This window comes from Ahaetulla prasina, chromosome 17, assembly GCF_028640845.1.
Source record: "Ahaetulla prasina isolate Xishuangbanna chromosome 17, ASM2864084v1, whole genome shotgun sequence".
Taxonomy (NCBI): Eukaryota; Metazoa; Chordata; class Lepidosauria; order Squamata; family Colubridae; genus Ahaetulla; species Ahaetulla prasina.
In genome coordinates, this window is record NC_080555.1 from 1,131,387 (window position 1) to 1,406,526 (window position 275,140).

General features: G+C 48.3%; 16 protein-coding genes across 38 annotated transcripts in view; 7 read left to right on the forward strand and 9 right to left on the reverse strand.

Annotated features, from left to right (window-relative positions):
- LOC131186780 (methanethiol oxidase-like) overlaps positions 1–2,768 on the reverse strand; it is a 10,299-nt gene extending 7,531 nt beyond the window's left edge. The window contains exons 1-2 of the mRNA XM_058160703.1: positions 2,719–2,768; positions 183–278 (exon numbers count right to left, since the gene is read on the reverse strand). Coding sequence (XP_058016686.1) covers positions 183–278; positions 2,719–2,734 — 112 coding nt within the window. The 5' untranslated portion in view covers positions 2,735–2,768. The remainder of the gene's footprint in view (positions 1–182; positions 279–2,718) is intronic.
- Positions 2,769–6,427: 3,659 nt separating this feature from the next.
- LOC131186633 (methanethiol oxidase-like) lies at positions 6,428–20,382 on the reverse strand. Its single transcript, XM_058160420.1, has 12 exons — positions 20,270–20,382; positions 15,380–15,433; positions 15,061–15,173; positions 13,151–13,336; positions 12,813–12,933; positions 11,557–11,739; positions 10,521–10,699; positions 9,588–9,666; positions 8,988–9,109; positions 8,795–8,887; positions 8,330–8,448; positions 6,428–7,962 (listed from the first exon to the last, which is right to left on the reverse strand). Exons 1-12 carry the CDS (start codon positions 20,271–20,273, stop codon positions 7,800–7,802), a joined length of 1,416 nt encoding a protein of 471 aa, XP_058016403.1. The 5' UTR covers positions 20,274–20,382; the 3' UTR covers positions 6,428–7,799.
- Positions 20,383–22,888: 2,506 nt separating this feature from the next.
- POGZ (pogo transposable element derived with ZNF domain) lies at positions 22,889–42,341 on the forward strand. Of its 8 annotated transcripts, none has more exons than XM_058160351.1 (20): positions 22,890–23,776; positions 28,522–28,590; positions 29,188–29,311; positions 30,253–30,405; positions 31,351–31,526; positions 32,365–32,473; positions 32,787–32,966; positions 33,143–33,337; positions 33,566–33,675; positions 34,440–34,774; positions 35,347–35,501; positions 35,780–35,880; positions 36,123–36,269; positions 36,358–36,519; positions 36,928–37,100; positions 37,915–38,055; positions 38,620–38,679; positions 38,900–39,012; positions 39,172–39,196; positions 39,285–42,341. In XM_058160351.1, exons 2-20 carry the CDS (start codon positions 28,576–28,578, stop codon positions 40,897–40,899), a joined length of 4,089 nt encoding a protein of 1,362 aa, XP_058016334.1. In that variant the 5' UTR covers positions 22,890–23,776; positions 28,522–28,575; the 3' UTR covers positions 40,900–42,341. The 8 variants fall into 8 exon arrangements, with proteins under 8 accessions (XP_058016338.1, XP_058016334.1, XP_058016335.1 ...); XM_058160354.1 differs by having other exon boundaries at positions 22,891–23,776; positions 36,385–36,519; XM_058160355.1 differs by lacking the exon at positions 30,253–30,405 and having other exon boundaries at positions 22,889–23,776.
- Positions 42,342–43,318: 977 nt separating this feature from the next.
- Positions 43,319–46,365, reverse strand: PSMB4 (proteasome 20S subunit beta 4). Its single transcript, XM_058160214.1, has 7 exons — positions 46,187–46,365; positions 45,320–45,526; positions 44,585–44,731; positions 44,242–44,323; positions 43,843–43,959; positions 43,635–43,723; positions 43,319–43,452 (listed from the first exon to the last, which is right to left on the reverse strand). The coding sequence occupies exons 1-7, from the start codon at positions 46,315–46,317 to the stop codon at positions 43,440–43,442; spliced, it is 786 nt and encodes a 261-aa protein (XP_058016197.1). The 5' UTR covers positions 46,318–46,365; the 3' UTR covers positions 43,319–43,439.
- Positions 46,366–50,732: 4,367 nt separating this feature from the next.
- LOC131186568 (cingulin-like) lies at positions 50,733–80,319 on the forward strand. Of its 4 annotated transcripts, none has more exons than XM_058160284.1 (21): positions 50,733–50,818; positions 61,836–63,103; positions 63,443–63,543; positions 64,405–64,474; positions 65,270–65,356; positions 65,812–65,930; positions 66,348–66,489; positions 66,578–66,790; positions 67,486–67,634; positions 67,903–68,044; positions 68,670–68,882; positions 68,998–69,204; positions 69,456–69,713; positions 69,961–70,131; positions 70,476–70,637; positions 71,142–71,231; positions 72,312–72,395; positions 75,081–75,199; positions 76,133–76,241; positions 76,761–76,924; positions 77,637–80,319. In XM_058160284.1, the coding sequence occupies exons 2-21, from the start codon at positions 61,865–61,867 to the stop codon at positions 77,776–77,778; spliced, it is 3,981 nt and encodes a 1,326-aa protein (XP_058016267.1). In that variant the 5' UTR covers positions 50,733–50,818; positions 61,836–61,864; the 3' UTR covers positions 77,779–80,319. The 4 variants fall into 4 exon arrangements, with proteins under 4 accessions (XP_058016267.1, XP_058016266.1, XP_058016268.1 ...); XM_058160283.1 differs by lacking the exon at positions 50,733–50,818 and adding an exon at positions 51,157–51,476; XM_058160285.1 differs by lacking the exon at positions 50,733–50,818 and adding an exon at positions 59,799–59,925.
- A 5,034-nt stretch (positions 80,320–85,353) lies between these two features.
- Positions 85,354–111,353, forward strand: TUFT1 (tuftelin 1). 2 transcript variants are annotated; one of them, XM_058160373.1, is made up of 12 exons: positions 85,354–85,582; positions 101,734–101,808; positions 102,448–102,552; positions 104,017–104,100; positions 105,630–105,701; positions 106,295–106,411; positions 106,543–106,671; positions 107,578–107,672; positions 107,817–107,922; positions 108,027–108,110; positions 109,460–109,560; positions 110,551–111,353. In XM_058160373.1, the coding sequence occupies exons 1-12, from the start codon at positions 85,373–85,375 to the stop codon at positions 110,612–110,614; spliced, it is 1,242 nt and encodes a 413-aa protein (XP_058016356.1). In that variant the 5' UTR covers positions 85,354–85,372; the 3' UTR covers positions 110,615–111,353. The 2 variants fall into 2 exon arrangements, with proteins under 2 accessions (XP_058016356.1, XP_058016357.1); XM_058160374.1 differs by lacking the exon at positions 85,354–85,582 and adding an exon at positions 91,467–91,583.
- Positions 111,354–112,614: 1,261 nt separating this feature from the next.
- SNX27 (sorting nexin 27) lies at positions 112,615–127,035 on the forward strand. Of its 5 annotated transcripts, none has more exons than XM_058160645.1 (13): positions 112,615–112,999; positions 118,892–119,123; positions 119,925–120,117; positions 120,732–120,796; positions 120,950–121,054; positions 121,681–121,759; positions 122,164–122,327; positions 122,848–122,937; positions 124,061–124,210; positions 124,925–125,053; positions 125,180–125,245; positions 125,452–125,514; positions 126,095–126,718. In XM_058160645.1, exons 1-13 carry the CDS (start codon positions 112,656–112,658, stop codon positions 126,152–126,154), a joined length of 1,740 nt encoding a protein of 579 aa, XP_058016628.1. In that variant the 5' UTR covers positions 112,615–112,655; the 3' UTR covers positions 126,155–126,718. The 5 variants fall into 5 exon arrangements, with proteins under 5 accessions (XP_058016628.1, XP_058016631.1, XP_058016627.1 ...); XM_058160648.1 differs by lacking the exons at positions 120,732–120,796; positions 126,095–126,718 and adding exons at positions 120,251–120,315; positions 126,768–127,035 and having other exon boundaries at positions 112,616–112,999; XM_058160644.1 differs by lacking the exon at positions 120,732–120,796 and adding an exon at positions 120,251–120,315 and having other exon boundaries at positions 112,616–112,999; positions 126,095–126,717.
- A 2,311-nt stretch (positions 127,036–129,346) lies between these two features.
- LOC131186754 (neuronal acetylcholine receptor subunit alpha-7-like) lies at positions 129,347–142,319 on the forward strand. 2 transcript variants are annotated; one of them, XM_058160658.1, is made up of 10 exons: positions 129,347–132,351; positions 134,418–134,557; positions 135,258–135,302; positions 135,416–135,525; positions 136,452–136,531; positions 136,920–137,087; positions 137,738–137,932; positions 139,046–139,132; positions 139,752–139,861; positions 140,628–142,319. In XM_058160658.1, the coding sequence occupies exons 2-10, from the start codon at positions 134,462–134,464 to the stop codon at positions 141,150–141,152; spliced, it is 1,416 nt and encodes a 471-aa protein (XP_058016641.1). In that variant the 5' UTR covers positions 129,347–132,351; positions 134,418–134,461; the 3' UTR covers positions 141,153–142,319. The 2 variants fall into 2 exon arrangements, with proteins under 2 accessions (XP_058016641.1, XP_058016642.1); XM_058160659.1 differs by lacking the exon at positions 129,347–132,351 and having other exon boundaries at positions 134,218–134,557; positions 140,628–142,318.
- Positions 142,320–144,137: 1,818 nt separating this feature from the next.
- CELF3 (CUGBP Elav-like family member 3) lies at positions 144,138–175,813 on the reverse strand. Its single transcript, XM_058160684.1, has 13 exons — positions 175,669–175,813; positions 168,556–168,638; positions 158,443–158,491; positions 157,945–158,073; positions 157,548–157,627; positions 156,636–156,784; positions 154,847–154,986; positions 154,065–154,214; positions 153,084–153,149; positions 152,881–152,976; positions 152,145–152,288; positions 151,169–151,311; positions 144,138–145,504 (listed from the first exon to the last, which is right to left on the reverse strand). Exons 1-12 carry the CDS (start codon positions 175,811–175,813, stop codon positions 151,184–151,186), a joined length of 1,359 nt encoding a protein of 452 aa, XP_058016667.1. The 3' UTR covers positions 144,138–145,504; positions 151,169–151,183.
- A 6,434-nt stretch (positions 175,814–182,247) lies between these two features.
- RIIAD1 (regulatory subunit of type II PKA R-subunit domain containing 1) lies at positions 182,248–187,490 on the forward strand. The gene is made up of 4 exons (XM_058160683.1): positions 182,248–182,420; positions 183,929–184,005; positions 185,604–185,650; positions 187,334–187,490. Exons 1-4 carry the CDS (start codon positions 182,337–182,339, stop codon positions 187,405–187,407), a joined length of 282 nt encoding a protein of 93 aa, XP_058016666.1. The 5' UTR covers positions 182,248–182,336; the 3' UTR covers positions 187,408–187,490.
- A 2,063-nt stretch (positions 187,491–189,553) lies between these two features.
- MRPL9 (mitochondrial ribosomal protein L9) lies at positions 189,554–195,351 on the reverse strand. The gene is made up of 7 exons (XM_058160827.1): positions 195,230–195,351; positions 193,498–193,657; positions 192,816–192,940; positions 192,655–192,705; positions 191,591–191,692; positions 190,832–190,915; positions 189,554–190,119 (listed from the first exon to the last, which is right to left on the reverse strand). The coding sequence occupies exons 1-7, from the start codon at positions 195,332–195,334 to the stop codon at positions 189,988–189,990; spliced, it is 759 nt and encodes a 252-aa protein (XP_058016810.1). The 5' UTR covers positions 195,335–195,351; the 3' UTR covers positions 189,554–189,987.
- Positions 195,352–195,444: 93 nt separating this feature from the next.
- Positions 195,445–199,762, forward strand: OAZ3 (ornithine decarboxylase antizyme 3). The gene is given in 7 exon segments (XM_058160716.1): positions 195,445–195,519; positions 196,451–196,503; positions 196,975–197,035; positions 197,037–197,114; positions 198,110–198,285; positions 198,823–198,908; positions 199,083–199,762. Coding segments are annotated over 7 exon segments (651 nt in total). The 3' UTR covers positions 199,205–199,762.
- A 61-nt stretch (positions 199,763–199,823) lies between these two features.
- On the reverse strand, positions 199,824–208,566 carry TDRKH (tudor and KH domain containing). The gene is made up of 14 exons (XM_058160788.1): positions 208,423–208,566; positions 207,461–207,645; positions 206,335–206,441; positions 206,013–206,202; positions 205,536–205,675; positions 204,293–204,593; positions 203,536–203,705; positions 203,244–203,410; positions 202,394–202,461; positions 202,069–202,220; positions 201,871–201,969; positions 201,074–201,110; positions 200,661–200,727; positions 199,824–200,255 (listed from the first exon to the last, which is right to left on the reverse strand). The coding sequence occupies exons 2-13, from the start codon at positions 207,585–207,587 to the stop codon at positions 200,681–200,683; spliced, it is 1,605 nt and encodes a 534-aa protein (XP_058016771.1). The 5' UTR covers positions 207,588–207,645; positions 208,423–208,566; the 3' UTR covers positions 199,824–200,255; positions 200,661–200,680.
- Positions 208,567–213,329: 4,763 nt separating this feature from the next.
- LOC131186890 (semaphorin-7A-like) lies at positions 213,330–228,920 on the reverse strand. The gene is made up of 14 exons (XM_058160861.1): positions 228,833–228,920; positions 222,889–223,028; positions 222,522–222,575; positions 221,800–221,895; positions 221,570–221,675; positions 221,100–221,198; positions 220,884–221,023; positions 219,451–219,626; positions 218,513–218,621; positions 216,477–216,678; positions 215,604–215,719; positions 214,983–215,152; positions 214,095–214,150; positions 213,330–213,661 (listed from the first exon to the last, which is right to left on the reverse strand). Exons 1-14 carry the CDS (start codon positions 228,918–228,920, stop codon positions 213,330–213,332), a joined length of 1,884 nt encoding a protein of 627 aa, XP_058016844.1.
- Positions 228,921–231,647: 2,727 nt separating this feature from the next.
- LINGO4 (leucine rich repeat and Ig domain containing 4) lies at positions 231,648–240,861 on the reverse strand. Of its 3 annotated transcripts, XM_058159785.1 has the most exons (3): positions 237,297–240,861; positions 236,587–236,652; positions 231,648–233,851 (listed from the first exon to the last, which is right to left on the reverse strand). In XM_058159785.1, the coding sequence occupies exon 3, from the start codon at positions 233,825–233,827 to the stop codon at positions 232,007–232,009; it is 1,821 nt and encodes a 606-aa protein (XP_058015768.1). In that variant the 5' UTR covers positions 233,828–233,851; positions 236,587–236,652; positions 237,297–240,861; the 3' UTR covers positions 231,648–232,006. The 3 variants fall into 3 exon arrangements, with proteins under 3 accessions (XP_058015768.1, XP_058015765.1, XP_058015767.1); XM_058159782.1 differs by having other exon boundaries at positions 231,648–237,493; positions 238,393–240,861; XM_058159784.1 differs by lacking the exon at positions 236,587–236,652.
- A 130-nt stretch (positions 240,862–240,991) lies between these two features.
- The window catches only part of RORC (RAR related orphan receptor C), a 43,181-nt gene continuing 9,032 nt past the window's right edge, over positions 240,992–275,140 (reverse strand). For 2 of the 5 annotated variants that reach the window (XM_058159788.1, XM_058159786.1), the window contains exons 2-11: positions 270,025–270,054; positions 251,983–252,068; positions 251,560–251,701; positions 249,776–250,273; positions 249,280–249,401; positions 247,241–247,373; positions 246,701–246,808; positions 245,655–245,765; positions 243,942–244,051; positions 240,992–243,354 (exon numbers count right to left, since the gene is read on the reverse strand). In XM_058159788.1, the coding sequence (XP_058015771.1) occupies positions 243,187–243,354; positions 243,942–244,051; positions 245,655–245,765; positions 246,701–246,808; positions 247,241–247,373; positions 249,280–249,401; positions 249,776–250,273; positions 251,560–251,701; positions 251,983–252,068; positions 270,025–270,043 (1,497 nt within the window). In that variant the 5' untranslated portion in view covers positions 270,044–270,054 and the 3' untranslated portion in view covers positions 240,992–243,186. Of the gene's footprint in view, positions 243,355–243,941; positions 244,052–245,654; positions 245,766–246,700; positions 246,809–247,240; positions 247,374–249,279; positions 249,402–249,775; positions 250,274–251,559; positions 251,702–251,982; positions 252,069–270,024; positions 270,055–273,682; positions 273,786–275,140 lie in introns of those variants that run through there. The other 3 variants (XM_058159790.1, XM_058159789.1, XM_058159787.1) reach the window with 3 other exon arrangements.

Genomic DNA, 275,140 nt, shown 5'->3' on the forward strand with positions numbered 1-275,140 from the left:
GGATCCCAATACCAGGTCGGTCGTCCCTCACATCCATGTTGAACTTGTTCCACACACCATGGTTCACATGAGTGGCTTAATATGAAGGGTGAACCCATCCTTCCTTTCTGTGGGTCTGTCTAGTCCCAACATCTACTGCCCTGCCCTGCCATCCAGAAGGAGTGGGGATTCGTCGAACTTACCATTCATGGCATCTAAGGGTGTTGGATATCCGGGGCCATGACAGCCACATTCTCTTCCTTCTCCTTCTCCTCCTCCTCCTCCACCACCACCTTCTTCTTTAGAAACAAAGAAAGAATAGTTTAGCAACTTGGCATCAGGAGAGAGAAGAACCATCCATGCTGGGACCTACCCAAAGAAACCATTTTGGACCCAGTTCTTGATCTAAAGGATCCTCCTATTGCCCTTCGGCAGGGCTCATTTTCCCTGCAGCTGGTATGCGGCAAAGACCTTGAGTGGGGAAGAGATATTGCCTGTGGAACAGTCCCATAAGAGACAGCATAGCCTCCAGCTGCATCATGGATGGAGTAAGAGTCTCAAAAGGGACCATCCCTAAATTCTCAAACTGTGAAGAAGACGGAGGGAGATCAGTGCTTTCAGACCTGCAAGATTCTGTCAATGGAGCTTCACAATGAGGTGGGGTCAGCTGATCTGTTGGTATTTCCTACCTGATAAGGCTGAGCCTTAGAGCCAAGGGAGGAATCCCTGTGAGTCGAGCAACTCAAGGAGGGCGAAGGTCCTCAAAACAGTAAATTGAAGGCTCGGTCAGAAACAAACTGGCAGCTCATTATCTGTTCTGATTTGCCTGTTTCATTCCCCCCATTTATTTCAAAGTTGTGATGAGTCTGTGATCTAATTCATTGCTCATCCTTGCCTGTGAATTAATTGTTCTGCTGTGGCAACTCATATCTCTGATTGCTGCCCGATACTCCTTCTCGTCTGATGATGATGCTGTGGAAACACACACTCACACACACACACACACACACACACACACACACACACACACACACTGCCTGGATGCTAAAAGGAAGACACCAGATGGCCTTGGCATCCAGTCTTATATAAGGTGACTAACTTTTGATAGGGCTGGCAATTCCATTAATCAACTCCTCTGATGCAAGGAAGTGACCATCTCTTCCTTCATTCCACACCCCTTCCTTTCGGTCCCTAATTAATTAATAGCAGGAAAATATCCCGCCAATCTTCATATTAGTCTTCATTAGATACGTTTCTAGGACAGGATATAAGACACACCAATCAGGAAGCTGTCAAATAATTTGCCTCATGATTATCAACAAAAATAAATTCCAGAAATGGTGGACACCAATCCCCATTGGACCCACGTCACGCTCCCCATGGAAGTCACAAACCAATTTGGCCCTCCTCATTAGCTTGAAACAAATTCATCGTTGGGAATTTGCTTCCCTCCTTACTGATGTGAAAGAACATTTTAAACAGATCTGTAACTCAGAAATAGCAAAGGCTGTGTTTTTCCTTCTCCGTCACAGTCAGTTTTCCTTGTGTGCCATGCTAGGCTTAAGCTTTGTTTGGTAGATTGTAAGCCTTTTGCTTGTGCAAATGTTGATTTCTGGAAGCTTCTTTGGCTGAGGAGTGTGATGAAAACATGTGAAATAGGAAAATAGAAGCTTGGTTTCATTGCAAATTAAGACAGGAAGCGGAGGGTGGTAAGAATGGAAATTTGGAGGAGGCAGAACAGGGACCCCTTTTTTCCAAGCATTCTCCCCCAAAGTCAAAGTGATCGAGTATTGGCAATAATTGGAGATTGAAGAATTGGAGCTTCATCCCTATTGAAAAGGTTGCTGCCCTGAGTTTATGCAGAATACATATACAGAAGTTGTGGGTGGTCCAACATCAGAGGTTTTTAAGAAGAGATTGGACAACCATTTGTCTGAAATAATACGGTCTCCTGCTTGAGCAGGGGGCTGGACTAGAAGACCTCCAAGGTCCCTTCCAAACCGAGGGTGAAATGCTCTCGGTTTGGACCAGATCGCCTGATTCGGTAGTGATGGTGGCGGGTGGTTCGGAGAACCGGTAGCAAAAATCCCTGCCCCTCCACCATGCCCAGCTGAGCCGCGCGATCATCAGAGGTGTTTTTTTTAAAAACTTGTAAAAGCATTTTTTCTTTGGCTGAAAAAAATGCTTTTAAAAGTAAAAAAAAAACCCTCTGATGATCTCATGGCTCAGCTGGGATCGTCAGAGGCTTTTAAAAGCATTTTTTTACAACCTCTTCGGCCGAAGAGGTAGAAAAAATGCTTTTACAAAGTAAAAAAAAAAAGTTGGCCACGCCCACCCAATCACATTATCACCACCCCCAAGCCATGGCCACAGAACCGGTAGTAACAAATTTAACATTTCATCCTGGCTTCTGACTCTGGTATTCTGTTATTTTTTAATCTCAGATCCAGTAATTAATGGAATGGCTGGCCTCCAGATGTTTTGCAGGCTCCATCACTGGAAGTTTTTAAGAAGAGATTGGACAACCATCTGTCTGGAATAGTATTAGGTCTCCTGCCAGAGCAGGGGGCTGACCTAAAAGACCTCCAAGGCCCCTTCCAACTCTGCTATTCTGAACATCTGTGGGGTGTAACCCCACCTTTGCAAGGGTGATGTGGGTCTTTTCAGAAAGGCTGCGGACAGGTGGAATTGGGGCAGGAGTCAGATGTCCGAGAGACAAGAGCAGGGATGACTTCCTACCTTTGGTTGGCATCATTGGAAGGTCCTCCTTAGCATCCTTTGTTTGGTGTTTGAACATTTCCCGTCTCTCTCTCTCTCTCTCCTGCTCCGCCTGGACTCGTACACCTGACATTCTCCAGGTTGCTTGCGGGCGGTTTATATAACCCGGGAGAGCCGCGGTGAGTCTTGCCCCAGAAGGCGTGGTCTCCGGAGGGAACTCGGCGAAAGAAAGAGCTGATTCCTGAAACCCCAGAGGGCCAAACAACCCTCCCTCCCTCCCTCCTTCCCTCCATCTCCCACCAGAGAAGCTCTGCCAGCAGATTCTACCCCCTGTGGGGCTTTTCGGAGACACGAGGCCCCACGACATCTGCTTTGACTTCTCCTCCCAGCCTTTTAATTACTCCTGATCTTATCTGGTTTTTATCTGAAGCCCCATCAGCTTTCTGGCTTCCCCAACTTCATTGTGAAAATCCAGATTCAAAGGGTGAATGCAATTCGGGGCGCATTGAGAATGGCAACACATTACACCAGTGCAAAAGATATCCCTGCTGAAACATGCTGGGTTCTGCATGCGAGTTCTGAGACCCCCATCGTGTCCTTAAATCCAGATGTTCACAAACGTATTAAATCTGCAGGTGGATTTGGTCTGTGTGGTCCACCCTCAGTTCGAGACAGAAAATTGATTTGGGGCTTTAATTTCTCCACTCCATCTTCCCTTTTACCCAGCAACCCAACAGCAGAAACCACAACTCCAGTGAAACATCTGTCCAGGCAGATGTGAATGTGTGTTTAATATTTTTCATAAGAGGTTCGGGTGACGCGCACTGAAATTTGAAAGGTTCGATTGAATGGAGAGATTCGGAGAGTTTCCCAAAAGGAATGGAGGCCTTGCCTGCACGTTATCTGCCCCTCAGAGTAAAGCAAAGGTTTCTGAGTTGCTTTGCGGTTTCGAGAACCTAGAATTGGAGTCGTCAGCAACTTTCTTCTCCAAGCCCCAGGAAAGCTCAGAATTTGGTTCCAGCCTCCCCCCAGATATTGACTCACCTCCCATCTTATCACTGCATTTTGAAATAATACCACTTCACTTCTTGCATGGATGAGGAGAGGGGAAAGGAAACCCAACCGAGAAACTTGCTGTTCTAGAAAGTCAAGTCAGAAAAGCACCATGAGGGCATGAAACTGAGAAAATTGGAGGTCTGCCTCGTGGCTCGGCTTCTTTTCAGGAGCTCAGCGTTTTCATTCGGCATCTTTGTTCCCCACAATCGTGGGTTATTAGCTCCATTCTGGCTAGGATCACCGCTGCCTCCAGTCTGTGCTGCTTAGGATTACAGCGATTGATGTTACCCGATTGAGCATCTCTGCGCCCACTAAAACGAAAAGAATATCCTGCAACGTCGAAATCTAAACAAGAGAGTGGATGCAACCATTTGCTTGTTAGCCAGTCTTCTGTTTGTATTGGGATGATATTTTATTCAGTTCATAGGTTAACAAAGGAACCCACCACCATTAGATTTAGGCTTCAGAGTGTAACCCAGTTCCTTAACTATGGTACAAAATTTATCTCCTCAGCTTTCTTTGGGAGCTCTTCCACCCCCAGATGTCAACCTTCAGCTGGTGAAGAGATGACCCTCTCTAACCTAAAAATACACTTCGATGGGAAGGAAAGTTTGTCGAAACGAGCCCTGTCTGGTTTTGATGGCTGGTCACTTGGATTAGAACAGGGGTGAAATCCAGCAGGTTCTGACAGGTTCTAGAGAACCGGTAGCGGAAATTTTTAGCAGTTTGGAGAACTGGCAAATACCACCTCTGGCTGGCCCCGGAGTAGGGTGGGAATGGAGATTTTGCAATATCCTTCCCCTGCCACGCCCACCAAGCCACACCCATAGAACTGGTGGTAAAAAAATTTGGATGCCGCCACTGGAACAATCACAGTTAATTGGAGCCCAGCAGGCAAAAGCAGACCGACGTCTCGGCGCGATTCCGGTGAATTGAAATGTAGGCTCTTTTATCTGTGAGAATTCCTCTCTGGCTTGAAGCACTAACCTTGTGCTTTGGACCCCAGACCCAGTTTCAAACTGCGTATGGTAAGCAGATGCTGCCCTCCCCCCCCAGAGAACAAAAGAGGTGGACATCTTGTGCAGAGAGATTGGTAAAATAGGTCCGAGAGAGAAGAGAGAATGATAAAACTAAATTTAGACTATCACATCCAGTTCTGGTCACCACAATGTAAAAAAAAAGATGTTGAGACTCTGGAAAGAGTGCAGAGAAGAGCAACAAAAATGATTAGGGGGCTGGAGGCTAAAACATACAGAGAACGATTACAGGAATTGTGTCTGTCTAATATGAAAAGGATATAGGGACGTGGTGGCTAAGACGCTGAGCTTGTCGATCAAAAGGTCGGCAGTTCAGCAGTTCAAATCCCTAGTGCCGCGTAACGGGGTGAGCTCCTGTTACTTGTCCCAGCTTCTGCCAACCTAGCAGTTCGAAAGCAGGTAAAAAATGCAAGTAGAAAAATAGGGACCACCTTTGGTGTGAAGGTAACAGTGTTCCATGTGCCTTTGGCATTTAGTCATGCTGGCCATATGGCTATGGAGACGTCTTCGGACAGCACTGGCTCTTTGGCTTTGAAAGGGAGATGAGCACCATTGTTCCCTAGAGTCGGGAACAATTAGCCCATAAGTGCGAGGGGAATCTTTACCTTTACCTTAATATGAAAAGGACTAGGGGAGACCTGATAGAAGTGGTCCAATATTTGAGGGGCTCCTACAAAATGAGGAGGTCAAACTATTTTCCAAAGCACCAAAAGTCAAGACGAGAAACAATGGATGGAAACTAACCAAGGAGAGAAGCAACCTAGAACTAAGGAGAAATTTCTTGAAGTGAGAACAATTAAATCAGTGGAATGGCTTGTCTCCAGAAGTTGTGGGTGCTCCATCACTGGAGGCTTTCAGGAAGAGATTGGACCATCGTTTATCTGAAATGGTCTAGGCCCTAGGGTCTCCTGCTCAAGAGGGGGTTGGACTAGAAGACCTCCAAAGTCCCTTCCAATTCTATTACTATTCTATCCAAAATTTATCTTGCTAGTTCAGACCCTTGCCGCCTAACCTTTACAGCCTGAGATAGGCAATTGATCCTCCAGCCTGCATCTCGTTTGTTGATTCATCTGATCCTTCTGAAAAGCCCAACTCCTCTGGAGTCATGTCAATCACACATAAATTACGCCTGCTAAGCTCTTCCTGATGCTGAGTGCCAGTCAACTGGTGTCCTTTGATGACTCCGCTTTTGGAATTTCAGAAACGATTAACTGGGTCTTACCTCCCTCCCATCTTCCCTCTTTCAATCTCTTTCGTTCAGCTCTCCCTTCTTAGCCAGAAGTTTCACAACTTTTAAAACTTTCTTGCCTCCTCCTGCTCTCCGTAAGATTTTACCCATCTGCCCTCTCTTACATTTTTTAGGGATTTGATAGAAAGTGGACCTGTAGCCATACACATTCATGAGACCTTCAGGTAAGCATCGTCCCGAATGCGGGAGAAAGGCATCTGATCTCTCTGCATTCCCGCACGGACAAGGGGGGGTTAGTCTAGGTGATCTCCAAAGCCCTTTCTTCAACCTTCATGTTCTACGGACTTGGGCCGTTTGAAGTTTGATTCAGGTTCCGTGGAGGAAACCCAGTCAGACGACGGTTATCGGGTGTGATACTTTTTAACACAAAAGGCAGTCTCGCACAATCAGGAGTTCCAACCATTTATCAAATAAAGGCTTGTTAAGCTACTGAAGGTGGAACCAAACTATGAAGGGTTCGGAGGGCAATTACTGCTTCTTTGGCTGTGTGTTTTCTTCTCCGTAGATTAAAGGGCTAGATATTTCAGAGCTGAAAACGAAAGTGTGAACACCGCCGGGAGCCCTGGAGCTCTGGGCTACAGACATTCAGGTTTCAGCCTCACACATTTTATGAGAAACGCTCCTTTGCCACCTGCCCTTAATGTTATGACTGAAGGAGCAGCCACTGAGGGCTCATGATGGTGGCGGGTGGATCTTAGTGGTTAGCCCACAGTCAGATTGGAGAGAAGAAATCTGCGTAGGCGAGAAACCCTTTGGTCTTGAAATATTATTTATTTTTTTTAAAAGAACAGCGAGTAGCAAAGGTAAAGAAATGTATTCGTCTATTTCTGAAGCATCGTGCTAGAGGTAACGCTAAGACGTTCCAAGAATGGCTCTGTTGCTCATTAAATCACACACAACTCTGTATTCCACGATTTCTGAATCAAAAGATTTTTGACATTTGCCAAAAAAACCCCCACAGGATGAGTTTGTATTTCTCCAAATACAGCTAATGCTCGACTTACAGCCATTTGCTTAATGATCGTTCAAAGTTACAACAGCGCTGAAAAGAGACTTATGACAGATCCTCACACTTACGACCGTTGTAGCCCCACGGTCACGTGATCAAAATTTGGGCACTGGGCAACCAGCATGAAATTATGACAGTCGCAGCCTCCTGGGTCATGTGATCAGTATTTGTGCCAGCTTCCAACAAGCAGAGTCAATGGAGGAAGTCAGACTCGTGTCATGATTGACTGAATAACTGCAGTGATTTTATTTAGCCACCATGACAAAAAAAAGGTGCGACTCACTTCACAAGTGCCTTGCTTAGCAATGAAAATTCTGGTCCCCCATCGTGGTCGTAAGTTGAGGACTACTTGCACACAAGCAATCAAATCATTTGCTTTGTTCATCCCACAGCATCTTGAGGGATGCCTCAGCTACAGGAGTCTCAAGATAGAAAAATGTGGGTTTTCTGCTCCCATGCCTTCCCTGAGAAAATTGTGGGGACAATTATTGCCTAAAATATTTCCTTCTGGGTAAAAATGTGCAATTCCCTGGTTGGGAACATGGAGATGCTTAAAATCTTGTATCAAAAGTCCTGGGGTTCAGGCCTGGTGACAGCAAAGCGGATGAAGTGGGTGTGAGCGGCCTCTTGTGGCAGAACAAGGAATATCCCATCCAGAGGGAACCGCACACACAAGCAGACGAGGAAGAAGTAGCATTTCAAGGAAAAAACTTTTGCTAGCATGACAGACAGTTTGAAGCCGGGGAGATAGTTAGATCCAGATATCAGAGGTGGTGTCGCCGCCCGGATAGCGGATCTCGTGGGCCAGCGCTGGCCCATTTGGCTCTTTCCCGAAATCCACTAAGAACTTTTTGTTCACTTCCAAGCCTCCTTTCTTGCTGTCCACATCGATTTGCAACATGACAGAGCCTTCCCTGGGGAGGGGAAAAAAAGAAGATAAAATAGAATTTTACCATGCTGTTTCTGAGGACAACTACAGTTACGAAACTCGAAGATGGACGGATTCTCCCTACTCCGGAAGTCGACGCTACAGGCACACCAACGTAACTCCCTAGGCTAGGCTGAAAGAAGAAATGCCTTTTAATTTATTTAAAGTGTTGTTTTAAATTCCACGCAAACGGCGAATTGAGGCCTAACAATTCTAGCAACCAATGAAAACTGCACCACGCAACTTCCAGATTTATTTCTGCTTGCGGATCTTCCGAGGAACTTGTCTCAAGACCCAGCTTTGTTTCTACTTTTAATGAACAAAGGAAAAAAGCGAAGGAAAAGCCGTCTTACTTGACCATGTCTGGGTAGAACTGCTTATCCCATCCGCTGTAGAGAGAGGTGCTGACATACAGCCGTTTTCCGTCCAGGCTCAACTGGATCATCTGGGGGGCACCTTGAACTCTCTTGCCCTGTGAAGGACGAGAAAACGGGCGTGACCTAACTTGGGAGACAAGAAGCAGAGGCAGAACTCCCCGTGCTGGCCTTGGGGATTCTGGGAGCTGAAGTCCACAAGCCTTAAAGTTGCCAAGTTTGGACACCCCTGGACTAGAAGACCTTCGAGGTCCCTTCCCAACCCGGTTATTCTGTGTTCTATGAAGATGGTTTGGCCGTGAAATTTCCTACAGAGCTTAACGTCCCTTGCACCATTGTGAAAATGAAATGGAGGGTGATAGAAAGGTCCTCTGGAAGGCAATTAAAACAGTGACCTAACAAAGAAAAAAAAAGTAACAATAATCCAGGGTGGGGAGGACCCACCTTGATGACGAATGGATCCGGCTGGCAGTCCAGTTCTGGGTCATCGATCACTTTGACAGGACCCCCTTTGACAATGCTGCCTCCCAGAAACACCTGTATGGGCAGAGACATGGCTGGGTGAGGATGTTCCACATCACCTGCAGAGTCAGCAACTCCCGGCAGCCATGCACCCCTCCCCTGCCCCGGGGTCTACCTGTCCCACCAACTTGGGCTTCCGACGGTTGTAAATGTCGTATTGACGGATATCTCCGTGAAGCCAGTTGCTGAAGTAGAGAAAGCGGTCATCCAGGGAGATCAGGATATCGGTGATCAGGCCTACAGGAGAGCTTCATGTTAACAGGAAGGCAGCAAGTTCCAGGAGGAACCAGTGTCGTCTCCAAATTCCCAGCTGGGCCAGGAGCAGATTTGCAAATATCTGACAGAAATATGGACTCGTTGCGTAAAGACCACCTAGTTGGTTGCGTAAAGTTGAAAGTCACGGCTGAGACGTTTACGGCCTTTACGCAACGAGTCCATATTTCTTCTGTAGCCACCACTACAAAATCCGTTTTCTTGTAAACGAATATGGAACCTTGCTAAGGTCATGGCTTCCCCTGAATCCTCTAATCAATGATCAAAGGAGTAAATTAAAGAACGGGAACCTCTCCTGGCTTGGAGATGAGATGCTGGAAGTTTCTATCTAGCTAGAGTTTAAATTTAGCTCCAAAGCAAGACTTCTAAAGTTGTTATTGGTGGAGGAACACAACTCGGATCAATTACGAAAACTTATCAATATAAAGCTCATTGGACTAGCCTGGCATTTCCGGGAGAAGCCATCCTTCGACCTTCTTGTTGGGAATTTGAATCACCTTCTCTGCTACCCAGGTTCCTTCCTGAAGGAGGGGAAAAAAACAGCCAGAAGGGGAGGAGTTACCCTTGGTGTAGCCGAACCCGCAGAGGCACCTCTGCCTTCAGGTCTGGTTAGTTGGCAGTTCTGTTTTAGACCATGCCTAGGAACCACTTGCAAAGGGGCAGGTTAGAGATAATTATTTACTCATTATATTTATTAATTACTGCTCTTGCAACTCCGGGCACTGCATGCCAGAGCAAAAACTAAGCGGAGAGGCATATTTATCTGATTTCTTTTACATGATTTGTCAGTCGATGTTTGGTGACGCAAGGAAAGGACTGGGAGGGGTGAATTTGTGGCCGGGTGGCACGCCTTGGTAATCTGTCACTCAGGAACTCCTATTGGCGATACGATGGAATTTGAGTGGCCCAGTTGTGGCACCAACTTGACCTTGGCTGACCTCAGGGAAGTCATACCTGTTGAGTGCTTGGATGAGGTACCATCCCAAAATCCTAAGGCTAGAGGCCAAAATGGAGAATTAAAAAAAAAAAAAGTCCCAGAAAAAGGCATATGCTGCTAAGAAGCTCCTTGGACGTCTTTGGAAGTCACGTTTGCCTCGAAGGAAGATGTTAGTTAGCTAGGAAGCATTTTGAGGTCGCCTTTCTGCATTCCGAAGTACAAAGAAAAACCCTCCAAAAATACAAAAAATGGGGGGGGGAAATGCGCCTGGACTGTTTAACAGCCAGTAGTTCCCAGGACCCTAAAAATTCCAGAGGGCCTACCACACCTTCGAAGGTTCTGGGATGTTGGCTGTGTCAGCTACGGGCTTTTCCCAGAGATGGCTCTTCACTCTAATTTGCCGTAATTATTCCTTTTTGTTTGTTTGTTTTTGTTTACCGGGGTCTTGTAGAAACGGTGGACGGCACTGCTGAGAGCGCAGCCGATGTACCCCTCGGCCGCATCCGGGTCGTGGAGGAATCGGATCTCCAGCGGAATGGAGTTCTTGCCCACATCGATTGTCTGGATAAATTCATGGGTGGTCCAGTCCCAGATGTTGATGTTTCCACCATAGCAGCCTACAGGAACCCACAGTGGAAGTGGGTGTGAGAGAAGCAAAGAAGATTATTTCGAGAAAGGAGGGAGAATGGGGTTTGGTTAGTAGTATGTTTTCTTTGCGGGGTCCTTGGTGCTCTCTGAGCTTGGCTGTTTTCCTGCAGACGGTTCATGACCCAGCTAGGAAACATAATCGGAGCTAGAAGAAGCGTTTGTAGCAAACCCTACTAACCCAGATGATGTTACCTAGTTGGGTCGTGAAATGTCTGCAAGAAAACAACCAAGCTCAGAGAGCACCAAGGAGCCTTCGTTTCAATCCAGAGCTACGAATATTCTCCTTTATTGGTAAGTTTTCTTTCTCCACTCATTCCTAGTAGATAATATGTGTTTGAGCCAGATTCAGAAACTGGCCTGTGTAATTCCACAACCATGTGCGTGCACATACAGAGAATTTCCTCTAGATCTCATACAAATGTGAATTGGACCTCACCACTAAAGAGCTAATGACTTAATCCAACTTGTTGAGAAATTGGCCTCCTCCCTTCAGTAGCTCCTTGGCTGCCGTGTGACCCATCTTTGCCTACAAGGCCCCATCAAGGCTCCTCCTCTAAGTATCTCCTCAGTGGTCGGAAGAGATGCTGCCTTGACTCTCATTGGCCCTCAGACTTAAATTCCTGCCTAGCTTTGCCTCTTTCTTCTCCAGTCCTTTAATTCTGGACCTCAGCTCCGTCTTCTGGACCATGGAAGATGCTTACAACCAGGTTCTCCTTGACCCAATAGCTTGGTTGGCTTCAGATCTGAGGATACCCTGGTGCCTGTGGAACTACTGGAAGAGTTCCTGCCTCTTGGAAGCAATGACATCAAGGACCTGTTCTCTCACCCTTCTCCAAATCTGCTGGGTTAAACCCATTGGCAAAGCACTTGGGCGCTCCCCACTCGGTGCTCATCAAGACGTTGTGCCTAGGCTGGTACCAGAAATCGTAGCCAAACGGTGGGACTTTGGAGCCTTTTTCCCAGTTGCCCTTCACCTCAAAGGTCTCTCCGTCCAGCAGTACAAAACCCCCTGCAAGGGAAGACGAAATGCTATTTATTTGTTACATTTGCTTGCTGCCCATCTCACCACAAGGTGACTTTCTATTAACATATTGATATTAGCACTCAAGCCGGGGTGAAATGCACTTACCTTCGCTACTGGTTCGGAAATGTGAGCGCACGCGCCTCTTCTGTGCATGCGCAGAGGGTCAAAAACGGGATATAATGATGTCCCGGCAGGTGGGCGGAGCCTCCTGCTACCGGCCCTACCGGTTCGTGTGAGCCGGATAGATCTGACCAGATTTCACCACTGCATTCAAGATTGCATTAAATGAACAGAAATTCTTTCTGCGTTCTCGGAACAGCGGGCGAACGGACGTTACAGTTCCTCCAAGGGCCATTCAGAGGTTGCAGAGAGATTGCAAAAAAGCTGAGACAAAATATCTCCATCTGATTTCTCTCACTCAAGTATTCTCAGGTAGGGAGGCTGCTCCCTGAGTTCAGACCGTCGCTTCTAATGGGATCATCTGTCTCTGCTGCAGAGAATTCAGCTTTATCCTTTGTCTGGCTAAAAACACCTCCTGCAAAAACTTTCTCAGGCTGGGTGGCTTTAGGCCAGCCCCTCCTCTCTCTCTGCCCTACCCACCTCACAGGGTTGTTGTTGTGAGGAAAATAGGAAGGCAAAGGAAGAGAAGAGGAATAAAACAAGAATGGAATGGAATGGAATAAATAGAATAAGAATAAAACAAGAATAGAACAGACCAGAAAGGGTGTAAACCAGGAAGTAATGACATCTGGATGGGTGGGCGGAGCTTTGCTCCGCCATTATTACTAGATCACTGAACTACTGGCCACAATCGCTACCGGATCACACGATCTGGTCTGATCCGGGAGCACTTCACCCCTGGTGTAGGGTCTCCTGTTTGGGCAGGGGCTTCGACTGGATGACCTACAGTGTCCCTTTCAACTCTGTTAATCCAGAATACTTTATTATCCAAGTGTGATTGGACACACAAAGAGTATTACATATGTTAGCCACCTTGGGTTATTTATGAAAATTATAAAGGCAGAATTAAAAAAAAAAGAAACATTAAAAAGACATACCTTTTCCATTGCCGGAAGGGTCAGCCATGGTGCTAATCATGATTTCGCCATTCCCCAGGCAATGTGTGGTGTGAGGATTTGCCAAGTTGCACTTCCAATAGACATCAATGGGCTCGACAACCTGCAATGCAAGATTATGCCGAGGAGGTGAGGGTGGGCAGATGGACCACGGAGAGTTACGCCCAGCCCCCTCACCATCCAAGCTTTGCACAGTGTGAGAAACGGGACGTGTCAGTCCTGAGGGCGAAAGAAGCTTGCGAAGGGAAGAAACGGAAGATGGTTCTGTGAAGCCCCCCTTTGGAGGGGCCCCCTCAGCACCAGCCAGGCCTGGCATGTACCTTGTGGATCCTAGGGGCCCTCAGGTTGGTGCCGGTGTCGATCACGTAAATCCGGGACGAGATCAGGCTGGGAAGTATGAGACGGTTGCGCTTCTTGGTGGTGTCCCCGAAGCAGCTGCTACAGGCGTTCCAGCCGGAATGGTGCAGCTCATCGTTGACGTTGGGCATTGGCAGGCGGTGGATGACCTGTGGGGTGGCAGAGCCCACTTGGGACCTTTGGACAGGGCCTCAAAGAGCTTGGGTCCCTTCCCCTGCACTCTTTCTAGAGTCTTTTTTAATATTTCGGCGACCAAAACTGGATGCAGAATTCCAAGTGTGGTCTCACGTAGCCCAAAGAGAGTTCAGTTCTAAAGTCGACTTCTGTTATTTCTCGTCTTAACTTAATGTCTTGCAATGCTCTGCCTCTTTATTCTTCTCTCCCCAGCCCCTAGATTATTTTAAGCAACCCCTTGGGTCTCCAACCTTGGCAACTTTTTAAGACTTGTGGACTTGAAGTGCTGGCTGAAGAATTCTGGGAGTTGAAGCAGGGGTGAAATCGACTTACCTTCTCTACCGGTTTGGAAGTGCACATGCCCCGTGCGCATAGGCTGACCCTCTGTGCATGCGCAAACCCTTCTGCACGTGCGCAGAGGGTAAAAAACAGGTTTTTAACCAGGAAGTAACAATGACCGGGAGGGTGGGCGGAGCCTCGAGCTGTCATTGCTACCAGTGCGCCGAACCAGGAGCATTTCACCCTTGAATTGAAGTCCGTAAGTCTTAAAGTTGCCAAGATTGGAGACCCCAGCTTTACACTGAGAAACAAGACTTGAAGTGAATCAGCTCTCTCTCTCTCACACACACAGAGGCAAACAAGCAATTTAAGCACGTGATTTGCTGGAAGGACATGTCGCTGGGCAGTGGAGGGTGGGTGGGGATGGGTGTCTTGTGGACATTTTTCTTTTGCAACCCTGCATTATTCAGGTCCCAAATCATGCAGGAACACACACACACACACACACACCGCTGCTTTCCGATTTCTAAATTGTTTGAAAAGGGGTTGTTGGTCTTTTGGGCCATTATTATTAGCCAACGTTTTTCGGAATGCAGAACTTCGGGTTATCTCCCCCCCACATAAAGATAAAAGTGATGATTATGAAATGGGTTTGCACGGTGTGTCAATGAAGAACGCAGGATGTCAGATATCATTGAAATAACCACGAAAAGTGTCATCTGCAAGAAAAATCCGTAGTTTTAAGATTTGAGCAGCTGCCCGAGTTTGACAACTGCTGGGCCAGTTGTCCTGCATAAATCCCGAGGGGCTGCTACCCCCAGATTGATCCAAGAAAGAAGGAAGAAAGCAATTGGCATTTGATCCGAAAGAAAACGCTCTCCAATTGGAATTTGAGGCAGCAAAGAAAGGCAACTGCAGGGTTCAGATTTCCCGACAGACTGCAGGGAAGAGAACCATTTACTCTCAGCTTCTGAAGGAACCACAAAGTATCTGGGGATACTTCGCTATATTGGGCAGCAATTTCTTCCTGATAATGTGGAGTTAAATCTTGAGAATCCTGGGGGTTTTCCCCCCCTAAGGCGTAATGGAAAGAGAGTCATCTAAAAGCCCAGGTGCGCTCAGATTCCTTCTAAGATTTAAAATATTTTTTCCTAAAAGACGAGGGAAAAGCAGCATTCGAAGCAAGGAGAAAACCAGGAGCTTATCTCTGTGAATCAGAAAGTCCACCGTTAAGCTTTTAAAAATGAGGCATCCTACCTGTGCCGTCTAGAGATATCAAGTCATCCCAAAGTACCTTCCCTATCTCGGGAATCACTTTGCTCAAAGCTGTCCCGTTTGCCATTATTAGGATATTGAGCTGCTGTTAAGATAAACCGGCTTTGAATTTAAGATTTGAGCCCAGATACCGAATTAAACCTACTTGGCAGTAAGTATGGGATTTGGGGTCCACATCCACAGTGGCCAAATAATCCGGTTTTTTTGTTCCCGTGTTTCGGTAGATGCAAGGCAGATAGACGATCTCTTCCCGTGGCCCTTTTGGAAGAAAGGTGGATCAGTTACAGAAAGAAGAGTTACACATAACATATAAATGATCACTAAATGGATGATTGTAAGTCAAGAATTCCCTGTAATCGGGCCAGGTTCTGTGCAAGGCAAATATTGATACACAATGATTATCCAAGGGTGGTTGCATTGTAGGACACACACACACACACACACATACACAGGTGTCCCCTCACCTTTCATTGCATCCAGTGGGGTTTTGTATCCCGGCCCACACTCTCCGCATTTTGCTGCAATTCAAAATGGACAAGAAGAAAGTTAAAACCACACAAGAGTGCAGGGATGGAACCAGATCAGCTCAGGATAGGCTTTTGAAATTCTGTGTCACTTTGATTGTGTCTTTTCCTGATAAATTTCTCGGTAGCTTCAGATCAGGGAATTCTAGGGCTGAATTCAGCTTCCTGCGAGTCTTTTAAGACTTCAAGTTGCTAGTGCTCATGACTTCAGGGATATCTTTTCCCTGCTGAGACATCAGAGGTGTGGTGAGTATTAAAACGGGGGTGAAATCCAGCAGGTTCTGGAGAACCGGTAGTGGAAATTTTGAGCAGTTTGGAGAACGGGCAAATACCACCTCTGGCTGGCCCCAGAGTGGGGTGGGAATGGAGATTTTGCAATATCCTTCCCCTGTTATGCCCACCAAGCCACACCATGCCCACCAAGCCAAGCCCACAGAACTGGTAGTAAAAAAAAATTGGATTTCACCACTGTAAAAATTAAAGTTATTTAAGTAAAATAAATTGGGTAGCATGGCCTGATTTTATAGCTGGTCCTAGCTTTCATTGCTTTGATGCAGAATGAACTTTGTCTTCTTCAGGTCTTCCTGACTCAGTTTGACTTTTTCTGCAAGGAAGGTGGTTGAAATAATTCATTAGGAATCAAGTTAGAAATTAGCATCGTTGTTTTCCCTGGAGAAGCCCCAGTGGCCCTGATAAACTCAAGCACCCCAGCAATTGGTAGGTTAAAATGCAATTATTTAAGTGTTATTCTGATTTCCTGCCCTACCCCAATGAAACAGTTACTTTTATTGACCTGTTCACTTAGTGCAAGGATTCAGACCAATGTATAAGCCATTTTGAGATATGCAATGACCAGAGCTTTCTTGTGGCAGTGTAAGTGTGAATTGTGTTTGACTGTAGGTGTGATTTGGCTGATGTTGCAACTGCACTTCATTCCGGCAGTCATGGTAGGTATCCTGAAGTCAATCCTCCCAGTGAAGCCTCCAGGTTCATGAACAGTCTATCAGTCCTTGCGAAGCAAGAGAACCCTTTGGGCTCCTCACCAGCATTGGCTCCTATGCAGGGGTGAAATCTACTTACCTTCCTTACCAGTTCGCAAGTGCATACACGCATCACTTACACACACAGACCTGCTCATGAGCAGAAGGTAAAAAACACATTACTTCCTGGTTAAAACCTGGAAGTAATGACACCCGGGTGGGTGGGTGGAGCTTTGCTCCGCCATCGCTACTGGATCGCCAAACCATTGCCCATGATCACTACCGGATCACGCGATTCAGTCCGAACTGGGAGCATTTCAGCCCTGCTGCTATGACTTTGGGGCAACCAGTGTGGGAAAGAGGTAGCCCTTTTCAGGACAGCTCTTCCATGTGGATGGAGAAATGTGGGTCAGCTTGGCTCAGGATTTGCAGCTGTGCGCCCTGTCCCGTATTTAACGCTGGTTGTGCCTTGAGGGAGGAGCAATTCCACTGGGACCTTCTGAATTTGGCTTCCTCAAAGAAAGATTCTGGCTCTTGGCTTAGTCAAGAATTTTGCAGCAGATGCTTCCAGTCTTCGGAGGGAAGCTGTGCAGGGCTGAACACTCCCTTGTCATAAATTTTATTTCCGAGCATGAACATTTCATAAGCCTGCTTGGGCAACTGCCCAGTTGCTGCTGCTGTCACGCAAGTGGTGGGACTGGCCCAAAGACCATTTGGTGGGTAATTGCAAAACAATTGCAGAGGTCCATTCCTCACGTGATGCTTTCTGGGTGTTTGGGATTTAACTCTCTAAATTCCCTACAAGCCTCTACTCACAAGGACCCTGGGAAGCTGGTCACTTTATGACCTAATGGAGAAGCTGCTTGATGTCCCAGTCTTGAGGCTGGACATTTAGTCCCAGATTTTACCACACCTATTTTACCTCACTGGTTTATTTATATTGCATTGTCTGCTTTATCTCTGCACACCTGGAGATCAGGGTGGGCCCCCACCTCTTGCAAAACCCAGTATGCAGCCTTCAAGTAACTGTTGGGTCTTTAACACACTTTTTTTTTTGTTGATTCTGTTGCAACAGAGCAATACAGCCATGATTTGCCATATTGGCCTGTTTGAATTAATAGGTAACATATTAAACCACAGACAAAGAAAAAAAATATGAACATCAAATGGCTTTATGGTACTTGAGGATGGATTGCGACCGCCACAAATGGAGATATCCTTATAACAACTTCATCAGTTGAGTTACAGTTCATTGTGCTAAGGTTGCCTGTATTTTATTGGGCTTTGGCTTAGCATCTGCAAACCAGTCAATTAAGGTTCGTTGCACAAGCTATGAATTACACAAGCCATCGTTTAATGCATTGTATAAACCCAGCCACCATACTTTTAAAGTAGCCAGAAGACAGTTAGCTGCAGACATTGCATTCTGTGTCTCTATTTCTGTAATTTAATCTAGCACTGCGAGTGAATTATGGTTTTTAAATTGGATGGACTTCCTAATCGAAGCTTATGCAAGATAAGTAGATGTTGCTGATCAATTTCTCTGAAAACCGAGTTAGAGCAGGTCTCCCGAGTCTATCCTGCAGTGACAGCAGTCCTAATAATTGGCTTATTTGACTTGATTGAGTGGATCCCAGAGTTTGGAAAATGCCATCTTAAAACCTTCAGCTATGACTCTGTCTAGGAGAGTCAAGCAAATTTATGTGTGGGTTTGGCTGTAGAGAATTGAGTTTGTTGGGTGGGTTGGATGGAAGCTGAAAGGATCAAAGGAACTGTCACTTTCTGATATATGATTATATATCCATTATGTAGTTTGTTAATCTACTGACTGCCATACCTCTTTACACTACTTATATCTTGGTCAAATGGATTCCAGTCCATAAATTGAACTACTGTAGTTCATCTTATGGGTGGGTGGCTTTGTTGCAATGGCAACAAATTTGTTTTAATTTTTTAGAAACCGAATTTCTACCCATCTTGAGCAACACCAGCAGTACAGGGTAATTTTTTCCTCCCTGTTTAAATTCATTAACAAAGCTTTCTTGCTGCATAAGGCACGTCAAGGTTAGCTCAGTTATCAGGTTTTATTTATTCAGCTTATACACCCACTTCCTACTAAGCAAGTTCTCAAGCCAGCTGACAAAATTAAAGGAAAACTCAGGTTCAGAAAATTAGAAGCATGAATGAAAACCAACACAACAGGTCGATGTTCAGTAAGACCCTGTGTTAGTTTGAGCCAGATGGATTAAGGGGTTTAAAGGACCAGGCTGGAAACCAGGAGACTGTGAGTTCTAGTCTTTACTCAGGCAAGAAATCAGCTGGGTGATTTTGGGCCGGTTGCTCCCTCATCACCTTAGGAAGAAGAAAATGGCAAAGCACTTTGGAAAACATTTCCAAGAGGACTACAGGAACATGTCCAGGTGGTTGCCAGATGTTAAAACTGACTTGAAGGCGCACATTTAATTTGAATGGTTCGGCAACATCTGGAAGGACAGGTTTGAATTACACCACCAGGGATGGTTTTCAATTCTTTGACCATTCCCTTTTTTCCTCTTGATGGTGACCCAGGGATCTAAAATCACCTAGTTAATTGAAAGGTTGAGTAGAGATGGCACAGCGGTCGCTCCCTCCTTCTATAGATGGGTACTTTAAACAAGTCCTTTTTTTCACCTTTATACTCTCTATGACTTTCCGCTTGAATGCTCATTTCTCTTTACTAAAGGCTTATATAAACAGCATAATCTTATATTGATTCAAAAGCCGATCTCACTGGGTGTTTCCATGTAAGACCTTTTATGGCAGTTTCCTTTGCTTATTCACATTTTTGGTGGCGTGCTGGGACTGGGAAGAGCACCCAACTTCTGAAAGTGGCTTCCTGCTTTTTCCTTCTTCTAGAAGCATTTCCTAATACAAAAAGCAATCTCTCTTAAGAGAGAAAGACAGAATTGCATACAATAATAATATTCAGAGCTGTTCTTTAGACCAGCGTCTCCCATTCCCATAACCTGCTTTGACCCCAGCTAAGAGAGTTAAAATGCAAAGTGTTTGGAGAGACATTGTATATATTTTCCTGCTAATGACAGGGTTCTTCTGCCACTGCTTAGCCATTGCCGAAGGAGCTGTCCTGGGGATTTTTGGGGCAAGGGTACAATGCTGGTTGGGAGATTCTAGAGGACACAAGACATCAGAAGTAAAGGAATTAAATTTCAAAATTAAAAAAAAAAGGCATGCCAAAATGCAGATAAACCTGTTTCAAATGTAATCAGAACTGTAAATGCTAAGCCAAAGTTCTTGCCAAAGAGAATAGGGGTTTCCTTCCAAGCATAAATGCAGAGGATCAAACAGTGCAAAAACATAGTATAAAAGCCGAGGTATATTTTTTTTCTGTGTTGCAAAGAGTAGAATCCTAAGTATACATCTTTGGAAGTAAACACGTGTGAGTTATTGGTCTCCTATTGCAATAAGAATGGATTCTCTTAGACATTCGGGATTTTTAGAGACTTTGCCTAGACCAAAACCATCTTAAGAAAGAATTGCTGCTAAAAGAGAACTTCTGAAATCTCACTGGCACTTTGCATCTCAAAAGCTAAACTCCCTGAGGGTTGGGGTACACCTTTTAAAGTACACCTGTATTAAAGTTGATACGTGACCTCCTGTCAGGCTATTTGCATTAAAAAAAAAATTGCATTGCTGGCTTTCCCCAACTTGCATAAGTGTTACAATAATGATCATCATCTGTTCCTGAGCTTCTACATTGGGAAAGCCTGAACTACGCAGGAAACCCAGGACAAATCGTGGCTGTTTCTGCAGCTGAGTAAGAGAATGTGGCCTCTGTCTTGGCTTGGCTTACCCATTGTGGTGGACTTGGATTATTCCTGCTCTCTTCCCTCCAAAGAATTCTGACCAACGCAGAGGATCCTACAGACCAGAGGCAGGACTTTTTCCGGAGGCACATATATCTCTGTATTTCAGTGGGTGGAGAAGAGGCGTGTTGGGGGAGGACTATTGCAAACTGCTGAGCAATTCCAGACGGGGAGGGCTGTATTTTCAGTACGAAAATCCAATGGTTTCCTTTGATTCTGTAAGCTGTCTCTTTTTTCTGTCTTGAAGGATCTGGTTCTTTGTCCTGTCAATAGTTGATTGCCTCATCTTTTAGCTTCTCAGACAGAAAATCCTTTTTGGGCTGGAGGTGCAAAGAAAAGAAAACTCTTAGCTGGAGGTGGTGTTTCAAAGAGTATATCAGCGCCCAGCACAGGCTCCACACAAGCCTGAAACTGGCAGGCAGCAGAGATCTGGCAGCTCATTTGCTTTCCTGTCAAGCAACTGCCGGTGGACTTTGGAGATGGTTTTTGTCCCTCTTTAGTTGAAAGTACCCTTAGGAATGCCTTTCTTCCCTTGCTTATTGTTAATTAAATCCCAAATAAGCAAATGTTTAATAAGATGAGTAATTGCTCAGTTTTGTTTAGTTCCGAGTGAATTCTTTTTGTTTGATTTCTAAAAACTTGAACAGACCAAGTACTTTTCATGATGAATGTTGATGTTACAGATTACATTTTTAATGCCATTAGCAGATTTTAGCATCTTTTTGAATTTTTAAGATGTTCCTTTTTTCTGCTCAAATAATGACAGATAGTTTAACTGAAGCAAACCCGTTTCACACCATTATATGAAGATTATTAAATCTGTGTAATTTTAATTGCATATGCTAACAACCCCCAAAGTACCGTATATTATACTGATTCTCCTCCAGTTAACAGGATTATTTTTTTTTGCATTTTTATCCCGCCCCTCTCCGAAGACTCAGGCCAGCTTACACTATGTTTACACTATATTTGTGAACCCTTCTGTGCTAATCGGTACAAACCAACAAAAAATTGTTAAAATCAATCTGGGTTGGCAACCCTGTCACTAGGAAAATTTTCTTAATGGTTCCTCGCTTTTTGATTTAGGAAAACCTCAAAGGGTATGTTGGAGGCCATATAGTGCCAAAAATGCACAGCTACGCATTGCTTATAATGACTCTTTAGAATGTATTTACTATATTTTTTTGTGAGTAGATGGCAAATGGTTAACTCCTATTTGTTGGTGGATGGATAGTTAGCTCTTCATTTCTCCAGTTCATGATAACTTAACTGAAATAATAAAACACACTTTGCTGTATGTTAAGTTTCAATAATAGGCAGATTTTGAAGAAAGAAAATATTAGTCATATGATTCTGTATGAGATAAATGCTCATTAGCAGGGTATTTTTCACAGTTTATGGAATCCCACTATATTTAATTTGAATATGTTACTCTGGTTAGTAGTTAAAATACTTTAAAAGAAAATTGATCTAAATGTTTGAGAGAGGGCGGTTGCATACTGACATCCATTAAAATTGAAATTTGTTTCACTTTGCATGGTCCTGACTCTCTATTCCTTTCTTAGAGTCTGATGATCACAGACTAAAATGTGATAGAACTTTGAAGCTAAATTTTAAACAGTCTAAAGTAAACACATTTACTTTAACAATACAATATGTAATTTTTTAGTACAAATTATTTTTTCCTAAAGCCATTTGCAATATTGTGTCCTTTTCATAAGGAGTTACAGGCAGTTTCTGAGTTTAAGAATTTTGTTTCTAACTCTATTTTTAACTGTAATTTATATTTAAATTGGAACTTTTACTAATGAACGGGCTTTAGTGTATTACTAAAAATGTGGATAGCATTCTCCTTCCAGCCGATGAACTGTTGAAAGCAGGCAGTATATCAAAAACCTGCAGCTTCAATGATTCATAAAAACATTGTGGGGCTTCAGTGGTTCAACTCGAGGGATAATGCTATTTGCCATTTTTAGTAATAGGCAGCCCATTTGTAAGTGTGGCTTGTCTGCAAATACACATAGGGTACACCAATAAACTTATTGCTGTCTCTCAGTCACCAATGATTTTCAAAGCTTTGGTCCATTCGTTATTGAGATGCTCCATAGTCCTACATTCATATGGTTACGCTACGTAAGTATAGCATCTGTGCAAAAGCGTGGGCCTTTTTCTTCTGGCTGTCTGCCATTTGGGATGCTTTCCTCTTTGAAATTGTTTATCTTGTAACTGAGGAACAAAACCAAGGATTTTTGCTTTCCAGGTCCTTGGCAGCTTCTTTGGAATTGAGTTTTAATTGGCATTTTTTCACAATGGTATTTTTTTTTAGCTGCTGTGATATCTGGCTACATTGTAATTGTAGATCATCTCGTCGACACTGAGCGAATGTGAAGGCAAGATAGACCGTCATTGCATGCTCAAATTATCTTATGGGAGGTCAGTCGGTAGTGAGATGGGCAGCATATAAATTGAATACATAAAATAAATAGAAGAGGAAAAAAGAGGCAAAATCTCAGTGTAACACATAGGAGTCGCACGTTTAATAAGAGTATGACATAATCAGGTACACATCTTTCATCACAAGATTAAGACACATTGGACCGTCCCAAAAGTGCTTTTTTCAAGAGTCAACTGGACTTTCTGGTTTTTCTTTGAAGGTGTTTCGCTTCTCATCCAAGAAGCTTCTTCACATTGGACAGCTTCTGCTTTGCACCTGTCAGGGTTGCCTTTGGCGTGACTCTCCATTGTCTACCCGGGGAGAGCGGAACCCCGTGGTCAGAATTTCCCCATTTTTTCTGCAGGAAAAAAAATGACATTGATGAAGCGCTGGGCCTGCAGCCTGATGCTTCCTGGGGATGTCTTCCACTTTGTCGCCTTCTGCTGAGGAGAGTTTACCTCAGGAAACCCCTCAAAAGACGAGGAGAAACGATGGAGAATAGATGATGAAGAGGAAGGAAAAAGGAGATGATGGAGAAAGAAAAGATGAAGAAGAGGAGGAAAAAAGAAAAGATGGAGGAGGAGAGGAGGAAACAGAAAAGATGATGGAAGAAGGGAAGGAGAAGGAGGCAACCTTTTCCCTCCAAATTCTCCTCAGAATTGTCAGCCTCACACAAACTTCAACTAGGCAGCCTCGCTCGGGGCGAGCCCCTCCGCCGGTGACGTCACGCGCAACGGCCAATCCGCGCTCCTCTCGGCGGGGCGAAGGAAATGACGACGGCGCCGTATCCCTCCGCCGGCCAGGACCCCTTTTTTGTGTATGTGTGTGTGTGTGTTGTCGCTGCTTCTGTGTACCAACCCGCAACCCTTTAAAAAAAAAAAAAAAGAGCCGTGTGGGAGGGGGCGGGGAGGCTCATGCGAGCCGCGCCGCCGCCGTCGCCCTTCTCCCAGAAGCCGGCGGGGGGCGCGGGTCCCTTTAAGAGTGGGGACGAGCCCTGCCTCGGAGCCCAGCGAGGGAGGCGAGGCCGCCCCCGGCGGCCGCCGCCGTCGTTCTGGGGAAGGTGAGTCGACGGCATCCCGTTGCGTGTGGCGGCGGGACTGGCGGGCGGGTGGGGGAATGAGGAGGTGGGGAAGAGCCTGCGCGCGGTCGGCGGGGGCAGCGCGTGCGCGGGGCCCTTTAAGGGGGGGAAACCGTTGGAAACCGGTTCGAACTGCTCCCGCAGTGGGGGGGGGCTCCTCTCGCGGTTTTTTCCCCTCCTCCCGTCTCCATGAGGGCGGGAGAGGGGCGAAGCGGCGGGCTGAGGGAACAGCGCGCGCGAGAGCGAGGGGGAGCGCGCGCGGTACACAAAAGCGAGCGCGAGACGGTTTCCCTCAGCCGGGGAAGGAGGGAAGCAAGTGGCTCAGGGAGGACGGCGATTGGCTGTCGGTGGAGAAAAGAGGCGTGCCCTTCTCTCCCCGACACTTTCGTAGGTAGCCCTCCGCTAGGCGGCGGCCTCTCCCGCTTGGTTGGGAGGCGAGCGCGGAGCGATACTGTATACCGGAATTTTTTTTTCTCCTCTCTCTCTCTCTCGCCGTGAGGGGCGGGGCGAGCGGGGCGCGAGGTGGAGAAAAAAAAAAAAGGGAGCGAAGCGTCGGATCCCTCCGCCAGCCGCTTCCTCCCCTCCCCCTTTTTCTCTGGGCCCTGGGGGGGCGTTGTGGAGGGGGGGGAAAAGACGCCTGGTTCCCCCCCCCGCCCAAACGTGTGGAAATAATAAGACGTGGGCGGGTGGCGTCTCTTACAACGCCTCCCCCCCCAGCAACATTGTCCTCACTTCTGGGCAGGCGGCCATGTTGGCTGGAAGGGATTACTTTCTCTCCCCCCCCCTTTTGGGGAGACCCTGTGCTGATTCATAACCCTCGTGGCTGGGGGGAGGGGCTGTTTTGGGGTGGGGTGTGTGTGTGTGGGGGGGTCAATTGGTTGCTGGCTTCCCATTCTTTAGACAAAAACTAGGAGGGGCGGGGGGGGTGTCCCTCTGGTGGGGCCCACAACATTGCCTCCCTCACAGGACAGCCACTTACACACACACACACACACACCTCTTTTTTGCAATGGCCTTGTGGTGCCCTTTGGGCACCTCGGACTACAGCTCCCATCGCCCCGGCATGCCTCATCTGTACGGCACAGCGGCGCCACCCTCGCACGGTGCTCCAGACACCTGTTGCACTGCGCCCCCACCTTCCTCCCTCTAGTTTGGCCGCCTCCAAGGGATTCATCGGGCAGAGGTGCCCCTTGGCTGCTCTCGGGCCTCATTTCAGGTTCTCCCCATCCTTTGCCCTTGCTCCTGAATAGATGCGGCCATGCTCTGCCCAAGTCCCATCATCCCCATCCCAGAACACTGGAGGTGGTGGCACTAGGCAGAAGTGAGAGATGGCACCGTGGAGTTGCCATCTTTGTGGCATATCTGCGCTTTGAACACGGGAAGTGCCGCCGGGATTCGCTTGGCCGCTCTCTACAGAACAGATCCGTGTTATAAACTCCTTTTGTCCTTTTCCCAAGTCTAGGAAGCTCCATCTGGGAAAAATTCCCACATGTCATTACAATTGGCAACCAGGCTGCTGAATTTTTACATTATTCTGTGGCGCTTGAAGTTCTTGTTGAACAAGCCAAAGTTGTCCTGATGTGCAACAGTTGACCGCAGGGTGGTCTCACACACCTCAGATGGGATGCGAAACCACATCATGGGGATGGGGTAGCTCACCCTTAACAAATCTTTTCACATTTATTCTGGTTACCTTGGTATAAACGTGTGTAATTCTGGCCTGCTGTAAAGTGAGAAACACACTAGTGCACAGAGATTCTTTTTCCTCAGATTTTAATGGATTAAAAACATATACAAGAGCTGTACATATGTAGAACATGTTCTAAATAGCCTCACTTTCTTCCTCTAAAATGTTTATCCTTCCTGTACGATTCTATTCCTGCCTTTTCTGGGAGGCTTAACTAGATTGGATTGGATTGGAACAGAATAGTTGTGTTGCTTTTTCGGTTCTGAATCTGACCAACTTGTCAAACTAGGGCTGGATTTTTTTATCATATAACCTGTTGTGTTTCCTCTTTAGTTTATCCTGGATAACTCCTAAACTGCCTATTGTGAAGTACTGTTCACTAATAATTTCCTGTGTCGTGGTTCATGTGCTTGGCTTTTCTGATGCGTGATGTTTTCTACCTGGGTCGCTTAATAGCATCTTAGACCCAGATCAATCAGACTTTGAAATACTGTTTCAGAAAACGGTTTGTGTTTTCTCCTATAGTTCTGCATTTTTGTTCTGTTGAGTATTTTTTTTAAAGTAGCATAGCTTTAGAATGGCACCAGGCTCAGAACTTAGCCAACTTATCCTGAATCTACTGGGAATTTGCAGTAAATAACCATGCACAACAGTGTGATACTGTATTATTTTGTTTACATAGCTTAGCCACTTATCAATTTGTAGTTAGTATTTTTAGGTGTGTGTGTGTGTGTTTGCAACTGTTTCTTATGTAACAGTTTCTTCTACCCTCACTTCACAAGGCTTCTGACAGGTGTTATGAGACCTTACCTTCAAGCTCCATCTAAAAAACTTTATATACGTCCCTGCGTCACATATGAAGGCAGAGCAATCTCTAATTCACAAAATGCGTTTTCTGTTAATGTTAACATTTGTCACAGCTTTTTTGTCTAGTTGTTACAGTAAGGTTGCCTTCTGTAATTTACATTGTATCTGATGAGTAATCAGTTATACAACGAGGTCGCTACATTTTAAGGCATCATCCACAGATTTCCTATTTTATCTTGTGTTATGAAAAGATGAACTGGTCTAATTTTTGTGTTTCTCTATTTTGTGAGGAAAGGGAGAAACAGAAAATTTGACCAGCTGTATGTTGCGATTGAAGTTTTACCAGATTTTATAATGGATTCCTGGCCACTGTTTGTCGGTTGGCCTGCAAAATCAAATATTTTTATTTCCGAGTTGCTTTACAAACAAATAATCAAAAGCAGTTGCTTCTGTGGCCAAGGTTGGGTTAAGCTCTTTGCAGTTTTGATTTAGGGTTGAATACTTCAATGGCTGTCTGTCTTTGGAACAAAAATTGACATCTTGTTCCTAAACAGATTGACTGGCTCATGATCTGAGCTTCATTTTTTTGCCTAAATATCTGTGGTTAAGATGTGTATCTTTACCAACCCCATTTGACTGCTTAAGTCAAGTGGATTTTAAGTGCATTCTTTTCAAGAGCTGACATCATAGAAACGTCAATTCCCCACTTGTTTACAGTGCAATTATTATACAAAGTCCTTGTATAAAAGAAATCAGGGTAGCTATAATGGGCTTTAAAATTAAGGAAAGAAAAGAAATAGAGACAAAAATATGTAATGTGTTTCTGAGCAAGAAGACAAGATTTTTGCTCCTTGTAATCCTAGAAGTACAATACAAAAGCACAAGTAAACAAGGAAATAATATGTTGATTTCAGTTACAATTTTGATCCTGTAATTGCAAGTTTAAACAGACAAACATTTGAACATGGATGGAGGAAGAAAACTGTTTTCCAGATAAACTTTATTCTAGCTAAATCACAAATGTCAACGTTAATCTGCAACTTGAGCAAAGACTAGCACGACCTTCTTGGCATTAAACAGGCATCGGCTCTCCTATTTTGCTGATGGATTTGAACAAATCCTGAGTGATTGTTGTGATCTGTTGGTCTTTTGGCTGCATTTTTTAAATCCAGAGTGATTTTTCTGCCTGATGGTTAGGAGAAAGGGGGACATGGAGGCATAGGAGTCTTTTTCTGTGGAAGTGCAGAATATTCCAGGTTCCTTTCTGGGCATCTTGGAGAAAAAAGAAGAGAGACAGCAATATTTTTGGAGCAAAATGGTGCAAGTCCAGTGCTGGGTATAATCTGTTGTGTTTAGCCAAGAATGGTGTTACTTTCTGGAGCAATCCCTGGTGGTAAATTTTAAAGTTACTGAAAGGTTCCCAGAGACGTTTCATTGCAATGAAAGCCAAGGCAGGTCTACAGTATGAAAAGCACAGCATAGAAGGAGAAAGTCAGGGGGAGTCAAAGATCCAGGCAGTGGGTCTTCAGCATTCATGATTCTCCCGCAGTAGCTGCTTTGGGAAGTTGGTTTGCTTGGCCTGGCAAAATGCTATTTACTTGCCTGTCTGGGTTCACTTGTTGCCTGCATCTGTTGAGGTAGGACTTCTGTACACAGCTGTTGCTTCTGAAGAGATGAAAATGTATATTATTGGATTTAACCTGTGCGGAGTGAACTTTGGAAAAGCACCTTGTATTCCAAAGGTCCTTTTTTTGCTAACCATTTCTTAAAATCTCCACTCCTCTCTCCTTCCCACTTACCGAGGCTCTTCTCTTTTCTTTAGCATGAAGTAGCCATAGATTGTATATTGGATGCCTGCAAAACCTTGTTTCCATTTCATATTTTGGAGTATGCTGGCTTTTCATGACAACAAACCCAGGAGGATCTTCCCTGAGCAAGGAGGAAACAGTTCTGGTTTTGCTGTATAAAGCAAAGGGCCTTTGCATTCGGTGAATTAATTAAACAGAAATCTGTTTTAATAGGACTACCATCCAACATGTTTTGTTTTCTTTATGTGTTTTAAAAAAATGGCCTCATATATTTAGTGCATTCTCTCTGCCTGCTTTTGTGTGTGTGTGAGAGAGAGAGCATCTGTCATCAGTGTAGCAGAAAAGTAAATGTTAGCATATTTATCACAAGGATGAAATCATTTTATTGAGCAGAATAGTTTTGACGTCCTCCTAAATATCCACAGTGGGAGTTTTGGAAAGAAAGAACGGGATGGAATTTTAGAAAGATTCTGAGTTGAATGAACCGGTTACAGGTTTGTGTTTCTATATTGTGGATAGCAATAGTATACCATCTATTCATACATACTTTAAAACTTGCAGGTGGCTGCCGTCTTACTAAAATGGCAAAAAGTTCATTTTTTAAAAAAAATAGAAACTGGTTCCTTCTAACAGCTTTCACAAAGGTGTAATTTATTTGTCATGATGGATAAATGGATCACAGCTAATTGCACAGTAAAGCTTTTTAGTTTTTATTTCTAAAGATTTCATCAAGATTGAAGGCAACATGGAAAATTTTGCAAGGCTACATTTCCTTTTTTAATTCTGTTTTAAGATGAGCAGGAAAGATATTTTCAGTGTGGGTTTTTCAACATTAGGTCCAAGTGAGAGCCCTTTTTACTTTTTCAAACAAACGAGAACCAAAACTAGAAACTTACAGTAGATGCAACATAGTTGGTTTAGCAGCTTTTTGGAGGGAGAGGCAGAAACCAGAAAAGTATAGATCAGAACTGCTGCCCAAGTTGTGCTGCCCCCCCCCCCAAATTAGATAGACGTCCCCCTCCCTCGGCTGAATTCCCTCTCCTCCCTTGTCCCGAAGATGACCTCCTCTTTCTTCTCCCACCCCACCAAAGATGGCTGACACGGACCTGTTTATGGAATGCGAAGAGGAGGAACTTGAACCCTGGCAGAAGATCAGCGATGTGATTGAGGACTCTGTGGTGGAAGATTACAACTCGGTGGACAAAACGGCTACAGGTGATTGTCCTCTTCCGCAGCCCCATCTTTGCGCTATGCTAATGAACTTGCATTTCTGCAGACGATCATAGTGGCCGCTTCTAGTCCCTAATGTGCAAGAGATGATTTGCTATGTGGTTTTTTATTTATTTTTACTGTTTTTTGGCTGCACCTTGGCATTTTCAGAGGGCACAGACAGAGCCCCCAAAGAGATAGGAAGCAGACCTGTTAAAGGTGCCAGAGTCTGTTCCTAGTTCACCTTTGATGGGGCCACAGACTCCCCTTCCTTTCTCGAACTCGGCCTTCCTCCCTCTCCCTTTCCTTTATCCTGATGGGTTGCACTGCGTCTGCCTGGGGTCCCCAGCAGCACCCACATTAGGGGAGTCCCAGCTCATGGAGGGATGGTCTTTTCCGCTTTAAATCACCCCGTAGTCTTCGGTCACCTGCGGGGGGAAAAAATTAAAACAATCTCTACATAATTTCTTCCGCCGGCTATTAATATCCTCGTGGGTGTAACAGATTGACATATTTAATAATTCGTCTTCCTCTTCTTGGCGGGCTGTTTGCATTTGCTCCTTCCCTGCCTTCTGGCAGATACCAAGAAGAGCCTTGGCTCCCGTTTAATGCAGAAGAGTTCTTTCTGGAACAGGATTGCCAAAATCTGGGTAACCAGGAAAACCAGCAGAGAGCCAGCTTGTTCTCTGATCTGTTGGCCATATTCAAGTTAGTAGCCATCCCAGGTTTCAGTCCAGGGCCTGCTTGACCAGCTGGGCCTAAAGCCTATGGCAGAATAAAGGGAACCTTGCAAAGTAAGTCAATGAAAGTTGCTGGTTCGTAATACACGTCATTGGGGAGCTCCAAAAAACGTCCCCCCCCCATTTTACACCTGGCAGTTTTCCAGGGGGGACGGCGAAAACCTGGTGGTGCTTGCAGATAACCATTCTGAGTTTCCTCCCCGACAGTTTCAGTCAGCGTGCAGCCAGTGGCCGCCCCTGTGCCGACCGTTGCCCACCCGTCCATCGGCAGCGGCCTCCCCACCACGCCCGTTAGCAGCGGCACCTCCAACAATGACAGCACGAAGAAGACGTTGGTGACTCTCTTTGCAAACAATAGCAGTAAGGATCCTGAAGGGTCTCGGGGGTATCCAGGGGAGCTGAGAGCGTTTCTCCCCCCTCCCCCCCATTTTGTCAGGTCTCTGGCATCCCCATTGGTGGGACGAAAGCAAGGTCCCCATCCTTAGAAGTGCCCCAACAATTTAATGGGGGGAAAGGTTGGGAAAATCCACGTACTTTCACCTCTTTTTCCTGCTCTGTCTGTGCCCTGTCACTAACCTGGGATGGGCCCCAGCCCAGAGGATTGTGGTGCAGTTCCTTAAGCTGGGCTTTCCTGACATAGCATGTTTGAATCCTTCGCCCGTGTGACCTGCAGGTTTTCAAATCCAGGCGGTCCATGACTTACGATCACAATTGAGGCCAAAATTTCCATTGTTAAGTGAGGCATTTGTTAAGTGAATTCTGCCCCATTTCTTGCCTCAGTTGTTAAGTGAATCACTGCGGTTGATAAGTTAGTCACCTGATTGTTAAGTGAATCTGGCTTCCCATTGACTTTGCTTGTCAGAAGGTCGCGAAAGGGGGTCACGTGACCCTGGGGCACTGCAACGGTCACAAAATGAACCAGCTGCCGAGCATCTGAATTTTGATCTCGTGACCATGTGGATGCTGCAGTGGTCATAAGTCTGAAAAAATGGTCCTAACTCCTTTTCAGTGCCATTGTAACTCTGGATGGCCGCTAAATGAACTGTGTTGTAAGTTGAGGACTGCCTGTATTAAAATCAACTCCACAGCATGCCCCCTCCTCTTATAAACGAAGTAAGCAGTCTTAACACACACCCTGTGTCGCTTTCTCTGTGTGTGAGAAGAACACTGCTCCCCTTCTAGAGGGGCCCGAACTTCTCAAAGCCCCCCACCAGCGTGGCAGAATTAGAAAACCCCTTAGCTGTAGGAGGGCAGCCTTATCATTGGCCCCCTGCGAGTAACAACCCTCTCCTCCTCTTTTCCCAGCCGGCACGCCTCTGGTTCAGCAAGCGGGCCAGCCCCTGATCCTCACTCAGAACCCCACCTCTGGGCTAAGCACGGTGGTGACTCAGCCCGTCCTCCGGCCTGTGCAGGTCATGCAGAATGCAAACCACGTGACCAATTCTCCAGTGACCAGCCAGCCCATCTTCATCACGACTCAGGTGAGGGGCCTCCAGTCCATGGTGCCCTTTGTAGTCCGCCGCTTTTTCAACTGTGTCAACTGGGTGGACTTTAACTCCCAGAATTCCCCAGCCAGCATGTCGTTCATTTAAAAGGCTCAGAGAACAGGCCGAGGGTGACTTATGGCCAGCTAACATTGCACAGGCTATCCATCGATTGGGGTGGGGGTGGGGGACATGGTTTCCCAGCAGTTGCCCAGCCATCTGAATGCCTCTCAAGACCAGGGGTGCTGGGAGTAAACCGATTCTGCCTTCGGGGCACCTTTCTACAGGTAACACCTGGATGCCTGTTGCAGTTTTTGTAACTATTATCTATTCAACATAGTCCTTTGAATAGAATAACAGAGTTTCCTGTTTCCTGCAGCAAAAGCTTCAGTCATTGGTAAACTTTGACTGATAAACAGCTATGAATGTCTATTTTTTTTAAAGAAACCTGAAAACCCAGCCTGATACTTTTTATTTATATTTAACTTTCAAAAAGGTACAAGGTAGCCATTTCTGTCCTGTTATGACCCGGAGACAGTACACAATTAGTAGGATGGTTTTTCGGGAGTTCAATTAGGCAGAACGGTCTAAAGTACACAGCCTGGGCAGTTTTCACCCTCTGTCCGTATCATTCAGGCGTGTCTTTGTGGCCAGAAGGTGGGCTACAGTTAAAGGATGCAATGAGCCTTAGAAATCTGATCCTCTTTTAGAAATGGGATCGCCTTTTGGCACTGAATGGCTGCCTCTGGCGAGATCAGAGCACACCAGCCAGCCAGGCCTTACTCTCGCCTGGGCTTGAGCTCCTAAAGCGGCTTCTTTTCCTTGTCCGAGAAAGGGTTTTCCCGTGCGGAACGTCCGGCCTGTGCAAAACACGATGAACCAGGTTGGGATTGTCCTGAATGTGCAGCAGGGCCAGACCGTACGGCCGATTACACTTGTCCCAGGTAAGCCAGGGAAGGAAAGCTGGCCAGAATTGGGGGGAGGTGAGCCAGGTAGGGCGGGGTGATGAGCAGAGCCCCGCAAAAAACGATTCCCTTTCGGGCACAAAGTCTAGGGAGGGAGGGAGTGGCCATGCAAATGACCCACTCACTTTGGGTAGTGAGATAGGCAGCCTATAAATTAAAAAAAATAAATAAGAGTAGCCTGCCCTCAGTTCCAGCTTTGCCGGGTTTAAAACACAATCCTCTGCCTTTTGCAAGTTCTCCAGAATTTCGGCAACCGCCCAGGTCTTTTCTCCCCTCTCTTCGCTTCCTTCAGCCCCAGGCACGCAGTTTGTGAAGCCCGCTGTCGGCGTCCCTCAGGTTTTCTCTCAAATGGCCCAGGTGAGACCTGCTCCAACCATGCCGGTCCGACCGGCCTCCAACACGTTCACAACGGTCATTCCGGCCACCCTGACCATCCGGAACACGGTCCCACAGTCCCAAGCACAACCGCAAAGTAAGTTCTCCTTCAGTATCTCCTCCTCCTCCTCCTCCACCACCCCGTCCCTCGCCTGGGAAAGTTGATTGTGCAGTAGCCAGCCCACCCATAATCCACTTCCGTCCTTTGACTCCTGCCTCCCTCTTCCGCTTCCGAACGGAAACGATCCGCTTCTCTCCTCCTTTTCCCTTCAGTGAGCATTGCGAGTTTTGTCGCGGTGAAGAAACCCGGCATGGCGGGCGAGAACAGCAACGAGGTGGCCAAGTTGGTGAATACCCTGCACACCGTCCCTTCGCTTGCTCAGAGCTCGGGCCCCCTGGTGGTGCCCAACAACAGCCAGGCCCATGGTTCCCAGAGGACGGGCATCTCCGAGTCCCCCTCCCAGAAAGGTGCGTCTCTTAACTTCCTAAGGCATTAAGGAACTGGGGGAGGATCCCTGGGATGCTATTCATTAGGAAAGGGGTGTGCCACCCACCCCTTCCTTCCTCCTCCCCAGGGGAAAGAAATCGCAGCGAAGAAGAAGAAATAACCTTGTTTTTTGAGCCTGGAAGAGTTTCTGCCTTCCAGCTGTCTCTCTTTTTCCCTCCCCTGATTCCCTTTTCTGTTGCCGTCAACAGTCAGCTCCTCGCCGATCCCCGCCTTCGACCTGCAAGACAGCGGGCGGAAGTCCTGTCCTCGCTGCAATGCCCAGTTCAGAGTCACTGAAGCTTTAAGAGGCCATATGTGTGTAAGTCATCGCTCCTGGCCCAGGAGGTTGGCCGTGAGACGGTAGCCGAGGGGGAGAACCACCCATATAGTTGTGTGCGCTCCAAGCTTACAATTTCTGGAGTACAACCATCCAGAAAGGCATCTGAAACGCAACTTTGGGGTGGAGGGAGGCAGACGGAGAGAAATCTCACTAGATCACAGCGGATTCATGGATTTTGCTCGCCCCAGTGCTGGAAAAAGAGAGTCACCCAGTTCACGGCTAAGCGAAACGCTGTGATGCTGACCCTGCCTATATCTGAAATCGGGTGGGCAGCCGTGGCCCCTTTACGACCCGTGGACTCCAACTCCCAAAATTCCTGGACTGGCCATGTTGGCTCAGGAATTCTGGCAGTTGGAGTCCACGGGTCACAAAGGGGCCGTGGTTGTCCAACCCTGTCTTAGCTGCTCATAGCAAGGGAAGGCCCGTTCTTTCATCCGGTCTCTTTGACCCTGTGCCGTGGGGGACAGGCACAGTAATATTTCTCAGAAGGTGGTTTGCAAGCAAAGTGCAGAAACTAAATACCTGTTGAACTTGGAGATTTTTATCCCTGCACAATACCCGTTCACACTGTGGCCTGTAGCTCCGGCAATTCAGGATGGAGCCAGGCTGCCATGGGGTGGGGAGCCGAAGTCCAGACCCAGAGAAAAGAGGGGAAGCCCTCATTCGGACGACCTGCCTTTCCAGAGTGGCTAGAGCATATACAAGAATTCTTACCGTCGTCGTCGTCTTTTTCTTCCCCGCAGTACTGCTGCCCTGAAATGGTGGAATTCCTGAAGAAAGGGAAACCCCTGGAGTCTGAACCAAATATCCAAGCCCCCAAGCCCCCTTCCCCAGATAAAACGGCCGCCGTGACTTCGCCCCCCTCCTCCACCCCCATCCCCGCCCTCTCACCGCCAGCCAAGCTCTCCGAGCCCAGCGACGGCACCAGCGAGGGGGTGCAGAGCAAGCTGATCATGTTGGTTGACGACTTCTACTACGGCAGGGACGGAGGCAAAGTGAGCCAGCTGCTTAACTTCCCCAAAGTGCCAACCTCCTTCCGATGCCCGCATTGTACAAAGAGGCTCAAGAATAACATACGGTAAGAATAATAGGGGTCCCGGGTGAGGGGGGGGGGAACGAGAGAAAACGGCCCCCTCTCTTGACCTTTTGAGAAGCACCATCTCCCCTGGAATTAAGATTGACTCTAAATTTTTAAAAGCTGGGGAAGTTATTCAGATCAGGGGTGCTCTACGTTATGGGTTAGTGAAAAGAAACCGTTCCAGTTTCCCACTTAAGATATTTTTAATATTTAACGTTTTCAATGTTTTAATTCTTTGTCTTTTGCTTTCATGACCTAAGCTGCCCAGGGAGAGGGGCAGCGTATAAATTTAATGAAATAAATGAAAACTAAAAAAGCCACTTCTGCATATACACCCAGATGAATGTTCACAGGGTTTCAACCATTAACAGAGGATCCTAATTTAGCTCTATAAAAACGTGCAAATCCAGTATTGCCTAGCTTTTCCTTGGGGCGGGGGAGGTGCTTCCAAGGACCAAACAAAGGCACCTGTGTTTTGGGGGAGCTCTTGAAACCCCACCTTGCTGTCGCATCCAGAGGCTGCCCCTCACCCATCGCCAGCCAGACAAGCCCAACCATCTCCTTGCCTGCAGGTTCATGAACCACATGAAGCACCACGTCGAACTGGACCAGCAGAACGGAGAGGTGGACGTCCACACCATCTGTCAGCACTGCTACCGACAGTTCACCACCCCCTTCCAGCTGCAGTGTCACTTGGAGAACGTCCACAGCCCGTACGAGTCCACCAGTAAGTTGGCACCCCCAAAAGGGGCCTTCGCCAGAGGGAAGGAAGCAGGGGGTCCCCTTTTAAAGAGAAGAAAAGAGATTGGGCCTCTTGAAGCTTTTCCTGTAGGATCCCAAAGGGGGCTGCCTTGCACTTTGCGGGAGGCAGAGAGAAAAGCGAAGCGGCAGAGGTTCAGATGCCAGGCTCCACTGAGGCAGGTTTCACGCCCCGGAGAGCCTCGCCAGCCTCGATTGGGCCGTGTCTGAACGGAGGCGGTTTTGACCCGCTCCCTCTTGTTGCAGCCAAGTGCAAGATCTGCGAATGGGCTTTTGAGAGCGAGCCCATGTTCCTGCAGCACATGAAGGACACCCACAAGCCCGGGGAGATGCCCTACGTCTGCCAGGTACTGCCAGTGCTTCTGGGAAAGAGGGGGGGGAGAGGGCAGTAGGCGGAGCTTTGGCACTTCTGCTGATTCTGGAGAAATCTTCACCAGAACAAAACTGAAGGGAAAACCACGTTCAAAACCCTCCTTGCCTGACCGGCCTTAGAAAGAGAGGTGGCTCCCCTCTGGGAAATGCACCTTCTGACCCCTTTTAACAAGATGCACCTTCTGACCCCTTTTAACCCCCCCCCCACCCGCCCCAGGTCTGCCAGTACCGTTCGTCGCTCTACTCGGAAGTGGACACCCATTTCCGGATGGTGCACGAGGACACGCGTCACCTCCTCTGCCCGTACTGCCTCAAGGTCTTCAAAAACGGCACGGCGTTCCAGCAGCATTTCATGAGGCACCAGGTGAGCCCCCCACCCCCTCCTCCTCCACCGCCAGGACCACCTTTCTTGGGTGGGGGGGACGAGGAGGGCCCATCCTTCAAAAAATCAGCGCTGCGTCTCCCCTCCTCCCTCGCAGAAGAAGAGCGTCTACCATTGCAACAAATGCCGCCTGCAGTTCCTCTTTGCCAAGGACAAGATCGAACATAAGCTGCAGCACCACAAAACCTTCCGTAAACCCAAGCAGCTGGAAGGGCTGAAGCCGGGCACCAAGGTACAGAGCAGCCCGGGGTGGGGGCGGGGATTCTTTCCCCCCCCCTCCTGCATCCAGGGTGGGGCAAACAGGAGGCTGCCCTCGCTCCCATTTCCCTACCTGCCTTTCCTCTCTTGCTGGGAGCAAGACCAGAGTTCTGATCTGAGGCAAATGTGGGCGCCATTTTTAGTCCTGAGTGAAGGCAAACATTCATGTCCTGGGATAACATTGCAGGATCCAATCTGGGTCGCTCACTGGGGGATGGGGGGATGGGGAGGGGGGGAACAGGGCTTTAGCCTTCCAAATATTTGGATTCCTGCTGAAGCTCATCCTCGGGGAACCCCTCTCCCTCCCTCCCTCCCTCCCTCCCTCCCTCTCTCCCCCCCCCCAGCATGTGATTTATTCTTCCTGTCTCCCTTTGGCCCACAGGTGACCATCAGGGCCTCCCGAGGTCAGCCGCGGACGTTGCCCCTCTGCGCAAACGACATGCCCCCGGGCCTCCTCCAGGACGCGGCCTTGCTCTCGGCGTCTCCGGATCCCCAGCCGAACTTCTCGTACCCGCCCTTCCAAAGGAGCATCCAGAAGAAGGCTGTCCGGAAAATGTCAGAGCTTCTTCCCACGTTTCAAACTCACCTTAAGAGAGTTGCTGGCCACTGGTTGCTCCTCCCTCTGGGCTGATGGGGAAGCTTCCCCAGGGCAGGGGGGGCGGGGGGGGGCGTGAAGTCTCAGCAAGAGAATGGGGGCAGGTTCAGCACGGGCCGTCCTCGACTTATAACACTTCATTTAGGGACCGTTCCAAGTTACAACAGAGCTGGAAAAAGGGACTTTTTCACACCTGTGACGATTGCAGCATGACCCTGGTCAAGTGATGTATGTTTGGATGCTTGACAACCGACTCGTGACCGTTGTAGCGTCCTGGGGTCACACAATCCCCTTTTGTGACCTTGCCAGATTTGCTTAACAACCATCTCACTAACTTAACAACTGCAGTGCTTCGCTTAATGAATGTGACAAGAAAAGTCGTAAAATGGGGCAAAACTCACTTGACCAGCGTCTCGCTTAGCAACATAAATTTTGGGCTCAATTGTGGTCGTAAGTCGAGGAGGACTACTTGTGCCCGCCCTGCACCTTTGGGTGGAGCTGAGAGGAAGCTCCCTGAATACCGGCTGCCATGCTGTTCCCTTGTTGGAGGTCCTCCGTGTCTCTCGGGCGGGTTTTCAGTTGAATGTTTTGGCCTGGAAACACACGGAAGATCTTCCCTCTCTGCGTCGGATAATATTTCATGCCCCACTTGACTGTTGTTTTGTTGGGGCACGCGCACACACACCACAAACACACACACACACACACACACACACACACACACACACACACAGAGAGATTCTAATTCGGCTCTCCCTCCCTCCCTCTCGGCAGGAGCGTCCTCGGCCGGCAGACCTGCCTAGAATGCAGCTTCGAAATCCCGGACTTCCCCAACCATTTCCCCACCTACGTCCACTGTTCACTGTGCCGTTACAGCACCTGCTGCTCCCGTGCGTACGCCAACCACATGATCAAGTGAGTGCCCCCGGGCCCCGTCTCGTCATTTGGAAGGGAGCTGAAGGAGCTCGGGTGACAGCTGGGTGGGGGAGATGCTTCGCACCTGGAGCTGGTCCAGGGGTCCCTGAGCCACAGGTTGTGGACCACTACTGGGCTGCAGCCTGTTCAAAACCAGGGCAAGCGTGTGTGCGCGTGAAGCTCCATTCGCGTGAGGGGAGGGTGCATGCGCCCATCCCTCGCACAAATGCAGGGGTGTGCGCATGTGTGCACCTGCCACCCCGTGCCAGGTCGGGCTGCCGAGCCAGAGAGGTTGGGGGCCTCTCTCCTGGCCTATCAAATTCCATTTTTTTCCTGCCCCACTTAGTATCCCAAAGAGTTACTAAGAGCAGAAGGAAAAAGGCTCTTGGGAGCCCCATTGATGTGGCTTCTTTGCCCTTTGTGGCATGAAGCTTTTCTTGCCGTAAGGGGAGAATTGAAAGGGGGGGGGGAGGCGGTGTTTCTCTTGATGTAACTTGGTGGTTGAAGCGTTGTGGTTGTGTTAACGACTGCTGCGTGCCTCTCTTTCCTTGCTCCGTCTCCCAGCAACCACGTTCCTCGCAAAAGTCCGAAATACTTGGCTTTGTTCAAAAACTACACTGCTTGGTAAGGCTCCGTCCCTCCAACTGTGGACCCCCTCCATCCTTTTGCTAGCCAGGTCTTCTCCCCTGGATCCCGTAGGCCCAGGGAGGGGCAGCGCGAGGGTCCCAACTGCCTTCTCCAGGGTGGCAACCCGGTCCTGGTGTTCGGGGGGGGGGGGAAGGTGAGGAATTCTAGGCCGCAAATCTGCCGCCAGCCCCAAGCGTCTTTTGGGTTCTCTTGCCAGTGGGGTTCGGTTGGCTTGCTCTGCTTGCCTCTTTGCCACGTCGGAGGGGGACGCCATGGCCAAGCACCTGGTCTTCAACCCGTCCCACGAATTCAGCAACGTCATTCTAAGAGGTAGGAAAGGGCAGTTGGGCTGGAGGAAAGAACTTTGGCTCAGCCCTAAAGTTTTTTGCGGGGAGGGAGGTTTTGTTGACCCCCCCCCCCGCCTGTTTATATATGAGGGCGAATGTGATTCTTGTCGTAAGCTGAACTCCTCCTTTCTGCTTCCCGCAGGTCCCGCTTGGAGTTCCCATACAAGGTAAACCGTTGTGCCTTTTCTATTCGGGTAGGTTTTGTCTTCCCCTTCCTCTGGGCGATGCCTCACCTTCTCCCTCTCTTTCCTTCAGGCCTGCCCAGCCGCTCGAAGGAGGCATGAAGCCCTCCGTCTCCACCGCCTCGCCCAGCAAAGCTGCCACTGTGAACACACCGCCTCCTCTGGCCGAGGAGGAGGAGGAGGAGAAGGCCCAGGAAGCGCCACCGGTGGTGCCTGAGCCGACGCCCGAGGCCAGCTGCTCTCCTGCTGCGGTCCAGGAGAACGAGGGCTCCACCGCCTTGAACGTTGACAGCCGCGAAGGGGAACCTGAGCCCAAGGAGGTTCCTGAGCCCGTCAGCAGGAAGGAGCAGCTCTCCGTGAAGAAGCTGCGAGTCGTCCTCTTTGCCTTGTGCTGCAATACTGAGCAGGCGGCGGAACACTTTAAGAACCCGCCCCGGCGGATCCGTCGCTGGCTGAGGCGCTTCCAGGCTTTCCAGGAGGAGAACGTGGCTTCTCTGTCAGAGGGCAAGTACCTGAGCTTGGAAGCGGAGGAGAAGCTGGCCGAATGGGTCCTCACGCAGCGCGAGCAGCAGCTGCCAGTCAACGAGGAGACCCTCTTCCAGAAGGCCACCAAGATCGGCCGGTCTCTGGAGGGGGGCTTCAAGATCTCCTACGAGTGGGCCGTCCGGTTCATGCTGCGGCACCACCTCAGCACGCACAGCCGCCGGGCGGTGGCTCACCCGCTCCCCAAGGATGTGGCGGAGAACGCCGGCTGCTTCATCGAGTTCGTGCAGGGCCAGATCCACACCCAGGACCTGCCCCTCTCCATGATTGCGGCCATCGACGAGATCTCCTTCTTCCTGGACGCGGAGGTCCTCTGCAGCGATGACCGGAAGGAGAACGCCTTGCAGACGGTGGGCACCGGGGAGCCCTGGTGTGACGTGGTCTTGGCCATCTTGGCCGACGGGAGCATCCTGCCCACCGTGGTCTTCTACCGAGGCCGCCTGGAGCAGCCCGCCAACGTGCCCGAGACGATCCTGCTAGAGGCGAAGGAGAACGGCTACAGCGACGACGAGATCGTGGACATCTGGTCGTCCAAAGTCTGGCAGAAACACATCGAGCACCAAAACAGCAAAAGCATGGTGGTCCTGGACTGCCATCGGACTCACCTTTCTGAAAAGGTCCTCTCCATGCTGAGCTCGTCCAGCACCTTGCCGGCGGTGGTGCCGTCCGGCTGCAGCTCCAAAATCCAACCCTTGGACGTTTGCATCAAAAGAACGGTGAAAAACTTTGTGCACAAAAAGTGGAAAGAGCAGGCCAAGGAGATGGCGGACTCCTCCTGCGACTCGGACATCCTCCTGCAGCTCGTCCTGTGTTGGCTGGCCGAGGCCCTGGAGGTCATCAGCGACTGCCCCGAACTGGTGCAGCAGTCGTTCCTGGTGGCCAGCGTCCTGCCCGGCCCGGACGGCACGGCCAACACGCCCACCCGCAACGCGGACATGCAGGAGGAGCTGATCGCTTCGCTGGAGGAGCAGCTGAAACTCCACAACGAACTGCAGGACGAGGAGGGTGACCTGAACAACGAGGGGGGGAATCCGTCGGAGGAATCCGCTAACCCCGAGATCCTGCACCAGCTCTTTGAGGGGGAGAGCGAGACCGAATCCTTCTACGGCTTCGAGGACGCAGATCTGGAGCTGATGGAAGTGTGAACGCCGAAGGAGAGGGGTGGCGCGGAGGGAGGGAATGAGATGAATTCCTTCTCTTTCTTTAAAAATGCATTGTTGGAAGAGACCATTTTTCCCTACTTCCCTGTGGATTTGTGGCTACAGGAGACACGTAGGCGAAACACACACAAACTTAATGATAGCCATGTATGCTGTTCGAATTCTTCAAAAAGAAAAAAAACACCACCACGTGTTTGCCCCCCTCCCCTTCAAATCACTGTTGTGGCATTTCCTGAAGATATATATCGTGGGTGGATTTCTTACGATTTGGTTTTCGTTTTGCATTTCCTTTACCTCACTGTATTATAGTTTCTGGGTTTTTATTTTGTTGAGTTTTTTTTTATACTGTGCAAAACAAGTTTTTCAAGATATCACATTATCAATGTGACTTTTTTTTTTTTTTTGGAAGGCAAGGAAAAGAGATACGTAGCCGATGGAAGATTTCTCAATCTCGCTTTTTCTGTTGGCCGTAGCTGCCTATTTTATTTTTTTCCCTATAATACTTGGACCCGGAAACGTAGAATTTCTGGGGTAATAAATTTTTTTTAAGCTACGAAGAATCTACTTTGAACCTTCGAAAAACGTTCTAGAGCTGCCCACAAAAATAATTGGAAGATTGCTTTATGGAAAGGAGACGAGAACAGCAATTAAATGCAGGCATTATTGTTTAGGAAGAGGCAAAACCTCCCTTCATGTTTTTGTACGAAACTTGGACGTTAAAGGTAAAGCAAAAATTCACTTGTAGGAGAGAGAAAAAAAACACCCACCCAGTTTTCATAGCAATCGATGCAAAACCTTTTCAAAGTTCCCGGCGGTGAAACGTTTATCTGAGTTGCTGCCAAGTGAGCGCAGGGGTGGGGGGACAGTTCATACCCCACTGCGACCCCCTTTCTCTGGCGGCCGATTGCAAACAGATTCTCTTGAACCCCAACATCGCCTTCTAAAAACTCTGCAAGCTACTGACGCCTTTCGCCGAGACACTACGTCCCCTGACCCAAGTGCTGCAACTGAAACCCCAACTCTGACATGCACAAAAACAAGGGAAATTTCCTGTTCTATTTTACACTGCCAGCATTAAAAAAAACAAAAAACCAGAGACATTTAAAAAAGAGAGATGTTTTTTCTACTGTTTGCATGTTTGAGAGTTTTTTAAATTGTAACGTATTATGATCTAAATGACGAAGAAAACATTTTGACACATAGAAAAAACAACCCGCCACCCCGCCGTCTCTACCTGTACATCTTTTCTGTTTTTCCTTTGAGGTTGGGTGGGGTGGAATTAAAACCTCCCCTCGTCTTTTCCCTTCCCTTCCCCAACTCCCCGAGGCCAAACTCAAGGGAAGCAGGAAATAGGGTGGTTTGACCTGTAAATGGTTCATCTTTAAAATGTACATATGTGGAACATTTAATAAAACCAGGGAAATGGATTTATAAACACGTGTTTTCATTCCAGATGAAATCTTACGTTTAGCAGCCAGAGAGGGGGAAAAAAAACTGGATTTGAAATGCAGCTGGGGTTACAAATTGGACTTAGTTTGGTTTTGAGAATTCATCCTGGTTTCATTTATTGAAAGAAAGTTGGCTTAAGACCAACGATCTGTCTCTAAAATGCCTGTGGGCTCTCAAGACCCTCGTGTCCACCTCTCAAAGTCCCACAAGGTAATGCTAGTTTCTTGTTGCCTCTCATGGTTGTTAACTGAGTTTAGCTCCTTCTGCGATTGTGAATTCATCCATCTGCAGGTACAGGAGACGTATTTCTTAAGGGCGCCTCAAGCAGCAGATAAACCAGGAGCTGCAACTCCCCTCCTGCTCTGGAGCTGTGAAACCCAGGCAGACGTTAAGCAGGAAAGCACCTGCTGGATAAGTACTCTGGCTATTATAACCCCCCTCCTCTTCGGATGAGACTCCCCATTCTGTAAGATTTGAAAATACTGCCCTCTAGTGGTTCAGCAGGGTCACTGGATAGACTTCCAAGTTGTCGCCTTCCCCTGGTGGCTTAGCATGGTCACTGCAGCTCCTATAGATTGTGCTAGCTAGTGTGGCAGGAGTGGGCATGTCTGAATAGCCCCCAGACCCTTCCATGCAGAAGCAGAGATCTCAAGCGACCTACACTAGAATCCACAGTGTACCTGGTGTTGCTGGGTAGAAAATCTTTCTACAGAGAACGCCTCCAAAAAGTAGAAAATCCCTTTTTTTCCCTCCCATGTTCTGGCCGGACCAACCAAAATTGTTTTAGCCTCTAGGCTGGTTTGGAACTCAAGCTGTGCTGGCGGGGGATTATGGGAGTGGAAGCCCAGCTGTTTCGGAAGGTTGAAGGATGATAAGATTATACCAATGAGGAACCCCTAAAAATCTTGGGGGGGGGGAACCCCTCTTGAAACTGAAAATTTCTGACACAGAAGAGTTATTGTACACAGTCAAACATCTTTATTAAAGAGTAGCTCCCCCAGGAGCCTCAAACAGTATAACAAAGGATTTGGGGTTCTGTCATCCAACAAATAGAAAAACTCCGTTTGTTTTCTGTTTCATTCGAAACCACTGCAAGGAGAAGGAAGGGGAAAAAAAGCCCAGCCAAATTAACAGGCAAACTTTGAATCAGTCTTGAAAATAAATCGTTCCTAAAATCCAGGTTAGGGAGGAAGGGAAAGTGACCACCGCGAGAGTTGTGAGAACGAGACCAGGAAGGCCTCTGGACGGCCAAGACCTTCCGGACACCTTACCTGACGAGGTGAGCGATCTCCCAGTTGGTCTCCAGGGACAGGGGGCCTTCCAGCTCCACGCCTTTCTCAGTGACGGTGGTGATCTCGTACTGAGGAGGGAGGACAGGAGGTTAGGGTCCTCTTTGAGATGTCCACTTCAAAGGTAGACCCCAGCATGCCAGCTGGGCTGGGAAGGGGACGGGGGGACATCCATAGGCCCCTCTCTTACCCGGTTGAACGAGCGGGCGTCCCGATAGTAGAGGATCTTCATACACCGTTCAATGAGCGCTCTGGCCGCCTGCTGGGAGAGGTTGGGGCTCTTCTCCAGTGCCTCCCTCATTAATGGCTGCGACAGGGCGAAAGAAACAGAGGGTGTTCAATTGCACAGCCTAAAATTGGGCCCCCCCATGACTCGAACCCATCTCTGGCTTGCTGAATAAGCCACAACTCGGTACGCAAATGCTTGAAAAACGAAGGCGGCGGAAATCGGCAAGATGGGGAACTGATCCCAAGATAAGCCATGATGGCTTAGCACGAACCAGGGAGCCCAATTCGTAACCCAGGATCCCAACCTCACTGGATCCCCCCCCCAAAAAAATATATGCCAGTGCATTTAATTTCTACCCACCTGTGCCACGTAAGACCCGTATCCGGTCGCCAACGAAGAAGCTTCGTACGCCACTCCCAGCATGTCAACGTAGCCTAAGAAGCTGAGAGGGGAAGAGATTGAGGGGGGCTGCAGCGGCCGAATCCCCTCCGCCATCAACCTCCCCCGTCGTTGAATTGCAGGCAGTTTGTTTATGAGTTAAATTTATATGTTGCTCATCTCACTACCAGGCGACAGTTGGCGAACGCGACACAAAGAAAAGGACACAATTTTTTGCTACTAGTAGTAGTCCTCAATTTATGACCACAACAGGGGTGGGGGGGATCATCCTCAAGCTTTTCCCTCCCCCAGTTCCCGGCCTTACCCTTCCCCCTGGGAATAGCCGCCGATGACCACTGTGTTCCAGAGGGGATTCATCTTGGACCGGTGGTTGTACATGACCCGGGTCAGCCAGGAGTGGATGGCCTTCGGGCTGTAACTGTGCCCGTCGCCCAGAAGGTCCTCATCAATCCTACGAGACAACAGAGGCCCAGCTGAGATGCTGCTCTCTTAAAGCCATCAATTAACACATACACACACATGCCCTTCTCACCATCCAGGCTCCCTTGCGAAGGGCCGAGGGGTTCGAGCATCATCCAAGGAGGAGGAAACCCCATGGAAAGGATCAATGGGTCTCCCAACTTTTCAGCCTCAAGGCTATCAAGCCAGCTTACAGGCCCAAATGTTTATTTATTTTTAATAAAATGCATTTTTAATGCATTGTGACGTTGATTTTGGGGTCCCACCTGGAAGTTCTCCAGATGTTTAAACCTTCACGCTGGTTTAAATCGGGAAGGCTCATCAAGGCCCCCGTACAGCAAATCAAAGCTGGTTTGGGTTGCTTTTTTTCGGTCGGGGTCTCCAAAGTTGGCCACTTTTAAGACTTGTGGGTCTCAACTCCCAGAATTCTGGGAGCTGAAGTCCACAAGTCTTAAAGAGGCCAAAGTTGGGAGACCCTACTTTAGTTCCTCCTCCTCTCATTGTTTCCAAGTCCAATTCAGGGGGTGAAAGAGCCGGCCGGGACCCCCAAACACCCGCTGTGGGTCACCTGGCCACTTACACCATCTGCTCCAGGACTTGCTTCAGGTACTGGAAGTCAGCATAGTCCCCCGAGGCACCCAGGACGGTGCTGTCGTTGACCTTCATGATCCTGGAGAGGTTGCGGAATCGGGCCAGCGAGCCGTAGGAGCCCAGCGTGTCGGCGGCGATCATCACCCCTCCCTCGAACTTCAGGCCCAGGACGGAGGTGCCCGTCACCATGGGGCTCCTGGATGGAGAGAGAATGGGAAGAGGGGTAGAGAGGTAAGTAGTTGGGTAGGTGGATGGATGGGTAGGGAGAGAGAGAGAGAGAGAGAGAGAGGTAGATGATAGGTAGAAAGAAGGATAGAGATAAAGTTAGGAAGGAAGGAACGGGAGTGTTGCCAATCCCTACAAGGGGCTCTGGATGACCCTTCCCTGCATGCCGGGAGGATCCTGCCCACCCAATTGGTGATCCAAAATATGCGGGATCTCCCCCCTCCAATCTCTCAACTCCCCCCCCCCAAACCATCCAGTCCCATTCATGGGGCTGCACCTTTGCAATAATGCCTACGGTCGAGCTTCCCTAGCTAGGGGCAGTCTACCTTTAGGACTCAGGCCCTAGGATGTGTATATATATGTGTGGGCTCTTTAATTAAAAGATGGGGGGGGCAGTTACAGCTGCAACAAGGGAAAGTCCTCCTTCCACCCCCCCACCCCCCACCCCAAAACCTGAGCCACCCGATGAGTGTTGGACTACAACTCCCATCCCATCTATGGAGAAAACTCTAATCCAGCACAGAGGCAGACCCTGATTTGCACCCCTTCGGCCCCCTCCTCCCATCATGACGTCACACACCCGTGGGGAGGGGCTTCCCCCCTGCTCCCCCCCCGCCCCAGCCAGCCTTACAGAGTCCTCTTGGAGGCCTCGCTCTGGGCCCGGGAGTCCTGGGTCGGGCTGCCCAGTGGGAAGAGCCTCCCCGGGGCGGGACCCCCGGCCCAGAGCAGCGAAGGCAGCGGCAGCATCGCGGGCGCCTCCATCTTTCCTTTCCCCGAACGGCCGCAGCTTAGTCACGGAGCAGGAAGAGGGGGCGCTACGGAGCATGCGCAGCAGCAAACGAAGCGGCGCGGGACGCCTCCCAATTGTCCGCGGCGGCGCTCCGTAGGCCGGGAAATGAAGCTCCGCCGGTGCTGCCATGTTGGGTGTGGCGGATACGAGACGCATTTTACTTGGGTGGGTGAGGGATTTTCCGGTGGGGGGGGAGAAGGAGGGCAGAAACGGGGAAGCTCAGTCATCTCCCGAGAATTCCCGTTATGAATTCTTTTCCGGGGGAGGGGGGTCGGGAAGGAGGAAGTTATTCGGGAAGAGGGCGCCATTTTGAGCGTGGCGCCGCTGACGCTGGAAGGAGTACTTCCGGGTCAGGGCGCGCGCGCGGGGGGGGGAGAGAGAGAACTTCACGCAGGGAGCGAGCTGCCCATTTCCAGGAAGGCTTTTCTGGTTTTTTGCAAATTGATTTGTTGCAAAATCTCCGCGCCCGAGAATGAAGTGTGTGCAACAATGACGTCTGCCGGTGCATCCTTTGCATGTGCATGCAGTGGCGTTGCAAGTGAGCAACAGCAACAAGGGGGGGGGCGCCCCCCCCCACATTGGCTTTATGCGCTGCAAACCCGCGTGGGAATAGCACAGCAATGAAGTCCGTCTCTCTTATCTGCTTGGGGGAGACAGAGCGGCTGGGAAAGGCCAGATTTCAGGCCAGCCCCGGCCTGGGATTGATACATTTATCATTGCATTTATTTTGCAAAGATACAAAAACTCCCTTTGGGGCTTCAGATGCAAGGACCTTGTGAAATGAGGCTCTCCTGCCAAAGGGGAATATACTGCTAACAGAGTCGGAAGGGACCTTGGAGGTCATCCAGTCCAACCCCACCCCCCTCCGCCCAAGCAGGAGACCCTGACAGAACGACAGAATCACAGAGTCGAAGGGACTTTGGGGGTCATCGAATCCAACCCACTCACCCACCCCCCTGTCCAAGCAGGAGACCCTGACAGAATCACAGAGTCGGAAGGGACATTAGAGGTCATCTAGTCCAACCCACCCTCCACCCAAGCAGGAAACCCTGACAGAACGACAGAATCACAGAGTCGAAGGGATCTTGGGGGTCATCGAGTCCAAGCCCCTGCTCAAGCAGGAGACCCTACACCATTTCCGACAAATGTCAGTCCAGTCTCTTCTTGAAAGCCTCCAGGGATGAGGCTCCCACAACTTCCGAAGGCAACTTCTGTCCTATTGAATATAGAATAATAAGAGTTGGAAGGGACCTTGGAGGTCATCTAGTCCAACCCCCTGGAGCCCAAGCCAGAGACCCTACACCAGGGATGTCCAAACTTGGCCCTTTGAAGAGTGGTGGACTTCAACTCCCAGAATTCCCCAGCCAGCAACTTGCTCATATTTATAGCTCATGCTGGCTGGGGAATTCTGGGAGTTGAAGTCCACCACTCTTCAAGGGGCCAAGTTTGGACACCCCTGCCCTACACCATTTCCGACAAATGGCAGTCCAGTCTCTTCTTGAAAGCTTCCAGTTGAAAGCTTGAAAGGCAACTTCTGTTCCATGGGCTGATGGTTCTCACTGTCAGAAAATTCCTCCTTATTTCTAGGTTGAATCTCTCCTTGATCAGTTTCCATCCACTTATTCCTTGGCAGGAACGTTGAGCTGCTGATGTGGTTCCGCTCGTGTGGGAGAGGGAGAGAGGAATACAATAATGACATAGTTTTAAAACCTATTTGGGTCATTGGCAACATTTGTGGACGGCTGTTTGGTGGGACCTAACCCTCTTGGAATGCTGCAGACTTAACATTTTTATCAACTGGAAATGGAATATAGTGAATGACGCAAGAGTTGTGGCTTTCTCCATCTTTTCAAGATCACGAGAAGTGTGAGAATAAGCAACATCCAACCATTGGCGAATAAGCCCCAGATTGTGTGGGCAGAGGGAGATGGGACTTTTACTGACCCGCTCAGTCATTTTTTTCTTGTTTTTCTGCATGCTTTGCCTGGGAAGGAGAAAACCCTTTGCAACATTGCCAACTTCATTCCAGCTGCTTCCACTTCAGAGCAGCAGCCGGAAACCAAACTATGACCTTGGCTTGCTTGTTGCTTGTTCGCATTCCTGCTCCCTCTCCAGGCTGCTGAGCTCCTTCATCTTTCATTGAAAAAGCAGCCCTTCGGCCCTCCAAGTGGACTTTGCGCATGTTTTCTGCTGCTTTTCACCAGCAGAAAAGAAAGTGACAGCTTGCTGATCTGATTCAACCTAACAAGCTCCAGATCGCCCAGCAAAGAACATAATTGGGGTGACCTGTGTGGGAGAGTGACGTGCCACCCTGAATCCCTTGGGGGGGAAGAGAAGGGGAAGAAGGGGAGCAGGGTTTTATTCGGGCTGCTCTCGAACGGCTGTTCCGAGATGCTGTTCCACCTGAGAAGACATTGCTGGGTGCCCAATGCAGCCGTTCCTAAGAGTTGCTTTGACCTTTGAAAGCTCTGTGCACATATACAGATTCTAAGCATCTCTATAAACCAACATTCTTATTTAAACCATCTTAAACTCTATTCAGAATTCAGTCTCATGACAAAAATCTGTATATAGAAGTTAAATAAGATAAGAGATACCGATGTAGGAACAGCTGTTGTGAGTAATGTACTTTTGATGCGCTTGTCTTTGTGTGTTTTGTATATTTTTTTTGTATTGTGTATTCGGAAATTCAATATTTTTTTTAAAAAAACAGTTCTGTGTACAAAGTGAGGTAAAAAAAAGGGTTAGAGACAGCTATGTTCAATGACGAACTAGATCACATTTTGCAAACGCGCAGTAAATGAACACCTTTGCAACACGCAGAAAGCATGCCTTTGGAAAAATGCAGTAAAATATTTGCAAGAAGATTGCAACAAAAACCCTGTGCGTGAAACTTAAGTCAAGATGACCCCCCCCCACCCGCCTTGATTTGTAATCGGGACGTACTGAGCCAGCTATGGGGGAGAGCTAACCTTCTCCAATTGCTTTCTGTCCTCTGCAAAATTTGAAGACTTCAATGCCAGCCTTTGTCCTGGGTGGATAAGTGATCCGGAAAGAAACTGGCGTTTCCTCTTAGACCTGGCATTGTTCTGCAAAGCTGCTGAAGTTACTCACAATGGATTCAGGATCTACTTGTATGTTGCCTTTGTTTCACTTCACTTACCAAAACAAACAAAAGCTTTCTCCAACCCTGAAGGAATCCAATTGGACGAGCCTCCACATCCATCGATCATATAGCATCAAGTCACTGTCAGCATTGACTAGACAGATAGACAGACAAAAAGATATCATTAAGGGTCCTCCACTCATGTTTTTCTCTTACTCGATTTGAAAAAAAAATGTAGAAAAAACATAAATCTCCCACCAAAAACAGTGGGAGAAACCATCTTTAAGAGGGACATATGACAAAGCCAAACCCATTTATTTATTTATTTATTTATTTATTTATTTATTTATTTATTTATATTAAATTTATACGTCACTGGGCAGGAGCAGGGCAACAGATGTTTTAATTTCTTCTCTTTGGCAAAGAGAGGTGCTTAGGGTGAGAAGTGGGCTCTCCTTAAGGGATGCAATTCTTATCAGAACTGGAAGCAAGTCCAGTTGTAGTCCAGTGGTGCCCACTTACTGGGAGCACTGGGCAGCGGCAGAAACTCCAGACAAGACAGGGAAATGGGCGGAAACGGAAAATTTGAAATGTTGCCCACGTTTTCTTACCGGGAAGGGAAAATGGGTGGGGTCGGTTTTGCCTCCAGCTGGGGAATTCTGGGAGTTAAAGTCTACCACCTTAGAGAGATGCCAAGGTGAAGAAACATGCTCTAGGCTGTGGACAGCGCTGTGGGTGGACTGCGCATCAGTTGGGTACCGTGGACCATGCTGGACTGTGGAAGATGAGCACCATAGACCACGATGGACCATGCACCAGTTGGGCACCATGGACCATGATGGACTATGCAAGATGAGCACCATGGACCATGATGGACCATGGACCAGATGGGCGCCAGAGTTGCTGTGCATCATACTGTTGGCAGCTCCCATCTCTGTAGAGGAGTCCCAACTTCAGACAGTACAGCTGGGGAGAATGGGACTTGGGATCCCACACAGGATGGCAGCGGAGCCTGATCCTCCTGGAGGGGTGTGTGTGTGTTTGGGGGTGTTTCTCCACTTTCAATCCCTGCGATGAAGGGGCTGCTTTCCTGCAGCATCTTCTGGGCCCCGTTGCTAGGGAGGCGGCGGCGGCGGCGGCCTCCGCTCCCGGTTGCTAGGGCTCCCGGCCCCGCCCGTCCGGAAGGCAAGGCTGCGGGGCGTGGCGGAGCGGGAGAGGGGCGTGGCTCGGCGCCGCGGGCTGCGCCAATGGGGAGAGGCGGGGGCGTGGCCGAGGCGCGGGCTCAGGTAACAGGTTGCGCCCGGCCGGGGCGGCGGCCAGAAGCGGAGCCGAGCCAGAGGCGGCGGGTGGGCGAGGAAGCCGGGCGGGTAAGAGGAGGCGGTGGGTGTCTGGGTGGGTTTCCCTTCCCCTTCTCCTCCTCCTTCCCCCAGGCTTTGCTGCCTTCTTGAGCTCCCCCGCCGTCCCGGATAGCGACGGGCGCCCCTTTGCTCCTCTGAGTGTCCTACGGGGGGGCAGGTGAGAGTCCCTCCCTCCCTTTTGCCCCCCCGGGCATCCTCTCTGCAGCGTTTCCTCTTTGCATGCCCCTCCTCCCAGGACTACACTGCCCATTGCCCCGGCTGGCACCTTCAGGGGCTGCTTCCAGCTCAGCCCCGTCCTCTCCCGCTGAGCCGGACTGCAGCTCCCATGGTCCGCAGCCAGGCAGAGAAGCCCCCCCCTCCCTCCATCCCTCCCTCCATCCGCGGACCTCCGAGGAGGGGAGACCCACGCCCTTTCCTTCCTCCCCTCCATCCCCTCGGGCTAGGCTCGCTTGGCCTGAGCGGCCGCCCCCTCCTCTCCCTTCCAGCCGCCGCGCCCCCTCCCCTCTCGCGGGCGCCACGTTGCCTTTGCGAAGGACCTGGAGGCGGAGGAGCCGCCGCCGAACCTCGAGGGAACCCCCTGTGCCCGCTTTGCCCAGCTGGCATGCTGGCCTCTCCGCCCCGCTTCCCTCGCCTGGAGTCTGCAAACGGGGCAAAGAAGCAAGCTTTGGTGGGTGAGGGGTCCGAGCCAGGCAGCCCCAGGGAGGGGCCCGGAAAGGCAGGTGGGGACTTTCGGATCGGTGACCTGCCCTTTTGTCCCCTCTGGCCAGGAAACGGCCCCACCTTTGCTCAGGGGAGGGAACGCATCTGAACTGAGGGGGATGGGCTTTGGAGTAGTACTCGGGAGGGAGGGAGGAAGATTGTAGGGGGAAGGAAGGAGAAAGGCGGAAAGAAGGGAATGAAAGGAGGAAGGAAGAAGTAATAGAAAAAGAAGGGAAGGAGGATGGAAAGAGAAAAAAGAAGGAAAGAAGGGAGCGAGGAGGAAGAGAAAAAGAAGGGAAGGAGGATGGAAAGAGAAAAAAGGAAGGGAAGGGAAGGGAAGGAAGGAAGGATCCATAGCCTTAGCAGGGTCTTAAAACTTTCCCTCAACCCTTGCAGAATAGCTTAGATTACAACAACACCCACCATCCCCAGCCAGCCGCCTTCTGAAGTGCCCGAAGTCTGCAGGGACAGCTCTTTCTCTCTCTCTCTCTCTCTCTCTTTCTTAAGCCCACCCTTCTGTACCCCAACACACCCAGAGGGGCCTAAATCCTTTAATCCCCAGCGGATGCTCTGCTGTTTATAACCCGATTGTCAGAATCTGCAGCCTTTTAAATACCTTTCTGGGCTTCCCTTCCCCCCCACTTTGAACCTTTCTGGTTTCCTTTTACACCTACAAGGTCAGTCTGGATTGAAACTGGAGTAAAGGGGAAAAAACCGGCCAGGCCCAAGAGCAATTTCCCTCTGCTTTTGTGTCTGTGTGTTTGTGGTCTCCCGCTGTGATGGAGGGCTTAATTGACCCTCCTTGCAAACAGACCTGATAGTTGTCAAATCCTGTTTGCAGACAGGAGAGACACACAAGAACTTAATCATTTCCTGAAGTGGCTGATTAAAAAAAAATTGGCTTGCCAAAGGTCGGCCGACCACCAAAATCCAGGCAGGGTGACTGATACAGAAAGCCGTAATTCCGTTGTTAAGCAAGGCAGTTGTTGCGCGAGTCTGCCTCAGTTTTACAACCTTGGACTTATTGGAAATTCCGGGACACTGCAACTGTGAGAAATGCATGCTGGTTGCTTAAACACCCGAATCGCAGTTGCCTAACCTGATGGCCGCAAGTGTGAGGAGTGGGCCATAAGTTTCTTTTTTCAGCACTGCTGTAACATTGAACAGTCACTGACCGAATGGGCGTAAGAGCAGTACTGCCTGTATTGATTTTGCTCTGCCCGGGAGGGTGGGGGGATTTGGGGGGAGGGAGAGTGGACTCCCCAGGGCCCAGCTTTTGAATCAGATGCTTAATTTCCCCCTGGAAATGAAACATTTCATCTGCTCGCTCTCGCTCTCCCAATCCTGCATTTCTGGGCCACTGGCCTTATGGACAGGGAACTGATCTGCGCGCTCTGCGTTTGCTCAGGAGTCCTCTTGTTTGCTTTGCCTCTGCTGCGGCCATAAGCGAAGCCTTGGACTTCCCACGGCCTCCTTAGAAAGTGTCACCTGCACAACCTGCTCTACCTGGGTTCGTTCGGCGCAGGAGCCCTGTCGCCTGCACCAGCGACCTCCTGCCGACACCCTTGGCAAGACCGGTTGTTGGAAGGATGAATAATGGCCCCGTGAGGGCTGTGGCCACCCGGCTGGTCCTGCCAGTTAAGGGCAGGGATGCTGCGGTTCCTTCTGGGTGACACCTGCGTCAAGGTGATGGCGTTGAAAGTTCTTATTTCCGCCTTCCGCTTAAACAAGCCGGCTTCCTTTCTCTTAATGTCGGTTTATCCCTGAACCAAGCTCTCCAAAAGACTTGTCAGAGTTTTAAAACTTTTTTACATCTCTGCTTCAGGAAAAGGGACGAGCAGCTGCAGCTCTCTCTAGGTGAATTTTCTTCACCTAGAGAGGATTGTTATTATTTTCCTCCTTCGGATAATCCAAAAACGATTTGCTATCCCCTTGCTTCGGCCCCCTTGAAGTCGGTGCCGCTCTCTGCCTGGTGTTAATTAGGTTTCTCTCTCCCACCCACCCCACCCCTCCCAGACCCCCAATTTATCTAGGTGGGATTTCTAGAGATTAAATCTAGACGGGGAATGCGATTTTTTCCAGAGGTTGAGTGACCTCTGATCCCAAACCAGCAAAGGGGAGGGGAGGTGGGTGAGAGACGCCAGAACTGGAATGTGAGATAACCTGGAAAAGACGCAGCCTTCCCACGCTTTTCTGCAAGCATTTGGGCTGGTGTGTGTGTGTGTGCACACGCCACATTCCTGGTGCTTTGGGCTATGGGTCCGGAGAGGTCATCTAGTTCAAGCCTAATTCTGGGTTAAAGTAAATGCATTGTTTATTGTTTTATTGATTATTGCTTTGTTAAAGCGTTTTAAAAACAGACTGCCCTTATTCTTAGCGAGTGGAAATATATATCTGGGAGAATTCCCACTGAATCAAGCCAGGACAGGATTAGAGCAGGGGGTTTGATCATGGTACCTGTTGTTATAAAAGTAAACCAAAAAAAAAAATCTGTTTTGCTAGGATAATTGTGGCGAGATATGAACCAACATTCCTCCTAAACCAACTGTGTCTGCCTGCATGGCTCTCTTGTGAATATAGACTGTTTCTATTGATTCTTTCCCCCCCTTTCCTTATCCCCCTCTGGACCTGTTTGGCTGGTTTTTCTTTCTTTCTTCCTTCTAAGAAAGTTTTCGAGTTTCTGTTGGAAAACAACCTGTCCACCAACCCAGGCGCTGAAAAGTCCCTTTTGCCAGCTTTTGATTCCTGGTTTTCACGTTGGAACAGCGTGTGACCGCAATAAAGCACTGAAAAATGTTTTAATTAGAGTACGGTTAGTTCGTGTTGCTGTGGCCTCACAATAACCCCACGTACACACAAGGGAAACGTTGAAGAAAACAACAGCAGGTTTCCCCCCCCCCCCCCCCCGTAGAACGACGGGGAAGGTGGATTTTTGGGGAAGGAAACAGCAGGAAAACACCAATAATAGTTGAAGCAAACTCTTCAGACTTCAAAATCTTCCAGATAATCTTGATATTTTTTGGGAGGGCCCGGCAGGTTCTTAAGAAAAACCTGTCTCCAGATGTCCCAGTGTGTTGTGAAACACCGAAGCGAAGTTCCTAACAACTTTGTTGATTAAGCCAAAGGGACTGGATTACAGCCTACTTACCACCCAAGCCCTGTTATCCAACAGATTCTCAACCAATTTCTTTATTTTGGATCCCAGAAGCACTTCTGGGATATTTTGGGGGGCGAAATAGAAATTCGAATGCTTACAGGCCTGAGAGTTGAGCCCTCTTCTCCAAGGCAGGGCCTGCCTGGGGAAAGTTTTTAGAATTATTTCATGTATTTCAGGGCGCTGCGAGGCCTCTTCCGCCTGGCTCTTTCTGGAGCAGTTTCAGTGTTTGCATTCCAGGAGCTGATGATTAACAAGAGCTCGGTTCGCCTTGCCTGGGGAACAGCAAAGTGGAAATGGTTTGGTGATTCAGACCTTGCACCCAACCGGGTTTAGCGGGAGTCCAGGTTGGAAAATGTTGCACACACGAATGTGCTCCCCAGCTGTGACTCAACGGGTGGACCTGGGGAAAAACTGCGCTGTACGATGTTTTTTGGATCTGGGTTGCACTGAAGCGGGGATTGCTTTCAGACATATCTTGCTAAACATCAAGGGAGCTTGTTTTGTTGTGAATCCAGCTCTTTAGCCATTTTTGCAGGCCGCCGTTCAGTGTTTGTGCGTGAATCCATCCAGCATGAAACTCGGTTGCAATAATTCCCGGTTTAGCGTTGCTAACTCTGCATCCTATACTTTGGATAAGATTGCTTAATGCGGATTGGGCATCTGGGTTAGTGGATAGTTTCGGAGAGAAACCTAAATTGTGGGTAGAAGGTAGTGTGCAGCCAGCCAGCCACACCCTTTTCTTGCAACTCCCAATACATTTTCCACTTCTTTCCTTCCCAAATCTGGAGACTTGGCTATCTTTTTGTGTTATTCCAGCCTTGTTGACTACCTAGCTGCTCATCTCCTCTGGCAATCCATCTTTGATAACCCAGGCCACACCTTGATGCTCTTATAGCCCTGTTGGTTTTGTTTTCGAAATGAAGTTTCTAGTTCTCATGGAAATGCTCCAAGTCCTGATTCTAACCACCAGGAATTTGGCTTTCTTGGTGCACCGAGTCAGGGAGAGTCACAGGTGTCCCTGGCACTTGGCGGTGCTAGATTTCTCTGGCAAGGAATGCCAATTCCGGGGGCCGTCACGGCTGTTTACTCGGCCTTGCACAAGAGAGGAAAGGTCGTCCCGCCTTGCCAGTTCCGTTCTGCCTGCTGCACCGGCTGGGTTGGTGAGCTCAGGTGCGGTGTCAGTTTCAAGTTTCTCCAGGATGACAGAGTCACTCGGCTGGGGCCCTTCCGGCACGGTGGCCGCCATTTCAGACCTTTGCAATGACGCCAGCCTGCAGGAGGGTCTCCCACGGTACCCTGTTGTGGGAAGAATTCTTTTTTTTTTTTTTTTTGAGGGGCTGCAGACTCAGAAAAACCAATTTTGAACACAGGTTTTGCTGCAGAACTGGGAGCAAGGCTTGCCAGGTTTCGGCCTGCTATCTTCAAGCAGCAATTTTGCCAAACCTCTGAAAAAAGGCTGAGGGGCCTGCAAGTGCGTCTCTCTCACACACACACACACATACACGCACACAGAATATGTACTCAGCAGCAGACCAGCTCACGTATTTCAGGAATTGGAGACTTGTGAGCCAAAGGAAGCATTATGCGCGATCTAATCATGATTAGCTTCTGGCGCTCTTTGCCACAAGCCCCCTTAGGCAGTTTTTGTGGAGTGAATTAATATAGGATTTATTTATTTTAAATTTTTAGGTTGTTAACCTTAATTAGAGGAATAGAACCTGCAGGTGCAACAGCAGTGTATCTCATGCCAGAAGGTGATTTCCTTTCCTAGATTCTTGCTAACCAATGTCCACTTGTGGGGTTCCCCAAAAGCTTTATTCTGGCTATTATATACTGGTGTTTTATTTTGAACTCTGCATAACTGAAATACATATTAAGGCTGGGGACTGGAAAGGTTCCAGGGAGAGTGTGAGAAAGGAAGGCCCACCCAGGTAGGGGCCCATAAGTAGGACCCCAAATTCCTGCCTGAAAAGATTGAAATGTCCTGTTGTGGCAATTTGTTTCTCTTTGCACGAGTGGATTGTTAGTGTAGAAGAATATAATAACAGGCTGTGGCTTATGGATTTGGGGACACTTGGGACTTGTTCCCTGGAGAGGATTGGTTTCCTAGGTTTTTATGCTCCCAAGACTTCAGAGGCAACTTTTGACCTTTTGTCTGATATGCACAGGCATTTTACAGCACTTTCCACAACACAACAAATTCTTTGCCACTTTTGTGATTTAGGGACTCTGCCCCATGAGGGCAGAGTCAGAGGCAGGCTAAGCCAAATGAATCCTGGTTTTAATGCTAGCCAAGTTTCTAAACCACAAAGGGGGAAACTTGCATTGGACTTCACCAAATGCAATGTGTATTATAGCTACAAACCAGAATGGGCCTCCCTACAGCCAGCAAACCCTACACTTATATAACTAATATAACCTATGAGCTCAGGTCACATGTATTTAACATTCCCCCCAATATGAATGCTTTTCCCTTCTGTTCAGGATAGAGGGCCAAGCAGAGATCACTGGCTTAAGGCTGACTGACAGCTGTTTTTCTAAAATGACTCTTACTGGTCCTGCTTTCCTGGTGGCCTTCTTTCCACCTAAGGTATATAGTGACTTCAGCCTCCTTTCCACCTCCTGAGGTATATAGTGACTTCAGCTTTTTACCTCAGGAGCCACATCTGCTCTTCCTAAGCTTTGACCTTCTGGGATCCAAGTGACTTCAGCCTCAGGGGTCTCTTCCTTCTGTATTGTCCAGGGTCTTCTCTCCTGGTGGTCTCCTTTCTACGTTTCAGCTCTTCTCTCAGGCTGCTTCTCCTTCCAGCCTTCAGCTTCTCCTTTGCTGAGGTAGCTTCAGCTCTTGAGCCTTCCTCCTCCTTCTAGACTATCCAGGCTCTTCACCTCAGGGGGTCAGCAGTGACTTCAGCTCTTCTTCCCTCCAGCTCTTCTTCTGGGCAATCTGACCCTTTGCCTCAGCAGCGCCCCCTTTTATACCCCTTTCCCCCTCAGCTGATTGGTGGCCCAACTCCAGCTTCTCATTGGCTCTTAGCTGGGCCCTTCCATTGGTCCCCGAGCCCACTCAAAAGTGTCCAATGTTCAGACGATTTGAGGAGGCCGCCTCTTCCTAATTGGCTGGAAATGGCGGGCTTTCGAACCCCAGAGGGGATATATAAGGGTGGAGCATGAAGGCCTCTCCTAGGACTAGGCCCACTGGCCTTCTGTGCCTGATTGGCCTTGGAGTCCAACCTTAAAACTGTTCCCCCCCCTCAGTCCTGACAGAAATAATAGCAATTATAATAATAATAATAGTTCTTCCTAGCTTCTTGGAAAGAACTCTTACAAAGATAGACCACAGATTTTTTTTAAAAAAACAACAATGTGGTATCTGTGATTCTACATTGGTGTGGCTAATAACAATGATAGTTTATATTATTATAAACTATTATAATTGATAAGCTCAGTCTTGACAGAAATAATAGCAATTATAATAATAATAGTTCTTCCTAGCTTCTTGGAAAAAACTCTTTACAACGATCGACCACAGATTTATTTTTTTTAAAAAAGTGGCAGCCGTAATTCTACGTTGTTTGTGTGTCTAATAATAATTTATATTATTATAAATTACTATAATTGATAAGCTGCCCAATTCCTACCCACTCTGGATGGTGATATAACATTGCTGTGTATATCAAGATGGATAAAAGCCAAACAGAAACGCCCCCCCATGTTGCGCTCCTCTCCTTCCCAGGGAGCTCAATCGGGCCAGCCGGGGACGATGGGGTTGGTGGTGGCCAGCTGGGCACGGGGCCCAGTCTGCATTGGAGTCTTTTCTCTCCCTTATCTGGCTTTTCCAGCTGTCCTGATGGGAGGAAAGAAAGGCAGATCGTCCTCCCTTCAGCCAGGAAAAAAATGGCCTCTGCCCCCCCCCCACTTATTCCACCCTCCCCCCCCCCCCCCGGGAAATTGGACACTGACCAGCCACGTCCTGAGCCAAGAATGTTGGGAAAGCAAAGGGGAACGCCGAGTTCGAGTCCAGCTCTCTTCACGCTTTGCTTTCAGAGGAGCGTTTCCACATGGCCATCATTGCAAGATCCGGGTTGCCCAGCCCTCTGCGATGGCCATAGGAGGGGTAGACTGCTCTTCCCCATGGAGGCTCCATGCAGCTCTCGAAGCCTGGTAGCGACTGATGGCAACCGATCCTTTTTCAGTGCTCCGGGTTCGGCCATCGGGCGGCCTTCTTCCTCCGGACGGAAGGAAGGGCAGGCCGTTTTTCCCACCTGGCTGCCAGCGATGTCTTTTCCCAGCCTGCCTCTCTCGCTAACCTGCTCCTCCTCTCGGGCTGTTGGGCTGTGATGCTCTCCGTCCCTTGGGTGATGGGAGTTGTAGTCCGACCAAGCTGGAAAGCAGTGGTTGAAAAAAAGATCTTGGAACAGCCTCATTGACTCTCAGTTTTTCAGTTCCTTCCTTCCTCCCTCTCCCTTTCTTTTTCTCTCTTTTCCCTTGCCTCCTTCCCTCCCTTCTCATTCATATCTTCCTTCCTTCCTTCCTCCCTCCTTCCCTCCCTTCTTTGCTCCCTCTCCTTCCTTCCTTCCTTCTTGTCTCCCTTCTTCCTCCCTTCCTCCTCCTTTCTTTGCTCTCTTTCCTTCCTTCCTTCCTTCCTTCTTGTCTCCCTTCCTCCTCCCTTCCTCCTCCTTTCTTTGCTCTCTTTCCTTCCTTCCTTCCTTTCTTCCTTCCTTCCTTCCTTCCTCCTCCCTTCTTTGCTCCCTTTTCTTCCTTCCATCCTCATGTCCCTCCCTCCCTCCCTCCTTTCACTATTCTCTGATCCAGAAAAAAAAAAAAGACACCCACAAATTTGAAGCATCTCTTCATCTTTTTCTATCTTTTGCTCCTTCTGTCCTTCTCCCCTCCTTTCTCTCTGAAATCTTTCCTCGTCTCCCGGCTCTGCTGAAGGGCTGCAGTTTCCCACCCATCCCCAACCTCCAGAGATGCTCTGCGATACCCTCCCCCCTTCTCTGGCTCCAGCTGACCCGCTGCCCATGGGCTGGGGGTGGGGGTTGCATCTCTGCCTCCCCCTCCCCTCCCCCCAACCTCCATCCTTGCTCTCACCTCTTGTTTCCTCCAGGAGCGGAAGCTTCTGTGTTTCGTTGGGGGGTGGGAGGCTGTGGTCAGGCGTCCGGTCTGCAAAGGGGAGAGAGACTGGAGAGGGGAAGGCGGAAGGGGCAGGCAGAAGCCAATCCAGCCGAGCGAGCGCAAGGGCAGCCCGGCCACCTTGATGGTGGGTTGCATCATATTGCAAAAAAAAAAAAAAAAATCAGAGCTGAGACCCAGAGTTTTTTTTGTGGGGGGGTGGCGGGGAGAGCTGGCCCTGAAAACTTCTAACCCCCCAGTGCTGAGCCTGCTGACGTCCCTCTTTTGACGAAGGCTCCCTCCCCCCATCCCTCCCTCCCCGAATCACAACTCTTTCCTGGATGTTTTTCTATGCTGCACCAGCCGCAGTGAGTACGGAGCCTTGGATCGCGAGAGATGCCGGGGTGTGTGCTTTGGTGAATGTTTGTGTTTGTGTGTGTGTGTGAATGGATCAAAGTGGGTTTCCAGCATGATGTTCTTGGAGAAGCCCAGGGGCTCTGTGGCTGTGGGGGGGGGCTCAGTTTGACAGTTGAAACAGCATTACAGAATCTTTCTTCTCTCTCTCTCTCTCTTTCTCCTGTCTCTCTTTCTCCTTCTCTCTTTCTCTCTTTTTCCTCTCTTTCCATTCTCTCTCTCTCCTCTCTCTCTCTCTTTCCTTCTCTCTCTCTTTTGCCTTCTTTCTCTTTCTCCTTTTCTCTCCTTTTCTCCTCTCTCTCCTTCTTTCTCTCTTTCTCCTTCTCTCTCTCTCTCTCTTTCTCTCTCACTCCGGATTGCGAGATGCTGTAATGCCTTCTGCAGGCTTGTGCAGTCCTGTTATCCTCAGCTTTCCTTCCTTTTCCTCCTCCTGCTGTGCACGTTGAGGTCCCCAGCCCCTTCCCCACCCTCCCCTTCAGCGCCACTGTTATGATGATGACGGCTCTGCTGAATTATGCTGAACGAGACCAGCCCTGCGCCAGTTAAAATGTGGGGCGCTTGGTGGGACATGCAGCGAGCCGAAACGTCCCGTAAAACTGGCAGAGGGGGACGTCAATATAATTAACAGCAATAATGCGAGAAAAATAAGCCAGAAGAGCGCTGCTCTCGCTGCCAGGGGTTGAGAGCTAAGTTTTCCCACTAGATGGGGTCTTGGATCTCTCTTGGCTGAAAAGAAAATTGGCAGCCCCTCCAGAACACCCCCAGTGAGCAAAGAGATTCACTCCTCACGCCTCCTTGCACGCCAGGTGTGTGTGGATTCCAAAAAGCCGCCTTGCAGCTTTTTCGCTTGTGGAAAGCTGAACCTGAGTGAAATAGTTGTTGCCTCTCCTTTTGTGGGTTATTTCGGTTCCTATTTCTAATGTTTGTGTGTAGGTGTACGAGGAAGGCCTTGGGAGACGCAGCCCAAAAAGAGACGACTGAGCCCACAACAACACAACGGGCAGAGAAAGACACTTAAAAGGGACCCTCCCTAGTTTCTCAGAATGTAGAGGAGACGGTGGGAGATTTGTACTTTCAAACCTGCAGGATTCTGATAAGTGGAGCTTTATAATAAAGTAGAATTAGCTTATTTGGTCATAAGCAGTGGTGGGATTCAGCCGGTTCGCACCTATTCGGCAGAACCGGTTGTTAACTTTCTAAGCAGTTCAGAGAACCGTTTGTTGGAAGAAATCTTATTTTGTTTTTTTTTCCACTTTCCAGGGCTAATCCTGTAAGGAAGGCAGGAAGGAAACATTCTGGTGGTGTTTCTAGCCTAATCTTTTATTGCCTTGTTTACAGAAACTGCCTCTTGGTTAACCCTTGTTACATTGTAACAGCTAAGGCGAAGCGCCCATCGGCATGAGTGACGTTGAGTTGGTCACACCCACACGGTCACATGACGCCTACCCAGCTGGACATTAGGGCAGAGAACCGGTTGTTAAATTATTTGAATCTCACCACTGGTCATACGTCAGTGAAAACTCAACCATCCAGGCCAAAATTATCTTTAAAAAGTTTCAAATTATGACAACTGGACCAAAGGACCGAAACAAAGCAGCTTCATTTTTTCTGTCTTCTTCACCTCCCTCCCCCACCCCATTTCAGGATCCTTCAAGACCCCAGACTCGTAGAGAATGGACCATTCTGTGAATGGCACCCTAGCCGAGAAGCACAGCCCCATAGATTACGGAGTCCAGATCCGGTTCATCGATGACCTGAAGGAGCCCAGGAAATCCCAGAAAGTCCGCACCAAGGCAGCCAAGCCGGGTTCCTATGGCGTCGCGGTGCGAGTACAGGGTATCGACGGTCAACCTTTCGTGGTCCTGAACAGCGGCGAAAAAGGAGGCGATTCCTTCGGGGTACAAATCAAAGGAGGAAACAAATATGAAAGGCCGGCTCAGAACCAGACTTTTGAGGAGGCTTTTCCAGGCTCTTCCAGGGCAGGGTCTTCATCCAAGGACATTTCGGGGTCCATCAGCTCCGACTCGGATGTTCCCGAAAATCCTTACGGGGTGAAACCTTCTCGATACGGGTCTCAGTACAGCACCTCGGATGAGGAACCGGGTCTCCAACGTGTGCCCCAAGCGGATAGCTTGGATGGGATTCGCGTGTCTCGTAGCAACCATGCCTCTGCTCCCCATAGCGGCTATCGGACCCTGCCCCACAAAAAATCCATGGGGCAGCAGCACCTGCGGCGCACTCAGTCTCACAGTTCTTTGCTTGATCCTGAGCCGAACGATCCTCAAGAGACGAGCCACTCTCGAACTCATAACTCAGGCTATAGTTCCCAGACCTCCCCTTCAGGCATCCCAGAAAGGGGTTCCAGTGCGCGTAATCCCTCTCCTCACAGGCTCCCCAACCTTAGGGAACCCACAACCACCAACTTCTCTGGTTTGCGACCTGTCCCCAAGTCCGTGTCCTCGGACACGGGCTTGCCTGAGCCGACCCAACCGATCCGGACCAACAACGGCGACATCGACACAAAGCCTCTGTCCTCCGTGGACTCCTTGATCCACAAATTTGATGGAAAGGCTCCCCCGAGGGGCCGAACTTCCCGCAGGACCCGGGTCTCCCCCGAGAGCCATCAGCGCTCGCGGAGCCTCGACGGAAAGGGTGCTTACCGCGATACAGCTGACGACCGAGAACGAGAGATCGACGGGCATCATCGTCCAGGACATTTCAAAGAGGTAGCACAATCCTCGGCGACTAAGCCGCTCGTTTCAGCCAACGCCCCGGGCAGCCAGGGAGCCTCCGGTCAAGCGATGAAGGAGAAGGAAGTGGACAAGTCTAAGATGATCCAGGATTGGGTCAACAAGAGTCTGGAGGAACCTGGGACGGAAAAACAGACGAGAAAAATCCAGTCTGATTTGCAGGTAATTTTCTGGAGATCTTTGCTAGACTCTCAATTTTTCTATCAGTCCTGGGTCTGGTGGGAAAACCACAATCCTTTTGATGATGGGACTTGTAGTCCAGTAGTATCTTTGTCATCCTTTCTCTCTGGGAAGGGAATTCTGGCTGGACGCCGGTAAGGTTGCCACAGGAGGAAGGTCTTTCTTCTTAGCACATACGTTGGTCTCTAAAACGGACCAAGGTCAGGTTACTCTAACCAGAGACCCTTAAGTGGACTCTGTCTGGTCATGGACGGTCCCTTCTGCAGCCGTCAGCCTGCCCAGGCCCCCTTTGATTCACCAAAGTTGGGTTTATTCTTCCAGCTGAAGTCCACCCCAGACCTTCTGAGGGATCAGCAGGAAGTGGGCCAGCCGGGAAGCAGCAAATACACCAAGGAGCTCATCTACAGCATCCTGAAGGACAGGTAAACCCTGAAAGCCAGCTTAACCCTGGTTGAGTTCAACCCCGGCATCTCCCTGAATATTTCTGGGCAGCCCCATGGAAATGCCTCACCCTTTTCTTTTTTTCTTTTTCTTTTTTTTTACATTTATACCCCGCCGTTCTCCGAAGACTCAGGGCGGCTTACAGTGTATAAGGCAATAGTCTCATTCTATTTGTATATTTTTACAAAGTCAACTTATTGCCCCCCCAACAATCTGGGTCCTCATTTTACCTACCTTATAAAGGATGGAAGGCTGAGTCAACCTTGGGCCGGGCTTGAACCTGCAGTAATTGCAGGCTTTGTGTTCTTAATAACAGGCCTTACCAGCCTGAGCTATTCCGGCTTCCCAATTCCTGTCTGAATCCCTAAACTCTCCCTATGCCAGGACTTAACCAGGTTGGATCCTGGTTAACTTTTCCAAGGTCAGCCACTTTCTGGCTTTGAATAGGTTTTCACATTTTCCTTTTCTTCTTGGGCCACGGTGCTCTTCAAAGTTTTGAGAAATTTGAAATTGCCCTGTGGGAATTCCACCAAGGTCATCCCCCCTGCCTCAGTTTCCCACAGCAGGCAGCTGAAAAGTTTCCGGGAAGTCCATAGACAGCTGGCCTATAGGCCTTCCCTCATTTTGGGTACAGCCCCCGGTATTTGGGTAGACTCCCTAAAGCTGGAGGCTCTGTTGTCTCAGCGCTCTCTCCTGCTTGGTAAGATTCAATGGGACATCACTGGCAGTTCCTTAACCGGGGTTACCAGCTTGTTAGGAGATCATGATCTTAGATCGTTTATTCAGGATAAGGTTGCTACAAACCCTCCTTCGTTTTTGTCGGCTTCTCTGTCATTTTTCAGGAGCAACGAAAGTGATGCCATGGCAAAGCGCAAAACCAACCTGATCTTCGAGAAAATCCAGGCGTTTGCGGTAAGTTTGCCCCAAAAATACACCTAATGTAAAACTCAACAGTTGTCCCCAGTGGGGGAGGGGGGAGGCGTACCCCTTTTGAAAGAAGCTTCTGCCTCTTTCGGAAGCCATTGTTGTGGCCTGCCAGCGGGGCTGGTAGTAGATTCGGGCAGTGAGGAGGTTGGGGAGGAACATGGGCCAGTCTGGGGAAGGCTCTGAGGAGGGCTCTGCGTCCGAGGCAGAGAGGGGGCCAGGGCCGCATGCCAGTTATCAGCTGCCTTCGGAGTCAGACATCAGTGAGGCAGACGAACAGCTGGAGCCTGTTCCCAGTGTGCGCATGTGGAGAGTTGCCAGACGAAGGGAACAGCTAAAGAACAAGGGTCGACTCGGGAGTAAGGCCACAGCTGGACGATGAATGGCCCCTCCCAGAGGGAATAAAAGAGGAGTGAAAGGGGAGGGGTGTTTGCAGGAGACAATTAGTTCGCTTAATTGGTTCGTGACTCTCCGATATCGGCCTGGCATCTCTCCAAGCCGGATAAGGTCTGTGACTGTAAATTCACCTTTGAAAGACTTCGCTGGATGTGAATGAGAGGATTTCACAGTAACTTAATAAAAAAGGGATTTTTGTCGGGGTAAGGAGTCCGCTTGGTGGTTTGGGAACGCCTAGGTCAAGAGCAACCATGAGGTCTAGCTGCTTGACGTGAAGGTTCTCTTAAGAAAACGGCCACGCCTAAGAAATGGGAGCTTGCCCCCTTTTTAAACCTGGAAGAAAATTCAACTTAAAGCATTTTTATTTTCTCCTGGCTGGGGAGGAAGGCTGTTCCTTCATCGGAGCTGAGAGGGTCCGGTGCGGAGACGACCAAACCGAAGCCCAGTGTGGAAGAACCGGACAGCCAGACCAAGGTAGACGAAATAATCTATATTTCTTGCTTCTGGCTATATATATATATGTGCCTGTGCGTGCTTGGCTGCAGTTAATTCCCTCGGGGGTGGGGGGTGGGGAAGACTTTTGGACTCCGACTCCCATCTTCCCCAGCCACCGGCTGGGGAGCAAAGCCTTCCTGCAAAATGGGAAAACGGGCACCCCAAACCATGGCAGAATTAAGCCCGGACATCTCCTTTGTTGGTTCATTCCAGCAAAATTTATTTCTCTGCATCCCGCAGCTTGCAAAAAACACCAGCAGTAACTCACCATAACAGGAATTTAATTTAATAACGGTTTAAATAATAAACACACCTCGACGTGTTCCTTTAAACAAGTAAATAAAACCGTCTCACTAAACGGATTGAAATAAATAAATGTGGCTGAAATGAATGGATTAAAAAAGAAAGGGTGAATAAATTGGGGTTCCACGCAGGCGGCCCAGGGAGTCCCTCGCCACCTTCAAATCCGGCTGCGGGAACTGGAGGAAGAATGCCAGCGACTCCGGGAAGCTTTTGAGAAGAAGAGCCAGGAGCTCCAGAGCACGGGGAAAGAGTGAGTAGGGGGTCTTCGTGGGTGTGTGTGGGTGGGGGGCATCCGATGCAGACCTCCATCCTCTTTCTAGGCTTCCCCCCCCGGGCTGGGCCGTATTTAGGATAGTTGTGGTGTCCCAGGGTCATGTGATCTCCAGTTGCGACCTTCCCAGCCGGCTTCCAACGAGCAAAATCGAGTTTTGTTTAACCGCAATTCACATAACAACTGCCGTAGTTCACTTAACGTCCGTGGCAAAAAAAAAAAAAAGCTACTAAATTGGGCCCAACTTAAGAACCACCGTGCTTAGCAGCGGAAGTTGTGTTCGTAAATCAAGGACCATCTTAAATCGGACTTGGGGTCGTTGCGCGAGAGCTGATGTGTGTCTGGAGTTGTGTGTTTCTTTTGATCAGTGCTAACACTTCTTCCCTCCCCTTGAAGGTTGAGAGACGTCCGAGAGGTCAAGGAGCAGCTGGAAGCCAAGCTGACCGACCTTGAAGACCAACTGACCGAGATGCAGAAGGCCCTGGACCGCTTTCAAGAGCTCTCCTCGGGCAGGCCGGATCAGGAGGTCTTGTTGAAGGTCAGCTGAGACACTCGAGTGGACGCAGCCCAAACCCTCCGGCCGGGCCAGGCCCAGAAACAAAGTTTCTCTTCCTTGGTCTCCCCAGGAGCTTCTGGAGACCCGCGAAGACCTGGAGGAGATCTTGACCGCCAAGCAGAAGCAGGAAGACCAGCTACGCCAGAGGGAACGCGAGTTGACGGCTCTGAAGGGGGCCCTGAAGGAGGAGGTGGCCAGCCATGACAAGGAGCTGGATCGGGTCCGGCAACAGTACCAGCAGGACATGGAGCAGTTGAGACGCAACATGGAGGACGTGTCTCAGGTGAGTGGCCTGGTCTGCCTCATCTTGCAGGTGGAAGACCCACAGGATGGAGGAATCTCGCCCAACCTCCGTTTGACATGCTAGATCTTTCCATGGAGAGATCCTCAGACCAGGAAGCGGTGAAGAGCATGGTATCTTCTGGCCTTCAAGAGAGGTGACCACTAGAGCAGGATTTAGGCAAAGAAAGGAACATCACTTGTTAACCATGAATTATCTGAACTTGGGAACTCAAGGTTGGGAACCTCCAGCCAAGCTTCAAAAGAAATCCAGTTATTTATTAGGAGCTTCATGCCAACTCTGACCCCATGTAATTTACGCTCCAATCATGACCCTGTTCCCCCCTCCCCCCAGGGTGTGTCATCAATCACATTCGCCAACAGAGAGATCATTCCCCTCTGGTCGCTGTGGGTAACCCTGGGAGACAGCCTTGAGAGAGAGATGTCTGGAATGTGCTTTTGTATTTGGCTGCTTCATCAGTTTCCCATCCCCCTTGCCCATGGCAACCTGAGAGCAAGCCAGGGATGGTTTGGGAGTTGACAAAGGTCTCACATCTAGTTCCCAGATGTCTTGGAACGATGCCTTGATGCCCCCGTGATCATTCTCCAAACACGAGGTCCGCCTTGGGTTTGGAGAAGATCTTGATTTGGGTTCTACCTCTTCTTTGAATCTTTGAACATTGGGCTCCTTCTGGGTAGGATCAAGCCAGCCTGGAGGCCGAGAGACAGAAGGTCAACTCTCTAGTGAGGACCCTCCAGACGGAGCTTCAAGAGAGTCAAGAGGAGGCTGCTCACTGGAAGGAGGTGTCCCAACGGAACAAGGAGGAGCTCCGTAGTGTCAAACAAGAGTGAGTAAGCCGCCTTTCCGGTCCATCATCTCCTCTGAAGACCCCACCCTTTGTTTTCCACCATCTTTAAAATCATCTTGAGGGGCTTCACGCATGGATTTCATGCAACTTGGCTAGTTCTCCAGCCGCTGTTCACCAGACGGCTTCAGTGATGGCCTTGACATTGTCTTTGACATCCCATCGCTGCCTTTCGTCGGGCTGCCGTTGGCTTTCTAAACTTCGTGCCTCCCTTGGTCGTTGACGCGGTAGTGGGCTTCACCTCTTCCAGGCTGATGCAGGTCAAGGTGGAACGGGAGGAGTTTGAGGAAGACCTGAAGGAGAGCCGCGAGCGTTTTGCAGCCGTGCGGAAAGAGATGGACCAGATCCGGAACCGTTCTACGGACGCCGAGGGGCTCCATGAGCTAAGAAAGGTGCGCTTAGCTGCAAAGACCCTGAACAACAATCTAGACCACTTTCGAGGCATGTGGACTTTAACTCCCAGAATTCCTCAGCTTCCATGGGAGTTGAAATTCACGGTTGAGGAACGCTAAGATGGACCTCATAACCGTGTGTGGAAACATCACCAGGTCGAGACCTCCCGATGATGGTTGAAGAACTCCAGGCTCCATCATCCCTGATCGCATTCCCATGGCTTGATGGGTGCTTGAGTGCCAGACTGGCCCTTTACTCCTAGTGTAGTGGGAACATATTTTACTATTTCTTCTTCATTGCCCATCTTCAAAGAGACAAGGTGGTCTTTGATTTCCACCAAATACAGCAATAGCCATAGGTCTTGATACGTACAGTATGTCCATATTTTGCCATTTTTAAGGGCTGAGAAACATGGGCATGTTTGGAGGCTGAGTCTAAAGGGCTTTGTGGCATCCCAGCTTGGATTCTGAGAGCTGATGCCTCTTACCTGGTCCTACAACAGTCTTCCAGCTCTTGAAATTCATTCGCTTATTGCTGTAACTTGACCTGCCGATGGAAGCCATGAACCATTCATGGTCCTTCAGCCTTCTGGGATGGCCCTGACTCATTTTTTCCTCCCACCAGGAGCTCCGTCAGGCTCGGGAACAGCTGCAGGACATGGTGGAGGAGAAGGAGGACCAACACAAGGTCCTACTCTTGCGGGAGAGTGAGATTGTGGACCTGAAGGAAAAACTCAAAGACGAGGTTGCTTCCTATAGCCAGGACATTCAGGGGTTAAACTTGAGGTACCAAGAGAAGATGCAGCAGCTCCAGAAGGACTATGAGGAAGCGTTTAAGGTAAGGAGGACCTCGGAAAGCAGATCTGGCGTTTCCAAACTGGTTCAGCGTCCAGCTTAGTGGTGAATTGCAATGCGGGACACCTGGTTGTCTTCTCCATCCTTTCCTCCCGTAGACCAAGGCGGCCTTGGAAGGCGAGAAAGAGGCCATGGAGCAGACAAGGAAACTGGTGGAGTCCACCCTGCGGGAAAGCCAAGAAGAGAACGATGACCTCCGCCGTAAGATCTTGGGGTTGGAGACCCAACTCAAGGAATACCACCATTTTGCTGACGGCTGGCAAGACGTGGAGGCCAGGCTGAAGGAGAAGATTTTCAAGTTGGAGGTACTGGAAGGAGAAGCGAAATTCTCTCACTTGCTGGCCAACTTCTCAGTTTCTTCTTTGAGTAGCTATATATGCCATCTATAGGCCCAGATCTGAGGAGGGGTCCCTTGCCCTGATAACCACCCACCCCAAATTCAGTTTTAAGGTTCTGTAACTTTCCTTGAGCGGAAAGGGACCTTCCTGCTTGGCCGATCTCTTGGGTCCTGCCTCAGTTTCCCCTTTTTCTTTCCTCCTCCTCCTCCTGCTTCCAGGCTGACCGCAGGCAGATGGAAGAGTCCGTCAACAACGCCGTGGATCAAGAGCAGGACTTGCTGCTGGCCAAGAGATCCCTGGAGAGTCGGCTGGAAGAGGCTCAGCGCAACCTCAATAGACTCGCCCTCGAGCACCAGGACCTGAGTACCTCCTACCAGGAGGAGCTGAAGCAGAAGGAGACACTCAGGAGGGCCAAAAACGATCTGGAAGAGGAGAAAAGGTTGCTGGATAGAAGCATCGTGAAGCTGAGCAAGGAGGTCAGTTTCTTTGAGGGCCACCAAATGGGTGCCCAAAAACCATAGATTGAAGCTTTCTGAAGTGCCACCTTGAAGACACAGGTGGGAGTCAACATCCCAGGGCCTGCTACCTCCCACTTGGACACCTGCCTGTCTGCCACCCCCTACCCCCCTCCCCGAAAAGTTTCCTGAATGCAGGAGGAGGTCACGGGAGGATCCGGGGCCAAACCGACCCTGTGGTGAAACTGAGTGTCCTCTCCTCCTCCAGCTGAAGCAGATGGCTGAAGAATCTCACCAGGCCCTCTCGGACCTGCAGTCCCAGCTGGAGGAGTACAAGGAGAAGTCACGCAAGGAGATCAGCGACTCCCAGAAACAGGCGAAGGACCGGAACATGGAAGTGGAGAAGATGCAGTATGAGTTGGGGAGATGCCAAGACGAGGTAGGCAGGAAATCTCTCATCTATCTGTCTCTCTCTCATCTCTCTCTCTCTCTCTCTCTCTATCTCTGTCTGTCTATCTGTCTGTCTGTCTATCTATCATCTATCTTCCATCTATATCTCATCTCTCAATCTATTTGTCTATATCCATCCATCCACCTATCTACCAATCCATCCATCCTAACCCTATCTGTCCATCCAACCCTCTATCCTTCCTCCCTTCTTCCCTCCCTCCCTTTCTTCTCTTTAACCTTCCTTTCTTCCTTCTCTCTAATCTTCCTTCCTTCCAACCAACCAACCCACCCATCTTTCTATCCATCCCTTCTTCTCCTCCTCCTCCTCCTCAGGTGCTGCGTCTCAAACAGGCCCTGCAGGACAGCCAGGCCGAGCGCGAGAACGCCCTCCTGGACAAGGAGCTCCTGGCCCAGCGACTCCGCAACCTGGAGCAGGAGATGGAGACCAAGCGGCGATCCCAGGACGACCGATCCCGCCAGGTCAAAGCGTTGGAGGTTTGTACGATCTCTGAATGGATCCCGCTCTCACTCCTTTTGGGCGTAGCCACAGGTAGTCCTCAACTTATGACCAGAATTGTTGCTAAGTGAGACAGGTGCAGAGTGAGCCGGGCCCAATTTTACAGCTTGTTTTGCTGCCGTCATTGCTTCCACTCGCCAGCAGAGGGCAGCGTCTGCTCTCAAACTAACCCCCCCTTTTATTAAATTCTGTGCTATGCTAATAATTTTCCCTGTGTTTCACTCCCAGAAAAAACAAAAAATGCTAGAGACGGCATTTTTCGTACTGCAAAACTTTGCATCTTCCACAAGCCAAGATTTTTCTAGAAGAAAAATAAAGATCTCCCCCCCCCCATGTTAAGAAAGATATCTACTTCTAGAGCAAAATTACCGGCCCATTTGCTAAAACTCAACATAAAACAGTGACTTTCCCTTCTATTTTCTAAGCGCTTGGCTGATCCAGAAGGATCCCGGTGCCCTTGTTAAGCCCATCCCTGTTTGCAGGATAAATCCAAACGCTTAGAAGTGGAGCTGGATGAGGAACGCAACGCGGTGGAGCTTTTGACCGAGAGGATCAACCGATCCAGAGATCAGGTGAGCTGCGTCCCCGCAAGTCCTAATGAGTAGAAAGGGGGTACCTCGATGGTCACAAAACACGGAAAACCCGCTTTTATGGCGGACGCTCCGAAAAATCTCACGCGTTGCACATTATTTGGACCTGAAAGTTAATTTATCTCCTTCCCTGCCAGGTTACCTCCATATTTTAATGTCATTCAGACAAACGCTTGGCCCTCCCGTTGGTTTGCAAGCAGGAGAAGAAGAAATTTTTTTTATCTTGCATCGGGCCAGCGAGCTTTGGCGCTTCCCGTCTTTCTATTTTGTACAAAATCATGCAGGGCACGTCAAAGCAGATTGAGGCTGTGTCTGTCAGTGTGTTTGTTTAAATCCCTTCTCATCCTCCTCCCAGCCCTTCCCGGTGCTGTCAATGCCTATATTTAGTTTTCTTGCAAGACTATCATTTCCTTGCGTTTTAGAGCTGTGTCACCCAAACAGTTTGGGGAGGGGAAAAAAATAAATCGGGGGGGAGGAAAAAAAGCCTCAACCAAGCGAAAGATGTTGTTATTACTAAGATTTGCAAATGTCTAGACAATCTTTAGCGTAAATATTGTCGCGGAGCCATCTTGCAAAGGGAAGATCAAATGCATTTGTAGCATAAAGCAGAACTGGAGACTCCCTGGTTTTCAGCTTTGCCTTTGGTTGCCGAGGGTCCCGATTGTTCCGTTGACGAGGGGCTAAAAGAAACCTGTATGGTTCAGGAGAAGGATTCGGGCAAGAAAACAGGCCTAAGAATCCTTCTGGGGCCTGATGGAGCCTCCCCATTCAGGTGCAGCGTATCACTGCGTGGTTTCAGCTGGCATTCCTGGGGGAAATTCCTCAAATTTCTTGGGAGTGCTCCCTGAAAGAAAGAAAGCTCTTCAGGACCAGCCTTTGAGCTCTTTTTTGGTGTCTCCATTTGAGCGGAGCCTCAGTGTGCAGGAGCAGTCTACCTTTGATCAGGAAAAACTGGGAGATTATAGTTCGGAGAGGCATCTGTCAGCCAGGATGGGCACCCGGTGGCCAGACTAAGTTTATGCCCCCCTCTTTCCCTCTCTCTCTTTCCTCCCTTCCTCGCAGATCGACCAACTGCGCGCCGAGTTGCTGCAGGAACGGTCTGCCCGCCAAGACCTGGAATGCGACAAAGTTGCTTTGGAAAGACAGGTAAGGCTGCGACAGGAGGGCAGAGCAGAGATTCCTCAACATACAACAGTTCATTTAGCGTCCGTCTGAAGTTACGACACCCGTGAAGAAAGCGACTTATGCGGTCCTCGCACTTACGACCCTGGCAGCATCCCTACAGATAAAAATTCCCAGGGATTGCCATCCAGAATAGAGCCTCCAGGTGTAGGAGTAGTCTACCTCTAGGCCCGGAGGACGGCTGGAGGGCTTAACGCTTTCCTGCCAGGAGGGGATCCCATTCGCACAACAACTTAGCAGCACCCAGTGGATTTATTTATTTTTTTGAGGCTCTCACAAGTCACCCCAAAATGTAACCTAGATCCATGTTAAACCGGCTTTGCATTTCGAGAAAACGCTGCTTCTGGGCTTTTAACCTGGTTAAACAGGAGAAGGTGGCTTGTTTTCCTTAAGACTTTCTAGCGCTGGTACATTAGAACCAAGACAATTTTTAATTCGATGGGAGTTGCAGTACCAAAAATGACCACTGGGTAGTGCCTTTTCTTAGCCCAACTTCTGAACAATTAGCAAGCTTCTGGGCTCAACAGCAGGCTTCTTCAGATGGACCTTATTCTTCTTTTTTTGCGGGGGGTGAGAGGGGGGAACCCCCCAGCATTGTTTGATTTACAGGCCAAAAACTTTCCCTTTCAAACAACACAAAATTCATTTTTCACCTGGCCAGTTTTTAGAAGCCTTAAAATGCATGCAATTCCCCCCCCCCCGCCCCGACCTCCGTTCACCTAATTATGAAATTCATAATTATTTTAGCTTCCTGTAGGCCCAGTTTAGGGTGGCTGAGTGGCTAAGACACTGAGCTTGTCGATTGATAGGTCGGCAGTTCACCGGTTCGAATCCCAAGTACCGCTTAACGAGGTGAGCTCCCGTGACTTGTCCCAGCTTCTGCCAACCTAGCAGTTTGAAAGCACATAAAAAATGCAAGTAGAAAAAATAGGGACCGCCTTTGGTGGGAAGGGAACAGCGTTCCGTGCGCCTTTGGCATTGAGTCATGCCGGCCACATGACCACGGAGACGTCTTCGGACAGCGCTGGCTCTCTGGCTTTGAAACGGAGATGAGCACCGCCCCCTAGAGTCGGGAACGACTAGCACGTATGTGCAAGGGGAACCTTTTACCTTTTAGGCCCAGATTCAGCCGCCTTTCACAATTTTTCAATGGAAAAAATGCATTTTTTTGCTCTTTCCCATGGAGTTTTTTCAGCTCCGGACCTCACCTCTTTTTCTGCTTTTCGTGGAACCCCACCCCCAAAAAAAAAACCCTCCAGGAATTCAGACAGGCTAAATTTTATTCCTGTGCTAAAGCAATAAAATTATCATGGTTGCTGATCCAAAAACACTTTTTTCTTTTTCTCCACCCTCTCCGTGCGGTAGACCAAATCCTGACAAGTTTGAACTTGGCTTGAGGGTGTTTACGGATCTTCTGAGGCTCAACGCAGCTCATAGAAAGAAAAAAATATCAATTTTCTTTTCCTTTGTTCCGCCTGGCCACGGTTCACTGCAAAATAATAATAATAATAATAATAATAATGCCTGTTATATAACTCGAGATGAAGAAGAGATATTTTTCTCGCTCTCTCTCTCTCTTTTACTAGGCAGACGGGAATTACACAACCTTACGTTTTAATTGTAGGCTCTTTGTTTATAATCATGACATACCGACTCAGTCGAAATTTTCGTGCTGCCTTTTGCTTCCTCCTGGATCCTCTGCACCCTGCTGATGTGACCCCCTGTGCCTTTTTTTTATTATTTACATTTATATCTCACCCTTCTCTGAAGACTCAGGGCGATTTACATTGTGGCAGCCTTTGTCAGCCTCTGAGCAGGTCTCGATTGGCCGGGGTGCTCTGCTCAGTGGAGCAACTTCGAATAACTCGAGCCAGCAAGCCAAGCTGCACCGAGCAAAATAATATTTATTTATTTTTCAAGCGCCCATCTCCCTTGCCAGGGGGATGGAAGTTCTGTGTGTTTTAGGAGGAAGAAAAAAAATCTAAGCTTGAGCGGTAGGAATCACCCACTTCCTTGGTATTTTAAGGAGGTGCCTCTGTCTCCGGATTGATGTCGTCTTACACAAATTTTACGCAGAAAGAAATAATAAACTTATAAGTAATGGGTGGGGGAGGAAACTTGGCTTCCCTCCTCATTTTAGCGTTCTCACATTTCCAAGATACAGAAGCTGAGCTGTGAGTTTGAGCTGTCATCCTTCCCAGATAGACCAGACAGGAAAAACATCCAGATTCATCAATCCTATTTTATTGTCAGGCTACACATGTAGAATCTTGCAGGCCTGGAAGTATATATCTCCCGCCGTCTCTTTTATAAGCCTGAGAAATATTTCCTTTCTGAGTTTCTTTCTCCACCCTTTACGCAGCGGAGGGCTCCGCGCTCCCTTCTCCAATTCTTCCCTAATCAACATTTCGTTCCTCCATCCTTCAAGGTCATTCCCACATCCCACTATTGGGTCTCCTCCTTGGAAGCAGGCCTCCCAAATCGACCCGTTTTATTTTTTTCCTAAGAGATCCTTCCCTGCTGCCAGAAAGGATCACCCATGTAATCCTGGGGAATGGAAGGATTTGGGGGTGGGGATCCCCTCTAACCTTCTCCACTCCTTCCCGCCCACTTTCTATCATTTTTCCCCTCCCCCACTCCTCTTGCCAGAACAAGGACCTCAAAAGCCGGCTGACCAGCAACGAAGGGCTGCAGAAGTCCAGCGCCAACGTCTCCCAGCTGGAGTCGCGGATCCAAGAACTTCAGGAGAAGCTCCTGGTGGAAGAGAGGTAACCCTCTGCGCGTTTCTCTTCGTGATGTCCACTCGCCTGGTATCTGGCTGTTGTGACCCAGGCCCAAGGAGGTAGTAGGAAACTCAGTCAGTGTATAAACAAACAAACTTTATTAGAACAGCTGAGAATTAACTCATTCTCAGCATAGTCCAAACTAAATCAAAGCAAATTCCTCCCAACACAAATTCTTCAGTCTTATCACCAGCCTTGGTCTAATTAGGCAAACTGCCAAAGGCCTTTCTTGGCAAAAGTTCAGAAGACACCGATACAAAATAAATGCAACAAGACGAGACTATCAACATTGTTTTCCAGCAAAGAGCCCAAGAGCCATTGCTGGTCTTTTAAGCCTTGTGGGAGGGGCCAATCATCTCTTGGCCCTACTCCCGAGTCGTCCTCTTTGCTTGAGCTGCTCTTGCCTTTTGGCAGCTCTTTTCATGCGTGCATTAGGAACAGGCTCCTCCTGTTCCTCTGCCTCACTACTGTCAGGCTCTGGAGTCCGCACATCACTCTCCGATGGCCCTGGTCCCATCTGGGCCTTCCCTAGCCGCCAGGACTGGCCCATCCTCTTCCTCAGCCTCATCGCTGTCTGACTCTGTTGCCAGCTCCGCAGACTGCTGGCGAACCACAACACTGACTCCCCACAAGGCCAAGACCAGACCAAACAAAGTCACAACCAAGCAGGATTTAATTCCACAAAGCCGCCGCTTACTTCATCTGTGGCTGAAACGAAGTAACATGGATGTGGTTTCTTGCCTCATGAGATAATTGCCTGCTCCCATCACACGCGATGAATCTGGGCTGTGGTTGGTCCCGGAAAGCTTCCTGGGATCACGTTCAACGATCTTGCAAGCCCAGCTTGTCTTCCCCTGAGGCCATTGGTCCGGTGGCTGGGAGGGCCTGGGAATGACGTGGCCCCTGTCTCTACTGCAGGGAGAAAACCGTCTTGCTCTCTTCCAACCGGAAGCTGGAGAGGAAGATGAAGGAGCTGAGCATCCAGATCGACGAAGAGAGGCAGCACGTCAACGACCAGAAGGACCAGGTAAGAACCTGCCAGGTAGACCTACTTGGCTCTTCTCCTCCTCCTCCTCCTGGGAGGAAAGATTGAAGCTCTTGGGTTGTGAGGTGTGTCAACACTCACAAATGAGGCTTGGAAAGGATTCAATCCCCAGCAGCTTAGAAAGGTCCCTGAGATGGGGATCAGGCAATCGGCCGTCTTCCCCCCAAGATCTGAAGAAGGTTGGATGGTTTGAGTGTTGCTTTGAGCTCCAAGCCATTCTCTGATGTTGGCTTAATGGGTGGCTTGACTGTTTGTTCAGCCCTAAACCCAGCAAGGTTTAGTTAGCACGATCCATGATCACAGCCTGGAGGCTTCCAAATCAGTGATGGAGAACTTCCAGAAGCGACCCACCTTAGAATTTCGGCCCCAGAGCATGCTGGGAGTTGTAGTTTCAGCAATCATGGGTGAAGGAGAGGAGGAGTCTCCAACCCACCTCTCAGCCTTGGGGGGGCCGGGGGTACTGACTCTCACCTTGGGCATGTTCTTCCCCTTCCTTTCAAGCTGAGCTTGCGGGTCAAGGCGCTGAAGCGGCAGGTGGACGAGGCCGAAGAGGAGATCGAGAGGCTGGAGGCGGCACGTAAGAAGGCCCTGAGGGAGCTGGAGGAGCAGCACGAGACCAACGAGCAGCTCCAGAGCCGGGTCAAAGCCCTGGAGAAGGACCTCTGGTGAGCAGAGCGGGCCCCGGGGGTCCACCTTTCTCAGGCACCCTGTAAACTTGTTCTCTGGGCTCCACACCTGAGACTAAACGGGTGTCCCTTTTATAGCTTAAAATCTGTCTGCCTACTTGGTCGGTCTGTCTGTCCATCCATCCATCCATCCATCCACCCACTTGCCTATCCATCTGTCCATGCATCCATCTACCTACTACCTATTTGTTGTCCGTCCATCCATCCATCCGTTACCTGTCCATCCATATCTCCATCCATCCGTTCATCTACCTTCCTACTTGGCTCTCCATTATTAGTCGGTCTGTCTTTCCATCCATCTAGCTACTTGTCCATCCATCCATCCATCCATCCCTTCCTTACCTGTCCATCCACAGCTCCATCCGTCTGTCCATCACCCACCTACCTACCTATCTACCTACCTGTTTATCCATCTGTCTTTTCATCCATCCATCCAGAAGGGACGGACAACCTGCTTAATGGAAATCTGATGGTTGCAAGCAGAACCTCCATGCACAGGGGCAGTTTATCTCTCAGGGTATCTAACCACAACACCTGATTACATTTGGTAGCCCATAACGTTGGACCTTCCCTTCCCTTCCCTCTCATCCCTGGAAAATATCTCCCCTGGATAATGGAACCCAGGACGGAGTCCATCATCCTGGGGTGGACCCCCCCCTCTTGACTGTGCCCCCCTGTTTTTTGTCTCCAGGCGCAAGGCAGCGCGTTCAACGGCCGAGTCCTCTCTTCGGGATGACCAGCTGAGTTCGGACGAAGAGTTCGACAGCGCTTACGGTCCATCCTCCATCGCGTCGCTATTGACAGAAGGAAACCTCCAAACCAGCTCCTGTTAAGGCCCTCTCGGGGTTTGTTTGGATGCTCTCTAAAGATCCCCCAGGAACTTTGCAAAAGCCACGGTGGGGCGGAATCTCCGCCCCACAGGGAGGAAAGGTTTCTTCCCCGATGGGGGGGTCGGGTCACTGAAGCAACTAACTTCTTGATTTAAAAAAAACAAAATTGGAGGAAAGGTTTTTATTTTTGGTCGCTACCGGATGGAAAACCAGAGCTCCGGTCTGTAAAAGAAAAACTGAGTATTATTCAGGTTGTTGTTTTTTTCTTCTTTTTTTAAAAATAATCTGGTTCTCAGGGCATTGATGAGCGGTTAAAATAACAAAGCCTCCTTTTAAATATGTATATTTTTGTACATACGTCGGGTTGCATGGAGATGGCGACGGGCGTGCAATTATATTGCAGAACAATCCAGAATGGTAGAAACGGGGCCTTGTTGCATGGAATTGAAACCAAAGGTATTTTCTTCATCCTGGCTTGTTCCAAGTCCCTCTTGGAAGAAATATTTGCGGTTTCCCCAACTGAATCTTTTCCTGCGTTGGCTTGGCTTGTGTTCCCTCCCCTCCCCAGAAAACTCAACCAGGGGTGGCCTTCCAGATGTCTCTGAACCCCAAACTCTCTTCAGACCGCTGGCTGGAGATCTGGTGGCAGGCAGTTCCGCAGGATCTGGAAGATGGATGCCCTTCTCCGATTTTTCCTACTCGTTTTAAAGGAGTGCCTTTCCGACCTTCTTCCCCAGAAGAAAACAAAAGATAATTTTCAGTGGACAACTTGAGGTCGCATAGACCTTCCTACTTAGAAAGCATGTGAGCAGTTTTGGCACACACACACACACACACACACACACACACACACACACACACACCCACCCCAGGAAGGCTCTGGCCAATTCCTGGTGTTTTCCTCCTGGTGTTAAACCAGCCAGAATTGGGTCGAGGACGGTGGAGGGTTGCCAAAAACAGAGACGGTTGGTTCTCTGTCCACTTCACACTCATATCGGCCAGAAGAAGCAAATTTATGCAAAACAACAACAACAACAACAACAACCCACCGCAACCCAGATTTAATCTGCAGTGTGTACCTTTTTCTGTCTTTGGGGTATGTATTCCACAGACAAACACCCCTTGTTTTTATGGTTTAGAAAAACAGTCAGGTTCAAGTAATCTTCATGAAGTCGCCATCCTGGGCGCTCCTTTACAAGACGTCCGTCAACGGAAGATTCCAGTTTACAACCAGGGCCCACAAAACACTATCCGCAATCTGATACTTGGGAACCGAGAAGTCCCATCGTCCCTTCCTCCAAGCCCAGAGGCTGATGGGACTTGGAACCGACGTCCAGTGGGCACCTGGTTGCAGAAGACACATTCCTCTAAAGACAGGAGCGCAGGCGGTCATATCTCCCTGGTTAGAAGTCACAACGCAACCCTGTTGTGAAAATATAACAACACCTGAACAGGGTCAAAACCACGTGTCCGAGAGATGGAGGCAAAAAAAAACAGAAGGGAAAAAATAATAATAATCATCCCCTTTTGCTACGATTCTCTTCTTTAACTGGAGCCCCAAACCTGCCTTCCCATAGCATCTCTTTCGGAGTTGGGATGCTAAATTGGCCATTTTTAAAAATGACGCGGCTGCGGCAACGAAATTTCCCTCCCGCTGTTTTTCCAGTTCCAGTCGTGTTTTCAGGGCAAAAGAGGCAACCCATCAGCTTTGGCGCGTCGACAGCTCCTTGGCACCCTTGCGTGACCCGGCTTCCTGTTTGGTGAGCCGGGTTTTGAACCCGCCGGTGAGCTGGCAGAGAAGAACGCGGCTGGCTTGCAAAACCCTGCAGCGTTAACCCAATTTATTTTTTTTCCCAGGGGCTGCTGCTCCCTCGGTTTTTCTCTCTTGGGACCCACCTCAGGTTCCACCAAAAGTCACCTCTCCAGGCCTCGCCTGGCACCCAGTGCCTTACTGTCAGTGAGCAAAAGGAAACTTGTTTTATTTCCGTGCTCGGAAACGCAACGCAGATCTGTATTTCGGCACCCAGCCGTGTGGGGGGAGGGAATTCTGGGAGTCAAAGTCCCCAAATCTTAAAAGTTGGCAAGGTTGGACATCCCTGGACTTTTAAGGCATGGCCGGCAATCCCGCTTCTGCAAACCTCCACCAATGAATCTGGATTCAATTTGGAAATCCCAATCCCTAGGAAATATCGGCGTTTTCATCAAGGCGTGGTTTTTTTCTTTTTCTTTCTTTTAACGAAGCTCAAATTTCTCCACCACAAGCCCAACTCCAAATGTTTCATTTCCTATTCGTATTGTTATTTTGTCAAACGCCAATAGTTCACCAAGAGAGGGAAAAGACCCCTCCAAGCTTTGAGCAAAGACGGCGAGATTTGCAACAGAGCCGTACAATTTTAAATAGCTGCTAATGCAATCCGGGCTGAATTTTAAGAATGGATCATTTTTTTGATTTCCTTGGAACTATATATATTTTCCTGGTCTCGGATGAAAATCAAACCCCTTGTATGTTGATTTTTTTTCAAATAAAAGAGCTATATTTATCGAGTTGCTTGGCTACCGGTCCTTATTCTTTGGGTTGGATTCGTATTCTTGCTGGATTAGATTGGACAGGATTTCCCATCCCTTCAAGAAAGTTTTCCTTTCCTTTGGGGTCAATTACAAATATTTTCATGGCATCGTGGAAAAACCTTCCCTGTCTCTACATCTCTATCCCACATTGTCTCTTTATATTTCCATATTTGGCGTCCTTCCTTTCCCATCTTTGTACAATCCTGGGTTTGTCCCACCTAATTCGATTCCGAAGAGCACTTTCTGCCTTTGAAACTTCCTTTCTCTGTGCAATCCCCAGACATTTACCTCAGTTCCCCACCCTGCACTTTATCCCTGGAAAATCCACTTAATCCTCTGCCACAAATATTTTTTTATCCGCCGTTCCTTTTTTTTATCACTCGCAGGTGGCTTTTTTCCGTTCCCCACTTCCCTTTGAGGCATCTGGCCAAGCCACGCGGAGACCACAGGAAAAGTATTAAAATCCCTATTTTCCCACCCGATTTCTCGGTGGGTGCTTCTCAGAGCAAAACTGATGATGTAAAATTCGCCTTCCCAGAAAACAGCTGTTGAGTTGGGGATTTCTTTCACCAAACCCTCATCAAGCCATCTTTGACCTTAGCTAACATCTCAAGCCAGCTTGTGCCTCTGAGAACGGGCAGAGTTCTTGTGCTGAATGGGAGAGAGAAAGAAAGGAGTTGCCTTATCTTGAAAGGGATGGATTGAGGCAAGCTAATAGAACAACGGACCTGGAGGGGACCTTGGAGGTCATCTACTCCAACCCCTTGCTCAAGCAGGAAACCATTTCAGGCAAACAGCTGTCCAGTCTCTTCTTTAAAAAGCTCCAGCGTTGGAGCATCCAAAACTTCTGAAGGGAAGCCCTTCCACCGATTGATGAACAGAATAACAGAAGGGATCTTGGAAGGTCATCTAGTCCAACCCCCCCTGCTCGGGCAGGAGACCGTATCTCATTTCAGACAAATAGTTGTCCAACCTCTTCTTGAAAACTTCCAGTGGTGGAGCACCCCACAACGCTTCTGGAGGGAAGCTTGATGCCCTCGAGGGTTCCCACTTCCCATTCCCTGCCTCTGACTCACAACAGCGGCTACACGAGACCCGTGGCTGGCTGGCCTCAGTTTCCCTTCGGTGGGAAGACAAAACAAAAGTGAGTCACCCTGGAGTTGCAATCCTTCCCGGATACGTTGGTGAACTTTTGGGCTGGGTGTCAAGACGCTTAAAATGCCAGCTTTAATCTACCCGGGTGAGAATTGGAGATTTTTTTTCTCCCTTCCTTTGCTTCCTTTCCTAAGCCTCTTATTAGGATGAAACCATCATCCAGCAGCTGGTGGGGGAAGGAAAATTGACACCCTTTTTGGGTGGTTTCTTTTTTTTTAATTTCCCCTTTGGGCAGGAAAGAGGAAAAATAAAACACATCCTTCTTCATTCTTGGCTTTAATGAATTAAAGACGGGATGGGGAAAAACCCCTGCAGAAAAATGACACACACCTATGACTTTTTTCACCTATGTGTGTCATTGAAACTTTTAAACCAGGAGATTAAAAAACGATTGCAAACTAATATAAAGAAAGGAGAGGGGAGAAAACTCCCCCAATCAAAACCCTTGTATGTTGACTTTTTTAAAAAATAAATAAATTATATTTTATAATTGAGGGGAAAAGAAAGAAAGTTGAACGGGAGCCAAAGAAAACAGAGAAGTAGAAAATGGCTTCCCATCCCCTTCGCATCAGTTATAAGCAGAAAAAAATATTTAATCTTTTCTTTTTTAAAGTTATGTCCCTCTTCTTTCCATCCTCTCTCCTGTCCAATGGCCCAATAATAATAAGCTCTTTGTTTAGTTTTATGCAAAAAAAGCGATGCAAGGAATGCCAAAGGAAAATGGCATTTATTCCTAGATTCTGGAGTTGCGCCCAAAGAAATTGGGGCCAAAAAATAAATAAATAAAAATTTATTATTCAGAGCTATTCTCTGCCCCTTCCAATTCATCTCCAATCATAAAATTAACAAATGAATTAAAATGATACGTTAATTAATTAAAAAATAATAATAAAATCCGCTGCTTTAAGAAGCAGCCGAAAGATCTATCTAGAATTCTAGATCTAAGAGCTGTCCGCCCCATGAAACGGAGCCTCGGTGGATAGGAGCAGTGTATCTTTGCAGGTTCAGAGCGCAAACAAAAGGCCATTGTGCTGGCGTTACCCAATTAGCCATTTCGTCATCGATTAGATCAGTTTGTTCTTTGGGTTTAGAACCGAAGCACCATGCAAGTTTTGTGACCCGTTTAACAACTTTCTTACGCAACCTCAAACTGTTGGGGACGTGACCTTGTCAGTTTCTCCATCTGGAATATCCCCCAAGGCCTAAAACCCAAGGCAGCCCAGGTGAATCGCAGCTCAGCTTAGACAAGGCAGGATAAGACATTGGAGGGGTGATTGGCCTCCTTTCACCTGCTTACACAAGAGAGTGTGTTAAGACACACAGGTTGTCCCTGTGTCAAGGTTGGGAACTAGGCCTTGCCATGAAAATTCAGGCACGGTCTTTGTGTTTGTCTCTTGTTTGTGCAATAACTGTGTGTGACGTCCGGCTGGAAAATCGTATTTTGGGAAGAAGGGGAGAAGGAGAAAGAAGGCGAGATGGAGGTGGAACAGAATGAGGAGGAAAGGAGGAAGAGAAAGAAGAGATGAAGGAGAAGGAGAGATGAAGAGGAGGAGGAAGAAAAGGAAGAAGAAGTGGAAAGAAGGAAGAGGAAGAATTAGAAGAGGAATAGGGAGGAGGAGGAAGAGGAGGGGGAAGAAGAGGAGGAAGAGATGAAGGAGCAGGAGGAGGAAAAGGAGAGATGATGAGGAAGAAGAAGTGGAAAGAAGGAAGAGGAAGAATTAAAAGAGGAATGGGAAGGAGGAGGAAGAGATGAAGGAGAAGATGGGGAGGAAGAAAAGGAAGAGGAAAAAGAAGAAGTGGAAAGAAGGAAGAGGAGGAGGAAGAATTAGAAGAGGAACGGGAAGGAAGAGGAGGAAGAAGAGGAAGAGGAAAAAGGAGAAGAAGGAAGGAAAGAAGAAAGAAGGGGGAAAGGGAGGAGGAGGAAGGAAGAAAAAGAAAGAAAGAAAGAAAGAAAGAAAGAAAGAAAGAAAGAAAGAAAGAAAGATCAAACCAGTTACAGATAAATTCCACTCTGCCAATGGAAACTGCCAATTCTCCAACCTCTGGTCCAGAAACTGCTCCTTTCCACTTTTCTACCAATTCTTTGTGATAATCAGATGCCCAGATTTCGGGGTGGGGTGGGGGCTCCTTCCCTTCCTGGTGGTTGGAGAAATGCCACCTTAGCTTTAAAAAAGAAAAAGGAAAAAAAAAGAGAGGCGCCCTTGGCCCAGCCCCAGTTTTTATTTTAAGCTTTTAATCTGCTTTTCCCCAGACGGGTCGGTCAGCCAAGGTGCTCCCGGGCGCTTCCTGGGTTTCCCTTCTCTGCCAGCCTCGCCCAAGTGGTGATAAGAGAGAAAAACTCCTTCCATGGTTCAGCAAAATCGGCTCCTTCCTCCTCTAACCCAGTTATCAGTCGCTGTGACTCAGCCAAAGGAGAAGAAGCTGCCCGGAGGATTCAAATCACCCCTTTAATTCTCTCCTCCTCCCTCTCTCCGCAGCCGCCCTGTTTCCTTCTGCCCATCCCTCCGAAGGATCCCCCCCCCACTTTGAGCCAGTTGTGGCATTCAGCCGGTTCGTACCGCTTCAGACGAACCAGTTGTGGTGACCGCCATCACCCCCCTCGTCCCGGTGCCAGCGATGGGTTGCTACCGGTTCTCCCCGGATCGGGCGAACTGGTAGCGGCCAGGTCGGGAGGCTCCGCCCACCCGTCCGCCTGCACGAGCGAACCGGTAGCAAACTATGCCGTCCTATTTAGCCACGTTTTCTAAGTCATGCCCATGCGTGCAAGCCCCGCGTGCTCACATTTTTGGTGTGCGGCAAACCGGTTGTAAAATTATGTGGAAGCCCGCCTCTGCTTTGAGCCCAAGGTGGGAAAAAATTGGGGGAGACCGCGTCTTCCTCCCCTTGGCTTGAGTGGAACCCCCATGGGCAGGAGCAGTCTGCAGTAGTCCTTGACTCGTGACCATGACTGAGCCCAAAATAAACCAAGACAGCTAAGTGATTTCCCTCCCCCCCCCACTCCATTTTACAACCTTTCTCACCACGGTTGTTGAGCAAACCACGGCAGCTGTTGAGTGAGTCACATGCCTATTAAGCGAATCCGGCTCCCCCTCCCCCCACTGACTCTGCTTGTCTGAAGGTCGCGAATCACGTGACCCTGCAACCGTCAGAAATGCCAGTCAGGTGCCAAAGCATCACGTGACCCTGGGGAAGCGGCAATGGTCGTAAGTGTGAGAAATGGCCACAAGTCACTTTTTTGAGGTCGTAAGTGTGAAAAACGGTCCTAAGTCTCTCTTTTCAGCGCTGTTATAACTTCAAACGGTCACTAAATGGACTGTTGTAAATCGAGGACTACTTTCATAGGGAATTAGCCCCCCAAAAAACCCAAGCTATTTATCCATGGCGCACACACACAAACCCCTTACTTTTGGGTCATGTTTTAGGATGGAAATCCAACCCCCAGTGCTCAATTCCACCTCCTGGCACTTCACAGATACTCTGCCCCTGTACAGGGAGGCTCCATTTAACCCTTGAAATGCCCTACCATTCTGTACTTGGACAGTTCTCCCCCCCACCCGCTCCGCTGAGAGGACAACCCCATGTTGGCGGCCCTTTCTTGCAAACAAGTTGCAAGTGTTAATTGTGCTCCTTCCTTAATTCCCCGGAAGGGGGGTGGGTGGGCATCTCTGCCCAGTTTGGAGAGCCCAACCAGCTGCTCCAGCCACTGGTTCCTGCTGGGCAAACAGGTGCAGGAGGAGAAGGAGGAGGAGGAGGAGGGCAGCTGAGCTGCTGCGGCCGGGATGAGCTCACCGCTCAGGAACGTAGCAATTACAGCATCCTCAAGAAGAGGAGGAGGAGGAGGAGGCAGCAGCGCGACACACCTTGATGCGCAGGGATGGAGAAGTGGCGGCAGGACCGGCTGGGCAGCTTCGGCGGGCAGGTGAGACGATGGTGGTGCACGGAAGGCCCCAACCCCGCAGAAGGCAAGGAGCTCTGGGCACAGTCCAGGAGGTTCTCCCTGCCAGCTGGGGCCTTGGGGAACCCACCAGGACCCCCCTTCGCCGGTCCTGCCGGGGACGAGAACAACAAATGGTGGTGTATCCAGGTGAGTTTCAAACCCGGCATCCATGGAGAAAGAGAGAGACTCTGTGTGTGTGTGTGTGTGTTTTTTTCTGGCACCAGAGTCGGCAGCTGGCAGCCTCTCTGCTCGGCCCGGCCTGTACGGGGCCAAGACGGAAAAAATATATATGGAATTATTCAAATAATTACGGTGCATCTCATTTCTTGTGTTGTTGTGCTTTTTGTTGGTGTCTCAACGGGCTTGTTCTTCCCTTGTTTTCCCGGATGGGTGTTTGATCCTAAACGGAGCCTCCTCTAGCAGTGCAGACGATCCCCAAAGTCCCGACCCAGCAGAGTTTCTCGCTCCGTATCTTTTGATTTCCAAATCCTTCTGGCTGTTTTCTCCCTTGATGCGCGGTGAGAAAAACGCCCTGCTCGCGTATTGCCAAAATGTCGTTGCAATTCCCCCATCTGGTTGGAGAAACGACACCCCAGGCAGGTTGGTCGGGCAGCCTAACTGATGAAAATACCCTCCGTAAATGGAATTACGAGTTTTCAAACTCTTCCCGGCTACTGTTACAACATCTCTGAAAGGAAAATAAACAACGACACAACGGCCTTTCAGTTGTTGTTGTTGTGCTTCGATTGTCACAACCCACGTTTTTCCAGAGAGAAAACAGATGCTGGTTGTTATTCACATCCGCTACCGTGTGAGAGTAGCTGATTTAAACGTTCGTGGCGGGCTAATTTGCCTGACATTTATTCCATTCCTCCTCGGTTAATGCAAATAAATCTGCATTTTGGCAGAACTGCCAAGCTGTTTTTCAAATATCGTGGAAAAAGGCTGGGGGGGGGGGGGAAACGCCAGAAGAGTTTAGACAACCATTTGTGTGAAATAATACCAGGACTCCTGCCGTTTGTCTGAAATGGTTTCCTGCTTGAGCAGGGGGTTAGACTAGAAGACCTCCAAGGTCCCTCTGACTCTTGTTGTTTTTATGCTTATTTGGCTAAAATCCCAACAATTAAAGGAAAAATACTGTCAAGCCTCCCTTACTCACGAGGCTCCATTAATAAGTGTGTAGGTAGGTAGGTAGGTAGATAGATATAGAGGATGGATAGATAGATCAATAGAGAGAGAGATGATAGATTAGATAGATAGATAGATAGATAGATAGATAGATAGATAGATAGATAGATAGATAGATAGATAGAGGATGGATAGATATAGATAGATAGATCGATCGATTGAATGATCAATCGATAGATATAGAGGATGGATGGACGGACAGACACATAGATAGGATATAGATAGATAGATACAATGGATGGATGGATAGATAGGATATAGACAGGATATAGATAGATGGAGAGAGAGAGAGAGAGAGATTAAAATATAATAGAAAAGGGAGTTGGATGGATGGATAGATAGATAGATAGATAGATAGATAGATAGATAGATAGATAGATAGATAGATAGATGAAAAATTATAGCCCAGTTTATTACAGCCAACAATTCCGATGTGTTCGGATGCCTCAATGGAGGACCCAAAATCTTTGGAGAAAACCAATTTTGATCCCTTTGGAAAGAAAATTCAGCCGTGTTTGCTGACGAAGCCCCGTGAGCGATGGGAAAGGAGGGAAAAGCATCTTGGTGGCGTCCGATATTTCTCCATTTTTTTTAAAAAAAAACCGTTTGGATGCCCGTCGTTCCGCTCGACGTGCACCGAGCCGTTCGCGAGCACAACAAAAACGACGCACTTTTGTGCACACGCACACCGACAGAATCCAGTTGGACCCGTCAGGCAGGTTGTTTCTTCCACGGTTGCAAAGTGCAGCTTTATCAGCGAAGCTCTCGCCTCACCTTGGCGTAGAAGCAGCCAAATCCCAAATAGGTCAACGCGTTGGCAGCCTCCGGCGTGCCCGGCGGTGGGAAAAATTAAAAGCGAGAAGGAGAGAACCAACGGCAGCCGTTGAGGGAGCGAGTAGCTGGATTTACGCGTCGTAGGAAGCCCCCGTGGTGTCGTTCAGTGGCTTTCCAGGTAGCCCTCCACTTACGACCGCAATGGAGGTTAAATTTCAGTTGCTACGGCAGACGGTGGTTAAGTGAATTTGGCTCCCTTTTATCCCCTTCCTTGCTACCGTTGGTAAGCAAGTCGCTGCGCTTGTTAAACTCGTTAACAAGGTGGTTGAGTGAACCTCGCTTCCCCGTGACCCTGCAACCGTCACAAATGTGAGTCAGTTGCCAAGCATCCCGAATTTTGACCACGGTCGTTAAGTGTGAAACACGGTCCGTTTTTCCGTTGCCATTGTTCTTTGAACGGTCCCTCTGCATTTATGATGGTTGAAGCAAGCTTTTGACGAGCGACATCGGCGGGGAAGCCGGATTCGCTTAATGTCTGCGTGGTTCACTTAACAACGGTGGCAAAAAAGAGAGAAAAAGATGGTGAAATCCATCTTAAATAACTCGGTTAACAACTGTTTTGCTTAGCAAGAGTTCCTCAGCCAGCTTTGCTGGCTGAGGACTCTGGGAGTTGAAGTCCAAAAGTCTTAAAGGACCAAGTTTGACACCATGCTTGTGGACTTCAACTCCCAGAGTCCTCAGCCAGCAAAGCTTTGCTGAACTCTGGGAGTTGAAGTCCACAAGTCTTAAAGGGACCAAGGTTGGAGAACCCTGGTTTAGACTGTGCCCAAACTCTACCCATGCGCAAAATAATCGTTACCACTTTCCCCAGTGTTGGAGGGCAGAGCAGCTGTGTTTGAACAGCCAGGATTGGCTTCGCAGGTCACCCCAAACTGGGTTTGATGCCTCGGTTGCCAGGGGGCTGGGCGTGTCCCCCACTGAACCACAAACCTAGGTTTACAAGCCGCAGTGAGAACTCAGCCAAACCATTAAGGGTGTGTTTTTATATTGTTTGTGGGAGCAAATGTTTGGAAAACTCAATTTTAAGGCTGGCATCAGACCAGAGGGTGGAGTTGAGCTTGGGGGGGGGGGAAGATTTTTTCTCTCCCCCTCCAAGAGATGGAGCAGAAACTAGGATCTGTTTTCTGCAACGGGGAGATTTTGGCAGAGGGATCCCTGTAATTTGGCTGGCAACCCATCTTCTTCGCAAGCCCAGAGGGTGGATTTAACAGGTGCTGCTTCAACCGGAGCGGAAAAACAAGCCCAGGAAAACACAAGCCCTCTCCCCATTTTTTTCTCGCCTCCCTGAGGACTTGCTCCTTTGTTGGCCTCTTCAACTTGGTCTGCATGGAGGTGATGTTTACGCAAATCTATCATCCAGCTCAGTGAGAACCAAGAACATTTTTGGCATCGTCCTTCTGAACGTTGAGACTGCAAAATTTCTCAACTTTGGTAGTTTTAACATGGGGGGGGGAGAAACTACAACTCCCAGAATTCCCCAGCCAGCTTGCTTTCATGGACTGCAACTCCCAGTTTCCCAGCCGGCAAGGAATTCTGGGAGTTGAAGTCCAGTCCACCCATTTTAAAGCTGCTAAGATTGCTAACGCTTGGTAGACTAGAGGAAAGTTGAGAGAGAATTGCTCTCCTGGCATGGTCAAATGCACTTTGTCCATGCTCAGAGACCATTAGGTTTCTGTTTTCATGTGTACGTAATTCTTCCATATGGAAATGCTTTTTTTAATCTCCCTGCACGGCTTAAACCAGTGTTTAAGCCCCTGGTAGCTTTACAACAGGTGGACTTTGATTCCCAGAATTCCCTAGACAGCATGGAATTCTGGAAGCTGAAGTCCACCTGTTTCAAAACAGCCAAGGTTGGGGGAAAAAAAAACCCACTCGTTCCAAGGGAGCTTTTTAAAATAAAATTTAATTCCCTTTTATTCCATTTATATTGCTGCCCAATTCAGCTGAATGGGATTGAACTCTGGGCCTTTCTTAACCAGCCTTAGGACCCGATGTTAATAATAAGTCACCGAGAATTGGGTGGCGAAGGATTTTTAAGAAATTATTGTTATTCCTGCAAAAGGTGCTTTATTGTTGTTGTTCTAGACAGCACAGGAAATGGCGTCGAGGCTGACATTTTATGGAAAAAGCAATAAAATTTGAAAACACCTGCAGTTCTGGGCAGCACAACCACACCTATCCGCTCTCAATAACCCCCTGGGGGAAATTCACCTTAGGGGTTTCCGTTGGTGGGTTGTGATGCTTTTTGACACAATTTTGACATGATGATGGACAGGCAGGAAGGAGTCTTTTTTTAAAAAAGGGCTTTAATTAGGATTTCCCATTTTTGGCACTGCTGTTATTATTTTTATTTTTTTATTTATTTTCCCCCTTATCCTTCTCCCCGCCCTTAACATCCGGGCGTTTTTGTAACTTTAAATGCATGGGTTACCTTGCCTTGGCTCCATTATTTTGAAGCAATAATAAAAATGGATCCTATTTAATCAAATCCAATAAATACAAACAAATCCATCCAATGCAAGGACCGCTCCTAATTAAAGTTGGTAGAGGCTGGAGCAGATGGATGAATAAATAGATAGATAGATAGATAGATAGATAGATAAATAAATAAACGGCCCATGGCAGGCAGCGCAGCTTCACTCCAGCTCCCATTATTCACAGCCCCCCCCCTGGCTGGCTGTGGACCATGGGCACTGTAGTCCAGCAGCTGAATTGGGGAAATCAGCCAGCAGATCAGTCTCTTTTTTTCTTTTTTTCACACCTCCTCCCCTCTCCTATTTTCATCCTTGCCCCCCCTCCCCCCAAACTCACACCCGTTGCTAATTCCTTAAAGTTATTTAAATAAAATTCAGATAGACTACTACTAGAGGACAAGGCGCATGCGCGGGAGCAGAGGTTCGAAGGGGCGGAGCCCGAGGAGGCTCTTCCCCCCCACCCCCACCCACTCCAGGCCTCCAGGAAACCGGCCAACCACCTTCCAGCAGGGGCGTGGCCAGCCGCCGTTAGCGTGGAAAAAGAAAGGCGTGGCTTGGAGCATTTCGGAACGCTGGCGGCGTCAGGAAAGGGGCGTGGCAGGTATATAAGCGGCGGGCGTGGCGGTCTCCGCCTCATTCGCGCCGGAGCGTCGCGGCGGACATGAGCGCTTCGCGCGGCCTTTGCACGTTGGTGCAGCTGCAGCCGGCGGACGAGCAGCCGGTAAGCGAGCGTGTGCGGGCGGGGCTCCCGGGAGGGCGAGGCGGGGGGGGGGAGGGGGGCGAATACCAGCTTCATTTTAACCGTTGCATTTATTTATTTTTGTTTGCATGGCGAAATTTCTTTTGCTTTTGGTTTGGAAAGAGCAAAAATTGCCCCCCCCCCCAAAAAAAAAGCAGCGCCGTTTTTTGGCATGTGAAAAAGTCCTGGGAAGTGACGTGCATCAGATAAGGAGGTAGAAACACCCAAAGCAAAGCAAAGCACCTTTTGCAATATAGATACATCCAGACGCATAGGGGATATTGCAATAGAGACAGATTCCTCTTGCAGTGTTCAATGACCGCTCGGGAGCGTCCAAAAATCGGATTTTATTTTGATTTCATTTTGATCAAGTCAGCGCCGGCTGCCACCTTCCCTGAATTTATGTGTCTGCAGTGCAGCCTGGAGAGTCGCCAAAGGGACCCATTTCCTGGGTGGATCCAGGCGGGGAATCCGCTGCCTTTTTTTTTTTCACACCTCCTCCCTCTCCTATTTTCATCCTTGCCCCTCCCCAAACTCACACCGTTGCTAATTCCTTAAAGTTATTTAAATAAAATTCAGATAGACTACTACTAGAGGACAAGGCGCATGCGCGGGAGCAGAGGTTCGAAGGGCGGAGCCGAGGAGGCTCTTCCCCCACCCCACCCCACCCAGGCCTCCAGGAAACCGGCCAACCACCTTCCAGCAGGGCGTGGCCAGCCGCCGTTAGCGTGGAAAAGAAAGGCGTGGCTTGAGCATTTCGGAACGCTGGCGGCGTCAGGAAAGGGCGTGGCAGGTATATAAGCGGCGGGCGTGGCGGTCTCCGCCTCATTCGCGCCGGAGCGTCGCGGCGGACATGAGCGCTTCGCGCGGCCTTTGCACGTTGGTGCAGCTGCAGCCGGCGGACGAGCAGCCGGTAAGCGAGCGTGTGCGGGCGGGGCTCCCGGGAGGGCGAGGCGGGGGGGGGGAGGGGGGCGAATACCAGCTTCATTTTAACCGTTGCATTTATTTATTTTTGTTTGCATGGCGAAATTTCTTTTGCTTTTGGTTTGGAAAGAGCAAAAATTGCCCCCCCCCCCAAAAAAAAAGCAGCGCCGTTTTTTGGCATGTGAAAAAGTCCTGGGAAGTGACGTGCATCAGATAAGGAGGTAGAAACACCCAAAGCAAAGCAAAGCACCTTTTGCAATATAGATACATCCAGACGCATAGGGGATATTGCAATAGAGACAGATTCCTCTTGCAGTGTTCAATGACCGCTCGGGAGCGTCCAAAAATCGGATTTTATTTTGATTTCATTTTGATCAAGTCAGCGCCGGCTGCCACCTTCCCTGAATTTATGTGTCTGCAGTGCAGCCTGGAGAGTCGCCAAAGGGACCCATTTCCTGGGTGGATCCAGGCAGGGAATCCGCTGCCTTTTTTTTTTCTGGCGAGGGCCCATCCTGGAGGCTCAAGAGTGCCCCTGACCATGTGCAGAGTTCCTTCTCTCCCCCTCCCCCCGGGAAAAGATGCTTTGCATGAACAATCCCCGAGCTTCTCTGACGGCTGTGACTTATGGGAGTTGGAATCCTGCCTATGGAAAAGCTCTCCGTCTCCCCCTTTTTTTGCAATTGGGGTTTGTGTGTGTGTGTGGGGGTGTTTCAAAGATAGCACCCCATTTGGGGGGGCCTTTAAACCATGCTTTTTGGCTTAGCATTGGCACCAAGCCTGATCATTCATCAATACCTCTGATTGATGGGGGATGGATGGATGGATGGCCTTTTTTTTCCTGCTTGCTGCTCATTTTCCCCGTGCAAAATGTGTATTTTTCTCCTTGGAATTGACCCCAACTTTCCCCCCACCCATCCCAAGAAATGCATCATGGTTTAGGATATTATTTAGGATAATATTCCTTGATCCCCAAATTCTGCTGTCTGGAAGTTGTGGGCTTGAAACCTTGAGGAGGATTGTTAAAGAGACCCGCAAAAAAAAACCCCCACAAAAAAAAAAACACACACACACAACACCACCAAACACACACATAACTTTATTTCAAGGGTGCTTCACTTAACGTCATGGAATGCTGCTTCTGTTTTTCCTTTTCAGCGTCGGTTCTGGATCCAAATTAATCTGGATCTGGAATCTGGTGGCGAAGCCTTTCGGAGTGTGTGTGTGTGTGTGTGGAAACCTGACTCCGATAAATTTGCTTTTGGAGTCTTAAAATGGGAAAAGAATTCGGAATAAAGTATGATAGATGGCTTGCTCAGTTGGTTCAGACATCCAGATCTCCGTGGCAGGCAGGCATGGGTAGGCGTCCTGCAGCTGTCTTTTTACGTAACATCTGAGAATTTGTGTGTGTTTGTGTGTGCATTTCCAGGCAGGGTGTGTGCAGATAACTCACGCCGGTCCCCGGCTGGGTTTGGAAAATTGAGGAGTCCTGTGGTTGAATTTTATTGAATTACTACAGATATTTCCATTCGGTAGACCGCCTGGAGAGCAAAGGAAATTTATTTTTACATTATTCGTTTTATCATATCTAAACTCTTTCCCCCCCCCCCATCTCCCTCTCTGAAGGACCCTGTAAAATAAAATAATTCCTGAATAAATGAGACCCCTATGGCGGTCAGGCAATAATTCAGGCAAACTGTTTAGATGCAGCTGGACTCTATAAATTAAAGATAGCTCTTTTGGTGCAGTTCATACCATTTGAGGTCTGTTAATTATATTATTTTAATGTGTCTGTGGTTTGTAAAATAATTTAATTGTGCCTGAATTATTTCAAAGGTGTTTTTTTTTTAAAAAAATATGACACTCTTAAACACATTTTGTATTAAAGATGGATTTTTCCCCCCCATGGATGAACACAGGCAGGAATGGTTCATTGAATGTTATAAACCATCCCTCTGTTTAATTTCTCTTTTAAAATGAAGTACTTTTTTAAGCAACCCGCTAGATTGATGCTCAAAACAGGGAAGGTTTTTGAGTTTTGCAACAAACCTGAGAAGAATGTTAAAGGAGGATTGCAAATGAACTAGATATCTGCAGTTTTTAAAAAGCCTGCCCTTAAATGGAAATTAAGTTTGAGCCGCCTGGCTTAGCATCCAAGGTGTCAAGTTGCAACCTTTTGATTCAAGGACAAAAGAAAAACAGTTCTGGAAAAAAAATAAAATAACAGATGATTAATTCTGAAGCCGCTACCTCACCAGGTGAAACTCACAAACCCCCCACCTGGCTCAGAGGGAAAATAATAATGACACAATTTGGTTGCTAGGATTAAAGTTGGGGTGAGGCAGAATCAACGGATCCCAGTTACATTTAGTCCTCGACTTGTGACCCCAAATTTTCTGTTGCTAAGCGAGACATTCGTTAGGTGAATCTTGCCCGATTTTACGATCTTTCTTGCCACCGTTGTTAAGCAAATCAGACAGTTGTTAAGTGAATCTTGCTTCTCCACGGACTGCTGGTCAGAAGGTCACAAAAGGGGGATCGCATGATCCCGGCGGGGGAGGGGGGACGACGCACACACTGTGACCGTCATAAATCCGAGTCAGTTGCCAAGGGTCTGAATTTTGACCGTGCGACCGTTGTGTGAAAAATGGTCATAATTCCCTTTTTTTCAGCGCCACGGTGACTCTGGACGGTTACTAAGCGAACCGTCATAAGTCGAGGATTACCTGTACGCAGGACGGGACTCTCAACGTCTCTTCTTCTTTACAAAGATGCCAAAATTGGCTCTTTTTTTTTCTTTCCTTAGAAGTTGGAAGAAATCGGTCTGGCTGCCTTGATTAAATTTTCTCCCACGGATAAGATAGATTGCAGAATTCCAGCCCCTCCTTAAAACCGGGGCTGATAAGCATATCTGGGTAGTGTCATCTCCTGAAAATGTAGTGGGTGTTGCTTTTCTCTGTCTCTCCTTTCTCCCCCACCCCTTTATTTTCCCCAGCCGTCTGCATTTTTCCACCCGGATTCTTGGAATATTTACAGACTCAGTCGGTGCCTTCAACTTTATCCCCGATTTCCTGATTTCTTAGGACTTGGCAAGAAAATTTACCTTCTGTTTTCCTGACTCTTCTTTCTAGGTTTAATTGCAGGCACTCCTCCTTCTTCCTCATTTTTCCTTGTCAAAGTAAAAAAAAAAAACCGACAACTGAACATATACAGAGTTTTTGCTCTTTTCTCCTGATGGGTGCCTGACACGCAGATCCAGGCGTTGGACGCTTGAAAATAAAAAATTTATGGGTCCAATAAAGGTTGAGCTGTTTTTATAGGCTTTGTTTTTTTTTAAAGAAACTTTTTTTAAAAAAATCTGAATAATCCAACTCGTTATAGGCCAGAATTATTAGCTGCAATTATGAAAGGAGAAAGAACAACTTAAAAAAAAAAGAATGAGGTGATGAGTTAAGGCTTTCAACAACCTTGGGTAGAATTTTTTTTTTTTTAATATGCGCCTTCTCTTGCAGAGACGTTCAACCTGGGGATTTTAAAATTATAGTTGTTATCTCACAAAATAAACCAGTTCCCCAGTTTATGAAAGGTTTGCAAAAGTATAGCCTGTCTCCTCCTCCCTAAATTTTAGGATTCTCTGCGGGCCCTTGTGAACTGAGACAAATCACAAATTCACCTGGTTCCTCGACTTACGACGGCACTGAAATAAAGTGGCTTACATCTGCCATATCCTCCCCATGGTCCTACGATTAGAATTCGGTCACTTGGCAACAGGGGAGGGGGGAATTCACTTACCTTTGCTACTGGTTCGCAAATGTGAGCACCATGCCACCTCTGCGCAGGCGCAGAGCATCATAACTGTAAGCACCCATCAAAAACGGGACGTGATGACGTCCGGGCGGGTGGGCGGAGCCTCCTGCAGCCGCCGCTACTGGTTCGCCCAAACCGGGTAGAACCGGCTGAATAGCACCACTGCTCGGCAATCATTAACGTGTTTATGATGGCTGCAGCATCCCGGGGTTGTGTGATCGCCACTTGCGACCTTCCCAGCTGGCATTCCGACGAGCAAAACCCATGAGGGAAGCTGGGTTCACTTAACGACCACAATATTTCACTTAAAGAACTGCAGCGGTTCGCTTACCGGCCGCGGCACATAAAGGCAGTAAAATTGGACACGGCTCGTTGAAGAAACCCCCTTATTTAGGGAAAGAAATTTAGTCGTCATTGTGTCGTAAGTCGAGGACTCCCGGTAATGGTTAAAAACGTGATTTTGCCCCGTTTTTGACAGTTTTGCGGGACAACGAGCAAACACCGAGAGAAGATGATGTAAATTAAAAAAATATATATCAAATTTTAGTAATCGTTTGTTTCTGGAATTCTGCACTTTGATACGGCCCAAGGACTAATCCATAAAGATTGAATTAAAAAAATTACTAGATTGCGCAGGAATGGATAGACTGACATTAAAGATAAAAGAGAAGGAAGATGCAGAATATTTTCAAATAATGGGATTTGGTTTTTTTTAATGGTTGGATAATAGAAGTAGAAATTAAAAGATGGGAAAACTTTAATTAGGTAAACAACTGACTCAGTACGCTGTTCACAAAGCACATATATGTTAATTGAAAATTATAATTAAACTATGTCTATCTATCTATCTATCTATCTATCTATCTATCTATCTATCTATCTATCTATCTATATGGAAGTCTTGTGGGACACGAGAGCGATTGCCTTGTAGGCACCATGTTCTTACTTTGTAACATTACGATTTTTATTGATATTGATTGTTTCCTGATTGCTTATTTGTACCCTATGACTATCATTAAGTGTTATACCTTAGAATTCTTGATGAACGTATCTTTTCTTTTATATACACTGAGAGCCTATGTACCAAGACAAATTCCTTGTGTGTCCAATCCAATAAAAATTCTATTCTATTCTATTCTATTCTATTCTATTCTATTCTATTCTATTCTATTCTATTCTATTCTATTCTATTCTATTCTCGTCTCTTCTCTTCTCTTCTATTCTATTCTATTCTATTCTATTCTATTCTATTCTATTCTATTCTATTCTATTCTATTCTATTCTATTCTACTGGATAAAATTCCCACATCTCTTGTTGGCCAACAACATCTGATGAAGCTTCTTCTCTCCAAGTAATTTTGGGATGGTGAGTCAATTTCCTGAGCCATCCAGAGACCCTAGCCCTTGACTTTCCTTCCCTCTTGATAACTCCTGCTTTTTATGAATCTTCCCCGAATGTAACTCAAGAATTATCTTTATAATTCTCCAGGGAAGGGAAAACAACTCATATGTCTTTTAATCTCAGAAGAAGACCTCGGATTCTGATCTGGCTGATGGATGGGTAAACATTCTTGAGGAAACTTCTCAGTAATTTACTGTTCGACTCAAGGTTGTTGAGTTTCTTGCTTTTGTGGTCTTTGCAGTCTTGTTGGTGCTCCGTCACTCAAGGTTTTCAAAGGCAGACCGAACAACCATTTGATCGGGATGGTCTATAAGGTCTTTTGCCTTGAGCGAGGCGGGTTGGACCAGAAGACCTCCAAGGTCTCTTCTACCCTGTTTCCCCCCCAGAATAAGACCTCCCCGGATAATAAGCCCAATCGGGCTTTTGAGCGCATGGCAAATAAGGCCAAGCGCTTATTTCAGGGTTCAAAAAAAAATATAAGACAGGGTCTTATTTTTGGGGAAACACGGTATGATTTTACTTGGAGTTGCAACCATGAATTTTTCCTGCTTCTGGTTTGGAGCAAAGGAACTGTTCTCATCTCTCCTAGGCTTGATTAATTTTACTTTTAACTTCCTTCCTATCCGCTGGACTTCCCAATTTATTTATTTATTTATCCATCATATTTATGTTGCTTAATCGACCGGTGGAATAGCTTGCCTGCAGAAGTTGCGGGTGCTTCATCCATCCCCGGAGGCTTTCAAAGACAAGACTGGACAACCATTTGTCTGGAATGATATGGTTAAGTTGGGGGAGGGGTTGGACTAGTCCAGGGGTCTCCAAGCTTGGTTCCTTTAAGACTTGTGGACTTCAACTCCCAGAGTCCCTCAGCCAGCAAAGCTGGCTGAGGAACTCTGGGAGTTGAAGTCCACAAGTCTTAAAGGGACCAAGGTTAATAAGCCTAGGGAGTTGAAGTCCACAAGTCTTAAAGGGACCAAGGTTAATAAGTAGAACATATTATTCTATGTTCTACCCTCATGTGGTCCAGTTAAGATAAGGTACCCTCTATTGTCATTTTTTTTCCTGCATGCACAGTGGCAGTGTGTGTGGGAAAAACGGGAAGAGTTTGGGTGTGCCTTACATTGAGTGGAAATTTCTGGCGATCTTCTCTGGAACATCCTCGTCTCCATCGCAAAGGCCTCGTCAAGAAGGATCGAGGCGTGTTTTTGATTCTTCCCAGAACACCACGAGATAAAAGGCCTAATTGTGTTGACTTAATGTGTTCTTGGATGCTGCTGGTTTTTCTTCTCCGGCATCTGGCCAAAACTCTTTACCAAAATGGAGCCGATAGGCTTTCTGCAGGAGGTCAGACGAGGAGAAAAAGGACTTCCTTTAGCTTGGGGGAAAAAAAACGAGGCCAATTTACACACCGACACAGCTCTGGGGGTGGTTGGTGGGTGGGAAGGTTTGCCAGCTCTTTCGAACAGCCTCTTCCTCCTCCGAATTTATTGTCGCCGATCCTATCGGGGAGTTGCAGGGAGTTGCGAAGGGTAGACGAGAGAAGTGTTTTTGACAGCTCTTATGGAAAGCAAAAGTGGTCTTGCCAGTTTTGAAGAGCGAGATTGCTAGCCTTGGCTAGCTGCTGCGTGCAACAACAGCGAAAGGGGGTGTGGTGTGTGTGTGAGAGAGAAGGGAATTATGGACTGGCTCCTTGTGTTTTTTGTTTTGGGATGGGGGTGGGGGCTGTGAAGGCCCCAGTTTGCTGTCAGTCAGTCGAACCACCTGTGATGACCCGGGGCCTGACACAAAGGCAACACAGCCAGAGAACCGATATGAGTCCCTTTATTGTCACCAACTGTGCCCCCAATGTCCCTTTCAACTCTCCGGCCTGGAGAAAGAGCTCTTCCACCAACCTGTAATAGTCTTTGGCTGGCAATACTTCAGTCCCAAACATTGTAAGCAGAAAACATCTAACAAAAAATCCAAATGCAAGACTAGGTAATTAATCCGGCAGGGCAAGCAAAATAAGGAATTCCACAAGTAAAATAGCACGGCAGTAAATCAAGCCAGTCCGGAGGATGCCAGGATTCAAAGAAACACCAGCTTTTGTTCCTGACAAATGCCCCTCTCATTTGCCTTTCCTTTTAAACTCCAGCAGCACCTGTGCCTTGTAAAGAGGCTCGGGTCCCTTTCTTCCCTCGTAAGCCACACAACCCACGTTGCTCTCTTCTCCCTTCCTCCCTGCGCTGCCTAAGATGAGGAGGGGTGGGCCTTGGTCGTCATCTGAACCCCCTCACCCTTGTTCTACCTCTCCCCTGCTCTTCCCAGCCCGACTTTGCTCTTCCCCATTTTTTTCCACAGCCAATGGATCCACTCTTCTCACTCTCTGTCAGTTCAGATTCAGATTCCGACAGGGGCATGACACCACCTTTGTCAAACCTGGTTTCTTCCACTTGCTTTGGATTGGAGACCCGGATGTAAGCTTGAATCTCTGGAGGAAAAAAATTGGAATTAGAAGAATAAGAATAATAAGATGTCCAAGACATTTGGGGGTACAGAAGGGTGTCTGTTGGTGGCATCTTTGTTACGTTGCCGATAGGAATGGATAGGGTTTAGATTTGCACTGGAAAGAAGGAAGAAAAGAAGAGAAAGGAAAAGGAAAGAAAGGAAAAGAGGAAGGAATGAGAAAAGAAAGAAAAAGAAAGAGGGAGGAAAGAAAGAAAGAAAAGAAAAAGAAATAGAGAAAGGGAGGAAGGAAGAGAAGAAAGGAAAGGAAAGAGGAAGAAAAGGAAGGGAAGGAAGAGGAAAGGAAGGAGTGACATCCAATTTTTTTCAGGGCAGTAATATGAAAAAAAATAATAATCATTATTCTGCATTTTAACCCATTTCTCGGAGAACAAACTCATTCTGACCCACAAAACTTTCATTCCCCCCCCCTCCCCGTTTCCAGGCTAACGTCCACAAATGGTTTCCAAGCAGAAAAGAACTTTGATGAAACTTTGGACTCATGCTGGGTGGGGAATTCCGTAAAAGTTTAGCCAAAGAATCACTGCTGTTCTCGGCCTTCGGCGGAGAAAACCCGACATTAGTGGTTACGCCACAAACCCACTTCTCGTATTTTGATCTCTCTGGTTAACATAGGAAACCCTCAATGGGGCTTACTCTTGAGTCAGCCTCCCGTGAATCGAGCCTGCAGGCTGCATAATTGTTTAGGAGGGTATTTCATCCTGACCACAGACCATTATGCTTGGAACAGAATACATTTTATTAAAATATCTGCCTTTTTTCTTATATTTTTTTTTATACCTCTGTTGGAAGGATTTACTCCTAAATAATAAAATGTTATTAACTGGGCAGAAAATCAGTGTTAAATCAGTGTTTTTTTTCAAATGTGGCCCCTTTAAAAGAGGTGCGGACTTCAACTCCCAGAATTCCCCAGCCAGGAATTCTGGGAGTCGAAGTCCACGCTTCTTAAAGGGCCCACGTTTGAGAAACACGGTCTTAACAAATGTCTGGAATCCTTCACAGTTTCAGACTGTTACGGGTCCTTCTGGCTAAGGATGGCAGGGGAGCATGGGTCCCCCTGTGGCCAAAAGTCCACCCTGCAAGGGGAGCGTTGTAAAACCAGGAAAAGTTTGCAAGAGAGTTGATCTGAATTTGCTCTGCCAGCAGCCCTCCAAATTCCCAGGAATCCCTTGGTATTTCTCCAGGAGTTGGGGTGACCCCTGTTCTCCCTATATCATATCAAGGGGGGGGGGTTTCCCCAGCTGTTCACCCCTCACCCTCCTCCTCTTCCTCCACCTTCTCTTTGCTGTGGCCTGCAAGCGGCTGCCACACCTCCAACGTGGCAGGGAGCCGATAGGAATGACTCACCTGTACCTGCCAGATCTTGGCTGGCTGCCTTTTCCGCTACCATATTTGGCAAGGTTCCCACGTGTTAACTTTTATTTGTTTGCCTGATGGCTTCTGGAGATACGGAGGCGATGACGCCGTTTGGAAGATGTCATTCCATTACGGCTGAGGATAAGGAAAACCTGACTCTGCCCGCTCGAGCGTAGTTTTAAACGGGCACGAGGGTTATTTTTTTTTTCCCTTCCTCATCTGGAGGTCAACATGCTTTACCGAAGTCGCAACGGGGGAGTCGCTGGTGTGGTTGACAATTAATGTGGCCCAGCAGGATGATGGTCAAGGCTGCAGGGAGTCACGACCCCTGCCAGAAGCAACGTCCCAAAGCCGATGGGGTAAAATCCTCTTTCAAAAATTTACAGTTAGTCCTCGACTTAGGATCCCAGTTAAGCCCCTAAATTTACGTGGCTAAGTTAACTTTGCTTGTCAGAAGGTCACCAAAGAGGGTGTGTGTGTCACAGGACCCCGGGACACTGCAGCCGTCGTAAGTCGAAGCCAGTTGCCAAGCATCCGAATTTTGATCACATGACCACGGGGATGTTGCTAATGGTGAAAAACGGTCGTCATAAGTCTCTTTGCTCTGTGACGTCGTAACTTTGAACGGTCACTAAACAAACTTGTAAGTCGAGAACTACCTGCATTAGCCATAATCAAGGGGTGGCCGGCGTCGTAGGAAGCTGCTGGATCCATCGGCGTTGGATGGGAACATCTGGTGGGAGAGACACCTGGCATGCTAGGCAGCTCATTTGCATAGGGAAATGAGGTTCCCGCGCCTAATTTCAGTCATTTGAATATCATCTTTAATCTTGTCCTGGTTCTCCTCCGTCTCTTCCCTCCACTGGCGACAAACTCTTTGCCATGGGAAATTATCTTTTTTGCATTCGCTTCCTCTCCCGGACCTCAACTAGAGAAATATTTTCCCTTTCTGCTTAGAGACGCCCCCTGAGTGGAACAGCCGATAATTATAAAATAAACGTGAATACATTTGCATGAGCCAAACGGTGCTAACTGCCTCTCTTTCAACCCCCCCCCTTTATGGTAACTTCAGGACAGCGTCAAAGTCTTACGGCTGACCCTTCAGAATGACCTTCCGGGGGACCGGCCAGACCAAGTTAAGCCAAAGGTGAGTCTATGCGCCGGTCAGCCCTGCAAGGTAGGTGTTGGGGTTCCAGCCCCCATTCGGCCTGGCCCCCTGCCAGAGAGTGACTCAGAGAGGGAGGGGGAGGGTCTCGTGGACTGAGGTGGGGGGGCAGAACATCAGTCTAGCCCCGTTTCTGCAACGTTGGTTCTGTTTTTGCAGAATTTCAGCAGCTGGAAAGCTCCCGTCTCGGTCAAGGTGGTCCCCTTTAAGACTTGTGGGACTTCCAACTCCCAGAATTCTTCAGTTCGGGGAATTCTGGGAGTTGAAGTCCACAAGTCTTAAAGCGGCTGAGCCTCGGACACCGTTGCTCTAAACCAGGGATGTCCAAACTTGGCCCCTTGAAGAGTGGTGGACTTCAACTCCCAGAAATTCTCCAACTAGCAACTTGCTTAAATTTATAGCTCATGCTGGCTGGGGAATTCTGGGAGTTGAAGTCCACCACTCTCCAAAGGGCCAAGTTTGGACACCCCTGCTCTAAACAAAGTCGGGACGAGTTCCTTGCTCAATCCAACCTGGAGGGTGGGAAAGGGGTGCATTTTGGGGTCTTTGCTGGCTTTGAAACCCCCCCCCCTCTCTATCTCCCCCACCCCTTAACTCTTCCTCTGTGTCTTCTCGCTGCAGCCGGTGGGGAGAGCCTTCGCCATGGTGGCCAACCGACCCACGAGCAGCCACGGCCTGGCGTCCGAGTTCGTCAAGTCTAACGAGGGGGACGAGGAGATAATTAAGGTGAGGGGCTTCCCGGGTGACGAGAACGTGCCAGACCTCCTAACCCTTCCCTTGCCATCGGGTCAAAGTTGTTCGATAGTGAGATGGGCAGCCAATAATTTTAATAGATCGATAAAGGAGAATATTCGTAGCTCAGGGGCTGAAATGAAGGTGCTGCTCTTGAGTTTGCTGGTTTTCTTGTAGACGTTTCGTGACCCAACTAGATAACATCATCAGGGCTAGAAGGAGAGGGGATTGCTGAGATGAGGAGGAGGAGGAAGGAGGAAGAAAAAGAGGAGGAGGAGGCAGGAGGACTGTGGGTCCATGTTCTCTGAGTTTGCTGGTTTTCTTGCAGGCGTTTCGTGACCCAACTAGGTAACATCATCAGTGCTACCACTAACGACCTCATTACCGTCATGAAACGCCTGCAAGGAAACAAGCAAGCTCAGAGGGCACCAAGGACCTCAATTTAACCTACCCCTGTAGTCCTCGACTTAATGATCCCAACGGAGCCCCAAATTTCCATCGCTAAGCAAGACATTCATTAAGTGAGTTTTGCCCCCATTTTACGGCCTTTCTCGCCACAGCCGTTAAGCGAATCACTGCCGTCGTTAAGTTAGCAACCCTGCTTGTTGGAAGGTCGGAAAAGGAGGAATCACACAACCACCACCACCACCACCCCCCGGGACCCCTGCGACCGCCAGGCATCGAAATTTTGATCTGAGGCGCGATGGCTGCCATGGATTTTAAGTCTGGGGAAAAAAAACCCGACTAAATAAATAAAGGACTACCTGCATTTAATTTAAAAAAAAAAACAAGCAGGAAGAAAACAGAAGTTTTTTTTCTTTTTGCCTCTTTCCTGGCTTCCAGCTGGCTCTGGAACAGGGGTCTCCAACCTTGGTCCCTTGAAGACTTGTGGACTTCAACTCCCAGAGTCCCTCAGCCAGCAAAGCTTTAGAACAGGGGTCTCCAACCTTGGTCCCTTGAAGACTTGTGGACTTCAACTCCCAGAGTCCCTCAGCCAGCAAAGCAGGAATCTCCAACCTTGGTCCCTTTAAGACTTGTGGACTTCAACTCCCAGAGTCCCTCAGCCAGCAAAGCTGACTCTGAGGAACTCTGGGAGTTGAAGTCCACAAGTCTTCAAGGGACCAAGGTTGGAGGCCCCTGCTCTGGAGTTTCGCCTTCGAAACCTCCAGCAAAAAGAGACAATTCTGCAAGGAAGGCTTTGTGTGTGTTGAACGGCCCCCGGGGTTTGGTTCACAGAACCGGTGCAGCCTGCTTTTTAGAGCTGCGCAGGGTGTGTGTGTGTGTTTTTCCAAGCTCCCTGCCTCCCATGTCCTAATCCCAATTTTCGTGCGCTATTGTGGACACAACCCCAGGAAAAAAAAATCGGCCTTGCCCGGTCTTTCTTTTTGGCCTTCCCTCTTCCCTCTCTCTCTCTCTGTCTCCAACGGGTGTTGTGATTTCTCTCCTGTTATGACTCAGGTGTACCTAAAAGCCCGGGCAGAAGACAGGGCGAAGCACGAAAACGGCTCCTCTCCGTTGACAAACGACAACTGTCACCCGGAGGTAATTGACGGCTTTCGTCCTGGCACCCCAGCCGGCAAAATGGGGAGAGGCCGGCTGCCAATAGAAGCTGACAGGGGTTATTTTTTTTTTTTTGTGGTGGGGGTGGATGGGAAATCTAAACTTTTCTTCCCTCGGTTGCTTGGATCAAGTTTGCAAACTTGTCCTGGCCTGCTGGTTAAAAAAAACAAAAAATAAAATTTATGTCACCCCGATGGAGAAACTGAACAAAAATCAGAACCAAAACAGAACATAAGAGAGTTGGAAGAGACCTCCGAGGTCTTCTAGTGGTCCAGCCCCCCAGTCAAGCAGAAGACCCTACATCAATGATGGCGAACAGGTTGCATAGAAACGGTGCAGATGCTCGTTGGGGCCGCGCTGCGGAAAAACCGAACTTTTGGGTTCTGGCGCCCATGCACACCTGACAATCAGCTGGCCAGTGCGCAGGCGCACACCGGTTTTCGGCACTTCTGCGCACCTGAAGGACAGCTGATTGTCGCGCGCCAGAAACCCGTAAGACAAACAGGCAAGGCTGTGCGTGCCGGGCAACATGGCTTGGCGTGTCACTTTGGGTGCCTTCAGGGCCCCGTATCGTCTCACACAAACGGTTCTTCTTAAAAACCGTCCAGTGATGGAGCAGCCACAAATTCTAGTGGCAAGGGGTTCCACTGGTTAACTGCCCTCACGGTGTAGGAACTTTCTCCTGGATTCCAGGTTGCTGCTTCTCTCCTTGGTTAGTTTCCATCCGTTTGTCGTTTCTTCTCCTCCTGCCTTCAGCTGCTTTGGAGAAGAGGTGTACATACACACACACACACACACACCCTCCCCTCTTCTTTGTGGCCCTTGCAAAAGTTTGCTTGTCGTTTTGGCTGCTTCCCCACCCCATCAAATCTTGCTGGAAAATGTCCTTCTTTCGTCCTCTTGCAGCCAGCCTTTAAATTTTGCATTGAAGTGCCCGTTAAACTACTTCCCTTCCCAGGGGATTGAAGTTTGCCCACCTAAAATCGCTTGGGGGTTGTTGTTTTTTGGTGTGTGTGTTTTTTTGGCACAAAAAGACAGGTTTTTATTCCTGCCCGCCTCCACAAAACCATGCTTACTTCGACAGCCTGGGTCGAGTTGCCAAGCCCTCCAGCTTCGCCCAGAAAAGAGAATTCCCCCTCCCCCCCATCCCAGCTTGGCAGGAGATGCTTTTGCGTCTCCCTGGCACCAAAACCCAGCCTGCTTAGCCGGCTCATTCACTCCTTCGCCCAGCCGTGCCCAGATGTTCGGTTGGTTGGCACGGCCTTGTTGACTCTGTCTCTGCGTTGTGTTTCTTGGCACAGTCGCACACGCACCGCGCCCAACGGCTCCGGAAAGGGGTGGCCGTAACTTCAGAATCGGGGGGATGGCAGGTGGGGTCCCCTCACCGTGTCTCCCTGGGTAAACTCAGCACCCTGTTTTTCGAGAGAATGGATCGGTGGCCTTGGTGGGTGCCACGCTTAATTGCATCTTTATCTGTCTTCTTCCTCCTCCTCCATTTCTGATAACGGCAGTTTCCCCCCAATAAGTCAAACGGCTTCCAGCCTCTTCGGACAGTGACGTACCGCACCGTATCCATAAGCCAGGTCAGTGCCCGGATTTTTTAAATTTTCGTTATTTTTTTTTTAATTCTTGGCTTTCCCTGTTTTTTATTCTAATATTGGTGCACGGTTTTTAAGCTTATTGGTCCACCACCATCATCTTTTAATGACCCCATAATCCCTGGCGTGGTGGAGTCTGGACAGCTGAATGGAGCTAGCAGAGGGTTTTACTGGCCAGATGCCCTTCCTGTCGCCAGTGTGGAGTTTTGTTCAGCAGATACAGAGGTGGAGCTCTCGCCTCACAATCGGGAGGCTGTGAGTTCAATCCTAGGTAGAGGCAGATATTTCTCTCTCTGGGCACACTGAGAAATATATCTGATGAACAAAACTCCGCACTGGTGAAAGGAAAGGCAACGGGCCATTAAAACACTCTGCTAGCTCCATTCAGTTGCCCAGACTCCACCTCACAAGGGATTATGGGGTCGTTAAAAGAAGATGATTTCGTAAATCGAGGTACTACCTGTACTATACTGCCGTTATTCAAATGGATAATTAAAACCTCTTTCTGAGCTGCCTCGTGTGTTGAGCCAGTGGGGTTTTCCACCCCCGGGATTAAACCCCCCCTTCTCTGCGCTTAGGACGAACCCACCTACCCCACCGAGGACAGTTCTGTCATGCGCGAGACGACCAAGAGACTCTTTTCAAAACTTCAGGAGGCCGAGAAGAGGCATCAGTCCGACCGCGCGGCCTATGAGGTAGGTGAGCCTGATGAGCAAAAAATTGGGTTGCAAATGGAATTTCTTGCAATAGAATAAGAATATGCATTATCCTGGGTTTGTAACTGGTCAGGGAGAGTGTTAAATCCAGATTTTCCTCTTGTATTCAGACGTCCATCTCGCATTATCGGAGGGAAGCGGAACATTCAGGGATCGCCCTCCGGAAAGCCGAAACAGAACTGGAAATGAAGGACCTTAAATTGGAAGAATTGCAACGGCTCCTCACCGGCATGGAAAAGGTAAATATTCCTCCTCCTCCTCCATCTCATCTTCCTTTCTTTTTTTCCCCCTTCCTTTTTCCTTCTTCTTCCTTTCTTCCTTTTCCTCCCTCCCTCCTTCATCTCCTCTTCCTTTTTTGTTGTTCCTTCTTTCTTTTCCTTTCTCATTTATTCCTTCCTCCTACCCCCCTCCCCCAATCTATCTCCTTTATCTCCTTTTCCTTTCTTTTCTTCTTCTTTTCTCATAATAACATGTCAGAAGGGACCTTGGAGGTCTTCTAGTTCAACCCACTGCCCAGACAGGAAATCCTACACCATTTCAGACTTCTCCTTCTTCCTTTTTTCTTCCTTCCTTCCTTCCTTCCTTCCTTCCTTCCTTCCTTCCTTCCTTCCTTCCTTCCTTCCTTCCTTCCTTCCTCCCTCCCTTCCTCCCCCCCTCCCCTCCAGAAACCCCACTCTTTTCTAGCACTGATAAAGTTGCCTAGTTGGGTCATGAAATTCTGCAAGCAAATAACCAAGCTCAGAGAGCACCAAGCACCAATAATCCTTCTCCTCCTCCTTCTCCTCCTCTTCCTCCTTTTTCCATTCTACCCAGGGAAGAGTTTTCCCTTGTGCCCAGGAAGGGCCTTTCTCTCATGGAACGGAGCTTCTGCCCCCTTCCAGGGATGGGAACTGTAGTCCAGGGCGACAGGGAGGAAGGGACAGTCTTGCATCCTGGAGGCTGTGAGCCCGTCGAGATCGTTGCTGGATTACTCAGGGTGCAAATAGGCCAGTTTGGGGGTGTGCAGAACTGCCAAGCAGGATAACCAAGCGGGAACAAGTGTCTTTGGGGGAACCGACTTGTGCATTTGGAGAGAGCATCTCTCCCACCTTCCGGCTCAGCCTCGCCATCCGTCCCACCCCACCTTCCTCTTCCTCCTCCCGCAGGAGCACCAGATCCTCTTGCAGAAAGTGCGAGACGGCGAAATGCAGCTGGAAGACCTGCGGAGCTCGGAGAAGGACAAGGCAGCCGAGCAGGAAAGGTGAGGCCGCCGCGGAGCCTCGGGCTGGGGCGGGCCCCAAAATACACACATCCAGCGCCCTGCTTCCCTCGGCAGCCGAGCCCCGGGAACCCGACTTGGCAAACCCGCCAACGCCGTTCGGTTTCCCGTTTTTCCCCGTCGCAGGTCGGCCAAGTTAGAGAAGGAGGTGGCCGGTCTCCGTGAGAAGATCCACCACCTGGACGACATGCTGAAGAGTCAACAGCGGAAAGTCCGGCAGATGATCGAGCAGGTTGGTCTGGCGGCCGAGGACTGATGGGGGGGGGTTTATCCGAGGGGGCGTCCGGTTGGGGATGGACACAGGACTGAATCCGAATTCGGGTCTTTCCCCTTCAGCTGCAGAACTCCAAGACGGTGATCCAGTCGAAGGATGCCATCATTCACGAGCTCAAGGAGCGGGTAGCGTATCTGGAAGCCGAGGTGAGGAGCCAGTTCTTACTTTGTGACACTGACTATAGATCAGGGGTCGGCAACCTGCGGCTCCAGAGCCACAAGCGGCTCTTTCGGCCCTCTGCCGCGGCTCCCTGTCCTATCACTGCTTCGCCCCGCCCCTCTTATTTCTTTTTTGGACTCCAGCCCAAAACAGCAGGAAGTGAAGGCTGCCTTACGCGTAAATGCTGGCTGGGGAATTCTGGGAGTTGAAGTCCGCCAGGCTTAAAAGTTCCCAAGGTTGGAGACCTCTGACACAGAGAATAGTTTTGCGGCTGGGTAGGCGTGGCTACATGGTCATGTGACTGGGTGGGAGTGAGTGACATCGACTTGGCCACGCCCACCCAGGTTTTGTTGCTCCCAGGGTGTTTTTTTTCCTGTAGGTCTTTTGAGTGTTTAAGGTTGCTGACCCCTGGACTAGGTTCAAAAGGGGGCGGGGGACAAAGGATGAGGTGGGTGGAGGGACTGTCCATACCCTTGCGCGGCAGTTGTGCACGGTGCTCCGTGCCCGGAACAGTGAGGACTAGAATCTTTTCTAAGCGTTTTGGATTATCCTGCGGGACCCTCCTCCCCACGGAAATCCAGAATGGGGAGGGAGTGTTTTGCAAAACTGTGCTCTGCTGCCCCCTGGTGGAATGTTTGGGAACTGTTGGAATCTAGAGACACACACACAACACCATTATCCCATTTGTGAGTCAGAAAATGTGTTTCGTGTGCAGGGGTGTTGCCTGTTCTTGATGGATTGAGCCCAGATTTTGGGGTGGGAACTTTTCTACAGCAAATTGGACCCCCTGGAAGGCAGTTCAGTCGATCAAGGAAGGGACCTTTTAATGGGAACTTAGGTTTTTACTCTTCTGCACTTCCTGGGGTGAGGAATTTCGCCCTAAATTGTTGTGGTTCGCCAGCAGCCAAGCTGGCAACTGAGTCGGACGCCGATGAGGCCGAGGAAGAACGTGGGCCAGTCCTGGAGGCTGGGGAAGGCCCGGATGAGGGCTCTGCGTTGGAGGCAGAGGTGGGGCCAGGGCCATCCGGGAGTGATGTGTGGACTCCAGAGCCTCCAGAGGCTGACAGCAGAGAGGCAGAGGAACAGGAGGAGCCTGTTCCTAATGCACGCATGAGAAGAGCTGCCAAAAGACAAGAGGAGTAAGGCCAGGAGATGATTGGCCCCTCCCATAAAGCTTAAAAGACCAGCAACGGCGTTTGGGCTCTTTGCCGGAAAACAACGTTGATAGATTTGCTCCTTGTCTTGCTGCATTTATTTCTTGTTGGTGTCGTCTGCTTCTGAACTTTTGCCAAACATAAATCCCTTTTCTTCTTCTTCTCCTTTTCCTGCACAGAAGAACCTGGAAATGCACGACCGCATGGAACACCTGATCGAAAAGCAGGCCAGCCCCGGGACCTTCCACAGCCGCATCCGGTCCAAGTCGGAGACGGTCAGCAGGTGAGCCATTGGGCTGGATGAGGAATGCGGCTGGCATGAAAGGTTGTCATTCTTTATGTGCACACGCACGCCTGCCCGCCCTCGTGTGGGGCGGTCTGGGGGGGTTTCTGCTTGGTGGCAGGTGAAGGGCAGGGATCTCCTTTTCTAGCTCAAGGGAGTTGACTTTTGCAAGGTTTGCCTGGAGACGTTTCGTGACCCAGCTAGGTAACCTCATCAGGACGAGGGAGGGTTGGGCTGCCTGCCTAGGCAAGCGACTCACAGCCTGCAAAGCTCGCCCTTCCTTGCACTGATGTGGTTACCTAGCTGGGTCATGAAACGTTTCAGGAAAACGAGCTCAGGGAGCACCAAAGCTCTCGAAAGCCGACTCCACTTTCTACAACGGCTTTTTTCTATCTACTTCCCCACCTCCTTCCCCCTCTTCTCATCCTCCCCTTCCTTCCTTCTTCCCCATGTCTCCTTTTCCTCCCTCCTTTTCTATTCCTTCTTTCCTTCCTTCCCTGCCCTTTCTCCAATTCTCCTCTTCTCTCCTTTTCCTTCCTCCTTTCCTTTCCTTTCTTTCTTCCCTTCCTTCTCTCCTTCCTTCCCTCCCCTTCTCCAATTCTCCTTCCTTCCCTTCCTTCCTTCATCCTCCCTTCTCTAATTTTCTTTCCTTCCCTTCCTCCTTCCCCTTCCCTAATTCTCCTTCCTTCCCTCCCCTTCTCCAATTCTCCTTCCTTCCTTCCTTCCCTTCATCCTTCCCCTTCTCTAATTTTCCTTCTTTCCTTCCCTCCCCTTCTCCAATTCTCCTTCCTTCCCTTCATCCTTCCCCTTCTCTAATTTTCTTTCTTTCCTCCCTTCCTCCCTTCCTTCCCTTCCTCCTTCCTTCCTTCATCCTCCCTTCCTTCTTCCTTCCTCCTTCCTTCCTCCCTTCTCTCCTTTTCCTTCTTCCCTCCCTGCCTTTCTCCTCCCTCCCTCCCTCCCTTCATTTCTCTTTTCTTTTCCTCCCTCCAGCAAAAGGTTCACCAAGCCTCCGGGACCGAAACCTTTGCCCCTCATCCGAGTCTTGGAGACATGAAGGGGATTCGCGACTTTTGCCTGGGAAGATCGCGCCAACCGCAGACCCGCTGGATGTCGGCCGCTGCCTCTCGTTTTATCGCTTCGTCCACCCCCATGTTCCTCACCCGCTCCTATGCCAAGGGAGGGTGTTGGCACAAGCAGGAAGGCCTCCCGCAGGCCCTAAAAGCCGGGAATTTTACCGGATCGAAGAGAAAAACGAGTGACTGCAGAAGAAGAAAATAGAGCGAGTGAACAGCGGGCTCATTTTAGAAAAAGGACAGTGCCTTTTTAAACTTCCCGACCACCCCAATTTCATAGCTTTGGTTCTTGTGTAAACTTATTTTGGGGTAGAGAGAGAGAAGAAGGGGAAAGGAGCATTAGTGGCTGCTCTTCCAGTGAATAAAGCTTAATTTTTTAAAAAAAATACTTTCCTTCTTCTTTGCCTTTTTGAGCAAGGCTCTTCCCACTGACTCCTTCATCCTGGAGAAACCCTGAATCCCTCCCCGATATTTTAAAACCCATTTTGACCCCTCACTCTCTCCCCAAAATAAAAACACACCAAGCTGGGATCTCCGTTTGCCCAGGGAGATTCGATTCCTGTAATTTAGAACCCGTTCGTGTGTCTGTACATATTTATCTATGAAATAATAAACGCAAGAATGGTGTTTAAAAGAAGTGCCTGTTTTTTAGCCCCCCTGTGTCTTAAACCGCCTCACAATCCTGGTTTGTGTCAAAAAATAAAATAAAAAAAGACTTGGCTTTATTTTTAGAGTGACTCATTGCCGAAAAATTCTGCTTGGTTGGCAACCTAGATAAGGAGTAAACGCTTATTTATTAATCCCCTCAAATGCCTTTTACCGTGTTTAAAGGTCGGCGATCTTAATGATCCAGGAAACGGGTTTGCTCAGCATCGTAAGCCGGTTTAGCATTAACTTGGTTCGTTCTTTGGTGCATCTTCCCCTCGCGGGAGGGGGGGGGATAAATCTGGCCTCATTTGGATGAGTTAAAAAGTTTCCGTGTATTCCAGAATTTTTAAAATGAGTTCATTCTGTAACCAGGTTTGACTGCAGCTCCTGGAGCCTATTTTCGGCATGGTTACAAATCCTTTCCCCCCCCCAAATTTTTGATTTGGATCAAAGGGAGTTTTGGGCTCCGGTCCAATCAGAAACAGGTTGTTGGGAGCCTTTGCAAACAAGCTCAGACGATGCAGGTGGGGGTTGGACTAGAAGACCTCCAAGGTCCCTTCCAACTCTGCAATTATGTAATAATTATTTATCGGAAGTGGAATGGGCAGGTCAGAAGAATCCTACCCGTGTTACTTAGCGGAAAAGGGCTGGTTTTATTTCGTATCTGCTGGGGGAATTCTGGGAGTTGAAGTCCTCCCATCTTAAAAAGTTGCTGAGATTGAGAATTTGGGCTTTTTAGCAGGAAAATCTCAATTCTAGGAGGGAAAACCCCAGGTTGGGATCCTTGGAGGCTTCCAAGATCAAGCCCCACAAAGTTCTTTGGATCCGCTTTCCACCCAGGCTGCAACTTCCAAGCCGCCATCAAGGGCCGCCCTGTAAGGAGAGCTTTGCAGCAGTCCAGCCTTAAGGTCCTGCAGACTCCCCCCCCCCCAAAGGAGAAGGGAACGAATTTTTCAATGCTGCTACATCAGATTTTTCTCCACCTCCCCCACCCCTCTCAAGAGTCCACTGGACTTTCTGCTTTTTTTTTTTTCCCCTTTTGAAGACGTTTCGCTTCTCCTCCCAGAAGCTTCCTCAGCTCTACAATGAACCTGGAGGACTCGAGAAGGCATCTAGCCTTGGTGGCTAATCCGGCGGGCTCAAGGACCGCGCGGGAGAACTCCCGGCCTTGCCGCCCGCGGCTGCGCCCTCGCCTCCTACCGCGCATGCGGACCGGCTACGGAAGCCGGGGAGAGACAGCGGCAGGGGAGGGGGGGGCGTGGCCCGTCGCGTGACATGCGCGGGCCGGCGTGCGTGCGTGCGTGCGCGTGCGTGCGCGCGCGGGCGGGGGGGGCGTTCCAGAACGGCAACGGCGGCGGCGGCGGCGGCGCCAAGATGGCGGAGGAGGCGGGCGAGGGGCTTCCGCGCTCGGTGCTGCCGGGCCCGCTGAGGGGCGGCGGGGGAGGCGGGGGGGTCCCGTCGTGCTCGCCCCCCCCGGCGCCGCCGCCCCCCGCCCCGCTCCCCGGCGCCCCCCCCGCCCTGCCGGGCCCGCGCGTGGTGCGCATCGTCAAGTCGGAGTCCGGCTACGGCTTCAACGTGCGCGGGCAGGTCAGCGAGGGCGGGCAGCTGCGCAGCATCAACGGGGAGCTCTACGCGCCGCTGCAGCACGTCAGCGCCGTCCTGGGCGGAGGGGCGGCCGAGCGCGCCGGGGTCCGCAAGGGGGACCGCATCCTGGAGGTGTGAGTAGCCCGTCCTCCCCTCCCCTCCAGCCCCAGCGACTACAGAGCCCATGCTCACCCCTAGCCTCCCCATCCGTCCAGGACTACAGAGCCCATCCTCCCCTCCCCTCCAGCCCCGGCCTGGGAGGAGGGGAGCGACTACAGAGCCCATGCTCCTGGGACCCGTCATCCCTAGCCTCCCCATCCATCCAGGACTACAGAGCCCATCCTCCCCTCCAGCCCCGGCCTGGGAGGAGGGGAGCGACTACAGAGCCCATGCTCATCCCTAGCCTCCCCATCCGTCCAGGACTACAGAGCCCATCCTCCCCGCCCTCAAGGGGTGTGCCTCTCCCAACATCCGTGGCCGCCTCGCCTGGGAGGAGGGAGCGACTACAGAGCCCGTGCTCCTGGATTCCTAACCCATCATCCCTAGCCTCCCCATCTGCTTTTGTCCAGGACTGCAGTGCCCATCCTCCCCACCTTCAAGGGGTGTGCCCCCTCCCATCAGCCTCCAGCCTTGGCCTGGGAGGAGGAGGGAGGGACTACAGAGCCCATGGACCCATCATCCCCATCAGTCTTTGTCCAGGATTACAGAGCCCATCCTCCCCACCTTCAAGGGGTGTGCCCTTCCCATCATCCGGAGCCTCCCCTCCAGCCCCGGCCTGGGAAGAGGGTCCTAACCCATCATGCATGGTCTCCCCATCCATCTTTGTCCAGGACTGCCGTGCCCATCGTCCCCACCTTCAAGGGGTGTGCCCCCTCCTATCAGCCCCCTGCCTTGGCCTGGGAGGAGGAGGGAATGACTACAGAGCCCATCCTCCTGAGACCCTAGCCCGTTGGGCACGGTCTCCCCATCAGTCCAGGACTTCAGTGCCCATCCTCCCTGCCTTCAAGGGCTGTGCCCCTCCCATCATCCTTAGCCTCCAGTCCTGGACCAGAAGGTGGGAAGGACTGCAGAGCCCATGCTTGTGGGACCCTAACTCATCATTCCTAGTCTGCCCATCATTCTTCGTCCAGGACTACAGTGCCCACCTTCCCCATCTTCACAGGGTGTGCCATCATCCATAGCCTCCCCACCAGTCCTGGACCGGAAGAAGGGAAGGACTGCAGAGCCCATCCTTATGGGATCCTAACCCATCATGTATGGTCTCCCCATCCGTCTTTGTCCAGGACTACCATGCCCATCTTCCGCCTCTCCCGTCGTGCATAGCCTCCCCATCCATGCTGGTCCAGAAGAGGGCTGAGACTACAGTGCCCATCCCATCATCCATCATTTCCCAATCCATGCTAGCCTAGGATAGGACTGCAGAACCCATCCTCCCTGTCTAGGTGGGGTGTATTCCCCTCCCCCCATCTTGTTTAGCCTCCCCATCAGTCTTGGCCCAGAAGAAGGCCTGGACTACAGTGTCCATTCTCCCCACCTTTAGTGGGTGTGCCCCTCCCAATCATCCACAGCCTCCCTATCCATCCTGGCCCAGAATAGGGAGAGGACTACAGCACCCATTCCCACCCCTTCCACCCCGCTTATGTGGGTGTGCACAGCTGGACTTCTCCCCCTTTTCAAGGAAGAGGGATTACACCACCCATCCTTCCCGCCTCCCGTGGACTGCCCCTCCCATGGTTCCCAGGTACCGCACTTCTCCCTTCTGGCTATCCCCAGAGAAGCATCCCGAAAGGAGGGGAGGGACTCTGCTTCCCATCACCCCCTGCCAGGGGGGAGGGACTCTGATTCCCATCATCCTCTAACCTTGCACCCTCCATAGCAACCCTGGACTCCTAACCCATCATCCTAATCCTGGAAGTCTCCCCCCCCCCCAAACCTTACTTGATCCCAATTGTTTTCTGCCCAGGCTGATTCAGGGGGGCCAGGATAGGGTGGGGGAGTGGGGCGACCCATCGCTCAGCCCCATTTGGGGGTCTCTCTGCCCTTCCTAGACCCCCCAACTCTATTCCTCCTCCACAAAATGGTGCACCCCCAATTTAAAAACCCAATTTAACCCATTGATGGGACCCCAGTTGCAGTGCAGCATTGGCGAAGGGAGAAACTAGAACTCCCATTAAACCCAGTAAAACCGGAACTCCCAGTAAACCCAGTCAGATGCACCTTGGGACTTGAGCCACCCCCCTCCCCCATCAGGGGTGTTTTAAGAGCTCCCATCCACAGCCAGCTGGGGCAGGAACCCTCTCTTCTGCAGCTGGTGGACGCCTTGACCTACGACCGCCCTCCCCACCTGCTGCGGAGATAGGCTTTGTAGTCCTTCTTTTAAAAAAGGGGGTGTGGGCCTTTGGGGTGGGGCTGGTCCGATGATTATAATGATTTTTGCAAGCTTCTTTCTCTCTCTCGGTTTTTTTTCACGGAAGAGCAGAGAAAAAAAGGACTTTAAAGAGACTTATCTGCATAAAACGTTTGGGAAAAATAGGGGCATTTTTAGCACAATAATATTATTTATTATGGCAGGCGGTCCACTGGAAGCTTGTGTGCAAGGCGAGTTTCCTCTTTTCTTCTTTTCACGACCTAAGCATAATTATTTAGCACAATGGTCTGCGGGCTGCTAGCTTGTCAATCTGGGATTACAACTCCCATAAGCCTTGCCCAGCCACCGTGTCAATCCTTCCGGGCACATTTTTCCAGGCAGGGTTGAAAAATCTCCCCGCCTTTTAAATGTGGCCCATTTTTCCAAAGTCGACCACGTGTTCTAAGCAACCTAATTTCTCTTTTTTTTTTCTTTTGCCTCTTATGCTTGGAAGCTTCACGCCCACCAGCTGCAAAGGATGATGGGTGTTGTAGTTCCCAGCCTCTGGAGGGAGGGGGGGCCTGACGCTTGATGCAAACTCTAGATTTGAGGGGGGGTTTTGCGTGTTGAGGTGAAATCGTTTGACTCAAATCCTGATCTTGAAAAGGTTTCCCCCCCGTTTTACGACCTTTCTTTCCACCACCGTTGTTAAGTGAATCACTGCGGTTGTTAAGTTAGGAACACGGCTGTTAAACGAATCAAAGGATTTCCCCCGTTGACTTTGCTGGTCAGGAGGTCGCAAAAGGGGATTGCGTGATTCCCCCTCAGTGCACTGCGACTCGTCGTAACCGCGAGTCACCAAGCGTCCGAATTTTGATCGCGTGACCATGGGGATGCCGCAGCCGTCGTAAATGTGTAAAACGGCCATAAGCCTTTTTTCCCCAGCCCCGTCGTAACTCCGAACGGTCACTAAACCAACTGTTTGTAAGTCAAAGGACTGTCTGTATAGCTCCGTAGCCGTCATTCTGAATACACAAAGCGGACCCACAATTGTGTAGGGCAAGGTCTCTCCGGGTGACAACTTTTGGAAAGCCGGATTCGTCCCCAAGGCCCGTTCTCTCTGTGACGCCCTCCCTTTGTTCGGTTTCCGTTTTGTGGTGTGTGTGTGTGTGTGTGTTTGTTTTTACTTTCAAAACAGTAGTCCGTTGTGGGTTGTTTGTTTTTTTTAAAATTCCTTGCTTGCTGTGCGATGTTTCCTGGAGAGGTTAAAATAGCAATTTTTTAATTCTCTCCGGCACTCCAGCCTCACAGATTCTCCTTGGCCCTTGTGTGTGTGTGTGTGTGTGTGTGTGTCTGTGTCTGTGTGTTTTTGTGTGCCTACCTTGCAAGTTGTGGAACGAATTCCAGGAAAAGAACGAGATAAGATAAATTTTTGCTGAGTCCCAGGTTGATTATCTGCAAAGACAAGAGTAGCTTTTAACCCCTGGAGTTTGAATGAAAAGCTGGTGGTTTTTTGGGGGGGGGGACCCCCACGGCACTTCCGGGGAGTCCTCGCCTTACAACTGTTCACTTAGTGACCATTCAAAGTTAACGGCACTGAAAAAAAGGGAACATTTCTCACACTTAACGGCCGTCGAAGCTGCCCTGCCCCCCTGGCCACGGGATTTGCATTTGGACGCTTGACAGCTGACTCATACTTACGACGGTCGCAGTGCGTGATCCCCTTTGGCGACCTTCTGTCAGCGGGGAAGCCGGATTCGTTTAACAACCGTGTGACTAATTGAAGAACTGCACCGATTCACTTAACAACGGTGCGGCAAGCAAGGGGACAAAACAGGGCCAAACTCACTTAAATCGGTATCTCACTTAGGAACATGAACGTTGGGCTCAATTGTGGGTCATAAGTTGAGGACTACCTGCGGTTAAATTCTTCAGCGATGGGGCATTTTCATCCTTGGAAGCTCATAAACCAACAGCGCATGGATTTATAAATTTACGCAATTTATTTCTGCATTTCCTAAAGCAGGGGTCTCCCATCTTGGCAGTTTTTAACACTTGTGGACTTCAACTCCCAGAATTCCTAGGCCGAATAGGGGAAAGCTGGGAGTTGAAGTCCACAGGCCTTCAAAGTTGCTTTAAAACCAGGTTTGCTTTATTTTTATGTAATAGCGGGCAAACATTTGAGCCGCCCTCTCTAGGAATGAGAGGCTCTCAACTCCATGCTCCTTTTTTTTGCAAGCCCCGGATGCTTCTGGGTGTTGTAGGCATTGCAATCCCCTCCTCCCCTTGCAGCCAGACTCCTGACAGGGTGGGCTGAGGGTGCTGCTGTCACCTGCCGCTTACACAGACCCATGCGCTGGCACTCGCGGGCTGCGTGGAGGAAGTAAGGACGCCCAGCTAAGGGGAAGACTTGCCTTCTCGGCACGGAGTTCCTGACTCAGTTTCCTTCCTGTTTTTTTCGCCAGGCTGAGTGGGGGGGGCTATACTTGGGCTGAAGGCCAAGGAGGTCCACCAGCCGTTTCTCCAGATCACTCATCATCTGTCTCTCATCTTCCTCCCTCCCTCTGTGTGTGTGTATTTATCTTTATCATCTATTTTCCTTCCCTCCCTCCCTTGTTTGTCCATCCATCTATCTGTCTGTCATCTATATACGTCAACTATCATCTATCTATCTCATCTATATATGTCATCTGTCTATATCATTTATCTGTCATCTACGTCATCTATCTGTCTATCATACGTCAATCTGTCATCTATATACGTCATCTATCAGCCTGTGGCATTGCTGAGGTGTTATGGATTTTATTAATTTCATGTAATATTCTAATTTTCATGAGCTGTCAGCCATAATCATGAAAACTATGACAAATCAAGGCGTGAACTATCTTGCTTTGCATGTAATGAGTCTATCTCATATATTAGTTTCACCTTTTAAGTTGCATTACTGAAATAAATGAACTTTTGCATGATATTCTAATTTTTTGAGTTTCACCTGTATACCTATCTATCATCTATTCATTTATCTGTATCTATCTGTCATCTATATCTATCATCTATCTGTCATTTATATATGTCATCCATCTATCTATCATCTGTCATCTATCGTCATCTATATCTATCATCTATCTGTCTATCTGTCTATCTATATCTATCTGTCTCTCATCTACATACATCATCTATCTATATCATCTATCTAGCTATCTGTCATCTATATATGTCATCCATCTATATCTATCAATCTATCATCTACCTATTCTCTATATCTCTATCATTTATCTCTTGTCATCTATTTCTCTCTCCTATCTGTCCCTCCCTCCCTCCCTCCCTTCCTTCCTGGTCATGTGATCATGGGGATGACATAGCGGTCATACGTATGGAAAAACGGTCCTAAGTCACTTTTTTCTAACTTTGAACGGTCACTAAACGAACTGCTGTAAGTCAAGGACCGCCTGTATAACCACCTAGAGCAAGCTTGGTCAACCTTGGCCACTTAACGAGGGTTGGACTTCAACTCCCAGAATTCCCCAGCCTTTTTATTTTTTAATTTTTTAATTTTGGCTTTTGTGGCTTGTGGCTTGTCCTCAAATTACAGTTCACCCTGGGCCTCTCTTGTCAGCACCTGGGCCTTATGGTGTCTGTCTTCCCTTTTTTTCCACCCCCTCTCCCCCCCCCACCCCAGAAATGGCGTCAACGTGGAAGGGGCCACCCACAAGCAGGTGGTGGACCTGATCCGAGCCGGCGAGAAGGAGCTGATCCTGACCGTCTTGTCAGTGCCCCCACACGAGGCCGACAGCCTGGACCCCGGCGACGACTCCCTGGGCCAGTCCTTCTACGACTACACGGAGAAGCAGGCCGTCCCCATCTCCATCCCCACCTACAAGCACGTGGAACAGAACGGCGAGAAGTTCGTGGTACGTACCAGCTTGGCTGCTCTTTGCCACCTTCCCAAACCTTCTCCACCCCCCCACCCCGGCTCTTGGCCTGTCTGTCTGACTCCCTCACGCCCCTCCCATCACAAGCCAAAATTCAATTTAATAAAAAGAAAGACCGGAGGTGACACGATAGCGATGTTCCAATGTTTGAGGGGCTGCCCCAAAGAAGAGGGGGGTCAAACTATTCTCCAAAGCACCTGAGGGCAGGACAAGAAGCAACGGGTGGAAACTAATCAAGGAGAGAAGCCACCTCGAATCAAGGAGAAATTTCCTGACAGTGAAGATATTTGACCAGTGGAACCCCTTGCCACTAGAAGTTGTAGGCGCTCCAACTCTGGAGGTTTTTAAGAAGAGATGGGACAGCGACGTGTCTCAATTTTTATAGGGTCTCCTGCTTGAGCAGGGGGTTGGACTAGAAGACCTCCAAGGTCCCTCCCAATTCTGTTATTTCTATTAAGGACTAGGGTTGACATGATAGCAGTCTTCCAATATTTGAGGGGCTGCCCCAAAGAAGGGGGGGGTGTCAATTTATTCTCCAAAGCACCTGAAGGCAGGACAAGAAATCATGGATGATGGAAACCAATTAAGGAGAGAAGCAATGAGGACAATTCACCAATGGGACAGCTTGCCACCAGAAATTGTAGGTGCTCCCAAGAGTGGAGGTTTTTAAGAAGAGACTGGACAATCCTTTGTCCAGAATAGTATCCAGTCTCCTGCTCAAGGAGGGGTTGGACTAGAAGACCTCCAAGGTCCCTTCCAACTCTGATTCTCCTTTCCTAGGTTTACAACGTTTACATGGCGGGCCGGCAGCTGTGTTCGAAACGTTACCGCGAGTTTGCCATCTTGCACCATAACCTGAAACGGGAGTTTGCCAATTTTACTTTCCCTCGCCTGCCTGGCAAATGGCCCTTCTCCCTGTCGGAGCAGCAGCTGGACGCCCGGAGGCGGGGCCTGGAGGAGTACCTAGAGAAGGGTAGGCGGCAGGCGTTGTGTCCGGGTGGGGGCGGGGAGGGGGGCCCCTCGAGTGCAGCATCAGCCCCCCTTTCTCTCCACCCCCTCCCCGAGACCCCGAACTCCACTCTGCTCTGCTTTCTCGCCCCCCACAGTGTGCTCCATCCGGGTGATCGGGGAGAGCGACGTCATGCAAGAATTCCTCTCGGAGTCGGACGAGGTAGGCCAGTCAGAGGGCGGGCTCTCCCAGGCTGTGGCTCCGACCCACATCTGGGTGGCCAAAAAGAGGCTCCACACCCCCACCCCCAACCCCAAGAAGAAACCCCTTTCCTCAGTGGTTCATCCGGGCTGTTCCCCCAATCTCCAGAACTCCAACGGAGTGTCGGACGTGGAGCTGCGGGTGGCCCTCCCCGATATCACGACCGTGACTGTCCGGGTGAAAAAAAACAGCACCACCGACCAGGTCTACCAGGTAGGAGGGGATCCTCCAGGGGTTTGGGGAGGGTGTGTCTTCTCGGAGGCTTTAGAGAAGTTGGGGCGAGGAGGGGCCCCTCGAGTGCAGCATCAGCCCCTTTCTCTCCACCCCCTCCCCGAGACCCCGAACTCCACTCTGCTCTGCTTTCTCGCCCCCCACAGTGTGCTCCATCCGGGTGATCGGGGAGAGCGACGTCATGCAAGAATTCCTCTCGGAGTCGGACGAGGTAGGCCAGTCAGAGGGCGGGCTCTCCCAGGCTGTGGCTCCGACCCACATCTGGGTGGCCAAAAAGAGGCTCCACACCCCCACCCCCAACCCCAAGAAGAAACCCCTTTCCTCAGTGGTTCATCCGGGCTGTTCCCCCCCCCCCAATCTCCAGAACTTCAACGGAGTGTCGGACGTGGAGCTGCGGGTGGCCCTCCCCGATATCACGACCGTGACTGTCCGGGTGAAAAAAAACAGCACCACCGACCAGGTCTACCAGGTAGGAGGGGATCCTCCAGGGGTTTGGGGGGGGGTGTCTTCTCAGGGGCTTTAGAGAAGTTGGGGGGCGCAGGAGGGAACTTGCTCTCCAAATGCTGGGAAGGACAGAAGCTCCTAACAGAAGAGTTGGCTGCTTAGAGTTTTTGGCTTCTAAAAACATTCTAGTTTTTAAAATCCTTTCCTTTCCTTTCTCTCTCTTCCTTCCCTTCCCTTCCCTTCTTCCCTGCCTCCCTCCCTCCATGTCCTTCCTTCCTCCCTCCCTCTGTTCTTTTTAATTTCCTTCCTTCCTCCCTCTTTCCTTTCCTTTCCTTTCCTTCTTTCTTTCCCTTCCTTCCTTCCTTCCTTCCCTTCCTTCCCTTCCTTCCTTCCTTTCCTCCCTCCCTGCCTGCCTCCTCCATTTCCTCCTCCCTCCCTTCCTTCTTCCCTGCCTCCCTCCCTCCATGTCCTTCCTTCCTCCCTCCCTCCGTTCTTTTTAATTTCCTTCCTTCCTCCCTCTTTCCTTTCCTTTCCTTTCCTTCCCTTCCCTTCCCTTCCCTTCCCTTCCCTTCCCTTCTTCCCTCCCTCCCTGCCTGCCTCCCTCCATTTCCTCCCTCCCTCCCTTCCCTGCCTGCCTCCCTCCCTCTCCAGGCTGTGGCTTCCAAGGTGGGGATGGATAGCACCACCGCGAACTACTTTGCCTTGTTTGAAGTGATCAACCATTCTTTTGGTAAGGAACATCCCTTCCAGGGCAGCCCCCTCCCCCTTTGCGTCCAGAGAAGTTTCCCAGTAGAAATCTGGGGCTCCTTTAGCCATGCAAGCCAACTGGGTGACTTCCTCACCCTCAGCCCAGCCCACCTCACAGGGCTGTTGTCCTGGGGGAAACAGGAGGGAGGGAAGACTATTAGGTACATTTGCCACCTTGAGTTATTTACAAAACAATAGGATAACATTCTAACATAACTCATCAATAGATAACGTACCTCCTATTGAGGGCAGATCTTCTCAGAGAAAAACAACGAGATGCCATTGAGGCTGGCAAGAAGATGGCAGGTGCCCTCCGGCCCCCTCTGCTGTGGGACTTGCCTCCTCCAGCCCCAATTCTCTTCGTTTCTCTCCCCCCCCCCAACTCAGTGAGGAAACTGGCGCCCAACGAATTCCCCCACAAGCTCTACGTGCAGAATTACACCTCGGCCGTGCCGGGAACGTGCCTGACGATCAGGAAGTGGCTGTTCACGACAGAGGAAGAGGTCCTGCTGAACGATAATGATTTGGCCGTCACCTACTTCTTCCATCAGGTGGGACCCCTTCAGGTGACCCTCAGCAAGGCGTGGGTGTCTTCTGGGGGGAATCTAGTGGTCTCGTTTGGGGATCAGGGCAGGAGGGCACCAGGAGCAGAAGAGCGAGGAAGCAAAGAGCAGATCCCTCTGCAAAAGCCTCCCTCTTTCCAGTTGGGTTGCTCTTGAGCGAGTGCTGTTGAGCGTAAAAGCTTACTCGGCGTAAAATCCCTCAAGATTCAAAGGCGGATCGAGTGATCCCTCCCAGGAGATCGAGAATGCGGAGGGGGGGGGAAGGAGCAGAATGAATCTTTCTACAGGAGGGCACCAGCCAGAAGAAATTTAAGGGATCTCCTCCTTCCTCCTTCCTCTGTCTTCAGCTCTTCTGACTTGATCAGCCACCTTCCGCCATGAGGACTAGAAGCCTGATGCAGTCACGGAGAAGGGGGAGGAGGAGGAAGGAGGGATTGTAAGGAAAGCAGGGAACCCCCTTCCTTCTTTTTGGGAACGGACTTTTTACCCCAAGCTTTTCCCCACCCAGGCGGTCGACGACGTGAAGAAAGGCTACATCAAAGCCGAGGAGAAGTCCTACCAGCTGCAGAAGCTTTGCGAGCAGAGGAAGATGGTCATGGTGAGGTCTTCTCCACTTCCGGTGGGAAACATCTGTGGAGATTCTGGGTCACCCAGAATCATGGTTGTCCCAAAGGTGCTGTCTTTCAAAAGGCGACTGGGCTTCCTTGGTTTTCTTTGAAGACGTCTCGCTCCTTGTCCAGGAGGCTTCCTCAGGTTCTGATGGAATGGCGGAGAGCGGAAGGATTTCTTTTCCTTCCAGTCCTCTGGTCGTTGGCGCTCTCTCTGAGAGTCTTTGAGGCCGCTTGGAGGTCACCCGACTACAGGATTCAGGTGCACAGGCCAACCTCCAAGCGGCCTCAGCGACTCTCAGAGAGAGCGCCAACAAGGACTGCAAGGAAAAGAAATCCTTCCGTTCTCCGCCATTCCATCAGAACCTGAAGAAGCTTCTTGGATGAGGAGCGAGATGTCTTCAAAGAAAGTCCAGTCGCCTTCTGAAAAAAAAAGAAAAAAGCACCTTTGGGATTTCTGGTAGGAAGCGTTCGAGTTACGGGCTCTGGGCATCTCCTTCCCACGAGTCTGTTAGGCGGCCAGAATCATGAAATACAAATAGTCCTCGACTTACAACTCTTTATTTAGTGACGGTTCAAAGTCACAACAGCACTGAAGAAAGTGACTTACGGCCGGGGTTTTTTTCCCACACTTACCGACCATGGCAGCGGTCCCCATGGTCACGTGACCAAAACTCAGCTTGGCAACTGACCCCCCCTATTTATGACGGTCGCAGTGTCCCCGGGGGGTGTGTGTGTCACGCGATCCCCTTTTGCAACCTCTCTGACGAGCAGAGTCAAGGGGGAAGCCAGATTTGCTTACCGACCGCGTCACTAACTTAACAAGCGCAGGGATTCACTTAACAATCGCTCTGGCAATCCCTCCAGAAGGGTCTCACTCGGCAGCAGAGGTTTGGGGCTGCCTTCTGGTCGTAGGTCGAGGACCGCCCACGCGAGAGGAGTGGCAAATCGCATTTCCCAAATGAACAAAGTTTTCTTGGCGCTCGTCTTGAGTTGCAAACCCAGCCTGTTGCGGAGATTCCTGAGAAGGCCTGGTGGGTGGGGAGACCCCTTCCCCAAATCTTTCATCCTCCCCCTCTCCTTCTCTCCCCCTCCCCTCCCCTCCCTCCATAGTACCTGAACATGTTGCGGACGTGCGAGGGCTTCAACGAGATTGTCTTCCCTCACTGCTCCTGCGACTCTCGCCGGAAGGGCCACGTCATCACAGCCATCAGCATCCAGCACTTTAAGCTCCACGCTTGCACCGAGGAGGGCCAGCTCGAGGTCAGCCATGGGAGGACGGGAGGCTCTAGGAGTCTCTGGAGGCTGGGTACAGGGAAAAACGTCACTTCCTGTCCAACCGGAAGTTGGAAAATGGGCTATTTCTGGCCTCCAGTGGGGTGGGAAGGCTGTTTTTGCCCTCCCCAGACTCACAGAGAGGCTCTGCAGCCAGGTGAGAGAGAAAAATGGGCCTACCGGGCCATCACGTGCCAGGAGCGGGGTGAGAGTGGGGGGGTCACAAGGGTGGGACACACAGAATTATGGGTGTGGGCATGGATGCGAGCGATCCCACCCCTACCCCCGCACCCTCCCTGGCACGTGACGGCAAAAAGGTTAGCCATCACTGGTTTAGGGCCTCCTGCTTGAGCAGAGGGGTGTGTGTGGACTAGTAGACCTCCAATGGACCCTTCCAATTCTTCTGTTGTGTTACTCAGAATGGGAATTAGGGAAAGGGAAGTTAGGTGTGTACATGCTGGGTTGGGCTGGGCAAGGGGTTGATACCCACAATGTAGATTAACTTGAAGCTGGAGGACTTCAACTCCCAGAATTCCCCATGCTGGCGCTGGGGAATTCCGGGAGTCGAAGTCCACACAAAGTTGGGAAGCCCTGGTGGCAGATAAACTGGACCCCTCGAAGCTTCCAACGTTTCCCCACCTCTGGATCCCTGTGGGGTGCTCCCTTCCGGATCCGGCACTGATCCCGCTGGGATCCTTCCAGAATCAAGTCATAGCTTTCGAATGGGACGAGATGCAGCGATGGGACACGGACGAGGAAGGGATGGCCTTCTGCTTCGAATACGCGCGAGGAGAGAAGAAGCCGCGATGGGTCAAAATCTTCACCCCTTACGTAAGCAGAAGGGGTGGCGGGCAAGGAGGAAGTGGGGCGGGGGGGGTGTCCCAGACCCCTGGCAAGAGGAAAGCGCTGGGTTAGAGCCCCAGGCCCTGAATTCGGATTTTTCTCTCTCCCCTGCAGTTCAACTACATGCACGAGTGTTTCGAACGCATTTTCTGCGAACTGAAGTGGCGGAAGGAGGTGAAGGTGGGGAGGGCCAGGAGGGGGTGGGGAGGGCCGGTGCTATCCAGTGGGAATCCCTCCCCCTTCCTTCCTTCCTTCCTTCCTTCCTTCCTTCCTTCCTTCCTTCCTAGAAGCCAGGCGAGGCCTCCCGTGGAAGACAGGAGCCCGCTTGGCACTAGAGCTCCCTGCACCCGACCTGCCTCAACTATTCCCGTGTCTTCCCTTGAAAGGTGGAAGAGGACGCCACTGACAAGGACAACAAGAACTGCAGTAAAGACAGTCTGTGCAGCAAGGTGAGAAGCGGGGAACGAAGGATTGGCTGTTGCTCGTTTTTGCTCTTATTATATTTATAGCCCCGCCGTTATTATTTGCATCAATAACTCAGGGCGGCGAAGAAGACCTAATTCTCCTTCCTCCTCCTGTTTTCCACACCACAACAACCCTGTGAGGTGGGCTGGGCTGAGAGGAAGGGACTGGGCCAAAGTCACCCAGCCGGCTTCCATGCCTAATAGCAGGACTAGAACCCACCGTCTCCTGGTGATCAGCCCAAAGTCACCCAGCTAGCTTTTATCCCTAAATCAGGATTAGAACTCACCGCCTCCTGGTGTTTGGCCCAAAACCACCCAACTGGCTTCCATACCTAAGTTGGAACTAGAACTCACCATCTCTTAGTTTCTGCTCTGGCGCCTTAAACCACCGAACTAAACTGGGCCTTCTGGGAGACCACCTGGCACGTTCTTCCCCTGGCCCTCGGGGTCTCCGTCATCTGAAACAGGGGTGTCCCTCTCTGTTTGAAGGAAGGATGTGACCCCCATATCTGAGTCAGCAACGGAAGCCGTGGTCCTTTCCCTCTCTCTTCCCCCCCCCACCCAGTTTACATCCCCCTCCAGGCGAGAGAGGCCAGCACCAGGAGGAGATCACCCACCGAAGTGATCCCCAGCGCTTTTCCGTGGAAGCACCCCGATTTCTTCCTGTGTTCCCACATTTCAAACGGGAGGGGCCCCCACCAAAACCACCCGAGAACACTCCTCTTCCCCCTCTTTCCGTGTCCCCCTTTTCGGAGGACCTAGGGCAGTGAGGGCAAACCTTTTCAGCACTAAGAGCCGAAAAGGTGCAGAAACATTGTGCACGTGCTCGTCGGGGCTGCGCGCCGGAACAGCCGGACTTCCGGATTCTAGCGCGCATACATGCCCGACGAGCAGCATGCGCACCGGCCAGTTTTCAGCACTGCCACATGCGCGAAGGGATCACGTTCCGGAAAAGCCAAACTTCTAGGTTCTGGCACGCAGGCGCACCTGACAATCAGCTGGCCGGCATGTATGGAACACCACTTTTCGGCCTTGTGGTGCACGCAAAGGACAGCTGATCACTTCGCCAGAATCCTGGAAGACAAACAGGCAAGGTCACACGTGCTGGGCAACATGGGACGGAGTTAGTGGGCGGAGCAGAGGAAATAACATACCCCTTCATACACACCCACTCGTTTTCAGCCTCTTTCCTTCATTCCCTCCTTTTTTCTCTCTCTCTCTCTCTCTCTCTCTCCCAGAACATCTTCCAGTTAATGCGGACAGAGCAACGAGACATCGCGACTTGAAAACCGCCTCGGAAAAACCGACCGACCGACCGAAAAGCGTATTATCCCCTTTTTTCCCCCCCCCATCCCCACCCCCGCATCCCAAAACCCTTCCTGGAAAAAACAAAACAAAAACAAATTAACACTTTTCAAAACGAGGAGAAAAGAAAAGGAAGAGAGAGAAAGGAAGGAAGGAAGGAAGAGGGGAACGGTTTACTGTATTAAACTCATATTAATTCCATTCGTGAATGTCCTGTTAAGCAGGGGTGGGTGGGTGGGAGGGAGGGGAGGGAGGGGCAGGGAGACCACCGTGATCCAGAACAAGGTTGTGGGGCACCCGGTTTCTTGTTTCCAGAAAACTTTTAATTTTTACTTTTCGGGGGGAGCCATTTTCGGAGTCACCTGTTGTTGAAAGATAAGACGGCGCTGAACAATTCCCTCCTCCCGATTTTCTTTTAACAACTGGATGGAAACCCCTACATCCGTTTGCACTGTCTGAAATATATATGTATGTATGTAAAAAAACAAAAAACAAATATATATATAGAGAGACAAACTTATCACGCCCTTATATATATATATAATTTTTTTTTCCATATTGAGGCTGTTACATTAGAGGGACTTCTAAATCAGAGCTTCCCTTCTTGTGTCTCCCATTAGCGCTCCGGCGAGGCCTGGAACACAATTTTTGTGTTTTAAAAACAAACAAACAAAAAAAACCCACCCAGATTTTGCAGTCTTTTTCATGCAAGAAATCTGGGTTTTGCAGCTTAAGAAATGCTGAAGTTTAAACTTGGAAAGAAGAGGGAACTTCCTCGCCCATCCTTTGGATTTTACCAAAAAAAAAAACCAACACTCTTAAATCCTTCGCAAAAATTCAGCTTCCGTGCTTGTCGTTTTCCCCTTCCCCTCGTGGTGTCGAAAAGCTTCCTTCGTTTCGTAGCTTTGGCATTTCAGATTTTCTGTTCAGCCAAAGAAAGAAGAGAGAATTTAGCAGTTTTTCTCCTTTTCAAGGAGTCCGAAAGTAGAAATTGCAATCAGCTTTATAAGGCGTTGGATGGGGGCTGAGTTTTGCTCTGTGCCTTGCAAAATTTAAATTTTTTCCCTGCTTTTAAAGCCCTTTTGCTAATTCGTTGCTCGGGAGCTGAGGCCTGGTTTGTCCCTGGGTAACCAGTTGCTAACCACAAAAACAGTCCCACAGACAGACCGGGTTGCAAGAAGGGAGAAACCGGTGGCTGAAGTCACATAATTAGAAAAATGTGGCTGTTTTTCAGGGAGGACAGAACTATTTAGTGGTGGCACCCGCCTGGGATGGTAAAAGAGGCATCCGCCAGACCTCGGGGGGGGAGCGGGGGGGCAAGGGGGTAACGGTACCCGTGTGCCCTCGATGGTCAGATATGCTTCTGATTGCGCTAAAAAGCGTGCAATCGTTCCACGTCCAACAAAAGAGCTTTCTGGATGTTTTATCAGAGTTTAGGATATGCTTAGAAGGGCACGTTTCCTTAAGGACTAGCCCCTTGCTTTAGCCCGAAGCCAACAACACCGAGAAAAAGCTGAGAGCATGGCCATCCTCACTTCTAAGCGCAGAGTGCAAATTCGGCAGGGCGAAGCACAGATTTGGCCTCACTAGTAGACGGAGGGTATCCATTGGAAGTAATATATCTTGGGAGGGTGCCAACGCAAAAAATGCCTCCCTCTCATTCTTAACAAGGATTAGGGGGTTGATTCAGGAAAGCTGGTCTGACACACAACAACCCTGCTAGGTGGCCCCTGGGTGCAAACCATCGCAGTTTTCCAAGGGATGGGAAGGGTCCGAAAGGACTCACAAATGGATGGGGAGGGAGTGGGGGAAGAAGGACCAACAACTGGGTAACAAAACTGCTTCCAAAGAGTTTGTTTCCTCCATCAAAAATCCATGTTTCGGGTTCGTTTCCCACAGTTTCTGAGTTGCAAAAAATGACCTGGTTTCTGAGCTAATCAAATTGTGTGTGTTTATGTGTGTGTGTTCCCTTCTCCATTTCCTCTTAAGGATGCAACATTAAAAACAACAACACACACACAGCATTTTGTTGCGAAGAAAAACCCACTGGTGTGTTTTTTCCCCATCGCTGTTTGTTTTAAGGTTCTATTCTTTATCTGTTACAGGATTGTGAAATTGTTTTAACATCCCAGTTTTAACATCCAAAGATTATAGGCTGGAGAAAAAAAACATTTCCGTGTCCCTCAAATTTCCTCTTTTTCTTCTTCTTTTTTTCTTTTAAAAATCTCCTTGGTTCGGGTTCAAAAAATATATATAAATATATATATATTTATATATATATATATATATTTCGGCCCTGGGTTCGCTGGTGCTCCGTGTGCGTCTCTCTCACTGTTTTAATTTATTTGACAGACTTCTAATTGTAATTTTTCACTGCATATTCCTCGTTATTATTTTTATTTGTTTGTTTGCGATTTTGGGGTGTGAAGAAGGAATATCTTGGCGAAGAAGGAAGGAAGGGCTCGGAGAAATTTGGGGGAGGGCGGGTGGGGAGGACGGGCGAAGCGCGGGGCATTCTTCATCTTTAGAGCTAACTACTCTAAAACAAAAAAAATTTGTTTGGTAAGAATCAATTAGTACAACTAATTGTAACATATTCTTTTAAATAAATTGATTTATTCGATGAAACGGCCCCAGCCTTCATTTGGTTCACTTTCTTCTATGTATATATATATCTATATATCTATATACCTCAAAAATAGATGCAGTTTACATGGTGGTTTTATGATGTTTATTCAAAGAAAATCGCCCCATTAATCTAAAAATAATAATAATTATTATTAGAAAGTTAGTAAAAACACTTCTCAACCTCATAATTCTGGAATAATTTTTGTGTGCTTATTGCATATGGCCAGGGCCTGAAAGAATTGTAAATTTCATTTAATTGTCATCCCTGAAAAGGTGGCTTTCATGTACATTTAGATTTGGGTGGAGGTAATTCCTAAGTAGGGATTGGCAGCCTTGAGGGCTAGAAACTTGAAAATGGTTCGACACCCTCTTGGTTTCAGGGATTCAGAGCCGTTGAAGTTTTGAGACCCAGAAATACTGGCAGAAAAAGATTTGACGTAAACCTTTCCTGGTTTTTATTTTAACTTCAGGCCTCAGCTGGTAATTAATAATCCTGAAATATTTTATATAACATCAGCGTGGGTAAAATCAATAACCATTTTTGAGGCAGAATCCAAAAAAAAAAATCCATGTTAAAATTCAGCCCGAAAAGGAGGGGAAAAAAACAGAAAAAGAAGTTTTATTTGGAAGAATCTCAAGATAATGGAGATAATTATTATTTTTAGTAGTCCCCACAGCAAAGGCAAAAATGTTTTTTTCCTCGTGGGCTCCAAAGGCAGATCCTGCTTGGAAGATTTTTCCTCTGGATTTTTCAGCGGGAATTCATACGCTGGGATTTTACGAAGTATGTGTGTGCGCACTTGCAGAATAGGAAATAAATCTTGCCCAAAGTGATCAACCCGGATTCTTGCATGATCCAAGGTTTATATTTTATTATGAAATTTATTTGCTTTCCGTCTTGTATCCAACAACTCTGGGCATTATCCTACCTAGCCACTTAACCAGAATGGGATTCATTCATTCATTCATATCTATCATGTCCGTCTGTCTGTCTATGTCTCTATCACGTCTAGCTCTCTAGTATCTTATCTGGTTCTCTATCAACTATCATCTCTCATATCTATCTAATCTATATCATCTATATCCACCAACCTACCTACCTATCATCCATCCATCATCTGTCTGTCTGTCTGTCTATCTATCTATCTATCTATCTATCTATCTATCTATCTATCCTCTCTCTCTCTAGCACCTGTCTGTCTATTTACCCCTCTCTTTCTAAGATGTTTCTCTATCATCTATCTACTATCTATCATCTATCATTAACTCTGTCATCTCTCTATAGCCTCTATATATATGTGTCTCTGTTTATCTATCTATCTTCTATCTCTCTCCATATCTATCTATTTATCTATATATCTATCTATCTATCTTCTATCTCTCTCCATATCTATCTATCTATCTATCTATCTATCTATCTATCTATCTATCTATCTATCTATCTATCATCTTCTATCTCTCTCCATATCTATATAAGTGGAACGACTTGCCTTCAGAAGTTGTGAATGCTCCAACACTGGAAATTTTTAAGAAAATGTTGGATAACCATCTGACTGAGATGGTGTAGGGTTTCCTGCCTGGGCAGGGGGTTGGACTAGAAGGCCTCCAAGGTCCCTTCCAACTCTGTTATGTTTATCTATCTATCTATCTATCTATCTATCTATCTATTTATCATCTATCTACTATCTATCTATATCATCTATCTATAACTATCTATTTACTATCTATGTATATCATCTATCTATCTATCTATCTATATCATCTATACTATCTATCTATATGTATCTATCTACTATTTATCCTATCTATCTATCTATCATCTATATCTACCTACCTATCTTCCATCCATCCATCCATCCATCCATCTATCATCTATATTTATTTTATCTATACATGCAGACAGATATCTCTCTCTCTCACACACACACACACTCCATTGTGCAAATTGCAGATTTTTTTTAAAATCCAGTTCTTGCTCAAGCACCCGTGAGATTTCCCGCTTTGGGGGCAGAGCAGCAAGCCTGGCTGAATTTCCATTAAATGGGATTTTTTGCCTGCTGGATATTCCTCCCCGCTCCCTCCTCCTGTGCCAAGAATCTACTGCCAACGAATGCTCTCACCTGCTGGGGGGGGGGGATCCTTGTGCCACGCAGGGTGAAAAACCCATTCAAGGAAGCAAAAATGTTCTCTCCAGCTGCGCTGCAGCTGTCGTGGCTGCAAACCGGGGCTCCCTTTGGAAAACTTAACCACTGTGTGGAAGAATCACGGGCGGATGTGAGTGCGAGACGTTCCCACATTTCCAGTTGTTGTTTTTTTAAAATGGGACTATTTGTGTGTCTTTTAGCACAGAATATTGGAAAGAGGGCCTCATGTTGGTCTGCCAAGCAACCAAATTGGCATTGAACCTCTTGAACCTCTCCTTTCCTTACATCTCGTTGACAAACAGGGACTAGAAACTTAGCTGGGTTTTTTTAATTAAAAAAAGACGGTTCTGCTCTAATCTTGGCCCTACTCCCTTAAGGAAGCAAAGACAATATTTCAAGGGAGGGAGGGATTGAAGAAAGTGAGGGACAAGAGAAAACGAGTCGGATCTTCCCGGCAAGTGGAGAGGGTATGATCCTTTAAAAAAAAAAATGAATTTTACGACTCTTGCATTAAAAGTTGGGCTTGGCATAAAATGGAGAGAGAGAAAAATAATCCTCTCTTTCTCCCCCTGCGTGACGCCAGCATCTTTTCAGGTACCTGCCAATTCCGTAGCTGAATGGGGGGGCTGGACTGGATGACCTCTAGGGCACCCCGTAGGCTGGCCCTAGGAGCTTCCTGCTGGAATGGCAGCCTGGCCGAGCGAGCCTCTGGAGGATGGAGGCTGAATCCGCGGATGAAGAGGAGGTGGGGGGGGGGGATGGCCAGTCCTCTTCAGCCTGGCCTCCTCCTCCTCCTCCTCCTCCTCCTCCTCTTCCTCCTGTAGGTGGTCTGGTTGCAGCCTCTCCATTTTGGCTGCCTGCGGACCCTCCCGCTTCCCCCCACCTCCCTATCCCTTCTCCAAACCCACCCACCCAATTGCCTGCTTCTCTCATCTCTGGTGGGGTGGGCATTCCTTGGGAATGGGGAGGGGGGGTCTCCAGGAGAGAGAGAGAGAGGGAGAGATGCTTTAGGCCCCTCTGCAAAAGGGATGAAGGATGGCTGGAATGCAGTTTCTTTCTCTTTTTTTTCTTTCTTTCTTTCCCTCCTTCCCTCCCTCCCTCTCTCCTCCTCTCCTAACTGAAGGCTTGGTTTGCTGTCTTTGCTAAGCTGTACATCCTCTCTTCTTCTTCTTCTTCTTCTTCGCTCTCTGGTCCAAAGCGGGCAGGCAGGAAGGATTTGGTGGGATTTAAATCCTGTTTTTCCAAACCGACATGGATCGGGTCCATTCCTCCGCTCGCCTCCTCGCCTTCGTCTTCTTCCTCCTCTTCCCAGGTAAGGCGCCTGCTTCCTCTCCTTCCTCTTCCTCTTCTCAGCCCACCCACTTCTCCTGCCCACGTCTCCTGACTGGCATCATAACCTGGCAGGGGCAGATGGGTGGCCTCCAAAGGCTTTGAGGTGGGGGGGCCCCTAAAAACCCGAGGGGTTTGGGAAAGGGGTTTTATACGCCCCCCCCGCCTTATAAATTCAGACCTTCCGCTTTGAAGGCTGCCTGGTTTTCAAAGATGCCAAATTCTCCCCCCCCCTCCAAATTTCAGGTCCAGCTTGAATGGGAAACTCTGTAATTCTCCGTAATATTGTTTGGGGTTTGATGGCTGTCCTCCAGAATAGCCTTCTCATTGAGCCTCGGCTGGTCTCTGTGTGTGTGTGTTTCTCTCTGTGTATGTATGTGTGTGTCCTATTTTGCCACACTCTGCCTTCTGCCTGTTTGTGCGTTTGTGTGTCGTTCTGCTTTGCGGGCATGAAAGCCAGATGCAATCCTCGTTTCCTCCCCTTGCTCTTCTCTTCTCTGCCTACGGAGTTAATTACATTTTTTAATGTTGCTGTTGCTGCTTTGCTGAATGGGGAAGGAAGGGGAGGATGGGGGGGGGGCTGGAGAGTTCCTTGAGGGCTTGGGGGGCACCTTTTCCCCCTCCCCCCATTTCCCATCCTTCCATTCAAGCCCCCCCCCCCGACATCTCTGCATTAGCCGTAAGTTTTCTGACTCTTCTGTGCTGCAATTTGTACGGGGTGGGGGTCGGGGGCAAATTTTCGGGTCAGGGGATTTAAAACTGGGGCAGAAGCTTTGGGGTGAAAAGATCAGGTTGGGTTAGAGACAGGGGATTATGGATAACAGCGGCACGACTTGAAGAGAGGGCCAGTCTTGAAAAATCACAGGAGTGGATCACAGAACATTACATAGGGACCTTGGAGGTCTTCTAGCCCAACCCTTGCTCAAGCGGGAGACCCATACCATCTCAGACGAATAGCTGCCCAGTCTCTTCTTAAAAACCTCCAGCGTTAGAGAATCCATGACTTCTGGTGGCAAACAGTTCCACTGATGAATGTCAGGAAATTTCTCCTTAATTCTAGGTTGCTTCTCTTCTTGCTTAGTTTCCATCCGTTGTTTCTTCTCCTGCCTTCTGGTGCTTTGGAAAATAAGTTGACATCCCCCCACCCCCCTCTTCTTTGTGGCAGCCCCTCAAATACTAGAAGACTGCGATCATGTCCCCTCTAGTCCTTCGCTTCAATGTGCTAAACATACTTAGCTCCCTTAACCGCCCATCAAGGCGGATTTCGACAAATCATATAAATAAAACCAAGAACCACCTTAAAGGTTGAGAAACACTCTTCTAAGGGCTCAGAGGCACCCTTGCCTTTTAACCTTCAGGGCACACCAAGCACTTCAGCACGGACGTGGACTTGCCAGAGCAGGAGATTCCAGGAAAAACATCTCCCCGAATTCTGGATCTTGATGTTCTCCTCAACAATCATGTTCAACTCTTGGTTTGCAGGCTCCGAAGGAGGCCTTCACCAGCGGCAACTGCTAAAGGACCTGATGGAAGACTACATCCCCCTGGAGAGACCTGTGGGCGATGACGCCCAAGCCATCACTGTCCACTTCACCCTCAGTCTTATGCAGATCATGGACCTGGTAAGTTCTGGAGATGAACACCAAAAACATGGACATGTTCCGGTAGGTTCCTAATTTTCCAGCCCTCTACATTCCAAGGTATTTTGGGGTCCAAAACGTCCTTCTACTACACCATCCTTGATTTCCCCAAACTTAAAAACCAACCTGACCTCTTGCTTTCGGATAAGTTTATAACTCGGAAACAAACTCCCAGAAGCTCCAAAGATGGACTGGAATGGCACGCAGCATTTTTGCATTTGGTCATTCATTGAGCGACTGCGGCGTCCATCAAACAAACACGGTAGTCTTTAAGCGAACCCCACAATCATTAATCGAACCGATGGAGTGCGGGTTTTTTTGCCCCCCCCCCAAGAAAACCTGGAAGGAAGTGCCCGTTTTCAGCAAAACTGGCGTAAAAATGCAGTCACGTAACCAGAGACTACCGCAAACGATTGTAAATGCTGCCAAGAATCCAGATTTCTTCAGGACAGAGGGGAGGATGGGTGGTGGACAACCGTTAAAACGTTAGAACCTCCACGTAAATCCCTCTTTTCCATGTAGGCTGTAACTTTGAACCGGTCGTAAGTCGAGGACTGCCTTATGATTAAACAAATTTGCCTCTGGTGCAAATTTTTGAATTTTTAAAGAGTGTGTGGCTTTTTAGGTGTTTCTAAGAAACATTATTATTATTATTATTATTATTTTGCTGTTGCTTGGACAGGATGAAAAGAATCAAGTCCTCATCACCAACGTCTGGCTGCAGATGGTACATTTTTAAATATATATATATATATATATATAATTTAAGGACAATAAAAGATAAGGGGAAGGGCACCCCAAAATTAGGCCCCTTGTAAAACATGGCCTGTTTTTTTTTAGTACTGGTATGATCACTATTTGCGATGGAATGAATCTGAATATCCCGGGGTCAAGACGCTACGTTTCTCAGCTGACCAGGTGTGGAAACCTGACATTCTTCTTTACAACAGGTAAGGCAGGGCTACAAAAATTAGGGGGAGGGGACTTGTGGGGTTCCCAGGAGTTGATACAAAACCGGTTAAGAAAGATCTTGCATTAAGGGACAAAGCCGGTGGCAGTTGTGAAAACTTCTCGACTGGCTTTAAATAATCTTTTTTTATTTAAAAAAATTAAATTCTTGGGTTTTTGTTTTTTAATTAAAGAGTTTAATTCTTGTTTCCACACACACACCCCACCTCCATCTTGCAACCTTTGTTAGATTTCAAATTGTGGGTCAGGATCAGTGGTGGGATTCAGCCGGTTCGCACCTATTCGGCAGAACCGGTTGTTACCTGTCTAAGCAGTTCGGAGAACCGGTGGTTGGAAGAAATCTTATTTTGTTTTTTTCCCCCCACTTTTCAGGGCTAATCCTGTACGGAAGGCAGGAAGGAAACATTCTGGTGGTGTTTCTAGCCTAATCTTTATTGCCCTGCTTACAGAAACAGCCTCTCTGGCTAACCCTTATTACATTGTAACAGCCAACGCAAAGCGCCCATCGCCATGAGTGACGTTGAATTGGCCACGGCCACACAGTCACATGATCACCGAGCCACGCCTACCCAGCTGGTCATTAGGGCAGAGAACCGGTTGTTAAATTATTTGAATGGTCAGGATTATCCTAGGCCAGGGATCTTCAAACACGGCCACTTTAAGACTTGTGGACTTCAACTCCCAGAGTTCCCAGCCAGCCACAAGGGAATTCTGGGAGTTGAAGTCCACAATTCTTAAAGTGACCATGTTGGAGACCCCCAGCCTAGGCTGTTGGGGGTGGGTGGGTTCCTTTCTGCTCTCAGGAAGGGGTGAGAAGCGCAAATGTTTTGACTGCAGCTTGGAAATTTCTGACTCTGAAGTGTGTGTGTGGGTCCTTGTGTCCCCTTCCCCAATTTTTCTACTCCAGTGCCAATGAGGAATTCGACTCTACCCTCCACACCCACGTCTTGGTGAATTCCAGCGGTTACTGCCAGTGGCTGCCCCCAGGTGAGAGGAGAAGGATACAAAAATAAAATGTTTTATCTTTTTTTTAAAAAAATAATAATAATAATAATAAAACCGTTTGACTAGTCCGATATATTGCGTAGGGTTCGAATTGCCGAGCAGGATGGATGTCTTATTTAACACACAGGCTCCTGCATGACTTTTCTACAAAAATAGTTCTAAATTTTAGAAAAGGAGTTTGAGATTTTTGTTGCTGCCCAACTATTTGAGGAAATCTTTTTATCCGAGCACTGATGAGGTTCCCTAGTTGGGTCGTGAAACGTCTGCAAGAAAACTATCTAAGCTCAGAGAGCACCAGCCACCCCGCTTTTAATCTGTGCCATCTCTTACAATCTTCATCCCCCCCCCTTTCTCCCCTCCTTTCCTGCAGGGATCTTGAAAAGCACCTGTCGAATCGACGTCCGCTGGTTCCCCTTTGACACCCAAAAATGCGACCTCAAGTTCGGGTCCTGGACTCATGACGGCTGGCTGCTCGATCTCCGTATGCTGGAGAGCGACACGTCGGGCTACGTCTCCAACGGCGAGTGGGACCTTGTGGGTAAGAGTTGGGTCACCGTTCCCAATCTGGGAGCCCCCGTGGCGTTGCTAGGGCCCCAGGTGTTCTGACCTAGGCTTCTCCAGCAGCACGAAGCTGAGTCCTCGTCCCGATAAACCCCTTTTATTTAATGGACAGTGAATTCCTCCCCAGCAAAGTCTTTCCTCTCCCACAGTCTTTCAAGACAGTTCACCATTACCGACCTTTATCAGGCTTGGAGAGTGGCCAGGCCGATATCTTTCAGATGCTGCAATACTTGGCAAGATGAACTAATTGTCTCCTGCAAACTCCGCTCCTCTTTCGCGCCTCTTTTATTCCCTCTGGGAGCGGCCATTCATTGTCCACCTGTGGCTTTACTCCCAAGTGGACCCTTGTTCTTTAGCTGTTCCCTTCTCCTGGCAGCTCTGCGCAGGCGCACACTGGGAACAGGCTCTAGCTGTTCGTCTGCCTCACTGATGTCTGACTCCAAAGGCAGCTGATAACTGTCAGACGGCCCTGGGCCCCTCTCTGCCTCTGATGCAGAGCCCTCATCAGAGCCTTCCCCAGACTCCAGGACTGGCCCAGGTTCCTCCCCAACCTCCTCATTGTCCGAATCTGGTGGGCCACAACCATAGAAGTGGTGATCCCTTCCTCTCCATCCCTCCATCCCACAGGTGTCCCTGGCAGCGAGAACCGAGTTTTCTACGACTGTTGCCGGGAACCATACCTGGATGTCACCTTCGTGGTCATTATGCGCCGCCGGACGCTGTACTACGCCCTGAATATGCTGGTGCCTTGCTTGCTCCTTTCGGCCGTGACATTTTTGGTCTTCCTCTTGCCCGCCGATTCCGGGGAGAAGATTTCTCTGGGTAAAACTCATGGGCACAAAGAGGCGGTGAGGTTTGTTCGTGCAGCCGGGCGAGGGGGAGCGAAATTTTGAGATTATTATTATTTTTTGCAAGTAGAAAAAGAAGAGGTAGAAAACCTTTTTGTCCGTGAATCAAACATCCTAAAACAAAATAGATTTTGTAGAGCGAGGACCCTGATAGTCTACAAAAGAAGAGGGGGAACTCTCTCTGTGGACTTCAACTCCCAGAATTCCTGAGCCAGCGCGACTGGCTGAGGAATGAAGAATAGAGTAAATAACAATATAGACTAGAATAATAATATAGCAGAATAGAGTAGAATAATAATATAGAATAGAATAGAGTAGAATAATAATATAGTAAAATAGAGTAGAATAATAATATAGAATAAAATAAAGTAGAATAATAATATAATGTAGAGTAGAGTAGAATAGAATAGAGTAGAATAATAATATAGCATAGATTTAGAGAGTAGAATAATAATAATATAGTAGAATAGAGTGGAATAATAATATAGAATATAGTAGAGTAGAATAATAATATAGAATAGAATAGAGTAGAATAATAATATAGAATAGAGTAGAATAATAATAGAATAGAATAGAATAGAATAGAATAGAATAGAATAGAATAGAATAGAATAGAATAGAATAGAATAGAATAACAGAGTTGGAAGGGACCTTGGAGGTCTTCTAGTCCAACCTTCTACTTAGGCAGGAAACCCTACACCACTTCAGACAAAGGGTTATTCTGGGAATTGAAGTCCACAAGTCTTAAAGTTGCCCAGTTTGGAGGCCGAACCTGGCTGGCCGAGGAATTCTGGGAGTTGAAGTCCACAAGTCATAAAAAGGTCATCATTCCCACCCATCCTTCCACCCTCACCCACTCCAAGAAAACCCCCCCAAAACCAAAACCCCCTTTCCTTGTGTGCCAAAAAACTGGTCTGAGCCTGATAGATTTGGATAGATTCAGTCTAAAAACTCTCCCCATTTTGCAGACGGGAAGACTGAGGCCGAGGCAGGTGGGGGGCTGACCCGGGGCTCCCTCTTCAAGGAAAGCTCCATGGGTCATCCCCCCTCCCCAACCTTTGTGGGGGGGGTCTCCTTTTTCCCCCAGGCATCACCGTGTTGCTGTCGCTCACTGTCTTCATGTTGCTGGTGGCTGAAGTGATGCCAGCCACCTCCGACTCGGTGCCCCTGATAGGTGAGGCTGGAAAAGGGGGATTTCATTTCAACAAGAGCACACACACATACACACCCCGGCCTTTCTCCCTCTCCCAAACTCGGGCTACACCTGCGTCATCTCGGATGTTCTACATTTGCAAGGAACGAACGGTCAGTAAGGTCTCGACGGACACAGCCAAAATTTGGCACAAAGGAAGAAGCCGGTTGGGCGGTTGAGTTTTTGCTGGAAGGGCCCCACAGTCATTGTCCTCCCATCCCCTCCCTTCTAGCACTGATGATGGTACCTAGTTGGGTCGTGAAACATCTGCAAGAAAACCACCAAGCTCAGAGAGCACCAAGGACCCTCTTAGTCTTCTTCCTCCTCCTCTCCCCAAACCCTTCTAGCATTGATGATGTTATCTAGTTGGGTCGTGAAACATCTGGAAGAAAACCACCAAGCTCAGAGAGCACCAAGGACCCTCTTAGTCTTCTTCCTCCTCCTCTCCCCAAACCCTTCTAGCACTGATGATGTTTCCTAGTTGGGTCGTGCTTTTCTTGGGGGGGCTGGTTTGTATCTTGGGGGTGGGTGGGCGTGATCAAAGGCTTAAAAGCCCAGGTGAGATCACACCGGGATTTCTCCCATCTGCTTCCTTCTGCAGGGCAGTATTTTGCCAGCACCATGGGGATGGTGGGTCTGTCCGTGATGACCACGGTCTTTGTCCTCCAGTACCATCACCACGATCCCGAGGGCGGCTCCATGCCAAGATGGGTGAGTGCCACCTCCTGTTTGAGACTTGGGTCTGTGTGGGTGTGAAACTTATCCCTGCTCTCTCCATCAATCGGGGGCGGGGTGGGCTCCTTGCAAACATTTCGGGACTAAAAATATGAACTTTCCATAACTTCCTGCCAAAGGTCCCATTTCTGTCTCCCGCTGTGGGGTCTCCTCCCCCCACCCACCACTTTGTGAATCTCGCCCCTTGGCTGGCATAATATAGCACCTTTTAAACCACCAGAAATGCACTTTCATCAACTTCAATTGCAGGTCCCTTGTCCTGGCTAGCTCTCCTCTTTGTTTATAATTCTCTGTTTGGGGTGTGTTAAAAAAAAAGGAAAGGAAAGTACGTTCGTATTCTTACATATGTGAGTTGGGGGCTTCCATCAAAATGTGGCACAGTCCAAGAGCAGCAATTCTCAATGCTGGCTCCTTTAAGAGGAGTGGATTTCAACTCCCAGAATCCCCCAGCCAGCGTGCTTTAAGATAGGTGGACTTCAACTCCCAGAATCCCCCAGCCAGCATGCTTTAAGATAGGTGGACTTCAACTCCCAGAATCCCCCAGCCAGCATGCTTTAAGCGGGGTGGACTTCAACTCCCAGAATTCCCAAACCGGCATGCTTTATGACGTGCTGGCTGGGGAATTCTGAGAATTGAAGTCCACAAATCTTCCCTTCCCCTTCGCCTTTGATCCTTTCAGTGGTCTCGACTCCAAGCGAGACTTGGGGTCCCCTTCTCTCATCCAGCGGCTTCTTCCACGCAGGTCCAGGTGCTGGTGCTGAACTGGGGTGCCTGGCTCTTGAGGATGCGCCAACCAGGAGAAGAACCCCAGGGGCGCCCCCCCTGCACCCCCAGTTTGCTGAGCTGCAGCTCGGACAACAGTGAAGGAGGAGGCAGCCCACCCACCCGTCCGGCTGGGCCCATCGCCAACGGCCACCTGGTCTACGCAGGGATCCCCATTGCTGCCGTCGCTCCTGCCCCCTTCCCCGCCAAACCCCCCGATATACCCCGTCCCTTCCTCTTCTCCCCAGAGCCTCCCTCCTCCATCCCGGAAGACCCTCTCTCTGCCCCCCACCTCAGCTCCATCCTGAAGGAGCTGAGATACGTGGCTCAACGCTTCCGCAGCCAAGACATCTCTCGGGCCACCTGCAACCAGTGGAAGTTCGCCGGGGCCGTCATTGACCGGCTCTGCCTGGTACTCTTCGCCCTCTTCCACATCGTCTGTTCCATCGCCATCCTCATGGCGGCCCCCAACTTCGCCGAGGCCATCACCAAGGACTTCCTCTAACGCTCCGGAGCTCCATATTTTCCGAGGACTGCCTTGAGATGGCGAGAAGGGCCACCCCTGGATGGAGAAAGATGGAGCTGGCCGGAGACCTTCCTCATGTGCATGCTACCGACCCGGAGTTTGCGATGGACACCAAGGTTTGCATGCAATAGTTGTGGAGCTCCTCCCGGGACAGAGGTCCCCATTGGCCAGAGACAACAACAGGGTGGTGTCGTCTTGGACTGGTTCTCCTCTGAATCCCTCAAGCCGGTCTTCTTCAGCCCTCGGGATCACGTTGGACGTTCAGACTTCAAAACACTTGGACGAAGAAATTCTGATGGACCACGAGAACGTTCAGATTTCGGAGTGTTTGGACTCCAGCTGGACCACGAGGCGAGGGGGCTTCCAGACCTACAAAGTCCTACCCAGAGGGATCTGATTTTGGGGTGTGTTCCCCCCAAAGCCTCCATCCTCTCTCTCGGCAGCTGGAGACCCTGTCTTGACTCTGGACTTCCCCCCCCCAAAAAATGGGTCTCTTCTCAGTTCCCTCTGGCAGGGCTGATCCCAGGACCAAACTCCGATCAAAGTTGCTAAAAACTCTTTAAAAGGGGTCTTTTGCCTGACCCCAAACCCCCAAATCGTGTCCCATTTCAATGTTTTAATGACCAAATCCACCTCGATGTGGCCTCTCCATGTACGAGCATCCATTTAGCGAATGCCCGAAGTTACAACAGCCCTGAAAAACAAAAACGACTTACGACAGGTTCTCGTCCTTACGGCCTCCAGGGTCACATGATCAAAAGTGATGACCTTGGGGGATCACCCGATCGCCGTTCCCGACCTTCCCCAGCCGGCTTCCCACAAGCAAAGTCAGTGGGGGAAAGCTGGATTCATTTAATGACCACACAATGGCTAAGAATATATATATATATTCTATATTCTATATATATATTCTTATTGTATCCTCACTGTAGCCCTCTTCCGGGCCAAAGAGTAGATCATCTCATTCTAGTTTTTTGCTTATTTTATTGAAACCGAAAAAGAAAAATAAATTATTCAAAGTAAACAGCAATAAATAATCAATAATTTAAGCCTTGATATTGTCTGAAAAATCACTGTTCCCCTCTTTTTTCACTTCTTTGAACCCCCTTCTTCCCTTGGTCCTTCTAAACAAAATCACTATTAAACCCACCTCCCAGCCCGCCCCCCCCCCAAAGTGAAATAATCGAAGGAAGGAAAAGAAGAGGGGTAAAAAAAGAACAGGGAGACCCAACAAGAGAGACAGAGAGAGACACGGAGACAGAGAAAGAGAGAGACAGAGAGAGAGAGAAAGAGAAAGACACAGAAAGACAGACAAACACAGAGACAGAGAGAGAAAAACAGAGAGACAGACAGAGGCAGAGAGAGACACAGAGAAAGAGGCAGAGAGAGACAGAGAGAAAGGGAGAGACAAAGAATGAAAGAAAAGAAGAAAAGAAAAAAAAGTTTTGAAACTCTTCTAAGATCAGAAACGAGAAGAAGACCGAAGGATTGAAAACCCCTTTCCCTCCCACCCCCGAAAAAATATTAATTGCCGCTAAATCGCAATGGAATTATTTACAATTACTGGATCAGCAAAAGAGACTGTAAACATATATTTTTTTCTGCTCTTTCTGGAGTTTTTTTTTTTTTTCTTTTAAGGTGGGAACCTTCTGCGTTTTGGAGGCGTTAAAAAGACGAACGTTGCCACTCGCTTCCCCGAGGGAGGGGACAGAAATCCGATTATACTCCTTGGGTATAATTTTGTACTATTCCAGAAAGTGGGGAGCAAAGTTTTTTGGGAGGTGGATGGGTGGGTGCGTAAAGAGAGTTGCAGATTAGGGGGCATTGAGAAGAAAGGAGGGAGGGAAGAGTCCGGTCGTGATGCAATGGAGACCCCCTCCCCAAAGAGGGTCTTCTGAAGTAGACCGGCAACCCGGCACGACCGATCTGTCTTAACGCATCTGAAAAGTTTTGCCTAAATTTTACGACGGGCGTCTTGATAAGAGGGTCAGCTTTCGCATTACGGATTAGACTCCGCTTCCCCCTCTCCCTTTCGTTTTCCCCTCATTCTCCTTCCCTTTGGTTTTTTTGTTTTTAAATTTTTATTTTGTTTGGTTTTGTTTTGTTTTTGTTTTTTTTAAAAAAGAAGCATCGGTGGGATCCGTCCAGTACGAAGGGGGGGAAAAAAACCAGGACGGGTGGACCGTTCTCTCGTTCCTCTCGTACGCCGGGCTGCTCCTTAACGCCGAAATTTTTTGGGCTGCAGAAGAAGCTGAGAAGGGCCGTAAAGAATGAAAGAAGCTTCGGGATGGAGCGGTGGACGATGAGGTCTGTAGTCCTTTAAGGTTCACGACCCCCAAGGTCCTGGACTGCCATATGGGCCTGATTCCCAAGGGCTCCTCTGCTCTCTCTCGCTTCAGCCTGGATCTCGTACATCTCGCAAGAAACTTTGGCTGGTTGCATGATGCCAAAATAACCTCCGGCCACTTTGAATTGGTGTGTGTGTGTGTCTTATTTTCCAACTTGGGACAGGGGCAGCCACACAAGTCCTGTCCACCCTCCTTCCCACTCCCCCCTCCTCAAATTCCCTCCTTTGTCTGCCTCACGAAACCCCTGGGGGGTGGGTGGGAAAGTTTGCCATTTTGGTTGTTTGAAACCGGGATTCAAGTCCTTCTTTTAGGGCAGCGTGGAAAGTTAGGGTTACGATGTTTTGTTTGGGGAGGGGGGCTGTTTCCTAAAACACGAGCCATTTCCCCTCTGCCACCTACCCCGGTTGGGATTCTTGCCCCTATTTCAATTCCCCCCCCCACAGGCCGTTAGAAAGAAAAAACTGACTGGGAGGCCAATATTTCTCAACCTTGGCAAGTTTGACGATGGGGTGGACTACAACGCCCAGAATTCCCCACTGGCTGGGGACTCCTGGGCGTTGTAGTCCACCCATCCTCTGCTTGTTATGGTTGAGAAACGGGGGGGGGTGGGGGGGTTTGTTCATCGGAAGCTTGTCTGCCTCTTCCTCACTGCAGGAAACTAACTTTTAGAACAAAGCCTTCGCTTCCACACACACACTTAACGAGTGAGGAGGCTGCCCGTCGCATCCCTGCATAATCTCCTCACCTTCCCCATCACATCATTGCCTGACTAGGTGGCTAAGACGCTGAGCTTGTCGATCAGAAAGGCCGGCAGTTTGGCGGTTTGAATCCCTAGTACGGGTCCCCTGCGTGAGCAGAGGGTTGGACTAAATGACCTCCAAGGTCCCTTCCAACACTCCTATTACTTCTCTGCAGCAGAGGGGGGGAAAATGATAATTTCAGCTTTCAAACTTCCAAAACTCATCTTTTTCCCCCCAAAATTTTGGAAGCAAGCAAATGCCCCAAATCCAGAAAATAATCTGATGAGGGGGCTGGAGGAAGGGGTAAAAAAAAGCAATTAATGTCAAACATTATTGACATTATTGGCAATTAATATTCAACATTCTTCCACTTCTTTCTGTGGGGAGTTGAGAGGGGGAGAAATTTCCTTCTCTAGTTATTTGGGGGAAATTCCTCTTTGGCGATCATCAACTTATCGTTTCGATCCGTCTTCGGGGAGCTGAGAAAGCAGATTGAGGGAAACCTGTGGTTTTTCTCAAACCTCCAGGACTACAATGCCCAGCGACTGTGGCTGGCGTGGTTTTAAGGTGAGGGAGGCTCAGGGAGGCGACTTGGTAGCATCTGGAGAGCATGGATCATTCCCCCTCTTTCGCAAGGACCATCGGGTGGTTGAGATGTACAAAGTTAAGAGGTAGCTGAATTTTGGCTTGGACCGTTGACGTCAACCCAACCTTCACCAATGCCTGCAAGAAGATGGCGTGGGTCGGGGAAAGTGGGGGAGGGGGAGACGCTGTGAGGATGAGCCCTCCCCAAAAGTGGCTGCTTTCTGATCTTGAATCCACCAGTCTCAAGTAAGTCCATCTCAAATCCATCCAAAAATCAACGTCCTGCTTCTTCCCAAGTCTCCACGCTTCATCGTTCCACCGTTGACCAAGAATGGACCTTCTTGAGACAGCTCTCTCCCCCCACCCCCACCTGGTGTTCCTCAGTTGGACCTAAAGGAGAGAGAGAGGCATGGATCCCACGCTGGAGAGGAGGCAGCAGGAGAAGAAGCTGGTCTGGTGGGACTCCATCTTTGAAGAAGTCTTGATGGCCAACAGGATCAAGTCAACGAGGAAAGCATTCGATGCCCGGAAGAAGCCGTTTTTCTAGGAGATGGATGAGGAAGAAGAAGAAGAAGAGCAGAGAGAAGAAGGAAACTGGGCCGTTGGAGAGTGGGCGACAAAGGTCAAGCGGAGATGGCTCCTACTTTGAGCTCCAGACCTAGAGAGGAGACAAGAGAACGGAAGCTATCTTAGATCTTTGCTCTCCTTGGCTTTTCCGCTAGATCACAGAGACTGGGAGGGAGTGGAGGCGGAGGACATGCAGGGAGGCCAGTCTAGCTGGGATCTTGGGTTCCCACTTGCCTCCCAAATCCACTCCCCCCTTCCTTCCTTTCTGAAGAGGAACATCTCCAGGCCAAAAAACCTTCCTGCCAATGGCCTCCCTGGTCTCTTGCATGAAGACCCCCCAATCCGTGAATCTCCCCTTTTTAATTTCCTTTTGCCAGCATGCACCCCTCCCCAAGATCCCAGCAGCCAGGCCTTCAAATGCAAGGACCGTGTCTAGAAAAACAGGTGTGCCTAAAAGAGAGAACCAAGGTGGCCGAGAACCAGCCGTTGCTCAGGAGCTGGTTCAACTTACCAGTCTCTCTCTCTCTCTCTCTCTCTCTCCCTTGGTGCGAAGGGCTAAAGTTGCTTGGTTTTCCTTAAATAAACTAGGTTTATTATTAAACTAGGTTTGGCGGGACATTGAAGACCGTCTGCATTTATTCTATCTACTTCAACCATCATCAACAGCTAATGATTCATGCAAGGGAAGAGAGAGAGTGACGCAGTCTTGATGACCTCTGGGCTTCCCTGCCGTCAGAAAATATTGCAAAAACAAAACAAAACCCAAAAACCTGCACAAAATGAGTGGGTGGGATGCTGGAAACCGCCTCCCCCCACTTGAGCAGAGTCCGGGCTTCAGAAAAGTCTCAAAGCCACCAGGCTTCCCGAGAACTGCCTTGTGGAGCTCCTCATCCAGACGACACCCCATGACCACAAACACAAACTTCACACAGGCGCACACACACACACACACACACCGACAAATACAGAGAGGAACGAGACACAGGAGAGACCCACAACGACGACCACAGTGACAACAGTGACAACAAACCAGAACGAGGAGGAGAGAGATAGAGAGAGAGAGAGAGACAGATAGAAAGAGATAGAAAGACAGAGGGAGAGAGAGAGACGGATTGAGAGAGAGAGAAAGAGAAAGGGATAGATGGAGACAAAAGAGACAGAAACAGAAAGAGATAGAAACAGAGAGAGAGAAAAAGAGATAAAAAGTTAGAGAGACAGACAGACAAAGAGATAGAGACAGACAAAAAGAGAGAGAAAAACAGAGAAAGAAAGGGATGGATGGAGACAAAAGACATAGAAACAGAGACACAGAGAGAGAGAGACAGAGAGAGAGGGAGACAGAGAACGGGTGAGTGAGATAGGAGGCCTTCAGAAAGTTCATACAGTCTTCTTGGTAGGACTTCCTTGTGTGTAGGGGGGGGTTGAGGGATCTCCGTTGAAGGGGGGCTGAGAGGGCAGTTGTGGGCTCACGCAGAACCCCCCAAAAGGTGAGAGAAGATGGACGTAAGAGTTCCATGCATTCCAGAATGAAGTAATGGGGAAGATGGGTAGCGGGGAGAAGAAATTGCAAGCCGAGCCGAGCTCCCCCCAGAATTGGTGTCCCTCCTTGAGAAGTTCCATCCTAGAGATGGTTGCATTTTGGACACAATTTGGCGGGTCCAAAACACGACCCTCTTTGCATTTGCCAATTCCTGGCCAGTGGGCCTCTTCATGTGGACTAGGAACTTGGTTTTAGACGTCCCTCTTGCACACAAAGCAAACTCACACCCTTTGCAGCGGTCCGGCTTTTACAACCAGAATCTTTGATTCTGAAAAGACCCCTTTTTAAGGCTGATTTTTTTGGGGGGCGGGAGTGGGGGGGACTCCCTTCCCGACTTCTCTTTGAAATTGGCTGAGAAGCGTTGAATCCACTCGTGGCAACTTCATCCGGTTCATTCAATTTAGAAATTCCACCCTTCATGGCTTCTTTCTGGTCGTGGGAACCAAACAGGAAGCTTCTCCACGGGGAAGCCAAGACGGGCGAGTCCATCTCTCGGTTTTCAAACAGCCTGAATTTGGAATTTAGGACCCGCGAATCCCCCCTCCCAAGGGTATCTCAGGAGCTCGGCGGAGCAAAGGAAGAAGGAGAAGGAGAAGGAGAAGGAGAAGGAGAAGGACAAGGAGAAGGAGAAGAAGAAGGACAAGGAGAAGGAGAAGGAGAAGGAGAAGGAGAAGGAGAAGGAGAAGGAGAAGGAGAAGGAGAAGGAGAAGGAGAAGGAGAAGAAGAAGAAGAAGGAGAAGGAGAAGAAGAAGGACAAGGAGAAGGAGAAGGAGAAGGAGAAGGAGAAGAAGAAGAAGAAGCAGGAGAAGGACAAGGAGAAGGACAAGGAGAAGGAGAAGGAGAAGGAGAAGGAGAAGGAGAAGGAGAAGGAGAAGGAGAAGGAGAAGGAGAAGGAAGAAGAAGAAGAAGGAGAAGGAGAAGAAGAAGGACAAGGAGAAGGAGAAGGAGAAGAAGAAGAAGAAGCAGGAGAAGGACAAGGAGAAGGAGAAGGAGAAGAAGAAGAAGAAGGAGAAGAAGAAGAAGAAGGAGAAGGAGAGGAGAAGGAGAAGGAGAAGGAGGAGGAGGAGGAGGAGGAGGAGGAGGAGGAGGAGGAGGAGGAGGAGGAGGAGAAGGAGGAGAAGGAGAAGGAGAAGGAGAAGGAGAAGGAGAAGGAGAAGAAGAAGAAGAAGAAGAAGAAGAAGAAGAAGAAGAAGAAGAAGAAGAAGAAGAAGAAGAAGAAGAAGAAGAAGAAGAAGAAGAAGAAGAAGAAGAAGGGGACAGGGCTGGGAAGAGTGGTGGGGGGGACAGACAGATGAAAAAGCTGCCAGAGATATTGCACATGTAGTCACAGAGCATCACATAACCGACGAGTTGGAACGAACGAAAAAACAACCACCATCACCATCCAGATGAGCAAAACACGACAATAAAACAGCAAAAAAGAAAAGAAAAGAAGAAAGAAAGAAAGAAAGAAAGAAAGAAAGAAAGAAAGAAAGAAAGAAAGAAAGAAAGAAAGCACAGCCCAGGAGGGTTGACGATGACGACCACAACGGCGTTCACATGGTGAGAAGACACCAAGTGCTGAGGAAGGAAGAAAGAGGGAAGGATGTTGGGCAAATATATATATGTTTTCTGAGGTTTTTGCGGGTGTTTGTATGTAGGTCTTTGGTTATTCGGGTAACCAAAGACCTACATATATATATATCTTCAAATATCAAATATCAAATATCTTCAATATTTGATAGATGCAATTTGCACCAAATTCATTTGCAAGGGGAATCGAGGGGAAAGAGGAAGAGAGAAGAGAAAGAGAGAAAGAGAGAGAAAGAAAGAGAAAGAGAGAAAGAGAGAGAAAGAAAGAGAAAGAGAGAAAGAGAAAGAGAGAGAAAGAGAGAAAGAAAGATAAAAAGAAGGAGAAGGAGAGTAAGAGAAAGAGACTAAGAGAAAACGAGTAAGTGAGTAAGTGAAAGAGAGAAAGAGAAAGAGAAAAAGGGAAAGAGTAAGAGAGTAAGAGAGTTAAGAGAGAGTAAGAGAGTTGGTGAAAGAGAAAGAAAGAGAAAAAGAGAAAGTAAGAAAATAAGAGAAAGAGAAAGAGAGAGAGAGAAAGAGAGAAAGGGAGAGTTAGAGAAAGAGAATAAGAGAGCAAGAGAAAGAGGGAGTAAGAGAATAAGTGAAAGAGAGAAAAAGTGAAAGAGAAAGAGAAAAAGTGAAAGAGAAAGAGAGAAAGGGAGAGTAAAAGAGTAAGAGAAAGAGAGTAAGTGAAAGAGAGAAAGAAAGAGAAAAAGAGAAAGGGAGAAAGGGAGAGTAAGAGAAAGAGAATAAGAGAGCAAGAGAAAGAGGGAGTAAGAGAATAAGTGAAAGAGAGAAAAAGTGAAAGAGAAAGAGAGAAAGAGAAAGAGAAAGAAAGAGAAAGAGAAAGAAAGAGAGAAAAGGAGAGTAAGAGAGTAAGAGAAAGGGAGAGTAAGAGAGTAAGAGAAAGAGAGAGTAAGTGAAAGAGAGAAAGAAAGAGAAAGAAATGGAGAGAAAGAGAGAGAGAGACAAAAGGAGAGTAAGCGAGTAAGAGAAAGAGAGAGTAAGTGAAAGAGAGAAAGAAAGAGAAAGAAATGGAGAGACAGAGAAAGAGAGTATCAGAAAGAGAAAAAAAAGAGAGGAAACAACACTTCACCAAACGAGAAACTACAAACCAGGAACTCACAGCACATCCAAAGAAATGCTATTTCGTCATGCAAAAAATAAAAATGAAAAGGTGCAACTCGGATTCACATGGACGCCAGATTCGGCCTTTCCAAATCAAAGGAGGAAGAAGAAGAAGAGGAGGAGGAGGAGGAGGAGGAGAAAAGGAGACAACCAACTTTTAGTTTGTGTTCATTCCAAAGGATGCAACTTACAAGGGGGGCGGAGCTAGGTCTCCCGCGACAACGAAGGGTGGCTTAGCAACAGGGTCGTCTCAAGATATGATTGGCCCCCTGCCGAAGGGAGGGCGGGGTTGCAGAGTTTTCGGACAACAGAGAGAGAAAAAGGGGGGGGGTGGGATTTGGTTTTCTTCCTTTTTTTGTTTTATTTTTTTTTAAAGTGTTTTTGCTAGACAAAATTAATAATTCTCCCATCCCCCCTTTCTTTTCTTTTCTTTAAAAAAAAAAGTTTCATTTTTTATTTCCGAACGAGATTATTATTATTATTATTTAAAGAGACATTTATCCAAAGAAAATGACATAGCTACTTACACATTCAGAGAGACAGGAAGGTTTGAAGTTGGACATGTTAAACTGTCAGGCCACCAAATTTTGGAGGGAGGGGGGTGGGGAGAGAGGGAGGGAGGGGGACATGGGGTCAATGGGGTAAGGAAACCCCATCAGGTCCCAGTGTGATACTGGAGTCTCCTCAAAAGATATTTGCCCTCTTTACTGGAAGTCCTCGATGTACGACACTTGGTGTCAGAATTTCCACCCTTAAGCAAGGTGGCTATCAAGCTGTTTTATGACCTTTTCTGCTGCAGTCATTAAGTGAAACACTGCAGTTGTTGAACAGATCAATGGGCTTCCTCCATTGACTGCTTGTCAGAAGCCAGTTAGTGACATCTGGGACATCTGCCACCGTCATAAATACAGTAAAGAAAATACTTTATTTACGTTGTAAATAAAGGCCGAAATTTTGTTCCCTGTGACCGTTGGGATGCTGCAGCGGTCGTAAGGGTGAGGAACTGAACCTAAGTCACATTTTTTTCAAGGCTGTTGAAGCTCCGAATGGCCGCTAAAACGCCTGCTTGTTGGCGGAAGATGCCCTGATTTTTCGATGACTTTTAAGGACCCTGCGAACGGCCGCATAACGAGGCCGCCACTAAACGAGAACAACCTCTAATGACTCAATTTTCTTTTTTTTCTAGCTGCCCATCTCCGATGGAGATGCAACGGGAGGAAAACTATACACCCACAGCAGCACACGCCAAGCCCGGCCCGTTGCAAATTCAATATCCTTTCCGGGATAATAAAATTACATTTTCTTCAGAAATGATTAGAAGGGAAGGAGCTGCTTAGAGCCACTATCGGAAAAAGCAAACAGCCAAAGAAATCCCCGTTTTTCGACGGCAAGTAGAAACAGGGCCTGACCTGGATCGGCCAAGTAGATTTTGAGAAAAACAAGCCAGGTTCAGAAAGGGCCTTCAATACAGAGAGCCTGGAAGAAACCTGAGCCCCGGGTTCGAGTTTACCGCAACCGCCCGCTTGGCCGAGGACTCACCTGGCAGGCAGTGGCTCAATACGGCCGGTTGGCGTCTTTGGGGCGTTTCAACTGAACCTTCAACCGTTTCATCCCAATCTGGAAGCCGTTCATGGCTTGGATGGCGGCTTGCGCGCTGGCGGGATTGTCAAAACTTACGAATCCTGCAGGAGAGATTGGGGGGAGAGGGGGAATAAGAGGGCCAGGGGCCCGATGAGACCCCGTGGTGGAGGTGCAACAGCCCCCCTCGTGTGTATTTCCCAAAATGGGACAGGAAGACCATTCAAGAAGTGGAATTCGGAGAAGATTAAACTTCCAAGCCAGCATTTCTCAACTCCGCTTGAAGACGAGCGGATTTCAACACAGGACGACAATGTTGGGAGGGGACCTCGGAGGTCTTCTAGTCCAACCCCCTGGCCTGCTCAAACTCCCAGAATCCCCCAGCCGGCACGGCCATTGCTAAGCATTCTGGGAGATGAAGTCCATGCATCTTCAAGGGGTTGAGATTGAAATGACGCTGGTCTCCAGCTTTGGCGGGCAGCAGAAAGTACAATCTTCTTGAGATCTTAGTGCCCAAATTGGGATCTCTTCACAGGATACGAAGTTGGGATCTACTCCTCTTGCTTTTGTCCTTAATACGATGAATAGACATCCTAAGACAGGAGTACAGGTAGTCCTCGACTTACGAACCGTTGTAAGAAGAGGACTAGCCGTAGACGCGTCCTCCTTCTCGCTCTGAAGCTACTGGAGGTCCAGCTTCTTCAGTTGGAGAAGATCTGGTTTTGGTGTCCCAATTGGATCGGGAAACAGATTCCCGCACCCCCCCTTCTGTGCCTGTGAGCCCTCAACTCAATTGCGCACCCCAAAAATCTCGTCCTAATCCCCACCAAATACTCTCAAGTTGAGGGAAGTCCACTTGATGGTCATTGAACCATAGAAGGAAAGACGGTGGGCTCAAACCAACCACCCATCGGAGACCTCAGGACGTTTTCCGTACCGAAGCATTTACTCTGATTGGTCGCTCGGTCGACGAAAACTTTGGCCGAAATGACGTTCCCGAAGGGGAGGAACATCTGTAAGATCTCCGAATCGGTGAATTCTTGCGGCAAGTGATAGATGAAGATGTTGCAACCTTCAGGACCTGCGAGAGGAAACCATATATTGTCGGGAAGGACGGACGGTTGCAAAATGTCCTCGGCGCAACCCCGGCCACACGAGCGGCGTTTCGCAACCCGCTTGTGAAAAAAACATCTTGATATTTTTATTTTTTTTGTTTTGCTTGCCAAGGATTTGACCCTCGTGATTAAAAATGTGGGGTGAATGATTTTAATCCCCTCCCTTAGAGAAGTTTTCCAACTGTAGCAACTTGAAGAAGTGTGTGGACTTCAACTCCCAGAATCCCCGAACCAGCACGTTGACCAGGGAATTTTGGGAACTGAAATCCACACATCACCAAGGTGCTAAATTTAAGCATTAAATTGAACTCTGTATTAAAGCTGACCCTCTTTGCAAAAAAATAAAATAAAGTTAAAAAATCCAGATCTCCACCAGGGGGAAGCAAATCCTCCCCTTCGGCCGCCCTCTACTGGTTCCCAGGGTTATTGCAGCCCCAACCTGATCCTCCCTGCTTCTTGGTTGCGGCTGGCATTTTGCAGCTGGGATGACCACCACTGGCTTGATTTGGGGAGAAGTGGGGAGAGGAAGGGTGTGGTGCTCCCAGATCCGAACCTTACCTTCTCTCTGCTGGGGGGGCGCCTGCTGGGTGATGATGGCAGCGGGCTGTTGAGGAAAGGCGGTGCTAACCAGTCCGTAGGCTGTAGGGTAGGCAGCTGTGGGAAGAAGCGTGGGAGAGGGAAGGGGGTCAGCTTACAGAGAGGGAGGTGCATCTCCAGAGCTGGAGGAGGGGGGGAAGGGGTACCTGGGTACCTGCCCTTACCTGTGTAATGTTGCATCCCGGCGTAGGCCTGTTGTAAGGGATCCACAGGGGCGGCCGAGCTCTGTGCTGTGGCATCGGGGGTGGGGGGAGATGGGAAGACAACACACACTTAAAGACAGTTGCGGTGGGTTCAACGCACCCTCCACCCCCCCCCCCGCCCCCACCTGGAAGTATAATCCAGGCGTCTCTGGGGGAGGCCACCACGAGCTTCGCTTTCCTCTAAGCCCCACTTCTGAGCGTCAGAGGTAGACTGCCTTTGAACAGGGAGGCTCGAAGAGGCATGGTTGACGTTTCAGCCTCTGTTCCAAAATTGGCCCCGTTTCCTCAGCCGAGATTGTCCTCAATCGGCTTCAAAAGCTACTCTTTTGAGCTTCAAGGACCTGAACTCGGAGCCTTCCTTTAAGCTGGGGTTCAAAGGATTTAAAATGGGTTTAATCCGGCGTTTCTGAACGTCAGCCGCTTGGACTTCAACTCCCAGAATTCCCTAGCGTGCATGCAATTCAGGCACGGAATTCTGGGCGTTGAAGTCCAACCGTTTCAAAGCATGCTCCCTGGGGAATTCTGGGATTTGAAGTCCATGCATCATAAAGCACGCTGGCTAGGGGTTTCTGGGACTTGTAGTCCATACAACATAAAGCATGCTTAGCACCAGGGACTTCTGGGACTTGTAGTCCATGCATCTTGAAACTCCCTGGCTGGGGAATTCTGGGAATTGAAGTCCACCCATCTTCAAGCTCTGGGCCATGGTGACACACTCTTCCCACCCAACCCCAAATCATAGCAGGACAAGCAAACGCTCTTATTTTTTTCTCTTGGTGCCCTCGGGAAAGACTCCAACCAGGCTCTGGGTTCAAGTTCTATGCCTCACGCCCCCATCCAACCCTCGGGCGTAAATCTAACTATTCGGGCTAAAATCGGAGACGCCGGGAAGCGGAAGCGAAATGTGGGAACACCCGGGGGATGGGGGGGTGGGAGGGGTACCTGGGAAGGGGTGGATGCCGTTGGTGTAGAGCCCCTCGGAGGCCGGCTGCCCCGTGCTCTGCGTGGGGACGGGGCTGTAGCCGTTGACGCTGAGGGTGGCTGGGATGGCAGAGACCGGGGTGGCCGTGAGGGTGGGCGGCGTGCTGCTTCCTGTGGGGGAGAGAGAGAAAGAAACCCCCACCCGGGAGTTGCAGGGGGTTTGCTCTCTCCCTCCCTTCCTTCCTCTCCTCCCGTTCTTCATTTCCCCTCCCCTCCCCTCCCTTCCCTTCTCCTTCCTTTCTCCCTCCCTCCCCCTTTTCCCCCACCCCACTCCTTCCTTCTTGCCTTCCTTCCTTCCTTTCTCCCTCCCTCCCTCTCTCCCTTATTCCTTCCTTCCTCTCCTCCCCATTCCCTTTCTTCCTTCCTCCCGTTCTTCATTTCCCTTCCCTTCCCTCTCCTTCCTTCCCTCCCTCCCTCCTTCCTTCCTTCTCATTCCCATTCCCATTCCTCAATCCTAACCCAGGTCTGCAACATATTCAGACGTGCGCCCTGCACTCGGCTCCCCTTTGCTCCACTCAATGCACCCAAGTTCCAGACCCCCACCCATTTCCCCAGGAGGTTTGGGGGGGTGTCCGTTGAGCCCCCATGGGGGAGCGAGGGACCAAATTTAGAAGCCCGGGGCGGGGCTGGGGGATTTGTCCAGAAGAGAGGTGGTCTGTGGAGCCTGCGGGATGGAGCCCGTCCCCCCCCTGCCCTAGGAAGGAAGAGCCGGCCCGGGCGGAGTCTCTGCCCTCCTTCCTTACCTGAGGAGGGGGTGATGGGGGTGGCGATGAGCCCGTTGGGGGCCAGGGTGGCCATCTGCTGCATCTGCACGGCCGCCATGGGGTTGAGGTAGGCCGAGTGAGCGGCGACCAAGGCGGCTTGCTGGTGCATGAGCTGCGGAGGGCAAAGGAAGCCCTGAAGCCTCAGAGACCCCCATTTCCACACTCCCCTCCCCACTGCCCTTCCTGGACCCCCAGAGCCGGGCTGGCCCCCACTTGTCTTTCTGCCCTGCCCCACACCCGGGAGGCTGGGGGTTGCGGGGAGCGGGAGGGCCCAGCTTTGCTTACTGCCTGAGTGTAGGCACTGTACGCTCCGAACTGCAGCGCGATGGGGCTGAACATGCCCAGTTGGTTGGCCACCTGCTGCATCCGCCTGAGACCCCTCTCCTTCTCCGTGTCTGCAAATTTCACCACCAGGCTGGAAGAGGCGCCTGGGGGTGGGGGTGGGAAGCGGAGGGGAGAGGTTGGGAAGTGGCGGGCAATGGAGAGACCCCAGGCTGGGCTCTGGAAGGTGGGAGCCTCCTTCCCCTTCCTTCCCCTTCCTTCCTTCCTCTCATTCCCATTTCCTTCCTTCCTCCCGTGCTTCATTTCCCCTCCCCTCCTTCCCTCTCCTTCCTTTCTCCCTCCCCCTTTCCCCCCTCCTCTCTCCTCCCTTCTCCTTGTCTTCCTTCCTTCTCATTCCCATTTCCTTCCTTCCTTCTTTCCTTCCTTCCTCCTTCCTCTCCTCCCCATTCTTCATTTCCTCCTCCCTCTCCTTCCTTCCTCCCTCCCCTTTCCCCATCCCTTCTCCTTGCCTTCCTTTCTTCCTTCCCTCCCTCCCTCCCTCTTTCCTTCCTTCCTTCTTTCCTTCCTTCCCCCTCCCCTCCCCTCCCTTCTCCTTGCCTTCCTTCCTTCTCATTTCCATTTCCATTTCCTTCCTTCCTTCCTTCCTTCCTTCCTTCCTTCCTTCCTTCCTTCCTTCCTTCCTTCCTTCCTCTCCTCCCTTCTCCTTCCTTTCTCCCTCCCTCCCCTTTCCCCACCCCACTCCTTCCTTCTTGCCTTCCTTCCTTCCTTTCTCCCTCCCTCTCTCCCTTATTCCTTCCTTCCTCCTTCCTTCCCATTCCCTTTCTTCCTTCCTCCGTTCTTCATTTCCTTCCTTCCTCTCCTTCCTTCCTCCCTCCTCCTTCCTTCCTTCTCATTCCCATTCCCATTCCTCAATCCTAACCCAGGTCTGCAACATATTCAGACGTGCGCCTGCACTCGGCTCCCTTTGCTCCACTCAATGCACCCAGTTCCAGACCCCACCCATTTCCCCAGGAGGTTTGGGGGTGTCCGTTGAGCCCCATGGGGAGCGAGGACCAAATTTAGAAGCCGGGCGGGGCTGGGGATTTGTCCAGAAGAGAGGTGGTCTGTGGAGCCTGCGGGATGGAGCCCGTCCCCCTGCCCTAGGAAGGAAGAGCCGCCCGGGCGGAGTCTCTGCCTCCTTCCTTACCTGAGGAGGGGTGATGGGGGTGGCGATGAGCCCGTTGGGGGCCAGGGTGGCCATCTGCTGCATCTGCACGGCCGCCATGGGGTTGAGGTAGGCCGAGTGAGCGGCGACCAAGGCGGCTTGCTGGTGCATGAGCTGCGGAGGGCAAAGGAAGCCCTGAAGCCTCAGAGACCCCCATTTCCACACTCCCCTCCCCACTGCCCTTCCTGGACCCCCAGAGCCGGGCTGGCCCCCACTTGTCTTTCTGCCCTGCCCCACACCCGGGAGGCTGGGGGTTGCGGGGAGCGGGAGGGCCCAGCTTTGCTTACTGCCTGAGTGTAGGCACTGTACGCTCCGAACTGCAGCGCGATGGGGCTGAACATGCCCAGTTGGTTGGCCACCTGCTGCATCCGCCTGAGACCCCTCTCCTTCTCCGTGTCTGCAAATTTCACCACCAGGCTGGAAGAGGCGCCCTGGGGGGTGGGGGGGTGGGAAGCGGAGGGGGAGAGGTTGGGAAGTGGCGGGCAATGGAGAGACCCCAGGCTGGGCTCTGGAAGGTGGGGAGCCTCCTTCCCCCCTTCCTTCCCCTTCCTTCCTTCCTCTCATTCCCATTTCCTTCCTTCCTCCCGTGCTTCATTTCCCCTCCCCTCCTTCCCTCTCCTTCCTTTCTCCCTCCCCCTTTCCCCCCTCCTCTCTCCTCCCTTCTCCTTGTCTTCCTTCCTTCCCATTCCCATTCCCTTGCTTCCTTTTCCCTTCCTCCTTCCTCTCCTCCCATTCTTCATTTCCTCCTCCCTCTCCTTCCTTCCTCCCTCCCCTTTCCCCATCCCTTCTCCTTGCCTTCCTTTCTTCCTTCCTCCTCCCTCCTTCTCCTTGCCTTCCTTTCTTCCTTCCCTCCCTCCCTCCCTCTTTCCTTCCTTCCTTCTTTCCTTCCTTCCCCCTCCCCTCCCCTCCCTTCTCCTTGCCTTCCTTCCTTCTCATTTCCATTTCCATTTCCTTCCTTCCTTCCTTCCTTCCTTCCTTCCTTCCTTCCTTCCTTCCTTCCTTCCTTCCTTCCTTCCTTCCTTCTCCACAAGGTGTGGAGAAGCTGCAATGGAGTGCTGTGGCCACAGGAGGGCAGTAGAGTCAGGGGGAAAAAAACACCTCCCTGCCTTTCTCCAGACCTGCAGTGTTTTCCAACTTCAAACCGGCCAAAGCGTCTCTCAAAACAAACCCCAGGCAGTCGGTAACGGGACTTACCGGCAACGTGCGGCTCCCATGCAACGTGCTGATGGCTGCCTGGGCTTCTGCGTGCATCTGGAATTTCACAAAGGCGCAGCCTGACGGAGGAGAACAGGGGAAGGGAAACGAATCCCAAAAGGAGAGAGATCGTTTGTTTTGCAATAAGTAAATAAATAAATAAATGCTCTCTACTCAGCCTTTCCCACCCGCGTTTCTCAACCTCGGCGGCCGGAAGAGGAGTGGACTTCCGCTTCCAGAACCACCCCAGCCAGCATGCATGGAATTCTGGGAGCTGAAGTCCACCCATCTTCAAGTTGCCGAGGTCAACTAACACCCCTTTACATCCCTGTTGTTCCCACCTGGAAACTGGAGCAGGGAAGGCTGAGCAGCGGGCACTGCCCTGATGCCACCTCACCTTTGCTGGTGCCGTCTGGACCTCGGAGTACCGTGCATTCATCAATGGTCCCGAAAGGCTCAAACATTTTCCGAACGTCTTCGTCCGTCTGCTGTTTCCCCAGCATTCCTACAAAGAGTTTCCGGTCTTCTGGAAGACACAAGGAGGCAGGAAGTGGCTCAAAAGAAAAAAAAAAAGAAAAAAGGACAAAACCCACCCACCCCCTTGCAAAATTCTGGTCCTTTAGCAGAGCCGCAGACCAAAATTTCAGATGGGAATTTCGGGGTGTGTAATGCTAAAAAAATATATATATTAAAATAATCCAGACTTGGCAGAATCTGCAGGAAACTTGGTACGCCCAATGCTTAATTGTTTGAAGAGTTGCAGAAATCAAAGATTAAAATCTGTGGATAAATGCAGAATCTGCAAACCCCCAATCGATCAAAGCGTTGGGCCTGTCTATACCCCTCTCCCTACACCCTCCCCCCCCAAAATAATATACAGAGAAGGAAAGCATACCTCCCCTACTTTCACTGTCTGCAGGTTTCACCTGAATCGGTCGGTTCATCTGGAAGAGAAGGAAATGTCAGGGGTCTTTTTGGTTGCAAACGATCCATTGGGAATGAGCCTCGAAGCCACCATTAAGAGAGGCGACCTGAACAATTGGGTCACGTCCTTTTTTCCCCCCTTGCCTTCGTTGTAGCTGTTTTCCCCCTTGTTTCATTCTGAGACGCTAAAATAGACTGAAAAGACTTTGCAGAAGCAACAAGGACCATCTCAAGGCGTTCCTCTCTGCAGGCTTTGAACAACACCTTCAAAATTTCCAACACCAGCTGGGTTGGTAGCTCTGGGCATCTTTGTCACCCAAAACTGTGGTTCATTCTACTAATTTTTTCCCCCTAATATTTTGGCTTTTATTATACGATAAGCTGCCCAGAGTTGTTAGACAGTGAAATGGCAGTGAATCAATTTGATAAACAAGAATGGAATGGAATGGAAGAGAAGAGAAGACGAGAAAAATAGAATAGAATAATAGAATAGAATAGAATAGAATAATAGAATAGAATAGAATAGAATAGAATAGAATAGAATAGAATAGAATAGAATAGAATAAGAGAAGGGAAGGGAAGGGAAGGGAAGGGAAGGGAAGGGAAGAGAAGAGAAGAGAAGAGAAGAGAAGAGAAGAGAAGAGAAGAGAAGAGAAGAGAAGAGAAGAGAAGAGAGAACAGGGAATAAAATAATAGAATAGAAATAGAATATAATAGAACAGAGAACAGAGAATAATATAGAATAGAAATAGAAATAGAATAGAAATAGAATAGAATAGAATAGAATTGGAAGGGACCTTGGAGGTCATCTAGCCCAACCCCACCACCCAAGCAGGAGACCCTTACACCATTTCTGACCAATGGCAGTCCAGTCTCTTCTTGAAAGGGATGAATCTCCCACATAATAATTAATTACATAAAAATTTGAAGGTAGCAAGGCTTTGACCTGGAGATCTTTGTGTTCCGCTGTAGAAGACAGGAGAAAGGGTGGATTTTGGAGAGCAGGTGAGAAGGGGGGGGGGGGGGTTTGTGTGTCACCGTTCTTGGGAACCAAAGACCCCAGCCGGATTTTGCAAATGTCTTAACATTATATTGCAACGCAGGGTCTGTTGTCATTATTATATAACAGCTACTCCTCAACTTACAACCACAACGGAGCCCAAAATGTCTGTTTGCAAAGCCAAAGACATTTGTTAAGTGAGCTTTGTCCCATTTTACGACCTCTCTTGCCACAACTGTGAATCACTGCCGTTGTTAAGCGAGTAACCAGGTTATTGAGTGAATCTGGCTTTTCCACTGACTTTCCTTCTCAGGTGGGGATCATGTGATCTAGGGACACTCTGCGACCGTCATAAATATGAACCAAGTGCCTGAATTTCGATAACACCACTGTGGGGGACGCTGCAATGGGTCATAAGTGTGAAAAACGATCGCAAGTTGGTTTTTTTCCCCACTGCTGTGGTCACTTCAAACGGCCCCTGAATAAATGGTTATAACTTATAAGAATTACTGCAGAGTCATTTTAAATTTAAATTGGTAAATGGAATAGTAACGTAGTCATTTAATTTTACATATATATATATATATATATATATATATATATATATATATATATATATATATATATATATATATATATTTGTTTTCTGAGGTTTTCACGGGTGTTTGTATGTAGGTCTTTGGTTGTTCGGGTTTTCTCCCGTGTAAAATTGGAAATGTCTTGGCAACGTTTCGATGAAGTCTCATTCGTCATCTTCAGGCTTCAGCTTCGTGCTTCTTTTGCTCCCAGAAGCACGAAGCTGAAGCCTGAAGATGACGAATGAGAGTTCGTCGAAACGTTGCCAAGACATTTCCAATTTTACACGGGAGAAAACCCGAACAACCAAAGACCTACATATATATATATATATATATATATATATATATATATAACATAACATAACATAACATAACATAACATAACATAACATAACATAACATAACATAACATAACATAACATAACATAACATAACATCAGAGTTGGAAGGGACCTTGGAGGCCTTCTAGTCCAACCCCCTGCCCAGGCATACACACACACACACACACACACACACATATACACACACACACACACAGAGTATAGTCATTTTAATAAAACACAGATATAAAGGCCCTCTTTAGTTTAGTTTTGTGTTAGTTTACTTTATCCCTACCAATCCTGAAAAAGTCTGGGTCCCCCTTGAGCTTTTGAGGGGGGGGGATTTGCAAACAAAAAACAAAAAAAAAACCAACACTTCATCCAAACTCCGAAGGAAACATTCAACTCTGTTGCCAGATGTACAAAATCTTCCTAGCCGCCTCCTCTTTCGTCCAGGAGAGGATGCCCAAAACTGCCATCCTGCCTATCACAGCCCAAGAGGCAGGGATGGCGATGGGGTTGCCATGGCGCCGGAGGCCTGTATCTTTCTCCGCCTCCAGTTGCCAAGTTATGTCCTGTTGCCACAGTAACCGGAGCACAGCTAAGAGGACCAGTGTGCCTTCTCCTTCTTCCCTTCCTTTTTTCTCTTTTATGCCTCTCTGGATAGCATTAGCATCACGATAATTATTCTTCCAGAGAAATAGCCAGCTTATTTAATTGTGTTTTTTTTTAAAAACAACAACAACCTTGCTCTTTATTTCCACTTGCAGATTTGAGGGTGGCTGTAAAAAACGATGCAAACGAGAGGAAAGAGAGAGAGATGTCCTCACCCACTTTGATATCCTTTGCTTTAATCTGCTTTAATTTAATATCTGCTTGAATATAATTCATGTATGATAATATGATAAACACAACGGCAAGGCCAAGGGAGGAAAAAAAAACCTTAAGGAAAGCTTGCCTTGTGTGTGTGTTTTTTTTAAAATACAAAGTTATGTTTGAGTTGATTTATTCTGCTTAAGTTGACTTATCCTTATTTGCAACAAAAAAACTGATCTGAATTTGCAAATAGAAAGAGCCACTGAGAACCTAGAAGAAGAAAAAATTATGAATTTACTTCCTTTTATTTCCCCAAAACTTCATTAAGAGTAAAGGCTCACTCAATCCAGCCCAGGCAGTTAAACGTGCAGTTTTTTAAAAAAACAAAAAAAAAACAACGACCACGTTTTAAAAAAGAGCTTTTGCAATCTTGCTAGTGGCATTGATGCAAAACTGAAAAATAAAAGAATTGATGCAAAACTGAAAAATAAAAGAAAGGGAAACAGCAGGGACCAACCTTGGCAAAAACTACATTCCTCCCTAATCTATTAAATTACAACTCAATGTCAGCCTCCACTCCAATCCTCACATCCTTTTGTACTCTTTATATTCAGTAGTTAGGGGGGAATATATATATAGATATATAGATATATATTCAAAAGCAGAAAAATTATATAAAGTCTTAACTTCGGACAAGCTGTTTCCTTCCCATCGTTTGAGGGGGGAAAAAAAATACTGTGTTAATTTTTTAAAAAAAAAATTTTTTTGGAGAAGGAGGTGGGGGGGGGAAGAGCAGCCAGGAAGCAAAATGTCCCGGTCTCTATAGCAACTGGAGAAAATACTCCATGGCAACTACCCACTCATCTCTCCCTTTATCCCTTCCGGTTGCCATGGGAACCGTGCTGACATCATCACTTATCTCTATAAACAATGACCAGGAGCGTTTAGCGAAGGGGGGGGGGAGATTTGGGGTGAGGGGGTGGGAGAGAAATGAAACGGTGGGCCCTTTGTGGGCTGGGGAAGAGGGGGAGGGGGGGGACGGCGTTGTTGGCAAAGCAACCCGAAGCAGATTTTAGAAAAAAAATTAAAAAAGAACTGCCCCCCCCTCCCCAGCTCCCCCTCCTCCCGTTTTCTCTCTCCAAGGCCTTTTTCCCCCCCCCCACGGAATATATTTATTTTTAAATCGGGGCAGGCCTTGGAGACTTGAACCCATGAGGTCGTCCCTTAAAGGTTTCCGTCAAAGTGGAGGGGGGGTGTCACAAAAATAAACATAGGAAATAATAATAATCACAGAGGAAGATTAGAGAGGAAGAAGAAGAAGAGGAGGAGTGAGGAAAGAGAGGAAAAAAAGGAAAAATAAGAAAGAATGGACTTTTGACGGGGGTTTTTTCTTACAGAATTTCTCTCTCTTTCTTCTTTAAAATGACAGACGTAACCTTCTGCCCATGTTTAACCCATTTTAATCAGCACATCCATAAATCACTCACTCCTTCCTTCCTTCCTTCCTCTCCCTCTTTCTTTTTTCTTCCTTCCTTCCTCCCTTTTTCCTCCCTTTTTTCATTTTTCCCTTCCTTCCTACCCAATCCCTCCCTTCCCCTCTCTCCTTTCTTTCCTTCATTTCTTCTCATTTTTCCTTCCGTCCTTCCTTCCTTCCTTCCTTCCTTCCTTCCTTCCTTCCTTCCTTCTTTCCTTCCTTCCTCTCCTCTCTTTATTTTTCTTTCTTTTTCTTCCTCCTCCTCCCTCCTTCCTCTCTCCTTTCTTTCCTTCATTTCTTCTCATTTTCCTTCCTTCCTTCCTTCCTTCTTTCGTTCCTTCCTTCCTCTCCCTCTTTCTTTTTCTTCCTTCCTTCCTCCTTTTCCTCCCTTTTTTCATTTTTCCCTTCCTTCCTACCCAATCCCTCCCTTCCCCTCTCTCCTTTCTTTCCTTCATTTCTTCTCATTTTTCCTTCCTTCCTTCCTTCCTTCCTTCCTTCCTTCCTTCCTTCCTTCCTTCCTTCCTCTCCCTCTCTTTATTTTTCTTTCTTTTTTCTTCCTCCCTCCCTCCCTTTTTCCTCCCTTTTTCCATTTTTTCCTTCCTTCCTTCCTGATCCCTCCCTTCCCCTCTCTCCTTTCTTTCCTTCATTTCTTCTCATTTTCCTTCCTTCCTTCCTTCCTTCTTTCGTTCCTTCCTTCCTCTCCCTCTCTTTATTTTTCTTTCTTTTTTCTTCCTCCCTCCCTCCCTTTTTCCTCCCTTTTTCCATTTTTCCTTCCTTCCTTCCTGATCCCTCCCTTCCCCTCTCTCCCTTCTTTCCTTCATTTCTTCGCATTTTCTCTTCTTCCTCCCTCCCTCCCTCCCTCCCTCCCTTCCTCTCTTTCTCCCTTCTTTCCTTTCTTTTCATTTCCTTCCTTCCATCCTTTTTTTTTTTTGCAAAGCAAAACTATCAAGTTCCTAGTCCCTAAGCTTCATCCCCTGGCTTGGAGGAAAGCCTGCAACGAGGCCTCCAGCCTCCACGTCCCATAAACCTCCCCCCCTCCCCAATATGGGCCCTGCCACTCTCTCTGCCCAAGCAGCGGGTGAAAAACAAGACCGCCTGCTAGGCCGGGCTGGGTTGAGAGATGCCCGCCGGCCCCTTCCCCAGTTGCCTCCTCCAGGTGGGCAGCGAGGAGAAGGGTGGCAGGGGTGCGAAAGACAGCGCAAGGCCCAGGTCCGATTCTGCCCTGGGAGGCTCTCAGGCCTGGCCAGGTGTGTGTTTGCATCTGGACGTCTTGGGGGAAAAACAACAACAACAATAACAACCTTGAATGGTCTCCGAACCACTAAGGAAAATGGAAAACGGTGGTTAGAGAGGGATTAGGCAGGGATTAGCCACCTCAGGAACATCTCTGCCATCTGGAGCAGGGAAACCTCGTGTGCTCCCGGAGGGGGGGGGGGAGAGGGAGGCGTTGGTTTACAACCCCCCCACTGATTTTTTAAGGGGGGGGGGGCAGAAAGAAGGAAAGCGGTATTTGTGTGTGTTTGTGTACTTACTCCTGCTTTTAGGTGTGAATGAATCCCAGCCCATCAGGGTGTCTGGATTTTCTATCTGAAATAGTATAGATTCTCCTGCTTGAAAGCGGGGTGGGGGTGGGGGTGGACTAGAAGACCTCCAAGGTCCCTTCCAACTCTATTCCTTATTCTCTCTTCTCTTCTCTTCTCTTCTCTTCTCTTCTCTTCTCTTCTCTTCTCTTCTCTTCTCTTCTCTTCTCTTCTCTTCTCCTTTCTCATGACAGAAAGGCCTTTTATTTTGTCCCCTCCTCCCCAAATGGAAAGAAATCTTGATATATATAGATATATAAATCAATTTAAAAAAAAAAAACAAAGGGGAAAATGGCTTTGGGGGCCTTGTTTTGGGATTTATTTGTGATAAATAAACCTGCCAAAGAGCCAGTCACAGACAACTTGAAAAATGAATCTTTTCCAACTCTGCCTCCGACCCCCCCACCCTCCCCACCCTTTCTGCTTTCACCCCCACCCTCCCAGTACCAAGGACAGTTCCTTGCGGGGGTGGGGTGGAGTTCATCCCACAAAAATACCTTTCAGAACCTGAACCCTGACCCTGAGCCTAGAGAGAGAAACTGTTCTACCTCCTTAGATCTCGGAGACTGAGTGTGGTAGATTTCTCCTGAATAGTGGGGCTCTACTGCAGACATCTCCCACCCAGCCCACAAAAAGAAGCAAGAACTAAACCCCGTTGGCATCAATTTCTCAGAGAAACCCCCTCCCCACAAACTTCTGCAATACCAAACTGCTGGGTTTTTTTTTATGTGGGTCTCCTTGCCCCCCCCAGTGGCATCTTCCCCTCCTTGTCCCCTGCCTGGGGGTGGGGAGGAAGGGGGAAGGGGCTGAAGATCAGGAGGTATGGATGCCCCCTCCCCTAATCCAGCTTTGCCTGCCCCCTCCTCCCCCTTCCAGCCCTGTGGCTCGGCCTGCCCAAGACTAAATCTGGAGATAATCCACCAAATTCCAGATCTCCTGCTACGCCTGCGGAAGGGGGAGCGGCTGCAGATTCGCACCCATGGTTTGTGGGGGATCTGGGTCCAGGAGTGGGTGGGGGGAACGATGACACATAGCCTTCAGGGTTAGGGGCTACAATGAGGAGAGGAATAATGGAATAACAGAGCTGGAAAGGGACCTTGGAGGTCTTCTAGTCCAACCCTCTGCTCAAGAAGGAGACCCCACAGCAGTTCAGACAAATAGTTATCCAATTTCTTTCTGAAAAGCCTCGCCTGATGGAGACTCACAACTTCTGGAGGCAAGCAGTTCCACTGGTTAATTGTTCTAACTATCAGCAGGAGGAGGAACAGAAGAAGGAGAAGGAGAAGGAGAAGGAGAGGGAGAGGGAGAGGGAGAGGGAGAGGGAGAGGGAGAGGGAGGAAGGAAGGAAGGAAGGAAGGAAGGAACGAAGGAAGGAAAGAAAATGGAAACAGGAGGAGGAGGAGGAGGAGGAGGAGGAAGAAGAAGAAGAAAAAGAAGGAGAAGAAGAAGAAGGAGGAGGAGGAGGAGGAGAAGAAGAAGAAGGAGGAGGAGGAGGAGGAGAAGAAGAATTCAGATCGCACGGATATAACAGGAAAAACGAAGGGGAAAAATGGGAGGGAAGGAAGATGGAGAGGAGGAGGAGAAGGAGACCAAGATGGATAAACCAGCGTTGTAAAGTTACTAGTCTGCCTTGTGCTAAAATTCCAGCTCTCATCCACACGACGGCATCGGGGTTCTTGCTTGGAATATTTTCCTTTCCTCGAACTCAGCCCAAAAGTTGGGCCGTTTCCACCCAGCATCCTTTTGCCTTCCCAATTAAGGGGCTGTTTCGGTTCACCGATAATTATAAAAAGATTAGGAAATCTTATTATTATGCCTGCAGTGGAATCTCAACTCAGGTTTTTTTGAAGGGAAGGAGAGAAGGCAAGGGAAGAAGGGAGAGGAGGCCAGAAAGGGGCAACGCATAGTAGAGCTTCCCGCTGCCAAGGCAGTCTACCTGAGAATGTAAGAATTGCAACCTTCCCTCTGAGGCATTTAACAAGCCGCAGGGGGTGACTCGGGGCTCCTTTGCAGCCTTTGTAAAGAATGCAATCAATGTCAATTTTAGTGGAGCCCCGTGCGTAGGAGCAGTCTACCTCCAGATGCTGGGGAGAGAAATAAGACCAGATTCTGGATTTGTGCGCTCCAATTTTTTCCCCCACTTTGGGAAGAACGGCTGTCTGTGGTGGGCCGTCTATGGGCATGTGGCTTTTTTTCTGATTTTTCTAATTTTCCAGTTTTCCTTTTGCAGGCAGCCTTCCTGCCCCCTCCACCCTCCCACCCCCGCAGGCAGCCGAAGGTGAATTTCAATCCTGCTGCTCCGCACCCCCCAGGCATTGGCAGGAGGCGGTGCCAGGGAGCAAGGTAAGGGCTTGCAGCTCTGCGACAGCTGGCAAAACACCTGCTCCTTTCCACAGCCCCTCCTTGGACAAATAGCTGGCAGGAAAGCCGAGTGAGCAGAAGGGAGGCCTTGCCCAGCAGGGCAGGTGGGCTGGGGGGGGGGGAGAGGAATAGAGATGTGCCTTCCTGAACACCGGAAAGAAGAAAGGAAAGAAAAGAAAAGAGAAAGGAAGGGAAAGAAAGAGAGAGAAAGAAGGAAGGAAGGAAAGGCAGAGAGAGAAAGAGAAGGTGGGAGGAAAGAAGGAAGGAAGGAAGGAAGGAAGGAAGGAAGGAAGGAAGGAAGGAAGGAAGGAAGGAAGGAAGGACAAATGGAAGGGAAGGAGGGACAATGGAGGGAAGGAGGGAAAGAAGGAAGGAAGGGAGGAAAGGAGGAGGAACAAATGGTGAGGAAGAGAAGGAAAGAAAGAATAAAGGAAGGGAGGGAGGGAGGGACAATAGAGGGAGGGAAAGAAGGAAGGAAGGAAAAAGGAGGAACAAATGATGAGGAAGGAAGGAAAGGAAGCAAGAAAGAAGGAAGGGGGGCAAATAGAGGAAGGAAGGAAGGAAGGAAGGAAAGAAGAGCTCTGTCTTTGGCCAAAGCACTTCCTAGCAACCTTCCCATCCCCCAAATAATAAAAAATAATACCACCCCCACTACTCCTCCATCTGCAGGACCAAGCCCCTCCCTGGGACAAGGTGGGCCGTTTCCCCAAAAACTCTTGCCAGGATTAAACCTGGTTTGGCTCCTTCCTATACCCAGGTGGAGGCCTCCTAGCCTCTTCCTGCTGCTGCCCATCCCTCCCTCCCTCTCTTCCCCCCCTCCCCCTTTGCCAGGGCGGATGCCAGCCTCCCTCCCTCCCTCCCTTCGGGGTCTCCTGACCTCTCCGGTTTCACTGAGCCTGGCCAAGGCTGATCCGATTCCGTAATCCTATTTACTACCAGCCCTTTCTCCTCAGCGGGCAGGGCTGACCGCCTCTCTCCCCGGCTATTTTATCCCCCACTGCAGCCGTAGCAAACGAGGTTAAGTCAAGAGTTAATGCCTTGGACAAGAAGCAAATCCGCTTAGGCCTGAGAACAATTCCCCTCCCCCTCCCCCCACCCCCCACCCCAATTCTCCTTGCAGGCTTTACTTGAAGCGGTGAGGACTAGAAACCTGTCTACTCCTTTAAAAACCATTTCATTTTTCTCCAGATTCTGCACTTGGGGTGCCGTATTTGGTGTAGACGAACTGCTAATAATGCTAATAATAACTTTCTACTTATGTAAAAACTTGTAAAAAACAACAACTGTTCTCTTGTAAAAAAAGAAAACGCACCACCAGGAGAGGCAGGGAACCTCCTCCCCCCCCATAAAATAAACAAGCCCTTTTAATTCCCAGACTTGAACACACATTCCCAGATTCAGTTTCTCCCTATGGACTCAGGAGGGACGATCCCACCGCTGTCACCAAGCGTGGTGGGCGGAGGATCCCTTGTCCAGTTCTACGTCGAGACCCCGCCCCAAATGCTGAGCCGAGAGGCGCCAACTTCGAATCCTAGCAGTTGGCTACGACCCTTGGAATCTGCCCCCCTCCCCAAGATGGCTTCGCAAGGCCACAGACTTCTCGAGAAAGTCATATATACCATTGACTAAATACCCCCTGTCTACTAGAAGATCCGGAAAATGCTCCGCGTGAACCGGAATGCCGGTGAATTCGAGAGGACCTGTCCTGAAGCACATCCAACCTCTCTTTTAACACTTAAAATAAACCAGTGGAGATCTTTCAGAGTTGAAATCAAACCCGGCTTCTGCAAACAACGGAAAGAGATCGGCAAACAAGGAGCACCGAAGCGGCATCAAATCACGGGTGCACTACAACGCCTACACACAGACGGTGTTTGCGCGGACGCCATCTGCTCCGGGTTGCGACGGGCGATCAGGCCCCTGGCACAGCAGGCGGGCACCGTCTTTGGACTTACCCCTGGCAGTGTCTTCTGCTCATGCAGCGCGCTTTGGGCCTTGAGGGCTGATTCCCGGGCACAGTAAGTCAGGAAGGCGCATCCTGGAGGAGAAAAAACACGGGTTCAAACACGGCTCGCCAAAGATATCCCGCTTCCGCGGCCACTTTGCTTCCAAATCTGTAGGCCCATTCCCCAAACCGGTCCTTGAAAGCCATCTGAAACTGGTTTCCCAGTTCTAAAAGATCCATCTCATCCTGGCACCCTTTTCTTTCTTTCTTTCTTTCTTTTTTGAACTATTACCATCTGGCAGACGGTACAGGATAATAAAAACAAGGAGGAATAGGCTGAAAAACAGCTTCTATCCTAGGGCAATAACCATATTGAATTCGGGTTTTCAATTTCAATTACAGTATATAGAATGTAAAGGATGCATGTTTTGTGTTTTTATTTTTATAATGTACACTGAAGATGGCATTTAATTTCGTTGTACCATGTGCAATGACAATAAAGTAAACTAACTAAACTAACTAACTAACTAAATTCCTGCAGGAAAGACGCCCCCTAAATTGGCGGAAAACAAATATTCAAAACTCAAACTCCAAAGAGCTCGGTGTTCAGAGGCAGTCTACCTTAACGGGTCACCTCTGGGATAGGCACCGACCGCCGTGGGTGACTGCCTCTCCAGCTGTGCTCCAGGCTAACATCTGGCCAGCTTGGGCAGGCTGGCAGACACAAACGGAGGAGCTGCTAACTTTAAATGGTAGTTAGATTATAACCATCTTCCTCTAGATGTTATTCGTCGCAGGTCAAAACTTTAAACACGCGCCACGCATTTGCGGGGGATCCAGAGATCACCAAATGTGGGGGGGGGGGGTAAAAAAAGAAGAAGATATTTTACGCCGGGAACAAACCAGGTTTAGAAAGCCAGCTTGTTAATTTACGAGTTAAATGTTTGTAGACCAGACATTTTTTTTTTGTTTGTCTTTCCAGAAACTTCGTGGAACTTAAGCCATGGGGAGCGAAGCGGGCACATTTGTGCCATCTCAGGACTACAAAGCCCATCTGCCCCAGCTCCCTCTGGCCGAGGGCCCAGTTTTTTTTTAAAAAAGAGAGAAGTTTCTTCGAAGTGATGCCCGCCCCTCCCCCACCCCGCAACCCAGCCTGCCTTTCTCTGCCAATCATTAATTTTTATTTTATTTTTTTTAAAAAAATTTCATCAGCAAAATATGCTCCATTTCTTCTCCAGCTTCAGCGCAGGGCCTATATTTAGCCTCTGCCTGTCACAACAGGCAACGAAGTGGAAAAGCTAAGCCATTCACGCTCCAGCAGTTCAGCCGGATGGTTGCCACGTCAGCCCAGCCCTGCGAGCTGCCAGCGGGGGCTTTCTGGAGGAGGAGGGGGGGTTGGTGGTGGTGGAGCTGAAAGTAGGAAAAGATGGCACAGGGCAAGAAGAGATCCCTTCCCCTCTGCCCACCCAGCTGACTTCCTTTCTCCAAATCAATGCAGAAGGAAGGAGGAAGAAAGGAAGGGAGATGGAAGAAGGAAAGAAGAAGGAAGAAGACAGGAAGAAGGAAGGAAGGAAGATGGGAGATGGAAGAGGGAAGGAGGAAGGAAGATAGAAGAAAGGAAGAAGACAGGAAGAAGGAAGGAAGGGAGATGGAAGGAGGAAGAAGGAAGGAAGAAGAAATAAGATGGGAAGAAGGAAGATGGAAGGAGGAAAAAGTAAGAAGACAGGAAAAAGGAAGAAAGAAAGAGGAAGGAAAGAAGGAGGAAGGAGGAAGAAGGAAGGAAGGAGGAGGAAGGAAGAACTCAAGAAGAAGAAAGTAAGGGAGATGGAAGAAGGAAGAAGGAAGGAAGAAGAAATAAGATGGGAAGAAGGAAGAAAGGAAGAAAGAAAATGGGAGATGGAAGAAGGAAGATGGAAGGAGGAAGGAGGAAGAAGACAGGAAAAAGGAAGAAAAAAAGGAGGAAGGAAGGAGGAAGAAGAAAAGAAAGAAAGAAAGAAAGAAAGAAAGAAAGAAAGAAAGAAAGAAAATGAATGAATGAATGAATGAATTTGGAGGCTTCTTATGGGCTTCCTGTCCATTCCTAAATTTGGGGTGACTCTCTTTTGGTGCTGCTTGGGTTCCATCTCAGCCCCCAAAGTCAAAATTATCCCCCATCTCAGTTAAACCCCACACATTAGAAGAGGAAAGGAGTGAGGAAAGGGCCTCTGGTGGATTTTCTGCATCTTTCTCCAACATGTTTTCTAAAAGCCCCATATTGTCAAAATCTATTTAGAGAGCCAAAAGAAAATCTTTAATCCACCCCAAAGCCGAATCCTGGTGGTGTGTTGTTGTTTTTTTTTACTGGATTGTTGCACACGGCCCAAAGTCACTGTCCACGACATGGGCAGACCTCTAAAATGTATTTTAATAATATATATATATATATATATATATATATATATATATATATATATATATATATATATATATATATATATATATATATATATATATATTTAAAAATCCATATTCTCAGCCCTCCGTTGCATCTGAACGAGCTGTTTTCCCTTCGCCCCGATTTTTGCTCTGCGTCGGGTGCCCCGATCCTTTTTCCAAATTTTCTTGGAGGCAAAAATAAGCCCAGTTCTTCCTTGTTTAATTTATTTAAAATTCTCGTGTTCTGCAGTTGTATCTTGAATTCTTTTCTCTTTGCTTCCTTCTTTTCCTTAAGGGAAAAAAAGTGCAAGTTTGAAAGATTTTTGATCTGCCAACTACACCCGTTTGCTAAACCTGCAGGTAACATCTACTCTGCCTTCCCTTGCAACCTGCTCTCTTCCTTTTAAACTTCTTATTTTTTAAAAAAACTCCTCCAAAATATGTCCATCGTCCTCAACCAGGGACTTCAAGGGGCGCCAGGTTGCAGCCGCAGAATAAGGGGCCTGGCCTTAGCATTAGTCAGGGAGGCCATTGGGCAGGGCGAGGGTGGAGAATAACAGAAAGCAGACAAATTTAATAAATAAAATAAAATCAAGCCCAACTCTGGGGAGATAAAGGCAACCCCCCTCCCCAAACTTCCCAACTCTTCCAAGCCAAGAGCTGTTTACAAATCCTTCCAAAAAACCAATTTATTTGGCACCAGGGCTCAGGCAAATTCCAAATAATTCTCGAAAGACGGCACCCCAAAATCTAAAAACCTTAAAGCAAGGATTTTTTTTTCTGCCCTTCTGCCTGAATTAAAAATGCTTTCCCCCCCCCCCCTCTGGTCTGTATCAGCACAGCGTGATGTGCGAACTGGCCACAATTTTAACTGAAGCTTTTGCTACATACAACCTGGCATTTTTGCAAAAGTCACTTTTTCCTGCGGATTCCTTAAAGCTGGCATATTTTTGGCGATCCGAACCAACCCAAGTGAGGGTCGAGGGTAGATTTTTTTCACCCTCCGGTGAGACCGCAAACGATGAGAGTCAAACCGCATTGGCAGCCACTCGTGCCATGCCTAAGGACTGGCACGTGCTCCAAATTGGCAGCCAGAGAGAGAGAGGGTGACAAGGCACGCAGGGCGTTTGAAAGTGGAAGGCCGCGACGCTCAAAACAAACCCTAGTTATATGCTGGTTTGAAAACCCGGTTGCCCCAAAAGTACAGAGAGGTTTGGAAGTGGATAGAAGCAGACAGAATATTTGCAAAGAAACAGATTTTTTCTGCCACTTTGCATGAATTCTATTGATGTTTTTAATTATGTGAATGCTCCAACACTGGAAATTTTTAAGAACCATTTGTCTGAAGTTGTGTAGGGTTTCCTGCCTGGGCAGGGGGTCGGACTAGGAGACCTCCAAGGTCCCTTCCAACTCTGTTATTATTATTATTAATTAAATATCTATACTATTTGAGAAACATGGCAACCTTCCTTCCCCCCCAACCCCCAATGTCATTTTATCACCCCTAACTCCTCACCTCTGCTCCTAAATTAGCAACTTATATAAAGATATAAGTTGCTAACTTAGGAGCAGAGGTGAGGAGCCCATTTTCTTGAGGACTAGTAACCTGCCACGCTGAATTTGCCCTCTTCTGCAGGGAAACTAGATCCTTCCTATTCTCAGCTCTTAATCCTGAGTCACTGATGGTTTGCCATGTTGTTTGGTTGTTGTTTCAGATCAAAACATTCTCAGATTTGGAAGAGATTCTCTCGGGCTGCAAATGTTTATCAGATATTTATTTGAGGAATACAAATTAAATAAGTGGTCTTTCCGCCCCCCCCCTCCCCATTAGCATTTTACACCAGTAGTAACTTAACAGTGTTGGGTGTGAAATTTTCAAATCTTTGCTTGCTTTATTGCCTCTTGCAAAAAATTTTGTTTTCCAAGAGTTTGCGTGCCAACGCAGCCTCACCCCCCCCCCCAACGCCATCCTAAAAAACGGTTCGAGATTTATTTTCACCCCATCAAGTTTTAATCCAGGGGGGCCCCGTCTCTGCAGTTTGAAAATAATAACCTTTCGCCGATTAGAAGCCGCTCTTCCAAATCAAAACCGATCAAAAAGGCGTCCGAAAATGGATGAACAATTTGCATTTTTTTTTTTTTAAAAAAAAAGGAAGGAAAAAAAAACCACCCCAGAATACAGAAGCTAAGAACATACGAAGTTTATCAGACCCTATCCAGGTGTCTGATGAAAGCGATCAAGGTCACATCAGCCCCTTCAAAGCAGTCAAATGGGTATTCGATTCCCTGCAAAACAAACTAAGATTCTAGTCCTCAGTGTTTCTTGTAAAACACACACACACAAGGGGACTGATTGAAACTTGAACCTACATCCAAGGTCCATTGCTCGATTCTGCTTCTGCAGAAATATCTTTATTTTTTCCCCCCCTCCAGCTCAGTTTGGACAACACACGAGGTGCCTAAGAACAATTTTGTTTTCCTGGATTTTAAAGTGAGAATTGACTCAGCAAAGGCTGCATGACTGCTTCCCCCCTCCCTTCTTCCTGGTCCCTTCTCAGTTCCTTTTCCACAGCCAAAAATTGTTCACAACACGACACAGAGCACACCTGCCAGACTGCTCCATCTATCACGGTTGGGACCAGCCAACCTAGATCAAAACGGCCGTCTCTCTCTCTCTCTTTCTCTCTCTCTCCCTCCCTGCCTTTCCTTGGCTTGATCCCCAAAAATTGGGGGTGGGTGGGTGGGTGAGGGGAGGGAATGGGAGAAGGCAGGGTTGTGGATTTAACCCAGATTAAAGGAAACCCCGAGTTGGAGATTAATCCCGATGTGTGTGTTTTTTCTTCCTTCCTTTCTTTCAGCCTCTTTTAACTTTCCTTTAGTACAGTGGTGTTAATTAGATTTTATTCTTAGCTGACTTGGCTCTGGGGAATTGCAAGTCTTGTTTTTGGCTCCTTTGAAAATCAGGGGGATGTTTACAAACCAATGCAGATTATCCTGGTGTTGAAGGGGAGAAAATCTATTCTTCCTTCCTACCTTCCTTCCCTATTCCTTCCTCTCTCCCTCCTCTGTTTCTTCCCCCCCTCCCTCCCTTTCTTATTTTCCTTCCGTCCTTCCTTCCTTCCTTCCTTCCTTCCTATCCTTCTCTATCCCTCCCTCTCTTCTCCCTTCTTCCTTCCTTCCTTCCTTCCTTCCTTTCTATCCCTCCCTCCCTCTCTTCTCCTTCCTTCCTTCCTTCCTTCCTTCCTTCCTTCCTTCCTATCCTTCTCTATTCCTCTCTCTCTCCTGCCCTTCTCCCTCCCTCCCTCCCTCTCTTCCTATCCTTCTCCTTCCTTCCTATCCTTCTCTATCCCTCCCTCCCTTCCTATCCTTCTTCCTCCCTTCCTTCCTTCCCTTCTCTATTCCTTCCTTCGTCCCTCCCTTATCCTTTTCTTTCCCTCCCTCCCTCCCTCCCTCCCTATTCTTCTTCCTTTCTTTCCTTCTCTATTCTTCCTCCCTTCCTTCCGCCCTCCCTCCCTCCCTCCCTCCCTCCCTCCCTTCCTTCCTTCCTTCCTTCCTTCCTTCCTTCCTTCCTTCCCTTCTCTATTCTTTCCTTCCTTCCCTCCCTCCCTCTCCTCGTGCAAATATCAAAGTTTGAGATGCTTTTCAATACCCACTGAGAGGCCGCCCACCCACCCACCCCGGTCTCCCCAATTCCTCCCCCCCCCCTCCAGAGAGCCGAGCCAAACTCACGTCCCCTCCTGGAGTTCCGCCGGGAAGGCCAAGCCGCTCTCGGGCAGCTCCGGGGGAGCATCGGGCATGCCAGCCAAAGGCGGGCGGGCGGGCTGGCGGCGGCGGCAGCAGCCTTCCCTTTCGGGAGCCAAAAAGCGGCCGGAGCTGAGTCAAGCTTGGCTTATTTCGCTCTGGAAAGCCTCGCCCGGCAGGTTCCCCCAGCCAGCGCCAAGGCCAGGCTGGGCTAAAAATACATAGATATTTCCTCTTTGTTCCCTCAAGAGCGCCGGCAGCCTTGCCAGTCCCCCCAACAGCTTCTCATGGCCAGCTCCTGCTCCTCCTCCCGAGGCATCCGTGCCCCAGACTCTCTCCCGGGCGAGACAAGCCTCGGTCTAATCCCAGCTTGTTTTGATCTCCAACAAACCACGGACCAGCCTTGCGCCTGGCAAAACCCAGCTCCGTCGAACTCCCCCCCCCACTCACACCGTTGCCCGGGGGTCCCGCCAGCCTGCTTAATCTAGGCACCTTTCTAACCCACCCCCTCCAACCCCCCCACCCCATCCCTGATCGCATCGCCCCCCCTCGTGTTTGAACCTTCCCAACTCTTCGCAAGCCCCCTTTTAACGGGGCCCTTTCGGCTTCTGCCATGCCCTGCGAAGGAAGGAGGGAGGAGAGGAGGGGCTTCACTTTCTAATTCATGCAAATCTCCCAGCTCAGTCTCCTGCCATCTGCTGTGCCCCCACCCCGTCGCCCGCAACCCAACACCCACCCATGCCTCCCCATCGCTCGGAAAGCCGTTTCTGCTCCCCCGCCCGTGCTGAGTTTCGACGGCTTCCCCTACCTGGAAAGGGAGCTGCATAGATTTATGGGGACCCCTCTTTAAAGGTCTTTGGAGGAAGGGGTTGTCGGTGCCCGCCCGCCCGCCCTCCAACCAACCAACCAGCCAGCCAACCTCGACCCGAACCCCCCATACCGACCCCCCACCCCACCGTCTCCTTACCTTTGTGCATGCCGGTGTATTTATCTTTGATGACTGTCAATTCGTAGATTTTCCCAAATTGTTCGAAAATCGGCCTCAGGTCCTTCTCGTCTAAATTCCGAGGGATTTGTCCGATGAAAAGTTTGATAGCATCCGGCTCCTTCATTGGTCCAAAAGGCGCAGAACCCGGAGCGAGCCTCAAATTCGGAAACGCGGCGCCCCCTCCCCTCCCCCCCGCTCAATAACAGCGATTTTTAAAAAAATCCCCCCCAAAAAACACAACCCAGAATAATCAGGAGAATTTAAGCGCAAAAAAAGGAGATTTGCCAAATAAAGAAAAGAGGAAATCGCCCCGCTTTTGCAGCGGGAGACAAAAGAAGATGAAAGGCGACGGGCACTTTCGGAGGGGGGGGGGTTGGGGAGGGGGGGGGGGAGAAACAGGAGGTGGGGGGGGGGAAGAGCCCCTCCGGTCCGGATTTAATTGAATGGCATGTCCGCTTTTTTTCTTCCTCCTTCCCGCCGAGCTTTCTTCGCCAGGGGGAAAAAATAAATAAATATTCGGTTCGGGTTTTTTCAAAAAATAAAATAAAAATAAAACTATACGGAACGCGACCGTGTCTCTCTTTCGCTGGGTGGTTTTGGTCCTCCTCGCCTTTCCCGACGGCCGCTCGCAACCCGGAGTTGCAAGGAAAAAGCCGGCCCGTCTTCCTCCTCACGAGTTTTCGCCCCGACTCCTCATCCTGACGCTTCGGCGGGTGGGGGGCTGCGATTGCCAAGCCGGGAGGAAGAGGAGGAGGAGGAAGAGGAAGAGGGGGAGGGGGGTGGTAAATAGTGCCCTTAATGAAGTTTTAATGGATCAACTTTTTGTTGTCTTGGAGGCTTGGCGGTTTTTAATCCTCACCTCCGTCGGTCTGTCTGTCTCTCTTCTTTTCTTTTCTTTTCTTTCCTTCTTTCTTCTTCTTTCTTCTTCTTCTTCTTCTTCTTCTTCTTGGGGTTGGGTTTTTCTCCGGGATCCCCCCCACCGCCTTCTCGGGCCCCCTTCTTCTCTGGGCTTCTTCCTTCCCCCCCAACCCTCCTGAAGCTCAGGTCCGGCAGTGTGGGGCAGGTCAGAGTCGCCTCCTCCGCTTCTCCAGCCCTTTTTCCTTCCCACCCAACGAAGCCTTCAACCCGGCCAGCTTTTTCCCTTGGCTAATAACCGTGTCACAGTTAGGGACGGGCCACAAAGTGCCAACTCGTGAGAAAAACGCACAAGGGCGGCTGTTTTCTTCTCTTCCCCGCAAGATCGGGGAGGGGAAGGGGATGACAGCTAATCCTCGATTTACCGCAGTTCATTTAGTGACCGTTCAAAGTTACAACAGCACTGGAAAAAAGAGATTTGGGAGTGACTTGAAGCATCCACATGATGACGGGGATCAAAATTCAGACGCTCGGCCAGTGGTTCATATTTATGACGGTCGCAGAGACTCCCGGGGCTCCCGTGATCAAAATTCGGACACTTGGCCAGTGGGTCATATTTACGATGGTCGCAAATGGGGAATGGTGACACCCCGGGACACTGCGACAGTCATAAGTATGAGTCAGTGGCCGAGCGTCTGAATTTTGACCAAGGGGAGGCTGCAACAGTCGTGTGAAAACTGGTCATTTTTTCAATGCTTTGAATGGATATTAAACAGACTGTAATATTGTGTATATTTTATATTATATATAAATATAATATTTTATATAATATTTTAAACATTGTAAGCTGCCCAGAGTTACCCTATGATCAGATGGGGAGAAAATGAAATTTTGAAAAGTGAACAATAAATAAATAAGATTTTACGTGGCTTCCATCACAGGGCTAGGCAATCTTATTTTATTTTATTTTATTCAATTTTTATACCGCCCTTCTCCCGAAGGACTCGGGAGACCAAAGGCAATTGCTAGAGGGATTTTTCAGGCCCCGAAGTGGTTTTACTGCATTTTTAAAAAAAACTCCAGATCCTGGCCTGGAAATCGCATCCTGGCTAGCAAGAATTAAACATGGGTTGTGGATTTAGACAACCCAGAATCTGAACTGAAAAGGGTTTTTTTTTAAAGCGGTGATACCAGTCAAAAAAGAATATTATTTTTTCAGCCTTTGGCAGTAATGTACATCTAAGATTGGAAGGAAATAATAATAATAATAATAATAATAATAATAATAATAATAATAATAATAATAATAATAATAATAATACCATCTCAAATGGTGGAAGGAAACCCACCCAAACGGCCTTAAAAAACTCTGTTGCAGCAAACAAAAAAATAATAATAATGCCAGCTTTGTTTCACCCATCCAGGGGCCATGAAGATGCTTTGGAGAAACAGCTGGGGTTTTCATTTTCTATTTATCCCAAAGGGTAGACTATCTCTGAATAGAGAAGCTCCATTGCACCATTCTGGGCAGCACAGGGCTGTCAACAAATCTCCCTGGATGTTTCAAATTTTTTTTTTTTTTAGAAAAAACAAAACAAAACACAGTTTCTCCGTTGAGTCACATCAATGGTCGAGAAATTTCACTATTCTTCCCCAGAATATATAACCGAAAAAGTTTGCTTTTTCGGTTATATATTTATGACTTATAAATTCGAGGAAATTTCTAAGCTGCTAATTCCCACCTTCAAATCTTGGAATTGAGCAGGCAATTCGAATAAACATCTTTTCTAAATCTTTTTTTGTTTTTTTTTTAAATTTCGCAGAACTGTCTTATTTTTCCTGGCTCTCCAACTACCAATTTCAGAGACGAAATGTTGAGGTCCAGTTTAGGGGGGTGGGGGTGCCAAAAATAATAATTAAAAAAACCCTCCGAAACCCATCATTCCCTATTTCTGCATCTCAGGCTGTTCCAAGTTGCATTTTCTCATCACACTCCGGGAGGGTTAAAACCCGACAACAACAACAACAACCACCACCACCACAGACTGCATTGCCACAAAATGCAAGACAGCCTGAAATAAATATCAACCCGCCACCACCACCCCATCCTGTAACTTCCCTTCTCAACGCCCTCCCTCCCCGTTCCTTGAGCTAAAAACCCGGCCTCTAAGCCCCCCCCCAATGTGGGACTGGAAAAGGGGTCAAAATTTTGTAAATTTGGCCCTGGGACCCAGAATTTATTCTAAGTGGAAAAAACAACCAGGAAACTGGAGAGAGGGCGATTTAAACTCAAAAGCCTTCGGGGTGACCCCTCCCCTAAAGGACACAAGGACAGGGAGGGGATGGAAGGGGGTGAAGATCAAGAGATGGAGGGGGGGGAAATGGAATGGAGGGGGGAGTTGCCTCGCCCTCGCCCCCTTCTTTCCTCCTCCCTCCCTCCCTCCCTCCCTCCTTCTTTCCTTCCTTCTCCCAGGTCGGAATTTGCAGAGAGCCCCTAAGTGCCAGCGCGGTTCCCATTGTTCAGGAGCTGTCCGCGGTGCTGAAACACAGCTGGCCAGATCACAATTAGAAGAAAGCCGAGCGGAGGGAGGAGGAAGGGGGGGGGGGAGGAGGAGGAAGGGGAAGGGAAGGGGTGGCACAGCCGCTTGCCAGCTATGGCCTTAAAGGAGGCCTAAAGAGCCTGACAACCCATATCCAGGTTTTCCTCCAGGCCTTCCCTTGAACCCCAGTGCCTCCAGACAGACAGACAGCGTGGCAAAGACGCTTGTGTGTGTGTGTGTGTGTATCTCTGAGCATGCACAGAGGTCTCTCTGGCCTGGGGGTGGGGGTAGGGGAAGGCAGTCCACAAACCCAGCCCCTTTCTTCTCTTCCCCTCCCCCTCAAGACAGGACCCCAACTCTGCAAGCGAGGAAGAGAAATCTCAACCCGCTCTATCTCTATCTATCCCCCCCCACCCTCTCATTTCTCTAGCTAGCCAGCCAACTTTCTCTACCCATCTCTCTCGCCTGCCTGCCTGCCTGCCTATCCATCCATCCATCCGTTCATCCATCCGTCCTCTCCATCCATTTGTTCTATCGCTCTCATCTTTTTGTGTATTTTCTTTCCCTCTGTCCCTGTCTCTCTGTCTGTCTGTCTGTCTGTCTATCTATCTATCCACCCACCCATCCATTCTCTCTCGCACATCTCCCTCTCTATTCTTTCTCTCTATCCCTATCTATCTATCTATCTATCTATCTATCTATCTATCTATCTATCTATCTATCTATCTATCTATCTATCATCCAAATGGATTGGATAGAATAGAATAGAATAGAATAGAATAGAATAGAATAGAATTCTTTATTGGCCAAGTGTGATGGGACACACAAGGAATTTGTGTCCATACATACGCATACGCTCTCAGTGTCCATAAAAGAAAAGATACCTTCATCAAGAATCATAAGGTTTTTAGCTTATGACTAAATGATAGTCATAAGCTACAAATAAGCAATCAGGAAACAATATCAATGTTGTTTGATATTGTTTGATATAGAAATCGTAAATATAAATAGCCTTTTGCTTTTCAAATTCCTTGTGTGTCCAATCACACTTGGCCAATAAAAAATTCTATTCTATTCTATTCTATTCTATTCTATTCTATTTCTGCATTCCATGCAACTCAGGAGTTTAGCTGAGTGGTTAGAGGCCTTTGCTGCCCCCAGGATGACCCAGCCGAGGGGGCTTTGGCCTCCTTTCCCACAGGCAGCCCCAAGCTCATTTTGCCCAGAGCTGAGAAATTGGGGATCTTCCTTCCAGGACTCGGGTTCCCATGACACCTGGCCAGCAGGTCCAATGGCAAAGGATGCTGGGAGCTGTAGTCCTGTCACTCTCACTGGCCACCGAGCAGAGCCCAAGGCCCTCAGGAGGCGGCAAGGCCTGCCGAGATCCTCCCCTCCCTCGATGGGCACGGTGGTGGTGGGGGCACCTGAACTCCAGGGCGTGAAAGTTGGCCTGTCCCAAATGTTAAAAGATTCATGTTCCAACCAGCTGGCGGCCCTCAGTGCCTCTTCCTTGGAAGACCGAGATGCTGGCCGATGTTAATATCTATTGACATCTGTCGAGAATGCGGGCCCCGTTTGTGGTTATGCAGAGCTGGCAGGATGATTTAAGAATCTGCTCCGTTTCCACAATGACCTCATCCCTGGAGGAGATTGGAAGGGGGACACCGGCTCCTTCCCGCCTTTGTGCAAACCGTGCACACACACACACACACAGGTGGTGAAAATGTGCACACAGAGACAGCAGAGGCACACCCAGGGCCTGGTTCTGCATTCTCCCTTTGTTTTGTGGAGCCAGGGCATTTTTTAAAGGAACTGGACATCCGGGAGATGAGGGGTGTGGGTTATTGTAAAATAGGTGAAGGAAGGATGGATGGAAGGAAGAAAGGAAGGAAGGAAGACAAGCAGAGGAAAGGATAAGATAAAAAAGGGAAAAGAGAAGGAAATTAAAAGAGAGAAGGAAGAGAAAGAGGAATGAAAGAAGGAAGGAAGGGAAGGAGGGAGAGAGGAAGGAAGGAAGGAAGACAAGCTGAGGAAAGGAAAAGAGAAAAAAGGAAAAGAGAAGGAAATTAAAAGAGAAGGAAGAAAAACAGGAAGGAAAAGGAAGGAAAGAGGGAAGACAAGCAGAGGAAAGGAAAAACAGGAAGGAAGGGAGGGAGGGAGGAAGGGAAGAGAGAAAGAGGAAGGGAAGGAGGGTGGGAGGAAAGAACAGGAAGAAAAGCAGAAGGAAATAAAATAAATAATACTAAAAGAAAATAAAAAGGAGAGGAAAGAAGGAAAGAAGGAGGGAGGGAGGGAGGGAGGCCAGAGTTTGGGAGCCTTCTGTGAATGAGGCCCTCTGCCTGTTTATTGGCAATCAACCTGGGCACCCCCACTCCCCCCCCCTCGCCCCGCCCCTCCAGGCTATTCCTCATGCATTTATTTGGGGAGTGAGAAAGGCTGGATTCTTACAAAGTGCTCTTGCCCATCAAGGAAATAGGAGGCCCGTGCTTGCCAAAAAACAACAACAATCAAAATCAAATCCATTATTGGAAAACCTAGAGAAACCAGGTTCGCGGCGACCTGTTTTTGTGCATCCTGGTTTCTCTTTAACCCTGGCTTCTCCTGGCAGAAGATAAGGCCTGAGCGCGGGCCTCGCTTAGCCAGCCCGGTGGGCTTCGAACCCTGCCTGCAAAGCATCAAATCGGCCCCCTCTCCTTTGTGCAAGCCTTGGTGCAAGTCACAACCGCAGGGGGTGGATTATGAAAAAAGAATTCAAGGGAATGGGAGGTTTCTTTTTTGGGGGGGGGAAGTAAAAACAATGCACAATTTTCTACAAAGAGGAAAAGCTCCAGTCAGCCCAGATGGAACCAAGCAGCCCCTCAAGATCGGTTGCAGCCTTGGGGGTGCGCTGGGGGCCCCTGCAAAATTAATGCAACCCCCCACCCCACCCCCCAAACCACTTCACCACCCCGGTCCACCCACCGCCGGCCCCCCGGCTTCTCCCCAAACCCAGACTTTTTTTGCCTTTGGAATCCTTGCAAACTCAGGTGTGGAAATTGAAAAGCAGGAAAGGGAGGGGGTGGGGGCAAAGAGGAGATTAGGAAAAAATAAATAAAATCAAGCAAAACAGAAATTGGGGAGGGGGGGTGGGCAGGAAACAGGCCTGGCTCTGCGGGCAAGGGCCTTGCAACCGCTAGCAACTGTCCCCATGGCAACAGCGCCAACAGCCGCTCCTGTGCCAGGGAGGGACGGAAGCTGCTGCCACCCAGCGAAATGGCTGATGTCAGGACAGGTCTGGAAAACCTGGATGTGGGGGCCCTCTACCCCCCTCAACAGATGCAGCTCATGACCTACAAGGTAGGGCATGGGGGGGGAGGGGCAGGCCTGGAGTGGGCAAAGGGACCCCCTCCCCTCCCTGAATTTTTAAGGACCCCCCCTCCCGTTTTGCTTTCCAAAACTGAACCAAAGGACGGGTCACTGCAGGTTTGCAAAGGACCCAGCGGCCAATTTCTCTTGGCAGGGAAATTCCAGCCCCCTCCCCGAAAACTTTAATCTTAAGACACCCCCTCCCTCCCCACCATAAACAAAACAAGAGAAACTTCTTGGCTTCCTCAAGGGGGCTTTTCCCTAAAACTAGCCAGCTTCCTAAAAGTGGCCGAGATCACAAAGAGACACACACACACACATGTGCAAAACCGAGATGGCAAAATTTTGAGTGGTGCCAAATTGGGTTGAGTTTTGGGGTTCAAATGTAGGTCAGCTTGGGGAAAAAAGACGGAGGGGGCTGAGGGAGGGTGTGTGGGGGGCTGAAATTGGGAAGAAATGGCCCCTTGCCCAACTGCCAAGAATACCATGAAGCCAGGAAAACCGAGGAGAAAAATCCAAGGAATTTGGAATTGTTCCTGAAACATTCAACAGGGACGAAGACTCTAAATGTTAGTTTATTTCCCCCCCCCCCACAAAGGATAAAAAAATGTGGGAAGGTGGACAGGCCGCCTCGGAAGGATTATTCTGAACAAGCAAGCAGAACAAGAGTCACAAAATCCATGTTTGTTTGTTTGCAGTTTAGGATTTGGTGTCTGGATTTGAAAGAAGAAAGTTCTAACTTTTTTTTTTTGTGTGTGTGCGGATTTTAATCCGTTTCCCCCTTTTCCATACCTTCATTTTTCCTGCTACATCCGTGCCATTTTTCTTTCTTTCTCTTCTCTTCCTTTTACTCCTCTTTCTTTTACTCTTCTTCCTCCTCCTCTGCTCCTCCTTCCATCTTCTCCTTTCTTTTACTTCCCTTCCTCCTCCTCTTCTCTTTCCCTCTTCTCCTCCTCCTTCTCCTTTTACTCTTCCTCCTCCTCTTCTCCTTCCCAGTTCTCCTTATATTATTATTATTATTATTATTATTATTATTATTATTATTATTATTATTATTATTATTATTATTATTATTATTATTATTATTATTATTATTATTATTGGCTGCTTAAGGGATTTTAGGGCCTTTTGGAACGGCTCCAGGGCTATTCTGAGGCTTGTTATACAACCGGGGACCATTATGAAGGAGTGTTTCTCTCGCCACCCACAGCCACAAACACACCGACACATAACACAACAGGCTTGGAAAAATCCGTTGGGAAAACACGCCCAGGTAGTGCCGGCTTTAGACTGCAGAATATAACCTCCTTAGGAGATCTGAAGCCTCCGATGCGGTTTTACCATTACTATCCTCCATACAACCCTGCAGGGTAGGCTGGCTTTGTAAGGGAAGTGTCATTTTAGGAATATAATACTTCGAACCAAGCCAGGTCTGAAAGATCTTTCGAATTTCACTGGGTCTTTTTTGTGTCTTCCTTTTCTATCTTTCCCCCCCTTAGATCAACACCAAAATTAACAATGAAAAATATCTCCGGACTCACACTGAGATTGAAGTTCTGCTATCCGGATTTCTCAGGTTAGTTTTCAGGATTGGAAAAAATCACATATTTTTCCTCAAGACAGCTCAACTGATTACAGGCAATCCTTGACTTACAACCGTTTAGTGACCGTCTGAAGTCAACAGAGTAACAAAGTTGGAAGGGACCTTGGAGGTCTTCTAGTCCAACCCCTTCTCCACAGACAAAAAAGTGTTTTATGAACGTTTCACACGAACGCTGCAGCATCTCCCTGGTCACGTGACCAACAATGGCCACTGACTCGTATTTATGACGGTCACAGCGTCCCAGGGGGTCTCGTGATCCCCTTTTGCGACCTTCTGACCATCGGGAAAGCCAAATTCACTTAACAACCCTACGACTAACTTAAGAACGGTGGCGATTCACGTGGCAAGAGAGGTCGTAAAATGGGCCAACACTCACTTAACAGCCGTCTCACTTAGTGACAGAAAACCCGGGCTCAATTGCGGTTGTTAAGTCGAGGACCTCCTGTATAACGGATGGGCGGCTTCTCCCACTTAGTGGCCAATTCGCCACTATTCTAGAACTCAACCGACTTTCCGATCGGCGGGGAAAAAGTCACGTGACTTTCCCCCCTTTCCTTCCTCGGTTCAGTTTAGAAAAGAACTGAGCTGGGAGGGACCTTGAAGGTCTTCTAGTCTAGCCCCCTGCTAAAGCAGGAGACCCCATGCCATTCCAGACAAGTGACTGTCCAGTCTCTTCTTAAAAACCTCCAGTGATGGAGCACCCACAACTTCTAGTGGCAAGCGGTTCCACTGGTTAATTGTCCTCCCTGTTAGGAAGTTTCTCCTTAATTCTCTCCTCAATTAGTTTCCAACCATTGCTTCTTGTCCTGCCTTCAGGACAATTTGACCCCCTCTTCTTTGGGGGTCTTTGGGGCAGCTCCTCAAATACTAGAACACTGCTCTCATGCCCCCTCACCAATTCTTCTTTTCTCTAGACTGGCCAAACCCAAATCCCGTAGCCGTTCTCCAGGCCTTTGATCATCTTAGTTGCTCTTCTCTGCACTTTTTCCAAATTTCTCAAAATTTGTAGAGTGGTGACCAAAATTGGCCGCAGGATTCCAGGTATTGGCCTTACTAGGGTTTTACATAACGGTAAATTTCATTGAACCAACTTTTAAAAAACAACAACAAACAAACCTCGGGGTTTCTGCAGCACTTTGCTAATTGCTTTATCGATTCCTGAATGTTGCACCGTTCAGGAAAAAAAAGAAGGTATTTTTAATTGATATAAATATTTCCTCGGCCGGCTGACTCTCGTAGGCCTTTTCCGAGGGTTTTAATTTTCACATCGAAAGCGCCGTTCGGTGCCCCCTCACCCTATTTTTATTTTCCTGGCAACGCAGAAGGAGGGCAGATATAAATTAAACGTTTTTCCTGGGTCTCTAATTGCCTTATCGATTGTCGATAAGGGAAGCGGGGTGGGTGGGGGTCATTTACCAATTTGACAAGGGACGGAGGCCGACCGGCCAGGGTGGGAGATGGTGGTGGTGGGGGGTCTTCAGGAAAAAAAAAATCTCTTTTGAAAATCTGTTTTTCTGCCCCGTTTTCCCCCACCCTCCTCCTCCTCTTCCTCGCCCTTTGGTGATTTCCAGAGACGTCTTGATGAAACGGCCCGAGAATATCCGAGAATTTGCGGCAGGTGAGAATTAAAATTTATTTCAACAGCACCCCATTGGGGAGATCTGGAGTGTCGGTGTCCAATCGACGCGCCTGCAAAACACACCAGCCCGGGCTGCCGATTGGCTGGGATCAGATGGGCACCGTGGAGAAATTCTGATTTTATTTTTTTTGGCCAGACGGCTTTATGGCCCCCTCCAATGTTCTCCCTTCACCGCAAGGACGTCTCTTCTGCCCGGATCAGATGCCCAGCCCTGGTGCTTAGGTTTCAAGGATGCCTGCTTTAATGTGGATTATTTTGGACCCCTGATTAATCCTCCCGTCGGGAGGGGGTCCCTGGAGAGAAGGCCGAGCAAGCAGGGATTAAATAAAATAAAAAGCAAAGCAGAACCCACTCCCAAGCTCACTAAGGTTTCAAGAAAGGGGCCTAACTCTGTTGCGATTAATTAATAATTAACTTGCTGATTGTTCAGACTAAAATCAATGGCCGCTTAAATTCAACTTCTGAAGATTCTGCATTGAAGAGGATCTTGAAAGTTGATTCGGCTGTTTTAAACTTCCTTCCTTCCCTTGTTTTTTCCCCTTTTTTCTTCCTTTCCTCTTTTCCTTCCTTTCTTCCCTTTTTCTTTCACTTCCTTCCTTCCCTTTTTTCTTCCTTTCCTTTTTTCTTTTCCTTCCTTTCTTCCCGTTTTTCTCTTCCCTTTTTTCTTTCCTTTCTTCCTCTTTTCCTTCCTTTCTTCCCTTTTATTCTCTTCCTTCCTTTTTTCTTCCTTCCTTCCCTTTTTTCTCCCTTTTCTTTTCCTTCCTTTCTTCCGTTTTCTCTTCCCTTTTTCTTTTCCTTTCTTCCTCTTTTCCTTCCTTTCTTCCCTTTTATTCTCTTCCTTCCTTTTTCTTCCTTCCTTCCCTTTTTTCTCCCTTTTCTTTTCCTTCCTTCCTTCCTGTTTTTTTCCCTTCCTTCCTTCCCTTCCCTTTTTCTTCTTTTCTTCCCTTTTATTCTCTTCCTTCCTTCCCTTTTTTCTCCCTTTCCTCTTTTCCTTTCTTTCTTCCCGTTTTTCTTTCTTTTTTTCCTTCCTTCCCTTCTTTCTTTCTTCCCTTCTCTTTCCCTTTCCTTCTCCCAAACGGAGCAATAAATAACATTTTCCTTGCAAGGATGTTTCTAAATCAGCACCACCTTGCAAGAGAAATGTTTAGTTTCCAAGAAGGATAGACAGAGCCCCGAGGGAGAAGAGCGTCAGGCAAAGAGAGCCCCAGAGGCGTGCGACACCTTCCCCTGGCCATGCGCAGAGTGCTTCCCTCTGCGGTTTGCACACCTGGGATCTGGCACACCAGAGACCCACTCCCCAGGAGTAAAGGCGCAAAGCAGAGAAACCAAATTGGCTAAACAAGTCCGAGATTTGCAATCAAGGGGACACGTAGAATCCTAGGGCCGGAAGGGACCTTGGAGGTCATCTAGTCCAACCCCGCCCCCCCTCCCGGCCGAAAGTTCCATCCTGGACAAAGAGCCGTCCAATCTTTTCTTTGAAAACCTCCAGCGAGAAAAAGCTCATCCAGGGATAATAACACCGTCACGTCCACAGGGGCCGAGTTCGAATCGCGGTGCCAGAGGCCTTTCTCTTGCTTTGCTCCTCTGGATCGCCATTCCCTGCGGCCGCCTACACAGCAGGGCTGGTATAAACGCCGTTTCCCTCCCCATTTCACCTTCCAGACTATTTCACCAACCCGGAGCTACCGAGAAAGATCCAGCAACAGATGATGGAGAAGCTGAACCAGGCCACTTAAGGGCTTCCTGCGTTGAAATTTTAAATACCCCCCAAATTTTCTTTGAATCTCTTTCCTTTTCACTGGTTTTTAATAAACCCACAAAATGCATGAAAATTGCTTTTTTGCCCCCCCCCCAACTCGGTGGGGGATGAAACATCGGTTCCATCCTCTACAGGCGGTCCTCGGACTTACAACGGCTCACTTAGTGACGGCTCAAAGCTACAGCGTCACTGAAAGAAGTGACTTGGGGCTGTTTTTCCACACTTACGACCAGTTGTCGCATCCCTGTGGCCGGGTGATCAAAATTCAGCCGGTTGGGCAACCGACTCGCATTTATGACGATTGCTGGGGAGGGGTGTGTGTCTCATGACCCCTTTTTTGCGACCTTCTGACCGATGGGGAAATCAAACCCGCTTAACAACTGTGTCACCAACGTTCACGTCTGCAGTGATTCACTTAGCGGCAGAGTCGTAACGCACTTAACGGACGTCTCCCTTAGCAAGGGGAATGTGGTGCTCCATTGCCGTCGTTCAGCCGAGGACTGTGCCTTACTAACTGGCTGTGCTCAGTTGCAAGTCAAAAGTCCGGGGCGGGGGGGCAGGAATACCCACGCCCCACGCCCAGGACCACCCACGGCTGCTCCACCATGATGGAAAATGCCCCTTTGGCCCACGCCACGTGCAAAGGTGGCATTCGTGGCAGAGCCAACAGGGCAGCCACGATAAACAAGAGATGGATTTTAGCAACTTTTGCAACCCTGAATATGTCCGGGTTATGAAGACCCGTCTCACCCTCCCCTGCGGAGCCCCCTTTACCCAGGTCTGCACCGCACAGAACCTGCAAAGGGCACCCCGCAACCGAACCCCCTTTTCGAGGGGTGCCTTTCCACCTCTCCTTCCTTGCAGACCCCATCAGACGACTCTTGGGAGACCCTCCCAAAGACACCCCCCCTCCCTTGTGAACGTCCAGGGCTGCCTCGCCCGCAGTCTCTCTCTCCCCCCCCCCCCCGCCCGCCTTCCCAGGCCTGGCAAGCTCTGCCGACATTATCTCAGCAGTCACCTTGATAAGGTGGGACGTCAAACCCGCCGTAATGGATGGCTTTTCTGCAGCAGGCGCAGCTCCGCGTGAATATTCATGCCCTGCTCCGCCGGAGCATCCCGGACGGACCCCCCCCCTTCATCCAGCATCCTCATGTAGGGCCCTAATGAGATTGTTGGCAGCCGTCCCTTCTCTGCTTTTAAGAGGTGGGGGGGGGGGGCTGGCAGGCAAACTTTTCCCGTTATCTTCCTGACGGAGGAGGGTCAACATGGGGAGGGGTGGGTGTGTGGGTGGGTTGGCCTGGCAGCTTTTGTGTTCCCTTGGGGTGGGGGTGGGGAGACAGGAGGAGAAGGAGGAGAGGAGCATGGGTGGGCATAAATTAACCAGCAGTAGACCCTGCCAAGGGACAGGACACAGACCGGGGCATCTTGTTCCCGTCGGTGCCGAGACGGGACTGTTAATGCAACGAGGGACGATTGTGCAACAGCAGCTTTGCGACGTCTGGAGATTGTTGCAAACAGGCCATTCCAGGACGTGCCCCCCCACCCCGTTGTTTCCCGCAAGGAGCCTGGCACACCAGGGGGGCGCAGCGAGGTTAAGAAAGAGGCAAAGATGGCTTTACCCCCACCCCACCCCAAAAAGAAAGGAAACAGCCATTTTCACTAACTGTTGCAAGGTCCCGAGTTCAGATTCAGACGTATTTGTGGGAAAACTCTTCCTGGTTTGTTGTTGTTTTTTTGCAACTAAGTTTAGCCGAATAATTAGCGGCGCTTCAAGCACGAGGGGACTTTAAAAAAAACCGAGCAGAAGCTGGTTTGATTTAGCTATCAACCCGACCGCCCCGTCCTGCCGATTTTAAACTCGGGAGCTTCCAGGCTGCAGATATTTTTAACGGGTCGTTCTTTTTTGAGTTTTAACGGGTAACTCTTTCGAATTTCAGTGGATAATTCTCATTTGAGTTTGCTCGAGGCTTGCAAAGTCACCGCCGGGCGTTTCTGCTTCTAACCACCGATCCTGGTATTCGGTCTCAGGCTAAGTCAAATTTCCCCGTTACGTTGCTGGGCGAGTCCCGGAAAAAATAAATAAATGACCCCCCCCTCCCTTGAGCAAGAAGCCACTCAATTCGAGCCATCAAGCTTTGCTTTTATCAACCACAACCCCTTTCAAGCAGCAAGGCAGGACTATAGATTTTGCCTACCATTAAAAGTTCAGAAGCCTTTAAAAGGCGCAGCTCTTCTTTCTAAAGGGGCCTTGCAAGCTGGTCATCGCCACGAAAAAGCAAATATCAATAGGTGGATGTTTTATTCACCGGTTCCCGCGGACCCTTCCCCGCTTCTGAGCAGGGCTGCTGGCCGGAGCACCCCGAACAGGATCCCCCTCGTCCGTCCGTCCGTCCCCCTGCGAGGTTTTAAGAGACACGAAGAGCTGCGGGCTTCACCCACCGTGCTCAGCTCAAGGAAATTCCCACTCCACCCACAAAAGGAGTTTTTGGCTAGAAAAAAAAAAAAGATCCTAAGCCGCAGAGAAAAGTCCCTTCCCAGCCTCTCTTCCGCGAAGGCCTCAAGGTTTTCCCGCTTCTCGGTCGACGAGTTCCGGTTCCTTCTGGGCGAGCCAAAGCCGCTGGCTGTTGGATTTCGGTTCGGCGAACGGCTGTACTGAGAGAGGGACGCGGACGGTGTCGAGGCCGTTCACCTGCAACGCAGGAGGAAGGGAAGAGAAGGGATGGAGAGCGTCCCGGAAGACCGAAGTGAATAAATTGGAAGTTCCGAGTACGAAAACTCAACTTCTCTGTTGGACCTGCGGCAGGCGCTTTTTAGGCTTTCAACGTTCTCTTTGGAGAAAGTGGGGCAGGCTTTTAGCCTCAGGGTGCCCCCCACTCCCCGATGCTCCATTCTGGCTACTTGGGCAGGTCTGGAAGCCAGGGAGGGGAGGGAAAAACCAGAGTTTCCGTTGCTTTTCTTGCAGACATTTTATTACCGAACTAGGTAACACTATCAGTGCTAATCTAACTTGGGTAGCGCCTGCAAGAAAACCACCCAGTTTGGAGAGCAACAAGGATCTCACAGTCCTCCTTCTCTACACAAACCTCTCTCCCTTCTAGCACTGATGATGTTACCTAGTTGGGTCATGAAACGTTTGCCAGAAAACCACCCTGCTTGGAGGGTTGCCACAGAGGGAAGACAAAGAGGCAACCTCTCCCTGCTTATCTGCCCTCCACAACTGCTGTCCAGAGGTAGACTATTCCTGCACAAAGAGGCTCCTTTGCTAATGGACCCATTTTGTTTTATTTTTTCATTTTTTCCCCCCTTTCTATGATACTGTCAAATCCCTCCCGTTTGGGGCCCTGCAGATTGCCAGGTTTCCGAGCCACAAAACCTCGCAGAAAGTCCGAGAGGGAGCTTACCGTAACTTCGCACCAGTAGCTGCCCAGTTTGGTGATGGGTTCTTCCGGGAGAGTCAGCGCCTGCGGGGGCACTACAACTCCCAACTGGAGAAGAAGAAAAAAAAACACAGAAGAGGGGGACATACAGCTCCTTAAAAATAGGGTTGCAAATGCGTTTCAAAATTGCATTTCCCTCTAAAACGGGGTGGGAATTTTGATCACGTATAACCGAGGGGATGTTGTAACTGAAAAACGGTCATAAGTCAGTGCTGTTGTAACTTTGAACAGTCACTAAACGAACTGTTGTAAGTCAAGGACTTACCTGTATTAAGGCTGACGTCTCCATTAGTCCCACGTGAAATAAACACAAACAGATAAAACACCCCCTCACCAGCAACCACCAGACCAAAGAGCAGAGATTAACACCACAATCAACACTAGAACTAGCACTCTTGACAATACCCCATTCAAAGAATTACCATTGCAAACAGACTAACAACAAACCATCACTTAATAATATAAGAGCAAACCCCACACCCTTCTGAGACTGATGATGTTACGTAGCTGGGTAATGAGACGTCAGCAAGAAAACCACCAAGCTCAGAGAGCGTCAAGATTTGGGGTTCTCCTCTTCCCTTCACATCCGCCGCCTCCTCCTCTCTGCAAACCCCACTCCCTTCTAGCCCTGATGGTGTTCCCTAGCTGGGTTATGAAACGTCAGCAAGAAAACCATCCAGCTCAGAGAGGCTCAAGGACCCCCCACAAATGTATAAAACTCACGTTTCGGAGGAAATGCCGGCAGACAATTTCTTTCGTCAGCTCCCACTGGTCACACTCGTTCACGCCGATCTCCAGGGTGCAATTCTTCAGGAACCGGACAGTCTAAAGAAAACAGTAAATCTTAACAGTTGGACAACTAAGGGAAAGAGAACCCAGTCCCAGCCGTTTTAGCTAAAGTTCTTCCAAAACATGACCAGAAATGAGAAAAAAAAACCCAACAAGTATATATATTTAACAACTCTGAATTTGCTAACAACAGCTTAGGTTTTGGGAGAAAGGAGGGAATAGGAGTAAAATTATACACCCTGCTCTAGTGGCAATTCTTGCTGGGAGAGTCAGAGATAGATAATAGATAGATAAGATGATAGATAGATAAGATAAAGAGAGATACCAGAGATAGACAGATTGATAGATAGCTAGATGGATGGATGGATGATAGACGGATGGATGGATGAATGGTGCAGTGACCTAGAGGTGGAGCTCTCACACATCACAATCAGGAGGCTGTGAGTTCGATCCTAGGTAGAGGCAGGAATTTCTCTCTCTGGGCACACTGAGAATATATCTGCTGAACAAAGCTCAGCATTGGCGACAGGAAGGGCATCCGGCCAGTAAACGCTCAGCTCCATTCAGTTGCCCAGACTCCACACCGATGCATGGGATTATGGGGTTGTTAAAAGAGGATGATAGGATGGATAGACAGATAGATATACTGTAAACTAGACTAGACTAGACTTTTTTAATTGACCAAGTGTGATTGGACACACAAGGAATTTGTCTTGGTGCATAGGCTCTCAGTGTACATAAAAGAAAAAATACGTTCATCAAGAATCATAAGGTACAACACTTAACGATAGTCATAGGGTACAATGATGATAAATAGGATATAGATAATAAGATAGATAGATAGATAGACAGATAGATGGATGGGTGGATGTTATGGATTGCAGCAGCTTCTCCACAATTCAGCTTTCAAATAAAGCTCACTCATCAATAATATTCAGACAACGTCAATTATCCTTCTGAAACAGGACTATTTGCCCACTAATTCTTCCCAGCCTCACCTTCATTCCGCTGTGGGTTTGTAATCTCGGCAGCTTTCCCTCTTCACGTAACTAAAACAGAAGAGGAGATGAAGGGGGGGGGGGAATATTAGATTTTTTTTCCTCTCATTTTTCCGGCTGCATACAAGGAGCCTAGATCCCATATGGCGGAGCAAACTTACTCGGTTTTCCTCTTCGAAAAACTTCTTGTTTTCGGGAGAGGCGTAAACGGCCCGGTTGTGGAACAGGAGATGGTTACGCCCGAAAGATCGGTGGACGAAGATGGTTTCGCCGCGGTTTCCAACGTCTGAAAATCGAGATAGGGAGAAAAATTTGGAGCCAGGCCTTCGTGTGTGTGTATGTGTGTATCTTGCCCTTGGCTCCTGCCTATGAACAGGTAGTCCTCGACTTACGTCACTGAACCAGGGGTCTCCAACCTTGGCAACTTTAAGCCTGGAGGACTTCAACTCCCAAATCTGGGAGTTGAAGTCCACCAGGCTTAAAGTTGCCAAGGTTGGAGACCCCTGCGCTAAAAGACTTTACCACGGCACCGAAAAAAAGCGACTTACGACCGTTTTTCACACGACCATGTAAGTGTGTCACGAGACAGAATTGGCAGCCGGCTCATATTTACGACGGTTGCAGCGTCCTGGGGGGGGTCGTATGATCCACTTTTGCAATCTTCTGGACAAGTAACGTCAGATTCGTTTAACGACCGTATTACTATCCGAACGGCCGCAGGGATTTCACTTCACAACAGGGGCAGGAAAGGCTGTGAAACTCAACTTAGGAAACGTCTGCCTTAAACCACGTAGGTCGAGGACTACCCCTGTGCGGAGTGCAGCGGCCGGAGGGGTCTCGTACCTTCCACTGGTTCGGTGAGGATGAGTTCGAGGGGCTCTTTGGGGCTGTGCTTGAGGTCCTCCACCAGGCGGAAGACGCGGTAACGGGTGTGTTTGATGCGAGGCTCCCGGCCTTTCTTGCCTAGCGGGACCTTCCACCAGCGCTCCACGATGACCGTCTCCTGCGAGGCAGAGAAGCCGGGGAAGGGTTCGGATACGGGGCTCCCCCAGAGCCTCTCGGCCGTCTGGCTCCATCCCATTTCCCAAACAAAAAAGGGGATTCATTTAACCGAGATTTTTAGCTACTTTGGGGAAAAGGCAGGACTTGCCATGTGGAGGTGAAGCAACCGGGCCAAAGAATCCCAGGGATGGCGGGGCTGGAAGAGGCCGAGTGGGGCTGACTGGGACCCCCAACCTCCAGGTGAATCATTTCCTTTTTCTTTTCCTTCCCTCCTCCTCTCTCTCTCTCCATCTTTCTTTTTGTTTTCCTTCCGTCTTCCCTCCCTCCCTATTTTTCCTTTTCTCCTCCCTCCTTTCCCTCCTCTTTCTCTACTTTTTTCAATGCAACTATCTCTCCTTTTCGCTTCTTTCATCCCTCCTCCTCTCCTTTTTTCTTTCCCTTCTTCTTCTTCTTTCACCTTTCCCTCCATTTTTCTTATCTTCCTCCTTATCTATCCATCCATCTCCTTCCTTCCTTCTTCCATCCTTTCTTTTTCTTCTCTTCCTTTTTCTTCCCGCTTCCCTTTTCCTTCCTTCCCTATCCATCGCCTTCCTTCTTCCCCCTCTCCCTTCCTTCCTCCCTCCCCTTCCCTATCTATCCATCCATCTCCTTCCTTTTTCTTTTTTCCTTCCTTGTCCTCCTCCCTCCCTCCCTGTTTCCTTCCTTCTTATCTATCCATCCATCTCCTTCCTTCCTCCTTTCCTCTCTCCCTCCCTTTTTCTTCTCTTCCCTATTTATCAATCCATCTTCCTTCCTTCTTTCCTCCCTCCCTCCCTCCCCTTCCTCTTCCCCATCCATCCATCCATCTCCTTCCTTTTTCCCTCTCTTTTTCTTCTCTTCCTTCCTCGTCTTCCCTCCTCCCTCCGTGTCCTTCCTTCTTATCTATCCATCCATCTCCTTCCTTCTTCCCTCTCTCCCTTCCTTCCCTCCTCCCTCCCTTCCTCTTCCCTATCCATCCATCCATCTCCTTCCTTTTTCCCTCTTTTTCTTCTCTTCCTTCCTCGTCTTCCTCCTCCTCCGTGTCCTTCCTTCTTATCTATCCATCCATCTCCTTCCCTCTCTCCCTTCCTTCCCTCCTCCCTCCCTTCCTCTTCCCCATTCATCCATCCATCTCCTTCCTTCCTCCTTCCCTCCCTTTTTCTTCTCTTCCTTCCTTCCTTTTCCCCTCCCTTCCCTGTTTATCAACCCATCTCCTCCCTCCCTTCCTTCCAACAATCTCTCTCCTTTTCTCTTCTTTCCTGCCCCCTCCCTCTTTTTCCTTTTCTCTTCTTCCCCCTTTTCTTTTCCTTCCTTCCTTCCTTCCCATCTTATCCGTCTCCAGGCAGCCCATTCAGGCGACCCAGCCTCTCCCAGCCACCCCCCCACCAGCACTCTTTGGCCTTGGGCAGCATCGCAGTTCCCATCCTGCCCAGCCCTCCCCGTCCGCACCGTTCTCTCCTGGTGGTCCCCCATCCCTTCCCACCTCCCCGCCCTTCCCAGCCAGAACGGACCCCCGAAGGTGCTTCCAAGCCCGGCCCGGCCCTGCCGCGCTCACCCGCGGGGCCGAGAGGTGCAGCAGCCCCCTGGGCCGGAGGAGGAAGAGGGGAAGAGACCCCGCCGGCGCCCCCATCGCCGCCCGCCACAGCCCAGCCGCCATCATGGCTCCCGCCGCCCTGCTGCAGGCCCCTCCTCCCCCGACGACTGCGCAGGCGCCGAAGGCCCGCCAGGCCGCGACTAAGCCCCGGCCTCGCGTAGCGCCGCCTGCCGGGCATGGCCCTCTCCCCGCGGGTGGCGGCACCACGGCAGCCCCCGGCTTTTGGCTCGGCCGGGCCGGAGGGATACCGAGTGAGAGGGCTTGCCTCTCAATGCAGGGCTCTAGTTGCCCCTGAGCGTGGCCAGAGCGCTTCCTCCTCCCCCCGCCCGCGCCGCCACGAATGCAAAGCTTTAATGGGGTGGGAGTGAAGGGGGTCTCTGAGCATGTGAAGAGGGCTGTGTCACCAGCAAAGGCCTCCTGCCTCCCAGCCGTGGATGCAAAGTGTAACAACGTGATAGTCCTACTGTCTCCTTTCATTATATCCAATTTATACAGTTATTACATGCTTATACTCATGTATATGCTTATATGTTATATAGTTGCTTCATGCTTATGCTTATGTATGCTGTTATGACAATTAAAGTAAATAAATAAAATATATAAAATAGTCGAACAGCAGTCTGAGCACGCACAGAGGGCTGTCTGCCCAACAGAAGGGAACAGTGCCTCTGAGCATGCACAGAGAGCTTTTTCCTCCTGAACACGAGAAACGCCCCAAAGATCCTCTAATTGGGGGGGGGAGGAGGTATAAAAAGCTTCTTTCCTTCCAGTACAGAATTCCCCAAAGCCTCTGAGCACGTACAGAGTGTTTTTCCCCCCACAACCCCGTGCCTTTTAATCTTTGAAAACAAGACACCCAAGTGGCTATAAATGGGGTTATAAATGGGGTGACCCATCAAGCCATCCCACCCCTCCCCATAAACCAGTTTCCAAGGGGGGGGTGTCATGTAGACAAGCCACTATGGGAGGGGCCAGAAGTGGGAGGAGCTTAGCATCATGGTCACAATGGAGAGGGGTCTGTTGTGCCTCCGGTTGCGGGTCACAATGGGGCCCTTGACTTGGGGCCCTTGCCCTCAGGGGCCAACTCATCCCTGGGCAGATGCCACCCAACAGCCAGAGATCGTCCAGGGACCTCGCTGCCTGCTTTGGGGCGACGCTAAGCCTGCTTGGACCCCCCCTTAGAGCTTCATCCGAACTTCGCGCCCTCGAGGAAAAATGACCCCCTCAAACAGCGAGTGAGCCTCCACAGCGCCATCTGGGCACCGCTGACCGTCACAACTGGCTCACTCGAGGCTAAGCCAACAATCGTGGCTTGCTGACCCCTGGTGGCCAAAACCTGGCAGACCTAGATCCTTTCCCCGTTCAGCCCCGGCCGACTCATTTGGATTGCTGGGATGCTCGCTGGCAAGAGGAAAATTAAAATTTTACACTCCGGTTGTTTTGCCAGTCCGACGGCCCGCGACGCAAACCAATGGCTTGTTCTTGGATAACCCAAGATCGCCCAGAAGGCGAGAGAAATGGGAAACCATTTCAGCTTTGGCTCTTGCATTTCACACACGCTTTGCAAACCTTGTTTTGGTCAGTTTGCAAACTGTTCACGTTTGCAGCTTGGGGGTGGTGGTGGTGTGTTAAATAAAAAAATTTTTTTTCTTTTACAAAATGTGAAGGATGGAAACATGCTAGTTTTTCTCTTCTCCTCTTGCCAGGGCAACCCTTGCCCACCCCGAAACTTTGAGTACCCGTCCTCGCTACTGCCCGCAGTGCTCCTGAGTTCGAGGGTGCCAGCCCCAACCGGCCCGGCCCCAGCGACCCAGCAGACTGGCTGAGCCCGACCGAGATCTACAAGGTAAGGAATCCCCACCATATTATCTGACATCAGTACAATTGAGCGGGTTCAGAAGTATTTCTCAAGAAAAGTCTTGCACTCTTCTGGACACAATAGAATTCCTTATACTACTAGGCTCGAAATTCTCGGTTTGGATAACTTAGAACTGTGTCGCTTGCAGTCAGACTTAGGTATTGCATACAAAATTATATGTAGTAATGTTTTACCTGTTTTTTGTTTTAATTGCAATAATACGCTTGCTAACAACCGTTTTAAACTCAATGTAAATCGTTCTAAACTTGACTGTTAAAAAATGGTTTTCGTAATAAGAGTTGTCAGCCTGGAATACATGATTCAGTATTAGTACTACAGATTGACTTCCGTGGACCTTACTTCATACTTACGGTAAGTGGTCAGTAGAGGAGGGGGGGTGTCGTGCTTAAGTGCACTAACGTGCCTATTGTCCCTATCATTGTTATTTTTATTCTTTTATTCTTGTTTTCGTTTTTGTTTGACAAATTCCAATAAATAAATCTACAAAAACTCAAGTTTCAAACCAAGCGTTAGTGGAAGAGGATGATGGGCACTGTAATGCAGACCTGCTGGGAAGACTCAGCTTTTTCAAACTTGGTTAACTTTCAAGATGACTGGACTTTTAATTCTGCTTTTTCAAACTTGGAACTTTATGAGTGGTCTTCAACTCCCAGAATTCCCTAGCCGGCGTGGCTAGTTGGGACAGCAGTCCTATTGGGAAGAACCTGCTTTTTCAAATGTGCCAACTTTAAAATGACTGGACTTTTGACTCCCAGAATTCGAAGTCCAGCCATCTTAAAAGTTGCCAATTTGAAAAAAAAACCACACTATTTATACTGCCAGACGATTATGATTCTCCCTTAGAAGCAGACAACTGCTTTAAAGAAAAAGGAAATATTTAATGTAGAAGCATGCAACTTTTCAATATAATGTCTGAAATCGCCTAATCGTTTCATGCTATTTTTCCATGCCTTCCTTAATAGGCTGCCAACCTCACTGTTTTTGCTAGTGACCGTCAACGCCCCGGCTGTCCAGTATGGCTGGATTTTCATTTCGCCCGTGGCAGCCAGGGTCCCAGTCACTGGCATGGTCTTCTGCAGGGACATACTCTTTTCCTGGATACCCCTCGGCTGGCGCTGGATTTCAACAGCCGGGAAAGGTGAGGCGGCAAAATCCGTGTTTAAAATGCAGGGGGGAAAAAAAAAGGTGGCATTTTGTACCAAGGTTTGGCATTCAGGGGAAGGAAGGAAAGTCTAGTGAAGAGAAGGACCAGGGGAGACAGGAGAGCATCTTCCAATATTTGAGGGGCTGCCAGAGAGGAGGAAGGGGGTCAAGCTATTCTCCAAAGCACCCAAAGGCCAGACAAGGAATAAAATGGATGGAAACTGATCAAGGAGAGATTCAACTTAGAAATAAGGAGAAATTTCCTGACCGTGAGAACAATCCACCCATGGAACAGAAGTTGCCTTCGGAAGTTGTGGGAGCTTCATCCCTGGAAGCTTTCAAAGAGAGACTGGACTGCCATTGTTCAGAAATGGTGTAGGGTCTCCTGCTTGGGCGGGGGTTGGACTAGATGACCTACAAGGTCCCTTCCAACTCTGTTAATCTGATTCGATCAAGACAGTCAGGAATCTTTCCTTTGCAAGGTTGGGTTATTATAAAACTTGAACGGCTGACCGTCTGTCTGATCCTATAGCTTGACCGCTACGCTGGAATACATTGAAGAAAAAACAGAGGCTGACCAAGTGCTGGTGAACTTCCATAAGGCTCGGCGAGACAGAGGTAAAGTAAGAGCTTTTAAATTTTTTTAAATTCTGGTGGTTTGAGCCTGGGAGCGAATTTCCAAGCCGGGGGTGGGATTGAATCCGAGCTGCAAATCTATACCCCGCAAAACAGCTCAGGCCATCCCTGCACCCGCTCGCTAATCCTGCTTTCTTTCCCCTTCTCCCTTTTAAGGCGACTTGCTACGAGCTTTCGGCTTCCTGGGTTTCGAACTCGTGGCCCCAGACCACCCTGGCCTGCCCCCCTGGGAAGACACCATCTTCATGGCTTACCCCCTGGAACGCGATCTCAGCTGAAATCCCCAACCAAAGCAGGAATGACACTCGTGGGGGCCGGAGGCAGGAAGGGCCGGTGCTGATGGGGGAAACCCACCCCCTGCCCCGGTTCGAAGCAGCGTGATTTCAGAGCCCTCCCCCAAAAAAGGCATTAAAGTGGCATGAAAGCTTAGCAGCTTATGAGACGAGGGAGGGAGAGAGGGAGGGAGGGGTATGAAGTTATAATAGGGGAGAACCTCACCCCTCCTGCCCTCCAAATCTTCCGTCCCATCCCAAGACAGATCGGTTTGTGGCTACAAGGCCTGCAGCATCCTTGACTTTTCTCCCGACAACCCACAATTCTGGGGCTGAAATCATCTCCACACACATCCACACACACCCCTGGCTGCATTTTTGACTCGGGGAAAGGAACTGCTAAACACCAGCTTTTTATTTCAGACAAAATATATATATATATATATAAACTGAGACATCTTGGTCGCTGCAGCCGTCTCATCGCTGCCCTTTGCGTTTTAAACGCTTTTGAGTTGCTTTCCAAAGTGACCTCTTGCAAAACAAACTCTTCCTTCACCCCCTAGATATTATCCCTGTCCTTTTAGACCCCCGTTTCCCCCCCCTGCCTTCCACCCACCCACCCCGTTTTGGACTCGCAATACAGGGCTGTCAGGCATTTGCGGCTTAAGGCCAAAGAAACGCAAGGCCACCCCAACCCTTCCAGACCGGTGGAGACCAAAAAAAAAGGGGGGGGTTTTTTAAGAAAAACGAGGGATGGACTCAGGGTCTTAACAGCCCAACGTGAACATAAACTCAGGTTTTGGGGGGCAGAAACACAGCCAGCCTCCTCCCATCTCTTGCGCAACTTCCCAGAGAAATGGCGATACAGAATGGCTGAAATTTGTTTAAAATCTCAGCTTGCCATTCAAAATCTACCCAGTGCAGCCAAACAGTGCTGTAGTGGAAGTCCCTTTTTTGGGGGGGGCGGAGTGCTGGCATGTCCCCCACAAGATTCCAAACGGTCCCTCCGGCGGGTGGGATCTTTCTGCGGTCCCTTCCAAGAAACAACTCCTTCAATCTGCAGCAAAGGAAAGGAAAAAATATGGGGAGAAGTTTAAGATCCACTCACTGGGAAAAAACAAAAAAAAAAACATCCGCTCCCTTCCCAGGTTGGATCTGGGATGCAAATTGCAATTAAGCCAGCCCCCAAATCCCGGGGCTGAGGAACCTGGTTTAGACCAAGCCATCATGGATTAAATTTTTCTAAATGCTAGATGGACACGGCCACATTGAGAAGGTGGAAGGATCTAGAATGCCCCAAATGGCTCTGAAAACCTCCCCCATTGCCGAGGACTTTCGAGAAGGCTATTAAATCTGGACTGGGATCTCTGCAAAATTCCACGATCCCAGATTGGGACCAAGCAATCCAAGCTGTCCCCCAATTTATTCTTGGTGCACAATCACCCAACGTTTTACTCCTCACCTGCCTTCCTTCGGAGGCTCTCATAGCATCACCGAGTTCTCCTCCCCTTCCGACACAGAGGCCATCTCTGCGGGATCAAGAGACAAGACTGGCATTTTTGGGGGGTGGAGGGGAGGGTAGGAAAAAGGGGGTGGGGGGGCGCTGGGAGAGAGAAGGATCCCGCAGGAGGCCAGGAGTTTGTTTATAGCCAGCAGGGAAAACATAAAATGGGTTGGAAGAAAAATACAAGTTGCTTTTGAGAGAGAGAATAAGAAACTCAGCAATCATTGGGGGGGAGGGGGAATTTTGAGCCCCTTTGTCTGATCCAACCAGGGGCAGGCCGTGGCCCTCTGCAGTTGTGGGTCCTTAGGATCCGGTGGTCGAAAGTCCGCACGCCGGCTGAGTGGCATTTCCTCAGTACTCTCATTGCGTACCTGACAGATTCTCCGATGACATCCCTGCAGAGGTTCCCTAAGGAGATAAGGGGCGGGAATTAATATTGTAATAATATATTAATCAATATTCAATTGGGGGGGGGGGTAGCATGTATATATGTATTGGTGTCTTTTTTTTTAAAGCACCTTTTAAAAAATATTTTGTGTTTTTGTTCGGAGGTTTTGTTTTGTTTTGGCGACTTTTCGAAATTTTGTGTTTTAACTTAACTACTGAATAAAATAAAAATCTTGAAAAAGAAAAAAAGGAAAGCTATAGGCAAACCTCCACACACACACCCCCGCCCCAAACTCTTCTCCTTTTACTCATGATGCAGCTCCGGTCTGCACAAACGGGAAGGGACCACCAGAATCACCGATGGTGCCTCCTCCAAGCTCAATAGCAACTAGGGGAAGATTTTAAATCTTATCATATCTGGCTTTTTTTTTTTGCTGCATTGGGAGCCCCCTTCGTCCTTAAGTTTGCAGGTCAATTTTTGCAAATGTTGATTTTTGTTATTAAAAAAATTCCTATCGGGCAGGGGGGGTTGGACTAGAAGATCTCTAAGGTCCCTTCCAGCCCCCTTTCCTCTTTTCACTTCCTTTCCTTTTCCTCTTCTCTTCCTTTCTTTTATTTCCTCTTCCTTTCCCTCCCTCCCTGTCCTTCTTTCCTATTCTTTATACTATCCTAATCCATCCCTATCCTATATAGACCTCATGTGGACTAGCCGCATAGCCACTGCCGGCCAAACCAGCCAACCCCCCCAAAAAGAGGCGGGAGCCACATCCTGATTACTAACCAGGTTTCCGAGCGGCTCCTGCGAGGTGTCCTCATCTTCGTCCGAGAGCTTCCGTACCGCGTAGCCCAACCGGATCAGTTCCTCTCCCACGTCGATAAACTGGGGAAGAGAAGCCGGGTTGAAAAGCTGCCAAAACTGACCCCTGAAAGCCGTTTTGGTTTTTCCCTTTGAAGATCCAAGCCGGGACTGGCCCCTTACCTGCCCGTCGGCGGGCTTGAACAAACGGACGTACGGCCGCACGCTGCTGCCCACGGGCACGTAGGTGCAGATCTTGCAAAACACCGGTTTCCACTGGGCGCAGTGGGTCAGGCGGTCAAACTCATCCAGGGCGGCCTCTTCCCAACGCGGCCCTAGAAGGGAAGCCATCAAAGGTCAAAGAAGATGAATTAAACTTCTGTCGAGGTCCCCGCCACCCTTGGGAGCGGCTGGCTGTCCCAGAATTCCCCAGCCAGCAAATAAGCTTTTAAGATGAGTGGACTTCAACTCCCAGAATTCCCCAGAAAGGAATAAGATGGAGACTCACCACTAGTAGGGGCCACACCGGCCAAGCTGCACTCAATGGCCTGGAAGGGGAGGCCTAGGAAATCACTCCTTCACACACACCCCCAACAAAAAAAAAAGGGAAGAAAAAAAAGTTAAGAGGAGGAGTAGAAGACCCACAAATTCTGGCCACCCCATCCCAGTTCTCACCCCAATATTCTGTCGCTCGGTTGTTCTTTGCCCCAAAGGATGAACTTTCTCGCCACGGTCGCTAAGCGAATCACGGCGGTTATTAAGTTAGTTAACGTTTCTCACTGCAGGCTATCAAGTCTGTCCGGCAGGGAGATGAATAGTTGTCTGCCACACCCCTGCCTTTTATCCCCCGAGCTAGGGGTGGGACTTCGCTAGCAGCGATGGCTCTTCCGTCCCAAGGACCGGCCCATAGATTTCCACTGCTCTCCTCTCCTCTGTGCATCTGCCTGTCAGGCACTGAACCCAGCTGTTCCTCCTCTTCCTCATCAGCCACCTCCAGAGCTGGGGGCTGTTGACTCTCCATCTAAGGGATGACTGACGGCCCGGGCTCTGCCTCTGCCTCTGCCTCTGCCAGCTCCATTCCCTCTTCCCCCTCGGAGCTCTCAGGTTGCCTTGATGCTGACCCTTATCCCACGCTGCCTCCTCCTCCTCTTCCTGCAGATTGGGCTGATGGAGGGGCTGGTGGCCCTGCCAAACTTTGGTTTGCTCAGGCAGGACGAGCCCAGCTGACGTCCTTCAAGAGCTTCAAACTCCGACGTCTCCAACTTCTCGCTCTCGGCCACGACCACCGAGGACCCCCAAGACCTGAATTTCCAGATCCCTCATTGGAGGGACTACGATACCCCAGATCCATCCCTTACCGCAACAGCCGCAGCTTCTCCAGGGACACCTCTCCGTTGTCCCCAAAATCCACGTAATAAATATCCAGGTTGCCGTTGTCCAAGGTCCCCAGGACCTCGGCCCGATACCAGGAACGGTCTTCGGGGTAGTAGGTGGCTACGATGTCCCCCACCTGCACACTTTCCAGCTGGGGGGAGGGAAGAGATGAGAACAGGGGTGATGCCCGGGGGGGGAGGAGGGATGGAAAGCTACACAGCCTTCCCACATTGGGGTCCCGTCCCCCCAGCTCCCCGCTTCCGGAAGGGCCCTCACCTCGCCGTCATCGTTGTCCTCGTAGTATTTTGTCATCTCCTGGATGAGTTTGTCCAGGTGGAGCGCTTTTACGCCGATAATCTGGATCCAGAAATGGCTGGGATTCTCCGAGGCCGAGACGTAGACCTCCAGGTGGTCCTTGGCATGGATGCTGAAATCTGGGCTGGGGACTGAGAGGCAAGGCAGATGGGTTAGGGAGTCGTGGACTTACCTGTATATGTTGAAGGCTGGATGGGTTATAGAGGCTCCCATTCCAAGCCAGGAGTGGCCCGTCAGGTCTCCAAATGGATCGTGTTTCAAAATACAGGTTAGGTCCTCGTCTAACAGCCGCAATTGAACCCGGCCCTTTTGCTGTTAAGGGAGACACGGGTTCCGTGAGTTTTGCCCTATTTTACAGCCTTTCTCGCCGCGGCCGTTAAGCGAATCGCTGCGGCTGGTAAGTTAGCCCTCCCGGTTAAGTGAGCCCGTCTTTCTCCCGCCGATTTCCCTGCCGTCAGGAGGTCGCAAAAGGGGATCGCACGACCCCCCCCGGGGGACGCTGCAACCGCCGGAAACCCGAGTCAGTTGCCCAGCGGTCTGAATTTCGACCAATGGGAAGGCTGCAACGGTTGTGGGCAAAACGGTCGCAGGTTAGTTGCTTTTTTACGGCCGTAGTTAACTTCCAACAGTCACTAAGCGAACTGTCACATTTAAGTGGCGGAGACCCCGCCCGATCCTCCAGGTCCCGAAGCAGTCTACCCTCCATTTCGTTGCTCACCTTCAAAGACGGAGCTCAGTGCAGGCCAGGGGTTAATCGGGGACTCTGCTCCGCTCGACTCTGGACGATCCCCCGAGCGATAATCCGGCGGCCCGTCGCCAGCCTCTTGGCAGAGGTGCCCAAGTTCCGGCGTCCGACTGCGAGGTTCCGCGTGCGAGTAAGGCTGCTGTCCCGAGTCGCCGGCCGCTGTCATCTCCCTCCGGGTGCCCAGCGGCTGCTTGCGCTGCGAACGTGCCGACACCGACTGCAGCAACCTACTGCGGAAAGCTTCGTCCTCCGACAGTTTCTCGCGGATCAATTCCTGCCGGCAGAAAATGGGTCAGGGGGAGTATCTGCTCCCAAGCCCCCTGGGGCCCCTCATTTCTGTTCTCCATTGGCCCTGGATTCCCTCCGGCCGGGCTCTCTGAAGATGATGGGAACCGTAGCCTTGAATGCTTGGAGGGAACGGTGTGCAGTTTTTTGTACAACGCCCTTACGAGGTAGGCTACATCGCTTCCCAGAAGAGGCTCAGGAAGGAAGGTCGCCCCCCCTTGCCACTCTCAAACGAGGGAGGGGGCAACCTCAGCAACCCCCTCCCTAAGGGGTCCAGGGCATTATAGAGGCAGCATCGCGAGGGGCCCAAAGTCGTAAATTTAAAACTCTCCGACACAATTCAATGACGTGAATTATATGACCCTCCTTTTGTGACCTTCTGACCAGCAGTCATTGGGGGAAGCCAGATTCGCTTTAACAACCGTGTTCCTAACTTAACTGGAGTGATTCGCTTAACAACCGTGGCAAGAAAAGTCAGAAAATTTGAGTGGTGCGGTGGCCCAGAGGTGGAGCCCTCGCCTCACAGTCAGGAGGCTGTGAGTTCGATCCTAGGTAGAGGCAGCTATTTCTCTCTTTGGGCACACTAATGTATCTGCTGAACAAAACTCCGCACCGGCGACAGGAAGGGCATCCGGCCAGTAAACACTCAGCTAGCTCCATTCAGTTGCCCAGACTCCACCCCACAAGGGGTTATGGAATCGTTAAAAGACGACAATAAAGAAGAAAAAAAAAGTCAGAAATTAGGCAACAAATGTCTCGCTTAGCAATAGAAAATTCGGGTTCGATTGTGGCTGTAGGTCGAGGACTACCTGAACCATAAGCTACAACACTTTTCCACCCCATCTCGGGTTCGAGATCCGGTGGTTCACACACTCAAGAGGCCGCGAGGCTGAGAGAAACCCACCCTGGCTTAAGGGGCAAAACTCTTTACCTTGGCAGCCTGGACTTCCTTGCGAGTCCCGGACAGGGTGACGACGCGGGTGAGCGACAGGGCCCCCTCCCCGTCGTGGTTGCAGTTAATCTTGGCCCCGGTGCTCCGGCATATGGCCTTCACCGTCTCGCCACCCTTCCCTGGAGGAAGAGGAAGAGCGACAGCAGCCGTGAGGGGCAAAGAAGGGGGAATCCAGCGTCTAGGAACAACCCCCTCCGTGGGATCTACAAGGCTCTCTGAGCTGGGTTGGTCTTCCTTGCAGACGTTTCATGACCGAACTGGGGAACGGCGTCAGTGCTAGAAGCAGGTGGGGGTTTGGAGAAGGATCAGCCCAGCTCTCCCGCTGCCGGCTTTCCCCAAACCACGCAAAGAAAAGCTTCAGGGTCTCCAGGGTGGGCCGACTAAAGACCACCAAGCCTTGCGGCCCCCCATCCCTACAAGGAAAGCTTCCAAGGGCTCTGGGGAGAAAAACGGTACCGATGATGCGGCCGATGGCCCGGTTGGGCACGGAGATCTTCTCCACTACGGGCAGGCTCTCCTCCAGGATCTGGTGGATGGCGGCTTTGGCCTTGCACACCTGGACGGGGGATCCCGAGATCCGGATCGTCCGCTCCTCGCCGGATTCCTCCAGATCGACGTTGATGCGGGCATGGGTGTCCTTCCGCAGCTGCGGGAGGGAGGGGAGAGGAGGGAAATATTGGGGGGGCTCATCCAGCTTCCCTGGTTCCCTTGCAAAAGGAGGAAGGGAAGGGGGGGTCTCTCCACCCCCCCACCAGCCCCCTCCCCTTTTTTCACTTGCCTGGTTCACTTTGGCCCCCTGCCGCCCAAGGAGGAACTTCACCGCCTCCTGGGGCACCTTCAGCATGAATTCAATTTCTTCCTCCCCCACGAAAGTCATCCGCTCTTCTGCGGGGCCACCAAGGAAGAAAGGAAAGCTGAAGACCTGAGATAGCCCCCCTCCCCACTTTAAGAGGTACCTAAACCTCCTAAGAATGAAGGTGTAAAAAAAGCCCCTCCCCTCCAGGGGTGAGTTTCACATTTTTTTTACTACCGGTTCTGTGGGTGTGGCTTTGTGGGCATGGCATGGTTTGGTGGGCGTGGCTTGGTGGGCATGGCAGGGGAAGGATACTGTAAAATCTCCATTCCCATCCCACTCCAGGGGAAGGATACTGCAAAATCCCCATTTCCTCCTGATCAGGTGGGATTCGGGAGGCAGAGAATATAATTTTTACTACCGGTTCTCCGAACGACTCAAAATTTCCGCTACCGGTTCTCCAGAACTGGTCAGAACCTGCTGAAACCCACCTCTGCCCCCACCACAAAGCAAAAAGCTCCCCCCTCCCCCAGCCCATGAAGCCTGTGCAAACCTGCTAGAGACCAGCCTGCCTTTTCCAAAATTTAAATCTGGTGGGCCTGCCTATTTTATTTATGTATTTATATCCCTCATTATTTTTATACATAACTCCTGGCGGGGGAACATAGTCAACATGTCTTCCTCCTATTTCCCCCCCCCCACAACAACCACCCTTCGAGGTGGGCTGGGCTGGGCGAGAGAGGGACCGACTCCAAGTCACCCAGCCGGCTTTCATAGCTAAAGCAAGACTAGAATTCACTGTCTCCCAGTTTCTAGCCAGCTGTCTTAATCCCTAGACCAAACGGGTTCTTCCTTCCAGTCCAGGCTGCACACGACCCCCTCCTCTTTTTCTACTCTACCCCGCCCTCCTCCTTCTCAAAGCCCCCACCTCAACAAGACCCCCTCCTCTCCCCCCAAGGAAGGGAGGGAGGGACACGGGTGAATCCATCGCCCAGCAGGAAAGTCAAGGTTTGGCTGCCGACCATCCGCCCTGGGGATTCAGTTGGGCTTGGGTTTTTTTTTAATATTGCAAGGTGGGGGGGCGGTGGGGGGGGGCGGCTGGCACGCTCACCTTGATCCTCCCGGTACCGGCAGTATAAGATGTAGAGGATGGCAGCGCTGGCTGGGATGCCAAGGCCCAGGGCAACCTTCTGCAGACCGGTCAAGCCTCCACTCCAAGAGCTGCGCTGGTCAGCCATGGCTCTGAAACCTCTGGGGTGCGTGTGTGGAATTTGTGGGGGGGGGGGAGGTTCAGAGCTTGGGGGGGGGGAAGAGGCAGAAAAAAAACCAGTTAGGTTGCTTGCAAAGAGTTTGGCTTCCCAGCCATTTAAGGGGGTTCGGGAAGGGGAGGGAAGGAAGGAAGGAAAGAAGCAGCTCCGACTTCCTCCCTTCCTGCAGATCTCCCAAGGAATCCACCCAAGGAAGCCTGGATCCCCCCCCTTCCCCCACCCCCACTGCAGAACAAAACCAAAAATCTCTTATTGCAATTTTGTTTTGTTTTTGCAAATCCTGCCCAAAAGACGAACCCCAGAAGCCCGGAAAAAACAGCAGGGATGGGGGGGTGTGGAGCTCTAATGCAAAGCCAGGCATGGGCGCCCTTCCCCCCCCCCACAGGAAATATCCCCCCCCTCCTCTGCCCACTGATCATCTAAATTTTAAACCCTTCACAATTAGGAAGTTTTTGCTGGGGGTGGTGGTGGTGCAGGAGGGTGGGGGTTGGGCCCGTGCAGCCCTCCGTTTGGCTATCTCCTCCCCTCTCCCACCCTCGCAACCCCGGTAGACTGCCCCTGCCTCTGGAAGCTCCATTTCCACCCACCCACCCTGCAAAAAATGAGAAAGGGAAGCTTTTTAAAAGCTTTTTTTTTCCCCTGGCCTGGTTGAGGGGGGGGGTCTTCGCCGCTCTTTCTCTCTCCCCACTTCCTCCTCCTTTAAGGGTGCAGAGATATTGGGGAGGGGGGGCGTCGTCTCCCCCCTTAATTGGAATTTGACTCCAATTAACCCCACCCCTCTCTTTTGCATGCCAATCATTCAAACCCGGCTTGCGGCCGTCTCTTATTCCGAGAGGCTTGCTTGCAAACGGCGCATCCCCGGTGGGGGCGGGGTCCGTAGCCAAGTCCTCCCCGCGGTCCTCCCCCACTACGCCCCGCCCACAAGGCGAGCCCGACCTTCCCCAACCGCCTCCTATCGCCGTCTCCGCGCTCCGCCTCTGCGGGACCCGCTATTTATAACCTCTCGCTCCGCCCCCTTTTCCCCCCCGCGCGCCAGCCTTCCAGCCAATCGGCGGAGAGCGAGCTACCTGCCGACGGGTGGGGGGAGTCGGAAAGGAGCGGCCAATCGGAGAAACGAAGGGGCGGGCGAAAGGGTGAGAAGGGTGGCATTGGCCCTAGTTTAACCAATAGGCGATAGTGAGGGGGGGCAGACGGGAGCCAATCAGCAGCGAGAGTGGGCGGGAGAGGGAGTTTTAACTGTCGCCCCCGCACATCGCGAGCGGCACGTGGTTTTTAACAACATCGAGGTGTCCCAGAATGCCTTGCGCTCCAAAGGCGCTGCTGAGACGCCATTGATTACCCATAATGCCCTGAGCAAACCTATGATTGACAGCTGCCAAGGGGTGCTTTGAACTTATCTTCAAAGTATCCCAAGTTTTAGCACTTTGCACCCAAAAAAACCGGATTCTGCTGAATTTATTCATAATCCTTTTATCCTAAAATTGACAATTTAATAAAAAAATAATAATTTCCGTTTTGGGGGCCAAAATATAAACTTCTCGGTCCAGCTCAGTTGCGAACTTGAATGCCCTTGCAAAAAACAAAAACAAAAACATAAACCCAAATAATCCGGTGTGTATGGATTGAAAAAAGCACTAACCGCAGTTTGCACAACAAACCATCATATATCTTGGATTGTTGCCTTGCATGAAACCTTTATGAAGGTTCGTGGCTGGCCAACCCTAGCGATCCTAAAAGGTGGACTTTGGAGGGAGGGCATGGTCCCAAATCTTCCCCATCTCATTAGTCTGAAAAGAAGTGGATAATGGATAAGGGAATCCTAAAACAAATCTCCCAAAGATCGTTGCTGAAAACGTTACCACTCATCTCTTGTATTTCTTTATTTATCATAATAACAGCCAGAGCCCCAAAGTCATCCGGCTTCGTTAAATCTCCCATTCCATTGTGTGGCTCTTGTATAAAATTCAAATTAAATGATCTGCATAGCTTCTCAAATTTGATCTGTGTGCAACCCGATCTCCAAAAAAATCTATTCAGGTACAAAATGCTTCAACTGGTACTACAGAAGATACACAAAATTGCATTTTGATGGGTAGTTATTTTTAAAACCTGCTTTGACTTTCAATACCGGGGCAAAACATTAAAAGAAAACTCTGATATTCTTTAACAAATGAAAAGCCCGATTTTCATTTGAATTGCTCAATCGGCAATATCCCAATAGTTCTGGAGGAGGAAAACAACCTGCAGACTTCCAATCAGCCAGAGAGAATTTGTCTAATACTGGCACCACAATGGAGCCCCAATATTCCTGTGGTTAGGCAAGACAGTCGTGAAGTAAGTTAGGCCCTGTTTTACAACCTTCCTTGCATCAGTTGTTAAGGGAGTCACTGCATCTGGGATACCGTGACCATCATAAATATGAGTCCGTTGCCGATTTATACCGATATCGTTTCCTGATTGCTTATTTGTACCTTATGACTATCATTAAGTGTTGTACCTTATGATTCTTGATGAAGGTATCTTTTCTTTTATGTACACTGAGAGACCGTATGCACCAAAGACAAATTCCTTGTGTGTCCAATCTCACTTGGCCAATAAAATTCTATTCTATTCTATTCTATTCTATTCTATTCTATTCTATTCTATTCTATTCTATTCTATTCATCTGAATTTGGATCGGGCAGCCATGAGGATGCCGCAACGGTTAAAAGTGTGAAAAATGATCATAAGCCAATTTTTTTAGTGAATTTGTAACTTTGGTCACTAAGCGAACTCTTGTAAATCGAGGATGGTCTCCCAAAGACGATTGATCATCGAAAATTTCTGATCCATCTTCCTCAAGAACTAAAACACGGTAAAAAGTGAAACATATAAAGTGTGTTGGAAGATAACCAAATGTTGTATAAATTTGGAACTTGGCCAATACTCTGTTCAGAAAAAATGCATTGTATGTTTATGTGTGTGTGTGTTTGTTTAAAAATAAAAAAACTTTTTTAAAAAAATTAAAACACGGCTGCCAAAAGAGAAGAAGAAATGAGAAAGACGAGAAGGCATAGAGAATGTAACTGTGTGTATTGAGAAGGACAGATAACATTACAAACGAGCAAAGCAATCCATAAATAAGATTTTAAAAACAACAAGGACCGCAGATAGATTAGTATTTAACAGATGCTAGGATTTGCGATTGCAAGCTGCCGTTTTAATCATGTACACAAAGTGATAATAATTGCAGAAATCCAACAGAATTCTGCTGGACAATTGTGTATTGGAGAGGATGATAATGAAGTCTTCAAATGACAGATATTAGCAACAATTCTCTCTTTATTTGATGTTAAACCCATTTCCTTCTCCTTCCCCCTTTTTCCCTGGAATATGTCTTTGCTCTTCTATTATTATGCTAGGGGGGAAATGGTTTTCTATTATTGGGCCCTTCAAAAAGATGGCACAGAAAAATGTCCAGGCTTCAGGGATTTTAATCCATGGTGGAAGATTTAAAGGGAGATGGGCTAAATTTAATTGAACAGCATTCAGGTGGACTGAAGTGCTCTTGTCTGGTTTTTCTCTGGGATCAAGAGAAATCACCCAAAAAAGTGCTAGGCGTTTGCTCTTTTGCGCAAAAAGGAATTAATTTTCATTAATGTGAATGTATGTCTTGTAGCAAAGACAGCTTATATCATTTCTGCGGGCAGATATCTTATTATTTCTCTCTTTTAAAAAAAATCCATAAAAATAATTCTGAAAACAAACAGGTCATTCCTATAGTGTCTAATAAAAGAACCTGAGCGTGAAATGGGAGATTAAGAATTTGTAAGGAACCTTAGAGGTCATCTACTCCAGCCCACAGCTCAAGCCCTGTTCTGCTACTTAAGATGCAGCTGGAGCAATTTCTTTCATTTATATCTTGGTCCAGGAGCTCAAATGTGGAGTAGCTTAGGCCGAGAGAAGGGGAACGGGGCCAAATCCAGGGACCTGTGGTATCTGGATTCGAATCCAGATCTTTGCTCTTCCGATACGTTTACCCTTGAACTACTAGATCAAACTCCCTGAGTGATGGCTGACACCTTCTGCTAACCTGAATAACAGAGTTGGAAGGGACCTTGGAGGTCTTCTAGTCCAATCCCTTGCTCAAGCAGGAGACTCTATACCACTTATAGCCTGACTATAAGGTGGCTCAGTGGCTAAGGCACTGAGCTTGTTGATCAGAAAGGTCGGCAGTTCAGCGGTTCAAATCCCTAAGTACAGGTCTCCTGCGCGAGCAGGGGGTTGGACTAGATGACCTCCAAGGTCCCTTCCAACTCTGGTTACTGTTACTTCAGACAAATAGTTGTCCAGCCTCTTAAAAACCCACCTTTCTATATACGATTTATCTTTCATAAAAATGGGAAGATACTGATGAGAGCCACCAGCGGAACGGAACCGAACAACCGCTTCCTGTTTCCCGGTGCACAAAGCTTCTATACAGAGCTGAATTTGGCAGTAGCTTTTCTTTTAGCAGGCGTGTGATACCGCGGGCTCGATAATATGATTCAGCCAGAGCCTTTGAGAAAATAGAAATTGTCACCCATCGGAGTTTGGAAGCCCCCAGAGTTAATCCATGGAAAGTCCACGGTGGAAAAAATTGGAACACGCAGACACACAAAGCAGTTTAGCAGTTGTCACATTTGATGCAGCACAGCTTGGTGCAAACATACTTCCTGGATGCGATGGTTTGGTGCTTAACTGGAATAAAAACCTGTGTAGCACAACTCAAAATGGACATTTGCGACTCTCGTAGCCGCCGGATCCAACTCACTGAGAAATACAATTAAATACGATTCCATTTTTTCCCCCCTTTCCCGCCACGGATGCGTCTCCAAGTCTTTTAAGGTGACGTTTTCTTGATATCTGAGGGCTGCCAATGCAAAAATTACATTTTTGGTGCGAGTTGAACCCTTCCGCCGATTCCCTTGCCGCAAATTTTTTTAAAAAACGCCGAAGTTGCGAATGCAATTTTTCTACACTTTTCTCCCCTTGAACCGAAAAGCATTACCGGCTCGGATCTTTGCGGCCATTATTTAAAAAATAAAATAAAATTGCAGTTGCGTAGCGCACATGCAACAGGAAGGGTTAAAAAGACAGGATAAGACCTCATGCCCGGAATATATTTCTTGCAAAAACCTGGAAATATTTTGCCCTTCAAAGCTGGAAGGAAATAGAGTCTGTGAAGGTCACCAGGTAGCCAAATGAGACTCTCGTTACTTAAAAGGGATTTCCTTAAATTTCATTTCCAGATCGGAATAAACTCATCCGTCGCTTTATCTCCCCAGGACAAAAACAAAAACAAAAAACAAAACCCACCACATTTATCATCCTGGCACTTACGGGCTCTCCTACCACCACCAAATCTTCTGCCCTTCTGGAAATGATAAACCTCGTGTCTACAGTTGTCTGGAAATGACAAACCTCGTGTCTACAGTTGGACAGCCTGGTGACCCAGGGGTGGGGAGCAAAAAACGCACATGCGAAGCTGCCAGACGGAGACCCGTGTGTCTCTCCTGGAATTTGGGGTCCTTGGAACGGCCGAGAGCATCGGTAGGAGCGGCTCGATGTCTCCAAAGCCAATTCTTCTTCTTTCTTTCTTTTTTTGTTTAAAAAAAAAAAAAGGGGGATAGCGATGGAAAAAAGATTTCTTCTGGCAGTGTGATGGGATCCGCTCCTAGCTACGGATCTGGTCTATAGCAAGAGGATCGTAATGATGAGGAACGCGGCGCCGGAAAGCATCGAAGCAAGCTCTGGAATTGCTCCGCTACTCAGCGCGACCTCAAAACCCATAATTTCCTCCTTGTAGCCTTTTTCTCTAGCCGTGCACTTGAAGACGCCTTCGTCGATCGGCGTGTGCTGCCCGAAGCGAAGCGTGCAGGATTGGTCTTCCATGGCACAAGGGTAAACTTTCTTGTCCTTGACCCAGCTGTAGCTGGCGTGGTGGGACTTCAGCGGGCAGGGCAAGTAGATGTAAGCCGTGCGATCAACGCTGACCTTCTTGATGGCGTCCTCAGCTAATTTTTCTACCGGGTCCGGCGTTTAAGGAGAGAGAGAGAGAGAGAGAGAGAGAGAGAGAGAGACTCAACGCAATGTAAGCTGCTTTCCAGCTCCCGACCAGGTGGTTGAGTTGAAACGCTTGCCAGGATAGGCTGGAGGACAGGCCGTGACCCATCTCAGCCCTTCTCCGCTGCATTGCCCAAAATCTTAAGGGCCAGGGTGCAGGAGGGACGACCCAATGACCTTACGTGGCTTAGGAAGGCTTTGAGTACCTTCCGGGTCAGGAAAAGGGATACAAAACACAAATTTAATCAAGCCAACGTCTTCCCTCGTTCTCCATTTCCTGCCCTTTGAGGTCCACCTCCTGCGATTCGGTCGTGACAAGAGAGAGGGTCCCTCCTTAAGGCCACATCCACCCTTCCACCAACGCTCCAAGTTCCTGCAAGGGGACAGAGTTACCTTCCACTGTTTTGCACGCCTGAGTGGTGCTGGATGAATCCAGGCTCTGGATCAACCTGTTGAAGGACAAGTGGGAACATCTCTAGAACTTTGCTGCATCCAGTCAAAGCAGCCCCTAGTTCTGTACTTCGTTTCTCCCTAGTTGTTGTGGTCCGCCAGAAGCCTGCGGAGGTGGCAACGGAATCGGACAGCGCTGAGGCTGAGGAAGAACATGGGCCAGTCCTGGAGGCTGGGGAAGGCCCGGATGAGGGCTCTGCGTTGGAGGCAGAGGTGGGGCCAGGGCCATCGGGGAGTGATGTGCGGACTCCAGAGCCTCCAGAGGCTGACCGTAGTCAGGCAGAGGAGCAGGAGGAGCCTGATCCTAATGCACGCATGAGAAGAGCTGCCTGAAGGCAAGAGCAGCTCAAGCAGAGAGGACGACTCAGGAGTAAGGCCAAGAGATGATTGGCCCCTCCCATAAGGCTTAAAAAAGACCAGCAACGGCGTTTGGGCTCTTTGCCGGAAAACAACGTTGATAGCTTTGTCTTGTTGCATTGGTTTCATATTGGCGTCTTCTGAACTTTTGCCAAGAAAGGCCTTTGGCAGTTTGCCTAATTGGACCAAGTTTGGTGATAAGTCTGAGGAATTGTGTTGGGAGGAATTTGCTTTAATTTAGTTTGGACTACGCTGAGAATGAAGTAATTCTCAGCTGTGCTAATAGAGTTTGTTTGTTTTTACATTGACTGGGTTTCCTACTACCTACTTGGGCCTGGGTTACAACACTAGTCAGTGATCCCATACTCAGTGTTAACTAAAGCCTTCGGTCTTACAAGTGTGTCAGAAGCTCATGCACACAACGTTCTCCCTCCCCCAAGACCTCACTTTTGTTCCTCTTGACTTTTGACCCACCTGTTGGTGTGGTTTTCCTGGGAGATGGCAGAGCAACTTTTTCCAGCTGCATTCCACCCACAGTAAGGGTCCCGGGCCAAGATGCAGTTCCAGCAATTTCCATTATATTGGCTGCAGTCTTGCAAGGGTAGGCGCGTGACTTCAAACTCGGTGCTCACGTAGAGATGGCCCTGCCAGAGACAAAATTGTTTCCAGTGCAAGGGGGAAGGAAGGAACTCGTTGAAGATCTTCTCTGGTCCTAGGAAAAGAGTCACCCAGTTCCCTTCATACGTTGACTTCTCTGTGGTGGATAGAGTTCCTTTGGCAAGGGATGAAGATCGCAAAGATGATGCCTCAACCGTGGGAGTAAAAAACATATTAGGAAGGAAGTCTCTATTGTTCTCACTATCTAGGACCACCAACAGATCTGGAAAATGTAGAGTTGACTCCATAGGTCCCTTGACATTCCTAGCTATGTAACTTCACCTTCTTTCAGGAGGTGGAAGTCAAATGCCAACTCTCGTCTTTGTTGGTTACACAACCATATAAGCTGGGAGATATTACCTCCCATGGTGCCTACTCAGCTCCCAGCATTTGTTCCCGAATGTTGCACACTACCAACAGGTCTATTCTTCGACTTACCGTGGTGGCATCCAGGATCATCTGGGTGACAGGTGCTTCAACCTTGAAGGGGCTTAACTCAGCGATGATCACCGTCTGTTCTTTGCTTCGGAGGACTTTATGGATCTTCCCTTTGGCTGTCACCGAAAAAAACAAAACAAAACCAGAACTCTGGTTAGGTGGAAGGAGACAACACCTAAGGGTTTTGTTGTCTTAGTGATAGATGCAGGACGTCTTGCTAGAAAAACCTTGAGTCCATCCATCCATGGGGTGCGGATGGCTTGCGTCTAAGGATAGGGAAGGAGCAGGGCTTAATTCGAGACTGGATGCTCAAATGAATCAAGAACCTCAATAGATTCCTTCAAAGTATAGCTCCATTCCTGTCACTAGAGTTGAAGACTCTAGAAAGAAGAGTGCAGAGAAGAGCAACCAAGATGATTATGGGACCAGAGGCTAAAACATACGAAGAACGGTTGCAGGAATTGGGTAGGTCTAGTTTAATCAAAAGAAGAACTAGGGGAGACATGACAGAAGTTTTCCAATATCTGCGGTGGGGGGGGGGGTGTCAACCTATTCTCCAAAGCTCCTGAAGGCAGGACAAGAAGCAATGGATGGAAACTTATCAAGGAGAGACGCAACCTGCAGTTAAGGAGAGATTTCCTGACAGTGAGAACAATCAACCCGTGGAACAGCTTGCCTCTAGAAATTGTGGGTGCTTCAACACTGGAGGTTTTCAAGAAGGGATTGGACAATCATTGTCTGAAATGGTACAGGGTTTCCTGCCTGAGCAGAGGGTTGGACTAGAAGACCTCCAAAGTCCCTCCCAACTCTCTTCTCTTATTCTGTTGTGTTAAGGGTTTGTGGGTCACCCACTTCCTTACAGAGCAAACTCACCAGTTCCAAGAAAGAGGACATCACGCGACACATTGTTGGCATCGCGGGCCTTGTCCACTACCACCTGAGTGTAGGTATCGTTCATCTGAAGGACATACAGAGGCTGCTCCTCATCTGGATAGACCACGGCTTCTAACTCTGGATGGTCCTTAATGAAGGCCAGCATTTTGGCCAAGGAAGAGCTGGAATCTGGTGGAACACACTGCGGTTGGAGAAGGAAAGAGGCATGAGACACTCGCGTGGAGAAAAACATCCCAAATCTTGACCCAAATTCTGTCCGATCATGCAGAAAAGTCACTTCCTTCACTTATTCTACAGAGGAACGGTTGAGTCTGTCATCTGCACCTCTGGAACTGTCTGGTTTGGTTCTGCAACCCAACAAGACAGATACAACCTTCAGAGGAGAATTAGAACTGCAGAAAAAACCATGGCTACCAACCTGCCTTCCATTGAGGACCTGTATACTGCACGAGTCAAAAAGAGGGCTGTGAAAATATTTACAGACTCCTCACATCCCGGACATAAACTGTTTCAACTCCTACCCTCAAAACGACACTACAGAACAATACACACCAGAACAACTAGAGACAAGAACTGTTTTTCCCCGAACGCCATCACTCTGCTAAACAAATAATTCCCTCAACACTGTCAAACTAGTTACTAAGTCTTCACTACTATTAATCTTCTCAGCATTCCTATCACCCATCTCCTCCCACGTATGACTGTATCACCGTAACCTTGTTGCTGGTATCCTTAAGATTTATACTGTTTCCTAATATTATTCGATTGCTTATTTGTTCCCTATGACTATCATTAAGTGTTGTACCTTATGGTTCTTGACGAATGTATCTTTTCTTTTATGTACACCAAGAGCCTATGCACCTAAGACAAATTCCTTGTGTGTCCAATCACACTGGGCCAATAAAGAATTCTATTCTATCTATTATTTTCCCGGCCAATTAATTCCAAAAAGCATTTTAGAAATAACCTCTCAATCTTAACTTGCAAATCCTGAATATTTTTACACTATTGTTGAATATAGCAATGGCAGAATCGTTCAGGGCAGCGGGAAGTAAATAAAATTAAGTGGCAATCAGAACCTAGAATCCTGTTTGAAAACCTAGAATCCTGTTCGTTACCCCCCCAGGGAATCGGTGCGCAATTTAGGCGTTCTCCTGGATGCACGGCTGTCTTTAGAAGACCATCTGATGGCCGTCGCCAGGGGAGCTTTTTATCAGGTTCGCCTGATTCGCCAATTGCACCCTTTCCTGGATCGGGACTCGTTATGCACGGTCACTCATGCCCTCGTTACTTCCCATCTGGATTACTGCAATGCTCTCTACATGGGGCTCCCCTTGAAGAGCACCCGGAGGCTCCAACTGGTACAGAATGCGGCCGCGCGGGGGATTGAGGGAGCACCTCGTAGCTCCCATGTAACACCTCTCCTGCGCAGGCTGCACTGGTTGCCGGTGGTCTTCCGGGTGCGCTTCAAGGTGTTGGTTATTACCTTTAAAGCGCTCCATGGCATGGGACCGGGGTACCTCCCATCGTCCGGTGCGTCCAGTCAGCTCTCACAGGGAGGGCCTCCTCAGGGTACCGTTGGCCAACCAATGTCGGCTGGCGGCCCCCAGGGGAAGAGCAATCTCTGTGGGGGGCCCGGCCCTGTGGAACGATCTGCCTATGGGACTGCATCTTCTCCCTGATCTTCGGACCTTTAAGCGCGAGCTCAAGACCTTCTTTTTTCACCAAGCAGGGCTGGCCTAACTGATTGATTAATTTTAACACTGTGGGTTTTTAGTGGGATTTTAATAGGGGTCTTAATCTATAATGTAATTTTTTAATTTTTAATTTAATTTTTTTAACATACAGCTATTGAATTAGATTTTTAACTGGATATTGTATTTTAAAAAATTTTTGATTGTTGGTGTTTTATTTTGTTGTACTGAGTCTTCGGAGAAGGGCGGTATAAAAATTTGAAAAATAAATAAATAAATAAATAAAACAACGACAATCAAAAGGTCACCGATGAACCTTACCGTGCCAGGTCTAGGATGTGGGACGGAGCCCGGAGCATCCTTGAATTTGGAAGTTTCAAAATAGGAGCTGATTCGATTCATCGAGTAGGAACAAACCGCAGAAGAGCCCCTTGGAAGAAATAAAGCAAATATAATATTTTTTAAAAATATTGGGGTTGAGTTTTGCATCAGTGTATCCTGGTCCCAAGTCATAATTGGGATTGTGCATATAAGGAACACAGCCTGGGAATTTCAGGACCACGGACAGCATCCCAAGCAGAATGTAGTTAGTCCTTGACTTACAACAGTTCGTTTAGTGACAGCTCAAAGTTACAACGGCACAGAAAAAGGTGATTTAGATCCATTTTTCACGCGTGTGACCGTTTCAGCATCCCCCGTTGTCATGTGATCAAAATTCATTAGCAACTGACTCACATTTTACGACAGTTGTGGTGTTGTGTGATCACCATCTGCAACCTCCTGATGAGCCAAGTCAAGGGGGAAGCCAGATTCACTTAACAACCGTGTTACTAACTTAATGACGGCTGTGGCAAGGAAGGTCGTAAAATGGGGCAAAATTCACTTGCCAATGTGTGGCTCAATGGTCGTAAGTCAAGGACTACATGTATCAGCCTGGGAATTTCAGGACCGCGGACAGCGCAAAAGTAGGGCCACAGCCTGGGAATTTCAGGACCACGGACAGCATCCAAGTAGCCAAGTTGCTCCAACAGGGAATGGATTTAAAGGGTACGCTGAAAAGATTCTTTCTTTTGGTCGAACTTGAAGTATTTCCTCCTTAGGGTCCAGATTATACCTCCCCTCCCCCCTCCCCCCCAAAGCGAATTCCAGCATAAGCACCATCCCAAGTTGAAGACCTCATTGATCTGATGCATCCTCAACCGCGACAGGATTCCAGATCCAACTTCCCGTTGACCTGTCGGCCGTACCTCACCACTCACCATGGGCTGGAGAAGACCCCATACAATGTTGCCTCGGCCTGGCCCTCCTCTCTGAAAACGAAGGCGTCCTCCAGGTGATGGAAAAGCAGGGGTTCACGGGGGTTTCCACACACCAGCCGAGCTTTGAGGAAGGTGCTCCAGAAGTCCCCGGAGGCTGGTTTCTCCCCTGGATCCACCTGGATGCCCCCCCAAGAGATAAAGACACACTTGGGGTTTTCATTCCTTTCAATCCCCTAAAAGAAAACATCCCTGCCCACGATCTGGAAATGAAGTCAACCTTCTTTAAGCTCAGATGGGTTTTCTTTAGATGCTTCCGTCTGCCCCTATTTTCCAAAGATGCTCCAGTCAATCATGGACCATCTTGACCCTACAGGTGAGGTGGGACCCCTTCCTCCCTCTTTCCTAGCCTTCCAGAAACGTATCAAGGCCTGGCACTGCCAAGTAGCACAGGGGTGTGTGTGTCTAAGATCATCATGCAACCCTGGGGGCTGTTAGCGTCTTGAGGGCACTTCTCCCTCCACCTTTCTAAACACTTAAATCTTCATGGCTCTTAACTTTGTAAACTCTCTTTTTAATATGGTTTTATTCATTAGTTGAATGTAGATGCTGCCCGCCTGACTATCGAATAGACTAGGATAACAAGAGTTGGAAGGGACCTTGGAGGTCATCTAGTCCAACCCCCTGCTTAGGCAGGAAACCCCTACACCACTTCAGACAAATCTGTTGTCCCATCTCTTCTTAAAAACTTCCAGCGTTGGAGCATTCACAGCTTCTGGGAGCCAGTTGTTCCACTGGTTAATTGTTCTAACTGTCAGGAAATTTCTCCTTAGTTCTAAGTTGCTTCTCTCCCTGATTATCAAGCAACTCCGCGCATCCTATACATTTAATAAATGAATAAATAGAATACAAACAGAGTTTAAAAGTCAAGCAGGACAAAAGTTTTTTTTTTTTTTAAATTGATTGGGTTTTGATTGGGAAACCGCCCAGAGCAGTGGTGAAGTCCAATTTTTTTTATTACCGGTTTTGTGGGCGTGGATTGGTGGGCATGGCAGGGGAAGGATACTGCAAAATCCCCATTCCCTCCCTACTCCTGGGGGAAGGTTACTGCAAAATCCCCATTCCCTCCCCACTCTGGGGGAAGGATACTGCAAAATCCCCATTCCCACCCTGCCCTGGGGCCAGCCAGAGGTGGCATTTGCCGGTTCTCTGGACTATTCAACATTTCCACTGCTGGTTCTCCAGAACCTGTCAGAACCTACTTGGATTTCACCCCTGGCCCAGAGTCATTGAGATAAGATGGACGGTGGAGAAATTTGATCGACTGATCGATCAACCAATCAAAATGTCATTCTATACATTGCTTTATCACTCCCTCTACACTTGCCCCCTGCGCCGTGGGTAGACCGAACCTCCCGACCACCACTTTTCCCAACCTTGCACACGCGTCCAATCCAAACTTTGTAGAGCTCTTCATCCAAGCCGGCTGACCGGTTGACTTCATTGTAGAAGAAGAAAATTTCGTCTTTCCTTCGGTCTTTATGCGGGAAGAGGGCTGCTCCTTCGAACTCGGCATCTAGGACAGAAAATTCAGGATGAGAGACAGAAGAAAAAAACAAAACAAAACACAAGGAACAAGGGATTTTTCTTACTGCTGAGCCAACCGTCCCTCGTCTTCACCCCTTTTTTCCGTCCGTAGCTCCTCTGGAAGGAACTTTTATTCCCAGATAAGGCGGAGTAGAGGCTGTCTTCTAAAATACGGAGAAAAGCCAGAGGTGAAATCTGTTTTTTTTTTAATGTAGAAATGTTGAATGCGTCATGCGCAATGCTGATTTGATTTCTTTTGCCTAACCTCCGAGCCCTGATCCTGCTATTAGGAGGGAAAATAGAATAGAATAACAGAGTTGGAAGGGACCTTGGAGGTCTTCTAGTCCAACCCCCTGCTTAGGCAGGAAACCCTCCACCACTTCAGACAAATGGTTATCCAACATTTTCTTAAGAACTTCCAGTGTTGGAGCCTTGACAACTTCTGGAGGTAAGTTGTTCCACTGATTAATTGTTCTAACTGTCAAAAATTTCTCCTTAGTTACAGGAATTCTGGCTTGCTCCAGAGTCCCCTTACCGATGGCGATGGTGATGGCATTTTGCAAGGGTGAGGATGAGACAACGTTCTCCCCCAGCATGGTGAAAATTTGACCTTGGCTGCTTCTCTGAAGTGTTGTGTTGACCTGAAAGAAAAAGAGAACCAGAGATCAGCCTGCCCGTAAAAGCAGTTCAACGATACCCTATCGATTCTTATGGATCCCCCTGGTTGCTCAAAGCCCCTTCTATATTGGTTGCCTAGCCCCTTACCAGAATCCAGCATTTGGGAGAGCCGGCATTCGTGCCACAGACCAGGGTTTTATCTTCTATCCTTTCAATCATCTGGATGAAGTTGTCACAGTTGCCCTACGAATGGCAGAACAGGGAAAATAAAACCTATCCAACCCAACCCAACAAAACCAAATCCAACCCTATGCCTCCCATCCCATCCCATCCCATCCCATCCCATCCTATCCCACCTCATCCAACCCATCCAACCCAACCCAACCCAAGAAAACCCAATCCAACCTTATGCATCCCATCATATCCTATCCCACTTCATCCAACCCAACCCATCCTAACCCAGCTCAACCCAACCCAACCCAACCCATCCAACCCATCCTAAACCAGCTCAACCCAACCCAACCCAACCCATCCAACCCATCCTAACCCATCCCATCCCATCCCAACCCAACCCAACCCAACTCAAGTGAACTCAGCCTAATCCAACCCAACCTTAGCTAAGTCTTGTAGAAGACCTCTGGGGGTCGCTCTGTGCCTGGAAATGGAAGTAACTAGAGGAGATAAAAGTCCTGCCAAGCTATCAGCTTAAGTTGGCTTAAGGAGTTGGTTCTCGTCAACTAGCTAAGACCGGGTCATATGTTGGACTTGAGGAGATGGAAACTGTCTCTGTTCAGATGCAAAGCCTCTCAAACATCTCCCTTCCTTTGGAGACAACTTCCATTCCTTTCCAACCTGAACTGCCGGCTCACCTTCTCTGCTCTCTTACAATCCCTCTCGGCCTTCTCTTCGACACGCACTGACACCTGGGCACCAGAGAGAGAGAGAGACACACACACCTTGAGCCTTGTGAATTTGTTAGCATGGTCATTAAGCAAATCACTTGATCATTCAGCCAATCCAGCTTTGCTTATCGGAAGCCAGCTGGCGAGATCCCACAACCGTCGAAAATCTGAACCGGTTGCCAACACCCAAATTATGAGCCCACGCGCACAACAGGGTTGCATCGGTTCCTAAGTCGCTTTTTCCCAACAGCATTGCAACTCGTTGTTAAAACAAACGGCCGTAGGTCGAGGACTATCCATAGGAGATTTGGATGGTGGGATGGGGATGGCTTACCTCGGTGGGTGTGATTTCAGAACCCACAAATGTCAGAATCCACACAGTTCCTCGCCCTCCGACAATCAGCTGAGGGGACCCAGCCTCATGGAACATAGCCATCAGCCTTTCCTTCTGATTGAAAGAGCGGGTCACGGCATCTGGGGTGAAAAAAAATTGACAATCTTATTAAAAACAACCACGCTGATTGGAACCCGGTTCCAGGAACTCAACCCGTGGTTCTTGAAATCCATTCCCACATTCCACTCGAGCTTCGCTTCAGAGCCCCTGCTAGCAACTCCTCACAAACTGCCGTTTTATTTTCCAATCTCTGCCTGTCTTCAACCTCTTAATAATCTTCATATTTCAATTTTTTAATGAATTTAATGCAATAATAACAAAGGTGGTGGGGGGAAATGTATAATTTTGCAGGTCAGTCCCCACTGTTCGCCGAGGAGACCCGTTGGAGTTTGATCCGACGTGTCTTTCAAAGTCTGATCCTGCGGGATAGACTGCCCTGGCAGAGGGAGGCTCCAACTCAGCTGTTCTGCTTCCCAGATTGGCCTCTCCCGGCTGCCAACAAGCCACCATCAGATGGAAAGACCCTCCTCTGAGATTCCTCGCAACCTCTGGCTCTCCAAGCTTCTCTTTAACCTAGTGCTTAAAGAGTCCTAGTGGACAATCATTTAGATATGAGTTAGCCGTGTGCAGCGGCTGCCAAAAAAGCCAACACAGTTCTGGGCTGCATAAACAGAGGGAGAGAATCAAGATCACGTGAAGTATTAATACCACTTTATAATGCCTTGGTAAGGCCACGCTTGAAATACTGTAGCCAGCATTAAATGTAAAAAAGATGTTGAGACTCTAGAAAGAGTGCAGAGAAGAGCAACAAGAGAGGATTAGGGAAGTGGAGACTAAAACATATGAAGAACGGTTGCAGGAACTGGGTATGTCTAGTTTAATGAAAAAAAGGACAAGGAGAGACATGATAGCTGTGTTCCAATATCTCAGGGGCTGCCACAAAGAAGAGGGAGTCAAGCTATTCTCCAAAGTACCTGAGGGTAGAACAAGAAGCAATGGGTGGAAACTAATCAAGGAGAGAAGCAACCTAGAACTAAGGAGGAATTTCCTGACAGTGAGAGCAATTAATGAATGGGCCAACTTGCCTTCTGGGATTCGAACTAGGGTATGGCTACCTGATGAGAGCTAAATAGCTTGAAATAAATCTATACTAGTCTCCCTTTATTTCTTTATCAGCAAAACACAAATCTGGTACAAAATAGTTTGTCGTGAAAGCGACTGCCTGAGGGCTCCTGGATTGGAGTTGAGAGGCGAAAGGGAAGCCATATGCTCCCTCCCATATTGGGGCAGACCAGGTGCTTCGACAAAAAAACATATATATATGTGTGTGTGTGTGTGTGTGTGTATGTGTGTGTGTGTGTCTTTGGTTATTCGGGTTTTCTCCCGCGTAAAATTGGAAGTGTCTTGGCGACGTTTCGACGAAGTCTCATTCGTCATCTTCAGGCTTCAGCTTCGTGCTTCTGGGAGAAGCACGAAGCTGAAGCCTGAAGATGACGGATGAGACTTCGTCGAAACATCGCCAAGACACTTCCAATTTTACGCGGGAGAAAACCCGAATAACCAAAGACCTACATACAAACACCTGCGAAAACCTCAGAAAACAAATATATATATATGAATATATATGTATATATATATATGAATTATTTTCAATGATTGCGTTGAATTGTTGATGACCCTTTGCAAGGGGTCCCAGCCTCCAGGAAACGCACCCTTCGCACGATAAGTTTGCACGCCTTTGCTAACTGCAAGACAATCAGGACACTCTGCCAAAAATAAAAAAATAAAAAATGCCATCTCGGTTTATTTTAGCCGGCCTGGATGCCGACTGCATATCCATCCATGGGAAGGATGCTTAAAAGCATCCAAGAAGCTGCAGCCTTCCTTAATCCATGATGGAAATAGATGGGCTCGTGGAGACGCTGCCGGCTTGGGCCCCTGGCAAATTGCAATAAAAACGACAACAACACAACCCCCCCCACCCCAATCAGTCACAACAAGGGACCACACCTCGTTCTTGTTGACGCCCTTAGCATTTTTACCCTCCTCTGTCCTTGACGCAGGATGAGGGCAAGAGGAAGGCGCTCTGGGTTTGCAGGGTTGAGTCACAGGGAGGGAAAATTATCCCCATACACACACAGAGAGCACTGTCTGTTTTTTTCTTCACCCCCCCCCCAAGCTCGCCCCACCCCACCCTTTTCTGTGCTCCGTATCTTGGTTTTTATCTGCATTGCAGAGGGGTTCAAGTGATTCTGACCTGCTGGAGCCAAATCTCTTCTGCTTTCCCCCCCACGCCCCAGGCCATTCGGCTGTCCTTGCATCGGGAGGAGGTGGGGAGTGGGGGGGGGGGGAAGAAGAGGACAAAATGAATTTGGAGGTTTTTTTTTTCTTTTTAAACCAAGATCTGATGCCCCTTAAGAGCTGAGTTTTGCTCCCGGGTAGAAAAAGACCCTCCCTCTTATTTTGCAACTTTGGAATCGCCGTCAAGAGGAATTATTATTATTATTTTTTGCTCTCTCCAAAACTGATGGTACTTTGTCAACTTTCAATGTTTCATGTTTACGTGCAGGGCACGGTTTACAAGTGGATTGGGACCTTAGACACTTGGCTCTCCTGTTAAAAATATATATATTTACCCCCCACCCCTCTCCCTCCAGCCTTTACACAGGAGGAAATTGGCCCAATTTGGGGCTTTCGCTGACTGAATAGAACCTCCAGTTGGAGAGGCAGTCTACCTGTTTGTCTGGGAAGGGAGGCTTTCTGAGAAGGATCCAGTTGATCTCTGCGGGGAGGCTAGACTAGAGCTGGGCTGCAGTCTGATCTGAGCGGATTGTCACAGAACTGAATATCAGAAGGGAATATTAAATATTTATTTTCTTTCCTCCTCTTTTTTTTTGAGGTTCATTGAATTGTTGGGAGTCCGACAGGGGTTGCTTGCTGTGTACAGCTTCTGTAAACCACTCCGAACCATTTTTGTTTGAACTGGCCTTGAAAACATTCATTTAAAAAAAAAAAAGGACGTTAAACCTCCATAGATCAGCACAGTCTATCTGAGCACATAGGCCCCAGAATTCCAGAGAGAGCAACCAGGCCGTTGAACCCCTTTCTTCTTCCCCACTGGTTTTTTGGAGGACTTGCTCACACATTGAGGGACTTGGGCCAACTTTAATTTGAATTTTATACCGCATTTCTTGCCAATGTGGGCTTCGGCTGGGGGAGGCTTGAAAACAGGGCAGATCTGGCAATTGTTTAGCAGCCATCCTGCGGCTGGAAAGGTGGGGGGGCGGAATGCCCCCCTCCCTCAAAAGTGCTCAATTTTGAGGGCTCGGGCACGTTGCCACATTGTGCATCACAAAATATCCGCCGGAATCAAAATATTTATGCTCTTATGCAAAAGCAACGACAAGAGCCAGCTGTTTAATCTCTCCTGCAGGAAAACCTCCCTTAGAAAAATGCACCTAAGAGGCCATAAAATGGAAATTTTGCTGCAGCTCTCTGCAGCAAAACCCAGAATTGGCTCCCCCCCCGGCCCCCACCTTCCTTGTCCCTGTTTTCTAACCTCTAATTATTTCTTTCTAATCTGGGAGAAAAGACGAGCGGGGGGGGGGTCAACTTATTTTCCAAAGCCCCTGAAGGCAGGACAAGAAGCAACGAATGATGGAAACTAATCAAGGAGAGAAGCCACCTGGAATCAAAGAGAAATTTTTTTGGGGGGGGACAGACAATGAGGACAATTAACCAGCGGAACAGCTTGCCACCAGAAGTTGTGGGTGCTCCAACATGGAGGTGTTTAAGAAGAGATTGGACAGACACTTGTCTGAAATGGCATAGGGTCTCCTGCTTGAGCAGGCTTGGACTAGAAGACCTCCAAGGTCCCTTCCAGCTCGGTTATTCTGTTTTCTGGTTGTGCAGGTGCCAAAGAATTCCCCCCCCCCAATTTCAGGTGTCTTGTTTCTTTGAAACTTTTCTCCCTACAGTCTAAATTTTCGAAGAAACAAAACGTGAATATCCCTCACCTTGGACAATTTTTTAAAAAATTGTCGTTGAGCAGCACCACATTTGTTTAAAGAGGAATAAACCCACATAGTTCGTCTGTACATCAGAATTCTAACCTGGAACCTCTATAACGTAGCATATTGCTTTATGTAAATGAACAACATTCCTATCTTAATATCTTCTTGGAAGCCTGGTTGGTGCTTTTTTTGCAAATCACACCCTGCTGCTAAGTCCTCAAGGATTTCTCTAAAATGCTACCAATGCTTTTGCAAACTCCTTCTCTTCCAATTTCCCTCCTGGCTGGCGAATGGTGGGTCTCAAAGACCATTTGGTTGAAAGGAAGGGCAGCATTTGTGCCCAGCAGCTCCAGGCACCGCCTGCATGGTTTGTAGCCACAACAGTCCTGCCAGGTAGGGTCAGGCCCAAATTAATTCAAGGCACTTTTGTGCCTGAATGTAGGGGGGACCCAAATTTCCCAATGAAATCCATTAACTTGAGTTCCGAGAATATAGAGTAAGTGGCCATTGATCTATTTTCTAATACGTTCGTGACTCAGCATAGAGGAATTGGCCTAAATTAGACGCATCCTTGCTAAGAATTTTTAATTTGCTTTTTGAGGTTGGTTTGCAGGAGGAGAGGGTTTGAGGGGGGGAAAAACAACAACCATTTTGCAACAGGATTAGAGTGGTTGTGATTGGTTGTGTTTCTTTTCCTCTCTTTTTCCTGCTTAAATTCAAGATCCTGCCTTAATTCAATATATTCATTAAACGAGGAAACAGGCTGTTTTTCGGTTCTTTGGAGTAGAAGGTTTAAGAAGACGGAAGGATTTGCTGAAGAGCAGCTGGACTTTTTTCAAAAGCTTGGCATTTAGAAATTCAGCCTCCATACGCACACAACCCCTCTGCAATCTGAAAGGGGATGCAAAATAATAATAATAAAATAAAACATTTGCAGATCTCAGCTCCTTGGGAAGGACCAGAGAGGTAAATAGAAAGGCCAAATCCAGACTGAATCTCTGGCTGACTCTGCAAACAACCCTCAGAAGAAAACAGGTGACCGATAGGAATCCAAATATTATTATTATTAATAATAATAATATTTTTTATTTGCATTTATATCCCGCCACTCTCCGAAGACTCAGGGCAGCTTACATTATGTCAAGCAATAGTCTTCATCCTTCTGTATATTATATACAAAGTCAACTTATTGCCCCCAACAATCTGGGTCCTCATTTTACCTACCTTATAAAGGATGGAAGGCTGAGTCAACCTTGAATAATAATAACTATACAAAATCCAGCATCGTTTATCTTGTTTGCTGTATATACTGTCATTTTGGGTAAATAAAATAATAATAGAAAAAGAAAGCTTACCTTTCGAAATAAGAAGGAAAAAGCTCATTTTAGCAATTAGAATCGTAATAATAAGAAACCACCCCCCCCACTTTTTCCAATCAGCATTATAGAAATTATAGGAAAAAACTCCTCTATTGGAATCTACATGATCGTAATAGGAAAATAACAACAACAACAATAATAATAATGCCTCATCTTTAGGAATTACAGTGATTAGAATGATAGGAAAAAAAAGCCTTTGGCATTAATAATAATAATAATAATAATAATAATAATAATAATAATAATAATAATAATAATAATAATAATAATAATAATAGCCACCTAGGATGCTGGCAGCAACCCCTATCAACCATCAGCGCCAGTCAATAATATTTCTGACACATTTTTAAATGTCCAGTTGACTTGAGTTTCATCTTTAATGAATAAAAGAGATAATAATAATAATAATACTTTAGAAATTACAGTCATTAAAATGACAGGAAAAAAACCTTTGGCGTCAAAATCATCATCATCATAAGAAACGAAGCTCACCTTTGGGAATTAGCTTCAGCCGGGGAATATTTTGCGAGGCGCCCAGATAAAAAAAGGCAAAAAGGCAGAAAAGGGGGAGAGACCCCATTTTCGGGGCGGCCGGCTGGGACTCTGCAAAACGGGGGGGGGGGATTTCAGAATGGCTGCAAACTCAATTCAATTCAATCCTTGCAGGAGATTTCGCAAAGGCAGGAGGACCTTATTCTGCCTGGAGCCAACGCCGCTCTGCGCTTCCCTCCCTTCGCTGTTTTCTAATTTATAGTCCGATTAAATTGAAAAAAAAAAAAAGAAAGAAAGAAAGAAAGAAAAAGAAAAAGAAAGAAATGAGGACCCATCAAGCACCGGCTCCCTCAAGCGGCCGGCGGAGAAGAGCAGAGAAAAAACAGGGATGCTGTCGCTGAGAGAGAGAGAGAGAGATGCAGGCAGCGGAGGGGAAAAAGATGACAATCAAAAAACGGGACCGAAAACCCTTTGCAAGAAGAAATGAAATATGAAATCATTAGCCGCGCAGCCCCTGCGGGGGAATCGCAAGCAGAGAGGGCCGCTTTGGAAAAGATTGCAGGGTTTTAAATTAGTATATTATTGTTATTATTATTATTATTTCTGGGCAGTGGTGGGGGGTGAGTGGAACAGGGACTGCGTTGGACACCAAATGAAACATGTTGGGAATTTGAGATCTGGCCAGATTTTCAGGGAGGGACCGTCCTTCCTTCCTTCCTTCCTTCCTTCCTTCCTTCCTTCCTTCCTTCCTTCCTTCCTTCCTTCCTTCCTTCCCTTTTCCTGTTTTCCCTTCCCTTCTGCTCCTTCCTTCCTTCCCTTCCTTCCTGCCTTGTTCCTTCTATTGCTTTTCTTCCCTCATTTTTCCTTTCCTTTTTCCTTCCTTCCTTCCTACTGTCCTTTAGCCTTTCCTTTTCCTCCTTTCTCTCCTTCTTCCCTTCCCTTTCTTTTTCAATTTCCTTCCTTCCTCCTTCTGATTTTCTTCCCTCATTTCTTCCCTTCCCTCTGCTTTTTTCCTTTTCCTTCTTTTCTCCCTCTTTCTTCCTACTCTATCCTTTCCTTTCTTCCCTTTTTTCCTTCCCACCTTCCCTTCCCTTTTCAATTTCCTCCCTCCCTCCCTCTGCTTTTCTTCCCTCATTTCTTCCCTTCCCTCTGCTTTTTTCCTTTTCCTTCTTTTCTTCCTCCGCTTTCTTCCTTCTCTATCCTTCATCCTTTCTTCCCTTTCTTTTTCAATTCCCTCCTCCTCCCTCTGCTTTTCTTCCCTCATTTCTTCCCTTCCCTCTGCTTTTTTCCTTTTCCTTCTTTTCTTCCTCCGCTTTCTTCCTTCTCTATCCTTCATCCTTTCTTCCCTTTCTTTTTCAATTCCCTCCCTCCCTCCCTCCCTCTCTCGTTTTTTCAAGTCCTTTCCCGTCTTCCTCTCCTCCTGCAGAGCGCTTATGGGAGACCCCAGGCTGAAATTGTGTGTGTGTGTGTGTGTTTCAGCCCAAATAAACCGCTTGTTTTGGATCAATTACCTCTTGCTGTGTCATGCTTGTTTTCAGGCGGAAGCGCCTTGCCTTTCTCCAGGAGAGGGAGTGGTTTCTAAAGCCGATTTGAGAACCCCTTGTTCCTCCTCCTGAACGTCGTCATGGTAGCCCACCCACCCAATTTTCTAAGCAGCTGCTGGCTGGGATGAACGTTGAACCTCGCCGGGACACTCAGCTTTTTAAGCCCCTTCCTCGGGTTCACCAAGGATGGAAACCAAGCCAACTCGTGGTTTTTTTTCTCAGCCAGCAATTTTAACATTTGCAAGAATGGCAAATTTTCTTCCTCAAATTTCCCCTCCTTGGCCTGGGAGAATTCAAACCAGGAGTGAAATCCAGCAGGTTCTGACAGGTTCCTTTCTTCTATAGTCTGTTCAGCTTCCCTTTATCCATAAATTACCTTCCTTGAATACTTATAGGAGACCCCTTGAAACCCCTCCTCAAAACCCACCTTTGCACACTTTCTGGAAAGCCAAAATACACACAAGGGGCTGTTTGACTTGTTTGCAAAATTTTAAATTTTCCACATGCAGCAGGGATCTATCCTCTAATTCGGTGCTTCTCGGTTTAATTTAAGATTTCAGTTTCCGGAATTCCCCAGCCAATGGGGGAACTTCATCACCCAGAATTCCCCAGTCAGCGCACGCATGGACTTCAACGCCCAGAATTCCCCAGCCAGATACTTGAACTTCATCACACAAAGTTTCCCAGCCAGATGCAGGGACTTCAACTCCCAGAATCCCCCAATTAGCAGGTGTGGACTTTAACTTCCAGAATTCCCCCGTGAATCCACCCGTCAATAGATGAATTTCATCGCCCAAAATGCCCCAGCAAGATGCATGGACTTCCAACTCCCAGAACCCCCCAAGTAGCAGGTGTGGACTTTAACTCCCAGAATTCCCCAGCCAGATGTTTGAACTTGATCACCCAAAATGCATGGACTTCAACGCCCAGAATTCCCATAGCTAGATGCTTGAACTTCATCACCTAGATTTCCCCAATTAGCAGGTATGGACTTCAACTCCCAGAATCCCCCAGCCAGTATCGCCTTTAGACTTTTTTTTTTTATTAAAAAGAAACATCTACAAACTTCCAACTACTCTAAAACTGCTGGATTTCCTTACAGAGAGTGGATTCTGCTCTGTACAGTCTTGGAGGAAAATAAATAAATAGAATTGCTCTGATTAATGCAATTAGAAGGAAGTTTCCAGGCTGCAACCCAACAGGGGTAGTTTAGGAATAATAATTTTTTAAAAAACCACTAGAAGTTTCAGGTGCAAGAAAAATGGGATGTATTTATTAATAAACAGGCTGAGTTGACAAAAGTCCCTGAATTTTGGCTACATCTGAATCCATATCTTCTTTTCCTGTAATTACAGAATTATTTCCCTATTCGTCATTTCCTTGGGGAAAAAAAAGTTTGATGAGCATTTGAGTTATTTTTTAAAAAAAATTGCAAGGGAGGTGTCACTCAATCCTTTGCTAGTTTTTTTTTTTAATCTAGCTGTGACTCCAGGTGAGAGAAAGAGGGTATATTGGGGCGAACCAAAGACATGGTTGCAATTCTCAAACAGCTCTCCTCAATTTATCTGCTTGGACCTCTTGGTGGATAAGAAGGAACTTGAAGAGCTGCTACCAGGAGGACCTCAAGAGTTCATCTCGGTTTTCGGGGGGAGGTTCTTTGTGACTTTTTGGGTGAGGGTCTTCGTTGGCCCATGATGGCCTTATAACCTCGGGAAGGACGGGTCTCGGCATGAATTACCTGGTGGGTGACGTTCCCCCGGCCTCTGCTGTAGAGGAAGATGAAGGTGAAGCAGAGCAGGACAGAGCAAAGAAAAGGGACAATCCCAATGGTCAAGATGCCCAGCCAGATGCTGGTGTGGAGGAAGAAGAGGGAGGAGATCGCCGTTTTATTGCGCAGACCGGAGTCCTTCCAGACCAGGGACTGGTTGAACAGAGGGACAAGAACCTGGAGAGAAGCTACCATAGAATCATTGCCGGCCGCGTTGCTCGCAACACAACGGTACAGTCCACTGTCTTCAAGCAGGACGTATAGAATCTTAAGAGTCCCATCAGGAAGGACGGTTGAACGGCCTTTGCCGGTTGAGTCTAAGGTGATGTTTTGAGGGTTCACCCAAGAAATACTGGGTGGTGGATCTCCATCACTGCTACAAGTCAAGTTGGCCTGCTCCCCTTCATGAACGACCACTTTCTGGAAGGTCTTGTTCTCAATCGTAGACTTCCGACAGGTGAAGTGGTGCGCCAGAGCGCTGGAGAAGTCATGGAAGACCTTCTCTCCTCCTTCTTCTGAGCTGGTGGCGCAGATGGGCAGCTGAGCCTCAAAGTTCAACCTCTGTCGTCTCTTCAAGATCCAAAGGAGGCGACAGTCACAGGCCAAAGGGTTTTGGTCCAGCCGAAGGACTTCTAGGTTCCCCACCGAGTGGAAGACCCTTTCTTCAAGGGTCCGGAGATGGTTGGCTGAGACATTGAGGAGACGGAAATGGACGAGGCCTTCAAACGCGTTGGCCTGGATGGTGGCCAGTCGTCCACCCGTAAGGTGGAACTCTCGGAGGCGGGAGAGATCTAGCAACTTCCTTCCACGGATCTTTGAGATGGGATTGTAAGAGAGGTCAAGGAGATGGAGATGGACCAGGTGCTTGAGGGCCCTATAAGGAACATCATGGAGGTTGCATCTGACGATGTACAAAGAAGTAAGGTTTAAGCCAGAAAGACTGTGAGGCTCCAGAATTTTCAAGAAAGGCCACTGGTTGATCTCCAGAATTTTCAACTTATGGAGTTTCCGAAAGGAATAGTTGTGGAGGACTCTGAGATCGAGAACATTGAGATGAAGCTCCACCAGATGGTGAAGGTGGAACAAGGCCTCGGTTGGCAGGCTGGTGAAGTTGCATTTTTGCAGAGTGAACCTCCTCAGATGTTGGAGGCCTCGGAAAGCCTGACCTGAAATCAAGACCAGAGGATTGTTCCTTATGTCTAGGCTCCCAAGACTGAAGAGGTCTTTGAACGTGTGGTCCAAGAAGACGAGGATCTTGTTGTCTCTCAGGTCAAGAACGGAGAGGTTGGGCAGCCCTGTGAAGACCCCATCTGGAATCATCTTCAACTTGTTGCCCGCTAGTCGGAGGGTCATGATCTTCTGAAGGCCGTTGAAGGCCCCCTGCTCAATGTTGGAGATGATGTTGTAGCTGAGGTCCAGCTCTTTTAGGGCTTGGAGACGGGAGAACATGCCCTGATATAGGGTACGAAGGCTGTTTTGGCTTAAGTCCAAGAATTCTGAATCCGGGGGGATCTTGATGGGCACAGTGGTCAGATTCCGGCTGTTGCAGAAGACAACTTTCTCCTGAACCAAACATTTACACCTGAAAGAGCAGTTCTGTCCAGATCCCAGCAAGATCATCATCCCCAGAAAGACTTGCAACCAAGAGGACGGCAGATCCGGTGAAGAGGTCCTGCTCAACATCTCGAGAACTTCCTGAAACAACAGCTAAACAACACAAAGGCACCCACAGTTAGAAGGCATCAACAAACAGGCAGGTAGAAGAAGACCTACCATATTGAAGCTGGATTTTGAACATCTGGAAAGGAACATTTGCAGTTCAAGATGGATTTTTCCCCCCCATCTTGGGCTTTCTTACTTAAGTAGGCCACACCTGAGAAACTTTTGGGGTCTTAAGAAGAGGGGGGGGGTTCCACCTATTCTCCAAAGCACCTGAAGGCAGGACGAGAAACAACGGATGCAGCCTAATCCAGCTGGAATTAAAGAGAAACTTCCTAACGGTGAGGACAATTCACCGGTGGAACTGCTTGCCACCAGAAGTTGCGGGTGCTCCAACGCTTTTAAAGGAAAGGCTAGACAGCCACTTGTCTGGAATGGTCTCGGGGTCTCCTGCTTGAGCAGGGGGTTGGAGTAGAAGACCTCCGAAGGAAGCCCTTTCCAGCTGTATTCTGAATGACGGACTGCATACCTACAGAGGTGGGCTGCTGGGGATCCGCAGGGGTTCGGGAGAACCTAAGATTCTGTGCAGTTCGGGGAGCCCCCAAATCCCCCTCCTGGCTGGCTCCACCCTGCTCACCCCGCCCCTCTCAGGAGTCCCCACGCAGTCTATTTCGGATGCAGGTAAGTGCAGGGCTCGTGTGGAGGCTCGGCGATGTGTGTCTGTTTAAAAACAGGCCTACCGGAAGTTCCGGAAGGCCGGAAATGGTCCCATTTCCAGCCTCCAGAGGGCCTCCAAAACCTGGGGAGGCCGTTTTCGCGCTCCTGGAGGCTCAAGGAAAGCCTCGGGAGCCCGGGGAGGGCAAAAACGCTCCCCCCCCCCGCAATGGTGCAGGAGGCTAACTAGGAGGCCACGCCCACCATGGGCAACCAGGCGGAGAACCCCTCGCTAAAAAATGCTAAAAAATTTTAAGCCCACCCCTGGATACATACCCTCCACCATAAAGCCCAGAATAAAAAGCAAGAATGCGTCTGATAACATTGGATTTCTATCGCCCGTCCGTGCTGAGACGGCTTCGCAAAGAAAGCTCCCGTATCCCAACCAGTCAGCGCGAAGTAATTTCTTTTAAGTAGCTCCTTGGCAAGATTCCCACCGCTGCATTAAAACAAGAGGCGTCCGTGGCAAAGCAAGAGAGGCCAAAGGACACAGATGTTATCGGGGCAACCGAGGGGGGCAGGAGATGGAGAAAGAGGGGGGTCAGGAGAGGTCAGGAGAGGTTGGAGGTTCATGCCAGAAGGCAACATCTAGGGGGCTCGGGGATCTTTGGCGCGGCCATGCCCCCATGGACTGAAATGTTAATCCCATAGAAAAAAAAAAGGCTAAGACAAGCTTAATAGAAAAACAGTTGGAAGGGACCTTGGAGGTCTTGTAGTCCAACCCCCTGCTGGAGCAGGAGACCCCATCCCATTTCAGACAAACGGTGGTCCAATCTCTTCTTGAAAACCTCCAGTGATGTAGCCCCCCATAACGTCTGGTGACAAGATGTTCCACTGGTTAATTGCCCTTATTATTCAATACATTTCTCTTTAATTCTAATAATCTTCCACCTGTTACTTCTTGTCCACAATTAAGATTATACAGAATAACAGAGTTGGAAGGAGACCTTGGAAGTCATTTAGTCCAGCCTTCTGCTCAAGCAGGAGAGCCTAGACCAGGGGTCGGCAACCTTAAACACACAAAAAGAGCCATTTGGAACCGTTTCCCACAGAAAAGAAAACACCGGGAGCCACAAAAACCCTTTTCACGTCTAAAATGAAGACAACACTGCATATATCGTTTTTTTTTTACCTTTATGCTACGAATAAAAAAAAACAACTATAACGTGTTGCATTTATGAAATCAATGAACAGCTACGGAGAAAACACATTTTTATTTCTGCGTGCAATAAAAACATTTTGCACTCCAAAAAAAAAAAAAAAAGATCGGTCAAAAAGCTCAATAAATCACCTGCCGCAGGTGTCACACATTGGGGGTTGTGACGCATATTTTGAGTGACAGGGAGCCGCAGCAGAGAGATGAAAGAGCCATATGCAGCTCCAGAGCCACATGTGGCTCCAGAGCTGCAGGTTGCAGACCCCTGCCCTAGACCATTCCGGACAAAGGATTGTCCCATCTCCTCTTAAAAACCTCCAATGATAGAGCACCCACAACATCTGAATATAAATGTAAATTTTAAATTCTACTGGTTAATTATTCTCACTGTCAGGAAGTTTCTCCTTAATTCCAGGTCGCTTCTCTCCTTGATAAGTTTCCATCCATTACTTCTGCCTTCAGGTGAAGAACACTTCTGGCTTAATTTTAGTCAGCAAAAGTAAGCCACTTTCATTCTCTCCCTTCTCCCCCACCACAAATCCTAACAATAACGTAGCCCCCTTTTATTATATTGTGTTTAGTGCACCTATAAAAAGATTTGGGAAAGCTTTCACAGGCCCGCTTAAGAAGCTGGATTTTATTTTTTTTTAATTGCCAAAGTTTTAAGGGCAGGAAGGTGAAACGGCTCGCTTGCTAAAGCCCTCCAAGTTTGTTCGAGCCAAGCGTTGGGTTTGAGATGTCTGGGGTGTGACAGATGGCCTCTGGGAGGCCCAATGGCACTCTGGGAAGATCCCGGAGGTGCTACGTGGCAAATATGGTTTTCAGGAAGTAGGAAAGAAAGGTGCTTTTGGGAGGGAGGAAAAAATCAATTTTAAGGGAAGCGTAGATGGGGTGGGGGGAGAAAGAAAATAACCTGAAGGGTTTTGGAGAAGAATTTGCAGTTGTTCCTTCTTCTTCACAGTCCTGTTTGGTCATCGCCCTTTTACAGAGAACAAAATGTGATGCAAAATTGGCACCTTGCACATTTTCAGCGGGGTGTGTGTGTGTGTGATCACTCCCGCAAAGCCTCTGGCTGGGAATTTGCATCTTAATGGGAACATTTAATTAACCCAATGCAGTCGAAGTGGGCCAAGAAGAGGCAGCGAGAGAAGAAAATAATAATAATAATAATAATAATAATAATAATAATAATAATAATAATAATAATAATAATAATAATAATAAACACACCCCATGAATCTTAAATGGGATTTAAGGCTTTGGCGCCAAAGCCTTGCAATCACAGATTTACAGAGAGGAGGAAACAAATAAATAAATCAGAATTTCCCCCTTTCTCTTTATGAAAAAAAAAATTGCGATGAATTGAGAATCAACTCCCTTCCTCACTTTTCCTCCGAAGAAGGACCTGGTTTTATCCTGGAAGGAGAATCCTTTGCGCTCCGGGTCAGCGCAAGCGTCTAGTCCTCATTGGGGAGCCTGGAGTGAAATAGCCGCTCCGCTTAACTCACAAAGACACCGTATCGAACGCTACGGGCATCTGCTTGTTAGAACAAATCCCTGTTGGATTTGAACCCGGTTGAACTCCAACCCTCCGTAACATTTTACGCAGATAGATGAACCTACCTTGCTGGACAACTTCAAATTTCAAAGCTTCATAAACTCCGGTATATATAAAATATTGGGTCCCTTATAGGAGTGGCCTTGACAGGAGTTTTCCCTCTGCATGGGGGGTTTGATAACCCACAAATCTCTTGAGGAGAAGAAACCCCAGATGGGAACGAGGCTCAATGCTGCGTCTTCCCCAAAACTCCTCCATAAACCTGTATTTAAAAAAATAAAATAAAATCCAAAAAGTAAAATTATATTTTAAGAGAGAGAGAGAGAGTCTCGCCCTGCCAGATTTGCTCTTCTAACTCTTCCAAAGCCACTCATTTTTTTAATTTTTGATTGAGCAGAGAACATCCGTTGCCGCCCTGAACGTGGCGAACAACTGTGGGCTAAAATCATTGCTCTGGATAGTTTCTTTAAAAAGAAGGTGGGGGAAAAAAATAAGGTAGGTGTTTGTGTGTTACGTTAGCACCCGCACAAGGAAAATGGGGCTACAGCTTCCTTTATCTTTCAGCCTTCCAAGCCTCAATCACGCAGAGTTGCAATGGGCAACCTCCATTCTACACATCCCAGCCGTGCAAAACCCTACCTTCCTCTATTCCCTTGAGCCATCCAGCTTTGAAGCCTTCCTTTGACTTCCCAGCAGCTTCCCCCCCCCCAAGTTTCTGGATTGGAACCTGGGGCTTCGGCATGCCAGACCCCCAACTGGGTTATGTTCAGACGCCAAGCTGTCCTAACCCCAACCCTGGCAGTTTTAAAGAAGATGTTGGATAACCATTTGTCTGAAGTGGTGTAGGGTTTCTTGCCTAATGGGGGGGTAGGGGGGGTTGGACTAGAAGACCTCCAAGGTCCCTTCCAACTCTGTTTTCCTCTATTCTGAGCAGGGGGTTGGGCTAGAAGACCTCCGAGGTCCCTTCCATCTCTCGTTATTCTTTTGACAAAAGGAGCGGTTTTGCAACACTTTCAGTATGACCCCACCCTCGCCTTCCACGAACGAAATAAAACGTCCACGCTGCACCACTTTCTCACTTCCGAAGAGAAGCTGCCCAAGGCAGGTGCCTCACCTGCAAACGCCTTCAAAAATAGCTCAGAAAGGGAACAAACGGCTTACCTGCTCACATCGCTTTAAGAGTCCGTCTCCCGTCCTCTCTCTCTCTCTCTCTCCTCTGTGGCTGTCATCTCTGCCTTGGAGAACATTCCCTTCCCGACTTTCTGTAATTTTTCTTCCTGGGTGTTTGTTGTTGTTTTTTTAAACCGCTGCTCGGCGCACACACAGCAGCAAAGCAGGACAACCACACACACATTCTCACAAACTGAAGCCGCCGCCGATTTTCATTCCAACAACCCAACGAAAAGAAATGTATCCATCGGCTTGAGAGTCCAAGATCAAACCTTCAGTTTCCAACTTAGGGTTGGGTGGGGAGCAGCCAGAGGTGGGTTTCAGCAGGTTCTGACCGGTTCTGGAGAACCTGTAGCGGAAATTTTGTGTAGTTCGGAGAAACCGGTAAATACCGTCTCTGACTGTTCCCCAGCCCCATCTATTCTCCGCTTCCCGAATCCCAGCGGATCAGGAGGGAATGGGGATTTTGCAGTAACCTTCCCCTGGAGTGGGGTGGGAATGGAGATTTTACAGTATCCTTCCCCTGCCACGCCCACCAAGCCATACCACGCCCACCAAGCCATGCCCACAGAACAGGTAGTAAAAATTTTTGAATCCCACCACTGGGGAGCTACTGGTTTGCAATTGTGAGTGCGCGCTTGCCGTCCACATACACGCCTGGCTTTCTGCGCATGTGCTTTTCTGGGCTGCACGGCTTCCTGTCGTGTCCCACTCCTCCGCTGACGGCCGGGTCAGGGAAATCCGAATCAGGCGTGCCTCTGCAGCTCTGCCAAAGTCCTCAAGGCAGGCAGGAGACCAGAAAGTGACTTCAGCAAGATATGTTCGACTTTGCCTGACTCAGAGAATGCCAGAAAGCAGATCCTTTATATAGGCCATGGGGTGTGGCTCCATGATTCAGCACTCATTAAGGCCTGCCCCTCCCTTCCTTCTGTTGCCTCCGCCTATCCAGTCTTCTGAAGCGAGGGTCACTCCAGTCGGCAGCTGTTGGTAATTGACCTCCCTCAGGCTCACATGCTGTGGGGGAGGGGAGGGGTCTAGTTGCTCCGTTTGCCTGGGCATGGAGCCAGGGCTGGGGCCGGGAGGTGCTTCCTCCTCCTCAGCCTATCTGGGCATGGAGCCAGGGCTGGGGCCAGGAGGCATACTAAGACATTCCTCAGCGTTCGGAAGCAGATAAGAAGGCCCCGGCTGCGGTGAGAGCGGGCAAGACACAACACTTCTGTGCATGTGCCTGGCCTCAAAAATAAATAAATAAAAAAAATAGGATGACATAGAGCTGGGACGAGTATGTGGGCTCACCCCCGATTTCCTCTACCGGTTCAGGCGAACCGGCCGGAACCAGCTGAATACCTTTGTGCCCCATTATTTTTAACAAAATCCTTTGGAAAAGAAGAGCTGGTGATGGCCACGGTTTCCCTTATGGAGGGACGAAGGTTTTGTAGGCTGTAAGCCATTAAGAGACGGGTAAATTTTGTTTTATTAGGCCCGTGCCTATCATCAGCAAACGATCTCAGATTCTTAACCATGGACATAAGTGTGAAAAACAGTTTTAAGTCACTTTTTTTGCAACTTCAAATGGTCACTAAATGAATTGTTATAAGACAAGGACTACCTGTATAGGGAATCAGGCAGAAATGGTGCTATTTATCCATGGCACACATATATCAGTGCTTAGAAAGACGTTTTCATTTTTGGGTCGTGTTTTAGGACGGAAATCCAACATCCGGTGTTCGATTCCACCTCCTGGCATTCAACAGATACTCTGCCCTTGTACAGGGAGGCTCCATTTAACCCTTAAATGCCCTGCTATTCTGTACTTGCAAAATTCTCAGCTTGCTAGGTGATCCGAAGTCTTTGGAAATCATTTATGGAAATATTAGGCACCTGTACGTAACCACCATGATATCTAATAAATCCGTTAGATCTGTTTTGTTCTAATCCCGGTCTAACTCCCCTTTCTACACCTGTTTTGTACCATCTTCCCACTTAATTCAGTCTTCTAGATTGGTCTGGGGGCTTCAAGGTGTGTGTGGGGAGGGGCGATACTTTATTTTCCCAATATTGACCATCAGTTGTGTTGTAAATGTTGTACCTTGATGAACGTATCTTTTCTTTTATGTACACTGAGAGCATCTGCACCAAGACAAATTCCTTGTGTGTCCAATCACACTTGGCCAATAAAAAATTTATTCTATTCTATTCTATTCTATTCTATTCTATTCTATTCTATTCTATTCTATTCTATTCTATTTCTATTCTATTCATCGCACATTTAATCTTGCATATCCCTTACAGCCAAGAAGTGTCCATTTCTGAAATTTAATTTCTAGTAATATCAAGGTGGCCACCGAATTTTGACCATCTCAGCAACTTAATCCAAAGCTCACAAACGGACATCAGAATAATTAAAAGACAGTTTGCCAGAACCATAGATCAGAAAATTGGAACTGCCCTTATGCGGATTTGATCAGTTGCCTTTCAAATGCTCAGCGGTTACCTTTCCACCTGAAACCACCCCCACCCAAAACAAGTATAATAGCAATAAAAAAAATAAAGAGAGCCAGCAGCAAGCAAATAAAATCCGACCATCATACCAATATGCACCGTGGTTTAATTAAATTAAAAAGGATACTAAACAGTTCCCACCGTACGCTTTCTAAAGACCAACTTCTCTACTCTTAGCTTAAAAAAAATAAAACTTTTTCAACCTGTATTTACAAAGCTTCCCTTCCCCATCCCCGTTCTTTAAATATTTCACCATTTTTTTTTTTAAACCCAAGGAAAAGATTAGAAGAATAGAAAAAGGGCTCGAGTTACGTCCACGTACATCCGATGCAACGTAGTGGATTTTTCTGTGCAAATGGCGAGTGGCATCACCTGGAAAAGCTCTTGACGGAAAAGCTAAGAGCAGCTTAAATTCAATTTTGCAAGCCGAACCGTCTGCAAGGTTTTTAAATGTCAGACTGATACGGATTGTCTTGCGGTTTGTCCAGGATTGTCGTCCTGTCAATTCCCACATGGTGCAGTTTTTTTTAGCAGAAAAGTCGGGCCAAAGCCATCAACCCAGTGGTGGGATTCAGCCGGTTCTGTCCGGATCGCGCGAACCTGTAGCGGCGACTTCAGGAGGCTCTGTCCACCCACCTGGATGTAATGCACGACTACTGCACATGCGCAGAAGGCTGCGACCCGGTAGGGAAGGTAAATGAATTCCATTTCTACACCAACCCAATGCTAGTCTGAATGCTAGGCTGCTAAACTGGCAAGGATTGGTGGCTTATGCCCGACTTCTCCATGACAGATCCATTTCCCCCACCTCCTCTCTTTTAGCTTCCTAAAATTGACCTCCGAAATATATCTTCCAAAGAGATACAGATATTCTATAGACATCCTGAGATTCGAACAGATCCTGCCGATAAAATGCACATTTTGTTGTCATTTTATGTCTGGGAAGGCGCAAAATTAGCTTTTCCAAAACTTTAGATGCGTGGATTGTTACGATCCACGCTTCTAAAGGGAAGCGTGGATCGTAACAATCCGAAAAGAGATTCTCTAATACAGGTTGTCCTTGACTTACGGGACCAGGAGCGAGTCCAGAATTTATGCTGCTAAGGGAGAAATTTGTTAAGCGAGTTTAACCCCATTTTATGACTTTTTTTTTCTCACCACGGCTGTTAAAGCGAAATTAGCTGCCGTTGTGAAATTAGTAACACGGTCGTTGAGTGAATCCGACTTTCCCCCATTGATATTTCCTGTCAGAAGGTCACATGACGATCACATGACCCTGGGATGCTGTGATCGTCATAAATATGAACCGGATGCCAAGCTTCCGAATATAAATCGCGTGATCCTGGGGAACGCTACAAAGATTGTTCAGTATGAAAAAGGTCGTAAGTCGCTTGTAACTTTGAACGGTCACTAAGTGAACTACTGTAAGTCGAGGACTACCTGTAACCAGGAAATACATTCAATACAGATGCTCCTGAAAGCTCTATGCGTTCTGGAAACTTTATTACTGCTGCTATCGCCGAAGGAAACTATGCTGGCTTTGGGGAAATTGCTAATAAGCCAAACCAACTAATTTGGTTTCTGGATTGTCACTCCAAAGCAGGTTCTAAGGTGCTGAGATGTATCCTGACAAACACACTTTTGCACAAGTGCAGAGGTTGAGGCCAGCTGGCGAAGTGACAGCGCAAAGAGAAAGAAAGGGGGAAAAACAACAGACAGGGATTCCTTGGTTATCAAATACAGAACTTAGCAGAAAAATAAAATCTTATCTTAGAGAACCGCATCTGTCCATCTCTCTCTCTCTCTATCGATGCATACAATATATAAATTTCTTTTGAACTTGGCCGAGTCTCTTGCCGTTAAAACAGCACAAATGAGGTATTTTTTTTGGAGGGGGGGGGAGGGTTTGCCCAAAACTGGCAGCGACATCCGACGTTGCCTTCCCACGAAACCGTATCATGGTGGATTTGTCTGTGTCGCATAATTTCCCCCCCCTTATTGCTTCTTGCCTCCGTGGCAGCTAAACCCTTAACGTAAACGGGAGCACTTTGAAGGATCCTTCTGAGGGGGGGGGGGACAGGAGACCCTGGCCTGTTTTTCATCCAGGAAGAAGCGGGATGCCCCCCAAATGAGGACAAGACGAGCAATCACCAACTCCTCATCCTGCCCGCCCTCTTGTTGACGGCTTCCCTCGATCCGATTCTTCCTTTTGCACCTGGCTTCCAGCGACCGGGAGGCGACGCCTGATCTGTCCTCAGCTTGTGGGGAGACGGGGGGGGGGTTTTACTCCCCTGTGGGCCCCTGGATCAGTGGGTCAGAGTCCGAACCGAAGAGCTCTTTGTACAGCGGTGGGAAAACCGCGTGGACGACCATGGGGTACATCTGGCGAAAGGAACGGAGCTTCTCCACGTGCTGGGAACAGAGATTTCGCAACTTCCCTTTGGGTGGCAACTGGAAAGAGAAAAGTGGGAGAGAATGAGGCACTCTCACCTGTCCGGCTCACCTGGAAGGTGCCCCATTTAGGAAACGACCAGGCTGAGCTTGAGGGAGGAGTCAAACACACCATCAGTCATGAGTCCCTGCATGCCTGCAAGAGATCTAAGTCCAGATCATCTTGAATGCCTTTCTTATCTCCCGCTCTTTTCCCCTTAGCCGTCAGTTGGCCAGATTCTTGGAGAAAGCTTGCAGTGAATCTTTATACTCATTTGAACTACCTGAATCCCTTGTCTTTCGGAGTGTTGGCTGTTCCTGCCAGAAAACTGGATAAGCACCAGAAAGCAAGACAAGAAACAACAGATGGAAACTAATCAAGGAAAGAAGCAAGCTAGAACTAAGGAGAAATTTCCTGACAGTTAGAACAATTAACCGCTGGAACGGCTTGCCTTCATAACTGGTGGTTTTTATGAAAATATTGGAAAGCCATTTGTCTGAATTAATATAGTGTCTCCTGCTTGAGCAGGGGGTTGGACTAGATGACCTCCAAGTTCCCTTTCAACTCTGTTCCTTCTATAGTCTTTCCTCCTCTGGCAGATACTCACTTTTGCCAAAATGCCTTCCCGGTGATTTTTCTGCAGCATCTGTTTGAAGGCCACTTCAAGGTTATTTTGCAAGTAGGCCACCTTGCTTCTCTCTTGCAGCCACGGGCGATCTGCAAAACGGAGAAGGAGAAACCTGCTGGGACCTCATTCCGTTTGCAAAAGCAAAGCTGTCACGGAAATCGGCACCCCTCCCCTCCCCCCCCCACCTAGGATCTGCAGCCAACCTGGGATGCAGCCCTTTCGATTTATTAAATTTATATGCTCCCCATGTTCTGGATAAGGTGACTCTGGGTCAGGATGAAATCCAGCAGGTTCTGACAGGTTCTGGAGAACCAGTAGCGGAAATTTTGAGCAATTTGGAGAACCGGTAATGGAAATTTTGAGCAATTCGGAGAACCGGTAGCGGAAATTTTGAGCAATTCGGAGAACCGGTAGCGGAAATTTTGAGCAATTTGGAGAACCGGTAGCGGAAATTTTGAGCAATTCGGAGAACCGGTAGCGGAAATTTTGAGCAATTTGGAGAACCGGTAGCGGAAATTTTGAGCAACTTGGAGAACCGGTAGTGGAAATTTTGAGCAATTTAGAGAACCGGTAGCGGGAATTTTGAGCAATTTGGAGAACCGGTAGTGGAAATTTTGAGCAATTCGGAGAACCGGTAGGGGAAATTTTGAACAATTTGGAGAACCAGTAGGGGAAATTTTGAGTAGTTTGGAGAACTGGCAAATACTACCTCTGGCTGGCCCCAGAGTGGGGTGGGAATGGGCATTTTGCAGTATCCTTCTCCTGCCACGCCCACCAAGCCAGGCCCACAGAACCGGTAGTAAAAAAATTGCACCTTTGCTCTGGGTGGCTTAGAGATCATAAAAAAGACAGGGAAGCGATTGACATTTTTAAGGCTGTGCAAATAAAAGTCTTAAAACCACGCAGAGCCACAGAATCGAAGTTTCAGGGAGGCCTGATCCTGCCACGGCTTTCCTGGAGCAGCTGGTTGACTTTAAACGACGTCTGACTTTTGAATTATTCTTTTAAAGTTTTCTCAGGCCTGCTAATTATTAGATGGCGCAGCGACCGAGTCTTTTAATTCGTCTGTTCTTCAGAGACGGTTTAAATGAATGGTTTGCAGCTTTGTAATTATGTTATAGGATCAGCTCAGTGGTGAAATCCTCCGCATTTTGCCACCGGTTCATTGCACGCGCATGCATATACAATATGCACCAAACGTATGCTTTACGCGGAAAAAAGGAGGCTTAAGTAGAACAGCGAGGGGGGGGACAGCTGTGCCATGCGATTTCGATTCGGTAGAACGCAAATCGCGTGGCACAGCTGATCATCGGAAATACCGGTTCGGAGGAACTGGTAGCATTTTTTTTTACTACTGGTTTGCCCGAACTGGTAGCTTTTATTACTTCCGGTTTGCCTGAACCCGTGCGAACCGGTAGCATATCCCCCCTGGATCAGCTGGTAAATCCAACCATCCATTTCCAGTTCTTGTGTAAAATCTTTTTGCTTTTTTGAGTCGAGTGAAGAAGACACAAGACATTTGGAGAGGCAATTGTGCGGGGAAAGGCAAAAAAAACAACAACCCACCACTAAATTTTGTTTTCTCTTTGACTAAAAAAGCTACAACCTCCTCAAACCCACAGCAGTGAAGTGCAGTCAAAAGAGCAAGATGGCAAAAGTTTAACTTCACCACCAGAAAAGCTTTGTTCTTACTTGAGTTGATCAACACCAGGGCTGTGAAAAGAGCAATTTCGTTCTCGGAGAAATGGAGCGAACAGAGGCTGTGTGTAAAGTCGAAGATGGAGTTGATCAGTTCGCTGCAACCTGAAGAAAGCAAGACTCATGGTTCAAATCACGCTCCAAAGAGGAGGAGGAGGAGGTGGTGTTGGAGGATACGAAGAAAGAGAAGTAGGAGAAGAGGAAGAGGAGAAGGAAGAAAAGGAGGAGAGGAAAATGAAGAGGAGGCGGCAGAGGAGGAAAGAGGAGGAGAGGAAGAGGAAGAAGACGAGGAGGAGGAGGAAGATACGACGAGGAGAAAGAAGAAGAGGAGACAGAGAAGGAAAAAGAGAAGAGGAAGAAGAGGAGGAAGAGAAGAGAAGGAGGAAGCAGATAGGACAAGGAAGAGGAAGAGGAGGAAGGATATAACAATTTAATGTTCCCTTTTGGGGAAGTAGATGTATCTTGGAAACCAACTCCTGGAGTTGCAATCACCTCTCGCTGCCAGTTGACCTTCCTCAAGCCCACTCAAGTAGCAGGCTTCCACCCTGCCACCAAAACTCCTTGCAAGAACCCCTTCTACGCCCTACTTTAGACTCCAACCCCAAATCTACGGGGGATTTCACTCTTCTTGATCCAGGTAATAGGACGCTCTCGTTGTCAACTCGCGAAGCATTCCTGATCTGCTCTCGAGTTGCCATAGGCAGGGAGGGAGCTGCATCGAGGAACTTCCATTTCAGTCAAAACAAAGCACATTCCAGCCGGCAACATCAAGGTCACCTCCAGAGTGACCTATAGTGACCAGAGGGAGTGACTTCTACAACCCGCAAAATTGCTTCGTTGGGGAATGTGACTAATGACACACCTTGGGAGGGGAGGGGGAAACAGGGTCAGAGCCAAGGCGCGAATTAAGTGAGGTCAGAGTTGGCTTCACTCGTTTCGTACCGACATGAAGCTCCTAATAAATAACTGGATTTCTTTTGAAGCTTGGCTTGAGGCTCATGGTTTAGTTAGGGCATCGGTCGGAACCCTGACACTCGTACCCAGAGATTTGAAGACTTCTGGGCCAGCGTATTTGCCCTCAAAGAAGACTGTCCTGTTCTCAGAATTGAAGGCTCGGCACATCCTCACCAGAACGACCTCCATGGCACCTGAAGGGGGAGAAGATGATGTTAGCCTGGCCAATTCCTCCTTTTTTGGGGGGAAAACTTTGGCTGAAGTCCTCAGCTCAGACCAAAATGGGTACATTCTGCATCCCTTGACTGCCGTTCTGGTCTCTCCCCATCTTTGGGACGGGAACAATTTTTTTTGGAATTTTCTCACGCTTCTAATTCAGTCAATCGGAAGCGCTCTAGTTGGGTTACTAAACAACAAGATGGCGAAAAATAATTGAAAACACTAAGAGCAAAGCCAAACACGACGGCGTAGGAAAGAAGAGAAGATGCGTGAATCTCAGCCACCCGACATAAAGGCGGCCCTTAAAATCACACAATGAAAGGAAGTATGGTTTGTACTGCACCGCGAAGGCAGTGGTAGAAACCCGACCCACAAAGGACTCTCGGGAACGGAGCGTGGCATCGCACCTGCTTTGAGAAGCACGATCTGGTCGTTCTGGCAGAGGTCCATGAAGGCCCCCATTCGCTTGGCGAACTCCACCACGTACTGGATGGCTTCTGTGATGCGGCAGGCGCAACGTTCCCACATCTCCTCCATAGTCTGATGGGAGGGAGGAAGGAAGAGAGAGAGAAGATGATGAAGAAGAAGTTTGGATGGATCGTGAGAAAACAGAGGGAAGTAAAGATTCAGAGGAACTAGCACTGAAGACGTACCCTAGTTGGGTAATGAAATGTCTATAAGAAAACAACCAAGTTCAGAGAGCACCAAGGACCCCCAGTCCTCCTCCTCCTCCTCTTCCTCCTCCTCTTCTTCCTCCTCCTCCTCCTCTTTGCAAATCCCACTCCCTTCTACCACTGAAGTTGCCATCTAACCTCTTAGTGAAACATCTGCAAGAAAACAACCAAGCTCAGAGAGCACCAGGGACTTCACAGTCCTCCTCCTCCTAGTCCTCCTCCTCCTCCTAGTCCTCCTCCTCTTCCACCTCCTCCTCCTCCATCCCCATCCCTTCTACCATTGATGATGTTACCCAGTGGGACATGATGTGGATGCCGGCATCCCGGTACAGTCAGCTGAGTCCTCGGCTGACTGTTGGGGGCGAGTCATTGGCCCCGATGGAGAGGGTGCGCAACTTGGGCGTCCTCCTGGATGAACGGCTGTCTTTGGAAGATCATTTGACGGCCGTCTCCAGGAGAGCTTTTTACCAGGTTCGCCTGGTGCGCCAGTTGCGCCCCTTTCTAGACCGGGATGCCCTATGCACGGTCACTCACGCCCTCGTGACGTCTCGCCTGGATTACTGCAATGCTCTCTACATGGGGCTCCCCTTGAAGGGCATCCGGAGGCTGCAGTTAGTTCAGAATGCGGCTGCGCGGGTTATAGAGGGAGCCCCTCGTGGCTCCCGTATGACACCTATCCTGCGCAGACTGCACTGGCTACCTGTGGCCTTCCGGGTGCGCTTCAAGGTGTTGGTAACCACCTTTAAAGCGCTCCATGGCATAGGGCCGGGTTATCTGGGACCGCCTACTGCTACCGAATACCTCTCACCGACCTGTGCGCTCTCACAGAGGGACTCCTCAGGGTGCCGTCAGCTAGACAGTGTCGTCTGGCGACGCCCAGGGGAAGGGCCTTCTCTGTGGGGGCTCCCACCCTCTGGAACGAACTCCCCCCAGGACTCCGTCAACTTCCGGACCTCCGAACCTTCCGTCGCGAGCTTAAGACGCATTTATTCACCTGTGCAGGACTGGCTTAGATTTTAGATTTTAAATTTAGATTTTAAATTTATAGATTTTTAAATTTACAAGGGTTTAAATTTGGTTTTAAGATTTATATTTCTATTTTTTAATATTTGGCATTAGAATAAGTTTTTTAACAGTTATTTTAATTGTATATAAATGTTTTATGTGCCTGTGAACCGCCCTGAGTCCTTCGGGAGATAGGGCGGTATACAAATTTGAATAAATAAATAAATAAATAAATAAATAAATAAAAGTCTGCAAGAAACAGCTGCTATGGCCTAGAGGTGGAGCTTTGCCTCACAATCAGGAGGTTGTGAGTTCGATCCTAGGTAGAGGCAGACGTAGTAGGGTCTCCTGCTTGCGCAGGGGGTTGGATTAGATGATTTGCAAGACCCCTTCCAACCAGTGGTGAAATCCAATTTTTTTTACTACCGGTTCTGTGGGCGTGGCTTGGTGGGTGTGGCAGGGGAAAGATACTGTAAAATCTCCATTCCCTTCCCAATCCAGGGGAAGGATACCGCAAAATCCCCATTCCCACCCTGTTCTGGGGCCAGCCAGAGGTCGTATTTGCCGGTTCTCCAAACTACTCAAAATTTCTGCTACCGGTTCTCCAGAACCTGTCAGAACCTGCTGGATTTCACCCCTGCTTCCAACTCTGTTAATCTAACCCCCCAGTTCAGAGTGTGACAAGGACCCCACAGTCTTCCTCCCTCCCAAATAGAAGTTTAAGATGGGGGTCTTTCTCTTCGAGAATGGGTGGAATCCCATCTTACCTTCTTCTGGTAGCTCCCAATTTCTTCTCGGGTGAAGGTCTCCCACCTCAGCAGCTGGAGGTCTTCCAAGCGGAGCTGACAGGTCTCCCGATAAGACTTGAGGACATTCTGGGTCAAGTGCTCTGCAGGAGGAGGAAGACAACAAGATGGCCCCCTATCTGCAATCGGAACCCCACAGAAACTGCCCTGGGTCTCAGCTGCCTTGGCTTCTGTTGCTTTCCCTAAGCCTGATTTTGAGAGGTGGGCTCAAAACCCCATGTTTTCTCTTGGACTAGAAGACCTCCAAGGTCCCGTCCAACTTTGTATTCTGAGCAGGGGGTTGGACTAGAAGACCTCCAAGGTCCCTTCCAACTCTGTTATTTTGTATTCTGAGCAGGGGGTCGGACTAGAAGACCTCTAAGGTCCTTTCCAACTCTTGTTATTCTGCTGAAGAGTCCCATCGTCCACTTAATACTTCTTTTTCTTCCAGCCCTTCTGAAAACCTCCATTCACTCACCAATTTCCATCAGTGAAGGGCGTGGGCACTCCAAGAAGCTGGTGAAACTTGGATTGGCGTAGAAGTCAAGGGTCTCGCTGACTGCTGTCCGTTCCACTCTGCTGACATTTGGGGACGTGAGGTCTGGTGACGCCTGCGTCTCCATAGCGCAATAGACGCTGGTCCTGGGTTCTACCTTGATGACCCCAGGACCATACCCTTTCTTGAAAAGGTCCTGCTGGCCTTCACCCAGGAGGCTCTGCGCCTTGGGGAGTCCGTTAGAGTAGGCCAAGCCCACCGTCTCATCCGGAGACTGGCTAAGGCGGGTCTGTCTGGTGAGGAGAGCAGGGGAGCCTTCTGGGAGATCTGGAGAAGGGTCCAGCTTGAGTTGACCATTGGCCATGCCCAAGGAGAAGGTGGAAGTCTCTCCGCCTTGATGTTGTTGCTGCTGCAGCTGTTTCTGGACTTCGGCGTGGAGGCTGTCTCGTTGCTTCTTGGACATCCGGCCAAATTTGACCGCTGGAAGAGAAGACAAATTAGGGAACAGTTTTCTAGAGATAAAAACAATGCAGGAGACTTAAGATGTGAGCAATTTGAGTTTATTCAGTAGTCACTTGAAGATCCTCAACATCTACAACCTGGTTCTTCTCCTCCTTGTCCCATTTTGCGATGTGTCGTCACCAAAATGAAGCAAGGGACAGAGGGAACATGTTCTGTCCCCCCTTCCATGTCATGGAGAAACGCGAGTTTCACAATCCTTTTATTGACACTGACCTGATTCTTCTGTAGGAAGCACAAGACTTGGCAGCGACCGCGCAGAGGCCTGCCAAGTCTGAAGTCTTAATCTCGGACAGAGATAAAAGCACTCGTGTCCCAGTGCTGTTGCCAAGCTTACAGGAAAGAAAGGCCTTTAACTCCCGAGTGACCGAGCTGCAACACACACTAGGTAGTTTTTTGTCCGTCATGAAGCCCAATGGCAGCTCCACCCACTTTTATACCCTGTGGGTTGTGGCTCCGTGACTCAGCACTCTCTGAGCCTGCCACACCTTTTCCTCTGTTGCACACGCTTATCTCTTCGTCGCTGCCGCGGGTCGATTCAGGATTGATCCTCGGCAGCTGGAGCTTGGGGCGTTGCCAGGGAGGAGGAGGAGGGTGCGGGAGAGGGAGGCCTTGTCAGCTCCTTCTCCTGGCCTGCAGCTGGAACTTGGGGTGGTGCCAGTGAGGAGGGTCCTGGCGAGGGAGGCCTTACTGGCTCCTCTCCCTCACTTTCCGAGTCACTCTCCTCCATGAGGGCAGGCTCGGGGGCCGGCTCGGGGGCCGGAGCCACAACAGAACATCTCTAAACCCGAGTGCACAATGTTGTGTTTAGAAATCTGGGGAAATCTTATGAGGCTTGGGAACTGTTAAGATATTTAATTTAGTAGTAACGGACCAGAACACACAGTTGTGGTTGATTGGTTGGAGAGTGCAGGTTCCTGCATGAGGCAATCTATGCTATGATTGGTTGTTGTGGGTGTAAAGGGGAAGTTTCTGTTTTTCCCGCTTTTTTCTTCTGTGTGCTCTGTTTATTGCTGTGCGATTTACCTCATGAGATTTACCTCATGCGATTTACCTCACAAAATTTACCTCATGCGATTTACCTCATAATGTTAGTGTTTTCTCTGTTGTCAATATGTCTGATGTTAAATATGCTTATTTACATCAAATTACAAGTTCATCTCAGGGTCTCTAACTTCGTTTGGACAGCAGCTGCGCAATTCCCTGACAGGAACCCTCCCTGAGGTGCATCTCAATGTGGGTCTTACCGTCACGGGACATGCCGAGGCTGAGACATTTCTGCAGGCGACAGTGTTGGCAGCGGTTGCGACTGGTGCGGTCGATTGGACAGTTTTGTTGCCGAGTACAAGAATAGGTCACGTTCCCTTGCTGGCTGCGTCGGAAGAAGCCCTGAAGAGGAAGCCAAGAAGATGAACTGAGAAGATGGACCTTTGGTAGCTTCACTGGTGGCCAACAAAACTTGATGAAGTCCAACAGCTCAGTGGTCCATCGGTGAAGAGAGCCAAAATTGGTTCAGTAGAGATTTATGGGCATCTACTTCCGAGACAGGGAGACCCCCCCTCCCTGACCCCCACCCAGGATAGTCTTCTGCAAGGTAGAAGGACCAATTGTGGCCAGCGGGACTCAGGCCAACACCCAAGATCCCAGCGATGGAGGAGACCGCTCCCTACCTTGCATCCTTCACAAGTGATGACCCCGTAGTGGATCCCGGAAGATTTGTCTCCGCAGATCTTGCAGGGGATCACTTCAATTTGGGCTGTGTGGGGAAAAGAAGACAAGAGGAAGTTGGAGAAGGAAGAGGAGAAGGAAGAGGAGCACGTGTGAAGTGGTAGGGGAACCGGCAAGCAGACAAGCCATGTTCTGAAAGGATCATCAAACCAGGATCCGCAGATGGTCCTTTTTCTTAACTCTTGGAGAAAGTCAACTACCAACATTAGACAGCAGTTCTCCAGCTCTTGGCCAAAAGAGCTTGCAGTGCTCATCACAGTCTACCAGAGGGCAGTGTTGCCCCATGTTCGTTGTTAGCTTTTCACAAGACCAAAAAATAATAATAAAATACTCGGGGGCAAACAGTCCTTTTAACTTTTTTTTTTAAATTTGCATTTATATCCTGCCCTTCTCCGAAGACTCAGGGCGGCTTACACTATGTCAAGCAATAGTCTTCATCCTATTTGTATATTTATATACAAAGTCAACTTATTGCCCCCCCAACAATCTGGGTCCTCATTTTACCTACCTTATAAAGGACGGAAGGCTGAGTCAACCTTGGGCCTGGTGGGACTTGAACCTGCAGTAATTGCAAGCAGCTGACTGTCTTAGCAGCCTGAGCCACCAGAGGCCCTTCTCTTGCAAAGGCATGCATCCCAGCAAAAATTGTGCATAAATATAAGGTTAAGAGGCTGTGAAGGGAGGCAGCAGATCTACAATCCAGGCAGTATAGCTAGTCCCCAACTTACAACAGTTCATTTAGCGAACAACGCTGAAAAAAGTGACTTATGACCAGTTTTCACACTTACGACCGTTGCAGCATCCCTAGGGTCCCACGATCAAAATTCAGATGCAAAGTCTGGCCATCACGGCCCTATAGAATTCAGATAGATGGTTGCCCAGTCTCTTCTTGAAAACCTCAAGCATCTACAACTTCTGGTGGCAAGCCGTTCCACTGATCAATTGTTCTAATTACTAATTAGTAACACCGTTGTTAAGTGAACTCGGTTTCCCCATGGACTGTGGTTGTCAGAAGGTCGCAAAACGGGAACACGAGACCCCAGGATGTTGCAACACCTGTCATAAACACCAGTCAAAGCGCCTGAATTTCAGTGATGGGACCGTGAGATTGTGTGTGTGAAGAATGGCCACCAGTCACTTTTTTCCGGTGCCGTGGTGACGCTGAACGGTCACTGAACGAACGGTTGTAACTCGAGGACGAGCGTAACGCGCGCAATCTTACGTCCCCATCGTCTCACCCGCCGCTATCTGACTCCGATCTCCCCCGTAATGACAAAATAACAAGCGGAAAGACAAAAGAATGGAGGCATCACAAAACCACAACAACCAGATATTTGCTTCCTTTCGACTTCAAACGGCGATACTGGTAAGCCGAGCCTCGGGGAGCCGAGTTGAGTCAGCTCTTCAGTTACTCAGTCGGTCCTCCTTGACGGAGCTGCCAGTAAGAAGTACTCTCACTTTTAGCAAAAAAAAACCAGCAAAAAAAAATTGCCCCTGCCGGTAAATTCGACTTTTCAACCTGAGGTCAACGGGGTGCTGCAAATCGAAATGAAGCGCACACACACACACACACAAACGAGGGGGGGGGAAAATGTGAAGAGTACATTGTGGTCCGGAATCGGCGTGTTTTTTTCACCCATGATTCCCCGTCCAGTTACGGAGTCGGTGGTATCACGATGGCGTCAACGGACACACAACCGCGATGCTGGTTCTCTGCCATCAACGTGGTTTTATTTCAGGGGGGGGGTGTCTGCATTTTGAAAGGGAGGGATGGGGACGGATGGACTCTGGGCCCCCAGGGATCACAAAAAGGGGTTTTCAACTCAGGAGTAAGCAAGCCTGGCTTACTCAGAGGTCCCAGGGTGGCTCCCTTAATCCTTCTCCTTGCATGACGGAGTGTTAGTATTCCTGCACCAACGGCTTTTCAATTCTGCTTCTTTGCTGCTCCGAAACGGAACTTAGGGGTCCTTGGTGCTCCCTGAGCTTGGTGGGGTTTTCTTGCAGACGTGTCATGACCCAGCTAGGGAACATCATCAGGGCTAGAAGGTGGGGGGCGATTGTGGAGAGGAGGAGTATAGAATCCTTGGTGCTCTCTGAGCTCGGTGGCTTTCTTGCAGACGTTTCATGACCCACCTAGGTAATGTCATCAGGCTAGAAGGGAGTAGCGGGAGTAGGAATAGGAATAGGAGGAGGAGGAGAAGAAGGAAGTTGAGGAAAAGAAGAAGAGGAAGAGAAGAAAGTTGAGGAGAAGGAGGAGGTGAAGAAGGAAGTTGAGGAGAAGGAGGAGGAGGAGAAGAAAGAGGAGGCGAAGAAGGAAGTTAAGGAGGAGAAGGAGAAGAAGGAAGTTGAGGAAGAGAAGGAGAGGAGGAGGAAGAGAAGCAGAAGAAGGAAGTTGAGGAGAAGGAGAGAAGGAGAAGAAGAAGAAGAAGGAAGTAGAGGAGGAGGAGAAGAAGGAAGCTGAGGAAGAGAAGGAGAGGAGGAGGAGGAGGAGAAGCAGAAGAAGGAAGTTGAGGGGAGAAGAAGAAGGAAGCTGAGGAAGAGAAGGAGAGGAGGAGGAGGAAGAGAAGCAGAAGGAGGAAGTTGAGGAGAAGGAAGAGGAAAAGAAGGAAGTTGAGGAGAAGGAGAGAAGGAGAAGAAGAAGGAAGTTGAGGAGGAGAAGGAGAAGAAGGAAGTTGAGGAGAAGGAGAGAAGGAGAAGGGGAGGAGGAGGAGGAGAATCTTTGGCTTGGACATCCTTTGGTTCTCGTGTCCCCAATTGTGGGGTCACGTCACTAGTCCCTGTGAAGGTGAAGTTCTCGCTGGAGGTCCACTACATGCAGACAAGACCTTCCCGCAAGGGTGTATGTTTGCTCCTGGTTGCCAAACGCTGCCTAAACTCCTTCAAGGGGACGGTCGAAGGTCATCCCAGGCCAGGAAGAACTGACCTCCCCCCCTCCAATCCCCATTTTGGTTGTTGTTTTCAAGGTGGGCTTTTCAACCTTCCCTCGTTTGAACAAAAACCGGAGGCTTTTCTCCTCGGTGGCCTTTTCTGCATCTGTTTGCGAGCACAAAACCCCCAAACCACACCGCACAGGCCCTCGAGGCGAACGCCTCTGTCGGAGCCCCCCCCTCCTCCCCGACCCCTTCCCTTCTCCGCCCTCCCTTCCCACGGCACAGGGGTGCCCACAATATGGGGGGGAGGAGGAGGAAGATCCGTTAACACTTTCCCCACATGAATCAAACCGAAGAGCTTTTGAGAGACAGGTACACAAGTCTTCCGCCCCCAGGATGAGTTACTCAGCTCTGTCGGATGCTGACAAAAGAAAAGCTCAGAGGAGGGGCTCCCCCCCCCCCACAACCAACTCTTAAGAATGAAAAAACTTGGGTATAACTGAGGGCACTTGGGGTGGAGGTAGGGGGTTTTGCAAAGAGAAGGAAAAATGGAGAATGCAAGACATTGAATGAAAAACAGAGGCGGGTTTTGAAGAAATGGCCGATCTGGAGGGAAAGCTGACAAGTTGCCAAGACGGCGATAAGACACAGGGCAGACCCAAAGACTAGAAGAAGCAACATTGGGAGGGGGGGGGAAGAGACCCCCAACTTTCACGCCAAGGATGAGGCAGGGAGAGAAGCACAGAAAAATGGGGGTGGGATGAGGTGGGGGTGGGGAGATGGGCTGTAATCTGGTACCCGGCATGATGGTGGTTGATGGGGGCACATCACCAATAGCACTTTTCCACAGAGGAGTTTTGGCTTCTTTAACATGATTGATGGAAGGAAGGAAGGAAGGGAAATGGAAACAGGGAAGGAAGGAAGGGGGAAAAGAAGGAGGAAGGATGGAGTGGAGGAGGAAGAAAGGATATAAAGAGACAGGAAAGGAAGAGGAGAAGGGGGGAGAGAAGGAGGGAGGGAATAGAAGGAAGAAGGAAGTTGAGGAGAAGGAGAGAAGGAGAAGGGGAGGAGGAGGAGGAGAATCTTTGGCTTGGACATCCTTTGGTTCTCGTGTCCCCAATTGTGGGGTCACGTCACTAGTCCCTGTGAAGGTGAAGTTCTCGCTGGAGGTCCACTACATGCAGACAAGACCTTCCCGCAAGGGTGTATGTTTGCTCCTGGTTGCCAAACGCTGCCTAAACTCCTTCAAGGGGACGGTCGAAGGTCATCCCAGGCCAGGAAGAACTGACCTCCCCCCCTCCAATCCCCATTTTGGTTGTTGTTTTCAAGGTGGGCTTTTCAACCTTCCCTCGTTTGAACAAAAACCGGAGGCTTTTCTCCTCGGTGGCCTTTTCTGCATCTGTTTGCGAGCACAAAACCCCCAAACCACACCGCACAGGCCCTCGAGGCGAACGCCTCTGTCGGAGCCCCCCCCTCCTCCCCGACCCCTTCCCTTCTCCGCCCTCCCTTCCCACGGCACAGGGGTGCCCACAATATGGGGGGGAGGAGGAGGAAGATCCGTTAACACTTTCCCCACATGAATCAAACCGAAGAGCTTTTGAGAGACAGGTACACAAGTCTTCCGCCCCCAGGATGAGTTACTCAGCTCTGTCGGATGCTGACAAAAGAAAAGCTCAGAGGAGGGGCTCCCCCCCCCCCACACACAACTCTTAAGAATGAACAAACTTGGTTATAACTGAGGGCACTTGGGGTGGAGGTAGGGGGTTTTGCAAAGAGAAGGAAAAATGGAGAATGCAAGACATTGAATGAAAAAACAGAGGCGGGTTTTGAAGGAATAGCCGATCCGGAGGGAAAGCTGACAAGTTGCCAAGACGGCGATAAGACACAGGGCAGACCCAAAGACTAGAAGAAGCAACATTGGGAGGGGGGGGGAAGAGACCCCCAACTTTCACGCCAAGGATGAGGCAGGGAGAGAAGCACAGAAAAATGGGGGTGGGATGAGGTGGGGGTGGGGAGATGGGCTGTAATCTGGTACCCGGCATGATGGTGGTTGATGGGGACACATCACCAATAGCACTTTTCCACAGAGGGAGTTTTGGCTTCTTTAACATGATTGATGGAAGGAAGGAAGGAAGGGAAATGGAAACAGGGAAGGAAGGAAGGGGGAAAAGAAGGAGGAAGGATGGAGTGGAGGAGGAAGAAAGGATATAAAGAGACAGGAAAGGAAGAGGAGAAGGAGGGAGAGAAGGAGGGAGGGAATAGAAGGAAGAAGAAGGGATAAACAGGAGGAAGAGAAGGGAGGGAAGGAAAGAAAGAGGAGGAGGAGAGGGGGAAAAGAAGGGGAAGAGAAGGAGGAAGAATGAAGGAAGAACAGAAGGAGGAAGAGAAGAAAGAAGGAACGAAGGCAGAGGAAGTGAAGGAAGGAGGAGGGAGGGAGAAAGGGAAAGGAGAGAGGGAAGAGAAGAAAAGAAGGAAGGAAGGAGATAAGGAGAAAGGAAGAGAAGGAGGAAGAGAAGGAAGAGGGAGAGAAGGAGGAAGAAAAGAGAAGGAAGAAGAGGGAGGAAGAGAAGGAAGGGAAGGAGAGGAAGAGGAGGGAGGAAGGAATGAAGGAAGAACAGAAGGAGGAAGAGAAGAAAGAAGGAAAGAAGGCAGAGGAAATGAGAAAGGAGGGAGGAAGGGAAAGGAGAGAGGGAGAGGAAGAAAAGAAAGGAAGGAAGGAAGGAAGGAAGGATCAGAACACAATATCCACCTCCATTCCCAGATGCTCTAATTTCTCCTGGGCAATTAAGGGCAAGAATTCCCACTTTCCTAATGAAACCAGTCCTATAAATAGCCGCAGCCCTTCTTGGCAAGCCACTCCACCCACTCCTGGAGCTGAATTAACGCCTTCCACTTTCCCGCCTGGCTAATTTGGCAGCCGGCGACCCAAATAGGCTCCAGATAAGATTCCTACGTTCCTACGGGGCCACCCTGGGACACACACACCCCATCGCTCATAGGGAAGCCCCTGGGAAGCTTTCCCAGCATTCACCCCACCCCAGAAAGACGGAGGAGGAGAGAGAGAGAGAGAGAGAGAGAGAGAATATGCTTGTTTCCAAAGGGATAATCATTTTTGTTTTCCTAGCATTTCCTTCCTTCCTTCCTTCCTTCCTTCCTTCTTTTTCCTTTCCTTTTCTCCTTCACTCCCTACCTTACGACTATCATTGTTGTAAGTGTTGTAACTTGATGAAGGTATCTTTTCTTTTATGTACACTGAGAGCATATGCACCAAAGACAAATTCCTTGTGTGTCCAATCACACTTGGCCAATAAAAATTCTATTCTATTCTATTCTATTCTATTCTATTCTATTCTATTCTATTCTATTCTATTCTATTCTATTCTATTCTATTCTATTCTAATGATTCTTGATGAAGGTATCTTTTCCTTTATGTACACTGAGAGTATATGCACCAAAGACAAATTCCTTGTGTGTCCAATCACACTTGGCCAATAAAAATTCTATTCTATTCTATTCTATTCTATTCTATTCTATTCTATTCTATTCTATTCTATTCTATTCTATTCTAATGATTCTTGATGAAGGTATCTTTCCTTTTATGTACACTGAGAGCATATGCACCAAAGACAAATTCCTTGTGTGTCCAATCACACTTGGCCAATAAAAAATCCTATCCTATCCTATCCTATCCTATCCTATCCTATCCTATCCTATCCTATCCTATCCTATCCTATCCTATCCTATCCTATCCTATCCTATCCTTTTCTTTACACTGAGAGCATATTTCTTACTGAGGCCCCAAAAGGGACTCCATTTGCAAACCCCAAATAATAATAATAATAATAATAATAATAATAATAATAATAATAATAATAATAATAATAATAATAATAATAATAATAATAATAAATAAAAGCTTGGCGTGGGAAGATGCCGAGCTGAGTCGCTTGTAGACCAGATGCCATCAATCAGAAGTCAAGTTCATTCTATCACCGCAATTTGGCCTTCTCGCCCTTGCCAATAAGCTGGTGTTGTCACCAACAACTCCTGGGTTGAGTCACCCCCATCCGGCTGAAATCGCTGACATCCAAACACCACCATCCTCTCCCCCACCCACCCCCATTGTCAAATATCTGCTTCCTTCCCTCCCCATCCAGCAACCTGCAACACACACACAAAACGCACACAATCCACAGCCCTTTTGCCTCATCTTCAAATTGCAACCAGCCGAACGGCACCATCGATATTGATCTTGGAATGGGCGAATTCTCCACTCAAGTGAAACATGTGTGTGCTTCGCGTGTATGTGTTGGTGTGTGTGTGTGAGGAATTGACTCAAGCCCAACCCAACCGAGAGCAGCCAGCCAGGCGGCCCGTGGATCAAAATTGCAGGTGGCAGGGATCAAAATGGCACGCAACGAACAGCAAGGCTGAAATTGTTGCTTGGTGTGGTTGCCGTCCCGGTTCAGGAGAAGCCCTTCCTCTAAGGGGGCTGCGTTGGCTGCAGTGTGAACTGGCCCCCCCTCCACCCGACTTATTTTGTGAGGCAGTCCACGTTTCTCTCGGAGGGTGAAAAACTTCTTTCAAACTTTTATATTTTAACTCACCGCCCCTCCTGACAGGTAGGCTAAACCGAGGGGCAGCAACTACCCTCGAGATTTGAACTCAGGACGGCCTGATTTTTACTGCAGCCCTCCGGATATCGCTCCATGGGCTACCTCCCCAATGATGATTAGCCTCTGAGCCGTCAAAAAACAGAATCATCGTGAGGTCCACGGATCGACGATCTCCGTATTTCCAAACCTGTCCAGATCTTGGGAAAATGAAATCTGGGAATCGCCGGAGCGGCAAAAAAATCAACGACAACTCCTTAAAGTTGGCAGAAAAACAAATTTTTTAACAAGGTGGGGGGAAGCTGGCAAATTAAGAGGTAAAACTCCACTGTTTAATCTGGAGATGCTCTTTTAAGGAAAGGTGCTGACACGCTTTGCAAAATACGTAAGAATGCTTTCTTTTCCCCACCCTTTTTTTCTTAAAAAAATAAAATAAAATCTTTTCAACCCCCACCCCCCACCCCCATCCAGGAAGGGGCTAATAGAGATAATCCTCGCCGTACGACCTCAATCAAATTGCTGTCGTGAAGTGAAACCTTTGCAAAGTTGAGTTTCGCCTCATTTTTTTTGCGATCTTCCTTGCCCCGGTTGTTAAGTGAACTTCTGCAGTGGATAAGGGAGCAGCCCAGTTGTTAAGTGAAACCTGGCTTCCCCATTGTCGGTAGGTCGCAAAAGGGGATCGCGCGACACCCCCCCCCCCCCGCCCTGGGCCGCAGCAACGGTCATAAGTATGAACTGCTTGGCAATTGTCTGAATTTTGAGCACTTGATCAACGGGGCTACTGCAAAGGTGAAAAACAAGTCACTTTTTCAGGACCGTCGTAACTTGGAACAGTCACTAGATGAATGGTGGCAAGACTAGGACTACCTGTAACAGCTGTTTGCCGCTCGCCACATTGGCAGAAATGGCTTTCTTTGCCTTCTCTTTAAAATTTCTCGAGCCTTCCTTTTATGCCAGCATGCAAATAGTATTTCTGCTTAATCCAATTTTTTCCCGAGCTGATCTTGTGGGGAGCACCTGTCTTGAGCTAGAGGTAGCCCATCCACCCCCCAAAATACTGTGAATAAGCTGTTTTGGGTCCCTATTTTCCATCACTCCTTTCCCTTCTGGATGAGCTGGCCGGGCAAGTCCATTTTTAATCTATTTATTTATCAAATTTATTTCCTGTCTATTGCATCGCATCTTGAGTCAGTGGCCAATAGCCAAAAAAAAAGATGGACGTAGCATTCATTCTCCGTCCATCCTTCGCTGGCCGACAGGGAGCTGACGGACTTACAAAAGTTAGAAAGAAAAGAAAGGACAAACAATTAAATTATGTTTAATTTGTGTTAAATTAAAACCACCGAAGCCGGCAGGGTTCATGCCAAACTTTGCAAATTTGCAATGGTCTCATCTGGGCAAAAATTTGCATTTATCTGCCCAGGATAAAGCGAGCAAAAACAAAACAAAAAACAAAACCTCAACATATTTGCAGAATTAGTGGATTCTAGAGAGTCATTTTTAGATAACACCTTTCTGTATATGGTGGAGAGAAACGTATATAAAAAGCCGTTTCTGAAAATGGATCATCAGTTTTATTTTTAGCTTTAGTTCGGGAATGGCTTTAAATCAAACCTAAGCCACCAGAAGGAGAGAAAAAAATATGCAATTATCAGCATATTTAAAAAGTTCACACTGAAGGATGGGAATTGTCTAAGGTTTGGGGACTATTATACTGATATCACCTAAATATTAGCTTGAAAAAGCTAACTGGCTTCCTATCCATTCCCTGAACCAAGCGCTCCTTCTCTTAATCAACCTTTTAAAATTATTTCCACTGTTTCTTGTCACTCTCTTTTTTTAAAAAAACCATTTCCCAATTTTTAAGTTCATTTTCGAATCTGCAATTTTTTGCTCAATTAAAATGAAAAAGAAATCATTTTCCTATATATAATTTGGGAGTTGATTATATATATACACACACACACATTCATATATATAAACATATATATATATATGCACACATATACATAAATATATGCATATATATATATATATACACACACACTTATATATAATAAATATATAATTATATTCCTTCTATTTTTTTGGCAAGGCATTTTCAGCCAAAGGAACCTGCCAATCAGGATCAATAAGCCATATATGAACACAGAAGGAAAAATATATATATAAAATAAATTATATAAAAAATAATATTTAAAAAAAACATATCTGGGCCCTTCCAAAAGTTTCGGCTGTTTATTTTCTCAGCTATCTCGGCTACAAATTTGGGAAGTTTGTGTTTTTATAGACACTTAGTTAAAACAATCATTGCTAATCTCTTTCTAAGTAGCAATAAACAGATTCTTCTATTTATTTTCTCTCTGTCCTGTTCTACTCCTGGGTTTTTGTTTTAACTATTCAGAACAACCATCTTTTCTTTCAACTGCTTCAAAAACACTTCCTTGCATTAACAAGGCACAGAAATAATATTGGCTAAATACCTTTAAAGACCTTGGCAATGCAAATGGGCATTTCTGGATGAATGAAAACATTTTGATGATCTAAATTTTTAAAATTCAAAACCTCGAAAGAAGGGGAAAAAAAATCTCACATATCCCAGAAAAGGGATGAATTTGCAAATTTATTTATTTTATTTATTTATTATTCATATTTATATACCGCCCTATCTCCCGAAAGGACTCAGGGCGGTTCACAGGCACATAAAACATTTATATACAAGATAATCATTAAAAAACTTATTCTAATGCCTAATTATTAAAAATATAAATGTATATAACACCTTTATCCTCACTTATTTATAAAAATATAAATGTATATAACAACTTTATCCTCACTTTGCAAAACCCAGAAAAGCCGAGAGAAGAATTCACCCTTTCTCGCTCTTTGTGAAAAAAGGGCCAACATCCTTCAAGAAATATTTCAAAATATTCTGAAGAGGCGTCGCCGTTTTACAAATATATTCTGATATATATAAACAATATATATATAAACAATGTGCCCAGGGGTTGCATAAACTTTTCCATGTTTCGGTTCTGTTTTGCTTACGCTGGCTGTGAATTTGCAGATAAACCCGACAAGATTTTTCCATCCAAAAAGGAAAATTAAGGAATTTGAAAGCAAGATTTTTCCAACTGCGTGGCTATCAAAATAGGATCTATTTGGCCATAGGGGGGAAAAAAATCTGAAAAAGTGATTGTTTTCTCTTTGATTTCATTTCTTCTTCCCTTTGCTAGTTTTTCTTTGCTATTTGTTTTTTTACACCTTAGAACGAACTTTAATGAAAACGGTAAAGGACAAAAAGGGCATTTTGACACGAGCCCAACAAACTTATCGTCTCAAGGAAGGATCCCAAAACTGATCTGCTCTTCAGAATCAGAAACACACCACTAAAAAGCCCCCCATCGTACCACACCAAAAGGCTTCCTGAAAAAAAAAAAAATCTCTAAATCTCGGTTTTGCTATGTGAGAAATCCACAATTTCAGTTCATAAATTTACTGCTTTGACAGGTTTTTCTACTTTAGCAATTTACTGTAGAGATGCTTCCATCTTTCTCATTTTAGCATATCTATCTATCTATCTATCTATCTATCTATCTATCTATCTATCTATCTATCTATCTATCTATCATCCATCTCCCTATCTCTATCTCTCCATCCATATCTATCTATCTATCTATCTATCTATCTATCTATCTATCTATCTATCTATCTATTTATTTTATTTATTTATTTATTTTGTCACAACAATATATGTAACTATCATACAGAAAGGTTATATATTATATAAAGGTATAAGCATATATATATATATTGTTTACATTTATACCCCGCCCTTCTCCGAAGACTCAGGGCGGCTCACAGTGTATAAGGCAATAGTCTCATTCTATTTGTATATTTTTACAAAGTCAACTTATGACTTATAAGTTATATATATAGGAAGAAGAAAAGAAAAACAATAGGACAGGAACGGTAGGCACGTTTGTGCGCTTATGCACGCCCCTTATGATCCTCTTAGGAATGGGGTGAGGTCAATAGTGGAAAGTTTTTGGTTAAAGCTTTTAGGATTATGAGAAGAGACCACAGAGTCAGGTAAAGTATTCCAAGCACTGATGATTCTGTTACAGAAGTCATATTTTCTGCAATCTAGATTAAAGCGGTTGACATTAAGTTTAAATTGGTTGCTCTAGTATTATTGCAATTAAAGCTGAAGTAGTCTTTGACAGGAAGGACATTACAATAGATGATTCTATGAGTTAAACTTAGGTCTTGTCGAAGGCGACGGAGTTCAAGTTTTCCAATCTATCTATCTATCTATCTATCTATCTATCTATCTATCTATCTATCTATCATCCATCTCCCTATCTCTATCTCTCCATCCATATCTATCTATCTATCTATCTATCTATCTATCTATCTATCTATCTATCTATCTATCTATCTATCTATCTATCTATCTATCTAGAAAGATGGAAAAAGGGATGTATTTAGGTCAGGTTGGAGAGAGATCTTAAAATTCCTTGTGAGGTTTTTTTAAGAAAGGAGTTGTAAAAATTTATGAGGTGTCCTTTCTGCCTTAATATAGTCAATTTGTGGGAAAGAGGAAAGGAGGGAAGGAAGGAGAGAAAGAAAGAAAAGAGAGAAAGAGAAAGAAAAAAGAGAGAAAGAAAGAGAAAAGAAAAAGAAAGAAGAGAGAGAGAGAGAAAGAAAAAGAAGAAAGAGAGAGAGAGAGAGAGAAAGAAAGAAAGAGAGAAAGAAAGAAAGAAAGAAAGAAAGAAAGAAAGAAAGAAAGAAAGAAAGAAAAAGACAGACACTAGTAAATTTTGGGTGCAATTGAACAATTTATCTGCTCTCCGAGGGCAACTGGGGCCGAATTTACATCAAAACTGAGCCCTTCCTCCCAGGTTGCTACAGCGCAATCCTGCAAATGGAAATAATATCGTATTTAAGTCTTACAACTATTTATTTTTATTTCTTTATTCAATTTCTATTCAATTAACTACTATAGAGTTATTAATGCACATAAGAGATGAGGTAAGTCTTTCTCTTTCTTTCTTTCTTTCTTTCTTTCTTTCTTTCTTTCTTTCTTTCTTTCTTTCTTTCTTCCTTCTCTCTCTTTCTCTCCCTTTTTCTTTTCTTTTCCTTCCATTCATTCTCTCCTTCTATGACTCCCCCCCGATTCTCCTCCTTCCAATTTACAATGATGCTAACAGGCCCAGAATTTCGAAGAGTTTCTCTCGACATTGCAAAATTAAACCTCTGCTTGCCGGGTTTATCTTCTCTCATCTCCCCTTATCTCCTGAATAGTTTCATCTGATTTTCAGGAGACACCCAAAGAGGCATTCAGCGTTTCTGAAACAAGTGAACAAGCCCAGCAAAACGCAACCACCAGAGAAATGAAGAACCGTAACATTCATCTCTACTGCAGTGAGACAAGCGCATCCCACACACCAACAGACACAATCCCAGATGAGATCGGAGTCTGTTTCTTCGAGACCCGGCAGCGTAGAAAAAAGGATGCCACAATAAACCTGGTTTCCTATCCCACCACCAAGCTGAGATTCTGCGAGAATTTTCTGGGATTCTTGCAAGAGGATGGTTAAAGAAAGGGGAAAAGCTTGTTTCCACACGACCAATTTTCTCCCACGGGAGTTGTGCCCCTAGAAGAGAAGTTTGCAGAAACTTTTCTGGTTGTTTTTAACTTTAAGTTTCAAGAAGTTTGAAGAAACTTTTCTTTTTAAAAAGCTTCAAGAAGTTTGATGAAACTTTTCGTTTTTTAGTTTTGAGAACGTTGAAGAAACTTTTCTTTTTAAAAAGCTTCAAGAAGTTTGATGAAACTTTTCTTTTTTTAAAGTTTCGAGAACTTTGAAGAAACTTTTCTTTTTAAAAAGCTTCAAGAAGCTTGAAGAAATTTTTCCTTTTTAAAGTTTCAAGAAATTTGAAGAAACTTTTCTTTTTTTTTAAAGTTTCACGCAGTTTGAAGAAACTTCTTTTTAAAAAGTTTCAAGAAGTTTGAAGAAACTTTTCTTTCTTTTTTCTTTTTATGTTTCAAGGTCTGAACAAGTTTGCGAACTTCTGCACCCCAGGCACCAAGCAGCAGCTGCCCGCTCCAACATCCCATCCCCAATGCCGCTGGTACCTCGCATGACGCCACTGGGTTGTGGGGCAGCTTCAGAGAGCCTGGCGCTTTGATTCTGCCACACCTGTTCAGCACCTGGGGACGCCAGATGCTAAGATCAAACCTCGGAGGCCGGTTGGCGAACGCCGGTCCAATTTTCTACAACTCTTTCTCGTATCGGAAAAGGCAGCCTGGGAACAAGCGAGCCTCCAGGTGATGTACTCACCTCAACGCTGTCATTCCCGAGGGCCAATCGGAAGCCCCGTCTGTATTTTGGGGGTGGGGAAAAAGAAGGGAGAAACCGACGGCAGCGGGCTGGAAAGTTTCAAAACCGCAAAGACGAAAAAAGAACGAGAAACAGAACGACCACAAAAAAGGACCAAGTTTCCGTTAGCAAAAAAAAGGCAAGAGGGATTTTTTTTGGGGGGGGGGGTTCCTACTTGGAGAGAAAAGAGACAGGGGCTCCACCAGCAAATCTTTCAAGATTTAGGCTGAAGAAAGGTTGTTTTTTTTTATTTTTTGGTTTCTCTCTCTCTCTCTCTCTCTCTCTCTCTCTCTCTCTCTCTCCTTGACGGAATACAGATTGGCTCACTGATTTGAGCGACCTGTCTTTGGCTGATTAGGATCTTGGGGAAAAAAAATATTTTTTTTAAAATTTTCTTTTAATACAAACATTCCATCTTACATTAAAGAGTGTGTCATCTGGGTATAAAATTCTTTGTGTCTTAACAATTAAACTCACCACCATATTCATTTCTTACATTCATTCTTATATTAATACTAATGGATAAAATAACACAAACCTAACATTTGTATATGTATATTCTATATAGTCAGTTTTAATTTACTTTTGTTTATCGAATTTAAGATACTGCCAATCTCACTCACAGAGTTGACTCTGGACTGTTTATAGATAAATTGGCTTTTCAGCATCTTTCAAGACAGATTAAAAAACAAACAAAGCAATGAGGCCTTAATAATTATACACTAAATCAAGAGTGTTGGGGCATCTACTCAAAAACTTTGTTAAACCTAAGGTTTCCCCCCCGCCCAAAGTCCTTTTCATTATTTAACTGATTATAAATTATCGGTAATAATTAAGGCCTCCTCCGTTCGTTTTATCCGATGAAAAATTCCATCTCTTTTCAACTCTAAAAGTGGGATTATTATTATTACTTTAAATAACCCTAAAAGTGGGATTATTATTATTTTAAATAACCCTAGAAGTGGTATCATTACTATACTAAATAACCCTAGAAGTGGTATTATTATTATCATTATTTTAAATAAGCCTAAAGTGGCATTATTATTATTGTTAAATAACCCCAAAAGTGGGATTATTATTATTTTAAATAACCCCAAAAGTGGGATTATTATTATTTTAAATAACCCTAAAAGCGGGATTATTATTATTTTTTAAAAATGCCCCCTGTTTATCTGAATTCATGTCGCTTAGGTGAGATGGGCGATGTGGGAATTTAATAAATGAACAAGTTAAAAAAAATATTAAATCCTCCACTCACTGAGACTTTTGGGATGGTTTTTAAGGAAGGCAAGTGAGCGAACGGGACAATTTCCAATGAGTCGGTTAATTCCCCGTTATTATTCTAATTTTTTAAAAAAAGGGACTGTAAAAAGCCCAAAAGGACTTCTCTGTGATTTTTCCATCTGGGCAGGGAATGGCGTGGGATAATCCCAATTTAAGATCTCGTCCGCTTTTCTAAGAGAGGCGACTATACATGGGCAAAACTCGCCGGTCTGCGTTTTTGGGGGTCACCGCAGCCCCGTAGCATTGACGTAAAAAGGAAAACATCAATTTCCAGGACAGCCCCTTCCCCCCAGGTTTGGGTGTTTTTGGGGCCACATGGTACTGAACACGCCAGCAAAAGATGCAAAAACCCATGATGCTGATCGGGCACACAGGATGGGGTTGCACCACACAAGAAAACTGTGCCAGGCACCCCGCAGAGAGGAAGCCAAGGTGTGCCCACCTCCCACGCCCAAAAGCCCCAAAATTTCTGAAAAAAAAAAAACAAATAAAAAACCACCCAGATTTGGGGACTGACAAAAATAACATAATTTTAAAAAAGGCATTGTTTTCTTCAGCTTCACTTCTTGGTTTCAGGGTGAGGACGAACAAATAGATGCTTAAAAGCCGGGAAGACAAATAGTTTTCAAAGGCGGCCCCGTTGACCCTCCCAAACCCGGAGCAGTCTACCTGCAGTGGCCCACAGGGGAAAAGCAAGACGGTGATAGCTTTGGGAATTCTTGCCTTTTTTTTTTTTTTGCGCCTGACCAGGAGTTGGCGTCACCCTTGCAAAGGGGCCACGGGACCCCAATGCCGTGTTTCCAACTTGCCAAGCCAAAGAATAACCACGATTGAACAGAGATCGAGCTTCGAAGCGCAGTGCAAAAGTGGCTAATTTGCCTTTCCCGAAAACTGGTTAGAGGTCTGACACAACCAGGGTCTCTCAAACGCAGCCTGGATTTCCAATAATGCCCGGCTCAAAATCCTGCCGAATCAGGGTTTGAGACTAACCGAGTTTAGCAACGGCAGCCTCCTTCGATCCCTCAGGATCAGACCTAAATCAGATCTCTCCAGAAAAGTCACAAACAAGCTTCGCCATTAGCCTCCATCGATTCGGGATAGATCCCTGAATTTTAGGGTTAGAAACTAGGGGCGTAAAAATTGGCAAAAAGAAATTTGACAAAAGTTTGCTTGTTCCAGAAGAGCTTTTGGCCATCAAAAAGGGGTTTCTCTGCTACCCCCAATGCAAATGGGGAAGACCCCTCCCCCAGTCCCACTCCCCAGACATTTTAGCCCCAGCTCAAAATAATCCCACCCCCGGAACCCCTCCCCTCAGCTGCCTCTCTTTCTACTTAATATTAGGGTTGTTTCTGGATTGCAGGAAACCAAGATCAAACACTAACCATGGTTAGACCTAGCCAGACCCCTTTGGGCTCCCCAAAAATCCTGGTTTTGCCCCTGATCAAAGTTTTACAACAGCGTAAGTGCTCATTTTCAAACACAACCGAGAAGTTTTTCCTTTATAACTCAAAATCTAATCCTAACCAACATTAAACAGTTCTGCAATTGGCAGTGAGGACTTTCCCTTTGCCCTTTTGCAAATCCCAAAGAGCAGAATTAAATTTTAAAAAAATAAAAAGAAACTCTTTCTGCACACACAGAAAAGTGTGTTTGTGGGTCTCTGGGTGTGGAGTTTGGTTTGCGCACGTCAAAAAGAGCTGCAGAAAAATCTCATTTTGCCACTGATCGAAATGACAGGAAAAGACAAGCTTGTCAAAGGATTGTACAATAGAATTGTAGAAGGGTATAGAGAGGATGCGAGAATAACAGTATGATAATGATAACAAATTTAAGAAACAAATAAAATGACAGAATGACAAAATGATAGAATAACAGAATGACAATAAATTTAAGAAATAAAGAAAACAACCGAATGATAGAATCAGAATAACAGATTTAAGAAATACACAAAATGACAGACTGGTAAAATCATAGAATAATAAAAATAATAATAACAAACGTAAGAAATAAAATGACAGAATGATAAAATGATAGAATAATAATAACAAATTTAAGAAATAGATAAAATGACCAAATGATAGAATAATATAGAACGACCAGGAAAACAAATTTAAGAAATAAAGAAAACAACCAAATGATAAAATGACAGAATAATAAAATAATACTAACAAATTAAGAAATAAACAAAATGTCAGAATGATAAAATGATTTATTTATTTATTTATTTATTTTTATTTTTATTTTTCGTATTTATTTAAAAATACGAAATAAATAAAAATTTATTTAAAAATATGAAAATAAATACGAAAAAAATACGAAAATGATAGAATAATAACAAACTTAAATAAATAAAACAACAAAATCACAAAATGATACAATAACAGAGTGATGACAACGAATTTAAGAAATAAATAAAATGACAGAAGGATAGAATAATCGAGTGGTAATGATTGAAAACAAATGTAAGGAATAAATACAATGATAGAATAATAGAATTGATAACGATAAGAAATGTAACAAATGAAACCACAGAATGATAGAGCGAGTGATAATGATAGCAAACAAATGTAATAAATAAATACAATGATGGGGGTCATAGAATCATAGAGTCCTAGGGCTGGAAGGGACCTTGAAGGTCATGTAGTCCAACCCCACTCACCTGCCCAAGGCAGGAGTCTTTACAGCATTCCTGGCCAAATGGCTGTCTGATCTTTTCTTGAAAACTTTGCAAACTGCGAATCGAGCAGAGAGCCCGTTCCCACCGTCCACATCCCCCCACTCAGTGAAACCCAGAAGACCCCCCCGCCTCCCCCCCCCCAGCCATTGGTACTCACAGGTGTGTGTCTTCTTCATGGCCGCAGCTCCTGAAAGGAAGAAGAAGGGAGAGTTGAAACCAAGGGGCCACGGAGATGCCAGCTTTGAAACTGCCCTTCCCAAAGCATCGATCTTGGGATCGCTGCCTCTCGCCCACATCCCTCCCTGCCCGGCTGTTGGCTAAGATGTTGCGACGACGTCATGGAAGGTTTTCCCCACAAGGAGCCACCAGCCACGGGAGGTTAGCCAATGGTCCACCTGATGCAATGGGGAGGCAAAGCACCATGGGCTTGGAGGAGTAGAAAGGAGAAGGAGAAGAGGAGGAGGAGGAGAATTAGAAGAAGGAGAAGGGAGGAGGAGGAGAAGGAGAAGAAGAAAAGGAGGAGGAGGAGAATTAGAAGAAGGAGAAGGAGAAGGAGAAGAGGAGGAGGAAGAGGAGAAGAAGAAGAATTAGAAGAAGGAGAAGAATTAGAAGAAGGAGAAGGAGAAGGATGAGAAGGAGGAGGAGAAGAAGAGAAGGAGGAGGAGAAGAGGAGAAGGAGGAGAAGAAGAAGAATTAGAAGAAGGAGAAGAATTAGAAGAAGGAGAAGGAGAAGGATGAGAAGGAGGAGGAGAAGAGGAGAAGGAGGAGAAGAAGAAGAATTAGAAGAAGGAGAAGAATTAGAAGAAGGAGAAGGAGAAGGATGAGAAGGAGGAGAAGAAGAGGAGAAGGAGGAGAAGAAGAATTAGAAGAAGGAGAAGAATTAGAAGAAGGAGAAGGAGAAAGATGAGAAGGAGAAGGAGAAGAGGAGGAGGAGGAGAAGAATTAGAAGAAGGAGAAGGAGAAGGATGAGAAGGAGAAGGAGAAGAGGAGGAGGAGGAGAAGAAGAAGAATTAGAAGAAGGAGAAGAATTAGAAGAAGGAGAAGGAGAAGGATGAGAAGGAGGAGGAGAAGAGTAGGAGGAGGAGAAGAAGAAGAAGAGGAGGAGAAGAAGAAGAAGAAGAGGAGGAGAATCATCATCATCATCATACTTGGTGCTCTTTGAGCTTGGTGGTTTTCTTGCAGACATTTAATTGCCCAATTAGGTAACATTATCAGTCCTAGAAGAGTGTGGAGTTTGCAGGGAAGAGGAGGAAGAAGAGAAGATGAGGAAGAAAAGGAACGGAAGAAAAGGAAGAGGAGGAAAAGGAAGAGGACAACCGTGGGTTCCTTGGTGCTTTTCTCGCAGACCTTTCATGACCCAACTAGGGAACATCATCCGTGCTAGAAGGGAGTAGGGCTTTGTGGGGAGGACAGGAGAATGAGAATAAGAATGGGAAGAGGGGAGGAGGAGAAGCAGGAAGGACACGAGAAGGGAGGGAAGGGCTTCGAAGGAGCAGCATCAGCCCCTCCCCAGCCCAGAAGAGCCGTGGGAGAAGGGGAGGGGGACGCCGTTAATTTTTGGCCACAAGGGGGGTCGCTTTTGATCGCAGCTAGCTTGGTTGGGGTTGGGTTCCCCTGGGGAGGAGGAGGGGGTGCAATATGGGCCCTGCAATAACCAGCCCTCCCCCTCCCCGTTTTAAAGTGAGGAGAAATCTCACTGCCTCTTCACACTTTCTCTAATCGACAGGAGTTCGAATTCTGCAACCCCGAGAAGAGCGGTTTTTAAAAAACGCAAACTTTTGTGGGCGCACTCCAAAGGGTGTTTGTGTGTTTATCTTTCTTTGTGCACGTTAAAAAAAAAATAAAACAAACGTCCAAGCCACTTCTTCGCCCCTGCAAACTTTTAGGAACTAACCGAACAGTCGACGAAACGCCTAAAATGCAACAAATCTTATTTTTTTCTCTCTCTCTATTTCGGTGCTTCGCTGAATCACCTCTCCTGGGTTATTCCAAAGTGCGCCTGGAATATTCCGCATATCTGCCACTGCACTGCAGGAATCAGACAACCAAGAAGGGTCAGGCCTTCCTATTTAACCAGAAAACAAGGCTACTAGTCCTCATGAGCCCAGAGTTTTGCTTTTTCGGTTGTTGTTGTTTTTTTTGCAAGCAAATATCAAAAGTGATAGGTGACTGCTGCAGAATTTATATTGTTGATCTTCCTTGATATAAATCAACACATCTGAGTTTGCGGCTTTCGTGAACAGATGAAAAGATTGCCAAAACAGTGTATGCTGAAATTTAAGAGAGAAAGAGAGAGAGAAAAGGGAGGGCAGAAGGAACTCACAAACAAAACTCTCCCCTTTTTGTCTCTGAATTTCTTCTTCTTCTTTTTTTAAAACCCTCAAAACAGGCAATTTCACCGATCAAAAACACAACATGCAAGTATCGGCACGGCCGAGCCAGAAGTAGTGAACGCCGGATCCAAACGCAGCAGCCAACTCAGCAAAAGTGGCAAGAAATATAAACATGAAATGAAAAAAAGTTTTTTTTTTGTTTGTTCAGTATTTGGATTATAATAAAAGCTAGTTTTGGGGGGTTTTTTGTTCCTAAGAAAAGGCAAAATACGAAAACACAACCTCACTTCATCCACACGTCAGGGAGAAATGAGGAAAAGGCCAGTTAAACAAAGGAGAAAACGTAGCTAAGAAAGGATTAATTTCTTTTGGAACCAAAAAAATAAAAAATAAAAATGAACTTGCATCATGGTTACCTAGAAGCAAACCCTTCAGGTAGCTTTGTCTGTGACTAAACAGTTCGGAGCGGGAATGTTTCTTATCTTTGTGCTTATTCCCCCAAATAATGATGATGAGGAGGATGTGATTGGCATGGCTTAAGATGGGAACCATCGAGAAAGAAACGGAAGGTTTAATACTCGCTGCTCAAGAACAAGCACTACAAACTAAGGCCACGAAAGCAAAGATACAAAAATCCACCGACAATCCAAACTGCCGACTTTGCAACAACAACGTCAAAACTGTTTCACATTTAATATGTGAAAGGAAGGGGAGGAGGAAGAAAAGAAAAGTGAAAGAGAGGAAGGGGGAGGAAAGGAAGAAAGGAAGGAAGGAGGGAGGGAGGGAGGGAGGGTGGAAGGAAGAAAGAAAGGAAGGAAGGAAGGAAGGAAAAAGAAAACAAACCAAGCAATTCACCCCATCCTCAGCAATCAAACTAGCTCCTTGCAAACTTTAAAAAAAACTTTTTTTTAAAGGCCATTTGACAACTAGGGGTGCCTCCTCCTCCTGGCCAATGGGGTGGGTGGTCTTTAGGAAGTTCCTCCATACACCCCTCCCCCACTTTCAGATCCAAAGAGAGAGCACAGCTGGGGAAAAGACAATGGGAACAGTAATACTGGTTGCAGGCAGAAGGCACCCAACCTCACCCTGCAGGCTTGGCTTGCTCGTTGCAAGAAACCAGTATATATATGGCGTTTGCCAGGTCACGATATCTATATCTATATATCTATCTATATATCTATATCTGGTGGGTGGGTAGGTGGGTGTGGAAAGAGGCAAGGAGGGGGGGCAAAGAGAAGGAGCAAAGTTAATTCTTGGGGACCCCTTTTCAACCCCCCCCCACAAGGCCTCCTAAGAGTTGGCAAAGGCAGAAGGAAAAAACGTTGCTGAAAAAACACCGAGGGTGGCATTGCTCCTCGCCCCTCGCTCGTCCTTCTACCTCCCCCACCCCAAATCTTCTCCTTAAAAGAGTTTTGCTGGGGAAATCGGCTTGTGGCCGGCTGAGCTGCCGTCAGCCCGTCCTCGTTTGAACTCGGCACTTACATAACTCCCTTACCAGGTCCTGGCAGGCAGCCAGTCCCGGGGCGCGGAGCCAACGCCAGCCAGCTGCAAAGCTTCTCTGCTTCTCCAGGCTGTAAAAGTCAAAACTGAGAGAGGGAGAGAAAGGGAAAGAGAAAGAAAGAGAGAAAGAGAGAGAGAGGGAAAGGGAAAGGGAGAGGGAAAGAGAGAGAGAGAGAAAGGGAGAAAGAGAGAAAGCGACAGAGAGGGAGAGAAAGGGAAAGAGAGAGAAAGAGAGAGAGAAAAGGAGAAAGAGAGAGAAAGAGAGGGAGAGAAAGGAAAAGAGAAAGAAAGAGAGAGAGAGAGAGAGAGAGAGAGAGAGAAAGAAAGAAAGAAAGAACGAACGAACGAACGAACAGCAGGAGAGGAAGTGGAAGGGAGGAAGAAAGAACATATATAGATGTATGGGATCCTGGCTCTTTTAAAAGGGGTTTTGGGGGCTCTGACATGGGGTGGCGAATTTGAAAAATGCAAAAAAAGAAAAAAAAATAAAAGAAAAAGAAAAGAAAAGCAGGATTTCCCATCTGTGATTCGGAGCACCTGCTCCAAATTTGGAGCATTTTGCACATCCGATGCTCAGCCGGGATGCCTCTGCCCATGGACAGAGTGCCAGGCCACCCTGAGAAAACACCGAGCGTGCCGACCCCGTTCCTCCAAGCCACGGTTAAATCCGGTGCTCCAAACCACTTTCCAGAAACTTTTCCCCCAGGTTCCGGACCTGGTTTTCAAACCAGAGTCAAACTGGATTGAGAAGGTTGGTGGGTTTCCTGGGGGGGTGCAGAGAGATTTTTGGGATTATTATTTTTTTTGCTTTTTTTTCCAGAAAAATAGGAGATTTACTGATGGGGCAGAAAAACAGAGAGAGATAACCCCCCCAAAAAGTAATATCCCTTATTTAATTTAATTTTATTTTATTTAAGTCATACTGGATTTCTGCCTGTTCTGGACACTCTGCTAACCCGCTCCCCTGATTGGTTGAATCCTTCCGTGACATCACAGCCAGCCAGCCAATGGTGGCCTATTGGGAGAAGCTATTCCAGTTTCCTTGAACGCTTTCGCAAGGCTGAGGGAATTCTGGGAGATGAAGTCCACGGTGGCCAAGTTTGGAGACCCCATGATTGGAGAGGACATCTAGACCTTGATGAACGTATCTTTTCTTTTATGTACACTGAGAGCATATGCACCAAGACAAATTCCTTGTGTGTCCAATCACACTTGGCCAATAAAAATTCTATTCTATTCTATTCTATTCTAGACCAACCGGCTCAATTCAAAGCCAGCCGTCTACAAGAGCTCTTCTAAGCGCGGACATCTAGTGGCAAGGAGTTCCAAAGACCCAAAGCCACCACTGATCAGTTCTTAGCTGATTCGTGCCCCAGGCCGTTCAACCAGCTCGGCAGAAGATGTGGGCAGCCCGTCACACAAACCGGGTAGCCCCTGGGT

What these genes read in the sequence shown, in the direction of transcription:
- LOC131186568 (XM_058160284.1), top strand. Translation starts at nt 61,865, where the DNA reads ATGGACCATTCTGTGAATGGCACCCTAGCCGAGAAGCACAGCCCCATA. An exon ending in CTCCAGAGCACGGGGAAAGA is followed by an intron (nt 65,931 to 66,347) that starts GTGAGTAGGGGG and finishes CTCCCCTTGAAG; the next exon opens with GTTGAGAGACGTCCGAGAGG. An exon ending in GGCTCCATGAGCTAAGAAAG is followed by an intron (nt 68,045 to 68,669) that starts GTGCGCTTAGCT and finishes TCCTCCCACCAG; the next exon opens with GAGCTCCGTCAGGCTCGGGA.
- LOC131186890 (XM_058160861.1), bottom strand. Translation starts at nt 228,920, where the DNA reads ATGGGGTCTCTCCCCCTTTTCTGCCTTTTTGCCTTTTTTTATCTGGGC. An exon ending in GGATTGGACGCGTGTGCAAG is followed by an intron (nt 219,627 to 220,883) that starts GTTGGGAAAAGT and finishes GGGGGCATCCAG; the next exon opens with GTGGATCCAGGGGAGAAACC. An exon ending in CAGGAAAACCACACCAACAG is followed by an intron (nt 214,151 to 214,982) that starts GTGGGTCAAAAG and finishes GTCCTTCAACAG; the next exon opens with GTTGATCCAGAGCCTGGATT.
- TDRKH (XM_058160788.1), bottom strand. Translation starts at nt 207,587, where the DNA reads ATGGCTGACCAGCGCAGCTCTTGGAGTGGAGGCTTGACCGGTCTGCAG. An exon ending in CCGGTACCGGGAGGATCAAG is followed by an intron (nt 206,442 to 207,460) that starts GTGAGCGTGCCA and finishes GTGGCCCCGCAG; the next exon opens with AAGAGCGGATGACTTTCGTG. An exon ending in AGGAGCCGCTCGGAAACCTG is followed by an intron (nt 201,111 to 201,870) that starts GTTAGTAATCAG and finishes TTATCTCCTTAG; the next exon opens with GGAACCTCTGCAGGGATGTC.
- POGZ (XM_058160351.1), top strand. An exon ending in AGGCTCAAGAATAACATACG is followed by an intron (nt 34,775 to 35,346) that starts GTAAGAATAATA and finishes CCTTGCCTGCAG; the next exon opens with GTTCATGAACCACATGAAGC. An exon ending in TACGCCAACCACATGATCAA is followed by an intron (nt 38,056 to 38,619) that starts GTGAGTGCCCCC and finishes TCCGTCTCCCAG; the next exon opens with CAACCACGTTCCTCGCAAAA.
- SNX27 (XM_058160645.1), top strand. Translation starts at nt 112,656, where the DNA reads ATGGCGGAGGAGGCGGGCGAGGGGCTTCCGCGCTCGGTGCTGCCGGGC. An exon ending in GGGGACCGCATCCTGGAGGT is followed by an intron (nt 113,000 to 118,891) that starts GTGAGTAGCCCG and finishes CCCCCACCCCAG; the next exon opens with AAATGGCGTCAACGTGGAAG. An exon ending in GGAGGAGTACCTAGAGAAGG is followed by an intron (nt 120,118 to 120,731) that starts GTAGGCGGCAGG and finishes CGCCCCCCACAG; the next exon opens with TGTGCTCCATCCGGGTGATC.
- LINGO4 (XM_058159782.1), bottom strand. Translation starts at nt 233,827, where the DNA reads ATGTTGAGCAGGACCTCTTCACCGGATCTGCCGTCCTCTTGGTTGCAA.
- MRPL9 (XM_058160827.1), bottom strand. Translation starts at nt 195,334, where the DNA reads ATGATGGCGGCTGGGCTGTGGCGGGCGGCGATGGGGGCGCCGGCGGGG. An exon ending in AAACCCACAGCGGAATGAAG is followed by an intron (nt 191,693 to 192,654) that starts GTGAGGCTGGGA and finishes TGTTTTCTTTAG; the next exon opens with ACTGTCCGGTTCCTGAAGAA. An exon ending in GCTACTGGTGCGAAGTTACG is followed by an intron (nt 190,120 to 190,831) that starts GTAAGCTCCCTC and finishes CCTGCGTTGCAG; the next exon opens with GTGAACGGCCTCGACACCGT.
- CELF3 (XM_058160684.1), bottom strand. Translation starts at nt 175,813, where the DNA reads ATGAAGGAGCCGGATGCTATCAAACTTTTCATCGGACAAATCCCTCGG. An exon ending in ATGGGAGCCGCACGTTGCCG is followed by an intron (nt 156,785 to 157,547) that starts GTAAGTCCCGTT and finishes CCCACCCCCCAG; the next exon opens with GGCGCCTCTTCCAGCCTGGT. An exon ending in CAATCAGAGTAAATGCTTCG is followed by an intron (nt 151,312 to 152,144) that starts GTACGGAAAACG and finishes TCTCTCCTGCAG; the next exon opens with GATTCGTAAGTTTTGACAAT.
- TUFT1 (XM_058160373.1), top strand. Translation starts at nt 85,373, where the DNA reads ATGGAGAAGTGGCGGCAGGACCGGCTGGGCAGCTTCGGCGGGCAGGTG. An exon ending in ACAAATGGTGGTGTATCCAG is followed by an intron (nt 85,583 to 101,733) that starts GTGAGTTTCAAA and finishes TGGTAACTTCAG; the next exon opens with GACAGCGTCAAAGTCTTACG. An exon ending in CCGACCGCGCGGCCTATGAG is followed by an intron (nt 106,412 to 106,542) that starts GTAGGTGAGCCT and finishes TCTTGTATTCAG; the next exon opens with ACGTCCATCTCGCATTATCG.
- LOC131186754 (XM_058160659.1), top strand. Translation starts at nt 134,378, where the DNA reads ATGTTCTCCTCAACAATCATGTTCAACTCTTGGTTTGCAGGCTCCGAA. An exon ending in GACATTCTTCTTTACAACAG is followed by an intron (nt 135,526 to 136,451) that starts GTAAGGCAGGGC and finishes TTTCTACTCCAG; the next exon opens with TGCCAATGAGGAATTCGACT. An exon ending in GCGGCTCCATGCCAAGATGG is followed by an intron (nt 139,862 to 140,627) that starts GTGAGTGCCACC and finishes TCTTCCACGCAG; the next exon opens with GTCCAGGTGCTGGTGCTGAA.
- RIIAD1 (XM_058160683.1), top strand. Translation starts at nt 182,337, where the DNA reads ATGGCTGATGTCAGGACAGGTCTGGAAAACCTGGATGTGGGGGCCCTC. An exon ending in TGCAGCTCATGACCTACAAG is followed by an intron (nt 182,421 to 183,928) that starts GTAGGGCATGGG and finishes TCCCCCCCTTAG; the next exon opens with ATCAACACCAAAATTAACAA. An exon ending in TATCCGAGAATTTGCGGCAG is followed by an intron (nt 185,651 to 187,333) that starts GTGAGAATTAAA and finishes TTCACCTTCCAG; the next exon opens with ACTATTTCACCAACCCGGAG.
- LOC131186633 (XM_058160420.1), bottom strand. An exon ending in CCCAGCAGATTTGGAGAAGG is followed by an intron (nt 10,700 to 11,556) that starts GTGAGAGAACAG and finishes GGGTTCCTGTAG; the next exon opens with GCTGCTATGGTGGAAACATC. An exon ending in AGCCCAAGTTGGTGGGACAG is followed by an intron (nt 8,888 to 8,987) that starts GTAGACCCCGGG and finishes CTGCCCATACAG; the next exon opens with GTGTTTCTGGGAGGCAGCAT.
- PSMB4 (XM_058160214.1), bottom strand. Translation starts at nt 46,317, where the DNA reads ATGGAGGCGCCCGCGATGCTGCCGCTGCCTTCGCTGCTCTGGGCCGGG. An exon ending in CAAGTCCTGGAGCAGATGGT is followed by an intron (nt 44,732 to 45,319) that starts GTAAGTGGCCAG and finishes GTTGTCTCGTAG; the next exon opens with GATTGATGAGGACCTTCTGG. An exon ending in GGCTATTCCCAGGGGGAAGG is followed by an intron (nt 44,324 to 44,584) that starts GTAAGGCCGGGA and finishes TTCCCCTCTCAG; the next exon opens with CTTCTTAGGCTACGTTGACA.